The sequence below is a fragment of the Pinus tabuliformis genome, chromosome 4_1 (genome assembly GCF_031772625.1).
Source record: "Pinus tabuliformis cultivar Carrire ecotype Pingquan chromosome 4_1, CPIR1, whole genome shotgun sequence".
NCBI classification, from domain to species: Eukaryota; Viridiplantae; Streptophyta; class Pinopsida; order Pinales; family Pinaceae; genus Pinus; species Pinus tabuliformis.
The window spans coordinates 582,741,445-583,029,802 of NC_142303.1; the positions used below are offsets into that span (position 1 = coordinate 582,741,445).

At 35.9% G+C, this 288,358-nt stretch overlaps 6 protein-coding genes across 15 annotated transcripts; all 6 read left to right on the plus strand.

Moving 5' to 3' along the window:
• Positions 1 to 40,699: 40,699 nt before the first annotated feature.
• LOC149177288 (heavy metal-associated isoprenylated plant protein 39-like) lies at positions 40,700 to 41,705 on the plus strand. 2 transcript variants are annotated; one of them, XM_089420067.1, is made up of 3 exons: positions 40,700 to 40,852; positions 40,972 to 41,047; positions 41,133 to 41,705. In XM_089420067.1, exons 1-3 carry the CDS (start codon positions 40,838 to 40,840, stop codon positions 41,426 to 41,428), a joined length of 387 nt encoding a protein of 128 aa, XP_089276193.1. In that variant the 5' UTR covers positions 40,700 to 40,837; the 3' UTR covers positions 41,429 to 41,705. The 2 variants fall into 2 exon arrangements, with proteins under 2 accessions (XP_089276193.1, XP_089276192.1); XM_089420066.1 differs by lacking the exon at positions 40,700 to 40,852 and having other exon boundaries at positions 40,945 to 41,047.
• A 12,399-nt stretch (positions 41,706 to 54,104) lies between these two features.
• LOC149177289 (heavy metal-associated isoprenylated plant protein 39-like) lies at positions 54,105 to 80,852 on the plus strand. 4 transcript variants are annotated; one of them, XM_089420071.1, is made up of 3 exons: positions 54,105 to 54,436; positions 80,148 to 80,223; positions 80,310 to 80,852. In XM_089420071.1, the coding sequence occupies exons 1-3, from the start codon at positions 54,422 to 54,424 to the stop codon at positions 80,603 to 80,605; spliced, it is 387 nt and encodes a 128-aa protein (XP_089276197.1). In that variant the 5' UTR covers positions 54,105 to 54,421; the 3' UTR covers positions 80,606 to 80,852. The 4 variants fall into 4 exon arrangements, with proteins under 4 accessions (XP_089276197.1, XP_089276196.1, XP_089276195.1 ...); XM_089420070.1 differs by lacking the exons at positions 80,148 to 80,223; positions 80,310 to 80,852 and adding exons at positions 54,557 to 54,632; positions 54,718 to 55,258 and having other exon boundaries at positions 54,183 to 54,436; XM_089420072.1 differs by lacking the exon at positions 54,105 to 54,436 and adding an exon at positions 79,822 to 80,032.
• An 8,012-nt stretch (positions 80,853 to 88,864) lies between these two features.
• LOC149177290 (heavy metal-associated isoprenylated plant protein 39-like) lies at positions 88,865 to 89,850 on the plus strand. Of its 2 annotated transcripts, XM_089423369.1 has the most exons (3): positions 88,865 to 89,026; positions 89,146 to 89,221; positions 89,307 to 89,850. In XM_089423369.1, exons 1-3 carry the CDS (start codon positions 89,012 to 89,014, stop codon positions 89,600 to 89,602), a joined length of 387 nt encoding a protein of 128 aa, XP_089279495.1. In that variant the 5' UTR covers positions 88,865 to 89,011; the 3' UTR covers positions 89,603 to 89,850. The 2 variants fall into 2 exon arrangements, with proteins under 2 accessions (XP_089279495.1, XP_089279494.1); XM_089423368.1 differs by lacking the exon at positions 88,865 to 89,026 and having other exon boundaries at positions 89,119 to 89,221.
• Positions 89,851 to 115,773: 25,923 nt separating this feature from the next.
• Positions 115,774 to 116,919, plus strand: LOC149177291 (heavy metal-associated isoprenylated plant protein 39-like). The gene is made up of 3 exons (XM_089423370.1): positions 115,774 to 115,964; positions 116,080 to 116,155; positions 116,242 to 116,919. The coding sequence occupies exons 1-3, from the start codon at positions 115,959 to 115,961 to the stop codon at positions 116,535 to 116,537; spliced, it is 378 nt and encodes a 125-aa protein (XP_089279496.1). The 5' UTR covers positions 115,774 to 115,958; the 3' UTR covers positions 116,538 to 116,919.
• A 10,716-nt stretch (positions 116,920 to 127,635) lies between these two features.
• LOC149177292 (heavy metal-associated isoprenylated plant protein 39-like) lies at positions 127,636 to 145,359 on the plus strand. 5 transcript variants are annotated; one of them, XM_089420075.1, is made up of 4 exons: positions 127,748 to 127,913; positions 128,034 to 128,109; positions 128,195 to 128,430; positions 145,209 to 145,359. In XM_089420075.1, exons 1-4 carry the CDS (start codon positions 127,899 to 127,901, stop codon positions 145,281 to 145,283), a joined length of 402 nt encoding a protein of 133 aa, XP_089276201.1. In that variant the 5' UTR covers positions 127,748 to 127,898; the 3' UTR covers positions 145,284 to 145,359. The 5 variants fall into 5 exon arrangements, with proteins under 5 accessions (XP_089276204.1, XP_089276201.1, XP_089276203.1 ...); XM_089420078.1 differs by lacking the exons at positions 128,034 to 128,109; positions 128,195 to 128,430 and adding an exon at positions 144,829 to 144,904 and having other exon boundaries at positions 127,636 to 127,913; positions 144,988 to 145,359; XM_089420077.1 differs by lacking the exon at positions 145,209 to 145,359 and having other exon boundaries at positions 127,759 to 127,913; positions 128,195 to 128,738.
• A 123,230-nt stretch (positions 145,360 to 268,589) lies between these two features.
• Positions 268,590 to 272,684, plus strand: LOC149177293 (uncharacterized). Its single transcript, XM_089421712.1, has 5 exons — positions 268,590 to 268,725; positions 269,041 to 270,551; positions 270,845 to 271,029; positions 271,162 to 271,240; positions 271,440 to 272,684. Exons 1-5 carry the CDS (start codon positions 268,590 to 268,592, stop codon positions 272,682 to 272,684), a joined length of 3,156 nt encoding a protein of 1,051 aa, XP_089277838.1.
• Positions 272,685 to 288,358: the final 15,674 nt, after the last annotated feature.

Here is a 288,358-nt window from a genome sequence, read left to right on the forward strand (position 1 = left end):
ATAAAGAGATTTCTTAAGTCGACATACAAGGCTGGAGTCTATTTGGAGGAAGCCAATGGGTTGTTCCATATAGATTTCTTCATGCAAGTCCCCATGCAAGAAGGCAGATTTAACATCCATCTGATGGACTTCCCATTTTAAAGAGGCAGCAAGGGAAAGAACAAGGCGGATAGAGTTCATTTTGGCAACAGGGGAGAAGGTTTTAGTGTAGTCAATGCCTTCAACCTGTGAAAAGCCCTTAGCAACAAGACGAGCTTTATGTTTATCAACTTTCACATCTTGTCCATACTTGGTTCTGGTAAGTTCCTCAGAAAGAACACCAAAAGGACACCGCTCACAACCAGATCACAGATCAATACACCAGTATTTTTGACGTGGTTAAAACCCTCAAAGAGGGAAACAGTCCACGGCCTGCGCCAACGTGGCTACTACAGGCAATTTATTAATCAAAGAATGAAAATTTACATAAGCTTCTCTCATGCACGGATTACCCGAACAATGACCCTCCATGCGCTTTAAATAGCACTCATGGACCAATCGGGTGTCAAGCCACGGATCAAGTGTCGGTAATACCGAGGAGAGAGTGAACCGTCGGATCACTACATATCGTGACCGTCGGATTGTAAGTTACAAAATGTACAACGGTAAAGAAACACACTTTACCTAACTCTATACTAGACCAAGTTGAACTTAACTATTTCCTATGTGTCGGAATATCCTAACAGTTGATCTAGACAGGGCATCATTGATCAAGGACACTGAGCCAACTCTTCCCCCTTGTTTGAGATCCTAGGGTGTGGAATTGATATGAAGGGCTCCTAGGTTTGAGGGATCTCTGCACAATAGGTTAACCCCTATCTGTTACCCATAGGTTTGGAGATGTTGCTCCCTTATTTTGGTCTTTTTGTATTATACCCTAGTTTGCATCATACCCACAAACAGGGCTTGTTGGGATTGTCCCTCCCCACCTAGCTAATGGGTTGAGGAGGCTTGGAGCATATGATCCTTATCATTTGGTAAGCTGGGTATTTAGACCAAACTCGGATTATGATGCAAGCGATATACCACATGACTATTGAGGGCCATTGCTGGGAAGATCGACATGAAATAGGATGGGTTGATATGTGCTACCCTATATCACTTATTGGTCAATATGGGGTCATAAATGTTTGACTCCCCCATGAGAATCCAAGTTGAGATGTGCTCCCTGATGTGGTTCCAAGTTGAGATGGTCTCCCTAATGATATGCTCTTTGATGATGATATGGGTCATAGAATTGGCTCCCCACTGATGTTTCCTGGGTGGTAGCATTGGGCTCCCTGCTTGTAGTGATTTCGGGCAGTAGCAGTGGCTCCCCAATGAATAGATGGTTGTAGAATGAGATCCCCTCCGATATCAAATTCTTCTTCTTTTAGATTCCAAAGTGTTCAACATAATAGCAGGGAAAATCAAGAGATAAGCAAAAAGAAAGAGATGAGCAGTAACAACATTTGATGATGAGATACTGATATTGTATATGGTGGGATGACAAGATATTTGCGATGATTACATGATCTGGTTGGAATTTCTCCCTAGTTGAGAGGGAGTGTTAATTTGGAAGCTCAGTGACAGATTCTAACCATGGTACTAGATTCCCCTTTTCAAGAGGACCAATTTTAACTATTGAAGCACTCAATTTGGAAAAAGGAAAGTGTATTTTTGAATTAAAAGGCCACATGTACATATTTGATCAGGTCATCCCTAAAGAAAATTGGACACCCTTGGAAGGTTATAAATACAAGTAACCTCAACCTCTTTTGGACATCATCATGAGGCATTCTTCTATTCTCTTTCTTGGTTTTGGCTCACACAAGTCTGAGGCACGTCTATGGAGAATGGGTTCACATGAACGAGAAATTGCAAGGTTTGGAGCTCGCATTTTTGTTTATCGTTTTGGGCCTCAGTCACAGGCATGACACCGACATATCTCAACTGCAGTTGCTCATTTTCCAGCTCATCCGTGTGACTGAAGATTTTCATATTCACACACAACATGTCATCCATGTGCCTGACATCTAAGGTTTTTGAGTCATAGTTGCAGGCTTTCCATAGGATAATTTTGTCTGCAGTCGTTGGCTTACAGGCTCAAGTGAGAAACTAGAACCTCTTAGTCACACACATGCATCTTGCATGCATCTAGGACCTAAATGTTGAAATTTCAGTTGTCCAAAGTTTTCGCTTGTTGACCACAATGTTCGACAGCTAACCGGAGATAGTAACAATTCATTACAGGCTTTTGATTCAAGATTTTGAGTATGAGCATTGTTGGATCAATGTAATCTCTTTTGTTGAATCATTCAATGACAATATAATAAGAAGAAGAATTTGAAAGGGTTTTCCCCATAGTGGGTTTTGCCCTGGTCTCTAACCAATCTTGGTGTCTTTATGTGTGAATGTTTTTCTTCTATTTTTCCTTTACATTCTACTACATTGATGATGGTATTTCTCTTTCTATATAGTTTCATATGTTCTTGGATAATGATGTAAATTTGAATAATGCTATGATGTCAAGGGGTGAATTATCAAAGAAAAGAACAGTATAGCCCTAAGATAATTAACACTTCCATCCAGATAATATATACCTAATGATCAACCTACCTATTATCCAATGCTACATATATCCGTGGAATACTCTTTCCAACATCCGCAACTAACAAAAGCTAATTTACAGGTTAAGATCTTTATGTAAAGTGGGGGTGAATCTCCATGGTTAAGAATTTTGCAAAATGTTTTTTTTTTAGTGTGTATGTTTAACTCACATTAATTATTATAATTAATAATATAAAAAAATTAATTCTTATAATTAATCATTTAAAATAAAGTTATAATTTAGTTAAATTTTATGATTTTCTTTTCAATCTCGGTAATGTGAGATGGATCATGAGGTAAGTGTTTTGATGCTTATTGGAATTCATCAACCATTTAATTTATATGATTGTTTTAGTTTTTTTTAATGATAATGGTGGTTTATGTTCACTAAAATTAAATTTGGGTTTTGAATATTTGATATTCATTTATTTTATGATAATTATGGTTTATCTACCTTAGGGATGTACATAAGTTGATAGTAAAGTATGCTTTTAATGTACTTCTTTCGATGTCATTGCTTCAAACCTTGTCTAGTATGTGTGTCATGCTTGAGGAACATACAGTGTATGTATAAATTATAGTGGTAGTAATCAAAATTGACCCTGTGTGCACTAAGATTAAATTTGGTTTATTAAATCTTAAGAAAAGTAAGGAAATAACTATCAATGTGTTAAAAAACAAAATCACAATCAAGAACCATATGTAGGTTTCATTATAAAAGATTCAATAGTATAATAAGTCACAATGCAAAGCAAGAAAAATAAGATGACTAAAGACATTAGAATTATGATTAAACCTCCCTAAACAACATAGTATTGACTTAAACAAAGAGCTTTCATTAACAAATCCTACTCCCATGGTCTAAGAAATGCAACAACAACAAAAATCAACCAAATAATGGGGACAACAATAGTTGGTTGAGAAACAATAATAGTAACAATCAACCAAACAATAATCCCCATAGTGATCAAGTCGGCAACATCAAGACGACTACTAGGTTGACTCATTGAAAATAACTAGTATAGCAACCAACAACAACAACCATTGGACCACTACCTAGCATGCACAAAGGTGATAAAATATCAAAGGTATTGATGACCTTTCAAGTAGAAGGAGACCAAGAGGGGAAAGCAAGACTTTCTTCTAACTCAAATGATGCCTTTGAGCTGGACGTACAAGAATTGTATTAAGAAATCAATGTGGAAAGCTGAAAATGATGGATCAAATCATCTAAGAAGCTCTAGCATTATCGAATGAGAGAAGAGCACACAAAGAAAGCCTAAAAAAGGAAAGAATAAGACAAGTTGTGGATTGACCTGGTCAATTAGCCAACAAACTCCTTCAACTGTATTCAAGCCAATGTTAGTGACTTAGTTGATTTCTAATAACAATTGATAGGAGAAAAGAAAAGGATGGAGATCAACTAGACATGGAAAATTTTGAATAAAGATCACCAAAAGTTTAAATAAGTTAAGAGATTTCTTAAATATATTAGAGATTATTATTCAAACATGAACATGGTCCTTACAAATTGGCCAACCTGTTTCTCTAATGCCTACAACCAACTAAAGTTTATCTAGGCATTGTTTACAAAACTTTATAGTCTAAGGAGCACAAAAAAAGATGCATGAAACTATGATGCTTTAGCAAAATAGCTTCAAAAATAACAAAAGGAGAATTTTATTTGATAACACAAGAACATGAGTGGTTCCAATAGGGAAAAAATGCACAACTTGAGGCCACCAATGCTTCAAAGCATGTGCGAGAGGTGCACATACAAGTCAAATAGATGAAGGAGAAGTACAATCCTACTATATATGAAGCACAAAATGCCACTATTTTTGAAAAAATGGAACACGTGCTTGAAATGAAGAAGACAACCATTATGCAAGAGTGACAATTAGTCGATTGGTGAGAATTTGAAGGCTAATTGTAATAGATCATCCCACAAATCTATAGGACTTCTACAATGGTTGTTAAGGAGCCCACCTCATGGAAAGCACCACCAACAACGCCTCCAAGACCAAGGTTTACATTTCTCATCCAAGGCGCATCAACTAGCTAGCTAGCCATACTAGAAGAATCAACGCAGAAAACCAACATTCAGATCGAAAATCCTTAAGTGTACTTGATGTAATTTTGAAATTTTGCATGTTTTCAAAGCTCCCCTTCTTTAGGATGAAGTGTTTGATGATGGGGGGAATGTTGGAAGGTCTAGTCAACTATGATTCAATAAATGTGAAAGGGTCAATCAATTATGAAGTTCAATTGACTAGATAGTTAGGTTAGTCAATCATTGGGTTAAGAAAACTAACCAAAGTAGTTGTGGTAGTTGCAACTACATTTCCAAATTGAAGAAGTATAAAGAGAAATGAATCCATAACATAAAAATATTTTGTTATTAATCATATAAAACAAAGACTTCTTATGTGATGGTCCAAAATTAAAACATGAAAATTACTTACATAAATTAATTCCATTAATAAACAACAGAAGAAAATTTGCAGTTGTTTAATATATAATCTATGAAAACCAGAAGAGATGAGGACTTACCTGTAAACCAAGATTTAGCCTTACTAGAAATTTTAGAGTCGTTGCATTATTTGGATCCATCTAATGCAACCAATATTAGGAAAATACTATTTTCCCAACCACAGGCTCAGTTACACTAAGTCTTTCTATAGTTGGCCACTCCTGAGCCCTCAATAAACTATCTTAGCTAGTGAATCATGCTCTCCTAGAAGTCTCCTCTGGAAATAATAATTCCTCACATCCTCATTTTCATCCATTAATAGAACAATTTTTTTCTAAAAATGGAGAGAGAAATTTCATGCACACAATCCATGTGTCTTCATGTCAATTTATATTTTTTTGTCTTACGTTTTCCTTAACTCAACTTTCTCCTTAATTTGAATCTTTCTTATTTTATTTTGTTTCCAATTTTTATTAACTTAGCTTATTCTTACTATTTTTATAGTTTATTTTTATTTATTTATTTGGAAATTCACTTTATTATTCATTATTTTATTTATTTACTATTTATTATATTATCACTTTTATTGTTTATTATTTTTTTTACTATCACCATCATTATTATTTATTAATTTATTAATATGGGGCATTAGATACTATCCCTCTTCATGGAACTTGGTCTCAAAGTTAAGTTTAATCGTTCAACTTATAAGTTATTTATTTATTTATTCTCTCGTATCTAATACCCTTTGCTCAACTAGTATAAGGTCACCCAAGTGACCACATCAAGTATCGAAAATTACATCATAGCACCAAGGAAAGCGCAAGTACTCTCAAGCCCTCTTTCCCAACTTTTAGAACCGGGCTTAAAGCCCCATCAATTTATACGAAAGACCCAAGGTTCAAACCTCATTTTCCCTAAGGGAAGCATCCAGTTTGGTACTCAAATACCCTAGGCATCTCGAAAGGCTAACCCAAACTCCCTCCATAACTCCTACTAGGTATAGCCTATGCATTGAAGTCCTACACCTACTTCTAGACTTCAGCATCACAACTTCAATATCAGGCACTCGACCTCCTCAAGATGGTCCCATAACCCATTGAGAGTCATCTAACAAAAAATAAACACTAGCATAAGTAGTTGATTGAATATGTTATCATCCCATAAGGTGTTACATATTCCCCCTCATAGGTATGGGCTCCCACTAGATCATCAAAAAAGTTGTCCCTCTTATCCCGGTGGTAGATTCCTTATCAATCACCACCTCACAACATGTAACCAATGAATTAGTTATAACATCATCACCTCATAGAAAATATCAACATTTCATCACTATACGTCTCATAATTAAACTACATGCAATTACTACATGCCACAAAATTATGAAATCCCTTCATAATATGATAAAATTAACACATCTTTATCAATAATATAACATTTAATCAACAATAAAATCACATGTTAAGATAATAACACAACTTAACATCATAAATATGGTAATCATCTCAACATATAACACATGGAGATAAACAAAACCATAAGTATTATTATCATGATTTATCAATCAAATTCATTAACATTGATAAACAATGAACGCCCTCTAGTTCATTTAAAGCAACAATTTCATTAAACATCCATATATGATCTATTTGGATAAATTAGTGAGTCTGATTTGGATTATTAATACTATGAGTGTACTGTGTCATGTTTTCTTCAAGATAACAATTACTTTTCAATAATCTTTCCCACTTATTTCAACTAGGAGGTTTCTTCATTCCCTAAGGAAATTTAGTGAAATTAATCATTAAAATATTGTTGCCCATATAATCATTCCTTAAATCATTAAAATTATAATTCCATAATCACTATAGATATTTTTCTTATCCATTGTAGTACTCGGTTCTACTTAATGGCACACAAACACTAGGTCATAATTGTCTAATTCTTATGTCATACTTAATCCACTTATACAAAGGGATAATTAATCCTCAGTGGTTTATACATCACTTAGTAATTATCAATGTTCACTTTCAGAACTATTAGGCTCATCTCATTATGTTCCCAACTTAGCATCACTTGATCTCTTTTATCGAATATGCAACATTCTTCAAGTCAAACAAGGGATTCTTCCCCTTCCCTTATGGCTCATTAGATTTAAATTTAGTTTATAATTTGAAGCATGAAACTATTGCTACCATTATGATCCACCAAAAGGTTTTATATGCTTTGTGCGCTTGGCAATAACTTTTTTCAATACTAGTGGCACAAACTCAATAAGTTGTTTTATATGAAGTATCAATATATCATCAATCCACTCATGAAATAATAAGTGCAAATTATTCAGATTCACTCTCTATTAGTTGATATGTTTTTTTGGTCAATTTGTGCATAATTCTTCTCACAGGTTTGTTATATAATTTCCATAGACCTTCCTTCTTCCATTTCATGCTAGGATTTTTCTCATTAATATTCATAGTCTATTTCTTTTGTCGAAAGGTAGATAATTATTATATTGATAATCCAAACCTTTAAACATCTTCTTATTTTGTCGCTTGTCATTTCTCCATTATGAGTGTTCACAACTTCCTATCTTGACATTTTCAAAATTTGGCAAGTCATCACTATGACCCTTACCAATCATGTTGCCCAATTCACTCATCAATATCCTTAACATAACTTTCCACTCAAGAGAAAGAGACCCCTTCACTATTTTCACATAACTTGGTCCTAGGATTTATCACATTACATAACTCCCCTAACACCTCAAATTTCATTCATTAGGTATACCCTTCAAGGGAGTCATTTGACATATAATTAGCATCTCTCATCCTATAAATTACATATTGTTTGTGCCACAAATTGGGTAGCCTTCTTAACTATCATTAATCTTGTCCGACTAGGGGGATATTGCTTTTATGCTAAGAGTTTTATTTTCTTCTCAAGGATTTTTCCTAATTTTTAACTATTTTTTTTTATTCCCATCCTAGAGGAACTTAATGATTTATTACTTCTCTAATCTAATGTGACCATACTTCCTACTTTCATCATCATCATGATCATTTATCTTCATTGGTTGATTGATCATATCATCTGAGGCCCTATAGTAATGTACACCATGTTTCTCATAAGGGAACTATAATGTGATTCCAAAAAAAATTGGAAAAGATCTACTCATTCATAAGATACCTCGAGCGTTATGTTGCTTCATCAAGTTTATTCCCTCATGCTCAATTCAAATTCTCCATCCTATTCTAGGATATGTTATTACTCCTTATTGATTCCTCATACTATTTTTGCTACCAATCATAATCTTACCATTCCAATTTGGTCGTGGTTACAAGGGTTACCATGCATTATTATCGTTAAAAAATTTGTAAGCTTCTCCTTTGCACTTCCTCCGTAAGGCAAATTATCAAATATGTGCCTCTAATATGTTCTAAATTCAAATTTCAATAATAAAATTATCCATTAAATTTCAACCTTACTCTCTTTTTCTTTTCAAATTTAAATCATTTATTCTTTTTTTGTGAAATTAAGTTTGTATTGCCTCAGTTATCCTTTTTTTTTTTAGGTCATCAAAGATAGTCTCAATCTGATACAAGAGAAACTAGATGTATTGACTACCTTCTGAGTATATAATCATGTCAATATAAAAAAAACTGTTGAAAGTAAGTCGGCCTATGAACTAAAGAATTGAAAAGAAAAATATCTCTAGAGTTCATAATAGAAAATTAGGAGTCTGAAGAAGTCACTAGAGCACGATCTTTGGCACTCGAGCATGGAGGAGTTGGAGGTTTGATATTGAACTAGAGATGGCTCTCCAAATGAGCTATTCAGGTATCCAAACTCTCCAAGCACGAATTTTGGAACCTTTGGGCACACTTGATGTCATTCATGGCATAAAATATGTCATACTGCTTCTCTTGCTTCTCCTTCAAAACACTTTAAGGAGTGTTTTTAGCTAGCAATAGAGGGTAATTGAGTTGAGATAATATTTTAGTATTCCCTTGGTATGGCGAGGGTACCCAACGGGAAACATCTTCAAGGATTAAGGAGTGTTTTTAACTACCAATAGAGGGTAATTGAGTTGAGATAATATTTTAGTATTCCCTTGGTACGGGGAGGGTACCCTGCGGGAAACATCTTCAAGGATGTATGAGTCAGGAAAAACTAGGTGATAATAGAGACTTGAGGTGACAGATTTGAGCGCAGATATTAGATGGGATAGTAGAGTGATAAATGTTTGCGACCTCTTGTGCATGTGTTTGGGCACGAGGGGATAGTAGAGTGTAGTAGAGTGATAAATGTTTGCGACCTCTTGTGCATGTGTTTGGGCACGAGGGGATAGTAGAGTGATAAATGTTTGCGATCTCTTGTGCATGTGTTTGGGCACGAGTTCTCACTTGTGACTAAACATATTTTTATGTCTCTAATTAGATTTCCCCACTGGTAAACCATAAATAAAAACTCTGGTAAATATGTTGTAAAAAATCATAGTAAAATTAGAAAATAAAATTGAACAAAATAATGAAATAAAATATAATATTTTTAAAAAAATCTTAAAATAATAAATATAATATAATATAAATCAAAATAAATAAATAAAAAGTTCAATAGTTTAATTACACATTCTAAAAAAGTATATTTATTTTATAAAAAAATGTAAGAAAATAATGAAAAAAAAATCAAATTAAATAACGTAATAAAAAATTTAAATTAAATAAAAAATTTCTTAAAAATAAATAATCCAATAACTCAATTTTATTACCAATTGGGAAAAAATAATATCGTTTAAATTTATATTTACGAAAGATCGTGTCCAATAAAATATCTTAAATAAATATCATCCCTAATATAATCGAACATGTAGAGAAATATTTATTTAACTTACTATCGGTTTCGCATGTAGTGAGAACCATAATGCCAATGTGACAAACTCAAAGATCGTATCCAATAAAATATCTAAAATAAATACCATTCTTAATATAATCAAAGTTGTGGAGAAATATTTACTTGATTTACTCTTGGTTTTACATGTAGTGAGAATCATAAATGTTAATATAATCAAAATTGTGGAGAAATATTTACTTGATTTACTCTTGGTTTGACATGTGAGAATCATAAATGTTAATATAACAAGCTATTGAGTACTAAGTAATGTTTAATTTAAATATAGTTTAATTAAAGTAAAAAATATGAAGGTTTAGTAAAATGGAAGTGTATATAGAAACTGAAATTAAAATTAGAAAAAAAAATACTTTTCACCTAGTTTAAATATAGTTAAATTAAAATAAAAAACTATGAAGATTTGGCAAAACGGAAGCCTATATAAATGCATGCAAAAACTGAAAACCAAAACTAAATGAAAAAAAAAGGTAAGATTGGAAAACAAGAAATTAGATCAAAAAACGAGAGACTATAATTAATTATACAGAGTCAAAATCTACAATGATGTCTTATATTTAGCCATGTCAATTTCGAGAGACTATAATTAATTATACAGAGTCAAAATCTACAATGATGTCTTATATTTAGCCATGTCAATTTCATCCTAAGCTACATGGGAAATGTGTTCCCAATAATAAACCATTGAAACTTCTATATTAACCTAAGCCCTTGAATGGGAAGGCTCCCTCCACCCAAAACTTCCACAATGGCTATGAAAAAAGCTATAATACGACATGATAAAATTCAATTATAATAAATTAAACTATATGAAAATAAACTTTAATCCACTTATCTATCTATAAATCATTATATTATTTTATATTATCTCTCGAAATATGACCAACTTCCACAATGACCATGAAAAGAGCTATAATACAATATGATAAAATTCAATCATAATAAATTAAACTATATAAAAATAAACTTTGATTCACTTATCTACATATAAATCATTATATTATTTTATATTCTCTCTCAAAATATAACCAAATTTAAGATCTACATATAAATCATCATATTATTTTATATTCTCTCATAATATAACCAAATTTAAGAAAAAACCGTTTTATATTAAAATAAATATACAATGTCTTAAAAAAATTTCCCCCATAATGAATATTCAATGTCTTAAAATTCTTTCCCTCCATAAGAGAGTTTCTAAAACACCATGGATGGAAAGGTTCTGGTGAGAATACAAACGTAGAGGATGAAAATCACTTTCTCTTAGAGTGCCCCGTGTACAACCACATTAGATCTCAGTGTCAAAATCTTTGTTGCAATACTGACCTTTCTAGCCTTTTACGTTGCCAAAATTACAGTGAACTCAGGCTTCTCTCCAGAGTTTTTTAGCATAGGAATAAAATCTTAAATCAAACTAAATAATTCATTTCTTTAAGTTTGATAGACCAAAATTTGGTCTTAGTAGACGTTAATCACCACCACCATCATGAAATAATAATATGACTTTTTTAATTAAAAAAATTTTAATCAAAAAAATTTTAATCATTACAAATGGGTTGTAATTTGGATTTTTGAAAGATTTTGTATTTACTTTTTAATTAAAAAAAATTTAATCATTACAAATGGGTTGTAATTTGGATTTTTGAAAGATTCTGTATTTACTTTTTATATATATATTGATATCGATGCATTTAAAGGTAATTGTGATGATTGTTGCAATCAACTTCAACTTTATATTATTTCATTTTAATATATTTAATTGTCTGCTTCAGGGTTTGTATGTATATATATATATATATATATATATATATATATATGTGGAAAGTATTGTCAATTTGTTAGTTTCGCGGTTCTTGGTGACGACCCTATTTGACTCGACTATCTCCACATTCTGAGTTAAGAATATCATATCGTAGCATTGACTACAAGGCATTCACATTGGTTAGGTAATTGAATTAAATATTTTCTTTCAAATGATGGCGGTTAAGAATTTCAATATCGTAGCATTGACTACTAGGCATTCACATTGGTTAGGTTATTTAATAAGGACTTGTTTAGTAAGTCAGAATTTTGATGGGATGGTGAGGTATTTTTTTTGGTTTTTTTTTTGTAAATTGAGAGTAATTAATTATTTTTTAATTAATAATAAAAATGGATTTAGTATTTTCAAAATTTTTCAAATATTTAAAATTCTGAAATTAATCTCTAAATTATTGATATTTAATAGTTGTAATCTGGATTTCTAAAAAATTTTATTAGATTTTGTCAAAATCATGCCAAAAAACTAATCTTTTCCAAACAAAATCATCCAATCATCCTCTTAAATCTAAATCATACTAGAAAACAAATATTTTCCAGACAAAATCATTCAATTATCCCTTACCTAAACTAGTTAATTAATTAATAATATTAAAATAAAATCCAATTTTCAACTTCTCAACCTAACATAACATAACATAAATTATTTAATTAATTATATATATATATATATAAATATAAATATAAATATAAATATAAATAGAATCAAGATATTGTTACTAATCATATTGACTAATCACTATTGTGTTTTTCACACGCAGACATTGGGAATATACCTATCTTTAGAGCTATTTATTACTTAATTAAATTTTTACTTAAAAGATTCCATTTTATTGATTTAAATATGACGAACAGAAAAATCCTTTAAATTTAGGAGCCAGGATTCACGTTTGGATCATAGGTTTGAATTAATGAATATGTGTTCTTAAAATTTTGATTCAAATTTATATTTTCAAATAATGTTTTAAAAACATTAAACACTTCTTAATTAAGTTGTAATTATTTATTACTTATGCTTTATTAAAGATGATATTTATATATTGTCAAGATTAGGTATACATATAGATTGGTTATTGAAAGAGATAACAACATATCAAATCTAATCACTTTGTATCATTGGATTGATGGTGGATAATGAGGAGATTAGACGTTAACAAATTTTATATTGAATTGGTAGGAGTAAGGATGATAAATACTATCAAATTTTATATTAATAGTTTATAGTAAAGATCAAATTCAATAGTATTTATCATTTTTATTATTGATATTAAATGTAAAATAACAATGTAAAATAATAGATAATTTTGGATTTCCGGTATCGTGGTTCATTTTCTTTTAGTTGAACTTAAGAGTACCTATAGTGATAATCATATTTGTCAATGTTTCAAATCTCAATAGGGATCCATCATAAGGACAATTATTCAATGATGATAAAAGAAGAGTTGTCAATGTTTCAAATCCCAGTAGGGATCCATCATAATGACATATTGAATTATGATAAAAGAAGAGTTTAGTGAGAGTATAAATAGTTTTAAAATATTTTTAAGATAATTTGATTTGGCACCCACCAACCCATTCAACATCAATCCAAAGCCCTGTTGGCTAATATTTTATTAGATTGATTAATTAGATAGATTCTATTTTTTTAAGCTATTATTATATCTTAATTTTAATAAATTAATTAATTGATTCATAATTATTATAATAATAAAATGTTTATTTAATAATGATAATTAATTATTATTAATAATAATAAAAGATAAATTTATTTTATTTTAATTATTATAATAATATAACTAATTTTATTAGATTTAATTAATTAATTAGTTACTAAATATTATAATTAGATACTAATTACTATTGCAGATGTTTAATAATTAATATTGATATTTAATTATTTTATTTTTATTATAAGATAAATTGAAATTATTTTATTATAAAATAATTGATTAATTAATTAATTAATTAATGGATAATATAATGACTAATTGTTAATATATGTTAATTTTAAATTGATTGTTTAGTAAGCTAAATGCTATTATAATAATTAATTGTTATTATAAATATTTAATGATACTAATACTAATTATTATTATTATTATTATAAATGAATTATTCCTATTATTATTGTAACTAATCTTTAAATAATTATTATTCTTTTAATTATAATATCTAATAGCTAATTAACTAAAAATTAGTTATATTATTGTAACTTAATGCAAAAGCTCTAATAATAATAATAATTATTATAAATGAAATATTCCTATTATTATTATTAAATAATTATTATTATAGATACTTAATAATAATAATAATAATAATAATGTAATTATTATTAAGAATCATAATAATAATTATTTTTAACTATTTTAATTTTATCTTTAGTATGAGACCAGAAAATTAACATAGGAGAGGAGAGGAGTTATCTGACTACTTGAAATGTACTGGTGGTCCTAATCCTTTTGATTAAAGGAAGCCAACTTCAACTAATCTCGATATCTTTCTCTCTATTGAGATTCTTTGGATGTTTTATAATTTCTAGAGCCTCCCTAAAAATAATTTTATTATATTTATTAATTTTAAAAATGTAAAAAATAAATTCAATCTATTATAGATATTAAAAGTGTATTTAATAAAAAATAATTTTTTTTTATTAAAAATAAAGTTATTTTTATTTAAAAATATATATTAGAATTTTTTTGATCCCATGGTTTTAAAAAATTTCAAAATTTCAAAATTTATTTAATATCTCACCAACGTAAATATTGTAAAACAAATTAAATAAATAATACAGAAATCTAATAATATCTATAATCCACCAATATTTAATAACATTATAAAGTATTCAAACTTTACATTATTAAATTTAACTATATTTATAACCATCACTATTATTCAATATAGTATTATATTCTTAAACTTCGACTAAAAAATAAAATGATACGCTCTAACTTAATTTTAACCATATTCGTAAACCATCACTAATATTCAATATAATGTTATATATATTCTTAAACCTTGCCCATAAAATAAGATGATACACTCTGACTTAAATTATCTCTTAGGCCAGTAAATATGCTTATCTTATCACAATAGTCTAATTTTTTCACTATTATTCAATATAGTATTATATTCTTAAACTTCTACTAAAAAATAAAATGATACGCTCTAACTTAATTTTAACCATATTTGTAAACCATCACTAATATTCAATATAATGTTATATATATTCTTAAACCTTGCCCATAAAATAAGATGATACACTCTGACTTAAATTGTCTCTTAGGCCAGTAAATATGCTTATCTTATTACAATAGTCTAATTTTTTTAAAATACTATTTTTACAATGCTCATTTTTCGATATTAATGTTAAACACTGATTTAAAAAATACAGTGTTTTACATTTTCTAATAGAGTTTTTGGGTGCAGACGGCGCATGGGCAAGCAATGATCCAATTTGAAAGGTCTATCTTAATTTCAAATAAAAAGGTATATGATCATCAAATCTTTCAAAATAATAAAGCTATTTATAATTTAATTGATATATAAATTAAGTTATATATATATGAAAAATTAAATAATAATTATTTAAAAATATTATAAAATTTTAAATTTACAATAATTATATATAAAAGTTTATTGGGATTATATTTTCATTATATTTAATATATTATATGAATAGAGGAATTAAATGAATGACTTCGCATCAAAAGTACTTTAACAAAATACAAAATTAGTATCCATCCAAAAACTCATAAACAATTATAAAATTATTATTATTTTATATAATTAAATATATTTTAATAAAAATAATAAAAATTATATTTTTATTTCTTTCAATTTTATGTCCACGAGTTTCAATGAATTCTTGATAATTGTGGATCATCGTTAGAATCGCCCCACCTCCACAGTGGAAGTGTCAATCGACATTGACCTGCCATCGACTCTGTCGTCTATGCAACTCTCACGACCCCATCATGGAGTGGGCCACTTTAAACCTATTAGCACCAACAAGCTTTTTCATGTTGCCACTGTTACTCTTGACTTCTTGTAGAAATGAGCAGCCAAAGCATGCTGTCACTATGGCTTATTCATGAGGTGTTAGGTATATTTCTAAGTATAGATCAGTCGATGGGTGGATAAGTATATAATTATATAATAATAATTAATGGGATGATTATAGCTATGATAGTAATATAAAGTATATAATTATATGATAATAATTATTGGGATGTTTATAGCTATGATAGTAAAATATTATAATTATATAAGGATGATAATAAAAAAATATTTGTAATTCTCAAAATTATTATATTTTAATAATATTAAATATAATTATTGTATTTATAGGTAGATGTGCAATATTTTTGTGTTCAATTTTGATGTGACATATGTTTTTTTTAAGAATATAAATAAAATATTATCTAAATGAAAAAGCATTATTGATTATTAAGAAAAATAAAAATGATTATATATGTTTAGTTAATATAGAATTTAGACTTCTGTGATCCATAATATGTTTGTGAGAATAATTTCGGCAAAATCACAGAAAAAATCATTTGTTGAGCCGTTTGAATCAACCAGGGTGGTTCATCGTCAGGACAAGTTGAAGATCCAATCTGAGCGATAAGTTAAATAGGGACAACAGGCCAATCCAACAGCTATATTTGACCTCTAACGACTAGGTTTGACCAAGGCCCAGGGGGAGGGATCAAGGTATTTTTTTTTTTAATTAAATTATTTATATTGTTAGTAATATTATCCATATAAATTAACAGAATAAATATAGTAATAATAAAGATCTTAGTCTTATGGTAAATCTCAAATTTCCAAGTGTCCATTGTCTAATAAAGATATTAAAAATATTATTATTAAATATGCATTATTTGTAAAAAGTAAGATTTAAATTTAGAATATAATTGAAATTAAGAAAATTAATAATAATAATTTATTTATTTATTTTAATAGATAATATCAATATTATTAATACTAATAGTAAATAATATTAATATTATTAATACTAATATTACTATTATGATAAAGTAATAATAATATAAACTAATATCAAATTACTAATATGATATAGTAATAATAGTAATATTATTATTATTATTATTAACTTTTAGCTAATAATTGTAGGTTTTAACCCTGTACAGAAATTACCTGCATACGAATTCTTAAACAAAGAAAATAAACAATGCGAGAGCATAACCCATAAAACACATATGCACAGATATTTTTCCCTGGATCCCAAAACCAAGACTACCAGCTTGATTTTTCATTATTTTCCTTTCAATGTTACAATACATATTTATACATGCCGAAGCATCCAATACCATGGATTGAAAACCATCGCGTCCAATACCATGGACCGAAAACCATCGCGTCCAAAAAACATGTGCGAAAATCATGCACAAAACCATAGGTGGGTACGCCCAACCTAACATATGGTCCAAAACCAAAATTTTCCGGGGCGCTGCCCCGGACCCCATAAAGTGGGGTTACAGGTGCCCTTCAAACCCCCTATTAACTACGTGGAAAGAATATAACACAACCCAACAATCTCCCACTTGTTGTTTTCTTTCCACAGGGGGCCACAGGAGAGCTTAGTCATTTTTCAGCCCTGAGATTCCCATTGCTTCTCTACACCAAGAGAACTTCTCAAAGCTCACAGATTTTGTCAATGCATCTGCAGTATTCTTCAAAGTGTCCACCTTTACCAGCAATACCTTTCTGTCTTCTATCATATCCCTCACAAAGTGATACTGAACATCAATGTGCTTTGTCTTTGAATGATAAGCAGGGTTCTTTGCCAAGAAAATTTCACTTTGGTTGTCACAGTCTATTCTTATAGCTCCCTGTACTAACCCCATACTTGAACACAATCTCTGCAACCAAACTGCTTCCTTGCTTGCATGAGTGGCTGCCATGTATTCTGCCTCTGTAGTTGATAGTGCCACTACAGATTGTTTCTTACTCATCCAACTAACTGCACCTCCAAATAGGTTAAACACATACCCACTTGTAGATCTTCTCTGATCCAGATCTCCAGCCCAGTATGCATCAACAAAGCCATGAATATCCAACACTCTGTCCAATCCTGATCTTCCTTGGTAGCACAAACCATAATCACTAGTGCCACGCAAATACCTGAAAACCCGCTTCACTGCAATCCAGTGCTCCTTCCCAGGTTTTGACATAAACCTGCTCAATACTCCCACTGCATGTGCAATGTCTGGTCTAGTACAGACCATTGCATACATCAGGCTACCCACTGCACTTGCATATGGAACACGGGACATGTCCTCTTCCTCTTCTTGTGTCTTGGGACACTGTTCAGCAGATAACCTCACACCTACAGGAATAGGAACCTTCACCGGTGTACTATCCTGCATATTAAACCTCTGGAGTATTGTCTCGACATATTTCCTCTGGTTTAACCAGAGCTTCCTCTTTGACCGATCTATTTTAATTTCCATGCCCAAAATATAGTTTGCAGCACCAAGATCTTTCATGTCGAATTTGGAGGACAATTGGGTCTTCAAATCCTGGATAATTTCTTTGTCATTTCCAACCAGCAACATATCATCCACATACAAGACCAGATAAATAATACGGTCACCAATTAATTTAAAATACACACAATGATCTGCTTTGCTTCTGGTGAAGCCAAGTCCCCGTATAAATGTATCAAATTTCTGATACCACATCCTTGGTGACTGTTTTAACCCATACAGAGACTTCTTTAACTTGCATACCAGTTCTTTCTTACCATTCACCGCAAAGCCTTCAGGTTGCTTCATGTAGATTTCCCCTTCCAAATCCCCGTGAAGAATTGCTGTCTTCACATCCATCTGTTCTACCTCAAAATCAAAAGCAGCAGCAACAGATAAAAGTAATCTAATAGAAGTTACCTTGGCAACAGGAGAAAAAATATCACCAAAATCAATTCTCGGCACCTGGGAATAACCTTTTGCTACCAACTGAGCTTTGTATTTCTCCACCTTTCCTTCTGCATTTGTCTTCTTCTTGAACACCCATTTGCTGCCAATGGGTTTCCTTCCAGCCGGCAACTCCACCAGATCCCAAGCCTCATTTTTGTGCAAAGATGCCATTTCATCGACCATGGCCTCTTTCCAGAGTTTTCCATCCTCTGAATCCACTGCTTCCTTCACAGTTCTGGGATCATTATCAGTAACAGACAAAGAAAAATTTGAACTGAAAGCAGATGGACTATACCTTTTTGGCTGCCTTCTTTCTCGAACTGATCTTCTCACAGCCGGAGTTTGTGGCTCTTCATCTTCTGATTCCTCCTCTGCTGCAGAGTCTGATTCTTCCTCCTTTGGCTCAAACTCTATCTTCTCAGGTTCCTTTGGTTGGACTTCACGTTGAATAACATCTTTTACCTCTCTAAACAACACATCTCGGCTGTACACAACCTTCCGTGTGACTGGGTTCCAAAGCTTATAACCCTTTAAACCATCCTTATACCCAATAAAGATGCACTTTTCAGATTTACTATCCAACTTGGTTCGTTTCTCCTTTGGAACATGTACATATGCATCACATCCAAATACCCTTAGATGTGAATGAGAGGGTTTCTTACTAGTCCATACTTCTTGTGGAGTCTTATCCTCCAACGCTGATGAAGGTGATCTGTTGATCAGGTAACATGCAGTATCCACCGCCTCTGCCCAGAATTCCTGTCCTAACCCGACACCACTGAGCATGCTTCTTGCCCTTTCCATCAACGTCTTGTTCATTCTTTCCGCGACTCCATTTTGCTGAGGTGTATATGGAGTAGTCTTCTGCCATGCTATACCACACTTCTTACAAAATTCTTCAAATTCCTTGCTGCAAAATTCTCCACCATTATCTGTCCTCATCACTTTTATCTTCTTCTCTGTCTGATTTTCCACCAGAGCCTTAAATTCTTTAAACCTGTCAAAGACTTCAGATTTCTTCTTAAGAAAATATATCCATGTATTCCTTGAGAATTCATCTATGAATGATACATAGTACACAGACTTACCCAGTGATGGAACCTTCACAGGTCCAAACACATCACTGTGCACAAGCTCTAATATCTGTTTCGTCCTCTTACCACCAGAGGGGAAACTCACTCGATTCTGCTTCCCATATACACAATTTTCACAGAAATCAAAATCCAGAGAGTTATTATTCATACCTTCTACCATACCTTTACCATGAAGTATTCGAAGGCCCTTCTCTCCAATATGTCCAAGCCTTTGATGCCACAACATGGTCTTCTCTCCAGAGACCACTAGATTCTCTACTCCATTTTTAGGAACCATAGAACTATTGCACCCATCAACAACAGTGCTACCTTGCAGCTTGTACAGAGTTCCAATCCGAACTCCCCGCATTAATATCAGTGCTCCTCGAACCATCTTGCAGGTATCTTTCTCGAACACCGTCTTTACACCTGCATCATCCAACTTGCTTACAGAAATCAGATTTCTGGCCAATGAAGGAATATGTAGAACACCGGGAAGTGTTCTAACCCTTCCACCTTGCAACTTCAACTTTACTTTTCCCCGACAAATGATTCTAGCCTTCCTATCATCTCCTAAGAAGACATCACCACCATCGTATTTCTCATACTCGTAGAACCACTCTCTATGGGGAGTGAAGTGAAAGGATGCACCTGAGTCAATCAACCATGCCTCATGATCTACATGTGTACTTGAAGAAGCCAAGTACACATCCCCACCTTCATCTGAGGTGGTTTTCGCCTCTGCAGAAGGAGCATCATCAGATCCCTTTCCTTTATCAGGAGCTTTAGATTTACAATCCCTTCTGAAGTGCCCTTCCTTTCCGCATTTCCAGCACACCACCTTTGTAGGTTTTCCTGGAGATTTAGATCTCCCTCTAGATTTAGATCTCCCACTCGATGACTTATTTTTGTTTCTGTTCTGGGACCGTCCTCGTACAAACAAGGCATCACCATTCTGGTTGTCCATATTTTTCCGTCTCATCTCCTCCGTCAGCAAGGCTGAGACTATTTCATCAAACTGCAAAGCAGTTGCATTGCTACCTATTGCAATAACCAGACTATCCCACGAATCTGGTAGAGAACACAACAGACTGATGCACTTATCTTCATCTGAAATTTTAATATCAACAGATAATAACTGACTTACCACAGTATTAAACGCATTCAGATGCTCTGTCACCGAGTCTCCATCTTTCATCCTCAGGTTATACAGCTTTTTCCGCAGGAACAGTTTATTCACCAGAGACTTAGATTGGTACAAAGTCCCTAACTTGACCCACAAAGCCTTTGCCGTAGCTTCCCCTGATATATTCAGCAATACTGAATCCGAGACACACAATCGTATTGTGCTCTTTGCCTTCCGATCCAACTTCTTCCATTCTTCATCGGTCACTCCCGATGGTTTAGTACCTGGATCTACCGCGATCCACTGATCTTTATCCACCAACAGATCCTCCATCTTGAGTTTCCACAACTCAAAATTCTGACCATTGAACTTCTCAATCTCTATCTTTCCACTGCTCGCCATCTTCTTTCACCACCAGAATCGATCTCGTAGATCTCCCACTGAACAGGGTCTACCACAGGCCCGAGCGAAACCCCTCAGCAATAAAGGCGTCCCCTTGAAGCCAAAACAACTCTGATACCAAATGTAGGTTTTAACCCTGTACAGAAATTACCTGCATACGAATTCTTAAACAAAGAAAATAAACAATGCGAGAGCATAACCCATAAAACACATATGCACAGAGATTTTTCCCTGGATCCCAAAACCGGGACTACCAGCTTGATTTTTCATTATTTTCCTTTTAATGTTACAATACATATTTATACATGCTGAAGCATCCAATACCATGGACCGAAAACCATCGCGTCCAAAAAACATGTGCGAAAATCATGCACAAAACCATAGGTGGGTCCACCCAACCTAACATATGGTCCAAAACCAAAATTTTCCGGGGCGCTGCCCCAGACCCCATAAAGTGGGGTTACGGGTGCCCTTCAAACCCCCTATTAACTACGTGGAAAGAATATAACACAACCCAACAATAATCCTAACTTATAATCTGAATAATTTTATTAAAAGACTAATATTATTACTAGGGCCACATTTTTGTATTAATTATAATTGTTAATGTTATAACTTTCATTATAAGGTTAATTTCCTTTTCTAGGAAAATTGGCTGAGGGTGAAAGATTCATTTATTACTAATTATATTAACGAGTAATACAATATAATTCAAACCTGATCAAGGGAGGATGAAAGATGACACGAAACAAAGGAAAGCAGGGATGAAGAGGTTAGGAAGACAGGGCTGGGATCCAACAACTACTAATCTTCCAGTCGTCATCCCTATTAAGATTATTAGGCATTTTCTCGATTTCAAGGGCCTCTCTAAATTTTCGATGGTGAAACTGCGCAACTTTTGCAATGACATGAGCCTCTTTTATACAAACATGATGTTTAGTCTTCTCGGCATGCTCTGCAAGGGCCAAAAGACTTGGCCCTTCCATGCTTTAAGTCTGCCGAGTGCTCATTAATCCTTTGATTAATATAACGACCGGTCTCACCAATGTATGGCGTCCCACAGGAATAGGGAATGGCATAGACACCCTTCATGTCTTTAGGGTCGACAAGATCTTTTACAGATCTCAGGGAGCTACGGATGGTATTAAGAGGTCTAAAGGTCGCGGGGACATTGTGCTTCTTAAGAATCCTAGCAATCCTGTTAGTGGTCCCTTGGATGTAAGGTAGGTGAACCCCCATGACCCGATCTTTAGGATCTTTTTGGACTGAAGGCTCCTTTCGAGCCTTGCGGAAGGCTTTCTGACCCAGGTGTCTACTGTAACCATTTTTAACAAAGACATCTAGGAGATGAGCCTTCTCCTTTTCCAAGCTCTTTTCATCAGATATTCTTAAAGCACGGGTAGCAAGCGTGCTGAGAATGTCCAACTTCTGAGCAGGGAAATTATGGGAGCTATCATGGAGATATTGATCAGTTTAGTTAGTTTTAATTAAAAGCATTATAAAATATCAATAAAATCATTTTCAATATATTGGTTCACTTATGAGTTTGACCTTTAATTTCTTCTGGTTTGACCAAAAATTAAGTTACAATTTATAATGTTAACATTATAAAAATAAATTAATTTATTTTATCAATTATTTTAAATTTATTTTTATTGTTTTTTTGCGATGTCCCTAGTGAATGTAAATATTTATTTACGACATTTAAACAAACTAAATACTATTAAGTTTATATAATCAATTATTTTTTATTAAAAGTTTCATGGAAAGTGAAATGCCAAAATGATGGCAGTCATTCTTTGATTAAAGTTACTTGGAGAGTGAAATGTTTGAATGTTGACAATTTTGCATTTCTCAAGCAGTTGGGTTAGGCGGTTACCCAACCCTAACTACTTCCTTGGAAATTTATTCCAAGGGAGGAATCAAGAGGAGAGAGGCATCTGAGATCAAGAAAATAGGATTTGATATTTAATTCAGGAAATGTGTATTGTGCTGGAAGGACAGATAGGTTAGAGGAGCTAAGTCTGGTTAAGACCAAATATGTCACACCCCTACACTGGCGGTACTCTTCCAACCGCACTATAGCAAGGTGCGGCACTACCAACCGTTTTCTTTTCATCAATACTTACGATTGTAGACTATGCCTAACATTCCATACTTAGTTTATTTTTCGTTACCAAGTATTATATTTATCCTTTATACATATGAAAACCCATACATATTCATCATCAACAGTAATTAACACATTTACAATTGCACAACAGTATAAAGGGAGGGGCAACTCCCTGCAATATGATTCTGCCCGATATCAATATACATAATTTTCCACTTTTACAAAGTACAAGTTAGATCTTGGGAAACCCCAAATTTACAGTTAGCCAAATTTTCAACTTCGGCAAACTCGGTTGCCTAGCTCGTCGACGCCTCTGCACAGTCGTCGCACGACTCACCAACCCTTCGTTCACCTCGTCACACGATCGTGTTGTTTTCCCAACTTGGGCGCGCCTCGTCGTAACCAAGTCACCACACACGGGCGCCTCTGCACGAGTCACACCTCCGTTCACAACTCCAACACTTCACCGTTTCCACCGTTTCGTCGTGCACGGCGCGCCCTACCTGGGTCGCCCGTCTGCATGATTCTTCGTTTCGGCATGCACGGCCCGCCCTCGCCTGGCCACCCGCCTGCATGTCCACCCGTTTACCCAAAATCGTTCACCCGAGTTGCCGCACGACTTCACCCTGGTCGCCCGATGAACTCACCCGGTTCGCCCGAACGACTTCACCTGGGTCGCCCGACGACCTCACCCGGGTCGCCCGACGACCTCACCCGGGTCGCCCGAATGACTTCGCCTGGGTCGCGCAGTTCGCCCGAACAACCTCACTCGAGTTTTCTGCCTGACGACCTCGCCTGAGTTTTCCACCCGACGACCTCACCCGAGTTCTACTTGAACGGCCTCACCCGAGTTCGCCCTCGCCCGAGTTTCCTGCACGGTTTTCTTGCACGAGTTTTTCGCTCGAGTTTCTCACCCGAGTTTCTCACCCGACTTTTCTGAACGAGTTTTTTCACCCGAGTTCCACCTATCGTGAGAGCTCATCCACGCACTGCAGAACTCCTTGTTTGAACTCGTGTTGGACGAATGATGATGGCTCATCTCCTCAACGCTCCACCAATATATATAGGCGGGTGGTGAGTTATGTCACCCGGCCGACCCACGCCCAACGCCCAAGCCGACTCGTTTAACATGTTGCCTTCGCTCGAGTGGAGGTCAGCCCGCCCAACTCGTGGGACCACCCTCTCAACTCGCTCAACATCATATAAACTCGTCTCTTGGTCATTCACTTTCGCATTTCGCACGTCCTTCGCATGGTGGAGTCGCCCTGCCCATCGCACGGACCGCAAGTCCTTACAAGATAGCTGCTATTATTCAAGATTATAAGTATTGAGGAGAAACCGTGTGAGAGGGTAGCTTGGGGGGAGACTTAGGTAGAATAGCGAGGCTGAAACCGCAAGTCTCACGGTTGGGAGGAAAACCAAAAGATTAAGAATTGTAACGTACATACAACAGGAGCATTAGCGACAGACAAATAAGTATACTCTGGAATTACTAGAAGAATAATTATTAGATTTATTATTTCAAATAGAATGACTATTTGTCCTTGTTTCAAGTAAAATTATCTTTGTTATTTCATAAAACTAGAAGATAAAGAAAATATTGTGTGTGACCTTGTAGATAGGGTAAATGCAAATAGTTATTTATGTTATTTCATAAACTCAAAAGATAAAGAAAAGGTTGTGTGTGACTCTGTAGATAGGATAAATGCAAATAGTTATTTCTACTATTTTATAGACTTAGAAGATAAGTATAGCCCATGTGTAACACTAAAGTTAGGGTAAAATGGGAGTAGTTGTTTTCTGTTACTATACAAGAATCTTATAACCTCAGAAGGGAAAAATAAAGACCGTGAGTAAACTTCGAAAGGTAGTCTGTAGAAAAGAAAGATGTAGGCGGAAAGGCATCAAGAACTTAAATAACCCTGTAATAGGGCAGAATTGGAGCAACATTCTACGAAACATTATACTCATTAAAATTTCCAACTAAGTAAACTGAGGTGCATGGCAATTCCTCCTTAACGAACCACGATGCATAAATCATAACAGACACACGAACAACATTAAATAGAAATATCAATGTAAAGCACTGGATGCTAGGACGGTGCAAGTCAATCAAAACACCATAGGAAAAGTTTTAAACTGAATTTTCATTAGAGAATTCTAGAATTTTAGAATAACAACGGAATAGAGTTACAAAACCCAAGCAAAGGAAAACTTTAAACATACAAATATCGTTGTAGTCATTATCCAGAAAGGAAATAACAATATATATATAAAAACTTAAAAATAATCAAGTTTATATACTAAACACAAGCATAAACCAGAACCTCCAAATCGAGGGTTTCTTCATAAATCATCGAACTTACAGTACCTAACCCCCAAATCCTACATTAAACCCTTTATTGGTAAAATAAAGGAATTAAAAGCTAGAATAGAAACATTGTAGGCCGCAACCTCTTAGTTACAAAAATCAGGCTCAAGGCCATTAACTATTTACACAGCCCGAGTACCCACTATTGAAATTACATAGTCCAAATTCACTTAACGAAGGAAATTTCTAAAAAACCTTTTCCAGAATTAACCTAAACCCTCAGTAACTGCTCATGGTATACCCGATGATTCCTTGCATATAGATTGCAGGGTCTGGTAGGCTGGGAAAGGACTCCAAACCCATCAACAACCTAGCAAGAAAAGCCCTGGCGAAACCTAGACAAGCAAAGTAGCGAAGATTAAGTATTAAAATTAAAATTAAAGGAAAAGGGAGAGAGGAAAACGAATTGAAGAAACTGTAAGCTAGCTAAGAGAGCGGAAACACATACCTAACCGAGTGATGATAACCAACCAACAGCATCCAGAACAAGGAACAACAATGATGGGTGATCTGCGGAACAAAGGAAGGCTCTCATACTCCATAGTAAAATAACTTAGAACGAGAAATAAATGCACCACAGTAGGAAGGCAGTAAAAAAACAAGGTCATTCACCTGAGAGGCAGCTCGATAGAGAACTAGAGACTAACCCTCTACCCGGAAAACACAACAAATGACCGGCCACCATACCATGAAAGAGATTAGATCGGTGACCATCCATCTCCATCGTCTGATCTAGAGTACGCTGGATCACCGTCAATGAATCACACTTACCTAAGTACAGAGGACCAGCTGTTATCCAAGAGGAAGACTCCATATGCAGTGTTTTCGCACTTCTAGGGCAGTCAGCCACCCGAAAATATAAGAGAGAAATAAAGATGATGTACCAACTTCCAGTTTTAATTATTTCTAGTTATAAAGTTCATACATGCGACTTGAATGCTCTTTGGAGCAAATAAACCATATAACAAAATAATATGACGGGTCTGTTGCATCATGGCAATGAAAATCGTATACCGTAGTCGAACAAATATACTCTGAGGCTATAATTGTACTTGTAAAAAGGGGTGATTACATTGGTTGGATCAATGAATGATAGAATATATATTGTTTGGATCATTGAATGGTCAAATATATACTATTGTTATCTTTATTAACTAATAATAATAATAATAAATTGTTTATGGGTATGTGACATGTGTTATTAGAGTGCTCAGGTTACAAAACTGAGACCTTTGGAAAATAAATGAGTAACAACATTTGTGATGTACACAGAGGAAGAAAAAGCAGTTAGTATGAGGAGAATGGGAACTACACCACACCGAACTATGATCGGAACAGGACCAACATATTTTCAAGAGACCAACCCTGAGGTATGGGTACAATTTGTAGAAATTCCCACATTAGATCACCTGATAATGCAATATACTAAAGCAATATACTTGATTTACTTCTACAAACAAACTTGCAGAATCTTAATCAATTTGAGCAAGATCAATTTAGAACACATATAACAAAGAATGAGAAATCAATCACACATGAACACGGAAGAATAATCTGGGGAAAGCCTTAGCTAAAAACCCCGCTATTTGTATTATCAAACAAGTGGAAATATATTAGAGATTACACAAAGCTTTAGCTCACAAGCTATCCAGCTCTCAATACAATCCCTCAACATAGCTCATAGACTGAATAGACACAACATATGCCTTCCTTTAATCCTCCAAGCCTCCTATTTCCTTGTGCAGTTTCTCTTGGAGTCTAAAAGCTGCCACCTGTGTGAATTACCTCACACACTACTCTCTGACCTCTGATCTAACTGTGCAATCCTCAAGGAAAGAATTCCTTCTGCTTGCAAGAGATATCCTCATGGGAATATTCTTGCAACTGATAGTATAATGTCCCATTATCTGACCTCAACTGGGTTTCTGACTGAACTGACATGCATGAGTTATTTATAAGAGAATATTCAGTTATCTGAAGTACACTAGTTACATGCATTCATGCATTAACTAACTGAACTCACAATCAGTTCCACAAACTGTCAGAACTAATTTAACTGAACTTAACTCAGTTAAATGAGCTAACTAATTACAACTCAAAAATACAACTCAACCTTATCTCCTTAATTAAGGGATAACCTCCTCAATCAAAGGGATAATTGTTGCATGTCTTCACATAGAATTCATGTTTGATTTTCTCTAACTAATTAACTCAAGATGAATTAATTAATTATTTTTCAAACAGTTGCTAGGATCAAATTTGAATTTTAATTCTCAATTTTAGTTCAGGGACTAACTAAAATTAGAATGTATCCCGAAATGCTATTTATAGCAATGCTATTTTTAGCACTTTTATATTTAACATTTCTTGTTGCTATTTTCAACACAATTGGGGGAAGAGACGTGTAACACTAATACTATGATCTTGGAAACTGTGCAAGAGTTAAAGGATGAAATGGCTCGATTATGGGCAGATAATGAAAGGTTGATGCAGAAGCAGGAAAAGATCATGAAGAGTCTGTCGGATAGACAGAATCAATGGCAACCAATTCCCAGTCCTGAGCACGAAACATGACTAGCGAACAAGAATTTTGTACTGAGAATGTAGAAATTGAAGGCATTGAAGAGAATCAGAAGGAAGAATCTGGTAATTTATAAGAACTCAAAACACAAAAGAGATAAAAAATAGAACTACAAGGAGAATTTCGGAAAATAAAGCCTCCCCCCTTTGATGGTGAACAAGAAGAAGCAACATAGGCCCGATTCATCAATATGAACAAGTATTTTCAGCTGTACGAATATGATCATAACTTAAAGGCTTGATTGGCCATCTTTCAGCTGCAAGGAAAAACCACCTTGTGGTGGGAGGAAGTAAAAACAGTATGTGGTGTAAATGAGCAGAGCATAACTTGGGAAAAATTTCAAAGATATTTTAAGGAGAAATATTTAACTGAAAGATTTTATGATGAGAAAGCCAAGGAGTTTCATGACCTTCGATTGGGTCAACTATCTATGGACGAGTTCATAACAAAATTTACATCCTTACTGCGGTATGTTCCATACATATGGGAAGAAAAAGCTAAGGTGCAACGGTTTATCAGTAGCTTGCCGATGTTTATGAAAGAGCACCTTGAGTTTGATAACCTGAAAACCATGGATGAAGTCATACAAAAGGGTCGAATATACTATCAGCAAAAACAAGATAAAAGGAGATGGAGGTAAGAGATGGAATAACAAAAAAGGGAGTAAATTTTCCTCTAGTAGTAAGGGGAACAATATTATGGTCAATAAACCCCATAAGGGGTAGGAAAATAGAACTATGAACATAAATCATCCTAGATTCAAATTTCCCATTAAGTCCAAGAAAAATGAACAATCAGTGAAGACTGAAGTGGACGTGGCAGCTAGACCCCCAGTACAGTGCTAAGGATGCAGAGGACCCCATTATGTTAAAAATTGTCCACATCGCAAGGGAACTGATCAGGTGGCACAGATTCAAGAAGCATCAACGGTGGGAGAAGTGGCAAGAAGCATTCCCAAAATCAATGCTGCTCTTGAAGACCATTAGGTGGAATACCATCCGACCATGATAGAGTTTGAAGGTAAAATCATCAACCGAAGTATATCTAGTTTAATTGGCCTAGGAGCTACTTTGAGTTATATTAGTCCCAAAATAGTAGAACAATGTAGTTTTCAAGCTATTAAGTTTAAAAGTCCTTGGTTAGTGCAATTAGCTATGGGAGCCAAAAGAAGAGTGTTGGCCAAGGTCAACAGTTGTTCCCTACAGTTAGCAACTCAATCTATTATAGTAGACTTGAATGTGTTGGCCCTAGGATCATATGATATTTAAATAAGCATGGACTGGTTGGAAAAACATTGGTCCCTCATTAACTGTAAAATCAAAACTATTAACTCTATGGATGAGGAAGGAAAGAGGCAGGAAATTCAGGGGATAACAAGACCCTTAAAGCTGAGACGGGAATAGCCTCTCAATTGACAAAGTGTATCCCGAAAGGATGCCAAATTTATGAAATACAAGTAGGATACACTAACTCAAAAGAAAAGTTTATTTCCTTAGAAAATATATTAGTGGTGCAGAATTTTCCGGACGTGTTTCTTGAAGAAATTATGGGACTTCTGCCAAAAAGCAATATAGATTTCACCATTGAATTGATTCCAGAAGTTTCTCTGGTATCCCAATCTCCTTATCCCATCAGTATACTGGAGTTAACAGAACTAAAAATGTAGTTACAAGAACTGCTTGATAAAAAATATATTCAACCAAGTGTATCACCTTGGGGAGCTCCGGTTCTTTTCGTTAAAAAGGATGGAACCTTGCGAATGTGAATGTATTATCACCAGTTAAACAAGCTAACTATCAAGAACAAATACCCTCTACCTCATATAAACGAGTTGTTTGATCAAGTGAAGGGAGCAACCGTATTTTCAAAAATCGACCTTCGCTCGACTTATAATCAAATTAGAATAAAGGAGGAGGATATAGCAAAAACAGACTTTAGAACTCGTTATTGGCATTACGAGTTCATTGTGCTACCCATCGAGTTAACTAATGCTCCTGCGACCTTCATGTGCCTTATGAACAATGTATTCCATCAATATCTGGATAAATTTGTGTTGATTTTTGTTGACGACATACTAATTTACTCTTGGACGGTAGAAGAACATAAAGAACATCTCCATATTGTTCTATAAGTTTTAAGAGAAAATCAGCGGTACGCCAAGTACAACAAATGTGATTTCTTTAAAGAACAAATCCAATATCTTGTCCATGTCATTACTAAGGATGGAATAGTTGTAGACCTAGAAAAGATAAAAACTATAATGGAGTGGGTAGTACCCAAAGATGTGGCTGATATAAGACCATTTATGGGTCTAGTCAGATACTACAGACGATTTGTTGAAGGATTTTCGAGGGTAGCATATCCTATTACCTCTCTGCAAACGAAAGGAAAAGCATTGTTGATCCAAATAAATATTATGTTATTTGTATGGATGCTAGCAAGGAAGGTGTAGGTGGTGTACTAATGCAGGAGGGCAAGGTTGTTGCTTATGAGTCTAGGAAGCTTAAGGAACATAGCAAAAATATTCAAACTATGACTTAGAGCTAACAACATTCATTTATGCATTAAAGATGTGACGACATTACTTGATGGGTAAGAAATTTTTGTTAATGACTGATCATCATAGTTTAACTAACTATATTAAGCAACCCACTATGAATGCTATGCAAGCTCGTTGGGTTGATTTCTTAAGATGATTTGATTTTGAAATTAAGAACTTGAAAGGAAAAGAGAACCGTGTCGTGGATGCTTTAAGTCAGAAGATCAACTATATATATGAGGTATCATTTAGTGAGGTGCGAAACACATTTAAAGAGCAAATTAAAGAGGCAGCAATGCAGGATCTGGAATATAAATTTTTATGGCAGCAAGCTAAAATTTTGAACAACAATGAACAACAGTTGGGATACGAAATAAATCAAGAAGGTATACTAACTTATAGAGGAAGGATGTATATACCTAACCAAATGATATTAAAAATTTAATTTTAGATGAATATCATAAAATTACCTATGCAAGCCACCCCGAATATCAGAAATTAATTACCAAACGTAGAAAGGAATATTTTTGGCCCATCATGAAGAAGGAGGTGGATGAATATTTGGCCCACTATTTGGAATACCAGCAAGTGAAAACAGACCATCGTCACCCAGCTGGATTTCTCCACCCATTACCTATTCCAGAATGAAGATGATAAGTTATTTCCATTAATTTTATAATAGGCATGCCTAAATAAAAAAAGCATAATGATTCAATAATGGTGGTAATTGATAAGTTGAGCAAATCTCCTCACTTCATACAAGTACAATCTACTTACAAGGCAATCAAATCTCTAATATATTCATGCAAATTGTTTTTAGGTTGCACTATATACTAAAAATTATAATTTCGGACCGTGATGTAAAATTTACATCAACCTTCTGGAAAGCTTTGTTTGGAGGTCTATGCACTCAGCTGCATTTTAGAACTGCCTACCACCCTCAGACGGATGGGTAGACTGAGTGAGTAAACCAGGTGGTGGAGGATATGCTTCGAACCTATGTAATGCAGTAGCCATATAAGTGGGAGGAGTATATACATTTAGAAGAGTTTTCTTATAATAAAAGCTACCATACTTCTCTACAAATGGGTCCTTTTGAAGTGATGTACGGGCATAAATGTAGGACTCCCTCGAATTGGGGTGGCTCAAAATATAAGTTAATGCTAGGACCTGATATGCTAGCAAAAATGGAAGAGATGGTCAAAAGGGTATGAACCAATTTAAAAGCCACTCAGGACCGACAAAAGAATTATATTGATCGGAAAAGAAGTTTCTGGGAATTCCAAGTGGGAGATCATGTCTATGTTCGTGTTGGAGCTAAGAAAAGTACATTGCAATGGAATGGATGCGCTAAATTGGCACCCCAATTTTGTGGTCCTTTTCAAATTTTAGCTCAAATTAGACCCGTGGCTTATCAACTTGCTTTACCCAGCCTTATTCGTGTGCATAATGTCCTTCATTTTTCCGTATTAAAGAAATATAAATACGATCCCAAACATATAATAAATTCGCAGGATATACAAGTAAGTCAAAGGAGTTAAATTCTTAATGGCCTATCTTATGTATATATATATATATATATATAGATTGAAAAGCTGATTTTTATTTTTTATTTTTTAAATGGGCTGACTAAAGTTTTACTCTGACATATAGATCGAACTGGAAGGCGAGTTCTTGGTCGAACCACTGGGTATACTCGATTGGATAGAAGTAATGTTGCGGGGACGAGTTATCACCCAAGTTAAAGTGCAGTGGCAGCACTTTGGGCCAAAGGAGGAAGATGAACAGGCTATGAGGGAGATGTTTCTAAATTTATTTCTAGTAGAGGAACATCGGGATGATGTTCAGTCTTAGGGGGGAAGATGTGATGTCCCCAGTGAATGTAAATATTTATTTACCGCATTTAAACAAACTGAATACTATTAAGTTTATATAATTAATTATTTTTTATTAAAAGTTTCATGGAAAGTGAAATGCCAGAATGATGGCAGTAATTATTTGATTAAAGTTACATGGAGAGTTAAATGTCTGAATGTTGATGGTTTTACATTTCTTAAGTAGTTAGGTTAGGCAGTAACCCAACCCTAACTACTTCCTTGGAAATTTATTCCGAGGGATCAAGAGGAGAGAGGTATTTGAGATCAAGGAAAGAGGATTTGATAATTAATTCAGAAAATGTATCAACTGTGTTGGAAGGACAGGCGGGTTGAAGGAGCTAAGTTTGGTTAAGACCAGATAGTTGCTATTATTCAAGATTATAAGTCTTGAGGAGAAACCCTATGAGAGGGTAGCGTGGGGGGAGACTTAAGCGGAATAGCGAGGCTGGAACTGAAAGTCTCACGGTTGGGTGGAAAACAAAAAGATTAAGGTCTGTAACGTACGAACAACAGGAGCATTAGCTACAAACATATAAGTATACTCTGGAATTACTAGAAGAATAATTATAAGATTTATTATGTCAAATAGAATGACTATTTTTCCTTGTTTCAAGTAAAATTATCTCTTTTATTTCATAAACTAGAAGATAAAGAAAAGACTGTGTGTGACCCTGTAGATAGGGTAAATGCAAACAATTATTTATGTTATTTCATAAACTCAAAAGATAAAGAAAATATTGTGTGTGACCCTGTAGATAGGATAAATGCAAATAGTTATTTCTGCTATTTTATAGACTTAGAAGATAAGTATAGACCATGTGTAACCCTAAAGTTAGGGTAAAATGGGAGTAGTTGTTTTCTATTACTGTACAAGAATCTTATAACCTCAGAAGGGAAAAATAAAGACCGTGAGTAAATTTCGAAAGGTAGTCTGTAGAAAAGAAAGATGTAGGAAGAGAGGCATCAAGAACTTAAATAACCCTTTAATAGGGAAGAATTGGAGAAATATTCTACGAAACATCATACTCATTAAAATTTCCAACTAAGTAAACTGAGGTGCATGGCAATTCCACCTTAACGAACCACGATGCATAAATCATAACAGATATGAACAAATTTAAATAGAAATATCAATGTACAACCCTGGATGCTAGGATGGTGCAGGTCAATCAAAACACCATAGGAAAAGTTTTAAACCAAATTTGTCATGAGAGATTTCTAGAATTTCAGAATAACGGGGGAATAGAGTTACGAATCCCAAGCAAAGGAAAACTTTGAACATACAAATATTGTTGTAGTCATTATCCAGAAAGGAAATAATGTTATATATAAAAAAACTGAAAAACAATCAAGTTTATATACTAAACACAAGCATAAACCAGAACCTCCAAATCGAGGGTTTCTTCATAAATCATCGAACTTGCAGTACCTAACCCCCAAATCCTACATTAAACCCTTTATCAGTGAAAGAAAGGAATTAAAAGCTAGAATAGAAACATTGCGGGCCATAACCTCTCAGTTACAAAAATCTGGCTCAAGGCCATTAACTATTTACACAGCCCGAGTACCCGCTATTGAAATTACATAGTCTGAATTCACTTAATAGAGGAAATTTCTAAAAAACCTTTTCCAGAATTAACCTAAACCCTCAGTAACTACTCATGGCATACCTGGTGATTCCTTGCATGTAGATTGCGGGGTCTGGTAGGCTGGGAGAGGACTCCAAACGCATCAACAAACAAGCAAGAAAATCCCTGGCAAAACCTAGACAGGCAAAGTAGTCAAGATTAAGTATTAAACTTAAAATTAAAGGAAAAGGGAAAGAGGAAAATGAATTGTGGAAACTATAAGCTAGCTAAGGGAGCGGAAACACATACTTGACCGAGTGACGATAACCAATTGAAAACATTTGGAAGAAGGAACAACAATGATGGGCAATCTACGGAACAGAGGAAGGCTCTCAGACTCCATAGTAAAATGACTGAGAACGAGAAATAAACGCGCCACAGGAGGAAGGCAGTAAATAGACAAGGTCATTCACCTAAGAGGCAACTTGATAGAGAACTGGATCCTAACCCTCTGGCTGGAAAACACAACAAATGGCCGACAACCATACCATGAAAGGGCTTAGACATGCAACCATCCATCTCCACCATCCAATCTGGAGTACGTCGGATCACCGTTGATGAATCACACTTACCTAAGCACGGAGGACCAGCTGTGATCCATGAAGAAGACTCCAGATGCAGTGATTTCACGCTTCTAGGGTAGCTAGCCACCCGAAAAGATAAGAGAGGAATAAAGATGTTGTACCAACTTCCAGTTTTAATTATTTCTATTTATAAAGTTCATACATGCGACTTGAATGCTCTTTGGAGAAAATAAACCGTATAACAAAATAATATGACGGGTTTGTTGCATCATGGCAATGAAAACCGTATACCGTAGTCCAACAAATATACTCTGAGACTATAACTGTACTTGTAAAAAGGGATGATTACATTGGTTGGCTCGATGAATGATAGAATATATATTGTTTGGTTCGTTGAATGGTAAAATATATATTATTGTTATCTTTATTGACTAATAATAATAATAATAATAAAATTGTTTATGGGTATGTGACATTTTTATTGGTTTGTTGAGCTCTCTTCTTATTCAATAATGAATTTTAGAACGTACGAACAAGCTTGGTTGGCACGATAGTAATCATAACAACTAATTTATAACTAAATTTAGAATATTAAATAATTTATAATTAAATCTGGAATATTAAATAATTTATAACTAAAATTAGAACATCAAATAATTCCATTCTAACTTTTTAGAATTTCTATTTACATGTTTAACTAATCTCCAACAGCTAGTTTTTCAATCGCTGACCTTGGGCAATGATGCATCCCTGCTATTTATTCTTAATATTGTTTGATTTTTTCACCTTGTCTTGAGGATGAACCACATTAGTTGGTTCGAAACGTCGACGAAATCATAATGATGTGATTAATCCGAAAGACATTTATCTACAAACTCGTACTCTTCACTGGAAAAAAAAAAAAAAATATTCACCAAATTCAAGGTAATCATTACAAGAATGAGCTAGCCGATATACATGTCATTCGAGAGAGTTCTTAAACACTTATTTTCTTCATTTTTTCAATAATTAGCCACGAAGAGAAACACAAAGATAATGTCTTGAACACCGACATGTCAATATTGAACCTCATCGATCAATGGGATTATCCATTGGCCACTTTCTCCATTGTATAGTGATTTTAATTATTGGTATTCAAGGGACGTGCAACCTCAGATATCAACAATAGGCATCTAAAAGCCCCACTAAATTACCTTTGAAAAACTAAATTTTGTCTGTGGGAGAATTTAAATCTCTAAATTTATTTGTAATAAATAGTTGGATGATTACCGTTTATTTGTAATAAGTAGTTGGATGATTACCTTGGTCGTAACCTCCTACATGTTATAGACATATTTGGGCATATCAACCCCAAACTTATATGTCGATGTATTAGGGCTCATCAACCCCTAAAAGAGTTGTTTCATACCCTAAAGGAACATAGTCCTCTAAATACATCATTCCCCAAAAAGTTCCATCTGAGAAACCATCCAGAAACCGCCTAAATTGAACCATTCTGACTGCACCACTGGCAAAGTGCAATGCATACTGAGTGGTACACTGCCAGGGTGCGATGCATACTATTTAGGCCTTCTATAGGGTGCGATGGGTGAGGATGCATACTGTTTAGGCCTTCTAAGCATGGAGTAGGTTATGTTCATTAAATAAAATATGACTTAGAGACATTTAAGCGCCTTTGAACAATGGATTTGTAACAAGGATTAGTGTATTGGCAAACTATATAGGCACGAATAGATATTATGTTTCAATAATGTATAGGTGTGCCAAACCATGTACTTGTAGCATTGTAAATTATTCTCATCATAACATTAAGAACGTAGGACAACTGAAATTTTAAATATATATAGTGAGCTATAAAATAACAAAACCAAAACAAAACAAAAAAATTCAACAATGCACTATCTAGTGATTTTCAAGTTGATGACATTTAAATTAAGATAGGTAACCTGGGAAGAGAGGTGTGACATAGAGGACTTTTCACTTTAGGAACCTATGGTTAAACTTGAATATATGCAAAATAGAGCAGTTCGTAAAACTTTAATTGATACCAAATTTCACAATAATACAACCATGAAAAACAACCATAAGACATATCAGAATTCATCTTAACCTTCACATCAACGCCACAATCGTGCATATCAGTGAGAGCTATAGGGATGTCCTTATTGTAGGCAGTGGTGACATTACACTGCAAACACATTCTACCATTGTAAAAAATGATCTGAAACCATAAAAATGTAATAGAAGATGCATGAGAGTATGCAAAATTAACTTAAACTCATTACCATCTCTAGTAAAACCACTGCCATCTCTAGCCCTCTTCAAAGCAGAAAATTTGAAGTCTACTCTCTTTGAGGACCTTGGAGGTTTGTTTTTTACAGATATGTAATTGTTCATGGAAGCAAGATTAAAAGGAAGTCCTAAAGGACAACGTAAGAGGTACTTTGTAAACCCTCCTCAAAATTAAGATATTTTTTTAAGATCTCCAATGATTCGAGCATATAAAATCTGCAACAAAAGGTCTAGGGCTTCATCAATGATGAAAGCTTCAAAGCTATAAATGATTCTCTATAGAAAAAAATATGAAAGAGATAAACCACAGATGGAGGGCTTCGATAACTCTCAAAGATGAGGGTGCAAAGATTGTAAAATCCATTGGGTAAGAATTTCTCAGCCTACAAATAACACAAAATTGAATGATGAGAAAATTAAATTCCAAGTGAAAAAATAGAGCATACATCCATATTCCTTCTTGTTGCTTGGCTACAAACACCCAAAATTAATTACCAATTTAAAATAGTACAAAATTTCTATCCAAGAGATGAGAATTTCGATTCTCTAACTCTGTTATACATATCTTCATTCACAAGAAAATGTGCATACGGATGATGAAGAAAAACTGAATTGGTAGACAAATATATAATGGTGGCATGAATTTCAAATATATAATGGTGGCGTGATTATCCCCTTGATGAAATGAGCATTTGACGAACTGAAAGTGGAGATAATGATTGATTTCAAATTTAGCTAGACCTTCTTAATGACATAGTACTTACCCGTACTTTCTTCTCCCCTGTAGAAGCCTCTCATTCATCTATCATAAAATTCCCTAATGGAGAAGAACCGACATAAATCTCTTGGGAAACTATGTTTCATATCATAGTGGACATCATGCTTCTTCTTTGAGATCTTCTCGCAAGCCTCTCCATAGTGTCATCTCTTATTAAAAAGGACTGCACATGGTTCACATTTTTCTCTAAAGTACTCATCTTTGCTGAAGAATACTTGAAAATGAGGCTAACTTTAGGGTTGGAAATAGGCTTCCAAGGCATGGGGCTATCCTCTAAAGGGCTCGAAGGAAGGCCTTGTTTCTCATAATAGGGGCACATCTTCTCTACAGAAACATGTTCACTGCTTCCCAACTCACTTAGGGTTTGGGCTTTGACATTATGAATAAATTCTACAGCAACAAAAACAGTTGGCTTATTTGGGATCATTGGGTTCCTCTGATTGAAAAGACTAAGGAACCTTAGGGCTAAGATGATAAGGCCAATTATAATTCTAATAGATAAGACCAAATGAACCTCACTTCCTAAGATTTGAAACTTTTTCCAAATTCCCTCGACGTATTCCAATACCCTAAGAGTATAAACAAACATCTTGGTGGACAAGAGGAGAAAATGGCTATGAAGATATGAAAGAAGAACAAGCAGAGCTTCAGGGACTAGGACTACAACTGAGGCAGAGACCATGGAAACAAGCATGATGGAGATCTTAATGCATTCTCCGCACAAAGACTTCTCATCTCTATCCCCTACTAGGTGTAGCTTATCTTCATCCTTCAAGCAAGGCTCTAAGGTGGCCTAGAAATTCGAATTGCAAACCTCGCCTTGAGACATCATAAGATCTCCAGAAATGCTACTACAAGGAGGCTCTAATACTGTCGATGCATTGAACCGGTTTTAGCAACAATACTGCCCAATGGAGCTCATAGAAATGATCATCCCACACTATCCTCGATGGTTTAGCAAAGATAGACAACTATCAATATTTGTGGAGCTATGGCTCCATTAATGCACTGGGGTAGTATATGTCAACCATTGGATTTAGGCTATCAATGTTTGTGTAGTTATAGATCCATTAATGCATTGGGGCAATATATGCCAACCATTGGATTTAAACCTATCAATATTTGTGTAGCTATAGTTTTATTAATGCACTGGGGCAGTATGTGTCAGCTATTAGATTTAACCAAGTACAAAATCTAATGGGTGACATACACTGCCCTAGTGCATTAATGAAGCTATAACTCCAGAAATATTGATTGCCTTAGTTTTAAGCAAATGCAAAGTCCAAAATTTGGCATATATTATCCCCAATATATTAATAATAGCTCAAAAATATTAGTTACCTTAATAAACAATGTAAAACACAAAACCAATACTAATTAGAAGACCAACTTAATACAACAATACCAACTAACCTCACACCATGGAGCCCGTAGCCCAATCCAGGGAAAGGTGAGACATCAACTACATCGGAAATGGCAAAACCAAAATTTTATATAAAGGTGGAAAATTAAACAAAATATTTACCTACAGCCGAACCTAAGATACCTTACTCGTCACTATATGTCCCTGCTAAAATAATAACATAATAATTAAAAAAACAAATATAATGACATAATAATTAAAAAAAAAATGTTCTCACATTTTAAATTCCAAGCATGCTCCAACATAAATGGCCCTCTGCAAAAGTGAAGAGGCCCGTGACCCGTCTTATCAAAATTATTTGGGGATGTCTTTCGAGTACACATCTTGATACATGTTAAAACACCGACCACGAAAATAAGAAAAATTGGCTGAACCGTAGATTTTTTTTTCTCGAATTTGGTAAAATAAAATTCGTTATTTTTTAAATTTTTTTATAGGTTTTTTTATTTAATTTTTGTATAATTTTACAAAAATTTATTGGAATCACAAATTTGATAAGTAATCTTTGTACAATCTAAATGTCTTAGGGGTTTTTGAGGGTGTTGAATCCATATAAAATAAAAAAAACCAGTTTAAATAATACAAATCAAGATTTCACCTCAATTTTTTCCTTATCCAAAGTCCAAAAAACACACTAAACACAACTCCAAAAAAAATTTCAAAAAATCATAATGTGAGAATGTTTAAATTTTTTTGATAGCGAAAATAAATTCAGCCCCATAAAAAAGATTCTTCAAACACCCAAAATCTTGAAATTTTACAACTATAATCCAAATTTTTCAAAAATTTCAGCCATATAATTTTGACAAAAAAAAAATTTCAGCCATATAATTTTGACAAAATTTCCATTTTTTTTAAACTAGATTGATTGATTGATTGTGGGTCCATTAAAGTCTTCATAAATTCAATGACCTCCTGGTCATTGTTGGGCTACCTTGTAATAACCCCACATCCTCAGTGGAAGTACCAATCCACCTCGTGCTGTCATCGACTGCGTCGTCTATGGAACTCTCATGGCGCGATTATGGCGTGCGCCACATTAGAAAAATGGTGAGTCATAACGTATTAAGACCAACAACTCCGTCAAAGTCTTGCCACTGTTACTCACATTCTTGGCTTTTTGTAAAAATAACGCGGCCTGAGAATGAATTGGAAAGCGGCCCAGAGGTCGGAAGTTTCCACGAAGAGGCAAGGTAACACACTATATATATGGTATATATCCAATCCCCCTGACAAGGCGGTCGACTGAGAGTATAGCTCTGGGGATTAAGAAAAAAATACAAGACACTCGATTCTGCTTCTTCGGTTCAATACAGATCACAGAGATAGTTTTGGAAGGATGTCAAGTATGAAGGTATGAGGCTACCCTTTGCTCTGTTCAACCAGAATCAACGGTTTTGAGATTCTGTATGTTCTGAATTATTATACCCACTTTCTGAAAAAATAATGACCTTGCCTATGTTGTATTTGCAGAAAATGGTGCTGAAATTGGTGATTGAGGACGAAAAAAGCAAGAGAAAGGCTATGAAGGCGATTGCAGGGGTTGAAGGTAAATCTCAACAAACATTGTGCCTCAAACCTTCTGGTTACAATGAATTTGGTTTTCTGAGTAGTGATAACATATTTGATTGCAGGGGTAGAGTCTGTTACAGTGGATATGAAGGAGAAGAAGATAACTGTCATCGGGGAAGCAGATCCTGTATTTCTCACGGTAAAACTGAGAAAATTTGGTTTTGGATACACAGAGCTGCTGAGTGTGGGTCCTGCCAAAGAAGAGAAAAAGCCAGAAGCTGCGAAGAAAGAAGAGAAGAAAGAGGCGAAAAAGCCGGATCCTCCACAAGTAGTGTATCTGAATCCAAGCAGCTACCCGCCTTACCCATATACTGTTGTTACAGAGGACTATAATCCCAATACCTGTACCATCTGTTAATGAATTTTTCTGTCCCCCGTCTAAATATCTTCCCCGTTACCAGAGAATTTATGTTCTCTGTGGTTGTAACGTAATACATATTTGTTCTCAGAGGGTCAGGAGGTTAGGCCTCCAGGGTCAGGGTTTGGGCTTTGATACAGGAAACGGTCAGTCGCACGGTTGATGTGAACTCTATGTATGGCCCTGTAACACAAATTTTAGTGTAATTTTTAGTTCCGGAATATAGTTCTGTTCATCCGTTAAATCAATTTGATCTTTCATCATAGCAAAAAAGCAATTACAGTGTTGCTATAGATATAAATTACAGCTTACATCAATCTAGCATTTTATTGAAACAAAAGAAAATATTAGTGCTTTCAGATGTTTTGTGATAATTTCACATGAAATTTAATATTTCTTTTCATGACCTTTCAAGTAGAAGGAGACGAGGGGAAAGCAATAGTTGCTTTTGACAAAAAGATTTCTTTGAATCAATGATACAGTTAGCACACATGGGAAGCTTAGAAAAGCAAAGGATAGGAAGCACACATGGTAAGCCTAAAAAGGAAAGGATGTGATAAGTTGGGGATGAATTTGGTTAGTCAAGCAATAAATTCTTTGCACTGTATTCAAATCAATGTTAGTGATTTAGTCCATTGCCAACCACAATTGATAAGAGAAAACATAAGATTGAAGATCAACTACATGTAGAAAATTTTGAACAAAAAGCACCAAAATTTCAAAGAAGTAAAATGCATACTTAGAATAGATTAGTACTTATTCTTCAAACATAAACACAACCCTTACAAATTGGACAACTTATTTCTCCAATGCTTACAACCAACTAAAGTTCATCCAAACATTGTTTACAAAACTTGATAGTCCAAGGAGCACAATAACATATGCAGAAAACTATGATATTTTTAGCTAAAAAACCTAAAATATATATAGAAAGAAATTTATTTGATAACACAAAAACATGAGTGGTTCCAAGAAAGAATAAATGAACAACTTAGTTCAAAGCATGTGTTGGGATGCATAGACCAGTCAAATAAATATAAAAATACAATCTTAATATAATTAATACACAAAATGTGATTACTGCTCTAACACTTAGTTGACATGAAAAAAACCATTATAAAAAAGTGAGAATCAAAAGATTAGTGAAATTTGAAACCCAAGTACAATATAACAACCCATACATCTATTTGACTTCTACAAAAATGGCTAAAAATCCCTCTGGCAAAACTAGTGTCACCTCCAAAGTTTAGATTTTTCATTCTAACCACATGTACCAACTAACCAGCCATACTGGAGAAATCAACATAAACAAATCCTAAAAACTTTTAACACACAGATAAAGATGAGTTGAGTTCAATAGTCATTTTATTGTCTGAAATAAAAAAGTTATACGAAAACATAGTATATTACAAAAACAAAAATAAAACCTGAGATCTACAATTACAAAAGTTAAATCCGCTATTAGTATGGCGTAATAAAAAATATCTACCGATATATAGTTTAGAATCAAACAAAATAAAAGGCAAACTCTACACCGGCAAAAGGTTAGATTTATTGCTAACAAAATTATAAATATATGATTTATATCACTACACAATTTAACATGAAAACAATTGAAAAATGAAATCTACAAACATAAAAAAAAACAAAAACTAACTCTATAGTAAAGGTAGTAACTAATATATTATAAAGTCAAAATAATATATATTTGAACATGATCACTCTAGAGAGGTTAATGTTATTATAGTCTTTATAAAATATGGTACAATAGGTTAGATGAAATTGATGGAGATGTCACTCCAATTGGTCTTACATTGTGAGCATTTTATCAGTTATAGGGAGATATGATTATATATAAGCTAGGTTGGAAAAATAAATAAGATTGTAATCCTACCTAAGGTTAAAGCCAATTCAAAAAAAAATACTCAAGATATGTTCTTTGTGATGCTCTACTTTAGTTTTGTAATGACTAGTTTCCTCACTTTTGTTCAAGTTGTCATTGATGTTTGCACATTGTCAAACCATTATTTCAATAATAAAAAGTTAGAAAAGTTCACAGTAGGACCCCCAAATTCAATAAAAGGCCATCCATAGCTCAATTAAAACATTATGTAAACCAAGATGATATTTTCATCAAAGTTAGTGCCTACACAAAATTGCCTATCATGACCATCAAAACACTTAGAAAACTCAAGTGAACTTGCACAACAATAGCTAGAGTAATTTGTAAGATAATTCATAAACATCTACTAATCCCTTTAGCAATTCAATTCTCACTTCCTTCAAACCTTCATCATTGTCATCAGAGAAAAGTTTCAAGTTTCTTGTTGATATCACTAATGGTTGGTGTTATCACAAAAATTGTTCCTTATTGCAAAGCTTTCATGAGGCACAAAGACTAGTGGAACAAGAAGTGTTGCCAGTATAATATAGACAACAATTTTCACCATTGTAATGAAGGACAAATCCTACACAAGGAAGGATTCCCTAGTAGTACTTTGGGTTCCTAAGGAAACAAATAATCAAGTCCAAGGTTTCCTATCTAGCTACCTAATTTACCATCGATCAAATATAGCAAACACGTTATGGATTAGGTGGTTACTCAAAGTAAAATCCATATTTGTATTTTATATACTTTAAGGTTGATTTAGGGGGTGAGTCAAGTTATTATGTAATGCAAAATTATCCATCGTTAATGAAAATATGAAAATTAATTTTGGTGGCTATAAAACTTGTATAAATGATAAAAATTATAGCCATAAACAAGTCACAACAACAATTAACTTTGACCATTTAATTAAGTTATAAACAAGTACAAATTTGGTGAAAAAAAATGAACCAATTTAGGGTTTAGGTAACTTATTAATTATAAAAATTCAAAAGCATATATGTCACATACCCAAACCATTAAGTAGCATATAGGAGGTGGGGTATTAAATATTTTTCTTCTTAAGAAGACTTCCATAGTCATTTCTAATTTCACTAAGACCTCTTGCTCATTAACAACCTTCCAATGACTATACTCTTGCCTAATTATAAGCCTCGAGCATAAGGTTATGTTTCTTTAAAGTTTTTTTGAGGCTTTCTCTTCTATTTTGTGTCATCACCATTATTGATTACATGAAAATATTGTACAAACAACTCTAAGCTTCACAATTTTTGAGGCATATCACACACATGAAAATATTTTCTAACCCAATGTGTCAATCCATAAAATTTTATGGTGTAACATATTGCAACTTGGAATATTTTCCTCCTCATGACAAAGATATATCTTTCTTTTATCACATCATTGGATATTTTGATTTCTCATTACACATCATTAGAAATATAACTTTCTCACACTTTATCACACTCCTAAAAATTTATCTACCATGAAAAATGCCTTCATTCCTCTGAGTCTTCTTGCCTTCATTTATTTATCATCTTCTTTCATTGTATTCCTTCTTTGCTTACACTTCCTTTCCTATGCTTCTTTTCTCCATCTGTCTATTGCAACTTTTAAAACTTCATAGTGTGGTGTATCATACACAAAAGTTTGTGGTGTGATACATCACACCATGAGAAACTTTCTTTCTCATGTCTATCCCTTAAACTTCGCTTCTTTATTAGAACTCCAAAAATTTTCATCCATGTTATGTAACACAAAAAATATTTTTTTGACATGATACATAGCACCTCCAAACTCTTTCTTCATCATTATAACTAATCCTTCTCTTATTTCACACCATGAAAACTTGCTTCTGTGTTGCGTATCACATGAATTTTTTCTTCATGTAATATGTTGCATCACATGAAACTTTTATTTTGTGTGATAAACCAATCTCCCTTTACCTTCTTTTGTTGTCCTAACATTTTTTAAATCCTTATTACCCTTTCCTCTATGACAAGACTTTTTCTTTATGCAATATGCATTGCATCACATGAAGTTTTTATTTTTGCAATATCCATTGTATCACATGAATTTTTGCTTTGTGCAATAAACAAAGAATAAAGTTTTCCTTGGATGCAAATCTCCACAAGTTTCCTAGTGTTTTCTTGCAAGCACCTAGTGTTTTCACTAAAGGAGAAACAATTCTCTAAGGCTCCCATGGACTTTTATACAACCATGAATAGAGATATAACCGATATAAGTCACCACTTGCTTTATTACGAGATTCATACTAGGGTCCTAGGTTAAGGTTATTAATGGGTACCATTACAATTTAACTCACAATTTATAACTAAAATTCCTTTCATATCTAACAACGCTTAGTCTTAAGCATAACTCCCATGAAAAACCATCAAGATGAAAACATAATTCTATTATGATTCCTTATTATAATCCATCATTTATAAGGTAAATTTAAGCACACTAGGGAACATTCTTCTACTAGTTTCAAGGAGTACCAAAAGAGTTACACTTACTCAATTCCTTCATGAATTATGCTAGGGTTGAATATTTCTTAATACCTTTTATTCTATCTTAGGTTCCTAGGAAAAATAATAACATCAATGGACTATAAAATGAATAGAAATAGGACTAACTCTTGACACATTGGAAGTGTATAGTTTCTTTCTCTTCCATCTTACTCATGCACTTTTTTCTTTAACCATGAAACTTTATAATTTGAACAAGCATGCCCATTCAAATAGCGGCATAAAATCAAGGAGATAAATAAGTTTAGCATGCCAACAAAAGCATATAAATGGTAGGAATAGGAAGGAAAACATGGATCATTCCTAGCAGTTACAGGTTTTGTAAACATGGATCAAGTGGTTTAGGTTTAAACTAGGACTAACTCAATTGCAACTTTTGTTTAGTATGCATTCTTGCAACCTTATTTTACCAGGCTTACAACCTAGGCTTTACTATTAGATAAGACAAATGAATTATACCTCAATAAAATCATTAAAAAACTCAAGTAGTGGATAATTTCCCCTCAATAAATTCTTTAACATATCTATCATCATATATGAAGCAAGGAAAACTATCCTTATACCCAAGAAGAAAAGAACCTTTTAGCCAATAATGCATTTCCCCTCAATGCATGAAAATTTCATTATTGAAACATGGCTATAAAATTTAATACGTGGTGGGAATAACTTATCTAAATGTAAGTTCCTTAATATATTGATTAAGGGTGAGAAATTTTCCACCCAACCATAGGCTCATATGCACTCTATATTTCTACATTTGGCCAAATGATGATACCACATGAGAAAATTTTAGGAAACTCTCAGTGATTTTAGGCAATTAACACACTCCCTAAAGTATAATTTTAGTAGGGAACCTATTCTCTACTCTCTATAAGATTTCATGGTTTCTAAGTTCTCTTATATCGGCTTGTATAACACATGAGTAAGTCCCTTTACTACTAGATAGTCCCTTGGTGGCTTACCTCCCTTGAGCTTATCATGCTCGTATAGTGAGTAAGCCACACTCAAAAATTATTTTGAGAGTTCCTCCATGCTGAATTAGGCAACGAATTGAGGGATTTAAACTATTCTTCCTCTTTGGTTGAATTGGTCACCATTTACCCACACTCTTTTGGCTCTTTCTCAAATAGAAAACTCTACTACTATCACCCTCTTATGCATCTCTCCTCTCTTTGGATTTTTCTTCCTAAAATAAACACCTTCTCCACACTTACACATTCAACCCTTATCTTTTATCCCATTCCCGTGAATATGACATTATTCTCTATGCTCCTTCCCACACACACATGGGTGTTCTCTACATTATTGAATGAATCGATGGATCTCCATCTTTTCCCATTCAACTCACCCTTCAAGTGAGGGTGCAACTTCCAAGTCAAAGGGTGAATATTTTAGAGGGTAATTTGACCATAAAAATCACATCCTCTAGGTACTCAACCCATTCCTAGAATAATTGTGGAAGTTATTCCTTCCACCAACTATATTCATTGATTGGCTTGTTAATTCAATAAGGGGAATGGAGGATAATTCCAAAAATTAATTTTGCAACAAAAAAACAAATTGGCAAGGATGGTTGGGAATTTTCAAGCATATTGAACCCCTTCTAACCTGCTCATTATTCTTCACTCATTTTATCAAGGTCATTATAGGCACTCATGCTTGAATCTATTAAGAAATCTAGGGGCAACTAAATTAGGTGATTTCTCTTACTTTGATAACTTCTTGTGATGTTCTTTTTACTTAGCTTCAGGTACTTGTTATTAACTTCTTCTTTTACTTCATTATGATTGTGTTCTCTATCATCAAACAACTACCAAAAAATGAATAAAAATGAGACAAGAGGACAGAAAATGTAGGTTGCTAACTAGGGCCAAAACCTATCATCTTGAGAGGAAAAGCCACAAGAGTTAGTCTCTTCTTATAGAAGGTTAAAACGATGAATTCCAAGACCTATGACCCTTGACAAGGACCCCTCCAAGGCCAATTCAACCTTCTTTTGATGATCTTTCCTTACACATCTTACAACAACAAACTTTGACCTTCTAGCAACTTCGTCCCCAACAATTTTTCTAGCAACTTCAACCCCAACAACTTTTCCAACAACTTCGACCCCAACAACTTTTCTAGAAACTTCTACCTTAGCAACTTTTCCAACAAATTTGACCCCAAAAACTTCGACCCCAACAACTTTTCTAGAAACTTCTACCTTAGCAACTTTTCCAACAACTTTGACCCCAAAAACTTCGACCCGAACAACGTTTCCAGCAACTTTAATCTCACCAATCTATCCAGCAACTTTGATCTCAACAATTCCTCCAACAACTTTGACCTAACAGATTCAGAATTTTGTTGGACAGGGGAGAGAGAGAGAGAGAGACCCAAAAAATTTGGTTCTAGCTTCCTTCTTGAACTTCCCTTGCATTAGGACTTCTTCCTTTTAAGATTGAGCTTATTCTCTTGCTTCTTCATATGTGTTGGATGTGTGCTCCAAATGAGGTCGAGTTCTTCTTATTTATAGGCTTTCCAGGGGTTCGAATTACCTCCATGAGAATGTTAGCCCCCTAATTTGCTCTCTTTTTGCCATTTTCCCCTTCCTAAATCATAACCATTTACCACTGTTTTACCTCTTTTATACACCCTCATCTTGCACCAGTCCAAACATGGTGACATATTTCGTATAAACTTTATTTTTCATACTTTTAATTTAACTTAGCATTAATTTTTATTACATGATTTCTTACTTTTAATCACTCTTTGTAACTTATCGATATCTCCAATGTTTATTTGGTAGTTAGAGTACTTACCGTGACTGTTGATCCTAGTGCAGGATTAGATCTTGCACCGTTGCCAACACAACAAATCCTTGTAGCAGATCCAAACCTCCTTGATCACCACCTCGTTTTGAGCAGCTTCAACCACGACAACAAGATCGATCGAAAAGCAGCCGAGATCGAATTTGTGAAGGACGAAAGCTGGATATTGGCTACGGCCAGTTTTGCTAACTGTCTAATTTTGAAGGCGAAAAGCTAAATTATGCGTTTGGTTATGTAATCGGTTGAATGATCTATTTTGGCCTTTGGCCAAAGATCTATATAATGTAGAATGTAAATAGGACTAGGGGGAGTTTTTGATAGTATAAGAGAACAGAGACACAACCAGAGAGGCGGTAACAGGTTGTTGTATTTTGTTATCACCCGAATCTAGGCTGGACGATGTATTAATGTATGTACTTGCCTCAGTGAATTAATAAAAGGGAGCTCTGCCTCATGTTTCACAAATTGCATTTCTGTATTTGAGCTGATGAATTGATTAAGGTACTGAGCAACGTTTTTATTTAAAGGGGAAACGCGCTGGTTGGCTAGGGCCCAGCCAACCCAACATGTTTACCCCATTTCCTGTTTTCCTGTAATTTGTGTTTACATTGTCAAGTGTGATTTAATTTTAAGCACATGCATTCCTGTCTGAGTGAAAGCGGATCCGTTGTGTGAAGTAGATAAATTCCCTTTCCTGCACTTGATTTCAAATTGGTTTTCCTCCGCCTGGTCCAAGAAGGAGAAATAACCCTGCACAAGTGCATGTTCGTGTGATGTCCCCTTTTCTGCAATTCTGTTTGATTGGGTTTCCTTGCCTGGTCCAAGCAGGAGAAATGAACCTGCACCAATGCACGTTGTTGTGATGCAGCAAGCCTTCTTAGTCTACTTCCCGCAATCTTCTTTCTTTCATTAAATGCTTATAACAGGATAAATGTATATTTATTGTTTCTTTATTCATGCACTTTGTTAAGATCAGAAAAATTCACTTTTAGTGTGTGCAATTTGATTTAACAATATAATAGCACTTGTAATAATTAAGCACTCATTTTAAGAATTAAATGCACAGTCCAAGAAGCTATGATCCAGTGCAAGAACTAGTTTCTTGCCACGGGATCTGAGTGCTTTGAACTTGGAAAAGTTCAAGCCCTTGCAGGAAGAAAAAATCCTTTAGTAAACACACTATTTATACCTTCTGTATAAAACTCTGTTCCTGCACTAGTGCAAGCAGACTGTGATAGTAGAGGACATATTAGTGCAAGAAGGAAATCTCTAAAGGAGCAGGTTTAAGGGCCCATATGATGAGATTGCTAAGTGTCTCTGCTAAAGAAAAACACACACTCAGTAGTTAAACAATAATTAGCTAGAGTGATTGCCCTTTATCTTTAATTCCCTCTTGCAAATGCATTCTTCCTTGTTCCAGTCTTAGATTATTTTGATGGTTCAAGTTGCCTTTTTCTCTTTTTAATTTGATTCTGCAATATTTCCTTTAAAGAAAGTAGGGATTTATATTAGGAAGATTCATACCATCTCTGGCATTGCCTGTGCTTCGTCTCTAAGTCTATAGATCTCCTAGGTTGACAAATTTAGTGTTGAGGAGTTTGCTTAAGTGTAATTCCTACACCCAACAGAGACTGACTTAATTTTTCATGTAGGTCGACTTGTTGCAGAAAGGTTGACTGGTCTTAGAGGATATTTTATGAATCAAATAAATTTCTTTTACATAATACAAGATTCCCAAAGGGATATTACATATCAAAATGACTCAATTGACTGCTGGAATTTATGACTAAGCTCTAGAAGCACTCAATCGGTGCTTGAAATATAAATAAAATCACTTTGAGCATGAAACACATGCTTCAAAATAATAATAATAATAATAATAATAAAATTTCTCTTTTCATAAAATCATAATTACATTAAACATTATGAATACCGAACCTAGTTACACAATTCAACACTCCTTCTTAACTAGGGAGGTATTCATAATCCATACACGGTACTTGGACATTCTCATACTAAAGAATTCTCATGAGAAGAGTCAGATTAGTAAGCCATCTCATAAGCTATTATTTTAGGTTATCTCGTTGCATCTCATCATACCAACCAACATTGTCACATAGCAAGGCCTTGACTAACAACTCTATATCACCACAATATCAGAGCATAATGTTGGTGAGACATTGACTTATAGACAACATCATCATTGTCTCTTAAGGCACATACCACATCCGGATGTTCATAAGGTATGCCCTTTTAGGACTATTCTTGTCTTGGAATAACAAATCCTCAAGAAATTTCCTCTTCGACTACTCTTACCTATTGGATGCCCGACCACATCCTTAAAGAGTATTAGAATTCATATGATTACCCAATCCTCCATTCCCTCTTCATGACATGAAGAAAATAATGATGTGTCTATCTCTCCCTCTCAACTAGTGAGGATATAATCATTCCTATAAGAGGAATACACCCAAGTTCCTCTTACATGGGAACTGCTTATACGGCTCCTCTTTCTACATCATGTCATGAACTTCATCTTCTTCATCATGGAACCTCATTCTTTATAGGGCATCAACCATATTCTTCGTCACTTCCGTTTTACAAAACATCATGTTGAACCAATAGTCATGCCATCCTTCTCTTCATCAGAAGTGGTCTACTAGTCCACATCTGGCTATTCTTTCACAACTTCCTCTTCCCATTCATGTTACTTTATGGATCTACCATCCAATCCCATGAGTACTAGTTGTAGGCGACTTCTACAACTCTCTTTCGGTAACACTATATCAACTTGTTGAAGGCTCGAAATATCCTTGACTCAACATCGGGGAGACCACCTGGTCGGGAACTTGAATACCATTCCTTTTCTGTTTGGGATAGTGGTTCTGACTAGGGATATAGGGACCAGTTTCCCGTTAAAATATATGATGGAGTTTGAGGTGTGATATAAATGGGGTGAAAGAGATTTGATAGAATAAATATGAATGCAAATAAATAAATCTATATCTATCTATCTAATTCCCGGGATATAATTGACTTTGCATATACGATTTTATAAAGATTTATTTATAAATGAAAGACAATATAGATCATCAAACATTTAAAAGAGTTAAAACGAATTAAAGATAATTAAATTGATTAAATAGTTAATCAATTTAATTTTTAATCACATATCACATGAAAAATTATACCATTTCTTATGTAAAACTAAAGATAACAATTAATACACTTTTCAATGGTGAAACAATGCTTAATTTAGTTGTGATATTGCATATAATAAAACAACAATAAAATTTCACTCACTTTTAAACATAAAACATATCATTAATACAAAGATAATACTACCACATATCTCAGTTCTCTGCTCATGGAAGAAGACAATCACTAGCCCATTCTTTCTATTAAAATTATCAAAGAAATATAGAAGTGCAAGTTCCTTGAGTCTTCTTACAAAAATTATGAAGCCTTTCTCTAAACACATGAGAGGGTATTTATAAATAATTTTTTTACTATCAAAATAGAAAATGCATATTTCACTGAGGAGGTTAAAAGAAACACTCCTAAAAATAGGAAACAAAAAAGACAAAAATAGCTTCAGTTTTAACAAGAAACTAAAGATGGGAAGCTGACTACTCTTCCATTTTCTCTTGTAACCTGTAAATAGCCTCCACCGACTTCAATTCTGGGGGATGAGCTGGCTTGATCCGCATCTATCCCGTAAAAAATGCATCTAAAAGAGGCGGGAGCATGTATTCATTTGCATTAACAAGGCTATGAAGAACTAACCATTAAACATGGGTCTTTACCAAGAACTGTTGGTGATATTCAAGATTTAATTTAGATAATTTCTTGGCTATCTTCTTTTTCCTTACATTTTTTATGCCAATACTATATGAGTGTTTAAGTATCTGGCAGACATTCTCCTGGGCATTCAGTAATAAGATTAGCATCTGCTAGACTTTATCTAACAGTTTTGGTAACCTACCTTGCTAGGTCTCTTGCTCTGTAGATTGCTTCTTCAGTCTGCTTTAATTTAATATCCCAATAGTTGAAAAGAATATCCTTGTGTTAATATCTTCTTAGTATGTTCTTAATTCACACATTTGATCAGTCAATGAGTCATTTTTTTTGTAGAGGTCATTGATGATCTTCAATTTCTTATATAAGTTCACTTGTTTTTGGGCGAGGAGAGAATTGATCTCTTCGACTTCTTTTCTGAATCCTTCAATATCAGTGTCCTTCTGTATCTGAGTTATTTTAAGTTGAAGCTGGTCAATCTGTGCATTTCGGCTCTGAATATCAACTTCCTTTTGAACTTTCAATTGATTAAACTCAGTTTGTAACTTTGACAACTTGAGTTTCCATTCCTTCTCAATATCATGTCTTGAATTAAGTAGTGTTTGTTCTAACTACAAGATTTTTTCATCTTTCTCTTTAACTAGTTGTTGAACCTCAATAGCTTTGAAAATGGTGGTCATAGCATAGGCTCCTGCATATTGTGATAGCTTAGCTAAATCATCAGAAGAATTAGCTTGATAGTCTTTCCATACCACATCTAATGGGAAGCTTCTGGGAAGAAGTTCATGAGAATGTTTCATTCTTCTTTTCTTCTTTTGTTGACTAATGATGACAGGGTGTTCAGGACTGTAGAAAATATCAAGAGGTGGAATCTCTTCTACTCTGAGAACAATCTCGGAGCTCGCTAGTAGACACGAGTTAAGAGGGCCCGTTACCCGTCTTATCAAAATTATTTGGAGATGTCTTCCGAGTTTTTTTGTTAGAATTTGGTAAAATAAAATCGGCTATTTTTTGGAAGTTTTTCTGATGGGTTTTTGGGATCTAATTTCCTTAAAATTTGATGGGAATTTATTAAAATCACAAATTTGATGGGTTTTTGGGATCTAATTTCCTTAAAATTTGATGGGAATTTATTAAAATCACAAATTTGATAGGTAATCTCTGCATAATCTAAGTGCTTTAGGGGTTTTTGAGGATGCTGAATCCATATGTACAGTCAAAAAACAAGATTTCACCTCAATTTTTTCCCTCAGATTTTGGCACACTGAAGTCCAAAAAATCACACTAAAAACAATTCCAAAAAAATTCAAAAAATCATATTGTGGGAGTGTTTGAATCTTTTTTTGATAGCAGAAATAAATTCAGTGCCATCAAAAATTCCTCAAACACGCAAAATCTTGAAGTTTTACAGCTGTAATCCAAATTTTCAAAAATTTCTGGCATATACTCTTGACAAAATTTCCATATTTTTTAAGCTAAATTGTGGGTCCATTAAATTCTTCATAAATTCCTAGTCATTGTTGGGCAACCTTATAATAACCCCATTGTTGGGCAACCTTATAATAACCCCACATCCTCAGTGGAAGTACCAATCCACCTCGTGCTGTCATCGACTGCGTCGTCTATGGAACTCTCATGACGCGATCATGGCGTGCGCCACATTAGAAAAGAGGTGAGTCATAACGTCTTAAGACCAACAAGTCCGTCAAAGTCTTGCCACTGTTACTCACATTCTTGGCTTTTTGTAAAAATAACGCGGCCTGAGAATGAATTGGGAAGCGACCCAGAGGTCGGAAGTTTCCACGAAGAAGCAAGGTAACACACTATATATATATGGTATATATCCAATCCCCCTCACAACGCGGTCGACTGAGAGTATAGCTCTGGGGATTAAGAAAAAAATACAAGACTCGAGATTCTGCTTCTTCGCTTCAATACAGATCACAGATATAGTTTTGGAAGGATGTCAAATATGAAGGTATGAGGCTACCCTTTGCTCTGTTCCAACCAGAATCACTGGTTTTGAGATTCTGTATGTTCTGAATTATTATGCCCACTTTCTGAAAAAATAATGACCTTGCCTGTGTTGTATTTGCAGAAAATGGTGCTGAAATTGGTGATTGAGGACGAAAAAAGCAAGAGAAAGGCTATGAAGGCGATTGCAGGGGTTGAAGGTAAATCTCAACAAACATTGTGCCTCACACTTTCTGGTTACAATGAATTTGGTTTTCTGAGTAGTGATAACATATTTGATTGCAGGGGTAGAGTCTGTTACAGTGGATATGAAGGAGAAGAAGATAACTGTCATCGGGGAAGCAGATCCTGTATTTCTCACGGTAAAACTGAGAAAATTTGGTTTTGGATACACAGAGCTGCTGAGCGTGGGTCCTGCCAAAGAAGAGAAAAAACCAGAAGCTGCGAAGAAAGAAGAGAAGAAAGAGGCGAAAAAGCCGGATCCTCCACAAGTAGTGTATCTGAATCCAAGCAGCTACCCGCCTTACCCATATACTGTTGTTACAGAGGACTATAATCCCAATACCTGTACCATCAGTTAATGAATTTTTCTGTCCCCCGTCTAAATATCTTCCCCGTTACCAGAGAATTTATGTTCTCTGTGGTTGTAACGTAATACATATATGTTCTCAGAGGGTCAGGAGGTTAGGCCTCCAGGGTGAGGGTTTGGGCTTTGATACAGGAAACGGTCAGTCGCACGGTTGATGTGAACTCTATGTATGGCCCTGTAACACAAATTTTAGTGTAATTTTTAGTTCCGGAATCTAGTTCTGTTCATCCGTTAAATCAATTTGATCTTTCATCATAGCAAAAAACAATTACAGTGTTGCTAAAGATATAAATTACAGCTTACATCAATCTATCATTTTATTGAAACAAAAGAAAATATTAGTGCTTTCAGATGTTTTGTGATAATTTCACATGAAATTTAATATTTCTTTTCATGACCTTTCAAGTAGAAGGAGACTAGGGGAAAGCAATAGTTGCTTTTGACTCAAAGGATTTCTTTGAATCAATGATACAGTTAGCACATATGGCAAGCCTAGAAAAGCAAGGGATAGGAAGCACACATGGCAAGCTTAAAAAAAGAAAGGATATGACAAGTTGGGGATGAATTTGGTTAATCAACTAATAAATTCTTTCCACTGTATTCAAATCAATGTTAGTGATTTAGTCCATTGCCAACAACAATTGATAAGAGAAAACATAAGATTGAAGACCAACCACATGTAGAAAATTTTGAACAAAGAGCACCAAAATTTTAAAGAAGTAAAATGCATACTTAGAATAGATTAGTACTTATTCTTCAAACATAAACACAAAACTTACAAATTGGACAACTTATTTCTCCAATGCCTACAACCAACTAAAGGTCATCCAAGCATTGTTTACAAAACTTGATAGTCCAAGGAGCACAATAACATATGCAGAAAACTATGATATTTTTAGCTAAAAAACCAAGAAATTTATTTGATAACACAAAAACATGAGTGGTTCCAAGAAAGAATAAATGAACAACTTAGTTCAAAGCATGTGTTGGGATGCATAGACCAGTCAAATAAATATAAAAATACAATCTTAATATAATTAATACACAAAATGTGATTACCACTCTAACATTTAGTTGAAATGAAGAAAACCCTTTATAAAAAAGTGAGAATCAAAAGATTAGTGAAATTTGAAACCTAAGTACAATAGAACACCCCATACATCTATTTGATTTCTACAGAAATGGCTAAAAATCCCTCATGGCAAAACTAGTGTCACCTCCAAAGTTTAAATTTTTCATCCTAAGCACATGTACCAACTAGCCAGCCATACTGAAAAAATCAACATAAAAAATCCTAAAAACTTTCAAGACACAGATAAAGATGAGTTGAGTTCAATAGTCATTTTATTGTCTGAAATAAAAAAGTTATACGAAAACATAGTATATTACAAAAACAAAAATAAAACCTGAGATCTACAATTACTCAAGTTAAATCCGCTATTAGTAAGGCGTCATAAAAAAATATCTACCAATATATAGTTTAGAATCAAACAAAATAAAAAGCAAACTCTACAACGGAAAAAGGTTAGATTTATTGCTAACAAAATTAGAAATATATGATTTATATCAATACACAATTTAACAGGAAAACAATTGAAAAATGAAATCTACAATCATAATTAGAAATATATGATTTATATCAATACACAATTTAACAGGAAAACAATTGAAAAATGAGATCTACAATCATAAAAAACAAAAACTAACTCTATAGTAAAGGTAGTAACTAATATATTATAAGGTCAAAATAATATATGACCTTATAATATATTTGAACATGATCGCAAATGGCAAACTATACCCTCAACAAATAAATTAATATTAGCTTTACCATTTAGTTATTGTGATAAAAAATTTCATAAACAAATATGAGTTTTACGCAGAGTGGTACAATATTTTCTTACCAATTTTATAACCATGTTTATGTTTTATTTTTAATATTAAATTGTAAAAATTAAATATCAATTTTAAATCGATTTTATAATAAAAAGATTTAAAATTATAAAATTTTTGAATTTTTTTTTTTAGCATTTTAAAAATGAATATCAAGTAAAGTAATTTAATTTGTAGAAAATAAAATTTCAAATTTAATGAGTAGTTCACTAAGAAAATAAGGAAACTAAAAAGTATTTAAGGGTTTCAAAGAATAATTATTTAATGTTTTACTAAGAGAATAAGGAAACTAAAGAGTATTTAAGAGTTTCAAAGAATAACCATTTAATACAAGCACTAAGGGCATTACAATCTTATGTTTTGAATAAAATAAAAATGGAAGATAAGAAATCATGGTTACTTACATAAAAAAAATGATTAAGCTAACAAAAAAAACACATATACTTGCAGGCTCATAAGTTTTCTCAAAAAACTCTTAATAAGTTGAATATTCACATAGAACCCACCTCAAAATTCCACCAATATTCTTTGAATACATTAATAGTTCCCCCTTTGATAGGTACAATAATAAAAACTCCACTAACAAACCATAATCATGTACATGCAAAGAAACAACTCAAGACAAGCAGGGGGAAAGCCCCGCCCAACAACAAAAAGGTGAACTCAACAACCCCTCAAGCACCGACAGGTATGAGATTTCGAATAACGCGCAAAATAAATTTTCATTTAATAGCAAAGCAGATCTCGTAAGCCAAACTTCTTCTTCGACTATCTCCAAAAGTACGAAGACAATAGATCGCGAAGCTAAGACACCAATGTCCCAAGAACCAGAAGAGATGAAGGAGATGCAAGATAAAGAAAGTTGGAAGACCGTAGAGAAGAAAAAGAAAGCTACATCACCAATCTCGCCAAGAAAGACAAGGAGTCAAACAATTAGAAATTAAGAAATTATAGGTCCAATAGACCAATTTGGTCTCAGTGGACGTTAACCATCATCATCATCATCATCAAAGTTTTCTAAGACAAGGATATATTAAGAGCCCACAAATATTCCACTTCACATTTGCACCCAAGTTCTCTAAGCTCACTTCAAACATCAAGTTTCAATGGCAATGGAAAAACCCATTTGCAATCAACCTTGATTAAAACAACACATACCCACTCCAAAAGTTAAGTTTCAACAACAATGCAAAAATCCATTTACAATCAAGTATGAATAGTAATGATAAAATCCATTTTCATTCAACCTTGATTAGAATGACACTTAGACCTGATATATTATCAAAGCATGATATGCATAGGTTTTGAAAGGAGAGTAGCTAATTCCAACAATTTTGTATCACTCTAGAGAGGTTAATGTTATTATAGCCTTTATAAAATATGGTACAATAGGTTAGATGAAATTGATGGAGATGTCACTCCAATTGGTCTTACATTGTGGGAATTTTATCAGTTATAGAGAGATATGATTATATATAAGCAAGGTTGGAAAAATAAATAAGATTGCAATCCTACCTAAGGTTAAGGCCAATTAAAAAAAAAAACTCAAGATATGTTCTTTGTGATGCTCTACTTTAGTTTTGTAATGACTAGTTTCCTCACTTTTGTTCAAGTTGTCATTGATGTTTGCACATTGTCAAACCATTATTTAAATAATAAAAATTTAGAAAAGTTCACAATAGGACCCCCAAATTCAATAAAAGGCCATCCATAGCTCAATTAAAACATTATGTAAACCAAGATGATATTTTCATCAAAGTTAGTGCCTACACAAAATTGCCTATCATGACCATCAAAACACTTAGAAAACTCAAGTGAACTTGCACAACAATAGCTAGAGTAATTTGTAAGATAATTCATAAACATCTACTAATCCCTTTAGCAATTCAATTCTCACTTCCTTCAAGCCTTCACCATTGTCATGAGAGAAAAGTTTCAAGTTTCTTGTTGATATCACTAATGGTTGGTGTTATCACAAAAATTGTTCCTTATTGCAAAGCTTTCATGAGGCACAAAGACTAGTGGAACAAGAATTGTTGCCACTATAACATAGACAACAATTTTCACCATTGTAATGAAGGACAAATCCTACACAAGGAAGGATTCCCTAGTAGTACATTGGGTTCCTAAGGAAACAAATAATCAAGTCCAAGGCTTCCTATCTAGCTACCTAATTTACCATCGATCAAATATAACAAACATGTTATGGATTAGGTGGTTACTCAAAGTAAAATCCATATTTGTATTTTATATACTTTAAGGTTGATTTAGGGGGTGAGTCAAGTTATTATGTAATGCAAAATTATCCATAGTTAATGCAAATATGAAAATTAATGTTGGTGGCTATAAAACTTGTATAAATGATAAAAATTATAGCCATAAACAAGTCATAACAACAATTAACTTTGACCATTTAATCAAGTTATAAACAAGTACAAATTTGGTGAAAAATAATGAACCAATTTAGGGTTTAGGTAACTTATTAATTATAAAAATTCAAAAGCATATATGTCACATACCCAAACCATTAAGTAGCATTCAGGAGGTGGGGTATTAAATATTTTTCTTCTTAAGAAGACTTCCATAGTCATTTCTAATTTCACTAAGACCTCTTGCTCATTAACAACCTTCCAACGACTATACTCTTGCCCAATTATAAGCCTCGAGCATAAGGTTATGTTTCTTTAAAGTTTTTTTGAGGCTTTCTCTTCTATTTTGTGTCATCACCATTATTGATTACATGAAAATATTGTACAAACAACTCTAAGCTTCACAATTTTTGACACACATGAAAATATTTTCTAACCCAATGTGTCAATCCATAAAATTTTATGGTGTGACATATTGCAACTTGGAATATTTTCCTCCTCATGACAAAGATATATCTTTCTTTTATCACATCATTGGATATTTTGATTTCTCATTACACATCATTAGAAATATAACTTTCTCACACTTTATCGCACTACTAAAAATTTATCTACCATGAAAAATGCCTTCATTCCTCTGAGTCTTCCTGCCTTCATTTATTTATCATCTCCTTTCATTGTATTCCTTCTTTGCTTACACTTCCTTTCCTATGCTTCTTTTCTCCATCTGTCTATTGCAACTTTTAAAACTTCATAGTGTGGTGTATCATACACAAAAGTTTGTGGTGTGATACATCACACCATGAGAAAATTTCTTTCTCATGTCTATCCCTTAAACTTACCTTCTTTATTAGAACTCCAAATATTTTCATCCATGTTATGTAACACAAAAAATATTTTTGTGACATGATACGCAGCACCTCCAAACTCTTTCTTCATCATTATAGCTAATCCTTCTCTTATTTCACACCATGAAAACTTCCTTCTATGTTGCATATCACATGAATTTTTTCTTCATGTAATATGTTGTATCACATGAAACTTTTATTTTGTGTGATAAACCAATCTCCCTTTACCTTCTTTTGTTGTCCTAACATTTTTTAAATTCTTATTACCCTTTCCTCTATGACAAGACTTTTTCTTTATGCAATATGTATTGCATCACATGAAGTTTTTATTTTTGCAATATCCATTGTATCACATGAATTTTTGCTTTGTGCAATACACAAAGAATAAAGTTTTCCTTGGATGCAAATCTCCACAAGTTTCCTAGTGTTTTCTTGCAAGCACCTAGTGTTTTCACTAAAGGAGAAACAATTCTCTAAGGCTCCCATGGACTTTTATACAACCATGAATAGAGATATAACCGATATACTTCACCACTTGCTTTATTATGAGAGTCATACTAGGGTCCTACGTTAAGGTTATTAATGGGTACCATTACAATTTAACTCACAATTTATAACTATAATTCCTTTCATATCTAACAACGCTTAGTCTTAAGCATAACTCCCATGAAAAACCATCAAGATGAAAACATAATTCTATTATGATTCCTTATTATAATCCATCATTTATAAGGTAAATTTAAGCACACTAGGGAACATTCTTCTACTAGTTTCAAGGAGTACCAAAAGAGTTATACTTAGTCAATTCCTTCTTGAATTATGCTAGGGTTGAATATTTCTTAATAACTTTTATTCTATATTAGGTTCCTAGGAAAAATAATAACATCAATGGATATAAAATGAATAGAAATAGGACTAACTCTTGACACATTGGAAGTGTATAGTTTCTTTCTCTTCCATCTTACTCATGCACTTTTTTCTTTAACCATGAAACTTTATAATTTGAACAAGCATGCCCATTCAAATAGCGGCATAAAATCAATGAGATAAATAAGTTTAGCATGCCAACAAAAGCATATAAATGGTAGGAATGGGAAGGAAAACATGGATCATTCCTAGCAATTACAGGTTGTGTCAACATGGATCAAGTGGTTTAGGTTTAAACTAGGACTAACTCAATTTCAACTTTTGTTTAGTATGCATTCTTACAACCACATTTTACTAGGCTTACAACCTAGGGCTTTACTATTAGATAAGACCAAATGAATTATACCTCAAGAAAATCATTAATCAACTCAAGTAGTGGATAATTTCCCCTCAATAAATTCTTTAACATATCTATCGTCATATATGAAGCAAGGAAAACTATCCTTATACCCAAGAAGAAAAGAACCTTTTATCCAATAATGCATTCCCCCTCAATGCATGAAAATTTCATTATTGAAACATGGCTATAAAATTTAATACGTGGTGGGAATAACTTATCTAAATGTAAGTTCCTTAATATATTGATTAAGGGTGAGAAATTTTCCACCCAACCATAGGCTCATATGCACTCTATATTTCTACATTTGGCCAAATGATGATACCACATGAGAAAATTTTAGGAAACTCTCAGTGATTTTAGGCAATTAACACACTCCCTAAAGTATAATTTTAGTAGGGAACCTATTCTTTACTCTCTATAAGATTTCATGGTTTCTAAGTTCTCTCATATAGGCTTGTATAACACATGAGTAAGTCCCTTTACTACTAGATAGTCCCTTGGTGGCTTACCTCCCTTGAGCTTATCATGCTCGTATAGTGAGTAAGCCACACTCAAAAATTATTTTGAGAGTTCCTCCATGGTGAATTAGGCAATGAATTGAGGGATTTAAACTATTCTTCCTCTTTTGTTGAATTGGTCACCATTTACCCACACTCTTTTGGCTCTTTCTTAAATAGGAAACTCTACTACTATCACCCTCTTATGCATCTCTCCTCTCTTTGGATTTTTCTTCCTAAAATAAACACCTTCTCCACACTTACACATTCAACCCTTATCTTTTATCCCATTCCCGTGAATATGACATTATTCTCTATGCTCCTTCCCACACACACATGGGTGTTCTCTCCATTATTGAATGAATTGATGGATCTCCATCTTTTCCCATTCAACTCACCCTTCAAGTGAGGGTGCAACTTCCAAGTCAAAGGGTGAATATTTTAGAGGGTAATTTGACCATACAAATCACATCCTCTAGGTACTCAACCCATTCCTATAAGAATTGTGGAAGTTATTCCTTCCACCAACTATATTCATTGATTGGCTTGTTAAGTCAATAAGGGGAATGGAGGATATTTCCAAAAATTAATTTTGCAACAAAAAAAAAAATTGGCAAGGATGGTTGGGAATTTTCAAGCATATTGAACCCCTTCTAACCCACTCACTATTCTTCACTCATTTTATCAAGGTCATTATAGGCACTCATGCTTGAATCTATTAAGAAATCTAGGGGCAACTAAATTAGGTGATTTCTCTTACTTTGATAACTTCTTGTGATGTTCTTTTTACTTAGCTTCAGGTACTTGTTATTAAATTCTTCTTTTACTTCATTATGATTGTGTTCTCTATCATCAAACAACTACCAAAAAATGAATAAAAATGAGACAAGAGGACAGAAAATGTAGGTTGCTAACTAGGGCCAAAACCTATCCTCTTGAGAGGAAAAGCCACAAGAGTTACTCTCTTCTATAGAAGGTTAAAACGATGAATTCCAAGACCTATGACCCTTGACAAAGACCCCTCCAAGGCCAATTCAACCTTCCTTTGATGATCTTTCCTTACACATCTTACAACAACAAACTTTGACCTTCCAGCAACTTCGTCCCCAACAATTTTTCCAACAACTTCAACCCCAACAACTTTTCCAACAACTTCGACCCCAACAACTTTTCTAGAAACTTCTACCTTAGCAACTTTTCCAGCAACTTTGACCCCAAAAAATTCGACCCCAACAACTTTTCTAGAAACTTCTACCTTAGCAACTTTTCCAGCAACTTTGACCCCAAAAACTTCGACCCCAACAACGTTTCCAGCAACTTTGATCTCACCAATCTATCCAGCAACTTTGATCTCAACAATTCCTCCAACAACTTCGACCTAACAGTTTCAGAATTTTGTTGCATAGGGGAGAGAGAGAGAGAGACCCAAAAAATTTGATTCTAGCTTCCTTCTTGAACTTCCCTTGCATTAGGACTTCTTCATTTTAAGATTGAGCTTATTCTCTTGCTTCTTCGTATGTGTTGGATGTGTGCTCCAAATGAGGTCGAGTTCTTCTTATATATAGGCTTTCCAGGGGTGCAAATTACCTCCATGAGAATGTTAGCCCCCTAATTTGCTCTCTTTTTTCCATTTTCCCCTTCCTAAATCATAACCATTTACCACTGTTTTACCTCTTTTATACACCCTCATCTTGCACCAGTCCAAGCATGGTGACATATTTCGTATAAACTTTATTTTTCATACTTTTAATTTAACTTAGCATTAATTAATCATTTATTACATGATTTCTTACTTTTAATCACTCTTTGTAACTTATCGATATCTCCAATGTTTATTTGGTAGTTAGAGTACTTACCGTGACTGCTGATCCTAGTGCAGGATCGGATCTTGCACCGTTGCCAGCACAACAAATCCTTGTAGTAGATCCAAACCTCCTTGATCACCACCTTGTTTTGAGCAGCTTCAACCACGACAGCAAGATCAATCCAAAGGCAGCCGAGATCGAATCTGTGAAGGATGAAAGCTGGAGATTGGCTACGGCTAGTTTTGCTAACTGTCTAATTTTGAAGGCCGAAAAGCTAAATTCTGCGTTTGGTTATGTAATTGGTTGAATGATCTATTTTGGCCTTTGGCCAAAGATCTATATAATGTAGAATGTAAATAGGACTAGGGGGAAGTTTTTGATAGTAGAAGAGAACAGAGACACAACCAGAGAGGCGGTAACATGTTGTTGTATTTTGTTATCGCCCAAATCTAGGCTGGACGATGTATTAATGTATGTACTTGCCTCAGTGAATTAATAAAAGGCAGCTCTGCCTAATGTTTCACAAATTGCATTTCTATATTTGAGCTGATGAATTGATAAAGGTACTGAGCAACGTTTTTATTTAAAGGGGAAACGCGCTGGTTGGCTAGGGCCCAGCCAACCCAGCATGTTTACCCCATTTCCTGTTTTCCTGTAATTTGTGTTTACATTGTCAAGTGCGATTTAATTTTAAGCACATGCATTCATGTCTAAGTGAAAGAGGATCCGTTGTGTGAAGTAGATAAATTCCCTTTCCTGCACTTGATTTCAGATTAGTTTTCCTCTGCCTGGTCCAAGCAGGAGAAATAACCCTGCACAAGTGCATGTTGGTGTGATATCCCCTTTTCTGCAATTCTGTTTGATTGGGTTTCCCCGCCTGGTCCAAGCAGGAGAAATGAACCTGCACCAGTGCACGTTGGTGTGATGCAGCAAGCCTTCTTAGTCTACTTCCCGCAATCTTCTTTCTTTCATTAAATTCTTATGACAGGATAAATGTATATTTATTGTTTCTTTATTCATGCACTTTGTTAAGATCAGAAACATTCACTTTTTATGTGTGCAATTTGATTTAACAGTATAATAGTACTTGTAATAATTAAGCACTCATTTTAAGAATTAAATGCTAAGTGCAAGAAGCTATGATCCAGTGCAAGAACTAGTTTCTTGCCACCGGATCTGAGTGCTTTGAACCTGGAAAAGTTCAAGCCCTTGCATGAAGCAAAAATCCTTTAGTAAAGACACTATTTATACCTTTTGCATAAACCTCTGTTCCTGCACTAGTGCTAGCAGACTGCGATAGTAGAGGACAGATTAGTGCAAGAAGGAAATCTCTAAAGGAGCGGGTTTAAGGGCCCATCTGACGAGACTGCTAAGTGTCTCTGCTAAAGAAAAACACACACTCAGTAGTTAAACAATAATTAGCTAGAGTGATTGCCCTTTATCTTTAATTCCCTCTTGTAAATGAAATCTTCCTTGTTCCAGTCTTAGATTATTTTGATGGTTCAAGTTGCCTTTTTCTCTTTTTAATTTGATTCTACAATATTTCCTTTAAAGAAAGTAGGGATTTATATTAGGAAGATTCATACCATCTCTGGCATTGCCTGTGCTTCGTCTCTAAGTTTATACATCTCCCGGGTTGACAAGTTAAGTGTTGAGGAGTTTACTTAAGTGTAGTTCCTACACCCAACAGAGGCTGACTTGATTTTTCATGTAGGTCGACTTGTTGCAGAAAGGTTGACTTGTCTTAGAGGATATTTTATGAATCAAATAAATTTCTTTTACATAATACAAGATTCCCAAAAGGATATTACATATCACAATGACTCAATTGACTCCTGGACTTTATGACTAAGCTCTAGAAGCACTCAATGGGTGCTTGAACTATAAATAAAAACACTTTGAGCATGAAACACATGCTTCAAAATAATAATAATAATAATAATAATAATAATAAAATTTCTCTTTTCATAAAAACATAATTACATTAAACATTATGAAGACCGAACCTAGTTACACAATTCAACACTCCTTCTTAACTAGGGAGGTATTCATAATCCATACATGGTACTTGGACATTCTCATACTAAAGAATTCTCATGAGAAGAGTCAGATTAGTAAGCCATCTCATAAGCTATTATTTTAGGTTATCTCATTGCATCTCATCATACCAACCAACATTGTCACATAGCAAGGCCTTGACTAACAACTCTATATCACCACAATATCAAAGCATAATGTTGGTGAGACAATGACTTATAGACAACATCATCATTGTCTCTTAAGGCACATACCACATCCGGATGTTCATAAGGTATGCCCTTTTAGGACTATTCCTGTCTTGGAATAACAAATCCACAAGAAATTTCCTCTTCGACTACTCTTACCTATTGGATGCCCAACCACATCCTTAAAGAGTATTAGAATTCATATGATTACCAAATCCTCCATTCCCTCTTCATGACATGAAGAAAATAATGATGTGTCTATCTCTCCCTCTCAACTAGTGAGGATATAATCATTCCTATAAGAGGAATACACCCAAGTTCCTCTTACCTGGGAACTGCTTATAGGGCTCATCTTTCTACATCATGTCATGAACTTCATCTTCTTCATCATGGAGCCTCATTCTTTGTAGGGCATCAACCATATTCTTCGTCACTTCCTTTTACGAAACATCATGTTGAACCAATAGTCATGCCATCCTTCTCTTCATCAGAAGTGGTCTGCTAGTCCACATCTGGCTATTCTTTCACAACTTCCTCTTCCCATTCATGTTACTCTATGGATCTACCATCCAATCCCATGAGTACTAGTTGTAGGCGACGTCTACAACTCTCTTTCGGTAACACTATATCAACTTGTTGAAGGCTCGAAATATCCTTGACTCAACATCGGGGAGACCACCTGGTCGGGAACTTGAATACCATTCCTTTTCTGTTTGGGATAGTGGTTCCGACTAGGGATATAGGGACCAGTTTCCCGTTAAAATATATGATGGAGTTTGAGGTGTGATATAAATGGGGTGAAAGAGATTTGATAGAATAAATATGAATGAAAATAAATAAATCTATATCTATCTATCTAATTCCCGAGATATAACTAACTTTGCATATGCAATTTTATAAAGATTTATTTATAAATGAAAGACAATATAGATCATCAAACATTTAAAAGAGTTAAAACGAATTAAAGATAATTAAATTGATTAAATAGTTAATCAATTTAATTTTTAAGCACATATCACACGAAAAACTATACCATTTCATACGTAAAACTAAAGATAACAATTAATACACTTTTCAATGGTGAAACAATGCTTAATTTAGTTGTGATATTGCATATAATAAAACAACAATAAAATTTCACTCACTTTTAAACATAAAACAGAGCATTAATACAAAGATAATACTACCACATATATCAGTTCTCTGCTCATGGAAGAAGACAATCACTAGCCCATTCTTTCTATTAAAATTATCAAAGAAATACAGAAGTGCAAGTTCCTTGAGTCTTCTTACAAAAATTATGAACCCCTTCTCTAAACACATGAGAGGGTATTTATAAATAATTTTTTTACTATCAAAATAGAAAATGCATATTTCACTGAGGAGGTTAAAAGAAACACTACTAATAGGAAACAAAAAGACAAAAATAGCTTCAGTTTTAACAAGAAACTAAAGATGGGAAGCTGACTGCTCTTCCATTTTCTCTTGTAACCTGTAAATAGCCTCCACCGACTTCAATTCTGGGGGATGAGCACCTCCAAACTCTTTCTTCATCATTATAACTAATCCTTCTCTTATTTCACACCATGAAAACTTGCTTCTGTGTTGCGTATCACATGAATTTTTTCTTCATGTAATATGTTGCATCACATGAAACTTTTATTTTGTGTGATAAACCAATCTCCCTTTACCTTCTTTTGTTGTCCTAACATTTTTTAAATCCTTATTACCCTTTCCTCTATGACAAGACTTTTTCTTTATGCAATATGCATTGCATCACATGAAGTTTTTATTTTTGCAATATCCATTGTATCACATGAATTTTTGCTTTGTGCAATAAACAAAGAATAAAGTTTTCCTTGGATGCAAATCTCCACAAGTTTCCTAGTGTTTTCTTGCAAGCACCTAGTGTTTTCACTAAAGGAGAAACAATTCTCTAAGGCTCCCATGGACTTTTATACAACCATGAATAGAGATATAACCGATATAAGTCACCACTTGCTTTATTACGAGATTCATACTAGGGTCCTAGGTTAAGGTTATTAATGGGTACCATTACAATTTAACTCACAATTTATAACTAAAATTCCTTTCATATCTAACAACGCTTAGTCTTAAGCATAACTCCCATGAAAAACCATCAAGATGAAAACATAATTCTATTATGATTCCTTATTATAATCCATCATTTATAAGGTAAATTTAAGCACACTAGGGAACATTCTTCTACTAGTTTCAAGGAGTACCAAAAGAGTTACACTTACTCAATTCCTTCATGAATTATGCTAGGGTTGAATATTTCTTAATACCTTTTATTCTATCTTAGGTTCCTAGGAAAAATAATAACATCAATGGACTATAAAATGAATAGAAATAGGACTAACTCTTGACACATTGGAAGTGTATAGTTTCTTTCTCTTCCATCTTACTCATGCACTTTTTTCTTTAACCATGAAACTTTATAATTTGAACAAGCATTCCCATTCAAATAGCGGCATAAAATCAATGAGATAAATAAGTTTAGCATGCCAACAAAAGCATATAAATGGTAGGAATGGGAAGGAAAACATGGATCATTCCTAGCAATTACAGGTTGTGTCAACATGGATCAAGTGGTTTAGGTTTAAACTAGGACTAACTCAATTTCAACTTTTGTTTAGTATGCATTCTTACAACCACATTTTACTAGGCTTACAACCTAGGGCTTTACTATTAGATAAGACCAAATGAATTATACCTCAAGAAAATCATTAATCAACTCAAGTAGTGGATAATTTCCCCTCAATAAATTCTTTAACATATCTATCGTCATATATGAAGCAAGGAAAACTATCCTTATACCCAAGAAGAAAAGAACCTTTTATCCAATAATGCATTCCCCCTCAATGCATGAAAATTTCATTATTGAAACATGGCTATAAAATTTAATACGTGGTGGGAATAACTTATCTAAATGTAAGTTCCTTAATATATTGATTAAGGGTGAGAAATTTTCCACCCAACCATAGGCTCATATGCACTCTATATTTCTACATTTGGCCAAATGATGATACCACATGAGAAAATTTTAGGAAACTCTCAGTGATTTTAGGCAATTAACACACTCCCTAAAGTATAATTTTAGTAGGGAACCTATTCTCTACTCTCTATAAGATTTCATGGTTTCTAAGTTCTCTTATATCGGCTTGTATAACACATGAGTAAGTCCCTTTTCTACTAGATAGTCCCTTGGTGGCTTACCTCCCTTGAGCTTATCATGCTCGTATAGTGAGTAAGCCACACTCAAAAATTATTTTGAGAGTTCCTCCATGCTGAATTAGGCAACGAATTGAGGGATTTAAACTATTCTTCCTCTTTGGTTGAATTGGTCACCATTTACCCACACTCTTTTGGCTCTTTCTCAAATAGAAAACTCTACTACTATCACCCTCTTATGCATCTCTCCTCTCTTTGGATTTTTCTTCCTAAAATAAACACCTTCTCCACACTTACACATTCAACCCTTATCTTTTATCCCATTCCCGTGAATATGACATCATTCTCTATGCTCCTTCCCACACACACATGGGTGTTCTCTACATTATTGAATGAATCGATGGATCTCCATCTTTTCCCATTCAACTCACCCTTCAAGTGAGGGTGCAACTTCCAAGTCAAAGGGTGAATATTTTAGAGGGTAATTTGACCATAAAAATCACATCCTCTAGGTACTCAACCCATTCCTAGAATAATTGTGGAAGTTATTCCTTCCACCAACTATATTCATTGATTGGCTTGTTAATTCAATAAGGGGAATGGAGGATAATTCCAAAAATTAATTTTGCAACAAAAAAACAAATTGGCAAGGACGGTTGGGAATTTTCAATCATATTGAACCCCTTCTAACCTGCTCATTATTCTTCACTCATTTTATCAAGGTCATTATAGGCACTCATGCTTGAATCTATTAAGAAATCTAGGGGCAACTAAATTAGGTGATTTCTCTTACTTTGATAACTTCTTGTGATGTTCTTTTTACTTAGCTTCAGGTACTTGTTATTAACTTCTTCTTTTACTTCATTATGATTGTGTTCTCTATCATCAAACAACTACCAAAAAATGAATAAAAATGAGACAAGAGGACAGAAAATGTAGGTTGCTAACTAGGGCCCAAACCTATCATCTTGAGAGGAAAAGCCACAAGAGTTAGTCTCTTCTTATAGAAGGTTAAAACGATGAATTCCAAGACCTATGACCCTTGACAAGGACCCCTCCAAGGCCAATTCAACCTTCTTTTGATGATCTTTCCTTACACATCTTACAACAACAAACTTTGACCTTCTAGCAACTTCGTCCCCAACAATTTTTCTAGCAACTTCAACCCCAACAACTTTTCCAACAACTTCGACCCCAACAACTTTTCTAGAAACTTCTACCTTAGCAACTTTTCCAACAAATTTGACCCCAAAAACTTCGACCCCAACAACTTTTCTAGAAACTTCTACCTTAGCAACTTTTCCAACAACTTTGACCCCAAAAACTTCGACCCGAACAACGTTTCCAGCAACTTTAATCTCACCAATCTATCCAGCAACTTTGATCTCAACAATTCCTCCAACAACTTTGACCTAACAGATTCAGAATTTTGTTGGACAGGGGAGAGAGAGAGAGAGAGACCCAAAAAATTTGGTTCTAGCTTCCTTCTTGAACTTCCCTTGCATTAGGACTTCTTCCTTTTAAGATTGAGCTTATTCTCTTGCTTCTTCATATGTGTTGGATGTGTGCTCCAAATGAGGTCGAGTTCTTCTTATTTATAGGCTTTCCAGGGGTTCGAATTACCTCCATGAGAATGTTAGCCCCCTAATTTGCTCTCTTTTTGCCATTTTCCCCTTCCTAAATCATAACCATTTACCACTGTTTTACCTCTTTTATACACCCTCATCTTGCACCAGTCCAAACATGGTGACATATTTCGTATAAACTTTATTTTTCATACTTTTAATTTAACTTAGCATTAATTTTTATTACATGATTTCTTGCTTTTAATCACTCTTTGTAACTTATCGATATCTCCAATGTTTATTTGGTAGTTAGAGTACTTACCGTGACTGTTGATCCTAGTGCAGGATCAGATCTTGCACCGTTGCCAACACAACAAATCCTTGTAGCAGATCCAAACCTCCTTGATCACCACCTCGTTTTGAGCAGCTTCAACCACGACAACAAGATCGATCGAAAAGCAGCCGAGATCGAATCTGTGAAGGACGAAAGCTGGATATTGGCTACGGCCAGTTTTGCTAACTGTCTAATTTTGAAGGCGAAAAGCTAAATTTTGCGTTTGGTTATGTAATCGGTTGAATGATCTATTTTGGCCTTTGGCCAAAGATCTATATAATGTAGAATGTAAATAGGACTAGGGGGAGTTTTTGATAGTAGAAGAGAACAGAGACACAACCAGAGAGGCGGTAACAGGTTGTTGTATTTTGTTATCACCCGAATCTAGGCTGGACGATGTATTAATGTATGTACTTGCCTCAGTGAATTAATAAAAGGGAGCTCTGCCTCATGTTTCACAAATTGCATTTCTGTATTTGAGCTGATGAATTGATTAAGGTACTGAGCAACGTTTTTATTTAAAGGGGAAACGCGCTGGTTGGCTAGGGCCCAGCCAACCCAACATGTTTACCCCATTTCCTGTTTTCCTGTAATTTGTGTTTACATTGTCAAGTGTGATTTAATTTTAAGCACATGCATTCCTGTCTGAGTGAAAGCGGATCCGTTGTGTGAAGTAGATAAATTCCCTTTCCTGCACTTGATTTCAAATTGGTTTTCCTCCGCCTGGTCCAAGAAGGAGAAATAACCCTGCACAAGTGCACGTTCGTGTGATGTCCCCTTTTCTGCAATTCTGTTTGATTGGGTTTCCTTGCCTGGTCCAAGCAGGAGAAATGAACCTGCACCAGTGCACGTTGTTGTGATGCAGCAAGCCTTCTTAGTCTACTTCCCGCAATCTTCTTTCTTTCATTAAATGGTTATAACAGGATAAATGTATATTTATTGTTTCTTTATTCATGCACTTTGTTAAGATCAGAAAAATTCACTTTTAGTGTGTGCAATTTGATTTAACAATATAATAGCACTTGTAATAATTAAGCACTCATTTTAAGAATTAAATGCACAGTCCAAGAAGCTATGATCCAGTGCAAGAACTAGTTTCTTGCCATGGGATCTGAGTGCTTTGAACCTGGAAAAGTTCAAGCCCTTGCAGGAAGAAAAAATCCTTTAGTAAACACACTATTTATACCTTCTGCATAAAACTCTGTTCCTGCACTAGTGCAAGCAGACTGCGATAGTAGAGGACATATTAGTGCAAGAAGGAAATCTCTAAAGGAGCAGGTTTAAGGGCCCATATGATGAGATTGCTAAGTGTCTCTGCTAAAGAAAAACACACACTCAGTAGTTAAACAATAATTAGCTAGAGTGATTGCCCTTTATCTTTAATTCCCTCTTGCAAATGCATTCTTCCTTGTTCCAGTCTTAGATTATTTTGATGGTTCAAGTTGCCTTTTTCTCTTTTTAATTTGATTCTGCAATATTTCCTTTAAAGAAAGTAGGGATTTATATTAGGAAGATTCATACCATCTCTGGCATTGCCTGTGCTTCGTCTCTAAGTCTATAGATCTCCTAGGTTGACAAATTTAGTGTTGAGGAGTTTGCTTAAGTGTAATTCCTACACCCAACAGAGACTGACTTAATTTTTCATGTAGGTCGACTTGTTGCAGAAAGGTTGACTGGTCTTAGAGGATATTTTATGAATCAAATAAATTTCTTTTACATAATACAAGATTCCCAAAGGGATATTACATATCAAAATGACTCAATTGACTGCTGGAATTTATGACTAAGCTCTAGAAGCACTCAATCGGTGCTTGAAATATAAATAAAATCACTTTGAGCATGAAACACATGCTTCAAAATAATAATAATAATAATAATAATAAAATTTCTCTTTTCATAAAATCATAATTACATTAAACATTATGAATACCGAACCTAGTTACACAATTCAACACTCCTTCTTAACTAGGGAGGTATTCATAATCCATACACGGTACTTGGACATTCTCATACTAAAGTATTCTCATGAGAAGAGTCAGATTAGTAAGCCATCTCATAAGCTATTATTTTAGGTTATCTCATTGCATCTCATCATACCAACCAACATTGTCACATAGCAAGGCCTTGACTAACAACTCTATATCACCACAATATCAGAGCATAATGTTGGTGAGACATTGACTTATAGACAACATCATCATTGTCTCTTAAGGCACATACCACATCCGGATGTTCATAAGGTATGCCCTTTTAGGACTATTCTTGTCTTGGAATAACAAATCCTCAAGAAATTTCCTCTTCGACTACTCTTACCTATTGGATGCCCGACCACATCCTTAAAGAGTATTAGAATTCATATGATTACCCAATCCTCCATTCCCTCTTCATGACATGAAGAAAATAATGATGTGTCTATCTCTCCCTCTCAACTAGTGAGGATATAATCATTCCTATAAGAGGAATACACCCAAGTTCCTCTTACATGGGAACTGCTTATACGGCTCCTCTTTCTACATCATGTCATGAACTTCATCTTCTTCATCATGGAACCTCATTCTTTATAGGGCATCAACCATATTCTTCGTCACTTCCGTTTTACGAAACATCATGTTGAACCAATAGTCATGCCATCCTTCTCTTCATCAGAAGTGGTCTACTAGTCCACATCTGGCTATTCTTTCACAACTTCCTCTTCCCATTCATGTTACTTTATGGATCTACCATCCAATCCCATGAGTACTAGTTGTAGGCGACTTCTACAACTCTCTTTCGGTAACACTATATCAACTTGTTGAAGGCTCGAAATATCCTTGACTCAACATCGGGGAGACCACCTGGTCGGGAACTTGAATACCATTCCTTTTCTGTTTGGGATAGTGGTTCTGACTAGGGATATAGGGACCAGTTTCCCGTTAAAATATATGATGGAGTTTGAGGTGTGATATAAATGGGGTGAAAGAGATTTGATAGAATAAATATGAATGCAAATAAATAAATCTATATCTATCTATCTAATTCCCGGGATATAATTGACTTTGCATATACGATTTTATAAAGATTTATTTATAAATGAAAGACAATATAGATCATCAAACATTTAAAAGAGTTAAAACGAATTAAAGATAATTAAATTGATTAAATAGTTAATCAATTTAATTTTTAATCACATATCACATGAAAAATTATACCATTTCTTATGTAAAACTAAAGATAACAATTAATACACTTTTCAATGGTGAAACAATGCTTAATTTAGTTGTGATATTGCATATAATAAAACAACAATAAAATTTCACTCACTTTTAAACATAAAACATATCATTAATACAAAGATAATACTACCACATATCTCAGTTCTCTGCTCATGGAAGAAGACAATCACTAGCCCATTCTTTCTATTAAAATTATCAAAGAAATATAGAAGTGCAAGTTCCTTGAGTCTTCTTACAAAAATTATGAAGCCTTTCTCTAAACACATGAGAGGGTATTTATAAATAATTTTTTTACTATCAAAATAGAAAATGCATATTTCACTGAGGAGGTTAAAAGAAACACTCCTAAAAATAGGAAACAAAAAGACAAAAATAGCTTCAGTTTTAACAAGAAACTAAAGATGGGAAGCTGACTACTCTTCCATTTTCTCTTGTAACCTGTAAATAGCCTCCACCGACTTCAATTCTGGGGGATGAGCTGGCTTGATCCGCATCTATCCCGTAAAAAATGCATCTAAAAGAGGCGGGAGCATGTATTCATTTGCATTAACAAGGCTATGAAGAACTAACCATTAAATATGGGTCTTTACCAAGAACTGTTGGTGATATTCAAGAATTAATTTAGATAATTTCTTGGCTATCTTCTTTTTCCTTACATTTATTATGCCAATACTATATGAGTGTTTAAGTATCTGGCAGGCATTCTCCTGTGCATTCAGTAATAAGATTAGCATCTGCTAGACTTTATCTAACAGGTTTGGTAACCTGCCTTGCTAGGTCTCTTGCTCTGTAGATTGCTTCTTCAGTCTGCTTTAATTTAATATCCCAATAGTTGAAAAGAATATCCTTGTATGACTCTTGTATTTTGGGAAGATTTTATTTCATTCCATCTGTACCGTCCTGCTAAGTGATGAAGTCAAAAATCTTTTTGTTAATATCTTCTTAGTATGTTCTTAATTCACACATTTGATCAGTTAATGAGTCACTGTTTTTGTAGAGGTCATTGATGATCTTCAATTTCTTATATAAGTTCACTTTTTTTTGGGCGAGGAGAGAATTGATCTCTTCGACTTCTTTAATGAATCCTTCAATATCAGTGTCCTTCTGTATTTGAGTTATTTTAAGTTGAAGCTGGTCAATCTGTGCATTTCCGCTCTAAATATCAACTTCGTTTTGAACTTTCAATTGATTAAACTCAGTTTGTAACTTTGACAACTTGAGTTTCCATTCCTTCTCAATATCATGTCTTGAATTAAGTAGTGTTTGTTCTAACTACAAGATTTTTTCATCTTTCTCTTTAACTCATTGTTGAACCTCAGTAGCTTTGAAAATGGTGGTCATAGCATAGGCTCCTGCATATTGTGATAGCTTAGCTAAATCATCAGAAGAATTAGCTTGATAGTCTTTCCATACCACATCTAATGGGAAGCTTCTAGGAAGAAGTTCATGAGAATGTTTCATTCTTCTTTTCTTCTTTTGTTGACTAAAGATGAGACGATGTTCAGGACTATAGAAAATATCAATAGGTGGAATCTCTTATACTCTGAGAACAATCTCGGAGGTGGGGATTGCCGAGATAACTTCTTTATCCATTATTTGACTTGATCACTCATTCACAGGAGACTTTATCTTGCTGGCTATAGGAGTCTTATTTATCTCCATTGAAGTTGAATCCTTCACTTCCCTCTCTTGTGTGCTATCTAGCTCTTTGTTGAATTGATCCCACACTTTATCAAACTCGCTAGTAGACACGAGTTATTCAATTTGTTTCTATGAAAGTGCATTAGTGGGTATCCTTTTTGTTTCCTTTGTAGACGGTGGCAAATACTTTCCTGTAGGCAACTCTGGCAGTAAAGCAATGAGGCATTCAGAAGGCAATTTCTGTAGCCTTTTATTTCTATATTCTTGGAATAAGACAAAATCCTTGGGGCCCAATCGAATTTGTGCTAAATGTTCCACCTGTCTGTATGATTCACATGTCTCAAACAAATCATCAAAGTCATCAGGTTCATGAACAAATGGCCTTATTTTAACTTGAGTGATGAAATCATGAATTGCCTTTTTAGGGTCGTACTGTCTATGAGGAATAGTGGGGAGTTGCATACCCTCGATTTGTTTGATTTCTAAGATAGCATGATTGTAATTGTTAAGAGCATAGACTCCACATTGAATAGGAAATTGTGGCCAAATATCTTTTTTGGAGTCTTTCAAGACTTTAGTCATACCATGACCTACAGTTTGATAGGCAATTTCCCGGGCCAAAAGCTTATCGACAACATAAATAGGAAGAAAATGTGTGGCCGCAAGACTCCCAAACACTGACATAAGTAAAATTCTCTTCAGTAAACTAGCTGCCAACAACAGTGAAGTCTGTCATGGCTTCTTAAGACAACCTGGAGAATTTCGATAAAAAAATGCTTTGTATAAAGGCAACATTACTTTATTGCAAATTATGTGAAAAAGAGGTTGGTACTTAGATTCTCATAGGATATCATTAATTATATATATATATATATAGATTTATGTTTAACAAATTAGAAAATATTTCCTTTCTACGTGTACTAAATCAAAGCTTAATATTTTTTTATTTTTTTATTTATGAAATGAGATAATTGATTATCAAAAAACCATCCTCTCACTATCTTTGAAAATATGTGAGATAATAACCCCTTTAATGTAACATTAATTTTACTAGAGGTTTAATAATTTGAAAGCTTTGTATTGTATTGAAATTATACAATCTCACTATAAATGAGAAATTAATTTTACTTAAATTTTTATATAGCTTACCATACCTTTTACGCAGAGCATTGAATAAATGTTAATTTCAAGTTGAATGGGAATTTCATTGGATTAATTGAACACATGAATGTAAATAAATTCATCTTATATTAAGAAGTTATTTTGAATCGAATGATACATAGGGTTAATTATAAATTTCCATTGGTAGGTAGATTGGGTGGAGTTAAATAATAATTATTTAATTATTTATTTAATTTTTTTAGATTTTATGGTGACTTATTAAGTAGATGATTTTATTATTTACCTGGTGTAGGAACATGTTTAGAAAAAATTAAATTTTAACAAGTACAAATTACACTATTTTTATTTTTGAAGTGAATTAGGGTTGTACTAGAGATTTGTGATAAATACTTAACAATTACTTTGGGGTGAATTTGTAATTGTGTCTTTTTAATTATTTAATTCAATTTAATCTATTTTTTCAAGTATTTTGTTTTGCAACTAATTGTTTCTTTTGCAATTACCAGAGAAATATTTACCCATAAAGAGAGAAAACCACAAATTTTGGTTGAAATGATGTGAAGACAAGCTTCTACTCCCTTATTACATCAAGGAGGTTGCTACTTGAATTCTTCTACAAACTTCACCTTGCAAAGAACCTCCAACTCCCACAAATTTTCTGTAGACTACAACCAACAAGAGGCTACCTCAATAGGCTCCAACCTGTTCTTTATCAAACTATAACTTGAAAGGAGACTACAATCCCCTGAACAAATTACAAATCAAATTTGTTGGTTACCTACTCTTTGTCTTTGTTATGAAATTATTTTTTGTCCTCTTTACTATTGCTTATCCTCTCTGCTTCTTTTCTTCAAGTATGCTCTACTTATGCTACTCTTTCTCTTCCTCTTTTCTTCTTACAAGGCTTGTTCAAGAGCTCTTTTATACAAATATTCAATTCACAAAAAAATAATTCTCATTCAACAACGCATCTTTTATAGAAATGGTTTTGCATTCTATATAAGAATTTGAAATGAAGAGTTGCCTCTTGGTATTCCAAGACTATTTACATCTTACCTCTTCATTTTCAACTATCTCAAATTAATTTTCTTTGTATTGTTTACACATCCAAAGAATCCTGGCCAAACATTAATTATTGCTTAAGACAAGGCTCACATAGACAAACTTGTTGTGGCACAAGTTGGATGAAGAAAGCGTGCATTACTATCTAGGGTAACGTGGTTTACCTACTACACGACCTACATTGTAACATTGGTCGTTAGAGGGACAGGAGCATTACTTTTATAAACATACCAAAAATATCAAAGTGTTTGTATAGTTGATTAGGTTGATACTATAAAATGTTTTCTAGTTTTATGGTTCCATGAATTTGTTCTCTCGTTCTTGTTTTATTAATGTACAAATATCAAAGTGTTATGTATATCATTTAATTAATTTTTGCACTTTACTTGATAAGCATGTGCACATTAAGAAATCAACACAAATAATTTTGCAACATTAAGCAACATCATCAACATGACAAACTCATGAACATGATTATGATCATTTGATATTGTGTCAACATTGCCAACAATGTGTACTATTAAAAATTTAATTAAAAGAAATCATTAAAGACCCAAAATAGAAACTTTAAATTAGCCCAAAAAAAATTAAACTTAAAAAAAGTATGATGGGTAAGAAATTTCAGATTTTCATTCTAAATATATTATGATAACACTCTTTGTTTGTCTATTATGGGATGAGAAACATTTATCACTACATATCAGTGAAATAACAACTTCAATCATAAATAGATCATATATGTATCCAAAATAACAACTTCAACCATAAATATATGGTCTATATATCCAAAATAACAACTTCAACCATAAATAAATAACTTATATATCCAAAATAATAACTTCAACCATAGATAAATCATCCATGTATCCTAGTGGATGTCATTTTAAACTTAATTGGTCCAACTTTATTTTCGGATATAAGTTTTTAAAACATTTTCAAAACATGTTTTTTGGATACAAGTTTTTAAAACATTTTCAAAAGGAGTCATCTACGAGGTGGAAGAATTCTCCGGATAGCCAAAAGTGGCTATGAATCATGTTTTTGATGGTAAATGGATTCAACACCATCAAAAACTTCTAGAGCATTTAAAATTATGAAGTTTAATAGCTTTTTACTTAGATTTACAAAAATCCATACCAAATGTTTTCAAAATATGACCAAAATTTCCATAACTTTCAAGACAAAAAAACATAATTATTAAACCAAACGTTTTAAAATATGATATTTAAGTACTTAACAAAGTCATATTGAATATATTTTAGATTATTTTTTTATTATAAAATAATATCGGGTAAAAATATAATAAACTGAAAATTTATAATAATAAAATAATTTGATAGGCTAGTCATAAATCTATACCAAAAATACAAATAATCAACTTCTCAAGTAAAACAAAATAGATTTGAAATTCCAGCTGTACTCAGCCGAAATGGCCTTTTGCAAAAAGTGAAGAGGCCCGCCCGTCTTATCAAAATTATTTGGAGATGTCTTCAGGTAAACATCTTGGTTGGCAGAATCCAGCTATGAGCATTATACTTGTTAAAACACCGGCTAAGAAAATAAGAATAACAAAATATTCCGGGGGTTTAATGTCCACCCATTAGAGTCTTCATAGATTCTCGGTCATTGTCCTCCTCGTGCTGTCAGCGACTGCGTCATCTATGCAACTCTAGTGACCCGATCATGGCGTAAGCTACATTATAAGTAACGTATTAAGACCAACAACTACGTCAAAGTCTTGGCGTTTTGTAAAAATAAGGCGGCCTGAGAATCATTTGGGCGGCGACCAGAGGTCGGAAGTTTCCCCGAAGAAGCTCGGTAACTATATATATGGGGTATATATCCAATCCCCCTAACAAGGAGGCCCACTGAGAGTATAACTCTGAGGATTAAGAAGGAATAGAAGGCTCCCAATTCTGCTTCTTCGCCTTCATACAGATCACAGAGATAATTTTGGAAGGTTTTCAAATATGAAGGTATGAGGCTACCCTTTGTTCTGTTCAACCAGAATCAATGGTTTTGATTCTGTATGTTCTGAATTATTAAACCCACTTTCTGAAAATAAGGACCCTGCATGTGTTGTATTTGCAGAAAATGGTGCTGAAATTGGTGATTGAGGACGAAAAAAGCAAGAGAAAGGCTATGAAGGCTATTGCAGGGGTTGAAGGTAAATATCAATAAACATTGTCCCTTACACCTTCTGGTTTACAATGAATTTGGTTTTCTGAATAGTGATAACATATTTGATTGCAGGGGTAGAATCTGTTGCAGTGGATATGAAAGAGAAGAAGATAACTGTCATCGGTGAAGCAGATCCTGTATTTCTCACAGTAAAACTGAGAAAATTTGGTTTTGGATTCACAGAGCTGCTGAGCGTGGGTCCTGCCAAAGAAGAGAAAAAGCCAGAAGCTGCGAAGAAAGAAGAGAAGAAAGAGGAGAAAAAACCGGATCCTCCACAAGTAGTGTATCTGAATCCAAGCAGCTACCCGCCTTACCCATATACTGTTGTTACAGAGAACTATAATCCCAATACCTGTACCATCTATTAATGAATTTTTCTGTCCCCCTTCTAAATATCTTCCCCGTTACCAGAGAACCCATGTTCTCTGTGGTTGTAACGTAATACATATTTGTTCTCAGAGGGTCAGGAGGTTAGGCTCCAGGGTCAGGGTTTGGGCTTTGAATACAGGAAACGGTCAGTGGCACGGTTTATGCGAACCCTATGTATGGCCCTGCAACACAAATTTTAGTGTAATTTTTAGTTCCGGAATATAGTTTGGTCATTCGTTAAATCAATTTCATCTTTATTGTAGCAAAAAAACAATTACAGTGTTTCTATGGTAATAGATTGCAGCTTACATCAATCTACCTTTCTATTGAAACAAAAGAAAATATTAGTGCTTTCAGATGTTTTGTGATAATTTCACATGAAATATAATATTTTGGAAACAAAATATTTGATACCATTATGATGTTTCGTCTTTACTAAATTTAAATATTTATTTGTTTTAGTTTTGAAATATTTGATATTTATTTATTTAACTGTTTATGTGTTTTGCAGATTTTTTTTTAGGATAGAGTGTATTGTTAAGGAATTTTTTACAAAGTTGTTAATACAAATTTATTTTAGCTTTTGTGTAGTGCTAAAGGATATGAAGTTTATCTAGAAGTTATAGTGGTAGCAATGAAAATCAATCAAGGTTATAAAGGTAGCAATGTCATGCAAGTAGGAGCCTAGCCTAGTTGTCCATTCTTGTAGACACAAATAAAAATAGAAAGAGAAAAATAAAATAAAATGACAAAGATAATTATATGAGCATGGCCTAGTTGGCTATTATTTAAAAAGAAAAAGAAAAAAGATAACTATAATTTATGTGCACTAAGATTAAATTTTGTTTTGTCAAATTTTAAGAAAGCTAAGGAAATAATTATCACTATGCTATAAAAACAAAATCACAATCAAGAAGCATATGAGGGTTGCATTAGAAAAGATTCAATAATAGAAGAAGCAACAAAGAATCAAACACTAAGAATACTTGACCAAGCAATAGTAACACTCAACCACACAATGATCCCGGCAATGGTTAGGTTAACTACAACAAGACAACAAGACGACCGCTAGGTTGACTCACCACCACTAGACAACAAGACGAATGCTAGGTTGACTCACTACCACTAGACAACAAGACCACTGCTAGGTTGATTCACTAGCACTAACCACTAGAGCACCAAACACCAACAATCATTGGACCACTACCTAACACACACAAAAGGGAGAAAACAACAATGTTTGTTATGACCTTTCAAGTAGAAAGAGACCATGAAGGGAAAACAATAGTTGCTTTTGACTCAAAGGATGCCTTTGAATCAATGATAGAGGAAGTTTATCATGCAAACAATGTGGAAGGCTTTAAATAATGGATCAGAGCATCTATGAAGATCGAGTGTTGTCAAATGACAAAAGAGTACACATGGCAAGCCTAAAAAAGGAAAGAATATGACAAGTTGGGGATCAACTTGGTCAATCAACCAACAAACTCCCTCAACTATATTCAAATCAATTTTAGTGACTTAGTCAATTGCCAACAACAATTGATAGGAGAAAACCAAAGATTGAAGACCAACCATACATGGAAAATTTTGAACAAAGAGCACCAAAATTTTAAAGAAGTAAAATGCATACTTAGAATAGATTGATGCTTATTCTTCAAACATAAACACAGTCCTTATAAATTGGTCAACTTATTTCTCCAATACCTACAACCAACTAAAGGCTATCTAGTCATTGTTTACAAAAGTCTAACTATAGGCCATCCAAGCATTGTTTAGAAAACTTGATAGTCCAAAAAGCACAATAACATATATATAGAACTATGATATTTTAAGCTAAAAATCATATATATATATATGTTTATTTGATAGCACAAAAACATTAGTAATTCCCCAGAAGAAAAATGCACAACTTAAAGATACTAATGATTAATGCACAACGACACTAATAATTCAAAACATGTATGGTAAATGCAGAAGCAAAAAAGCAAATCAAGTAGATATAAAAATACAATCCTAATATAATTGAAACACAAAATAAATTTGATTACCTTTAAAAGATGGAATACTTAACTGAAATGAAGAAAATAATCATCATAGAAAAGTGATAATAAAAAAAATAGTGAAATTTGAAACCTAACTACAATAGATTACCCATACATCTATTTGGCTTCTTCAAAGATGGCTAAAGACCCCCTCATGGCCCGCAAACTGGTGTCACCTCCGCGACCAAAATTTACATTTTTCATGCTAGGCAAAATGACCAACTAGCCAGCTATACTAAAAGAATTAACATAGACAAATCCTACGAACTTATAACACAAACATATAAATATGACATGAGTTCAATAATCATTGTATTGTCTGGAACATAAAAGTTACACGAATACATAGTAAATTACATAAACTAAAATAAAACCTCAGATCTGTAATTAATAAAGTTAAATTCGCTATTAGTAAGGTGTTATAAAAAAAATCTACCGATATATAGTTTTGAATAAATCAAAATAAAAGGCAAACTCTACCCGGCAAAAGGTTTGACTTATCGCTAACAAAATGCTATAAATATATGATTTATACCCCTACATAATTTAATATGAAAACAATTGAAAAATGAAACCTATAATAAAAAAGGCTAACTCCATAGTAAAGCTACTAACTAATATTATAAGGTCAAAATAATATATTTGAGCATGATTGGGAATGGCAAACTATGCCATGAACAAATAAATTAATACTAGCTTTACCATTTAGTTATTGTGATGAAAATTTTCATAAACAAATATGAGTTTTACGGAGAGTGGGAGTTATAACCATGTTCATATTTTATTTTTAATATTAAATTATAAAGTTAAATATAAATTTTTATAATAAAAATAGTTTAAAATTACAAAATTTTAAAGGGAAAAAATAGTATTTTAAATATGAAATAATTCAATACTTAAAAAAACAAAATTTCAAATTTAATGAGTAGTTTACTATGAAAATGAGGAAACTAAAGAGTATTTAAGGGTTTCAAAGAATAACTAATTATTCAATGGAAGCACTAAGTGTTTCACTAAGAGAATTAGGAAATCAAAGAGTATTTAAGAGTTTCAAAGAATAATTATTTAATTTAAGCACTAAGGCATCATAATCTTATATTTTGAATAAAATAAAAATGGAAGATAAGAAATCATTGTCACTTACATTAAGAAAAAATGATTAAGCCACCAAAGAAAACAACATATACTTGCACACACAAGTTTTCTAAGAAAACTCTTAATAAGTTGAACACTCACATAGAACCCACCTTAGAATTCCACAAAGTTTCTTTGAATCCACTAATAGTCTCCCCTTTGATATGTACAATGATGAAAACTCCACTAGCTAATCATAATCATGTACATGCAAGGTTTTCTAAGATAGGGATATATTAAGAGCCCATAAATATTCCACTTCGCATCTACACCTAAATTCTCTAAGCCCACTTCAAACATTAAGTTTCAATGGCAATGGAAAAATCCATTTGCAATCAACCTTGATTAAAACCACACCCACCCACTCTAAAAGTTAAGTTTCAATAGCAATGCAAAAAGCCAATTGCAATCAAGTATGACTATGTCTATGACAAGAAGTTTTTCTTTAGGAAATATGTCTTGCATCATATGAAGTATTTCTTTTTGCTATACGCATGGTATCAAATGAAGTTTTTATTTGCGCAATACACAAATTCAAGTTTTCCTTGGATGCAAATCTCCAAACATTTCCCGGTGTTTTCTTGCAAGCACCAAGTGTTTTCGCTAGGAGAAACAATTCTCTAAGGCTCCCATGGACTTTTATACAACCATGAATAGAGCTCTAAACCATATACTTCACCACTTGCATTATTACGAGAATTATACTAGGGTCCTACTTTAAGGTTATTAAGGGGTGCCATTACAATTAACACTATCCTCAATGGTTTAGCAAAGATAGACAACTATCAAATACAATCATTTCCTTATAGAAATCTACCTCTTTAATTAACTATTAAAGATAAGTTACATTACAACTACATTGTCAAAATATAGAACGAAATTAATAAATTACATTATAACTACCATGTCAATTTTCTTCAAATTGGTTAGTCATCTCATTTACAAAAGGTTAATGCCCAAATCTATCTATGAAACACCAATATAAATTTGAATTATAACAGACATCAACAGCATCATAGTACACACACACACACACACACAGTCATCTCATTTACAAAAGGTTAATGCCCAAATCTATCTATGAAACACCACTATAAATTTGAATTATAACAGACATCAACAGCATCATAGTACACACACACACACACACACACACACACACACACACATATATTTCTTGGAAAACATATATGAGGTTTATTTTAAAAAATTGGATGATTAAAATACACAAATTTAACACATAAAATTTATAAAGTTAAATTAAATTATTGAACTCCTTGAAAACCTATACTTTTTACCATAGTATTCTTTTTTAATATAGCCTATTTAAAGGCATAAAATTCCAATAGTTTTCTTAATAAAAATAATTAGTGTCTTGGATATCCCTGTAATGATTTTCTTTATTGTCTTTAAAATCCTATAGTTGATTTGGTCTACATTATTGTTTTTTTGTAAGCATATCTTCATCATGTCCAATATATCACCCTATAGTTGATTTGGTCTACATTATTATTTTTTTGTAAGCACATCTTCATCGTGTCCAATATATCACCGTGATTGGGGCGAGGAATTGAACCAGTGACTTCACATCAAGTAGGGCGGGGAATTGAACCATTTACTTCACATCAAGGAATGCCTTAACAAAGCACACAATCACGTCTATGAGGACAGGGAATTGAACCATCGACATCACATCAAGGAGTGCCTTAACAAAACACCCGATCACCATCTATCCAAGACCCCGTAGATCATTTGATCTTATTATAAATTTTTTTAATTTCAAAATAATATTATTTATTTATTTTTTCCCACTCTATTATATTTGTTTAGTTTATTATATCAATATTTTATAACAAACCCTAACATCTTTCTGTAAAGATGCTAAGATCTCTTGAATTATGGTATTTAGTATTTAAACATAAAATTCAAAAATCATCCAAAAAAATAGAAAAGTATACCCATATGATTATTTTATAGTGCAAAATCTCCTTAAATATCTTATCAAACAAACTTGATCCATGTAAATGGAAACCTCTTTGAAGTGAATAAAAAACCATGCACCATATTAACCCATATTCCTAAGACTCTTACCAAATTCTTTCCATTAGCTGATATTATTTCACAAGCGGCCCTCTACAAACATTTTCATTGTAACAAGGTGCCCTCTATCTATAAACATTTGCATTGTAAGGTTAGGAGGATAATTAATCACGATTAGTTGAATAAAAATTTTGTAAAAAAAACTGTTTTAGTTATTATAATGTGAGGAAGATAATTAGTCACGATTTGTTGAATCAAAATTTTGTAAAAAAAAAATTGTTTTAGTTGTTGTAAGTTGAGGAAGATAGTTAATTCTATTTGTTGAATCAAAATATTGTCCAAAAATGTTGCTTTAGTTATTGTAAGGGGAGGAGGATAATTAATCACCATTTGTTAAATCAAAACTCTGTCAAAAAAATTGTTTTTGTTTTGAGATGAATTTTTAAGGTGATTACATTGAGTGTAGTATAATATGGACTAAATATTGTAATGTTAAAGAAATGTCACTCTATTATATGGAAATGTTAGTTAAATAAAAAAAGTTAAATGGGATTGAAATAGGTTGGTTGTCCACTCATTAGATTATAGATCAAGGTTTTTGGCATATTTAAAGGTAGTGTGAATATTCTTTTTATTAATACTATTATTATCATCTAATAGATTAAGGCTTTTGGCATATCTAGAGGTAATGTGAATATTCTTCTTACTAGTGTTATTACTATCATTATCACATGTTATTACTATCACTATCACAGGCCATACATAAGACAAAGAATACAGCTTGAAAGGTTTTATTTGTTTTGTATATATACTTTACATAAAAGTTGCATTGAATCTTATAATCCATAAGCAGTTTTTTGTAATAGAGGTGAAAATAATTATTTTTCACTAATTTTTGTAGTAATGCTATTTATACAGTTTTTTTTTTTTTAAATCTGTAAAATAGAAAAAAAAGTATATTAAGTAGAAGCATGCTAATTCAAAGTACAAGCACTTAAACTTTCTTTTGAAATACACTTAAAGTGTATATACATAATGTAATTTTGAATCATTTTATAAATAAATAAAAAATAGAGTTTTTTTCTTTATAGTTAATAATAAGAAAAATCAAATCTATTGAGGTGTAAATCTCTTTCCCTCTTTTAAAATGAAAGAGATTTGATTCCTCCCAGCACTTACAAATTTAAAATTAAAATCAGTGAAAAAAATATCAAATCTATTAAAATGCAAATCTCTAGTAAAATGAAAAGAGATTTGATTCCTTTTCACACTTACAAATATAAAAATAAAATCAATAGAAACTAGTAACCAAAAATATAATAACAAATTTTAAACAAATCATTAAAATTTTATTTGCTGACTTTTGGCATCGTAGTATTCATATCAAATGATTTTAATGATCATTTCACACTATCCTCAATGGTTTAGCAAAGATAGACAACTATCAATATTTGTGGAGCTATGGCTCCATTAATGCACTGGGGCAGTATATGTCAACCATTGGATTTAGGCTATCAATATTTGTGTAGTTATAGCTCCATTAATACGCTCATGCAATATATGTCAACCATTGGATTTAACCCTATCAATATTTGTGCAGCTATAGTTCTATTAATGCACTGGGGGAGTATACGTCAGTGATTAGATTTAACTAAGTACAAAATCTAAAGAGTGACATACACTGCCCAATAAATTAATGGAGCTATAGCTCCAGAACTATTGATTGGATTTAAGCAAATACGAAATCCGAAGTTTAACATATTGCCTCAATATATTAATAATAGCTCTAGAAATATTAGTTACCTTAATAAACAATGTAAAACACAAAACCCATATTAAATAAAAGACCGACACACAAACTTAATACAATAATACCAAATAACCTCACCCTGGGCCTGTAGCCCTACCCAGGGAAAGGTGAGAAGTCAACTACATCAGCAATGTCAAAACCAAAATTTTATATAAAGGTGCAAAATTAAGCAAAATATTTACCTACAGCCGAAACTAATACACCTAACTCGTCACTATATGTCACTATCATAATAATTGAAAAAAAACACAAATATAATGAGATAATAATTAAAAAAAATGTTCTCACATTTTAAATTCCAAGCATGCTCCAACATAAATGGCCCTCTGCAAAAGTGAAGAGGCCCGTTACCCGTCTTATCAAAATTATTTGGAGATGTCTTTCGAGTACACAACTTGATACTTGTTAAAACACCGACCACGAAAATAAGAAAAATTGGCTGAACCGTAGGTTTTTTTTTGGGTTAGAATTTGGTAAAAAAAATCGGTTATTTTTTTTTGGAAGTTTCTCTGATGGGTTTTGGGATTTAATTTTTTTAAAATTTCAAAGGAATTTATTAAAATTATAAATTTGATAGATAATCTCTGCATAATCTAAGTGTTTTAGGGGTTTTTGAGGGCGCTGAATCCGTATATACAGTCAAAAAACAAGATTTCACCTCAATTTTTTCCCTCAGATTTTGGCACACTGAAAGTCCAAAAAATCACACTAAAAACAATTCCAAAAAAATTCAAAAAATCATAATGTGGGAGTGTTTGAATCTTCTTTTGATATATTATGTGGGAGTGTTTGAATCTTTTTTTGATAGCAGAAATAAATTCAGTGCCATCAAAAATTCCTCAAACACCCAAAATCTTGAAGTTTTACAGCTGTAATCCAAATTTTCAAAAATTTTTACTATATAATCTTTCTTGACAAAATTTCCATTATTTTATAATCTAAATTGTGGGTCCATTAAATTCTTCATAAATTCCTAGTCATTGTTGGCAACCTTATAATAACCCCACATCCTCAGTGGAAGTACCAATCCACCTCGTGCTGTCATCGACTGCGTCGTCTATGGAACTCTCATGGCGCGATCATGGCGTGCGCCACATTAGAAAAATGGTGAGTCATAACGTCTTAAGACCAACAACTCCGTCAAAGTCTTGCCACTGTTACTCACATTCTTGGCTTTTTGTAAAAATAACGCGGCCTGAGAATAAATTGGGAAGCGGCCCAGAGGTCGGAAGTTTCCACGAAGATGCAAGTAACACACTATATATATGGTATATATCCAATCCCCCTCACAAGGCGGTCGACTGAGAGTATAGCTCTGGGGATTACGAAAAAAATACAAGTCTCTCGATACATATCACAAATATAGTTTTGGAAGGATGTCAAATATGAAGGTATGAGGCTACCCTTTGCTCTGTTCAACCAGAATCAATGGTTTTGAGATTCTGTATGTTCTGAATTATTATACCCACTTTCTGAAAAAATAATGACCTTGCTTATGTTGTATTTGCAGAAAATGGTGCTGAAATTGGTGATTGAGGACGAAAAAAGCAAGAGAAAGGCTATGAAGGCGATTGCAGGGGTTGAAGGTAAATCTCAACAAACATTGTGCCTCACACCTTCTGGTTACAATGAATTTGGTTTTCTGAGTAGTGATAACATATTTGATTGCAGGGGTAGAGTCTGTTACAGTGGATATGAAGGAGAAGAAGATAACTGTCATCGGGGAAGCAGATCCTGTCTTTCTCACAGTAAAACTGAGAAAATTTGGTTTTGGATACACAGAGCTGCTGAGTGTGGGTCCTGCCAAAGAAGAGAAAAAGCCAGAAGCTGCGAAGAAAGTAGAGAAGAAAGAGGAGAAAAAGCCGGATCCTCCACAAGTAGTGTATCTGAATCCAAGCAGCTACCCGCCTTACCCATATACTGTTGTTACAGAGGACTATAATCCCAATACCTGTACCATCTGTTAATGAATTTTTCTGTCCCCCGTCTAAATATCTTCCCCGTTACCAGAGAATTTATGTTCTCTGTGGTTGTAACGTAATACATATTTGTTCTCAGAGGGTCAGGAGGTTAGGCCTCCAGGGTCAGGGTTTGGGCTTTGATACAGGAAACGGTCAGTCGCACGGTTGATGTGAACTCTATGTATGGCCCTGTAACACAAATTTTAGTGTAATTTTTAGTTCCGGAATATAGTTCTGTTCATCCGTTAAATCAATGTGATCTCTCATCATAGCAAAAAAGCAATTACAGTGTTGCTATAGATATAAATTACAGCTTACATCAATCTAGCATTTTATTGAAACAAAAGAAAATATTAGTGCTTTCAGATGTTTTGTGATAATTTCACATGAAATTTAATATTTCTTTTCATGACCTTTCAAGTAGAAGGAGACTAGGGGAAAGCAATAGTTGCTTTTGACTCAAAGGATTTTTTTGAATCAATGATATAGTTAGCACACATGGCAAGCCTAGAAAAGCAAAGGATAGGAAGCACACATGGCAAGCCTAAAAAAGGAAAGGATATGACAAGTTGGGGATGAATTTGGTTAATCAACCAATAAATTCTTTCCACTGTATTCAAATCAATGTTAGTGATTTAGTCCATTGCCAACAACAATTGATAGGAGAAAACATAAGATTGAAGACCAACCACATGTAGAAAATTTTGAACAAAGAGCACCAAAATTTTAAAGAAGTAAAATGCATACTTAGAATAGATTAGTACTTATTCTTCAAACATACACACAACCCTTACAAATTGAACAACTTATTTCTCCAATGCCTACAACCAACTAAAGGTCATCCAAGCATTGTTTACAAAACTTGATAGTCCAAGGAGGACAATAACATATGCAGAAAACTATGATATTTTTAGCTAAAAAACCTAAAATATATATAGAAAGAAGTTTATTTGATAACACAAAAACATGAGTTGTTCCAAGAAAGAATAAATGAACAACTTAATTCAAAGCCTGTGTTGGAATGCATAGACCAATCAAATAAATATAAAAATACAATCTTAATATAATTAATACACAAAATGTGATTACCACTCTAACACTTAGTTGAAATGAAGAAAACCATTATAAAAAAGTGAGAATCAAAAAATTAGTGAAATTTGAAACCTAAGTACAATAGAACACCCATACATCTATTTGACTCTACAGAAATGGCTAAAAAATCCCTCATGGCAAAACTAGTGTCACCTCCACAGTTTAGATTTTTCATCCTAAGCACATGTACCAACTAGCCAGCCATACCGAAAAAATCAACTTAAACAAACCCTAAAAACTTTCAACACACAGATAAAGATGAGTTGAGTTCAATAGTCATTTTATTGTCTGAAATAAAAAAGTTATACGAAAACATAGTATATTACAAAAACAAAAATAAAACCTGAGATCTACAATTACTAAAGTTAAATCCGCTATTAGTAAGGCGTCTTAAAAAAAGTATCCACCAATATATGGTTTAGAATCAAACAAAATAAAAAGCAAACTCTACAACGGAAAAAGGTTAGATTTATTGCTAACAAAATTATAAATATATGATTTATATCAATACACAATTTAACAGGAAAACAATTGAAAAATGAAATCTACAATCATAAAAAAACAAAAACTAACTCTGTAGTAAAGGTAGGAACTAATATATTATAAGGTCAAAATAATATATTTGAACATGATCGCAAATGGCAAACTATACCCTGAACAAATAAATTAATATTAGCTTTACCATTTAGTTATTGTGATAAAAAATTTCATAAACAAATATGAGTTTTACGCAGAGTGGTACAATATTTTCTCACCAATTTTATAAGCATGTTTATGTTTTATTTTTAATATTAAATTGTAAAATTAAATATAAATTTTAAATCAATTTTAAAATAAAAAGATTTAAAATTATAAAATTTTTGAATTTTTTTTAGCATTTTAAAAATGAATATCGAGTAAAGTAATTTAATTCATAGAAAATAAAATTTCAAATTTAATTAGTTCACTAAGAAAATGAGGAAACTAAAGAGTATTTAAGGGTTTCAAAGAATAATTATTTAATGTTTCATTAAGAAAACAAGAAAACTAAAGAGTATTTAAGAGCTTTAAAGAATAACCATTTAATACAAGCACTAAGGGCATTACAATCTTATGTTTTGAATAAAATAAAAATGAAAGATAAGAAATCACGGTTACTTACATAAAAAAAATGATTAAGCTAAAAAAAAAACACATATACTTGCAAGCTCATAAGTTTTCTCAAAAAACTCTTAATAAGTTGAATATTCACATAGAACCCACCTCCACCAATATTCTTTGAATCCACTAATAGTTCCCCCTTTGATAGGTACAATAATAAAAACTCCACTAACAAACCATAATCATGTACATGCAAAGTTTTCTAAGACAGGGATATATTAAGAGCCCACAAATATTCCACTTCACATTTGCACCCAAGTTCTCTAAGCTCACTTCAAACATCAAGTTTCAATGGCAATGGAAAAACCCGTTTGCAATCAACCTTGATTAAAACAACACATACCCACTCCAAAAGTTAAGTTTCAACAACAATGCAAAAATCCATTTGCAATCAAGTATGAATAGTAATGATAAAATCCATTTTCATTCAACCTTGATTAGAATGACACTTAGACCCCATATATTATCAAAGCATGATATGCATAGGTTTTGAAAGGAGAGTAGCTAATTCCAACAATTTTGTATCACTCTAGAGAGGTTAATGTTATTATAGCCTTTATAAAATATGGTACAATAGGTTAGATGAAATTGATGGAGATGTCACTCCAATTGGTCTTACATTGTGGGCATTTTATTAGTTATAGAGAGATATGATTATATATAAGCTAGGTTGGAAAAATAAATAAGATTGCAATCCTACTTAAGGTTAACACCAACTAAAAAAAAAACTCAAGATATGTTCTTTGTGATGCTCTACTTTAGTTTTGTAATGAATAGTTTCCTCACTTTTGTTCAAGTTGTCATTGATGTTTGCACATTGTCAAACCATTATTTCAATAATAAAAATTTAGAAAAGTTCACAGTAGGACCCCCAAATTCAATAAAAGGCCACCCATAGCTCAATTAAAACATTATATAAACCAAGATGACATTTTCATCAAAGTTAGTGCCTGTACTGACACAAAATTGCCTATCATGACCATCAAAATACTTAGAAAAGTCAAGTGAACTTTCACAACAATAGCTAGAGTAATTTGTAAGATAATTCATAAACATCTACTAATCCCTTTAGTAATTCAATTCTCACTTCCTTCAAACCTTCACTATTTTCATGAGAGAAAAGTTTCAAGTTTCTTGTTGACAAAAATTGTACCTTATTGCAAAGCTTTCATGAGGCACAAAGACTAGTGAAACAAGAAGTGTTGCCACTATAACATAGACAACAATTTTGACCATTGTAATGAAGGACAAATCCTACACAAGGAAGGATTCCCTAGTAGTACTTTGGGTTCCTAAGGAAACAAATAATCAAGTCCAAGGTTTCCTATCTAGCTACCTAATTTATCATCGATCAAATATAACAAACACGTTATGGATTAGGTGGTTACTCAAAGTAAAATCCATATTTGTATTTTATATACTTTAAGGTTGATTTAGGGGGTAAGTCAAGTTATTATGTAATGCAAAATTATCCATAGTTAATGCAAATATGAAAATTAATGTTGGTGGCTATAAAACTTGTATAAATAATAAAAATTATAGCCATAAACAAGTCACAACAACAATTAACTTTGACCATTTAATCAAGTTATAAACAAGTACAAATTTGGTGAAAAACAATGAACCAATCTAGGGTTTAGGTAACTTATTAATTATAAAAATTCAAAAGCATATATGTCACATACCCAAACCATTAAGTAGCATTTAGGAGGTGGGGTATTAAATATTTTTCTTCTTAAGAGGACTTCCATAGTCAATTTCTAATTTCACTAAGACCTCTTGCTCATTAACAACCTTCCATTGACTATACTCTTGCTCAATTATAAGCCTCGAGCATAAAGTTATGTTTCTTTAAAGTTTTTTTGAGGCTCTCTCTTCTATTTTTTGTCATCACCATTATTGATTACATGAAAATATTGTACAAACAACTCTAAGCTTCACAATTTTTGAGGCATATCACACACATGAAAATATTTTCTAACCCAATGTGTCAATCCATAAAATTTTATGGTGTGACATATTGCAACTTGGAATATTTTCCTCCTCATGACAAAGATATATCTTTCTTTTATCACATCACTGGATATTTTGATTTCTCATTACACATCATTAGAAATATAACTTTCTCACACTTTATCACACCTAAAAATTTATCTACCATGAAAAAAACCTTCATTCCTCTGAGTCTTCTTGCCTTCATTTATTTATCATCTTCTTTGATTGTATTCCTTCTTTGCTTACACTTCCTTTCCTATGCTTCTTTTCTCCATTTGTCTATTGCAACTTTTAAAACTTCATAGCGTGGTGTATCATACCACAAAAGTTTGTGGTGTGATACATCACACCATGAGAAACTTTCTTTCGCATGTCTCTTCCTTAAAAGTTTGTGGTGTGATACATCACACCATGAGAAACTTTCTTTCTCATGTCTCTTCCTTAAACTTCCCTTCTTTATTAGAACTCCAAACATTTTCATCCATGTTATGTAACACAAAAAATATTTTTTTGACATGATACGCAACACCACCAAACTCTTTCTTCATCATTATAACTAATCCTTCTCTTCTTTCACACCATGAAAACTTGCTTCTATGTGGCGTATCACATGAATTTTTCTTCATGTAATATGTTGCATCACATGAAACTTTTATTTTGTGTGATAAACCAATCTCCCTTTACCTTCTTTTCTTGTCCTAACATTTTTTAAATCCTTATTACCCTTTCCTCTATGACAAGACTTTTTTCTTTATGCAATATGTATTGCATCACATGAAGTATTTATTTTTTCAATGGAATCACATGAATTTTTGCTTTGTGCAATACAAAAAGAATAGAGTTTTCCTTGGATGCAAATCTCCACAAGTTTCCTATTGTTTTCTTGCAAGCACCAAGTGTTTTTGCTAAAGGAGAAACAATTCTCTAAGGCTCCCATGGACTTTTATACAACCATGAATAGAGATATAACGAATATACATCACCACTTGCTTTATTACAAGAGTCATACTAGGGTCCTACATTAAGGTTATTAATGGGTACCATTACAATTTAACTCACAGTTTATAACTAAAATTCCTTTCATATCTAACAACGCTTAGTCTTAATCATAACTCCCATGAAAAACCATCAAGATGAAAACATAATTCTATTATGATTCCTTATTATAATCCATCATTTATAAGGTAAATTTAAGCACACTAGGGAACATTCTTCTACTAGTTTCAAGGAGTACCAAAAGAGTTATACTTACCCAATTCCTTCTTGAATTATGCTAGGGTTGAATATTTCTTAATACTTTTTATTCTATCTTAGGTTCCTAGGAACAATAATAACATCAATGGATATAAAATGAATAGAAATAGGACTAACTCTTGACACATTGGAAGTGTATAGTTTCTTTCTCTTCCATCTTACTCATGCGCTTTTTTCTTTAATCATGAAACTTTATAATTTGAACAACCATGCCCATTCAAATAGCAGGACAAAATCAATGAGATGAATAAGTTTAGCATGCCAACAAAAGCATATAAATGGTAGGCATGGGAAGGAAAACATGGATCATTCCTAGCAATTACAGGTTGTGTCAACATGGATCAAGTGGTTTAGGTTTAAACTAGGACTAACTAAATTGCAACTTTTGTTTAGTGTGCATTATTGCAACCACATTTTACCAGGCTTACAACCTAGGATTTACTATTAGATAAGACCAAATGAATTATACCTCAGTAAAATCATTAATCAACTCAAGTAGTGGATAATTTCCCCTCAATAAATTCTTTAACATATCTATCCTCATATATGAAGCAAGGAAAACTATCCTTATACCCAAGAAGAAACGAACCTTTTAGCCAACAATGCATTCCCCCTCAATGCATGAAAATTTCATTGTTGAAACATGGCTATAAAATTTAATACGTGGTGGGAATAACTTATCTAAATGTAAGTTCCTTAATATATTGATTAAGGGTGAGAAATTTTACACCCAACCATAGGCTCATATGCACTCTATATTTCTACATTTGGTGACCACCTAGCCAAATGATGACACCACATGAGAAAATTTTAGGAAACTCTCAGCGATTTTAGGCAATTAACACACTCCCTAAAGAATAATTTTAGTAGGGAACCTATTCTTTACTCTCTATAAGATTTCATGGTTTCTAGGTTCTCTTATATCGACTTGTATAACACATGAGTAAGTCCCTTTACTACTAGATAGTCCCTTGGTGGCTTACCTCCCTTGAGCTTATCATGCTCGTATAGTGAGTAAGCCACACTCAAACATTATTTTAAGAGTTCCTCCATGTTTAATTAGGAAACGAATCGAGGGATTTAAACTATTCTTCCTCTTAGGTTGAATTGGTCACCATTTCCCCACACTCTTTTGGCTCTTTCTCAAATAGAAAACTCTACTACTATCACCCTCTTATGCATCTCTCCTCTATTTGGATTTTTCTTCCTAAAATAAACACCTTCTCCCCACTTACACATTCAACCCTTATCTTTTATCCCATTCCCGTGAATATTACATTATTCTCTATGCTCCTTCCCACACACACATGGGTGTTCTCTCCATTATTGAATGAATCGATGGATCTCCATCTTTTCCCATTCAACTCACCCTTCAAGTGAGGGTGCAACTTCCAAGTCAAAGGGTGAATATTTTAGAGGGTAATCTGACCATACAAATCACATCCTCTAGGTACACAACCCATTCCTATAATAATTGTGGAAGTTATTCCTTCCACCAACTATATTCATTGATTGGCTTGTTAAGTCAGTAAGGGGAATGGAGGATAATTCCAAAAATTAATCTTGCAAAAAAAAAACAATTTGGCAAGGATGGTTGGGAATTTTCAAGCATACTGAACCCCTTCTAACCTGCTCACTGTTCTTCACTCATTTTATCAAGGTCATTATAGGAACTCATGCTTGAATCTATTAAGAAATCTAGGGGCAACTAGATTAGGTGATTTCTCTTACTTTGATAACGTCTTGTGATGTTCTTTTCACTTAGCTTCGAGTACTTTTTATTAACTTCTTCTTTTACTTCATTACTATTGTGTTCTCTATCATCAAACAACTACCAAAAAATGAATAAAAATGAGACAAGAGGACACAAAATGTCGGTTGCTAACTAGGGCCAAAACCTATCCTCTTGAGAGGAAAACCCACAAGAGTTACTCTCTTCTTATAGAAGGTTAAAATGATGAATTCGAAGACCTATGACCCTTGAAAAAGACCCCTCCAAGGCCAATTCAACCTTCCTTTGATGATCTTTCCTTACACATCTTACAACAACAAACTTTGACCTTCTAGCAACTTCGACCCCAACAATTTTTCTAGCAACTTCAACCCCAACAACTTTTCCAACAACTTCGACCCCAACAAATTTTCTAGAAACTTCTACCTTAGCAAATTTCCCAACAACTTTGACCCAAAAACTTCGACTCCAACAACTTTTCCATAAAATTCTACCTTAGCAACTTTTCCAACAACTTTGACCCCAAAAACTTTGACCCCAACAACGTTTCCAGCAATTTCAATCTCACCAATCTATCCAACAACTTTGATCTCAACAATTCCTCCAAGAACTTCGACCTAACAGTTTCATAATTTTGTTGCACAGGAGAGAGAGAGAGAGAGAGAGAGAGAGAGAGAGAGAGAGAGAGACCCAAAAAATTTGATTCTAGCTTCCTTCTTGAACTTCCCTTGCATTAGGATTTCTTCCTTTTAAGATTGAGCTTATTCTCTTGCTTCTTCATATGTGTTGGATGTGTGCTCCAAATGAGGTCAAGTGCTTCTTATATATAGGCTTTCCAGGGGTGCAGATTTCCTCCATGAGACTGACTTGATTTTTCATGTAGGTCGACTTGTTGCAGAAAGGTTGACTTGTCTTGGAGGATATTTTATGAATCAAATAAATTTATTTTACATAATACAAGATTACCAAAGGGATATTACATATCACAATGACTCAATTAACTCCTGGACTTTATGACTAAGCTCTAGAAGCACTCAATGGGTGCTTGAACTATAAATAAAATAATTTTGAGCATGAAACACATGCTTCAAAATAATAATAATAATAATAATAATAATAATAATCATAATCATAATCATAATAATCATAATCATAATAATAAAATTTCTCTTTTCATAAAATACATAAAATCATAATTACATTAAACATTATGAAGACCGAACCTAGTTACACATTTCAACACTCCTTAACTAGGGAGGTATTCATAATCCATACACGGTACTTGGACATTCTCATACTAAAGAATTCTCATGAGAAGAGTCAAATTAGTAAGCCATCTCATAAGCTATTATTTTAGGTTATCTCATTGCATCTCATCATACCAACCAACATTGTCACATAGCAAGGCCTTGACTAACAACTCTATATCACCACAATATCAGAGCATAATGTTGGTGAGAAATGACTTATAGACAACATCATCATTGTCTCTTAAGGAACATACCACATCCATATTTTCATAAGGTATGTCCTTTTAGGACTATTCCTATCCTGGAATAACAAATCCTCAAGAAATTTCCTCTTCGACTACTCTTACCTATTGGATGCCCGGCCACATCCTTAAAGAGTATCAAAATTCATATGATTACCCAATCCTCCGTTCTTTCTTCATGACATGAAGAAAATAATGATGTGTCTATCTCTCCCTCTCAACTAGTGAGGATATAATCATTCCTATAAGAGGAATACACCCAAGTTCCTTCTTACCTGGGAACTGCTTATAGGGATCCTCTTTCTACATCATGTCATGAACTTCATCTTCTTCATCTTGGAGCCTCATTCTTTGTAGGGCATCAACCATATTCTTAATCACTTCCCTTTTACAAAACATCATGTTGAACCAATAGTCATGCCATCCTTCTCTTCATAAGAAGTGATCTACTAGTCCACATCTGGCTATTCTTTCACAACTTCCTCTTCCCATTCATGTTACTTTATGGATCTACTGTCCAATCCCATGAGTACTAGTTGTAGGCGACTTCTACAACTCTCTTTCGGTAACACTATATCAACTTGTTGAAGGCTCGAAATATCCTTGACTCAACATCGGGGAGACCACGTGGTCGGGAACTTGAATATCATTCCTTTTCTGTTTGGGATAGTGGTTCCGACTAGGGATATAGGGACCAGTTTCCCGTTCAAATATATGATGGAGTTTGAGGTGTGATATAAATGGGGTGAAAGCGATTTTATAGAATAAATATGAATGCAAATAAATAAATCTATATCTATCTATCTAATTCCCGGGATATAATTGACTTTGCATATGCGATTTTATAAAGATTTATTTATAAATGAAAGACAATATAGATCATCAAACATTTAAAAGAGTTAAAACAAATTAAAGATAATTAAATTGATTAAATAGTTAATCAATTTAATTGTTAAGCACATATCACATGAAAAATTATACCATTTCATACATACAACTAAAGATAACAATTAATACACTTTTCAATAGTGAAATAATGCTTAATTTAGTTGTGATATTGCATATAATAAAACAACAATAAAATTTGACTCACTTTTAAACATAAAACATAGCATAAATACAAAGATAATAGTACCACATATATCAGTTCTCTGCTCATGGAAGAAGACAGTCAGTAGCCCATCCTTTCTATTAAAATTATCAAAGAAATATAGAAGTGAAAGTTCCTTGAGTCTTCTTACAAAAATTATAAACCCCTTCTCTAAACGCATGAGAGGGTATTTATAAATAAAATTTATACTATCAAAATAGAAAATGCATATTTCGCTGAGGAGGTTAAAAGAAACACTCCTCAAAATAAGAAACAAAAAGACAAAAATAGCTTTAGTTTTAACAAGAAACTAAAGATGTGAAGTTGATTGCTCTTCCATTTTCTCTCGTAACCTGTAAATAACCTCCACCGGCTTCAATTCTGGGGGATGAGCTGGCCTGATCCGCATCTATCCCATAAACAAGTCATCTAAAGGAGGCGGGAGCATGTATTCATTTGCATTAACAAGGCTATGAAGAATTAACCATTGAACATGGGTCTTTACCAAGAACTGTTGGTAATATTCAAGATTTAATTTAGATAATTTCTTGGCTATCTTCTTTTTCCTTACATTTTTTATGCCAATACTATATGAGTTTTTGAGTATCTGGCAGGCATTCTCTTGGGCATTCAATAATAAGATTAGCATCTGCTAGACTTTATCTAACAGTTTTGGTAACCTACCTTGCTAGGTCTCTTGCTCTATAGATTGCTTCTTCAGTCTGCTTTAATTTAATATCCCAATAGTTGAAAAGAATATCCTTGTATGACTCTTGTATTTTGGGAAGATTTTCTTTCATTCCATCTGTACTTTCTTGCCAAGTGATGAAGTCAGAAATATTTTTGTTAATATCTTCTTAGTATGTTCTTAATTCACACATTTGATCAGTCAATGAGTCACTGTTTTTGTAGAGGTCATTGATGATCTTCAATTTATTATATAAGTTCACTTGTTTTTGGGTGAGGAGAGAATTGATCTCTCTGACTTCTTTAATGAATCCTTCAATATCAATGTCCTTCTGTATCTGAGTTATTTTAAGTTGAAGCTGGGCAATCTGTGCATTTCGGCTCCAAATATCAACTTTGTTTTGAACTTTCAATTGATTAAACTCAATTTATAACTTTGTCAACTTGAGTTTCCATTCCTTCTCAATATCATGTCTTGAATTAAGTAGTGTTTGTTCTAATTAAAAGATTTTTTCATCTTTCTCTTTAACCCGTTGTTGAACCTCAGTAGCTTTGAAAATGGTGGTCATAGCATAGGCTCTTGCATATTGCGATAGCTTAGAAAAATCATCAGAAGAATTAGCTTGATAGTCTTTCCATACCACATCTAATGGGAAGCTTCCAGGAAGAAGTTCATGAGAATGTTTCATTCTTCTTTTCTTCTCTTGTTGACTAACGGTGACACGGTGTTTAAGACTGTAGAAAATATCAAGAGGGGGAATCTCTTCTACTCTAAGAACAATCTCGGAGGTGGGGACTGCCAGGATAACTTCTTTATCCATTATTTGACTTGATGACTCATTCACAGGAGACTTTGTCTTACTGGCTACAAGAGTCTTATCTATCTCCATTGAAGTTGAATCCTTCACTTCCCTCTCTTGTGTGCTATCTAGCTATTTATTGAATTGATCCCACTTTATCAAGCTCGCTAGTAGACACGAGCTATTCTATTTGTTTCTATGAAAGTGCATTAGTGGGTATCCTTTTTGTTTCCTTTGTAGATGGTGGCAAAGACTTTCCTGTGGGAAACTCTGGCTGTAAAGTATTGAGGCATTCAGAAGGCAGTTTCTGTAGCCTTTTATTTCTATATTCTAGGAATAAGACAAAATCCTTGGGGCCTAGTCGAATTTGTGCTAAATGTTCCACCTGTGTATATGATTCACACTTCTCAAACAAATCATCAAACTCATCAGGTTCATGAACAAATGGCCTTATTTTAACCTGAGTGATGAAATCATGAATGACCTTTTTAGGGTCGTACTGCCTAGGAGGAATAGTGGGGAGTTGTATACCCTCAATTTGTTTGATTTCTAAGATAGCATGATTGTAATTGTCAAGAGCATAGGCTCCACATTGAGTAGGAAATTGTGGCCAAATATCTTTTTTGGAGTCTTTCAAGACTTTAGTCATACCATGACCTACAGTCTGATAGGCAATTTCCCGGGCCAAAATCTTATCAACAACATAAATAGGAAGAAAATGTGTGGCCGCAAGACTCCCAAATACTGAAATAAGTAAAATTCTCTTCAGTAAACCAGCTACCAACAACAGTGAAGTCTGTCGTGGCTTCTTGAGACAACCTGAGGGAATGTCGATCAAAAAAATGCTTTGTACAAAGGCAACATTACTTTATTGCAAACTATGTCAAAATGAGGCTGGTACTTAGATTCTCATAGGATATCATGATATAAGTGAATTGGTGTAGGATCTTCGAGTGTCCATTTCCATCCTGTTGTGTGTGGAGCATGATTGTTCAGAGGTCTTTGTTTCAGCCGGATGTATACCCCATGAATTTTGTACACCCCTCCACGCGGGGGGGACTTGTCCCCCCGCGGGGGTCCGGGGGCCAGCGGTCCCCCGGCGGGGGCTCGGGGCAGCGCCCCCGAAGCTAAAAGCAAATGTAAAATTGCCTTGTAAAAGTATAGTAATTTCTAGTCAATCTGGGCCGTTCATTAGGCAGATGATCTGACGGTAGAACTTATGTTTAGTTTAGGGTTTTTTGCCCTAGAAGGCAACCCCCTCTCTTTGTATGAGGGCATTGTATTTGAGGCTGAGATATAGATGTGTATTCTGTGAGCGAGAAACAGAGAGGTGAGACTGTGAGAGAAAACAGAGGATATTACAGCGGATTTATTGTAGGTTGTGTCTCTTCATTTTGCTGGATAATAGAAAGGAAGGACTGGCTGTTCGGGGTGGACGTAGCCCAAACTGGGTGAACCACGTATATCTGTGTCTCTCTTGTTTTGTGCGTTTTCTGTGTTTATATTTCTGCAATATTTTATGTGTTCCATTGCTCCGTAATATATAATTTTCTAACAACTGGTATGAGAGCCGAAGGTCTATTTGGCTGATAAACTCGCAGGAAAGAAGGGTTCATGGTTCGAGTGGGAGCAATGGCGGAAGATGGTAAGTTTAGGGTCGAGAAATTTAACGGCCAAAACTTCTTGCTGTGGAAGATGCAGATGGAAGATTATCTGTATCAGAAAGATCTATACCTACCATTGGGCGGAAAAACAAAGATGCCGACGGGTATGAAAGACGAAGAATGGAACCTTCTCGATAGAAAGGCACTCCGAACAATACGGTTGTGCCTTGCTACGTCAGTCGCCTTCAACATTTTGAAGGAAACCACGACAGAGGGTTTGATGCAGACGTTGTCGAAACTATATGAAAAACCCTCGGCCTCAAACAAGGTATTTCTTATGAAACGGTTATTTAATATGAATATGTCGGAAGGAGGATTTGTTGCAAACCATTTAAATGATTTTAATACAGTTACAAGTTAGTTAAGTTCTATAGGGGTAAAATTTGATGATGAAGTTAGAGCTCTGTTATTCTTGTGCTCATTACCAGAAAGTTGGAATGGTTTGGTAATGGCCATTAGTAACTCCGTTTCTGGATCTAGTACTTTAAAGTTTGATGATGTTGTCGGTGCTATCCTTAGTGAGGAAATGCGACGGAAAAGCTCCGGTGAGACATCGAGAAATGCTTTGAGTGCAGAGTCTAGAGGAAGAAAAATGGAAAGAGGAAAGAGCTCAGGATATCACAATAAATCAAGGAAAGGCAGATCCAAGTCCAGATCGGGGATAGTGTGCTGGAAATGTGGAAAGAAAGGACACCTAAAGAAAGACTGTAGATCTCGGAAGGGAAAAGAAGGAGACGCACAGCAAGAAAACAATCATGAAGCAAATGTGACAGGTGAGGTGTTACAAGATGCTTTGGTTCTTTCTTTCGAAAATATTACTGATTCCTAGGTGGTAGATTCAGGGGCTTCATTCCATGCCACACCTGATAAGAAATACTTTCATGACTATGTTCAAGGAGATTTTGGACAAGTTCGTCTGGGTGATGATAAACCTTGTAAAATCGTTGGAATGGGTAAGGTTCTTGTAAAACAGCAGAATGGAAACCAATGGCTATTGAAGGAGGTAAGGCATGTTCCAGATCTAAAGAAAAATCTGATTTCAACAGGGCAGTTAGGCGGTGAAGGTTGTGTGACAACTTTCACAGATAAAGCTTGGAAGGTCACCAAAGGAGCCCTGGTAATAGCAAAAGGCGAAAAGGTTGGTACATTGTATTTATGCAATGGTATTTCTAACTCTGTTAATGCTTTAACTTCCATAGGAGCAGATGCAGCATTATGGCATCATAGGCTCGGACACATGAGTGAAAAGCGGATGAAGATTCTTCACTCAAGGAATTTGTTGCCGGGTTTGAAGAATGTTGATTTGGACTTCTGTGAGAACTGCATTTATGGAAAACAGAAGAGAGTCAGATTTCTCAGAGTTGGGAAAGAAAAGAAGAATGAAAAATTAGAGCTTATGCATACAGACGTATGGGGACCTGCTCAGGTATCATCTCTCGGTGGCTCTCGTTATTATGTTACCTTTATTGATGATGCAACTAGAAAAACTTGGATTTATTGTATTAAGAATAAATCTGATGTATTTGATACTTTCAAGAAATGGAAAGCTTTGGTTGAGACTAAGACAGGAACGAAATTGAAGTGTCTTAGATTAGACAATGGAGGTGAATATTGCAGCAAAGAGATTGATATGTATTGTTCAGAACATGGAATTCGCAGAGAGAAGACAGCTCCAAGAACACCACAAGAAAATGGGGTGTCAGAAAGGATGAACAGAACAATCATGGAGCGTGCAAGGTGCATGAGATTGCATGCAGGATTGCCTTTACAGTTTTGGGCAAATGTTGTAGATACTGTTGTTTATCTAATAAACAGAGGGCCTTCAAGTTCCTTGGATGGTGGTGTTCCGGAGGAAGCATGGACAGGTAAAAAGGTAAACTACTCTTTTTTAAAGCCTTTTGGTTGTGAGGCCTTTGTCCATATTGATAAAGAAAATAGAACAAAGCTTGAGGCAAAGTCAAAGAAATGCACCTTTATTGGATATGGTGTTAATGATTTTGGTTATCGCTTATATGATTATGAAAATCACAAAATCATTAGGAGAAGAGCTGTAATATTCAATGAAAAGGTCTTGTATAAGAATCAGTTGTAGGAAAAGAAGAAAGAAAATGAAAACAAGGAATACGCAGTTCTTGATGACATCACTGAAAATGTAAAGGTACCTGAAAATAATAATAATCAACAACAACAACCACCACAACAGCAACAGGCACCCCAAACACCTGAAAGTGGTGTTAGAAGATCTACCAGGATAAGTAGACCCCCTGAACGATACTCTCCTTCATTATATTACTTATTGTTGACTGATTCTAGTGAACCCGAAAATTATGAAGAAGCAATGTAGGTTGAAAGCAGGAAGAAGTGGGAGGTAGCCATGGAAGAAGAGATGGACTCCTTAATGCATAACCAGACTTGGGATTTAGTCAGGTTGCCTGCAGGAAAAACTACATTGAAGAATAAATGGGTTTACAGGCTGAAGGAAGAAGATGGAGGAAAAAAAAGGTACAAAGCTAGACTTGTGGTGAAGGGGTTTGCACAGAAGAAAGGTATTGATTTTGATGAAATATTTTCTCCTATTGCTAAAATGACTTCAATCAGAACTATTTTAAGTCTTGTAGTAGCTGAAGATTTGCATCTTGAGCAGTTAGATGTAAAGACAGCCTTTCTCCATGGGGATTTGGAGGAAGAGATATATATGCAGCAGCCACAAGGATATGAGGTGAAAGGGAAGGAGAAACTAGTGTGCAGGTTGAAGAGCTTGTATGGCTTAAAACAGGCTCCAAGGCAGTGGTATCTAAAATTTGACAAGTTTATGTCTGAACAAGGTTATACTAGATGTCACTCTGATCATTGTGTTTATCTGAAAAAGCAAAATGATGGCAGCTATATTATATTGTTATTGTATGTGGATGACATGCTTGTTGCAGGATCTAACATGCAGGAAATAAATGTACTCAAAAGAAAATTGGCAAATTCATTTGCAATGAAGGATTTGGGAGCTGCAAAACAAATCCTTGGTATGAGAATAACTAGAGACAGGAAAAATCGCAAATTAACATTGTCTCAGAATGAGTACATACAAAAGGTGTTGAAAAGATTTAATATGCAAAATGCAAAACCAGTTAGTACACCTTTTGCTAGCCATTTCAAACTTAGCAAGGAAATGTGCCCAAAGACTCAAGAAGGCATGGATTATATGTCTAAAGTTCCATATGCATCAGCAGTTGGAAGCTTAATGTATGCAATGGTCTGCACAAGGCCTGATATTGCACATGCAGTGGGAGTTGTAAGCAGGTACATGAACAATCCAGGAAAGGAACATTGGATGGCAGTGAAATGGATTCTCAGATATTTGAAAGGTACCACAAATCAAACATTATGCTTTGGTGGTTCAAACATTTCTCTACAGGGATATGTTGATGCAGATATGGCAGGTGACAGAGATAACAGGAGGAGCACTACAGGATATGTATTTACTGTTGGAGGAACAACTGTCAGTTGGGTTTCAAAAATCCAAAGTGTTGTTGCACTTTCAACAACAGAAGAAGAGTATGTTGCTGCTACAGAGGCTAGTAAAGAAATGATTTGGTTACAAAGGTTTATGGGTGAATTGGGTAAGAAGCATGATATGGGCACGTTATACAGTGATAGCCAAAGTGCCATTCATCTTGCAAAGAACTCAGCATTTCATTCTAGGACTAAACACATATAGCTCAAGTACCATTTCATACGATCAGTGTTGGAAAATGGAGAGTTGAAGCTGGAAAAGATACACACTAGCCAGAATCCTGCAGATATGCTAACAAAAGTTGTAACCAGGGAGAAACTGAGAATATGCTTAGTTTCAATTGGTCTTCAAGGATGACGATGAAGATGAGAAACAGCCAGGTCCAAAGAGGAGTCATTGTCCAGCAAATGAAGTAGCGGTGGAGTTTCTACAATCATTCTCCAAGTGGGAGATTGTTGTGTGTGGAGCATGATTGTTCAGAGGTCTTTGTTTCAGCCGGATGTATACCCCAGGAATTTTGTACACCCCTCCACGCGGGGGGTGCGGGGGGGACTTGTCCCCTCGCGGGGGTGCGGGGGGGCCGATCCCCCCCCGGCTGGGGGGTCCGGGGGCCAGCGATCCCCCGGCAGGGGCTCGGGGGTAGCGCCCCCGAAGCTAAAAACAAATGTAAAATTGCCTTGTAAGAGTATAGTAATTTCTAGTCAATCTGGGTTGTTCATTAGGCAGATGATCTGACGGTAGAACTTATGTTTAGTTTAGGGTTTTTTTCCCTATAAGGCAACCCCCTCTCTTTGTATGAGGGCATTGTATTTGAGGCTGAGATATAGATGTGTATTCTGTGAGCGAGAAACAGAGAGGTGAGACTGTGAGAAAAAACAGAGGATATTACAACGGATTTGCTGTAGGTTGTGTCTCTTCATTTTGCTGGATAATAGAAAGGAAGGACTGGCTGTTCGGGGTGGACGTAGCACAAACTGGGTGAACCACGTATATCTGTGTCTCTCTTGTTTTGTGTGTTTTCTGTGTTTATATTTCTGCAATATTTTATGTGTTCCATTGCTCCGTAATATATAATTTTCTAACACATCCCATTGAAGGAAAATCAAAAGAGAAACAAATGGCATCCATAATATAGGCACTCATATAAAAATATGGCATGATTCTCTCTGAAACATACTCATGAACATGACTATGATCATTTGACATTATGTCAACATTGCCAACAATTTGTACTATTAAAAATTCAATTAAAAGAAATCATTAAAGACCCAAAATAGAAACTTTAAATTAGCCAAAAGATTCTTAAAAAGAGTATGATGGGTAAGAAATTTCAGATTTTCATTCTAAATATATTATGATAACACTCTTTGTTTGTTTACTATGACATGAGAACATTTATCACTACATATCAGTGAAATACAACTTCAACCATAAATAAATCATCTATGTATCCAAAATAACAACTTCAACCATAAATAAATAACTTATATATCCAAAATAACAATTTCAACCATAGATAAATCATCTATGTATCCTAGTGGATGTCATTTTAAACTTAATTGGTCTCACTTTATTTTCAGATATAAGTTTTTAAAACATTTGCAAAACATGTTTTTTGGATACAAGTTTTTAAAACATTTTCAAAAGGAGTCATCTACGAGGCCGAGGAATTGTCCGGACAGCCAAAAGTGGCTATGAATCATGTTTTTGATGGTGAAAATGGATTCAGCACCATCAAAAACTTCTAGAGCACCTAAAATTATGAAGTTTGATAGCTTTTTACTTAGATTTACAAAATCTCTGCCAGATGTTTTCAAAATATGACCGGAATTTCCATAACTTTCAGGACAAAAAAACATAATTATTAGACTCAGCATTTCGAAATAAGATATTTAAGTACTTAACAAAGTCATATTGAATATATTTTAGATTATTTTTTATTATAAAATAATATCTAGTAAAAATATAATAAAATGAAAATTTATAATAATAAAATAATTTGATACCAAAAAAATCTAGTCATAAATCTATACCGAAGAAAACAAATAATCAACTTTTCAAGTAAAACAAAATAAATTTGAAATTCCAGTTGTACTCTAGCCGAAATGGCCTTTTGCAAAAAGTGAAGAGGCCCGCCCGTCTTATCAAAATTATTTGGAGATGTCTTTAAGTACGCATCTTGGTTGACAGAGTCCAGCTATGAGCATGATAATTTGGATCTTCAGGTAAATGATGCAGGAGCATCTGGACACGTCACTGAAAAAATTAAAGGAAGAGGACAAGTGGACAACCACATGGATGGCCAAGGCAATCTTGAACAAGATTCGGTTAATAAACTAATTTTAGTTAAAAATCAGTTAAAAACTGAATGTGTTGTAATAAGAAAGGAAGGGTTCATGAGTGAATGGGAGAGGAAAAAAAGAGAGAGGAGAATCGTGTGTATGAGAGAGAAGGCAAAATGTGATCGCCAGAGAAATCTGGATTAAGGCTGAAATGCCTTAAATTGTAATTGACTCTGTAACTAATAGAAATGCGTTTGAAATGAATTTAAGTTTTTCTGTGTATTTTTATTTTATTTGTCAGGCCCTTGTGGCAATTTTGTGATTTAAGATAATTGGTTCCCCGCCTTAACTGTTCGCTTTTAATGCCTGGGAGCCGAAAACGATGAAGGATCCATGGCGTAATTGTGTTACCAGTGTAACCAAGAGGTTTCCCTGGAACCCCATGAAGAAGTGTTTGTCGAGATGAACAGGTCGAAGAGTTGACGGGTTGTTATTTAATGAAGTGGCTCGATGTGTATGAATGCTCTTAGTTTTTTTTCCGCCGGCTAAACTGCAGTTGAAAAGGCTGCCACCGGAATTCTATGGGGTTACGTTGCAGGAGCCCGATTCCTTTGTGGTCTCCGCTTGTGCTATCTCAGAAGGAGGAGGAGATACGATTTCTCTGGGAGTAGAAGACGAAGGCTCGGCAACGTCGACCAAGAAGAGGCAGTTAGTTGCACAGCGAGACGGCGTTGGAAGGGCGTTTAAATCAGTTTATTGTGCGAGATTTTGGAGTGTGCCTATATGTTTTGTGCTTAAATCTGGTTTCCATACTTCCCCCTGGCGTTTGGTTGGCGCTTGCGTTGATGGTTGGAGCTTGCAGCTGCGGTGGTGGACGAATGGAATGAGTTCTTCAAGCACCTGTAAGAATGCAAATGGACTCACCCAGGTGGCTTGTTCTACACAGACCAGTCAAACGGTTATCCGACGTCTTGAAGATTATGATGAAGGGTTTGACGAGGGGGACAGGAGCGGCAGCGGAGGCGTTTTGGGCCCACAACCCACAGGTATCAAGACCGAGCGGGTAAAAAATTCTGAAAATGAAGATCACCCGGTCTTCGTTTTCATCAAGTGGTATCAGAGCGGGAAAGATTTCCTGCGGAGAGGAGTTTTGAAAGAAGAGGTACAGTTTTAATTTTTAATTTATTTTGTGAAGGTGAGGATATTGCAGCAAACCTAGATCTGGAGTGCTCAATGGGTTCGAGAGGAGAGAACCACAGAGATGCCGAGAGGACTAAGCTCAGGAGCGAAGCTTGGTAGGGCATCTGGTAGCAGGGAGGACTTGCTATTGCAGAGGTTTGGTTGCAGCTCACAGAAGGCAGTTCCACTGACGAAGTGAAACAGTGAAACTCATATGACCAGGAGGTCATAATTTTTGTACCTCGGAAGCATATGACCAGGAGGTCATAATTTTTCTACCTCGGGAGCATATGACCAGGAGGTCATAATTTTTCTACCTCGGGAGTATGATGCAGGAGCATCTGGACACGTCACTGAAAAAATTAAAGGAAGAGGACAAGTGGACAACCACATGGATGGCCAAGGCAATCTTGAACAAGATTCGGTTAATAAACTAATTTTAGTTAAAAATCAGTTAAAAACTGAATGTGTTGTAATAAGAAAGGAAGGGTTCATGAGTGAATGGGAGAGGAAAAAAAGAGAGAGGAGAATCGTGTGTATGAGAGAGAAGGCAAAATGTGATCGCCAGAGAAATCTGGATTAAGGCTGAAATGCCTTAAATTGTAATTGACTCTGTAACTAATAGAAATGCGTTTGAAATGAATTTAAGTTTTTCTGTGTATTTTTATTTTATTTGTCAGGCCCTTGTGGCAATTTTGTGATTTAAGATAATTGGTTCCCCGCCTTAACTGTTCGCTTTTAATGCCTGGGAGCCGAAAACGATGAAGGATCCATGGCGTAATTGTGTTACCAGTGTAACCAAGAGGTTTCCCTGGAACCCCATGAAGAAGTGTTTGTCGAGATGAACAGGTCGAAGAGTTGACGGGTTGTTATTTAATGAAGTGGCTCGATGTGTATGAATGCTCTTAGTTTTTTTTCCGCCGGCTAAACTGCAGTTGAAAAGGCTGCCACCGGAATTCTATGGGGTTACGTTGCAGGAGCCCGATTCCTTTGTGGTCTCCGCTTGTGCTATCTCAGAAGGAGGAGGAGATACGATTTCTCTGGGAGTAGAAGACGAAGGCTCGGCAGCGTCGACCAAGAAGAGGCAGTTAGTTGCACAGCGAGACGGCGTTGGAAGGGCGTTTAAATCAGTTTATTGTGCGAGATTTTGGAGTGTGCCTATATGTTTTGTGCTTAAATCTGGTTTCCATACTTCCCCCTGGCGTTTGGTTGGCGCTTGCGTTGATGGTTGGAGCTTGCAGCTGCGGTGGTGGACGAATGGAATGAGTTCTTCAAGCACCTGTAAGAATGCAAATGGACTCACCCAGGTGGCTTGTTCTACACAGACCAGTCAAACGGTTATCCGACGTCTTGAAGATTATGATGAAGGGTTTGACGAGGGGGACAGGAGCGGCAGCGGAGGCGTTTTGGGCCCACAACCCACAGGTATCAAGACCGAGCGGGTAAAAAATTCTGAAAATGAAGATCACCCGGTCTTCGTTTTCATCAAGTGGTATTAGAGCGGGAAAGATTTCCTGCGGAGAGGAGTTTTGAAAGAAGAGGTACAGTTTTAATTTTTAATTTATTTTGTGAAGGTGAGGATATTGCAGCAAACCTAGATCTGGAGTGCTCAATGGGTTCGAGAGGAGAGAACCACAGAGATGCCGAGAGGACTAAGCTCAGGAGCGAAGCTTGGTAGGGCATCTGGTAGCAGAGAGGACTTGCTATTGCAGAGGTTTGGTTGCAGCTCACAGAAGGCAGTTCCACTGACGAAGTGAAACAGTGAAACTCATATGACCAGGAGGTCATAATTTTTGTACCTCGGAAGCATATGACCAGGAGGTCATAATTTTTCTACCTCGGGAGCATATGACCAGGAGGTCATAATTTTTCTACCTCGGGGGCATATGACCAGGAGGTCATAATTTTTCTACCTCGGGAGTATGATGCAGGGGCATCTGGACACGTCACTGAAAAAATTAAAGGAAGAGGACAAGTGGACAACCACATGGATGGCCAAGGCAATCTTGAACAAGATTCGGTTAATAAACTAATTTTAGTTAAAAATCAGTTAAAAACTGAATGTGTTGTAATAAGAAAGGAAGGGTTCATGAGTGAATGGGAGAGGAAAAAAAGAGAGAGGAGAATCGTGTGTATGAGAGAGAAGGCAAAATGTGATCGCCAGAGAAATCTGGATTAAGGCTGAAATGCCTTAAATTGTAATTGACTCTGTAACTAATAGAAATGCGTTTGAAATGAATTTAAGTTTTTCTGTGTATTTTTATTTTATTTGTCAGGCCCTTGTGGCAATTTTGTGATTTAAGATAATTGGTTCCCCGCCTTAACTGTTCGCTTTTAATGCCTGGGAGCCGAAAACGATTAAGGATCCATGGCGTAATTGTGTTACCAGTGTAACCAAGAGGTTTCCCTGGAACCCCATGAAGAAGTGTTTGTCGAGATGAACAGGTCGAAGAGTTGACGGGTTGTTATTTAATGAAGTGGCTCGATGTGTATGAATGCTCTTAGTTTTTTTTCCGCCGGCTAAACTGCAGTTGAAAAGGCTGCCACCGAAATTCTATGGGGTTACGTTGCAGGAGCCCGATTCCTTTGTGGTCTCCGCTTGTGCTATCTCAGAAGGAGGAGGAGATACGATTTCTCTGGGAGTAGAAGACGAAGGCTCGGCAGCGTCGACCAAGAAGAGGCAGTTAGTTGCACAGCGAGACGGCGTTGGAAGGGCGTTTAAATCAGTTTATTGTGCGAGATTTTGGAGTGTGCCTATATGTTTTGTGCTTAAATCTGGTTTCCATACTTCCCCCTGGCGTTTGGTTGGCGCTTGCCAGAGATCTTCAAGGCTTCTTCTAGTTTAGCCAATTTTGAAAACTCTTCGATCAACATTGCATATGTGACCTCGTCAGGAGCACGCCGTTCTGCCACCATCTAGTCAAACAACCTCTCGACATCTGCGATCATCCCCTCTCTGAAGTACTTATCGAACAGCGTGTTATATACCACAGCATCTGGCACGCATCCCTTTGCCACCATTGATCCAAAAAGCCTCTCAGCCTCCTGCAATTCACCGCGTCCAATATACGCCCCCATGTGCCAGGACAGCTACCCGGAACTATCCATGTAGGGAAAAGGACTCCGATTGAAAGAAAAAAATCCAACGATTTCAGTCGTGACAACTTCAACAAAAATCACATTTACCTTCGCCCGTGAAGATCCACCATGGCAGGAATTCAAATACCACTTTGCAGTCACAGGTGCAACCGCTGTATCTCTGCTCTGCGGGATCGCGATGGCGATTTCCAGCTCTTGGGGCCTGCAAGAAACCGCCTGAAACTAAGAACACTCTAAACGCCGTGGCTTCAGAAAGATCACCGGCCGACTTGACAAACACGACTTGACAAACACGCCATGGCTTCAGAAAAATCCAAGTCGCTGGCAAACCATTCAAAACAAAAAATACAGAGACATAGATTCACACAAACACATTTTTTATAATTTACAAAGTCAGGTTACAATATAAGGCATCTCAGCCTTAATCCATAATTCCTCAGGCGACTACATTTTTCCCCTCTCTCGTAGGCACCAGTTTTCCTATTCTCGTCTCCTTGATTCTCTCAAGAATCCTACAGTTTTTTATTACAGATGCATTCAGTTTTAACTGATTTTTTAACTAAATTTAGTTCCTTGAACAGAATTCAGTTGTGGCTGGCCTGGGTGTCCACGTGATCGTCCACTTGTCTTCTTCTCTAAATTGTTTCCATTGACGTGTCAGGATGCTCCTGCATCATACTCCCGAGGTAGAAAAAAATTATGACCTCCTGGTCATATGCTCCCGAGGTAGAAAAATTATGACCTCCCGGTCATATGAGTTTCACTGTTTCACTTCGTCAGTGGAACTGCCTTCTGTGAGCTGCAACCAAACCTCTGCCATAGCAAGTCCTCCTTGCTACCAGATGCCCTACCAAGCTTCTCTGTTGAGCTTAGTCCTCTTGGCATCTCTGTGGTTCTCTCCTCTCGAACCCATTGAGCACCCCTGCTCCAGGTTTGCTGCAATCTTCTCACCTTCACAAACAAACTGTACCTTTTTTTTCTTCGTACCTCCTTTCTTCCCCTCCGCAGGAAATCTTTCCCGCTCTGATGCCACTTGATGAAAACGAAGACCGGGTGATCTTCATTTTCAGAATTTTTACACGCCCGATCCTGGGACCTGTGGGTTATGGGCCCACAAAGCCTATCCGCCACTGCATTCTGATGTCTCTTGCTTCATTTTAACCAAGACCAGCCAAACGTCGGCCCTCTTTGCATAAAACCCCAAGCCATTTATTATAAACAACAACATCTGGTTTAAAACCAACTTCAATCATTCTGCCAGAGATCTTCAAGGCTTCTTCTAGTTTAGCCAATTTTGAAAACTCTTCGATCAGTATTGCATATGTGACCTCGTCAGGAGCACGCCGTTTTGCCACCATCTAGTCAAACAACCTCTCGACATCTGCGATCATCCCCTCTCTGAAGTACTTATCGAACAGCGTGTTATATACCACAGCATCTGGACACGTCACTGAAAAAATTAAAGGAAGAGGACAAGTGGACAACCACATGGATGGCCAAGGCAATCTTGAACAAGATTCGGTTAATAAACTAATTTTAGTTAAAAATCAGTTAAAAACTGAATGTGTTGTAATAAGAAAGGAAGGGTTCATGAGTGAATGGGAGAGGAAAAAAAGAGAGAGGAGAATCGTGTGTATGAGAGAGAAGGCAAAATGTGATCGCCAGAGAAATCTGGATTAAGGCTGAAATGCCTTAAATTGTAATTGACTCTGTAACTAATAGAAATGCGTTTGAAATGAATTTAAGTTTTTCTGTGTATTTTTATTTTATTTGTCAGGCCCTTGTGGCAATTTTGTGATTTAAGATAATTGGTTCCCCGCCTTAACTGTTCGCTTTTAATGCCTGGAAGCCGAAAACGATGAAGGATCCATGGCGTAATTGTGTTACCAGTGTAACCAAGAGGTTTCCCTGGAACCCCATGAAGAAGTGTTTGTCGAGATGAACAGGTCGAAGAGTTGACGGGTTGTTATTTAATGAAGTGGCTCGATGTGTATGAATGCTCTTAGTTTTTTTTCCGCCGGCTAAACTGCAGTTGAAAAGGCTGCCACCGGAATTCTATGGGGTTACGTTGCAGGAGCCCGATTCCTTTGTGGTCTCCGCTTGTGCTATCTCAGAAGGAGGAGGAGATACGATTTCTCTGGGAGTAGAAGACGAAGGCTCGGCAGCGTCGACCAAGAAGAGGCAGTTAGTTGCACAGCGAGACGGCGTTGGAAGGGCGTTTAAATCAGTTTATTGTGCGAGATTTTGGAGTGTGCCTATATGTTTTGTGCTTAAATCTGGTTTCCATACTTCCCCCTGGCGCTTGGTTGGCGCTTGCGTTGATGGTTGGAGCTTGCAGCTGCGGTGGTGGACGAATGGAATGAGTTCTTCAAGCACCTGTAAGAATGCAAATGGACTCACCCAGGTGGCTTGTTCTACACAGACCAGTCAAACGGTTATCCGACGTCTTGAAGATTATGATGAAGGGTTTGACGAGGGGGACAGGAGCGGCAGCGGAGGCGTTTTGGGCCCACAACCCACAGGTATCAAGACCGAGCGGGTAAAAAATTCTGAAAATGAAGATCACCCGGTCTTCGTTTTCATCAGTAAACATCTTGTTTGGCAGAATCCAGCTATGAGCATTATACTTGTTAAAACACCGGGTAAGAAAATAAGAATAACAAAATATTCCGGGGGTTTAAGGTCCACCTATTAGAGTCTTCATAGATTCTCGGTCATTGTTGACCAGCCTTATAACAACCACACAGGAAGGACGTAGTCTTTAACGCGACTTTTTGAAAGCCTTTCCGGCGATTTTTTCCGGTGAAAATCCGGCAGTTATTTATCGGAATCCAAGTTTGATAGCTAATTTCTGCACAATGAAAGCGTCCCAGGGGTTTTCCAGGGTGCTGAATCCGAATATGCAGTTAAAAACCATTTTAACTGCAAAAAATCATGATTTCATCTCAATTTCTTCCACCGGATTCCGTCACCGGAATCTCAAAAAGTCGCATTATAGACAACTCCCACAGGAAGTGCCAATCCTCCTCGTGCTGTCAGCGACTGCGTCATCTATGCAACTCTAGTGACCCGATCATGGCGTAAGCTACATTATAAGTAACGTATTAAGACCAACAACTACGTCAAATTCTTGGCGTTTTGTAAATAAATGATTTGGGCGGCGACCAGAGGTCGGAAGTTTCCCCGAAGAAGCTCGGTAACTATATATGTGGGGTATATATCCAATCCCCCTAACAAGGAGGCCCACTGAGAGTATAACTCTGAGGATTAAGAAGAAATAGAAGGCTCCCAATTCTGCTTCTTCGCCTTCATACAGATCACAGAGATAATTTTGGAAGGTTTTCAAATATGAAGGTATGAGGCTACCCTTTGCTCTGTTCAACCAGAATCAATGGTTTTGATTCTGTATGTTCTGAATTATTAAACCCGCTTTCTGAAAATAAGGACCCTGCATGTGTTGTATTTGCAGAAAATGGTGCTGAAATTGGTGATTGAGGACGAAAAAAGCAAGAGAAAGGCTATGAAGGCTATTGCAGGGGTTGAAGGTAAATATCAATAAACATTGTCCCTTACACCTTCTGGTTTACAATGAATTTGGTTTTCTGAATAGTGATAACATATTTGATTGCAGGGGTAGAATCTGTTGCAGTGGATATGAAGGAGAAGAAGATAACTGTCATCGGGGAAGCAGATCCTGTATTTCTCACAGTAAAACTGAGAAAATTTGGTTTTGGATTCACAGAGCTGCTGAGCGTGGGTCCTGCCAAAGAAGAGAAAAAGGCAGAAGCTGTGAAGAAAGAAGAGAAGAAAGAGGAGAAAAAACCGGATCCTCCACAAGTGGTGTATCTGAATCCAAGCAGCTACCCGCCTTACCCATATACTGTTGTTACAGAGAACTATAATCCCAATACCTGTACCATCTGTTAATGAATATTTCTGTCCCCCTTCTAAATATCTTCCCCGTTACCAGAGAACCCATGTTCTCTGTGGTTGTAACGTAGTACATATTTGTTCTCAGAGGGTCAGGAGGTTAGACTCCAGGGTTAGGGTTTGGGCTTTGAATACAGGAAACGGTCAGTGGCACGGTTTATGCGAACCCTATGTATGGCCCTGCAACACAAATTTTATTGTAATTTTTAGTTCCGGAATATAGTTCGGTCATTCGTTAAATCAATTTGATCTTTCATCGTAGCAAAAAAACAATTACAGTGTTTCTATAGTGATAGATTGCAGCTTACATCAATCTAGCTTTCTATTGAAACAAAAGAAAATATTAGTGCTTTCAGATGTTTTGTGATTATTTTCCATGAAATATAATATTTTGGAAACAAAATATTTGATACCATTATGATGTTTCGTGTTTACTAAATTTAAATACTTATTTGTTTTAGTTTTGAAATATTGGATATTTATTTATTTAACTGTTTATGTGTTTTTAGATTTTTTTAGGATAGACTGTATTATTAAGGAATTTTTTACAAAGTTGCTAATTCAAACTTATTTTAGCTTTTGTGTAGTGCTAAAGGATATGCAGTTTATCTAGAAGTTATAGTGGTAGCAATGAAAATCAATCAAGGTTATAGCCATAGCAATGTCATGCAAGTAGGAGCCTAGCCTAGTTGTTCATTCTTGTAGACACAAATAAAAACAAAAAGAGAAAAATAAAATCAAATGATAAAGATAATTATATGAGCATGGCCTAGTTGGCTATTACTTAAAAAGAAAAAACAAAAAGATAACTATAATTTATGTGCACTAAGATTAAATTTCGTTTTGTCAAATTTTAAGAAAGCTAAGGAAATAATTATCACTATGTTATGAAATCAAAATCACAATTAAGAAGCATATGAGGGTTGCATTAGAAAAGATTCAATAATAGAAGAAGCAACAAAGAATCAAACACTAAGAATACTTAGCACTAAGAATACTTGACCAAGCAATAGTAACACTCAACCACACAATGATCCCCGCAATGGTCAGGTCAACTACAACAAGACAACAAGACGACTGCTAGGTTGACTCACCACCACTAGACAACAAGACGACTACTAGGTTGACTCACCACCACCAACCAACAAGACGACTGCTAGGTTGACTCACTAGCACTAACCACTAGAGCATCAAACACCAACAACCATTGGACCACTACCTAACACACACAAAAGGGAGAAAACAACAATGTTTATTATGACCTTTCAAGTAGAAAGAGACCATGAGGGGAAAACAATAGTTGCTTTTGACTCAAAGGATGCCTTTGAATCAATGATAGAGGAAATATATCGTGCAAACAATGTGGAAGGCTTTAAACAATGGATCAGAGCATCTATGAAGATCGGGTGTTGTCAAATGACAAAAGAGCACAAATGGCAAGCCTAAAAAAGGAAAGAGTATGACAAGTTGGGGATCAACGTGGTCAATCAACCAACAAACTCCCTCAACTATATTCAAATCGATTTTAGTGACTTAGTTAATTGTCAACAACAATTGATAGGAGAAAACCAAAGATTGAAGACCAACCATACATGGAAAATTTTGAACAAAGAGCACCAAAATTTTAAAGAAGTAAAATGCATACTTAGAATAGATTGATGCTTATTCTTCAAACATAAACACAGTCCTTATAAATTGGTCAACTTATTTCTCCAATGCCTACAACCAACTACAAGTCATCCAGTCATTGTTTACAAAACTTGATGGTCCAAAAACCACAATAACATATGCACAAAACTATGATATTTTAAGCTAAAAATCATATATATATAAGTTTATTTGATAGCATAAAAACATTAGTGATTCCCTAAGGGAAGAAATGCACAACTTGAGGACCCTAATGATTCAAAATATGTATGGTAAATGCATAAGCAAATCAAGTAGATATAAAAATACAATCCTAATATAATTGAAGCACAAAATTTGATTACCTTCAAAAATAATTTGATTACCTTTAAAAGATGGAATACTTAACTGAAATGAAGAAAATAACCATCGTAAAAGACTGATAATAAAAAAAATTGTAAAATTTGAAACCTAACTACAATAGATCACCCAATACATCCATTTGGCTTCTTCAAAGATGGATAAGGACCCTCTCATGACAAACAAACTGGTGTCACCTCCGAGACCAAAATTTACATTTTTCATCCTAGGCACATTGACCAACATAGACAAATCCTACGAACTTATAACACAAACATATAAATATGACATGAGTTCAATAATCATTGTATTGTCTGGAACATAAAAGCTATACGAATACATAGTAAATTACATAAACTAAAATAAAACCTGAGATCTACAATTAATAAAGTTAAATTCGCTATTAGTAAGGTGGCATAAATAAAAGGTATCTACCGATATATAGTTTTGAACAAATCAAAATAAAAGGCAAGCTCTACCCGGCAAAAGGTTTGACTTATCGCTAACAAAATGCTATAAATATATGATTTATACCTGTACATAATTTAATATGAAAACAATTGAAAAATGAAATCTATAATAAAAAAAGCCAACTCCATAGTAAAGCTACTAACTAATATTATAAGGTCAAAATAATATATTTGAGCATGATTGGGAATGGCAAACTATGCCATGAACAAATAAATTAATACTAGCTTTACCATTTAGTTATTGTGATGAAAATTTTCATAAACAAATATGAGTTTTACGGAGAGTGGGATTTATAACTGTGTTTATATTTTATTTTTAATATTAAATTATAAAATTAAATTAAAAAATTTATAATAAAAATGGTTTAAAATTATAAAATTTTAAGGGAAAAAAATAGCGTTTTAGATCTGAAGTAATTTAATATGTAGAAAAACAAAATTTCAAATTTAATGAGTAGTTTACTATAAAAATGAGGAAACGAAAGTGTATTTAAGGTTTTCAAAGAATAACTAATTATTTAATGGAAGCACTAAGTGTTTCACTAAGAGAATTAGGAAACCAAAGAGTATTTAAGAGTTTCAAAGAATAATTATTTAATTTAAGCACTAAGGCATCATAATCTCATATTTTGAATAAAATAAAAATGGAAGATAAGAAATCATTGTCATTTACATTAAGAAAAAATGATTAAGCCATCAAAGAAAACAACATATACTTGCACACACAAGTTTTCTAAGAAAACTCTTAATAAGTTGAACACTCACATAGAACCCACCTTAGAATTCCACAAAGTTTATTTCAATCCACTAATAGTCCCCCCTTTGATATGTACAATGATGAAAACTCCACTAGCTAATCATAATCATGTACATGCAAGGTTTTCTAAGATAGGGATATATTAAGAGCCCATAAATATTCCACTTCGCATCTACACCTAAATTCTCTAAGCCCACTTCAAACATTAAGTTTCAATGGCAATGGAAAAATCCATTTGCAATCAACCTTGATTAAAACCACACCCACCCACTCTAAAAGTTAAGTTTCAATAGCAATGCAAAAAGCCATTTGCAATCAAGTATGACTATGTCTATGACAAGAAGTTTTTCTTTATGAAATATTTCTTGCATCATATGAAGTTTTTCTTTTTACAATACGCATGGTATCAAATGAAGTTTTTATTTGCGCAATACACAAATTCAAGTTTTCCTTGGATGCAAATCTCCAAACGTTTCCTGGTGTTTTCTTGCAAGCACCAAGTGTTTTCGCTAGGAGAAACAATTCTCTAAGGCTCCCATGGACTTTTATACAACCATGAATAGAGCTCTAAACCATATACTTCACCACTTGCATTATTACGAGAATTATAATAGGGTCCTACCTTAAGGTTATTAAGGGGTGCCATTACAATTAACACTATCCTCAATGGTTTAGCAAAGATAGACAACTATCAAATACAATCATTTCCTTATACAAATCTACCTCTTTAATTAACTATTAAAGATAAGCTACATTACAACTACATTGTCAAAATATAGAACGAAATTAATAAATTACATTATAACTACCATGTCAATTTTCTTCAAATTGGTTAGTCATCTCATTTACAAAAGGTTAATGCCCAAATCTATCTATGAAACACCACTATAAATTTGAATTATAACAGACATCAACGGCATCATAGTACACACAGAGATATATATATTTCTTAGAAAACATATATGAGGTTTATTTTAAAAAATTGGATGATTAAAATACACAAATTTAACACATAAAATTTATAAAGTTAAATTAAATTATTGAACTCCTTGAAAACCTATACTTTTTCCCATAGTATTCTTTTTTAATATAGCCTATTTAAAGGCATGAAATTCCAATAGTTTTCTTAATAGAAATAATTAGTGTCTTGGATATCCCTGTAATGATTTTCTTTATTGTCTTTAAAATCTTATAGTTGATTTGGTCTATCTTTATTGTCTTTAAAATCTTATAGTTGATTTGGTCTACATTATTGTTTTTTTGTAAGCATATCTTCATCATGTCCAATATATCATCCTATAGTTGATTTGGTCTACATTATTATTTTTTCGTAAGCACATCTTCATTGTGTCCAATATATCACCGTGATTGGGGCGAGGAATTGAACCAGTGACTTCACATCAAGGAGGGCGAGGAATTGAACCATTTACTTCACATCAAGGAGTGCCTTAACAAAGCACACGATCATGTCTATGAGGACGGGGAATTGAACCATCAACTTCACATCAAGGAGTGCCTTAACAAAACACCCGATCACCATCTATCCAAGACCCCGTAGATCATTTGATCTATATTATAAAATTATTATAAAAATTTTTAATTTCAAAATAATATTATTTATTTATTTTTCCCACTCTATTATATTTGTTTAGTTTATATCAATATTTTATAAAAAACCCTAACATTTTTCTTTAAAGATGCTAAGATCTCTTGAATTATGGTATTTAGTATTTAAACATAAAATTCAAAAATCATCCAAAAAAAATAGAAAAGTATACCCATATGATTATTTTATAGTGCAAAATCTCCTTAAATATCTTATCAAACAAACTTGATCCATGTAAATGGAAACCTCTTTGAAGTGAATAAAAAACCATGCACCATATTAACCCAGATTCCTAAAACTCTTACCAAATTCTTTCCATTAGCTGATATTATTTCACAAGCGACCCTCTACAAACATTTGCATTGTAACAAGGTGCCCTCTATCTATAAACATTTGCATTGTAAGGTTAGGAGGATAATTAATCACGATTAGTTGAATAAAAAATTTGTAAAAAAAAACTGTTTTAGTTATTATAATGTGAGGAAGATAATTAGTCACTATTTGTTGAATCAAAATTTTGTAAAAAAAAAATTGTTTTAGTTGTTGTAAGTTGAGGAAGATAGTTAATTCTGATTTGTTGAATCAAAATATTGTCCAAAAATGTTGCTTTAGTTATTGTAAGGGGAGGAGGATAATTAATCACCATTTGTTAAATTAAAATTCTGTCAAAAAAATTGTTTTTGTTTTGAGATGAATTTTTAAGGTGATTACATTGAGTGTAGTATAATATGGACTAAATATTGTAATGTTAAAGAAATGTCACTCTATTATATGGAAATGTTAGTTAAATAAAAAAAGTTAAATGGGATTGAAATAGGTTGGTTGTACACTCGTTAGATTATAGATTAAGGTTTTTGGCATATTTAAAGGTAGTGTGAATATTCTTTTTATTAATACTATTATTATCATCTAATAGATTAAGGTTTTTGGCATATCTAGAGGTAATGTGAATATTCTTCTTACTAGTGTTATTACTATCATTATCACATGTTATTACTATCACTATCACAGGCCATACATAAGACAAAGAATACAGGTTGAAAGGTTTTATTTGTTTTGTATATATACTTTACATAAAAGTTGCATTGAATCTTATAATCCATAAGCAGTTTTTTGTAACAGAGGTGAAAATAATTATTTTTCACTAATTTTTCTAGTAATGCTATTTATACAGTTTTTTTTTTTTTTTTTTAAATCTGTAAAATAGAAAAAATTATATTAAGAAGAAGCATGCTAATTCAAAGTACAAGCACTTAAACTTTCTTTTGAAATACACTTAAAGTGTATATACATAATGTAATTTTGAATCATTTTATAAATAAATAAAAAATAGAGTTTTTTTCTTTATAGTTAATAATAAGAAAAATCAAATCTATTGAGGTGTAAATCTCTTTCCCTCTTTTAAAATGAAAGAGATTTGATTCCTTCCAACATTTACAAATTTAAAATTAAAATCGGTGAAAAAAAATCAAATCTATTAAAATGCAAATCTCTAGTAAAATGAAAAGAGATTTGATTCCTTTTCACACTTCCAAATTTAAAAATAAAATCAATAGAAACTAGTAACAAAAAATATAATAAGAAATTTTAAACAAATCATTAAAATTTTATTTGCTGACTTTTGGCATCATAATATCCATATCAAATGATTTTAATGATCATTTCACACTATCCTCAATGGTTTAGCAAAGATAGACAACTATCAATATTTGTGGAGCTATGGCTCCATTAATGCACTGGGCAGTATATGTCAACCATTGGATTTACCCTATCAATATTTGTGCAGCTATAGTTCTATTAATGCACTGGGCAGTATATGTCAGCAATTAGATTTAACTAAGTACAAAATCTAAAAGGTGACATACACTGCCCAATGCATTAATGGAGCTATAGCTCGAAAATTATTGATTAGATTTCGGCAAATACAAAATCCAAAATTTGACATATACTGCCCCAATATATTATATTAATAATAGCTCTAAAAATATTAATTACCTTAATAAAACAATGTAAAACACAAAACCAATACTAATTAAAAGACCGACACACAAACTTAATACAACAATACCAAATAACCTCACCCCGGGCCTGTAGCCCTACCCAGGGAAAGGTGAAAAGTCAACTACATCAGAAATGTCAAAACCAAAATTTTATATAAGGGTGCAAAATAAAGCAAAATATTTACCTACAGCCGAAACTAATACTCCTAACTCGTCACTATATGTCACTGCTAAAATAATAACATAATAATTGAAAAAAAAACAAATATAATGAGATAATAATTAAAAAAAAAACGTTCTCACATTTTAAATTCCAAGCATGCTCCAACATAAATGGCCCTCTGCAGAAGTGAAGAGGCCCGTTACCCGTCTTATCAAAATTATTTGGAGATGTCTTTCGAGTACACAACTTGATTAAAACACCGACCACGAAAATAAGAAAAATTGGCTGAACCGTAGGTTTTTTTGGTTAGAATTTGGTAAAATAAAATCGGTGGATGGGTTTTGAGATTTAATTTCTTTAAAATTTGATAAGTAATCTTTGCATAATCTAAGTGCCTTAGGGGTTTTTGAGGGTGCTGAATCCATATATACAATCAAAAACAAGCTTTCACCTCAATTTTTTCCCTCAGATTTCGGCACACTGAAAGTCCAAAAAATACACTAAAATCAATTCTAAAAAAATTCAAAAAACATAATGTGGGAGTGTTTAAATCTTTTTTTGATAACAGAAATAAATTCAGTGCCATCAAAAATTCCTCAAACACCCAAAATCTTGAAGTTTTACAGCTGTAATCCAAATTTTCAAAAATTTCTGCCATATAATCTTGACAAAATTTCCATTATTTTTTAAACTAAATTGTGGGTCCATTAAATTCTTCAAAAATTCCTAGTCATTGTTGGGCAACCTTATAATAACCCCACATCCTCAGTGGAAGTACCAATCCACCTCGTGCTGTCATCGACTGCGTCGTCTATGGAACTCTCATGACGCGACCATGGCGTGCGCCACATTAGGAAAAAGGTGAGTCATAACGTCTTAAGACCAACAAGTCCGTCAAAGTCTTGCCACTGTTACTCACATTCTTGGCTTTTTGTAAAAATAACGCGGCTTGAGAATAAATTGGGAAGTCTACTCTCTTCGAGGACCTTGGAGGTTTGTTTTTTTACAGATATGTAATTGTTCATGGAAGCAAGATCAAAATGAAGTCTTAAAGGACAATGTAAGAGGGACTTTGTAAACCCTCCTCAAAATTAAGATATTTCTTTAAGATCTCCAATGATTCGAGCATATAAAATCTGCAAAAAAATATCTAGGGCTTCATCAATGATGAATGCTTCAAAGCTATAAACGACTCTCTGTAAAAAAAAATATGAAAGAGATAAACCACAAATGGAGGGCTTCTATAACTCTCAAAGATGAAGGTGCAAAGATTGTAAAATCCATTGGGTAAGAATTTCTCAACCTACAAATAACACAAAATTGAATGATGAGAAAATGAAATTGCGAGAGAAAAAAATAGAGCAGACATTCCTGTTCCTTCTTGTTGCTTGGCTGCAAACACCCAAATTTAATTACCAATTTAAAATAGTACAAAATTTCTATCCAAGAGATGAGAAATTTGATTCTGTAACTTTGTTATACATATCTTCATTGGCAAGAAAATGTGTGCACTAATGATGAAGAGAAACTGAATTGGTAGACAAACGTATAATGGTGGCATGATTATCCCCTTGATGAAATGAGCATTTGACGAGCTGAAAGTGGAGGTAATGACTGATTTCAAATTCAGCTAGACCTTCTCAACGACATAGTACTTACCTATACTTGCTTCTCCCCTGCAGAAGCCTCTCATTCATCTATCATAAAATTCCATGATGGAGAAGAACCAACCTAAATCTCTTGGGAAACTGTGTTTTATATTATAGTGGACATCATACTTCTTCTTTGAGATCTTCTCTCATCCCTCTCCATAATGTCATCTCTTGTTAAAAAGGACTGCACACGGTTCAATTTTTTCTCTAAAGTACTCATCTCTGTTGAAGTATACTTGCAAATGAGGCTAACTTCAGGCTTGGAAATAGGCTTCCAAGGCATGGGGCTATCCTCTAGAGGGCTCGAAGGAGGGTTTTTTTCACAAAATAGGGGCACATCTTCTCTGCTGAAACATGTTCACTACTTCCCAACTCACTTAGGATTTGGGCTTTGACATTATGAATAACTTCTACAGCAGCAAAAACAGTTGGTTTATTTGGGATCATTGGGTTCCTCCGAATGAAAAGACTAAGGAACCTTAGGGCCAAGATGATAAGGCCAATTATAGTTCCAACAAATAAGACCAAGTGAATCTCACTTTCTAAGATTTGAAACTTTTTCCAAATTCCCTTGAAGTATTCCAATACCCTAAGAGTATAAACAAACAACTTGGTGGACAAGAGGAGAAAATGGCTATGAAGAGATGAAAGAAGAACAAGCAGAGCTCAGGGACTAGGACTACAACTGAGGCAGAGACCATGAAAAAAAGCATGATGGCGATCTTAATGCATTCTTTGCACAAAGACTTCTCATCTCCAACCCTTACTAGGTGTAGCTTATCTTCGTCCTTCAAGCAAGGCTCTAAGCTAGCCTAGAAATTCGAACTGCAGACCTTGCCTTGAGGCATCGTAGGATCTCCAAAAATGCTACTACAAGGAGGCTCTAATACTGTCGATGCATTGTACTGGTGTTAGCGGCAATACTGCCCAATGGAGCACATAGAAATGATCATTTCACACTATCTTTGGCAGTTTATCAAAGATAGACAACTATCAATATTTGTGGATTTATGGCTCAATTAATGCATTAGAGAAGTATATGTCAACCATTGGATTTAGGCTATCAATATTTGTGTAGTTATAGATCCATTAATGCACTGGGGCAGTATATGCCAACCATTGGATTTAAACCTATCAATATTTGTGTAGCTATAGTTCTATTAATGCACTGGGCCAGTATATGTCAGCCATTAGATTTAACCAAGTACAAAATCTAATAGGTGACATACACTACCCTAATGCATTAATGGAGCTATAGTGTCAGAAATATTGATTCCCTTAAATTTAGGCAAATACAAAATCTAAAATTTGATATAAATTGCCCCAATATATTAATAGTAGCTCCAAAGATATTAACTACTTTAATGAACAATATAAAACACAAAACCAATACTAATTAAAAAACCAACACACAAACTTGATGCAACAATACCAAATAACCTCACACCTGAGCCCGTAGCCCTACCCACGTAAAAGTAAGACATCAACTACATTGGAAATGTCAAAACCAAAATTTTATATAAGGGTGGAAAATTAAACAAAATATTTACCTACGGCCGAAACTAATACACCTTACTCGTCACTATATGTCACTGCTAAAATAATAACATAATAATTAAAAAAAACAAATATAATAAGATAATAATTAAAAAAAATGTTCCCACATTTTACATTCCAAGCATGCTCCAACATAAATGGCCCTCTGCAAAAGTGAAGAGGCCCGTGACCCGTCTCATCAAAATTATTTGGAGATGTCTTTCGAGTACACATCTTGATACTTGTTAAAACACCGACCACAAAAATAAGAAAAATTGGCTGAAGCGTAGGTTTTTTTGTTGGAAGTTGGTAAAATAAAATAGGCTAATTTTTGGAAATCTTTTTGATGGGTTTTTGGGATCTAATTTCCTTGAAATTTGACAGGAATTTATTGAAATCACAAATTTGATAGGTAATCTCTGCACAATCTAAGTGTCATAGGGCTTTTGAGGGTGCTGAATCTATATATACAGTCAAAAAACAAGATTTCACCTCAATTTTTTCCCTCAGATTTCGGCACAGGGAAAGTGCAAAATATCACACTAAAGACAACTCCAAAAAAAATTCAAAAATCATAATGTGGGAGTGTTTGAATCTTTTTTTGACAGCAAGAATAGATTCAGTGCCATCAAAAATTCTTCCAATACCCAAAATCTTGAAGTTTTACAACTGTAATCCAAATTTTCAAAAATTTCTACCAAAATTTCCATTATTTTTTAAACTAAATTGTGAGTCCATTAAATTCTTCATAAATTCCCAGTCATTGACCATTGTTGGGCAACCTTATAATAACCCCACATCCTCAGTGGAAGTACCAATCCACCTCGTGCTGTCATCGACTGCGTCGTCTATGGAACTCTCATGACGCGATCATGGCATGCGCCACATTAGAAAAGAGGTGAGTCATAACGTCTTAAGACCAACTAAGTCCGTCAAAGTCTTGCCACTGTTACTCACATTCTTGGCTTTTTGTAAAAATAACGCGGCCTGAGAATGAATTGGGAAGCGACCCAGAGGTCGGAAGTTTCCACGAAGAAGCAAGGTAACACACTATATATATGGTATATATCCAATCCCCCTCACAAGGCGTTCGACTGAGAGTATAGCTCTGGGGATTAAGAAAAAAATACAAGACTCTCGATTCTGCTTCTTCGCTTCAATACAGATCACAGATATAGTTTTGGAAGGATGTCAAATATGAAGGTATGAGGCTACCCTTTGCTCTGTTCCAACCAGAATCAATGGTTTTGAGATTCTGTATGTTCTGAATTATTATGCCCACTTTCTGAAAAAATAATGACCTTGCCTGTGTTGTATTTGCAGAAAATGGTGCTGAAATTGGTGATTGAGGACGAGAAAAGCAAGAGAAAGGCTATGAAGGCGATTGCAGGGGTTGAAGGTAAATATCAATAAACATTGTCCCTTACACCTTCTGGTTACAATGAATTTGGTTTTCTGAATAGTGACAACATATTTGATTGCAGGGGTAGAGTCTGTTACAGTGGATATGAAGGAGAAGAAGATAACTGTCATCGGGGAAGCAGATCCTGTCTTTCTCACGGTAAAACTGAGAAAATTTGGTTTTGGATACACAGAGCTGCTGAGTGTGGGTCCTGCCAAAGAAGAGAAAAAACCAGAAGCTGCGAAGAAAGAAGAGAAGAAAGAGGCGAAAAAGCCGGATCCTCCACAAGTAGTGTATCTGAATCCAAGCAGCTACCCGCCCTACCCATATACTGTTGTTACAGAGGACTATAATCCCAATACCTGTACCATCTGTTAATGAATTTTTCTGTCCCCCGTCTAAATATCTTCCCCGTTACCAGAGAATTTATGTTCTCTGTGGTTGTAACGTAATACATATTTGTTCTCAGAGGGTCAGGAGGTTAGGCCTCCAGGGTCAGGGTTTGGGCTTTGATACAGGAAACGGTCAGTCGCACGGTTGATGTGAACTCTATGTGTGGCCCTGTAACACAAATTTTAGTGTAATTTTTAGTTCCGGAATATAGTTATGTTCATCCGTTAAATCAATTTGATCTTTCATCATAGCAAAAAGCAATTACAGTGTTGCTATAGATATAAATTACAGCTTACATCAATCTAGCATTTTATTGAAACAAAAGAAAATATTAGTGCTTTCAGATGTTTTGTGATAATTTCACATGAAATTTAATATTTCTTTTCATGACCTTTCAAGTAGAAGGAGACTAGGGGAAAGCAATAGTTGCTTTTGACTCAAAGGATTTCTTTGAATCAATGACACAGTTAGCACACATGGCAAGCCTAGAAAAGCAAAGGATAGGAAGCACCCATGGCAAGCCTAAAAAGGGAAAGGATATGACAAGTTGGGGATGAATTTGGTTAGTCAACCAATAAATTCTTTCCATTGTATTCAAATCAATGTTAGTGATTTAGTCCATTGTCAACAACAATTGATAAGAGAAAACATAAGATTGAAGGCCAACTATATGTGAAAATTTTGAACAAACAGCACCACAATTGATAAGAGAAAACATAAGGTTGAAGGTCAACTATATGTGAAAATTTTGAACAAACAGCACCAAAATTTTAAGGAAGTAAAACGCATACTTAGAATAGATTAGTACTTATTCTTCAAACATAAACACAACCCTTACAAACTGGACAACTTATTTCTCCAATGCTTACAACCAACTAAAAGTCATCCAAACATTGTTTACAAAACTTGATAGTCCGAGGAGCACAATGACATATGCAGAAAACTATGATATTTTTAGCTAAAAAAACCTAAAATATATATAGAAAGAAGTTTATTTGATAACACAAAAACATGAGTGGTTCCAAGAAAGAATAAATGAACAACTTAGTTCAAAGCATGTGTTGGGATGCATAGACCTGTCAAATAAATATAAAAATACAATCTTAATATAATTAATACACAAAATGTGATTACCACTCTAACACTTAACACTTAGTTGAAATGAAGAAAACCATTAGAAAAAAGTGAGAATCAAAAGATTAGTGAAATTTGAAACCTAAGTACAATAAAACACCCCATACATCTATTTGACTTCTACAGAAATAACTAAAAATCCCTCATGGCAAAACTAGTGTCACCTCCAAAGTTTAGATTTTTCATCCTAAGCACATGTACCAACTAGCCAGCCATACTAGAAAAATCAACATAAACAAATCCTAAAAACGTTTAACACAGAGATAAAGATGAGTTGAGTTCAATAGTCATTTTATTGTCTGAAATAAAAAAGTTATACGAAAACATAGTATATTACAAAAACAAAAATAAAACCTGAGATCTACAATTACTAAAGTTAAATCCGCTATTAGTAAGGCGTCATAAAAAAAATATCTACCAATATATAGTTTAGAATCAAACAAAATAAAAAGCAAACTCTACAACGGAAAAAGGTTAGATTTATTGCTAACAAAATTATAAATATATGATTTATATAAATACACAATTTAACATGAAAACAATTGAAAAATGAAATCTACAATCATAAAAAACAAAAACTAACTCTATAGTAAAGGTAGTAACTAATATATTATAAGGTCAAAATAATATATTTGAACATGATCGCGAATCGCAAACAACACCCTGAACAAATAAATTAATATTAACTTTACCATTTAGTTATTGTGATAAAAAATTTCATAAACAAATATGAGTTCTACGGAGAGTGGTACAATATTTTCTTACCAATTTTATAACCATGTTTATATTTTATTTTTAATATTAAATTGTAAAATTAAATATAAATTTTAAATCAATTTTTATAATAAAAAGGATTTAAAATTATAAAATTTTAAGAAATTTTTTTTTTAGCATTTTAAAAATGAATATCCAGTAAAGTAATTTAATTCGTAGAAAATAAAATTTCAAATTTAATGAGTAGTTTATTAAGAAAATGAGGAAACTAAAGAATATTTAAAGGTTTCAAAGAATAATTATTTAATGTTTCACTAAGAAAATAAGGAAACTAAAGAGTATTCAAGAGTTTCAAAGAATAACTATTTAATACAAGCATTAAGGGCATTACAATCTTATGTTTTGAATAAAATAAAAATGGAAGATAAGAAATCACGGTTACTTACATAAAAAAAATTAAAAAAAATGATTAAGCTAACAAAAAAAACACATATACTTGCAGGCTCATAAGTTTTCTCAAAAAACTGGTAATAAGTTGAATATTCACATAGAACCCACCTCAAAATTCCACTAATATTCTTTGAATCCACTAATAGTTCCCCCTTTGATAGGTACAATAATAAAAACTCCACTAACAAACCATAATCATGTACATGCAAAGTTTTCTAAGACAGGGATATATTAAGAGCCCACAAATATTCCACTTCACATTTGCACCCAAGTTCTCTAAGCTCACTTCAAACATCAAGTTTCAATGGCAATGGAAAAACCCGTTTGCAATCAACCTTGATTAAAACAACACATACCCACTCCAAAAGTTAAGTTTCAACAACAATGCAAAATCCCATTTGCAATCAAGTATGAATAGTAATGATAAAATCCATTTTCATTCAACCTTTATTAGAATGACACTTAGACCCCATATATTATCAAAGCATGATATGCATAGGTTTTGAAAGGAGAGTAGCTAATTCCAACAATTTGTATCACTCTAGAGAGGTTAATGTTATTATAGCCTTTATAAAATATGATGCAATAGGTTAGATGAAATTGATGGAGATGTCACTCGAATTGGTCTTACATTGTGGGCATTTTATTAGTTATAGAGAGATATGATTATATATAAGCTAGGTTGGAAAAATAAATAAGATTGCAATCCTACCTAAGGTTAAGGCTAATTAAAAAAAAAACCTCAAGATATGTTCTTTGTGATGCTCTACTTTAGTTTTGTAATGACTAGTTTCCTCACTTTTGTTTAAGTTGTCATTGATGTTTGCACATTGTCAAACCATTATTTCAATAATAAAAATTTAGAAAAGTTCACAGTAGGACCCCCAAATTCAATAAAAGGCCATCCATAGCTCAATTAAAACATTATGTAAACCAAGATGATATTTTCATCAAAGTTAGTGCCTACACAAAATTGCCTATCATGACCATCAAAACACTTAGAAAACTCAAGTGAACTTGCACAACAATAGCTATAGTAATTTGTAAGATAATTCATAAACATCTACTAATCCCTTTAGCAATTCAATTCTCACTTCCTTCAAACCTTCACCATTGTGATCAGAGAAAAGTTTCAAGTTTCTTGTTGATATCACTAATGGTTGGTGTTATCACAAAAATTGTTCCTTATTGCAAAGCTTTCATGAGGCACAAAGACTAGTGGAACAAGAAGTGTTGCCACTATAACATAGACAACAATTTTCACCATTGTAATGAAGGACAAATCCTACACAAGGAAGGATTCCCTAGTAGTACTTTGGGTTCCTAAGGAAACAAATAATCAAGTCCAAGGTTTCCTATCTAGCTACCTAATTTACCATTGATCAAATATAACAAACACGTTATGGATTAGGTGGTTACTCAAAGTAAAATCCATATTTGTATTTTATATACTTTAAGGTTGATTTAGGGGGTGAGTCAAGTTATTATGTAATGCAAAATTATCCATAGTTAATGCAAATATGAAAATTAATGTTGGTGGCTATAAAACTTGTTTAAATGATAAAAATTATAGCCATAAACAAGTCACAACAACAATTAACTTTGACCATTTAATCAAGTTATAAACAAGTACAGATTTGGTGAAAAACAATGAACCAATTTAGGGTTTAGGTAACTTATTAATTATAAAAATTCAAAAGCATATATGTCACATACCCAAACCATTAAGTAGCATTCAGGAGGTGGGGTATTAAATATTTTTCTTCTTAAGAAGACTTCCATAGTCATTTCTAATTTCACTAAGACCTCTTGCTCATTAACAACCTTCCAACAACTATACTCTTGCCCAATTATAAGCCTCGAGCATAAGGTTATGTTTCTTTAAAGTTTTTTTGAGGCTTTCTCTTCTATTTTGTGTCATCACCATTATTGATTACATGAAAATATTGTACAAACAACTCTAAGCTTCACAATTTTTGAGGCATATCACACACATGAAAATATTTTCTAACCCAATGTGTCAATCCATAAAATTTTATGGTGTGACATATTACAACTTGGAATATTTTCCTCCTCATGACAAAGATATATCTTTCTTTTATCACATCATTGGATATTTTGATTTTTCATTACACATCTTTAGAAATATAACTTTCTCACACTTTATCACACTCCTAAAAATTTATCTACCATGAAAAATGCCTTCATTCCTCTGAGTCTTCTTGCCTTCATTTATTTATCATCTTCTTTCATTGTATTCCTTCTTTGCTTACACTTCCTTTCCTATGCTTCTTTTCTCCATCTGTCTATTGCAACTTTTAAAACTTCATAGTGTGGTGTATCATACACAAAAGTTTGTGGTGTGATACATCACACCATGAGAAACTTTCTTTCTCATGTCTATCCCTTAAACTTCCCTTCTTTATTAGAACTCCAAACATTTTCATCCATGTTATGTAACACAAAAAATATTTTTTTGACATGATACGCAGCACCTCCAAACTCTTTCTTCATCATTATAACTAATCCTTCTCTTATTCCACACCATGAAAACTTGCTTCTATGTTGCGTATCACATGAGTTTTTTCTTCATGTAATATGTTGCATCAAATGAAACTTTTATTTTGTGTGATAAACCAATCTCCCTTTACCTTCTTTTGTTGTCCTAACATTTTTTAAATCCTTATTACCCTTTCCTCTATGACAAGACTTTTTCTTTATGCAATATGTATTGCATCACATGAAGTTTTTATTTTTGCAATATCTGTTGTATCACATGAATTTTTGCTTTGTGCAATACACAAAGAATAAAGTTTTCCTTGGATGCAAATCTCCACAAGTTTCCTAGTGTTTTCTTGCAAGCACCTAGTGTTTTCACTAAAGGAGAAACAATTCTCTAAGGTTCCCATGGACTTTTATACAAGCATGAATAGAGATATAACCGATATACGTCACCACTTGCTTTATTACGAGAGTCATACTAGGTTCCTAGGTTAAGGTTATTAATGGGTACCATTACAATTTAACTCACAATTTATAACTAAAATTCTTTTCATATCTAACAACGCTTAGTCTTAATCATAACTCCCATGAAAAACCATCAAGATGAAAACATAATTCTATTATGATTCCTTATTATAATCCATCATTTATAAGGTAAATTTAAGCACACTAGGGAACATTCTTCTACTAGTTTCAAGGAGTACCAAAAGAGTTATACTTACTCAATTCCTTCATGAATTATGCTAGGGTTGAATATTTCTTAATACCTTTTATTCTATCTTAGGTTCCTAGGAACAATAATAACATCAATAGATATAAAATGAATAGAAATAGTACTAACTCTTGACACATTGGAAGTGTATAGTTTCTTTCTCTTCCATCTTACTCATGCAATTTTTTCTTTAACCATGAAACTTTATAATTTGAAGAAGCATGCCCATTCAAATAGCGGCATAAAATCAATGAGATAAATAAGTTTAGCATGCCAACAAAAGCATATAAATAGTAGGAATGGGAAGGAAAACATGGATCATTCCTAGCAATTACAGGTTGTGTCAACATGGATCAAGTGGTTTAGGTTTAAACTAGGACTAACTCAATTGCAACTTTTATTTAGTATGCATTCTTGCAACCACATTTTACCAGGCTTACAACCTAGGCTTTACTATTAGATTAGACCAAATGAATTATACCTCAATAAAATCATTAATCAACTCAAGTAGTGGATAATTTCCCCTTAATAAATTATTTAACATATCTATCGTCATATATGAAGCAAGAAAAACTATCCTTATACCCAAGAAGAAAAGAACCTATTAGCCAATAATGCATTCCCTCTCAATGCATGAAAATTTCTTTATTGAAACATGGCTATAAAATTTAATACGTGGTGGGAATAACTTATCTAAATGTAAGTTCCTTAATATATTGATTAAGGGTGAGAAATTTTCCACCCAACCATAGGCTCATATGCACTCTATATTTCTACATTTGGCCAAATGATGATACCACATGAGAAAATTTTAGGAAACTCTCAGTGATTTTAGGCAATTAACACACTCCCTAAAGTATAATTTTAGTAGGGGACCTATTCTTTACTCTCTATAAGATTTCATGGTTTATAATTTCTCTTATATCGGCTTGTATAACACATGAGTAAGTTCCTTTACTACTAGATAGTCCCTTGGTGGCTTACCTCCCTTGAGCTTGTCATGCTCGTATAGTGAGTAAGCCACACTCAAAAATTATTTTGAGAGTTCCTCCATGTTGAATTAGGCAACGAATTGAGGGATTTAAACTATTCTTCCTCTTTGGTTGAATTGGTCACCATTTACCCACACTCTTTTGGCTCTTTCTCAAATAGAAAACTCTACTACTATCACCCTCTTATGCATCTCTCCTCTCTTTGGATTTTTCTTCCTAAAATAAACACCTTCTCCACACTTACACATTCAACCCTTATCTTTTATCCCATTCCCGTGAATATAACATTATTCTCTATGCTCCTTCCCACACACACATGGGTGTTCTCTCCATTATTGAATGAATCGATGGATCTCCATCTTTTCCCATTCAACTCACCCTTCAAGTGAGGGTGCAACTTCCAAGTCAAAGGGTGAATATTTTAGAGGGTAATTTGACCATACAAATCACATCCTCTAGGTACTCAACCCATTCTTATAATAATTGTGGAAGTTATTCCTTCCACCAACTATATTCATTGATTGGCTTGTTAAGTCAATAAGGGGAATGGAGGATAATTCCAAAAATTAATTTTGCAACAAAAAAACAATTTGGCAAGGATGGTTGGGAATTTTCAAGCATATTGAACCCCTTCTAACCCGCTCACTATTCTTCACTCATTTTATCAAGGTCATTATAGGCACTCATGCTTGAATCTATTAAGAAATCTAGGGGCAACTAAATTAGGTGATTTCTCTTACTATGATAACTTCTTGTGATGTTCTTTTTACTTAGCTTCAGGTACTTGTTATTAACTTCTTCTTTTACTTCATTATGATTGTGTTCTCTATCATCAAACAACTACCAAAAAATGAATAAAAATGAGACAAGAGGACAGAAAATGTAGGTTGCTAACTAGGGCCAAAACCTATCCTCTTGAGAGGAAAAGCCACAAGAATTACTCTCTTCTTATAGAAGGTTAAAATGATGAATTCCAAGACCTATGACCCTTGACAAAGACCCCTCCAAGGCCAATTCAACCTTCCTTTGATGATCTTTCCTTACACATCTTACAACAACAAACTTTGACCTTCCAGCAACTTCGTCCCCAACAATTTTTCCAGCAACTTCAACCCCAACAACTTCGACCCCAAATTTTTTTCTAGAAACTTCTACCTTAGCAACTTTTCCAACAACTTTGACCCCAAAAACTTCGACCCCAACAACTTTTCTAGAAACTTCTACCTTAGAAACTTTTCCAACAACTTTGACCCCAAAAACTTCGACCCCAACAACGTTTCTAGCAACTTTGATCTCACCAATCTATCCAGCAACTTTGATCTCAACAATTCCTCCAACAACTTCGACCTAACAGTTTCAGAATTTTGTTGCACAGGGGAGAGAGAGAGAGAGAGACCCAAAAAATTTGATTCTAGCTTCCTTCTTGAACTTCCCTTGCATTAGGACTTCTTCCTTTTAAGATTGAGCTTATTCTCTTGCTTCTTCATATGTGTTGGATGTGTGCTCCAAATGAGGTCGAGTTCTTCTTATATATAGGCTTTCCAGGGGTGCAAATTACCTCCATGAGAATGTTAGCCCCCTAATTTGCTCTCTTTTTGCCATTTTCCCCTTCCTAAATCATAACCATTTACCATTGTTTTACCTCTTTTATACACCCTCATCTTGCACCAGTCCAAGCACGGTGACATATTTCGTATAAACTTTATTTTTCATACTTTTAATTTAACTTAGCATTAATTAATCATTTATTACATGATTTCTTACTTTTAATCACTCTTTGTAACTTATCGATATCTCTAATGTTTATTTGGTAGTTAGAGTACTTACCGTGACTACTGATCCTAGTGCAAGATCGGATCTTGCACCGTTGCCAGCACAACAAATCCTTGTAGCAGATCCAAACCTCCTTGATCACCACCTCATTTTGAGCAGCTTCAACCACGACAGCAAGATCGATCCAAAGGTAGCCGAGATCGAATCTATGAAGGACGAAAGTTGGAGATTGGCTACGGCTAGTTTTGCTAACTGTCTAATTTTGAAGGTCGAAAAGCTAAATTCTGCATTTGGTTATGTAATCAGTTGAATGATATATTTTGGCCTTTGGCCAAAGATCTATATAATGTATAATGTAAATAGGACTAGGGGGAATTTCTGATAGTAGAAGAGAACAGAGACACAAACAGAGAGGCGGTAACAGGTTGTTGTATTTTGTTATCGCCCGAATCTAGGTTGGACGATGTATTAATGTATGTACTTGCCTCAGTGAATTAATAAAAGGGAGCTCTGCCTCATGTTTCACAAATTGCATTTCTGTATTTGAGCTGATGAATTGATTAAGGTACTGAGCAACGTTTTTATTTAAAGGGGAAACGTGCTGGTTGGCTAGGGCCCAGCCAACCCAGCATGTTTACCCCATTTCCTGTTTTCCTGTAATTTGTGTTTACATTGTCAAGTGTGATTTAATTTTAAGCACATGCATTCCTGTCTGAGTGAAAGCGGATCCGTTGTGTGAAGTAGATAAATTCCCTTTCCTACACTTGATTTCAGATTGGTTTTCCTCCGCTTGGTCCAAGCAGGAGAAATAACCCTGCACCAGTGCACATTGGTGTGATATCCCCTTTTCTACAATTTTGTTTGATTGGGTTTCCCCGCCTGGTCCAAGCAGGAGAAATGAACCTGCACCAATGCACGTTGGTGTGATGCAGCAAGCCTTCTTAGTCTACTTCCCGCAATCTTCTTTCTTTCATTAAATGCTTATGACAGGATAAATGTATATTGATTGTTTCTTTATTCCTGCACTTTGTTAAGATCAGAAACATTCACTTTTTATGTGTGCAATTTGATTTAACAGTATAATAGCACTTGTAATAATTAAGCACTCATTTTAAGAATTAAATGTTAAGTGCAAGAAGCTATGATCCAGTGCAAGAACTAGTTTCTTGCCACAGGATCTGAGTGCTTTGAACCTGGAAAAGTTCAAGCCCTTGCAGGAAGCAAAAATCCTTTAGTAAAGACACTATTTATACCTTCTTCATAAATCTCTATTCCTGCACTAGTGCAAGCAGACTGCGATAGTACAGGACAGATTAGTGCAAGAAGGAAATCTCTAAAGGAGCAGGTTTAAGGGCCCATCTGATGAGACTGCTAAGTGTCTCTGCTAAAGAAAAACACACACTCATTAGTTAAACAATAATTAGCTAGAGTGATTGCCCTTTATCTTTAATTCCCTCTTGCAAATGCATTCTTCCTTGTTCCAGTCTTAAATTATTTTGATGGTTCAAGTTGCCTTTTTCTCTTTTTAATTTGATTCTACAATATTTCCTTTAAAGAAAGTAGGGATTTATATTAGGAAGATTCATACCATCTCTGGCATTGCTTGTGCTTCGTCTCTAAGTTTATAGATCTCCTAGGTTGACAAATTAAGTGTTGAGGAGTTTGCTTAAGTGTAATTCCTACACCCAATAGAGACTGACTTGATTTTTCATGTAGGTCGACTTGTTGCAGAAAGGTTGACTTGTCTTAGAGGATATTTTATGAATCAAATAGATTTCTTTTACATAATACAAGATTCCCAAAGGGATATTACATATCACAATGACTCAATTGACTCCTGGACTTTATGACTAAGCTCTAGAAGCACTCAATGGGTGCTTGAACTATAAATAAAATTACTTTGAGCATGAAACACATGCTTCAAAATAATAATAATAATAATAATAATAAAATTTCTCTTTTCATAAAATCATAATTACATTAAACATTATGAAAACCGAACCTAGTTACACATTTCAACACTCCTTCTTAACTAGGGAGGTATTCATAATCCATACACGGTACTTGGACATTCTCATGCTAAAGAATTCTCATGAGAAGAGTCAGATTAGTAAGCCATCTCATAAGCTATTATTTTAGGTTATCTCATTGCATCTCATCATACCAACCAACATTGTCACATAGCAAGGCCTTGACTAACAACTCTATATCACCACAATATCAGAGCATAATGTTGGTGAGACAATGACTTATAGACAACATCATCATTGTCTCTTAAGGCACATACCACATCCGGATGTTCATAAGGTATGTCCTTTTAGGACTATTCCTGTCTTGGAATAACAAATCCTTAAGAAATTTCCTCTTCAACTACTCTTACCTATTGGATGCCTGACCACATCCTTAAAGAGTATCAGTATTCATATGATTACCCAATCCTCCATTCCCTCTTCATGACATGAATAAAATAATGATGTGTCTATCTCTCCCTCTCAACTAGTGAGGATATAATCATTCCTATAAGAGGAATACACCCAAGTTCCTCTTACCTAGGAACTGCTTATAGGGCTCCTCTTTCTACATCATGTCATGAACTTCATCTTCTTCATCATGGAGCCTCATTCTTTGTAGGGCATCAACCATATTCTTCGTCACTTCCCTTTTACGAAACATCATGTTGAACCAATAGTCATGCCATCCTTCTCTTCATCAGAAGTGATCTACTAGTCCACTTGTGGCTATTCTTTCACAACTTCCTCTTCCCATTCATGTTACTTTATGGATCTACCATCCAATCCCATGAGTACTAGTTGTAGGCGAATTCTACAACTCTCTTTCGGTAACACTATCAACTTGTTGAAGGCTCGAAATATCCTTGACTCAACATCAGGGAGACCACCTAGTCGGGAACTTGAATACCATTCCTTTTCTGTTTGGGATAGTGGTTCCGACTAGGGATATAGGGACCAGTTTCACATTAAAAGATATGATGGAGTTTGAGGTGTGATATAAATGGGGTGAAAGTGATTTGATAGAATAAATATGAATGCAAATAAATAAATCTATATCTATCTATCTAATTCCCGGGATATAACTGACTTTGCATATGCGATTTTATAAAGATTTATTTATAAATGAAAGACAATATAGATCATCAAACATTTAAAAGAGTTAAAATGAATTAAAGATAATTAAATTGATTAAATAGTTAATCAATTTAATTTTTAAGCACATATCACATGAAAAATTATACCATTTCATACGTAAAACTAAAGATAACAATTAATACACTTTTCAATGGTGAAACATGCTTAATTTAGTTGTGATATTGCATATAATAAAACAACAATAAAATTTCACTCACTTTTAAACATAAAACATAGTATTAATACAAAGATAATACTACCACATATATCAGTTCTCTACTCATGGAAGAAGACAGTCACTAGCCCATTCTTTCTATTAAAATTATCAAAGAAATACAGAAGTGCAAGTTCCTTGAGTCTTCTTACAAAAATTATGAACCCCTTCTCTAAACACATGAGAGGGTATTTATAAATAATTTTTTACTATCAAAATACAAAATGCATATTTCACTGAGGAGGTTAAAAGAAACACTCCTAAAAATAGGAAACAAAAAGACAAAAATAGCTTCAGTATTAACAAGAAACTAAAGATGGGAAGCTCACTACTCTTCCATTTTCTCTTGTAACCTGTAAATAGCCTCCACCGACTTCAATTATGGGGGATGAGCTGGCCTGATCCGCATCTATCCCGTAAACAATGCATCTAAAATAGGCGGGAGCATGTATTCATTTGCATTAACAAGGCTATGAAGAACTAACCATTAAACATGGGTCTTTACCAAGAACTATTGGTGATATTCAAGATTTAATTTAGATAATTTCTTGGCTATCTTCTTTTTCCTTACATTTTTTATGCCAATACTATATGAGTGTTTAAGTATCTGGCAGGCATTCTCCTGGGCATTCAGTAATAAGATTAACATCTGCTAGACTTTATCTAACAGTTTTGGTAACCTGCCTTGCTAGGTCTCTTGCTCTGTAGATTGCTTCTTCAGTCTGCTTTAATTTAATATCCCAATAGTTGAAAAGAATATCCTTGTATGACTCTTGTATTTTGGGAAGATTTTCTTTCATTCCATCTATACTGTCCTGTTAAGTGATGAAGTCAAAAATCTTTTTGTTAATATCTTCTTAGTATGTTCTTAATTCAGACATTTGATCAGTCAATGAGTCACTGTTTTTGTAGAGGTCATTGATGATCTTCAATTTCTTATAGAAGTTCACTTGTTTTTGGGCGAGGAGAGAATTGATCTCTTTGACTTCTTTTATGAATCCTTCAATATCAGTGTCCTTCTGTATCTGAGTTATTTTAAGTTGAAGCTGGTCAATCTGTGCATTTCGGCTCTAAATATCAACTTCATTTTGAACTTTCAATTGATTAAACTCAGTTTGTAACTTTGACAACTTGAGTTTCCATTCCTGCTCAATATCATGTCTTGAATTAAGTAGTGTTTGTTCTAACTACAAGATTTTTTCATCTTTCTCTTTAACTAGTTGTTGAACCTCAGTAGCTTTGAAAATGGTGGTCATAGCATAGGCTCCTGCATATTGTGATAGCTTAGCTAAATCATCAGATGAATTAGCTTGATAATCTTTCCATACCACATCTAATGGGACGCTTCTAGGAAGAATTTCCTGAGAATGTTCCATTCTTATTTTCTTCTTTTGTTGACTAATGATGACACGGTGTTCAGGACTGTAGAAAATATCAAGAGGTGGAATCTCTTCTACTCTGAGAACAATCTCGGAGGTGGGGATTGCCGAGATAACTTCTTTATCCATTATTTGACTTGATGACTCATTCACAGGAGACTTTGTCTTGCTGGCTATAGGAGTCTTATCTATCTCCATTGAAGTTGAATCCCGCACTTCCTTCTCTTATGTGCTATCTAGCTCTTTGTTGAATTGATCCCACACTTTATCGAACTCGCTAGTAGACACGAGTTATTCTATTTGTTTCTATGAAAGTGCATTAGTAGGTATCCTTTTTGTTTCCTTTGTAGATGGTGGCAAAGACGTTCCTGTAGGCAACTCTGGCAATAAAGCAATGAGGCATTCAGAAGGCAATTTCTATAGCCTTTTATTTCTATATTCTAGGAATAAGACAAAATCCTTGGGGCCTAATCGAATTTGTGCTAAATGTTGCACCTGTCTATATGATTCACACGTCTCAAACAAATCATCAAACTCATCAGGTTCATGAACAAATGGCCTTATTTTAACCTGTGTGATGAAATCATAAATGACCTTTTTAGGGTCGTACTGTCTATGAGGAAGAGTGGGGAGTTGCATACCCTCAATTTGTTTGATTTCTAAGATAGCATGATTGTAATTGTTAAGAGCATAGACTCCACATTGAATAGGAAATTGTGGCCAAATATCTTTTCTGGAGTCTTTCAAGACTTTAGTCATACCATGACCTACAGTTTGATAGGCAATTTCCTGGGCCAAAATCTTATCGACAACATAAATAGGAAGAAAATGTGTGGCCGCAAGACTCCCAAATATTGACATAAGTAAAATTCTCTTCAGTAAACTAGCTGCCAACAACAGTGAAGTCTATCGTGGCTTCTTAAGACAACCTGGGGGAATTTCGATCAAAAAAATGCTTTGTACAAAGGCAACATTACTTTATTGCAAATTATGTAAAAATGAGGCTGGTAGTTAGATTCTCATAAAATATATATATATATATATATATTTATGTTTAACAAACTAGAAAATATTTCCTTTCTACGTATACTAAATCAAAGCTTAATATTTTTTTTTATGAAATGGGATAATTGATTATCAAAAAACCATCCTCTCACTATCTTTGAAAATATGTGAGATAATAACCCCTTTAATGTAACATTAATTTTACTAGAGGTTTAATAATTTGAAAGCTTTGTATTGTATTGAAATTATACAATCTCACTATAAATTAGAAATTAATTTTACTTAAATTTTTATATAGCTTACCATACCTTTTACGCAGAGCATTGAATAAATGTTAATTTCAAGTTGAATGGGAATTTCATTGGATTAATTGAAGACATGAATGTAAATAAAATTCATCTTATATTAAGGAGTTATTTTGAATCGAATGATACATAGGGTTAATTATAAATTTCCATTGGTGGGTAGATTGGGTGGAGTTAAATAATAATTATTAAATTATTTATTTAATTTTTCTAGATTTTATGGTGACTTATTAAGTAGATGATTTTATTATTTACATGGTGTAGGAACATGTTTAGAAAAAATTAAATTTAACAAGTACAAATTACACTATTCTTATTTTTGAAGTGAATTAGGGTTTACTAGAGATTTGTGATAAATATTTAACAATTACTTTGGGTTGAATTTGTAATTGTGTCTTTTCAATTATTTAATTCAATTTAATCTATTTTTTCAAGTATTTTGTTTTGCAACTAATGAATTAAGTATGTGTTTAACTTTTAATTGTTTCTTTTGCAGTTACCAGAGAGATATTTACCCATAAAGAGAGAAAACCACAAATTTTGGTTGAAATGATGTGAAGACAAGCTTCTACTCCCTTATTACATCAAGGAGGTTGCTACTTGAATTCCTCTACAAACTTCACCTTGCAAAGAACCTGCAACTCCCACAAATTTTCTGCAGACTACAACCAACAAGAGGCTACCTCAATAGGCTACCTCAATAGGCTCCAACCTGTTCTTTATCAAACTATACCTTGAAAGGAGACTACAATCCCCTAAACAAATTACAAATCAAATTTTTTGGTTACCTACTCTTTGTCTTTGTTATGAAATTATTTTTTGTCCTCTTTGCTACTGCTTATCCTCTCTGCTTCTTTTCTTCAAGTATGCTCTACTTATGCTACTCTTTCTCTTCCTCTTTTCTTCTTACAAGGCTTGTTCAAGAGCTCTTTTATACAAATATTCAATTCACAAAAAAATAATTCTCATTCAACAACGCATCTTTTATAGAAATGGTTCTTTGACTATTTGCATTCTATGTAAGGATTTGAAATGAGGAGTTGTCTCTTGGTATTCCAAGACTATTTACATTTTACCTCTTCATTTTCAACTATCTCAAATTAATTTTCTTTGACACATCCAAAGAATCCTGGCCAAACATTAATTATTGCTTAAGACAAGGCTCACATAGACAAACTTGTTGTGGCACAAGTTGGATGAAGAAAGCGTGCATTACTATCTAGGGTAACGTGGTTTACCTACTACATGACCTACATTGTAACATTGGTCGTAAGAGGGACAAGAGCATTACTTTTATAAACATACCAAAAATATAAATGATTTTGTATAGTTGATTAGGTTGATACTATAAAATGTTTTCTAGTTTTATGGTTCCATGAATTTGTTCTCTCGTTCTTGTGTGTTATAACTTCATTTTGTTTGAAACCATTATTAATGTACAAATATCAAAGTGTTTGAATATCATTTAATTAACTTTTGCATTTTATTTGATAAGCATTTGCACATCAAGAAATCAACACAAATAATCTTGCAACATCAAGCAACATCATCAACATGACAAACTCATAAACATGATTATGATCATTTGATATTGTTTCAACATTGCCAACAATTTGTACTATTAAAAATTCAATTAAAAGAAATCATTAAAGACCCAAAATAGAAACTTTAAATTAGCCCAAAAAAAAAAATTAAACTTAAAAAAAGTATGATGGGTAAGAAATTTCAGATTTTCATTCTAAATATATTATGATAACACTCATTGTTTGTCTACATTTATCACTACATATCAGTGAAATAACAACTTCAACCATAAATAGATCATATATGTATCCAAAATAACAACTTCAACCATAAATAGATGGTCTATATATTCAAAATAACAACTTCAACCATAAATAAATAACTTATATATCCAAAATAATAACTTCAACCATAGATAAATCATCTATGTATCCGAGTGGATGTCATTTTAAATGCATGTGTTGTATTTGCAGAAAATGGTGCTGAAATTGGTGATTGAGGACGAAAAAAGCAAGAGAAAGGCTATGAAGGCTATTGCAGGGGTTGAAGGTAAATATCAATAAACATTGTCCCTTACACCTGGTTTACAATGAATTTGGTTTTCTGAATAGTGATAACATATTTGATTGCAGGGGTAGAATCTGTTGCAGTGGATATGAAGGAGAAGAAGATAACTGTCATTGGGGAAGCAGATCCTGTATTTCTCACAGTAAAACTGAGAAAATTTGGTTTTGGATTCACAGAGCTGCTGAGCGTGGGTCCTGCCAAAGAAGAGAAAAAGGCAGAAGCTGTGAAGAAAGAAGAGAAGAAAGAGGAGAAAAAACCGGATCCTCCACAAGTGGTGTATCTGAATCCAAGCAGCTACCCGCCTTACCCATATACTGTTGTTACAGAGAACTATAATCCCAATACCTGTACCATCTGTTAATGAATATTTCTGTCCCCCTTCTAAATATCTTCCCCGTTACCAGAGAACCCATGTTCTCTGTGGTTGTAACGTAGTACATATTTGTTCTCAGAGGGTCAGGAGGTTAGACTCCAGGGTCAGGGTTTGGGCTTTGAATACAGGAAACGGTCAGTGGCACGGTTTATGCGAACCCTATGTATGGCCCTGCAACACAAATTTTATTGTAATTTTTAGTTCCGGAATATAGTTCGGTCATTCGTTAAATCAATTTGATCTTTCATCGTAGCAAAAAAACAATTACAGTGTTTCTATAGTGATAGATTGCAGCTTACATCAATCTAGCTTTCTATTGAAACAAAAGAAAATATTAGTGCTTTCAGATGTTTTGTGATTATTTTCCATGAAATATAATATTTTGGAAACAAAATATTTGATACCATTATGATGTTTCGTGTTTACTAAATTTAAATACTTATTTGTTTTAGTTTTGAAATATTTGATATTTATTTATTTAACTGTTTATGTGTTTTGTAGATTTTTTTAGGATAGAGTGTATTATTAAGGAATTTTTTACAAAGTTGCTAATTCAAACTTATTTTAGCTTTTGTGTAGTGCTAAAGGATATGCAGTTTATCTAGAAGTTATAGTGGTAGCAATGAAAATCAATCAAGGTTATAGCCATAGCAATGTCATGCAAGTAGGAGCCTAGCCTAGTTGTTCATTCTTGTAGACACAAATAAAAACAAAAAGAGAAAAATAAAATCAAATGATAAAGATAATTATATGAGCATGGCCTAGTTGGCTATTACTTAAAAAGAAAAAACAAAAAGATAACTATAATTTATGTGCACTAAGATTAAATTTCGTTTTGTCAAATTTTAAGAAAGCTAAGGAAATAATTATCACTATGTTATGAAATCAAAATCACAATTAAGAAGCATATGAGGGTTGCATTAGAAAAGATTCAATAATAGAAGAAGCAACAAAGAATCAAACACTAAGAATACTTGACCAAGCAATAGTAACACTCAACCACACAATGATCCCCACAATGGTCAAGTCAACTACAACAAGACAACAAGACGACCGCTAGGTTGACTCACCACCACTAGACCACAAGACGACTACTAGGTTGACTCACCACCACCAGCCAACAAGACGACTGCTAGGTTGACTCACTAGCACTAACCACTAGAGTAGCGAACACCAACAACCATTGGACCACTACCTAACACACACAAAAGGGAAAAAACGACGATGTTTGTTATGACCTTTCAAGTAGAAAGAGACCATGAGGGGAAAACAATAGTTGCTTTTGACTCAAAGGATGCCTTTGAATCAATGATAGAGGAAATTTATCATGCAAACAATGCAGAAGGCTTTAAACAATGGATCAGAGCATCTGTGAAGATCGAGTGTTGTCAAATGACAAAAGAGCACACATGGCAAGCCTAAAAAAGGAAAGAATATGACAAGTTGGGGATCAACTTGGTCAATCAACCAACAAACTCCCTCAACTATATTCAAATCGATTTTAGTGACTTCGTCAATTGCCAACAACAATTGATAGGAGAAAACCAAAGATTGAAGACCAACCATACATGGAAAATTTTGAACAAAGAGCACCAAAATTTTAAAGAAGTAAAATGCATACTTAGAATAGATTGATGCTTATTCTTCAAACATAAACACAGTCCTTATAAATTGGTCAACTTATTTCTCCAATACCTACAACCAACTAAAAGCTATCTAGTCATTGTTTACAAAACTTGATGGTCCAAAAACCACAATAACATATGCACAAAACTATGATATTTTAAGCTAAAAATCATATATATATAAGTTTATTTGATAGCATAAAAACATTAGTGATTCCCTAAGTGAAGAAATGCACAACTTGAGGACCCTAATGATTCAAAATATGTATGGTAAATGCATAAGCAAATCAAGTAGATATAAAAATACAATCCTAATATAATTGAAGCACAAAATTTGATTACCTTCAAAAATAATTTGATTACCTTTAAAAGATGGAATACTTAACTGAAATGAAGAAAATAACCATCGTAAAAGACTGATAATAAAAAAAATTGTAAAATTTGAAACCTAACTACAATAGATCACCCCATACATCCATTTGGCTTCTTCAAAGATGGATAAGGACCCTCTCATGACAAACAAACTGGTGTCACCTCCGAGACCAAAATTTACATTTTTCATCCTAGGCACATTGACCAACATAGACAAATCCTACGAACTTATAACACAAACATATAAATATGACATGAGTTCAATAATCATTGTATTGTCTGGAACATAAAAGCTATACGAATACATAGTAAATTACATAAACTAAAATAAAACCTGAGATCTACAATTAATAAAGTTAAATTCGCTATTAGTAAGGTGGCATAAATAAAAGGTATCTACCGATATATAGTTTTGAACAAATCAAAATAAAAGGCAAGCTCTACCCGGCAAAAGGTTTGACTTATCGCTAACAAAATGCTATAAATATATGATTTATACCTGTACATAATTTAATATGAAAACAATTGAAAAATGAAATCTATAATAAAAAAAGCCAACTCCATAGTAAAGCTACTAACTAATATTATAAGGTCAAAATAATATATTTGAGCATGATTGGGAATGGCAAACTATGCCATGAACAAATAAATTAATACTAGCTTTACCATTTAGTTATTGTGATGAAAATTTTCATAAACAAATATGAGTTTTACGGAGAGTGGGATTTATAACTGTGTTTATATTTTATTTTTAATATTAAATTATAAAATTAAATTAAAAAATTTATAATAAAAATGGTTTAAAATTATAAAATTTTAAGGGAAAAAAATAGCGTTTTAGATTTGAAGTAATTTAATACGTAGAAAAACAAAATTTCAAATTTAATGAGTAGTTTATTATGAAAATGAGGAAACCAAAGAGTATTTAAGGTTTTCAAAGAATAACTAATTATTTAATGGAAGCACTAAGTGTTTTACTAAGAGAATTAGGAAAACAAAGAGTATTTAAGAGTTTCAAAGAATAATTATTTAATTTAAGCACTAAGGCATCATAATCTCATATTTTGAATAAAATAAAAATGGAAGATAAGAAATCATTGTCATTTACATTATGAAAAAATGATTAAGCCACCAAAGAAAACAACATATACTTGCACACACAAGTTTTCTAAGAAAACTCTTAATAAGTTGAACACTCACATAGAACCCATCTTAGAATTCCACAAATTTTCTTTGAATCCACTAATAGTTCCCCCTTTGATATGTACAATAATGAAAACTCCACTAGCTAATCATAATCATGTACATGCAAGGTTTTCTAAGATAGGGATATATTAAGAGCCCATAAATATTCCACTTCGCATCTGCACCTAAATTCTCTAAGCCCACTTCAAACATTAAGTTTCAATGGCAATGGAAAAACCCATTTGCAATCAACCTTGATTAAAACCACACCCACCCACTCCAAATGTTAAGTTTCCATAGCAATGCATAAAGCCATTTGTAATCAATTATGACTATGTCTATGACAAGAAGTTTTTCTTTATGAAATATGTCTTGCATCACATGAAGTTTTTTCTTTTTGCAATACGCATGGTATCAATGAAGTTTTTATTTGTGCAATACACAAATTCAAGTTTTCCTTGGATGCAAATCTCCAAAAGTTTCCTAATGTTTTCTTGCAAGCACCAAGTGTTTTCGCTAAAGAAGAAATATTCTCTAAGGCTCCCATGGACTTTTATACAACCATGAATAGAGCTCTAAACCATATACTTCACCACTTGCATTATTACAAGAGTTATACTAGGGTCCTACTTTAAGGTAATTAAGGGGTACCATTACAATTTAACTCACAATTTATAACTAAAATTCCTTTCCTATCTACCAAGACTTATCCTTAAGCATAAAACTCATAAAAAATCATCAAGATGAAAACATAGCTTTATTACGACTCCTTATTATAATCCATCATTTATAATGTAAATTTAAGCACACTAAGTAACATTCTTCTACTAATTTCAAGGAGTACCAAAAGAGTTATATTAACTCAATTCCTTCTTGAGTTGTGCTAGGGTTGCATAGTTCTTAATATCTTTTATTTTATATCGGGTTAGGAACAATAATACCATCAAGGAAAATAAAATGGATAGCAATAGGACTAACTCTTGACACACTGGAAGTGTAGAATTTCTTTCTCTTACTCATACACTTTTTTATTTAACCATGCAACTTTATACTTTGAACAAGCATGCCCATTCAAATAGCGACACAAAATCAATGAGATGAATAAGTTTAGCATGCCAACAAAAGCATATAAATGGTAGGCATGGGAAGGAAAACATCGATCATGCCTAGTAATTAGAGGTTGTGTCATCATGGATCAAGTGGCTTAGGTTTAAACTAGGACTAACTCAATTGCAACTTTTGTTTAGTATGCATTATTGCAACCATAATTTTACTAGGCTTCCAACCTAGGATTTACTATAAGATAAGACCAAATGAATTATATCTCAATAAAATCATTAATAAACTCAAGTAGTAGAGAATTCCCCCTCAATAAATTCTTTAAGATATCAATCCTCATATATGAAGCAAGGCAAATTATCTTTATACCCAATAAGAAAAGAACCTTTTAGCCAATAATGTATTCCCCCTCAATGCATGAAAATTTCATTATTGAAACATGGCTATAAAATTTAATGCAAGGTGGGAATAACTTATCTAAATGTAAGTTTCTTAATATATTGATTAAGGGTGAGAAATTTTCCACCCAACCATAGGCTCATATGCACTCTATCTTTCTACATTTTGTGACCACCTGGCCAAATGATGATACCACATGAGAAAAATTAGGAAAATCTCAATTATTTTAGGTCATTAACATACTCCCTAAAGTATACTTTTAGTAGGGAACTTATTCTTTACCCTCTATAAGCTTTCATGTTTTCTAAGTGCTCTTTTGTCGGCTTGTACAACAGATGAGTAAGTCCCTTTACTAATGTATAGTCCCTCGGTGGCATACCTCCCTTGTTCTTATCATGCTCACATAGTGAGTAGGCCACACTCAAAAATAAAACTGAGAGTTCCTCCATGTTGAATTAGGCAACAAACTGAGGTATTTAAACTATTCTTCCTCTTTAGTTAAATTCCTCACCATTTACCCACACTCTTTTGGCTCTTTCTCAGCTAGAAAACTCTACTACTATCACCCTCTTGTGCATCTCTCCTCTCTTGGATTTTTCTTCCTAAAAGAACCACAGTCTCCACACTCACAGATTCAAGCCTTATATTTTCTTCCATTCCCATGAATATGACCTCCTTATTATGCTCTTTCCCACACACACGTGGGTGTTCTCTCCATTATTGAATGAATCAATGGATCTACGTCTTTTCCCTTTCAATTCACCCTTCAAGTGAGGGTGAAACTTCCAAGACAAAGGGTGAGGATTTTAGAGGGTAATTTGACCATACAAATCACATCCTCTAGGTACTCAACTGATTCATCTCATATTTTTGGAAGGCTTTCCTTCCACCAACTATATTCAATGATTGACTTGTGAGGTCAATAAGGGGAATGGAGGATAATTTCCAAAATTAATTTTGCAACACAAAAACAATTTGGCAAGGATGGTTGGGAATTTTAAATCATATTGAAACCCTTCTAACCCCATCATTATTCTTCACTCATGTTATCAAGGTCCTTGTAGGAACTCATGCCTAAATATGTTGATAAACTAGGGGAAGCTATATTAGGTAATTTCCCTTACTTTGATAACTTCTTGTGATGTTCTTTTTACTTAGCTTGAGGTACTTGTTATTAACTTCTTATTTTAATTCATTATTATTGTGTTGTCTATCATCACACAACTACCAAAAAATGAAGAACAATGAGATAGGAGGACACAAAATATAGACTACTAGATAGGGCCAAAACCTCTCCTCTTGAAAGGCAAACCCACAAGAATTCTTCTCTTCTTATAGAATGTTCAAATGACGAATTCCAAGACCTATGACCCTTGACAAAGACCCCTCCAAGGCCAATTCAACCTTCCTTTGATGAGATTTCCTTACACAACTTATATCAACAAGCTTTGACCTTCCAACAACTTCTCTAACAACTTCGACCCCAACAAATTTTCCAACAACTTTGACCCCAACAACTTTTCCAGCAACTTAGGACCCCAACAACTTTTCCTGCAACTTTGACCCCAACAAATTTTCGAAAAACTTTGACCCCAAAAACTTTTCCAGCAACTTTGACCCCAACAACTTTTCCAGCAACTTCGATCTCAACAATTTCTCCTGCAACTTTGATCTCAACAATTTCTCCAGCGACTTCGACCTAGCAGTTTTAGAATTTCATTTCACATGAGAGAGAGATATATATATACCCAAAAACTTTGATTCTAGCTTCCTTCTTGAACTTTGCTTTCCTTAGGACTTCTTCCTTTTAATATTGATCTTCTTCTCTTGCTTCTTCACATGTGTTGGATTGATCTCGACTTATGCATGAACATAACAGAATGTAGAAATAAACATAAACACAGAGATGCAACAAAAATAAATATTTATTTCATTCATATCAAAGAACTAAAAGATGCTTATATATAGAATGGAAATAAACTAGCTCAAGCGATGGTAGCTTATCTCTAAGAAGAGATGTGGTGGCTACATGCCTCTGAACTATGTTACAATGAGGCTCAAGGGCCTTTTTATTATTGGACAACAAAAGGAAACCCTAAATAGCCAAAACCATAACCCTAGGAGATGGAATGCCAAGAGTTTGTGGGCCTCGTTGTGGTTAGTTGGGCAGCCAACTTCCTTGGGTTGTAACTTGGTCATATGATCTATGTTTCGTGCGTACGATACCTAATTAGAAAGGTCTCTTCGAGTACTATAGGATTTGCGGCAAGCCCCTTCCTATGGCTATGGGCCTACTATGTACCTAAAAAAAATTGTTTAGGTGTTCAAAATAGCTCTAGGTGTTCAAGACCCAAAAAACTGCTAAAAATAGTAAATGATGCTATAATTAGGAAACTAATGAAACTGATTAGAGGTCTCGCTCGAATAGGTGGGTGGCAACCAATATCCACCTAGATGATGGATGTGTGACCCAAATGAGGTTGAATGCTTCTTATATATAGGATTTCTAGAGGTATGAATTGCCTCCATGAGGCTCACTTGTTGCAACAAGGTTGACTTGTCTTGGATGATCTTTTATGGCTCGAATAAATGTATTTTACATAATACAAGATGCCCAAAGGGGTCTTACGTATTAAAGTTACTCAATTGACTCATAGACTTTATGACAAATCCCTAGAAGCACTCAATGGGTGCTTGACCTATAAATAAAATAACCTTGAGCATGAAACCCATGCCTCAAAATAATAATAATAATAGAATTTATTTTTATCTTTTCATCAACTACATAAAATCATAATTACATTAGACATTATGAAGACTAAACCTAGTTACACATTTTAACCCTTCCTCTCAACTAGGGAGGTATTCATAATCCATACATGGTACTTGGACATTCTCATATTGAAGAATTATCATAAGAAGAATCAGATTGGTAAGCCATATCATAAGCTATTATTTTGTTTTATCTCATTGCATCTCATCATACCAATCAACATTGTCACATAAGAAGGCCTTGAATAATAGATTTATATCTGCACAAGATCAGAGCACAATGTTGGCGAGACAATGATTGATAGATACCATCATTATTGTCTCTTAATACACATACCCCATTCAGATGTTCACAAGATATGTCCTTTTAGGAATGTTCATGTCTTGGAATAACACATACTCAAGGAATTTCCTCTTCAACTACTCTTACCTATTAGATGCCCTACCACATCCTCAAAGAGTATTAAAATTCAAATGCTTATCCAATCCTCCATTCTTTCTTCATGGCATGAAGATAAGAATGATGTGTCTATCTCTCCCTCTCAACTAGGGAGGATATGGTCATTCCTATTAAAGGAATATACCTAAGTTCCTTCTTCCCTGGGAACTTTCCCAAGCTTCTTAACTAGGGACTTGTTTCCAACAATGTTTATCTACTCTTTGGTGGAGATCATGGTACTATCAACTGCTTATACAACTCCTCTTTCGGCATCATGTCACAAACTTCATCTTCTTCATCATGGAGCCTTCTTCTTTGTAGGGAATAAACCATCTTCTTCATCACTTCCCTTCAATGAAACATCGTGTTGAACCAATAGTCATGTCGTCCTTCTCTTCATCAGAAGTGATCTACTAGTCCACATCTAGTTATTCTTTCATAGCTACCTCTTCCCATTCATGATACTTTCTAGATCTTCAATCCAATCTCATGAGTACTAGTTGTAGGTGAATTCTACAATACTCTTTTGGTAGCCCTATTTCAACCCAACTAGATGTTTTCTAAAAAATAATAATGAACATTAAATCAATGATACCATTTTATGATGGAATTTCATCATGATATCTTCTTCCTGCATCAACATATTTTTGCATATTGTATGAACTCATCTCCAAGACATACATTACCAAGGTTTATCTTCTCCAATATACAAATCAAGGTCTTCATACCTTTTTCCATGGAGATGTCCTAATTCTTCTAGTTATTATATGTTAACCAATTATCTTTATCTTACGTGACAACAGATGCATCTTCTCGCAACCTCTTCTTTACCTTTCTTTACGTAATGCTTCCTCGGGATCTTTCATAGTTCATTTATCATTGGCACCATAGTTTCCAACCACCTCATAATCTCCATGAGGTCACATTATGTTGATTTCATCTTGTCAATATGAAGAAGATTTCAATGCACTTTGTCTACATGCCTTCATGCATCATTTTAAAGGAAGAATTTTTTCCTCATGCTTGTAAGATAGTGCATTTTAACCCATATTATATATAACCATATGATGACATGAATTTATCTATCTATTACCAAGTATATACATATCTCTTCCTTCTCTTGGCTATCTAGACTTCCTTCGAGCAAATTCCTTTCCTTTCTTGAACGTGAAAGTACTTCAACCAACTTGAAATGTTGCACACCTTTGTCATAATACCTTCATCCTTTTAAATAGTGGATCCCACACAAGGTGGAATGTAGACTATCTGCAAGACACTTGCTTCTTCTAAGCAGAGGTGAACCTTCTAATGAAGATTCCAATGGAGGATCTTGATGATCCTCATTTTGCAAATGATCATTCCTAATGATGATGATGTATGATGATTTATTTGTCTTCTATCTTGCTATATGACTATCCTCCAACCATATATGTTGCTACTTTGGTTGTCCTTATATGATTCCAATGGAGATGCCATTTCTATCATGATGACTTTTATAACCATGTAGGTTTTCTACTTCAGTTATCCTTCCATGATGATGTTATATCTATAATGCATCCTATCATGCTTGTGATGCTTTCTATAATCTTATATAACATAAAAGAGTTAAGTGAAGGAGGTTATCTCAGTCATAGTAGATATCTTTCACTTCCTCCTTTTTTGATTTCTTCTTTTCGACTCTTCTACTTCTTCAATAACATGGGCTTCATTTATTACATTTCTCCTCTTGTTGTCCTTCTTGCATTTTATAGTACAATTCCTTTTAAAGTGCCCATATTCATTGCACTCATAGCATTGTATCTTTGGCATATCAATATTCTTTTTTTCCGAGGATCAAATTTTCCAAACTTTTTTTTCTCCTGGCCATGGCAACATGTGCTTGAACTTGTTCATTTGATCCAACGTCACTTTTTTCCTTCAACCTAGTTTCTTTAATATACATAATGACCAAATTTCACTAAATGGAGTGGCTTCCTTCTTTCCATAAATACTTGACACAAAGTTGTCCAATTCATCAGGTAGTGCATTGAGAAAAACAATGGTCATTTCTTTATCAGCAATTATTTCTCATAGTTCTTGTAGTTGATCTCTTATTTGAGATAGCTTCACCTGGTATGAGGCTACCCCTTCTTCCTTTGATACCTTCATCTTATATAGTTTGGTTCTCAATGATATAACCTCCCCTGCAGTGCTTACGGAAAACAGTTCTACCAATGTTTCATAGATTTCCTTTGATGTCTCCATCTTTGCTACATAGGGTATGAGTGAATCCTTGATTAATTCTATGAGGATTATTTGAGCCATTATTTCCACTTTCATATACTTCGAAAGAGCTTGAGCTTGCTCTTGAGATGGTTTAGAGATTGAACCCTCAATGACTTCATTTTCTATACAAGGTAGTTTGATGACCCAACCAATTTGTTGCTCTCCTTGCAATGTGAAGTCATCTTGATAGTAGATTCAGACATAGATATAAACATATTTTCTTGTCAAGTGAATATGCTTCTAGATGATGATATCTTCAATTTGATGCCTTTTGATGATGTTGCTGCCTTGATTATCTTCTTTAGGGATGTTTAAGATGTGATATTTACTTCAATGTGAGGGATATCACCTTGGTTTATTTGATGATTATTGAAATGCTTCTTCTTCCTTCCTTTGGATGATAATGTAGAATGTGGAGGCTTCCCAAGGTGCTTCAAATGTAGAGTCCTTATTTCAATGGACGTAGGGTTTTTGAGGTATTTTTCTTCTTCCAAGATTTGTGATAATATGATCCTTATGATGTGATGGTTGGTCCTCCTTGATGCTCCTTAGTATGCTTAGCCCATATGTTTCCTTCTTTCAAGTGGATGATCTCCAAGCTGCCTCTTCTTTTCTTGTTACTTTATCTCTAAAACCATGTGTTGGAAATAATACTGAGGGGGGTGGGGTGAATCAGTATTATAAATTTTAACAATTTTTCATTTCCATAAAAAAATTGATATACGCTACTTCTGTTAAGGGAACCTGCGTGTATACGCAACTTTGTCTAATGCAACTAGTGTATGTCTAGAAAACTTATGATTCATTTAATCCATTAGATGTTGATATTTAATCAGTGCATCAGAACTTCATTAACCATATGAATAGTAAACAGGTGCAGTAAAACAGAACAGATCATCACACATAAGAAGCACACATGAACACCATGATATAAGGTGGAAACCCAATGTGGGTGAAAACCACCTGCTGCAATTCGTCTCTATCTTCTTTTAATAAGAAACTTATTTTTACAATATTTTTGTACTGGTGTAGTCTTATACCAGTACGCAGGCTTCTACCTGCAAAAGGCTACAACCTTCTCTCGTTCTCCATCTTCTCTGGAAGGGAGCTACAACCCCCTTAGCTCTTGTACTAGCTGATGTACTAGTATGTAGGTGCTGACCTACAGAAGGCTACAACCTTCTCTCGTTCTCCAGCTTCTCCTGGAAGGGAGCTACAACCCCCTTAGTTCTTGTACTAGCTGATGTACTAGTATGTAGGTGCTGACCTACAGAAGGCTACAACCTTCTATTTTTTCCTCTAGGTACCGTGTTTCATAAATTTTCAGATTGGATATTCATGGAACACAACATCATAATCTGAAGGCCACGTTCCATCCAATTTTCATACTGGACCCATTAATATCATTTGAGCACAAAATCAACCACCACTTACATCATCAATCTCTGAATCACCCAATACTGAATCACTGAAACCCTGTCAACAAAAACACAGTCACCAGAACACAAAGCAGAACACAGAACTCTGCAACAATATTCAAATCCAACTGTATCATCAAAAATCATGCATCAGAGTGCATACGCTACTTGGAAGAGCCGAACCAACGTGTATACGTAACTTACTTATAACTTCGTTGCACTTCCTGACTTCAGACATACCCAGATCATTACATACAAAAGGATAATACGTGTGTCAGCAATCAAATATAGTCCATAAGATCACATAAAGATAAGACATTATGATCCTGATCCATTATTAGATCTCATCCGTCAACTTTGAAGCTAATCACAATAAACCAATCTGAATGTGTAGAATACTGACACTAGTAAACAGTGACCAAAACTCAGAACTTTGCATTAACAACCAGAACCACCTGTAACTTCAAACATCATAGTTCATATGGTATACGCTACTTAGATGTATCTAACCTGCGTATATACGCACTTTTATCAAAGTTAACCCGCGTATACTTCTGTAAATATTCATTCATAATTTGTAGCTATTCCAGACTTGAGTTATACCCAGATCATAATATTTACAGAACATTACATGTGTCAGTATACAGATCTAGAATAAGCATGATCAAACCATATAGAGATGATTCATTCCAAGCCATAAGATCCCGATCCATCATTAGATCTTGTCCTCCATCAACCACTAAGATTCCTCCTTAGCTCAGATCAAGCAAAGCATCATGAACCCATAACCTGCATACTAGATCTCATACTTCATCAGATATTCGAGACTTACTTGGTGCCTTTGCCTAATGATCTTCTCCTCCTTTTATAGTCTTAGACCTTACTCAATACCATGGTCCAAAACCACTTAGAACCAATACCTTGGACCAAATACCTGGGGTCAACACGTCGGACAAGATACCTTGGACCAATACCATGGATCACAATACCATGGTCCAAATACCACAGACCAAAACCAAATGTACACGCCTTTCCTTGCATGAAAGTGCAATACCATGGTCCAAATACCACAAACCAAAACCAAATGTACACGCCTTTCCTTGCATGAAAGTGCGTGTATACGCATACGCGCTTTTTGGTTGTCGAACCTGCGTGTATACGCGGCTTGGTCAAGGGGAACCTGCGTATATCTCTTTTTCTTCATTCTGTGAGTCTGAACTGTGATCTGTCATCTTAGTGAGTTTCCATCAAGGACAACACCTGTATCATAATGCCAACAATCTCCCCCTTTGGACTTGATGGCAATGCTAACTTGCTACACTGTGAACTGTCATCTTAATGAGTTGTCATTGTACATTACATCTGAACTGATTCCTTTGAACTACCCTGCAACCCATCAACTACCATGTATTCTGTCACATCTGATATCTCTTCTGTAGATTCATCTAGTTATATATAAGTGAGTTGTGCTGCTACAAGTGGGTTTCCAACAAGTACAACACATGCATCATAATGCCAACACCATGTTGAGAAATATAGGGGCTGTTAGATTAGATGATTTCTCTTACTTTGATAACTGCTTGTGATGTCTTTTTTACTTAGTGTTGGGCCACTAATCTATCATTATTATTATTATCACTTCTTAACATCCATTTCCCTTGTTCTATATATCATAATTCATCATATAATTCCATTTCATTGTTATTTATGCTCTTGTGGATAAGTAATACTTGTTCTCCTTTATTTTTGATAAATTCATGATTATTATGCATGATTTGTCCAATGATGGTTTATTAATGAATTTTCTATAACATCACTCATGATTTTAGCTTCCAAGATCTCTTCCTGATTGCAAATTTGATCTTCAACTCATAATCAAATATTCTAACTCAAAAATTCTTTGGGATAAAAAGTGACATTTTTTCGTTGGACTTTTCGGACAAACAAAGAAGAATCTTGAAAATCTAAGACATGGGTTTTGTGCAGAACGGACCAAATTAGTTTTCCACTGAGCATTTTTCCACAATTCGGTCTAGATTGAGAGAAAAGAAAGGTAATTTGAAGGATATTTTTGTAGATCTTTTATTGTGGTCATTTTCCAAATTGCTCCAATTGCAATACCAGTTTTAACTTGTTCCAACTAAATCATGATGGAAAGGTCTCTCAAATCTCATATTGCATATTGAGATTTCGGTAATCAATCTAAATTGTAAGGAAAATCATTTTGTAATCAGTTTTTTGTAAATTTCCCTTTGTTGTTTGTGTATTTAAAAGACACAAATCAGAGAGAAAAGGGAGATAACACATATAGAGTAGATCAGATATTGGAGGTTTTCCTTTGATCTCTAACAAAAAAACTTCAGATTTTAATTCCTTTTATGAATTAATGAGAATATCAACATATTGTAATTTTGTGCAGTCTATAATTCTTAGCCACGACCCTAATCAGAGAGTTGGTCCCACTCTTTCGATCAGGTGTAGTTGGAATATAGTTCATGTGGTTTAGGTATGTTTCTTCTTGGTATCGTTAATATTTTATGATTGTTGTTTATTTCCTTGATGTTACTCAGAATTATTGTTACTTTGAATTTCTATTACTCCTAATTGTTGTTACTCAAAATTGTTGTTACTTTGGATTGTTGTTACTTAGAGTTGATATTATTTAAGATTGTTGTTATTTGATTTGTTAATTTCTGTGGGATTGATTTAGAACTCTTTTGGGCCAAAAACCTTGTATTTTGTAATTTCTCAATACTAGGTAGGGAACCTGTGGCCTGCATATACCTTGCACGATAACTTTGGAATAACCAGACGGACCCCAGATTGAAAAATAAATGTAAGAGGGACTGAATCTAATTGAGAACTCAATACTTAGCTTGAGGTACTTGTTATTAACTTCTTATTTTACCTCATTATTATCACGTTATCTATCATCAAACAACTACCAAACAATGAATAACAATGAGACAAGAGGACATAAAGTGTAGGTTGCTAGCTAGTGCCAAAACCTCTCCTCTTGAGAGGAAAACCCTCAAGAATTCTTCTCTTCTTATAGAATGTTTAGATGACGAATTCCAAGACCTATGACACTTGAAAAAGACCCCTCCAAGACCAAGTCAACCTTCCTTTGATGAGCTTTCCTTACACAACTTACAACAATAAACTTTGACCTTCTGGCAACTTCTCTAGCAACTTCGACCCCAAAAACGTTTCCAACAAATTTGACCCCAAATTTTTTTCTAGTAACTTCAACCCCAACAAATTTTCTAGTAACTTTGATCTCAAAAATTTCTCCAACAACTTTGACCTAGTAGGTGCATAATTTTGTTGCACATGAGATAGAGAGAGATAAACCCAAAAATTTTGATTCTAGCTTCCTTCTTGAACTCCGTTTTGGCTTAGGATTTCTTCCTTCTAAGATCAGACTTCTTCTCATGCTTCTTTGTATGTGTTGGATGTGTGCTCCAAATGAGGTCGAATGCTTCTTATATATAAGCTTTCCAAGGGTACGAATTGCCTCCATGAGGATGACATGATCTTTTGTGTAGGTCGACTTGTTGCGACAAGGTTGACTTGTCTTGAAGGATCTTTTATGGCTGAAATAAATTTATTTTACATAATACAAGACTCCCAAAGGGGTCTTGCATATTAAAATTACTGAATTGACTCCTAGAATTTATGACAAATCCCTAGAAGTACTCAATGGATGCTTGACCTATAAATAAAATAACCTTGAGCATGAAACCCATGCTTCAAAATAATAATAATAAATTTTGTTTTCATCTTTTCTTAAAATACATAAAATCATAATTACATTAGACAATATAAAGATCGAACCTAGTCACACATTTCAACAGAATCAACTACTAGAATTTTCTTATTAGCTAAAAGATATAACATTAACATTTTCAAATCACAATGATAATTAATTATCGATATTGAAATTGAAATGATAATTATTGTAATTAATTATACCTTTAATCAAAAGGTCAAAATGGGGACATGATAAACCCTCCACCTTGGAATGACACCATCCATAGTGTCCTCCTTGTTGCAACAATACACCATCCTTGACAATTTTTGTCCTATAACACATATGTAATATCTCCATTGTTTATTTGCACCAACATTATCATCCTCTTTTTCTTGGTACACCACCAAACTTCACATTCCATCATATATCTACTACCACCATCATGTAAACATGCATAAAAAAACCTCTTTCATTCATAAGTATTGTATTAATGTTCATAGTTAAGCTAAAGAATACATTTTAACACAATAATTACCTTTATGATCATGGATCTGCATTTATATGGATACCATGGATAGAAATAAATTGACTATTTTATTGGATATACCCAATGTTCTCATGATCCTAGCTAGTATGTTATTTATTCAAGCCTCCTCTTCCTTGTAGTCACTCACCCTCTAGACTTAGGCATCCCATTCTCTATTACATAGCTTCTTGGGTGATCCATCAATTGTTAAGGCTTCTTTGACATGGAAGAGTATCAATATATATAAATTCTTACAACCAAGGTGTCCCTTGGCTTACTCCAACATATAAAAGCTCACCACAATAGCAATCACGACATACCATAGGGTTCCTATGTCATAACAATAGACTTTTTTTTATGCTTTCCATCTTAGTAGCCATCATTTTTTAGATTCATCATCTTTCTTATATCATGTACATAAAATTGACATCAGATATCATTATATAAATGTTGATTAGAATCCTTTTTAAGACCATTTCACACAAATATCAAGCTTTACTTATTAATTTCAAATCTGGTTCCTAAGAGAAATCATATTTTATATGTATGAAGTTACTCCCCATAACATTTGGCTCTTTTTGTAATAGGTAGGCCCTAGTCTTCATTATGGACTTATAATATGTCCTAACAATAGCCTTTTTTTCTATGATTTCTAGCTTAGCAACCAACATTTGTCCTCCCTAGATAAATCCATCATCTCACCTATATCATGTACATATATTTTCAGTGAGATATCAGTATAATAATTTTGATTATAATCCTTTTTAAATCTATTTCACACAAATATCAAGCTTCACTTATTAATTTCAAATCTAGTTCATAAGGGAAATGGAATTTTATAAGTATGAGGTTCCTCCTCATAGAATTTGGCTCTTCCTATAATAAGTAGCACCTAATCTTCATTATGCTCACCCTCACTACCAAATCCAAGACCAGACTACCATAACCCAAACTTCCAAATTATTCAAACAATTATCAATATTCAAATATATAATTTTTTCATTGTAGAATATTAAAGTTCATCACTTTCCACTATTAGTCATAGTAAACAGGAAAGAAAATGATCACTAATTATGTGTAACCTATCATCACACTTCTTACTACATAATGAAATGAAATGTTCATGCCAATAAATAGATGTATCAATACTCATGGCCATATGCACACAACACATCCTTGCATTGATTTTTTAAATACCAGATAATCATGCATTCGCTTAGTGCATCTATATAATTCATATCATGAGTGTGCTACTCATTTACTTGTTGTTCATCATGACATATCAATTCCTGAATGTAGTACTAAGAGTTCATAAATATTTATATGCTAGCATTTTCCTCCCTTGAATGCACCCTACCTAGGTATCAATGACATATAATTCTTCAATCATGCTATTGTCCATAGGGACTACAAAATAATATCAAAGGAATCCTTCCCAATTCTTTTCATATCACTTTTTATTTTGGCATGATCAATTTTTCATACCATCATAGTTGTTTTCATCAATTTTAATGTTGACTAACCAAATAATAATTCTTGGAGTTCACATGATTTGATCCCTTTATTAACCTTTAAACAACCATCATCTTACCTTTGTGCTCCAAACAAGGTTTTCCACTACAAGTAAGTACATTATCAACAACTCCAGTCATCCCTTCAAACACAATCATAGCCACAATCATATCATCTATCATCACAATTTATGTTCTAAAACACTTTTCAATCAATGAACATTATCAAATACTCTGAACATTTATGTATGCATTGTTCCACATCACCTTCTGAATGTGTTTACTAATGCAATTGAATTCTAATTATTTTCTTCTTAAAATTGTCAACAATCCCAAGCCTAAAACATTTCTAGAAATTGGATTTCTCATTCTAGAGAATGTAGTAAGTAGTAAAATAGGAATTCAAGGGATTTCCCTCTTTTCTAACTTCTTTGCATAGCCTAGGTTTCATAGTATAGATAACATTAGGTAGCTTCATAGAAACATTGTGAAACACCCAATCCTATTTTCTTAATAAGGGCAGTTCAAGGGAACAACCCTCTTGCACTTTTGTGCATGAATTGTTTCAATCAATATTACAAAAATACAATAATATTTTATTTAATAACATTCTAAGAAATAGATGGTATTCATCTACATATTTTCATTAAGTTAGTGCATTTTTAATAACTTTTTTATTTTAACAAAGCCTTCATATAGTCCATCCACGTGTGCCTACCTTAGCCTACCACTTATTTGTTGCAATGTGTTTGATCCAATAAGACCAAAATAGTTAGCTTGTAATTGGACAATACTTGTTCCACTCCTTTTCATGAGCTTTACTCCATTTCATATAGTTGGATTTATTAATCAGGTAGTTTTCCTTCTTGGTAGAGTCACCATCCCCATTGATTTCATAACAATACCTATGAGTTCCATTAGCTACCACATTTCTAGGAAATATACCAAAATGATAATTTTAATGCTCCAATCATCATCCCATGATATAATTCTAATCCATGGTTAGTTTTCTTCTACCTCATAATGAAAATCATTATTTAACATCACTCTCATGCACTACTTGCACGTTATTAACATGTGTAAATTCACATCATTCATCTCAAATCAAGGACCAGACAATTTGATATGAAATCATATATATCAAATTGGTGAAAAATGGGGTCATGGTGAGTCAATAGAATGCTTCTATTGGGCTTCTATTGAGCTTTGATGTGGCCCAGTAATGAGCATGTACTTTCCTTTTCCTCATATAAGAATGGTTGTATATAGTTGTTAGCGATGACAATGCTGCCACTAGTTTTACCCTCCTAAGTCCCACCTACAATGTTCAACAAAATACTTTTAGGTCACACTACGCTTTAATCTCCCAAGTCATATATATAATTTTATTGAGATCTTCTTTTAACAAAATAGGAAATACGTCCTTCCTATGTGTGGTATCATTTCTGATGGTAATAAATCAAAGCTTAATAGTCATGGAAATGTAGGTTGAGTGGTTAAGCTCTCATTCCCGGTATATTCAACTTACAGGCATATCAGATATGTACTCTTGGTGATATAGTGATAGTCATAAGGTTTGATCAAATATATACTCTTGGTGGTATAAGGATTGATCCTAGGCTTAGCCCAGATCACTTCAACAATTTACCAATCCACCATGGTTAAAAATAATAAAATAAATGAAAGCTTAATGTTTTTTTTTATGAAATAAGATAATTAATTATGAAAAAAATCATCCTCCCACTTTCTTTGAAAACACATATGAGATCATAACCCCTTCAATGTAACATTAATTTTATATAAGCCTTATACTTCTAAAAATATGCATTGAACTGAAATTTTACAATCTCATTGTAAATTAGAAATTGCTTTTACTTGAATTTTTATAGCTTACCATAGCTTTTAGGGAGAGTATTTAATAAATGTTAATTTCAAGTTAAATGAAAATTTCATATTACCATGAATGTAAATAAATTCATTTTAGAACAAGAAGTTATTTTATTTAAAGTTTAATGATACATAGTGTACACTATAAATCTCCATTACTGAGTGAGTTGGTCTCAGTGGAGTTCAATAATCATTAAATTGTTTATTTGATTTTCGTAAATTTCTTGTGACTTTATTAACTCATCCAATATTATTATTTATAGGGTATAAGATCACCTTTATAAAAAACAAAAATTAAACTATGTACAAACTACAATATTCTTGTTTTAAAAGTAAATTAGGATTGTAGTAGAGATTTGTACTGCTAGAAACTATAAATTATTGAAAAGATTTCATGAAAGTAAAAAAGATATAATTAAAAAAAAAATCATTTGGTATATATTATGATAATATTCTGTTTTTCGCATGAGAAATAATTTATTATTAAAAATAAGTAAAATAACAACTTCACCCATACATAGATCATCGATGTATGCCATTTCAAACTTGATTTGTCTCACTTTGAGTGAAATACAAATATATTTTTAAAACATTTTCAAAAACTTATTATCATAAATAATTTATCATTAAAGATCAGTAAAATAACAAATAACAACTTCAACCATAGATAGATCATCCATGTAGATCATCCATGTATTGCAGTGGATGCCATTTCAAACTTTATTTGTCTCACTTTGTGTGAGATACAAATCCATTTTTAAAGCATTTTCAAAAACTTATTATTATAAATTAGGTATTGAGTATTTAATGAAATCATCTTAATATTTTTGGATTATATAAAATAAAAATTTATAACTATGAAAATTTAAAATAATTTAATACTAATAAATTTATATGAAACTAAAATAAAAATAAATAGATATTTTTAAATTTTCATTAAAAATAATAATATAAATTTGAAATTCTAAAGGTGTTTCAATATAAATGGTTTTCTGCAAAAGTAAAGAGATCCACACCTTTTTATCAAAATTATTTGAACATATCTTTAAAGAGAACCAATATTTACCTATCTATAAACTTATTGTTTATATTAACAAGACGGCTGCCTGGCAGCTAGTCCCTACCTTGAGTGAGGGAACCGAACTACTCTAAAGACCAGAGGGAGGTTGCTGGGTCTGCACTAGATGCCAACAATAGATATGAGCTACTAGACTTGTGAGAGCGTTACCTAAAAGTCTATAGGCAGTAGTAGATACAGCAGCAGAGACAGAGTCAGCAGGCTCATAGCCACCATCAACAACAACGCCAACAATAGCGGAGGTTGAGGTTGGAGATTGAACTCTTGTTTGATCTGTCTTTAAAGAATTTGTGAATCAATAAACATGTACGGGTTTGCCATCACAACAGGTTCTGCTTGCCCATTGAATACAAGTAACATTAAGCAACAGTAATATAAATGGGATAGAAGACCCATGAACAAACAGCGGGATCAACCATGATTTAAGTATGACTGTTAATAGCAACGAACGCGTACCTCTCTGATGTCTAGTGTTGGAGGAAACAACGGGATCAAACATGATTTATGACTGTTAATAGCAACGAACACGTATCTCTCTTTTATTCATGGACGGAAGGTTTGTTAAGAAAAACAAAAAAAAGAGGCCACAACTACCCATCGATCATTTGGTCTTATTAATCAATCTTTTTATTCTCATGACACAAAGACGTATACAAATGAAAAACAAGAGAGGGAAAAAAAAGTGAACATATAGTGTGATATCTGGACACTTCAATATATGCAAATATACACCATCTATATCTCACGCCTCATTTCTGGAGGCGCAGAACATTTTGCTGATGCGTATTCCCGACGTCATGCATGTTCTACTAGACTCGAGCTTTGGCAGAGCTTCAACAAACCCCGACACAGCCACATATCTCTCATGCCATGAACGCGAACCTGCATGCATACCAAATGCCTTATTCCGGATCTGGGATGCATGCATACCAAATGTCTGGATCTACGAGGCTTCTCTGTCGGGTTCTATGAATGTCAACATGCATGCATATTCAAAAGATATTCAGAGGATAGGCATCTATTAATGGTAGCTGCGGCACTATCAGTGGCCGTCTCCCGGGCGGCCAGAACGAGGGATGCTTCTTAATTAAGGACCGTCACCAGCGCGTACACAAATCCTCATTAATGAACTATGGTATTCATGTTTCGGTTGCATATGTCTCTTCTAGGCTTTCTGGAGTTTACCCCCGGCAGGGATATCTGTAACTATGTGGGTTATGTTATTTCTCAAGCAGTTCTATCCGTAATGCCTGAGGTTGGACCCCGTTGGTAACTCCTTCTGGAAACCCTGTCTCTCTGTATGTAAGATCATCGTGGTCTGTGCCCTGATGAATGGTTGTGTTCATATATTGTAGTAGTGCTCATGAATTATCATAGTACTCCAGCAAATGAAGGTGGCTATGTATACGCTTAGATTCAGTCCGTCTTGCTCCGCCTCTACGTCACTACGCGGGGGCTTCCTTTGTATGCATAGAAAAAGAAATCGGTATCTTAGATTGATGCTTTCCCGTGCATAACGACGGAGGCTGGATGGAAGCGGGGATCTGCACGGATCAGGGCTTTGCAGACCTGTTGGAGAATTCTTTACCGCTGCCTTTGGAAAGGAAGCTAAAGAGGAAGAGTGTGACACCCTTCCGTTGTTAGTGAAGAAGTCGAAGAGGCAGCCGCAAAGCCTCTAGTCGAAGAAGAAACCATCGAAGTTTCTCTGCCTCTACGCCATTACAGGGGGGCTTCCTTTGTATGCATAGAAAACGCAATCGGTATCTTAGATTGATTCTTTCCCGTGCGTAACGACGGAGGCTAGATGGAAGTGGGGATTTGCACGGATCGACGCTTTGCAGACCTGTCGGAGAATTCTTTACCACTGCCTTTGGAAAGGAAGCTGAATAGGAAGAGTGTGACACCCTTCCATTGTTAGTGAAGAAGTCGAAGAGGTGGCCGCAGAGCCACTAGTCGAAGAAGCAACCATCGAAGGAAACAAAGACTGCTGTTGTTGTTGCGTGCATGCAGTTCGGTGAGCCATTTATATCCTTTTCGAAGCAAAGTAGGGTCATCAATCTTGTTGTTGCCATTTATCTCCTTTCTGAAGCAAAGTAGGGATAATTTCCAGATGCAAGAAGCATGAGAATTTCCTGTACTCCAGAGAGCATATGCAAGAAGTATATGCAAGAAATGAAGTCTGGGACTGACATGCAGCTCTCTGGGAAGCAGATGGGTCATCAGTCTTGTTGTTTCCGCAGGAGAATTTCTTGTCCTCCTACAACCAGAAGCTCTCTGGGAAGCAGATGCAAGAAGCATGAGAATTTCCTGTCCTCCAGAGAGCATATGCAAGAAGCGGATGCTGATAGATAAACAACGATTCTTAATGCGGAATAATTACTTATTGTAAAGAATTGTAAAAACTGGATGCCCAAGAAGTGCTTTCTCACACTCCCACTTTGCTGCTGTACAAGATATTGGAAACGCTAAAATAAAGCTGCTCTATCCTCTACCTGGCGCTTGAGGAAATTGATGAAGAATCAACTAAAATTTCTGCATGCGCCTTCCATATTTTAGAGATCCAATCGTAAGAGGGTCACACTATTTTACAGGTGGAAGGGTTTTAGTTTCTGAACGGAGGAACTTGTTTAACTCATGAAATGACATGCGGCCTTTTGAATAACATTGACTTGCATTTCTTCTCAGAAGATTTGAAATACTATAATAACAAGTTGTAGGAAAAAGAAGAGGGATGACAGCAGCAGCGTCCCTTCTTGTGCATGAAGAATCAGCCCTTTCTATTAGAACTCACAACAACAGCACTATATATACACACACGTAGGCAGCTTCGTATTGACTTAGTATACTACTGGAAGGTTATTGAAATGACCCCGAAACCATTTAAGAACGCGTGCATGAAAAACAAACATCAGCAAGCTGTCCACAATCAAACAACATCAAGGATCATGCCTAAGAAAAATATGCCAAAGCAAATCGCAGAACTATTATGAGGAGAGATAAATGCCCAAACAGAGAGCGCTCCCATTCATCAAGCTGTGAAACGTAATGGAGACAGGAAAAAATCACTACAGAAAATCTGAAGGCACTTCCAAGCTCTACTCTCTCAACTTGATGGTGTAAAACTGAAGGGGATTGAGATGCAAGCTTGGGGACCAAACAAAAAAATATATAGCCAAGCTTCCATCAAGCTTCTGTTGGCTATGTGTCAAGTGTTCCACAGATCATGGTAGAGAACTCCAGATGGAGTAATGGACCACTTCAGAAGCTCCCAACAAGAAATTAATTAACTGTAGTTGATTTCCGTAATTTAAGGAAATTACTACAGTTGGTTTCCAGAAATTAAGGAAATGACTGTAGTTCACTTTCGTAATTGTAGGCAGCAGTTGGGAAAAACTTAATGGAGCTTAACATTCTCCCACTTGGTCCATACTTCCAATCTTAATGTCTCATCTTAAAACCCATTGATAATATGTATTAAGTAATAGATACATGAATCATGGCGATAAGTCCTCTAATGACGAGTATTATCTTCCATGTATTACTATGTATTTATTCTTATTATAATTTATGTGGCAACAATTTCTTAATGAATAAACCTTATGTTTATTCCTGGTCCTACACAAATGAGTTTTCTCAAATCAAATTAAGGTGCACATAAATATGGGAAAAACATCACAATAATTAAGAATTTCATTAAAATAACATTGTCCATGCAATGAGAAACTACATAATGGAACCAAGTCCCATATTCATTACATGATCCTTGAATTTAAACGGTGGCATGCCCTCAGTCAAAGGATAAGCGATTATTAACTCAGTGCTGACGTGCTCAATGACCACTTTCTTTTCTTTAACACATTCCCTTATAGCTAAATACTTAATGTTGATGTGTTTATTTCGACTCCCACTTTTGTTGTTTTTAGCCATAAAAACAGCAGCTGAATTATCACAATATATTCTCAATGGCTTAGAGATAGAATCCATAATTCCAAGCCTAGAAATGAAACTCTTAAGCCATACACCATGTAAAGTAGCCTCAAAATAGGAGACGAACTCGGCTTCCATAGTGGAAGTGGCAATCAAGGTCTGCTTGGCACTCCTCCATGATATAGCTCCACCGGACATCATAGAAATGTATCCTGATGTTGATTTGCGTGAATCAACACATCCAGCAAAGTCAAAATCTGAGTAGCCAATTACTTCCAAATTTTTCGTCCGTCTATACATAAGCATGTAGTCTTTGGTTCCTTGAAGGTACCTCATTACTTTCTTTGCAGCTCTCTAGTGGTGTAAACCTGGATCACTTTGATATCATCCCAACATTCCCACAACAAATGCAATATCATGTCTTGTGCAGACTTGAGCATACATTAGGCTTCAGACAGCAGAAGCATATGGAATGTTCTTCATTTGTTCCCTTTCAAAGTCGTTCTTTGGGAATTGGTTCAAATTGAACCTTTCACCCTTCACAATGGGAGCTACACTTGGTGAACAATCCTTCATCCGAAATCTCTCTAAAATTTTATTAATATAGGTTTCCTGTGACAGACCCAAGATGCCTCGAAATCTGCCTCTATGGATCTTAATGCCAATGACATAAGATGCCTCACCCATATCCTTCATATCAAAATTTTTAGAGAGGAATTGTTTCATCTCATGTAGCAAATCCTTATCATTGGTTGCTAGCAAAATGTCATCGACATATAAAACAAGAAAAAAAATTTTACTCCCACTAAATTTCAGGCATATACATTGATCCATAACGTTTTCTACAAAACCGAAAGAAGAAATTACATTATGGAATTTCAAATACCATTGGTGGGATTTGTTATCACCCTAAAATCTTTGTCTCTAAGCTTTGGTAAGTTGCCTTGGTTTCTAGTCATAGTCTTATAATTTTTGAGTCATCTCATCACAATTAGTGTCATTCTCATTTACAAACCCTTCTTCTAGTCCTGGTGTTAAAGGGTCTCTAGGTCATTTCATGCTTTAAGGGTTAGGTCATAAGGTTAGAAGTCTTTTAAGATCATATCTCTTTTCCAAATAATGTTTGACAGCCTCATTCCATGTTTTAGAAGTCTTACCAGGTGTTTATAAGTCATATCTCACATCATTTTGGAGAAATTTTGAAAGTAGCTACGAAATCACTGAACTAGGAGTTTTCGTAGCGCGTTACGAAACCCCTGTAGCAGCCTATTTTAGCAGAAAAACTGTTTTTACTAGTTAACTTCCAAAAGATTTCCTGAGCAGCCGAGAACTTAATTTTGCAAACTGAAAGAGGCTTTTATTCCTAACATGCTGCACTACATAAACCTCTTTCAGTTTCTTCAATTCCATTCTGAGGTGGGAGAAATTTATGATTAAACTTGCGCTACGAAACTGCTGAAAGTCAAGCTTTGTCTTTTGGTTTTAGCAGTCTTTTTCAAGATCCGTTTCCGGTTACATGAAGATGTATTTTGGAATTCTGAGGGAGGTTTCTCTTCATAAACTCTCTAGATACAACAACCTATCTCACTTTATTCATAAGTGTTTTAAGTTGGGAGATACTAAGCTTTCATTGAGACCCTACTTTCAGAAAACGGATTTTTCCTGTTTGCCACGTGTTTTTCAAGGACAGTTTCTGGACAGCTGGAGAAATGTTTTAAAAAACCAGGAGAGGTTTTTGTTCTGAACAACATGGGCTACAAAAACCTCCTTCAGTTTCGTAAAATGTGTCATTAATGAAGAGATAAAGGCTCTGTCCCACGTGCCAAGTTTCAAGGATCTAAACCTAAAAACAGGGAAACATGTTCCCTAATTTCTAGGGTTTGTCATCAGCAGTTGGGTGACCACGTGGGAGGCTTCATCAAATTCGACTTCATGGAGTTTTAGGTGTCAAATAATGTTTTAAATGTTTAGATAAGGTTGTTGTAATCATAATAAGGAGTTACACTCCTAGTTGTATTAGGTCACTAGCACTCCTAGTTAACAGCTAGTTCTAATTAATGGTTTGTTTTATGGTTAGAATAGGTGTCACTGATGGCAAATTCAAATTCTCTTGATGAGGGATGATTGAATCCTAATTGTAAATGCTTTATATAGAGCAAGAGGTCGAATTAGCAGAGGGTTGGAAAATGTTAGAGAAAAAGACTACTTTTGTAAATGCTATGCAGGGATTGATATAGACAGAAGCAGTTGGACTTTTCTGAAGCTGAGATTCTTAGTGTACTTCAGTGAGCTTCATCTTTTATCTTTGAAACGCTTTACTTCCATAGTCTTAATGCTTATTACTCAGAATTCATGGAGGAACATGCTCTGACTTCCTTTAAGTGTTAAACTATGGTGAATTGAGTTCAGTAATACATGCTTGACTTTCCTTCTCAGGATTCATGAGGGATTTTTTATGTTCAGAATATGTGATGTTGTCCTTTTCTTAATTATTACAGTGGTATGGATGTATAATCACTCAGAATTCACTGAATGTGCTCTGACTTCCTGTATACATTTATAAACTGTGTGGTCCCATATGAGTTTATGTTCTGAATGTTTAAATGCTGAATGCCTTGACTTCCATGTAAGGTTGAGTTCATTGTTATATTGAGGTGTTGTTGACTCAGAATTCATGCCCACATGCTCTGACTCCTATGAACTTCAAGTTGTTGAGACTTTCTTGAATGTGTCACTCTTTCATTGAAGTATATACAAGCCTCAGTTTTATAAGAAGAGCTATTTGTTATCCTTATCTCTGTCACTGACTCCATAGCCCAATGGTAGCAAGTCTCCATCTTCCAATCTACAAACATATAAAATCACAAACCATAGAGTTAGCCATCTATCCATTTCTTTAATCAATATCATTAACCCTTTGAGAGAGCCCTCTCAGGCTAAAGAGGCTAAGCCTTAGCTAAAAGATTGGTTTGAAATAGTTACACTGAGATAGTCTGATCAGCAGCCTATCAGGGTCCTATTTTGGTGATAACAGGATTCTTGTTTTAAACCGTATAATGACTTCTTGAGCTTGCAAACCAATTGCTCACCATCACTAGAGGGTAATCCTTCAGGTTGTTTCATGTAAATCTCCTGCTCTAGATCTCCATTAAGAAATGTCGTTTTCACATCCATTTGTTGCAACTCCAAGTCAAAATGGGCTATTAATGCCATAATAACGTGCAAGGAATCTTTCTTAGATACAGGAGAGAAAGTCTCCGTGTAGTTGATTCCCTCTTTCTGAGTGAATCCCTTAGCAACAAGTCTTGCCTTGTATCTCTCAATGTTGCCCAATGAGTCTTTCTTTGTCTTAAAGACCCATTTACATCCAATGGCTTTTGCACCCTTAGGCAACTCAACAAGATCCCATACTTCGTTACTCTTTATGGAATTCATCTCTTCATTCATGGCATTGTACCATAATTTTGATTCTTTGCAACTCATAGCTTGTGAAAATGACTCGGGATCATTTTTGGCTCCAATGTTGTAGTCAGATTCTTGCAGATACACAACATAATCATCAGAAATTGATGATCTCTTTGGTCTAGTAGATCTTCTTAATGTTGTACCATCATCTTCCTGAGAAGTATGTGGTTCAACTTGTTGTTCAAAAGTTCTTGGCAACTCTTGAACTATCTAATCTACTGGAATGTCGTCAGCAACTTGTGGAACTTCAACAATTGGTTGTTCAACACCAGTTTGTACTTGAGGGGTGCTATGAACAATAACCAATCTATGACATGAGGTGGAAGGTTGAAATTCTGAATGATCCTTCTCAGAAACTATGTTCCTGGTTTGATCGCTCCCACTGATCAAGTCATTTTCAAGAAACTTTGCATTTCTTGATTCCACAATCCTAGTGCTATGAGATGGACAATAAAATCTGTAACCTTTAGACCTTTCAGCATATCCAATGAAATACCCACTAATGGTCCTTGGGTCCAGCTTCTTCTCTTGTGGATTATAAATTCTCACTTCAGACGGGCATACAAAAACACACATATGTTGCAAACTTGGTTTCCAACCTTTCCATAATTCAAATGGCGTTTTAGGAACGGCGTTGGTTGGAACTCGGTTTAATATAGACATTGCCGTTTTAAGTGCTTCAGTCCACAAGGATTTAGGAAGATTGGAGCTGCTAAGCATACTCCGCACCATGTCCAATAATGTTCGGTTTCTTCTTTCTACTACACCATTCTCGTCGGGTGAACCAGGCATGGTGTATTGGGAAACAATCACATGCTCTTGAAAAAATCTAGCGAATGGCCCAGGTGCTTGTCCATCTTCTGTGTATCTACCATAATATTCTCCACCTCTATCTGATCTCACGATCTTAATTTGTTTGCCACATTGTTTCTCTACTTCAGCCTTAAAGATCTTAAAGGCATCTAATGCTTCGCTCTTTTTATGAAGCATGTAGAGATACATATATCATGAGTAATCATATATAAAATAGATGAAGTATCTCTGACCATGTGAGTCCATGTCTGGACTACATATATTAGTATGTATGATCTCTAATATGTCCGAACTCCTATTGGCACCTTTCTTTGACTTGTTGGTCTGCTTTCCCTTTATGCAGTCCACACAAGTCTCAAAATCAGTAAAATCCAGAGTATTAAGTACCCCTTCATTTACCAATCTTTTAATTCTTTCTATGGAGATATGACCTAGTCTCCGGTGCCATAATTTAGAGGAATCTTCATTAATAACACATCTTTTAGTGCCAGTGTGAACATGCATTGAATCATAAGTGACATTGTTTTGTAAATTAATGCAGTAAAGACCATTAGACAAAATACCATTCCCAACATAATCAGATTTATAAAATAGACTGAAGGATTTTTCTGAAAAGTTAAAGGAATATCCAAAAGGTACAAGCCTTGAGACTGAAATCAAGTTTCTAGAAAAACTTGGAATATAAAAGGTCTTTTCTAATTCTAAAACAAAGCCACTACTTAAAGTTAAATAACATGTTCCTGTATCTTCCACATGCGAGCCCATCTTGTTTCCTAATAAGATGCTTTGCTCACTTCCTACCGGCTTCCTTAGGTTTTACAAACCCTGCAAGGAATTCGAAATGTGAATTGTTGATCCATAATCAATCCACCATGTGTTAATATTGACGTTAACCATATTAGATTCATAACAAACAAACGAGATTAAATTACCTTTGTCCGCAAGCCATTTCTGAAATTTGGTGCATTCCTTCTTCATGTGTCCCTTCTTTTTACAGAAGAAACACTTGGAATCCTTCTTGATATCGGCTTGGGGAGGTACTTTACCTTTCCTTTTCCGATTGGCTTGAGATTTTCCCTTTCCACGCATTGCGAGCATTACACTTTCTCCCAGTTCCATCACTAGTCTCTCTTCCTCTTGAACACACATGGTCATGAGTTCATTTATTGACCATTTATCCTTATGTGTGTTGCATGATATTTTGAAAGGTCTGTATTGGTGCGGAGGGGTGTTCAGGATGTAGTGCACCAGGAAGGACTCCGATATTTCAACCTCAAGTTTCTTCAATTGAGCCACAGTGTCCCTCATCTGCATGATGTGCTCGCGCACACCTTTCACATTGGTGAGCCTTAGGGATGAGAACTTCATGATTAGGGTGCTTGCTAGTGCCTTATCTGAAGTGACGAATTGATCATCAATGGCCTTCAGCAAGTCTCGGACCTTTTCATGCTAATCAACGGAACCACGAATACCAACTGAAATTTTAGTCTTAATGAGCATCATTCTTAGGCTATTGGATCGCTCCCATCATTCATAAAGCATGATGCTGCTGCAGTGCTGGTATTAGTGAGTGCCGGTGGTTCATCTTTCCTAATAGCATAGTCTATGTCTATCCACCCCAAATGAAGGAGAACCCTCTCCTTCTAGGCCTTATAGTTATCTCCCTTAAGTTCAGGGATATCACAATGAATTTCAGAGAAATTTGCAGGTTGTACAACTGCATCAAAATTAAAGATCACATACTTATGTTAAAATTGAGGCCTAAATAAAATTTCATGTTTTACCAATGTAAATCATACTCAAAATTGAATCTAATGACATAAAAATTGCCTGTGGGCCAAATTTCTAATTCAAACAAATTCAATTATTCTTTATGATAAAATTTATCAAATTATTCACTTAATTCATAATTCTAAGAGTATATTATGATTATAATTTGATATAAATTCTATCTTAGTTTTGAACTTTATGATAAAACTATTGATTCATAATTCCTGTGGGTAAGTTATGAATATTTTATCCTAATTAATTACATAAATATAATAAAAATTCCTGTGGGATAAAATTTATTATATTTAGTATAATTAATTACAATTTAATGTCTAAATAATCTTTATGTGATCCTAACCAATCATAATATATAATTTTATTTAATTAGAGATGTTGTGGCTATTCTCTAATCAATTAAAATTATATGGATCACTAGACATTATTTATTATAAATTGCATAAACAAAAATATACACAGTACTTCACATTTCATGCTACGTGAAATCGCATATACACATTTTAATATGAAGCAATTTAAAAAATATGGAAAGCGGAAACAATTACCGCACTGACGAAACACTTAAAAATTTACTTATAAAATTATAAACATTTCTTTAACCAGAGTCAAAAACAATGTTTGGTGAAAAGAATAAGTCAAAATGACATTTTAAATAAACTCCATATGACTCCGCACTAATATAACCAGAACTATAAGAGAACTATAAGTGACATAGTATGAGTAAAAACTGCCATAAATATTAGTATTACTGTAAATTACGGCAATAATTCCTCACAAGATAAAATAAAATTAAAGCAATAATTCATCACAAGATAAAATAAAATTAAAGCACCGTTGTAAATTTGTACACACCAAGGCAGAGATAAAATTATGCTCCGATACCAAATGATAGATAAACAATGATTCTTAATGCGGAATAATTACTTATTGTAAAGAATCGTAAAAACTGGATGCCCAAGAAAACTTACCTCCAGCCATTGGTGCTTGCTCACACTCCCACTTTGCTGTTGTACGGGATATTGGAAACGTTGAAATAAAGCTGCTCAGTCCTCTACCTGGCGCTTGAGGAAATTGATGAAGAGTCAACTAAAATTTCTGCATGCGCCTTCCATATTTTAGAGATCCAATCGTAAGAGGTTCACACTATTTTACAGGTGGAAGGGTTTTAGTTTCTAAACGGAGGAACTTGTTTAACTCATGAAATGACATGCGGCCTTTTGAATAACATTGACTCGCATTTTTTCTTAGAAGATTTGAAATACTATAATAACAAGTTGTTGGCATTATGATTCTGGTATGGCTCTATGATACAGGTGTTGTACTTGATGGCAACTCATTCAAGTGGCAAAACTCTGTTCAGGCTCTCAAAATGATGGAAATCAAGAGGTTCGCAGGTGAATGGTTCAAAAGGTGCGGACCCGCAGGTTCTCCGTCCAGGAAGTGCGATCATACTCGCAGGTTATCCGTTCAGAAGGTGCGGTCCCCCAGTTCACTCACTTCAAGGTAGAGAAGCGCGCTCACGTGGGGTTTCTTATGTTTGGCCCGTGGTATTTAGCCCGTTGTTCACGATCCTATGGTTTTGGCCCGTGGTATAGGATCTAATTAAGCCCCGGTTTGGATCCCTTGTATTGGTTTTTGATGGTTTTGTCCCATGGTGTGAATAAGGGCTTGACTATAAATAGGGAAGGAGATCACTTGGCCAATGTATCTTTGCAAATTGAATATCTTAAGATCTGAAATATTGGGTTATCGGTTTAAAAGCTTGATCTATATAAAAGTGAAGTTGGAAGTGAATCTATGAAGTGTGATCTATCGGGCACAAGATCAGATCTGTGAATCTGACTGTCAGTGGCACATAGGAGGACTATTTAATTGGGTTCTAATCAGAGGTACGCAGACCATTCGCTGTGAAAGTGCGGGCGTACGCAGCAGAGCGGAAGTCCCAGTGCGGAGGAACGCAGGTGATACACAGTGAAAGTGCGAGGGTGCGCAGCGAAGCAAAAGTCCCAGTGCGGAGGTACGCGGCGTGATCGAGGTTCAGGTGCGGAAGCACAGTAAAGGTACGTGGCGTGATAGAGGTTCAGGTGCGGAGGCACAGTAAAAGTACATGGCGCTACAAAAGCCGCAGGTGCGTAGCTACGCGGCGCGATTTAAGGCACAGTGCGTGGGTACGCGGCACAGCGGAAGGCTCTCTGCGGGGATACGCAGAGACGCAGAAGGTGAAGTGCGAAGCCTCGCAGCCCAGATAAAGAAAAACTGTGGATCTGTCTTAAAACATTTGTTGGTTATCTTTTATCTATTGCTGCAGAGTTCTGGGTTTATATTTCTGGTACTATCTTTTTGTTTACAGCATTCTGAGAAGTTGGGTGACTCTTGGTTGATTGTATAAGAAGTTTGGGTAACTTGCATGTACTTGATGACTATTTGGATCCAGTTTGAAAATTGATGAAAAGTGGTCCTTGAAAGAAAAGAAGTAGGGGGTTGTAGCTCCCTTCCAGGAGAGACTGGAAAACGAGAGAGAGTTGTAGCTCTCTGCAGGTTGTAGCCTGCGTACTGGTAAAGGACTGCACCAGTACAAAATCATTGTAAAAGGAGTTTCTAATTGAAAGAAGATAGAGACATATTGCAGCAGGTGGTTTTCACCCACATTGGGTTTCCACCTTATATCTGGTGTTCTTTGGTGTGACTATCTGTTTTTCTTATCCATGCTCATTATTTTATGGTACTGAAATACAAAGTAATTCAAAGTATAAATAAGGAAGATATATTGAAAAGAATTTTATAATACTGATTCACCCCCCCCCTCTCAGTATTATTTCCAACAATTGGTATCAGAGCAGGTTCTTCTGAAGAAGCTTGATCGCTTGAAGGAAGATCTATCATCATGAGCAACTACGAGAGGGAAGCATCAATCAGGCCACCGATTTTTGATGGGACTAACTTCATATATTGGAAGGTAAGAGTTACTGCCTATCTTCAATCTCTTGGTACAGATGTATGGGATATCATAGATACAGGGTACACTTTTCCTTCAGCTACTCCTACAGATCCGGCTGAAAAGAAGAAATATGAAACAAATGCTAAAGCAGTCAATACTCTGTTGGGATGCCTATCTCAATCAGAATTCGTGAAGGTTATGCAATATAAATCCGCAAAAGAAATATGGGACAAGATTGTTTTGAGCTACGAAGGAGATGATCAGGTAAAACGAGCAAAACTTCAAACCCTCAGGATTCAATATGAGAATCTCAGAATGTATAATGATGAAAGTGTGGCTAACTATTTCCTTCGGGTAGATGAGATTGTTAATTGCATGAAAAACTTGGGTGAAGAAATAAAAGAAGCTGTCGTGGTTGAAAAAGTCCTAAGATCATTGTCCCCCAAGTTTGAATCTAAAGTGTCTGCAATAGAAGAAAAGGAAAATCTACGAACTCTTACTATGTCTCAGCTACACGGAATTCTAACTGCTTATGAAATGAGAAAAGGAGGTCCATCAGACAGGAGAGAAGCTGCTTTTAAGGCTTCAGGCAAAGGAGACTACTATGAATCAAGTCACGTGCCAGAAGAAGAAGAAGAATCAAATTTTGTCAGAAATCTTCAACGGGGTACTGGAAGGTTCAGAGGTAAGTTACCTTTTAAATGTTTTGCTTGTGGAAGAGTAGGTCATTATGCTGCCAAATGTCCTCATAAGGATAAGATTGACAAAGGAAAGGAACCTGCTAGATGGAACAAGAAACAGAATGCAAATAAGAAAAGCTACTACACTCATGAAGACAGTGATGGTTTATCAAATAGTGATGAAGATGAACGAGGTAATGACTATAAACTTTTAATGGCATTTGAAGATGATGATTACATGGATGCTATAGATGTGGATAGCTTTTATGAAGAGATTTCTAGACTCAAGACATGTATAGAAGAAAAGAATGTGATCATTGATACTCTACAATTTCAAATTGATGAAAAAGAAAAATTTCTTGAAAAGTTAGAATGTGAAATTGTTGGCCTTAGAAAAGAAATTGAGAAAACAAAGGCTATTAATCTTAAGTTTGTCAAAGGATCTGAAACTCTGGATGAGATCATCAATGTACAGCGTTCTCCGCTAAACAAGACAGGTCTGGGGTATAATGGAGAAACATCTCAAGCATCCACCTCAAAGAGCTATCTTGATGCAGCAAGAAGGAATGAGCAAAAGCACAATGGAGATCACCAGGTAAAGCAGGGACGAATTATATCAAGAACAAACAAGGACTATCAGGTAAACCAGGGGTAATCCGTCTTAAGGGTGAACAAAAGCTACAACCAGCCACAAGTAAAATCTTCTCAATTTGCTTCAAGAATGGATGACAATAGAAATTACAATCATTTGGTTGGTAGATTTGATAATCGAAGAAGTTTCTTCAATGGACAATGTTTCTCTTGCCATAACTTTGGTCACAAAGCAGCTCAATGTGTTGCATATAAAACAATCATGACTAGAGAAGCTCAAAAACAAAGAAGTATGACCGGAATTACAAAAAGGACCTATAACAAATTTTCGGCTCTTGAAAATGAAGTTGAATGTTCTATTTGCAATAACTTTGGTCATGAAGATTCTGAATGCAGGAGCAGGTTTCAGCAGACAAAGGAACAAGCCTCAAGCACCAGAACATGGAGAATAAAGGAACCACAAACAGAAAGATGTGGGATAGCATTTTATGCAGAGGGATAGGAAAATCTATGGTACATCGACAGTGGATGTTCGAAGCATATGACAGGTGATAAAGAAAAACTTGAATCATATTCTGCTTTAGAAAAGGGAAAGAAAGTTTCTTTTGGAAATGATACTCCTGCAGCTATAAAAGGAAAAGGCACTGCTCAGTTAAAAGAAAAGGTCAAAGCTGGAAATGTTTTGTATGTTGATGGATTGAAGCATAATCTTCTGAGTGTCAGCCAGATGTATGATCAAGGAACCGAGGTAATATTTAGATCAAATGGATGTCGTGTTCGTGATCTTAATACAGGTGAAACAGTGATCAAAGGTAGAAGAACTCCAAATAATCTATACATATTTGAAGAAGGACAACAACAATGCTATTTGAGCAAGGATGATGAACACTGGTTATGGCACTGGAGGTTGGGGCATCTAAGCTTTTCACAAATAAGGAAAGCATGCAAATATCAGGCAGTTCGTGGTCTTCCAGATATCAAAATTCCAAACAACACCATATGCAAATCATGTCAGTTTGGAAAGCAAACCAGAACTAATTTTCCGGAGAAGGAAGGATCAGCTAGCATGCCTCTTGAGCTAGTCCATACAGATGTATGTGGTCCATTTAGGAAAAGGACACCTCGATGAGAAGAATACTTGATATTATTCATTGACGATTTCTCCAGGTTTGTTTGGTTAGGACTTATGAAGCACAAAGATGAAGCATTCGAGAAATTCAAATCCTTCAAAGCCTTGGTTGAAAATGAATCAGGTTACAAAATTAAGTGCCTCAGGTCCGACAGAGGTGGGGAGTTTACCTCAAATGAATTTTTCGATTTCTGTGAAGAACATGGGATAAGAATAGAATTCTCTACAACTAGAACTCCTCAGCAAAATGGAGTGGTGGAAAGGATGAACAGAACAGTCCAACAAATGGCTCGTGCTATGCTTGATGAGTCTGGAACTCCCGCAACTTTCTGGGGTGAAGCTGCATATGCTGCGGTTGTTATTCTCAACAAAACAAATGTCTGAGTGAACAGCACTCAAACTCCTCATGAGCTCTGGTATGGTGAGACTCCTTCGGTAAAGCACTTCAAAATCTTTGGGAGCAAATGCTATATTAAGAATACTGATGAGCAACTTGGCAAACTTGAACCTAGAGCAGATGAAGGCATTCTTCTTGGTTATTCTCCACACAGCAAAGCATATAAGTGCTACAATAAAAGACTTGGAAGAATTGTTGACAGCATTGATGTAGTGGTTGATGAAAAAGGATACATTCCTAGGCAAGTAAATCATGAAAATATTGAAGAAGATGAAGACTACCCTCAAAGACAGAATGATGAAGAAGAAGAACCTCAAGAAGCACCAGAGGAACAGATAAGGATAGAAGAGAAGACTCCATCCAGGTACGTTCAGAAGAATCATCCAGAATCTCAGATTTTGGGGCAGAAAGAAGCAGGTGTACAAACAAGAAGAACAATTGCAGAAGCTTCAAGCTATTTGGCATTACTCTCCTCCACTGAACCACAAAATGTAAAAGAGGCATGCAAAGATGAATGTTGGGTCAAAGCAATGGATGAAGAACTTAATCAGATCGAAAAGAACAACACTTGGGAGTTGGTTCCTAGACCAAAGGATAAGAATGTTATAGGGACAAAATGGGTCTTCAAAAATAAGTTGAATGAAAATGGGGAAGTAATTAGAAACAAGGCCAGACTTGTTTGTAAAGGGTATGCGCAGCAAGAAGGAATAGATTTTGAAGAAACTTTTGCTCCTGTTGCAAGACTTGAGGCCATCCGAATGTTCCTTGCTCTCTCAAGCTTTCAAAAGTTCAAAGTATTTCAAATGGATGTGAAATCAGCCTTTCTGAATGGAGACTTAGAAGAACAAGTATACATTGAGCAGCCAGATGGTTTTATTCTTGGAAATGATCCAAATCTTGTATGCAGACTGAAAAAGGCTCTCTATGGTCTTAAACAAGCTCCAAGGGCTTGGTACTATCGTTTGGACAAATATCTTCATCAACAAGGTTTTTCAAAAGGATCAGCAGATAGCAATCTTTATATAAAAATTGAAAATGACAAATTGCTAATACTTGTTGTGTATGTAGATGATATTATCTTTGGCAGCAATGAAGAAGCTATGAGTCAAAGCTTTGCCTTGGTGATGCAGAAAGAATTCGAAATGTCCTTGCTTGGAGAACTGACATACTTTCTTGGATTGCAAATCCAACAAAAGGAAGGAGGGATCTTCTTGTCACAAACCAAGTATCTCAAGCAGATTTTGAAGAAGTATGGCATGGAAGATGCAAAACCAGTATGTACACCCATGGTCACAAGATGTAGCCTCAGTGCAAATGATGAATCAGCAGCAGTGCATCAACCAACCTACAGATCTATGATTGGAAGTCTACTTTATTTGACAGGTACCCGACCAGACATCATGCATGCAGTGGGAATAGTTGGAAGATTTCAGGAAAATCCAAAGGAAACTCATCTTCAGGCAGTGAAGAGAATTTTCAAATATCTTCAAGGGACTCAAAATTATGGCTTATGGTATCCTAGAGATACAGATCTCACACTTCATGCTTATACAGACGCAGATTGGGCCGGAAGTGTGGATGACAGGAAGAGCACAAGTGGTGGTGCATTCTTTATGGGTTCCAGATTAGTATCTTGGCTCAGCAAGAAATAGAGTTCGATTGCCTTGTCTACAGCTGAAGTGGAATATGTTGCTACTGCATCTTGCTGCACTCAACTCCTTTGGATGATGCAGACCTTGCAGGATTTTCAAATCACTTGTACACCACCTATCTCCATCTTATGTGATAATACAAGTGCAATCAGCATTTCAAAGAACCCAGTCATGCATTCAAAGACCAAGCACATACCGATCAAGTATCATTTTCTCTAGGAACAAGTGCTTGAACAAAAGGTCAAGTTGGAGTATGTTCCTTCTAAGGAACAAGTTGCTAATATACTCACCAAACCATTGCCCAGGGAGACCTTTGAATACCTCAGGCAAAAGTTGGGGGTTGTTGATGCATCATCTTGTTGTTGACTCTCTTCTGATTGTTGGTGGTATGCAAGGTTCATCTGAGGTATATGCGTACATTTGTTGAGTTGCGGACCGAATGGCACAGGTTCAGGGGGAGCATATAATGCATTGTTGGCATTATGAAGGAAGGACAGAAGGAATATTGCTGCAATATGTCTCTATCTCTTTCATGGTCATTTATGGTGTTTGGTGGATTATGGTTCTTCTTTGCAGATCTGGTTTATAGTCAGGGGGAGCATGTTCTTAGGGGGAGCATGACCCTTTGCCCTTGATGTCAAAGGGGGAGAATGACGTTGAGGATCTTGAGGTTGCCATCAAGTCCAAAGGGGGAGATTGTTGGCATTATGATTCTGGTATGGCTCTATGATACATGTGTTGTACTTGATGGCAACTCATTCAAGTGGAAAAACTCTGTTCAGGCTCTCAAAATGATGGAAATCAAGAGGTTCGCAGGTGAATGGTTCCCAAGTTGCGGACCCGCAGGTTCGCCGTCCAGGAAGTGGGGTCATACCCGCATGTTATCCATTCAGAAGGTGCGGTCCCCCAGTTCACTCACTTCAAGGCAGAGAAGCACGCTCACGTGGGGTTTCTTATGTTTGGCCCGTGGTATTTAGCCCGTTGTTCACGATCCTATGGTTTTGGCCCATGGTATAGGATCTAATTAAGCCCCAGTTTGGATCCCTTGTATTGGTTTTTGATGGTTTTGTCCCATGGTGTGAATAAGGGCTTGACTATAAATAGGGAAGGAGATCACTTGGCCATTGTATCTTTGCAAATTGAATATCTTAAGATCTGAAATATTGGGTTATCGATTTAAAAGCTTGATCTATATAAAAGTGAAGTTGGAAGTGAATCTACGAAGTGTGATCTATCGGGCACAAGATCAGATCTGTGAATATGACTGTCAGTGGCACATAAGAGGACTATTTAATTGGGTTCTAATCAGAGGTACGCAAACCATTCGTTGTGAAAGTGCGGGCGTACGCAGCAGAGCGGAAGTCCCGGTGCGGAGGAACACAGGTGATACACAGTGAAAGTGCGAGGGTGCGCAGCGAAGCAAAAGTCCCAGTGCGGAGGTACGCGGCGTGATCGAGGTTCAGGTGCAGAAGCACAGTAAAGGTACGTGGCGTGATAGAGGTTCAGGTGCGGAGGCACAGTAAAAGTACGCGGCGCTACAGAAGCCGCAGGTGCGTAGCTACGCGGCGCGATAGAAGCCGAGGTGCGGGGGCACAGTAGAAGTACGCGGCGCGATTGAAGGCACAGTGCGTGGGTACGCGGCGCAGCGGAAGGCTCTCTGCGGGGATACGCAGAGACGCAGAAGGTGAAGTGCGAAGCCTCGCAGCCCAGATAAAGAAAAACTGCGGATCTGTCTTAAAACATTTGTTGGTTATCTTTTATCTATTGCTGCAGAGTTCTGGGTTTATATTTCTGGTACTATCTTTCTGTTTACAACATTCTGAGAAGTTGGGTGACTCTTGGTTGATTGTATAAGAAGTTTGGGTAACTTGCATGTACTTGATGACTATTTGGATCCAGTTTGAAAATTGATTAAAAGTGGTCCTTGAAAGAAAAGAAGTAGGGGGTTGTAGCTCCCTTCCAGGAGAGACTGGAAAACAAGAGAGAGTTGTAGCTCTCTGCAGGTTGCAGCCTGCGTACTGGTAAAGGACTGCACCAGTACAAAATCATTGTAAAAGGAGTTTCTAATTGAAAGAAGATAGAGACATATTTCAGCAAGTGGTTTTCACCCACATTGGGTTTCCACCTTATATCTGGTGTTCTTTGGTGTGACTATCTGTTTTTCTTATCCATGCTCATTATTTTATGGTACTGACATACAAAGTAATTCAAAGTATAAATAAGGAAGATATATTAAAAAGAATTTTATAATACTGATTCACCCCCCCCTCTCAGTATTATTTCCAACACAAGTTGCAGGAAAAAGAAGAGGGATGACAACAGCAGCGTCCCTTCTCGTGCATGAAGAATCAACCCTTTCTATCAGAACTCACAACAACAGACCTATATATACACACACATAGGTAGCTTTGTATTGACTTAGTATACCATTGGAAGGTTATTGAAATGACCCCGAAACCATTTAAGAACGCATGCATGAAAAGCAAACATCAGCAAGTTGTCCACAATCGAACAACATCAAGGATCATGCCTAAGAAAAATATGCCAAAGCAAATCGCAGAACTATTATGAGGAGAGATAAATTCCCAAACAGAGAGCACTCCCATTCATCAAGCTGTGAAACGTAATGGAGATAGGAAAAAATCACTACAGAAAATCTGAAGGCACTTCCAAGCTCTGCTCTCTCAGCTTGATGGTGTAAAACTGAAGGGGATTGAGATGCAAGCTTGGGGACCAAATAGAAAAATATATAGCCAAGCTTCCATCAAGCTTCTATTGGCTATGTGTCAGGTGTTCCACAGGTCATGGTAGAGAACTCCAGATGGAGTAATGGACCACTTCAGAAGCTCCCAACAAGAAATTAATTAACTACAGTTGGTTTTCGTAATTTCAGGAAATTACTACAGTTGGGTTCCAGAAATTAAGGAAATGACTGCAGTTCACTTCCGTAATTGTAGGCAGCAGTTGGGAAAACTTAATGGAGCTTAACAGATGCAAGAAATGAACTCTGGGACTGACATGCAGCTATCTGAGAAGCAGACAGTGGGAAGAAGATGCAAGAAACGAAGTCTTGGACTGACATGCAGTAGCTGGCACCTGTTGAACATGCACCACTTGGCAACCATGCACCATCTAGAAACTTACTTCAACTTTGAATAGCATTCAACTTACTTCAACTTGGAATAGCATTCAATATTTTTAAACTGCCAAACTAATGCTTACATTAGTGAAACATAGTGAAACAGATTTGTGAAATCAGTATGCATAATATATGCTTTTGGCCTCTCCGCTTCGGGAAGAGGCCAAATAAGATGGTGAAATGATAAATGCTTGAAAAAATTAACTAAGTTTGGTTTATAAATGATCCTACTAATGATAAACAAGCGAAAAGCAAGGGAATTAATTGTTTGACATCACGAATGGATTACTATAATCTCATGCCATTCCCAAATGACATAAACTAATAAGCAAAATCTTGTATATGAATCTTGTTAAATTTAAGCAAATACATAATGTAACAATGGACATGGCGCGCTCATTAATGGGCTATAGACTCTAAATATGCATCGCAGTCTTTATCCACGCATCTTGGAGGCAGAGTCCATCTATGAGCAGTATAGTTGTTAAAACACCGGCCGAGTAAATAAGAAAATTAATATTTTACATTTTCTATTGGAATTCTGGTTGTGTAAGGTCCACCCATTAGAGTCTTCATAAATTCTTGGTCATTGTTGACCAGCCTTATAATAACCCCACATCCACACACAGGGAAGTGGTAATCCTCCTCGTGCTGTCAGCGACTGCGTCATTTAGGGAACTTTTAGTCATACACGTATTAAAACCAACAACTCTGTATTAAGACCAACAACTACGTCAAAGTCTTGGCGTTTTATTAAAAAAATGCAGGCTGAGTATGATTTGGGTGGTGGCCAGAGGGCGGAAGTTTCTATGAAGAAGCTCGGTAACTAAGTAACTAACTATATATATATATAGATATATATATATATATTATATCTAATCCCCCTAACAAGGAGGCAGACTGAGAGTATATCTCTGGAGATTAAGAAGAAATAGAAGACTCTCAATTCTGCTTCTTCGCCTTCATACAGATCACATAAATCATTTTGGAAGGTTTTCAAATATGAAGGTATGAGGCTACACTTTGCTCTGTTCAACCAGAATCAATGGTTTTGAGATTCTGTATCTTATGAATTATTATACCTACTTTCTGAAAATAATGACCCTCCATGTATTGTATTTGCAGAAAGTGTTGCCGAAATTGGAGATTGAAGACGAGAAAAGCAAGAGAAAGGCTATAAAGGCTATTGCAGGGGTTGAAGGTAAATATCAATAAACATTGTGCCTTACACCACCTGGTTACAATGAATTTGGTTTTCTGAATAGTGATAACATATTTGATTGCAGGGGTAGAATCTGTTACAGAGGATATGAAGGAGAAGAAGATCATTGTCATCGGGCAAGCAGATTCACAGAGCTGCTGAGCGTGGGTCTTGCCAAATAACAGAAAAAGCCAGAAGCCGAGAAGAAAGAACAGAAAAAGTCGGATCCTCCACCACTAGTGTATCTGAATCCAAGCAACTACCAACCTTACCCATATACTTAAGAAAAGGAAGGAAATAATTATGAATGTGTTAAAAGACAAAATCACAATGCAAGTTGCATTAGAAAAGATTCAATAATATAAGAAGCCGCAACGGAGAGCAAGAAGAAGAAGACGACCAAAGCTATTAGAATTAAAATTAAATCTCCCTAAACAATATAGTCTTTGGTTGACTTTACCAAAGAGCTTTCATTAGCCAACCTTATTCCCATGTTCTCATAAATGCAACAACAACAATAATCGACCAAACAACAGGGATAACATTAGTTAGTTGAGCAATAATAATATCAACAATGAGTCAAGCAATACTAACAATCAACCAAACAATAGTCCCGGTAGCGATCAAGTTAGTAACAGAAAGATGACCACTAGGTAGACTCACTATAACTAACCAACACAAATAACCATTGTAACACTACCTAGAATGCACGAAAGGGAGAAAAAAACAAAGGTCTTCATGACCTTTCAAGTAGAAGGAGACCAAGAGGGGAAAGCAATAGTTTCTTTTGACTCAAATGATGCCTTTGACTTAGAGATACAAGAATTGCATCAAGCAATTAATGTAGAAGGCTTAAATGATGGATCAAATCATTGAAGAAGTTGCATTATGGAATGAGAGAAGAACACACATGGCAAGCCTAGAAAAGGAAAGAATAAGACAAGTTAAGGGATCAACGTGATCAATTAGCCAACAAACTCCCTCAACTAAATTCAAACCAATGTTAGTGACTTAGTTGATTGCTAATAGAAACCAACTAAACATGGACAATTTTGAATAAAGAACACCAAAAGTTTAAAGAAGCAAAGGCATTCCTAGAATATATTAGTGCTTATTCTTCAAACATTAATACGGTTCTTACAAATTGGCCAACTTATTTCTCCAATACCTACAACCATCTAAAGGTTATCCAAGCATTATTTACAAAACTTTATAGTCCAAGGAACACAAAAACATATGCACAAAATTATGATGCTTTAGTAAAATAGCTTTAAAAAGAATAAAAAAGAAGTTGATTTGATAGCACAAGAACATTAGTAGTTCTAAGAGGGAAGAAATGCACAACTTGAAGCCACGAACTCTTCAATGCATGTGTGGGAGGTGCATAGACAAGTCAAGTAGATGTAGAAGAAGTACAATCCTAATATATATGAAGCACAAAATGCCACTACTTTTGAAAAAATGGAACATTAGGTTGAAATGAAAAAGACAAAAATCATGGAGTGGCCATAGATGATTGGTGAGATTTTTGAAGGCTAATTGTAGTAGATCACCCCACACATATATATGAATTCTGCAAAGGATGCCAAGGAGCCCCCCTCATGGCAAGCCCCACCAACATCGCCTCCAAGACATGGTTTACATTTTTCATCCCAAGCACATCAACTAGCTAGCTAGCCATACTAGAAGAATCAACATAGAAATCCAACATTTAGATGGAAAATCATTAAGTGTATTTGACGTAATTTTGAAATTTTGCATATCTTCCAAAATCCCCTTCTTTAGGATGAAGAAGTGTTTTATGGTGGCGGAGATGTTGGAAGGCCTAACCAACTATGAGTCAATCAAATGTAAAAGAGTCAATCAATTATGAAGTTCAATTGACTAGATAGTAGGTTAGTAAATCGTTGGATTCATACAACTAACCAAAGTAATTATGGTAGTTGCAACTACCTTCTAGTATTGAAGTATAAATAGACATGAATCCATAATGTAAAATATTTGTTATTAATTATATATAACAAACACTGCTTGTGTAATGGTCCAAAACTAAAACATGCAAATAACTTACATATATTAATTCCATTAATAATCAACATAAGAAAACTTTCAACTAGTTAATATGTAATCTATGAAATCCATGGGAGATGAGGAACTACCCGTAAAATGAAGAGTTAACTTACTGGAAATTTCAAAGTTTTCGCGCTATTTGAATCTCGTTGACGACGACTAGCATTTTAGGGATGACTCTCTACCCAACCGTAGGCTCAACTGTACTAAGTCTTTGTACTGTTGGCCACCCCAAGCCCTCAATCAACTACCTTAGCCAATGGATCTTTCTCTCCTAGAACTCTCCTCTAGAAATAATAATGCCTCACATCCTCCTTTTCATCCATTAAATAGAACAATTTGTTCCAAAAATAGAAAGAGAACCTTCATACACACAATCCATGTGTCATCATGCCAATTTGTATTATTTTTCTTAAGTTTTCTTTAACTCGGCCTTTTCCCTAATTTGGCTCTTGCTTATTTTATTTATTTTTTATTTTTTATTAACTTTACTTATTCTTGCTATTTTTACAGTTTATTTTATTTTATTTATTCAAAATTTCACATTATTATTCGTTATTTTATTCGTTTACTATTATTATCTTCTCTTTATTATTTATTATTTTATTTATTTACTATTTATTATCTTCTCACTTTTTTTTGTTTACTATTTCATTTATTTTATTATTAGTAGTTTTATCATCATCATTATTATTTATTTATTTATTAATACAGGGCATTACATACTCCCCCTATTCAATTTATAAATTATTTATTTATTTCTTCTCTCATATCCAACACCCTTTGCTAAACTAGTATAAGGTCACCCATGTGATCACAGTAGGCATGGAAAATTACATCACATCCTCAAAGAAAGCATCAGTATTATCAAGCACTCTTTGCCAACTTTTGAAACCAAACATAAAGCCCCATCAATCTATACTAGAGCCCCAAGGCTCAAACCTCATATTTCCCAAGACAGGAATCCAGTTTGCTACTCATGTACCCTAGGCATCTTGAAAGGTTTATCAGAACTCCCTCCAAAGCTCCTACCAGGTACAGCCCCACGCATCGAAGTCCTACACCCACTTTTGGACGTTGGCGTCACAACTTCAATATCATGCACTCGACCTCCTCAAGATGGTCCTATAACACATCGAGAGTCATACAAAGCAAAAGAAACACTTGCATAACTAGTTGATTGAGTCTATCCCTAGCCCATAAGGTGTTGCATATTGTCCCTCGTAGGTATGGGATCCCACGAGATCATTAAATAAACCATCCCTCTTGGTCCATTGGTAGATTTCCTATCAATCACCACCTCACAACATCCAACCAATGCATTAGTTATACAATCATCATCTCATAAAAATATCCACATGTCACCATTATACATCTCATCATTAAACTTCCATACAATTACCACTTGCCACAAAATCATGAAATTCCTTCATAGTATGATAAAATTAACATATCTTTATCAAATATATAACATTACATCAACAATAGAATCACATTTAATATAACAACATAGCTTACCATCATAAATATGATAAAAATCTCAACATATATCACATGGAGATAAACGAAACCATAAGCATATTTATCATGATTCATGAATCAAATTCATGAGCATTCATAAACAATGAATACCTCTAGCTCATTTAATGCAACAATATCTTTAAACATCCATATAGGATCTATTTGGCTAAGTTAGTCAATCTGATTTGGATTATCAGTACTACGAGTGTCATGTTTTCATTAAGATACCAACTACTTTTCAATAACCTTTCCCACCTCTTTCTATTAGGAGCTTGACAATTCACAAAGTAGATAGAGTCATTTAAGTACATTGTTAAACTTCAAATGAGCCTCATCATCTTGAGCACTAATATCTGGTCATGCATTCTTCCTTCCCTAAGGAAATTTAGTCAAACTCATCATTAAGATATTGTTGGCCATACAATCATTCCTTTAATCATTAAAATTATAATTCCATGATCACTATAGATATTTTTCTTATCCACTCTAGTACGATTCTACTCATTGGAACATAAACAATAGGTCGTCATTATTTAATTCTTCTATCATGCTTAATCCACTTGCACAAAGGGATAATTAATCCCCAGTTATTTATCCATCACCTAGTAATTAGCATTGTTTGCTTTCGAAAATATTAGCTCAACTCATAATTTTCCCAACTTAGCACCACTTGATCTCTTTTATCGAAGATGCAACACTCTTCAAGTTGGACTAGGTATTCTTCCCCTTCCCCTATGGCTCATTAGATTTATCTTTAGTTTATAATTTGAAGCATGAAGCTATTACTACCATTATCATCCACAAAAAGGTTTTATAAGCTTGGTGTGCTTGGTAATAACTTTTTTCAATACTAATGGCACAAAATCAGTAAGTTGTTTTATTTGAAGTATCAATATATCATTAATACACCAAATTCACCCCCTATTAGTTGATACACTTATCTTTGTTAATTTGTGCATAATTAATGTCACGACTTTTTAGTAGAATTTCCATTGACCTTCCTTCTTACACTGCATGCTAGGACTTTTCTCATTTATCTTCATAGTCTATTTCTCTTTCCAAAAGGTAGACAAAGTTTATCCTTGACCATCAAAACCTTAAAACTTCTACCTAGTTTATCACTTGTCATTTCTCCATTATGAGTGTTCATGACTTGTTATCTTGACACTTTAAAATTTTGCAAGTCATCATTATGACCCTTACCAATCACGTTGCTCAATCCACTCATTAATATCCTTTAGAGAAATTTCCACTCAAGAGAAAAACACCCCTTCATTATTATCACGTAAATTAGTCCTAGGTTTTATTACAATTCATAGCTCCCATAGAAACTCAATTCCATCCATTAGGTATACACCTCAAGGCAATCATTTGACATTTAAGTAGTCTAACACCCCTCCCTTGTGTATTACATTATTGTAAACCTAAGCTAAGTTAAAGCTAGGTGTGATATCCTCCCTTGTGTGTAAATGTTGTAAACCTAAGCTGAGGAAAGCTAGGTTTGATACCCTCCTTTGTGGGTTAAACTATTCAAAACCTAAGTTGAGGAAAGCTAGGTGATATGTAATATGAAAAGAAAATGTGTTTTTAAATAAATTAATAAAATAAATCACTTGGAGGGTGGAGCACCAAGAGAGAGGAGATACTTTCCAAATCCCATGAGGAATGGGATAGAGATGAATCTTTCATGATAAGCTTCTAGATGTGATTCTAGATAAGCTTGGATGGATTGGATATCCATCAGATGGATGGGAGATAAAGATCCATCAGACATAAAATATTTGCGGGAGATAAAGGCAAGCTTTTATGTGGAAAAGCGTCGTGGGAGATAAAGACGAGATTTTCCAGATAAGACCTAGGAAAATGGAAAAATCCATAAAGTAGGACACCGCTAATGGTAACTAAATCATGAAAGAGGGTATTAAATACCTAGTGCATCGATCAATTGAGGACAATTGATCCTTGGCAAGATCTTCAGCTCGGGGGGGATCAGAGGTGATTCATGGCTGGGTGGTGGTGCTCCTCCCTCCAAGTGAGATTTAGTTGGTGTCATTTGCATGGAATGGTTGTATGTTGACTCTTACTCTCTCTCTCTAGGTTATAGTTTCCAGTTTGTTTATGAGAATATTTTCATAAGTTTCTGTTATTGTTCCAGTTTTTCTATGAGATGATTTCCCAAGTTTCCTCACCATGAGAAGGTCACGTGAATTACATAGGTTTATGTATTAATAGACTTAATGGTGTTTTCCTCTACTCTGATGAGATTCACTTGCATGGTATGGGTTATATATTAATCCTTACTTGTTATGAAGTTAAAACAGTTAGCCCAGATATGTTGATGGTTGATTTCTTATCTCTACATTTATTTCCTACCATTGAAATGGTTAACCCATGTAGCTCAGTTGTATAGATAAGGTATTATCTGTATGGAAATCATTGATGTCTTATGTATGTGACCTTTAATGTATATGAGAAATGGTGGAATCAGGGTAATTAGTTGTTGATACTGGTGTCACCGCTTTAGATTTCTCATGATCGACTTGCATGTGGCTTTCTAGTGTGAAGTTATCAGTAGAAGTACATTAAATGAATTGACAGTTTTAATACCCATGCAGGGTAGCATATTGCACATAATTAGATTACATGTGCTAATGGGTTACTATGAATGTGATGGCAGTATTATACATATGACCTCTTTTACATCTAAGAATAGAGTTAATAGCGGAAGCAATATGGTTTATGTTGAGATTATGTATGAATATGTGAGATGACTGTGGATTCTGTGGATTCTCTAACTGATTGTATTACATCCACTACAGAGATATGGTATGCTCATAATGCTCTAAAGTAATATTTGCTTATGCATACTCACCAATTGAGGAATATGTATCCTATTTTATGACTAATGGGTTAAGTATTTGTGTTGCATGTATAACTAGTATGCATGGGAATGAAAGATTGGTCAATAACACTACAATGATCATGAAATTAATGTCCACTAGTGTTGGTGAAGATTTACCCAGATATGTTGATAGGATTCCTACCATCATAAGTTCAATGGTCGATCACATGCATCCGAGATGTTAACGAATCTAAGGTTCCATATAAGAGAACCAGTAAAACAATTAATGAGAAAATTGTACTATGGCCTAATAGTAATATGGCTGAGGTAATTTTAGAAGACAAGATCTGCAAGGAGGGGTAAAGCTTTAACTATGAATGAATCCAAAATTTTAAATTTATGGGTCTTGGAGGCTAAATTCTCGGGTAGGCTAAGGAGGTCCGTTACAATTAGCTTCTCTAATCCTACAAATTACATAGTGTTTGTGCTACAAATTGGGCACCCTGCTTAACTATCACTAATCTTTCCTGACTAGGTGGATACTTTGTTTATTCTAAGATTTTTTTTTTTGTTTTCTCTCAAGGAATCTTCATAATCTCGAACTAATTTTGTTTATTCCCATCCTAGAGGAACTCATTGATTTATTATTTCTCTAATCGCATGTCACCACATTTCCTACGTTCATCATTATCATGATCATTTAACTTCAATGGTTTATTGGCCATATTATCTTAGACCCTATAGTAATTTATATCACATTTCTCATCAAGGAACTCTTGTATGATTCCACAAAAATTTTGCAAATAGTTACTCATTCAGAAGATACCTCAAGTGCTACGTTACTTCATCAAGTTTATTCCCTCATGACCAATCCAAAATTCTCTATCCTATTTTAGGATATGTTATTACTCTTTATTGATTCATCATCCCATTTTTGCTACCAATCACAATCTTTCCATTCCAAGTTGGTCATGGTTACAAGGGCTACTATGCATTATTATCATTAGAAAATTTGTAAGTTTATCCTTTTCTCTTCCTCCGTAAGGTAACTTATCAAATATGTGCCACTAATATGTTTCATATATATACTATTACTAAAATTATAATATTTTTTTAATTAAATAAATATTCTCGTTGAAACAATAATAAATTATCCATTAAATTTCAACCTTACTCATTTTTTTTCAAATTTAAATCAATTATTCATTTTCTGTGAATTTAATTTTGTATTTCCTCATAATTTCAATACATCAAATGCATCTGCTAGTTGTCCATGTTTTTCTGAGTTCACCAAAGGTAGTCTCAATCTCCCACAAGGGAAAGAAAATATATTGACTGCCTTTTGAGTAGATAATAACAGTGGTACAAAAATAACTTCTGAAAGTAAGCAAACCTATCAACTAAAGAATTGAAAAGAAAAATATCACTAGAGTTCATAATAGAAAATCAGGATTTTCAGGAAGTAACTGGAGAAGGAATTTTGGCATTGGAGCCTAAAGGAATTTGAGGTTTGATCTCACACTCGAGATGGATCTCCAAATGAGCTAGCCAGGTATCCAAAATCTCCAAGAACAAATTTTGGAAACTTCGGGCATACTTGATTTCATCCAGGGCATAAAAGATTTCATATTGCTCCTCTTGCTTCTCCTTGGAGACTTTACCAAGGAGTGTTTTTAGATACCAGTGGAGGGTAATTGAATTGGGATATTGTTTCCATATTCCCCTGGTATGACCAGCATTAAGAACCTAGTGGGAAACATCTTCAAGAATGTTCAAGTTATAAAAAACTATGTGAACATCAACTAGCAGAAACTCAAGGTAACAGATCTTAGCACAAATATTAGGTGGGACAACAAAGTGATAAGTGTTCATGGCCTCTTGTGCATATGATTGGGTACGGGTTTTGACATACGTTCCATGGCCACCCCACCCTGCTACAGTCACCCCTACCTCATTAGCGGTTGTGCATGCATTACCAAGAAAATGAACTCATAGTAAAATGACACTATGAGTAGAGGTCAAAAAATAAAATACCAAGGGGAGAGGAAAAAAGTTGGATTTTATCCAGTAAGCTAGAAAGAAGAGGAATAGTGGGAGGACCAAAAAAAGGGTGAAGGTAGTGAGTCTTGCTAGGAGATAGAAAAAAGCTAACTCAGCCAAACTTCAAACTATATACAACATGCCATACAACTTGGAACTAATATTTAATATCTACATACCACCTAAAAAAGTTAGTTCCAACAATTAGGATTTCAAGTGAAAAAGGAACAAAAAAGGTGGTCACAGAGAGTACCACTAGAAATGCAACTCAGAAAGGCTCACGATTCAAGAGGTGGCGAATAGTTGAAGGCGCCATCATTACAATGAGAGGAACAAATAGAGCATCAAAATTTACATCGACAAGTAGAGATCCAACAAATCTCCTTAAATTTTGACACTAGTCACACCGTAAATTCCCAACCACAAGATAGACAATTTTGAGAACACTTAATGCAAAAACAACACCCCCGCAATCCAGATTCCTACATCGTACTAGTCCAAGACTAGAAAATTTTGAGGAAAAATCATAGGAAAAGCAAGAGTGTTTCCCTTTAGTAGATCCTCGATGTAGTAAGACTTAAAATGAAATCCAACCTATTTCGAGTAGGGAATTGACTCACAACATCTAACTTGTTACCACGACATACTGATAAAGAATGTAATTTGAAATATGGGATTTCCATATTCGTAAACAAAAGGAGTAGAAATTTCATGCTTCTACATATGGGGGGCGGCCGCACCAACCCCATCTTAAATATTGCATGATGTGATGGGGTGGTGGGCTCGCCCCCCAACAACTTTCATTCTTTCATCCTCCACCCCAATCAGGTAAATTTTACCTTCATCCGAAATACTTTGCAATGAGTTTTGATAGCTTGAATGAGCTCTAGGAAGCCAAGAGGAATTAAAATATACATATTTATGTTGGCATCTTAAATTATCCATGAAATCCACCCCCTTATTGCATGTTCTCTGAGAGTGAGAAGTAATAGCATAATTGATGGAGAGAAACAACCATTGGATATGGGAAATGAGATGTTCAAGCATCCATATATTGGAAAAATTCTCTGATGCGGCACCATGGATTATTGTTAGTGTTCATGGCCTCTTGTGCATATGATTGGGTACGGGTTTTGACATACGTTCCATGGCCACCCCACCCTGCTACAGTCACCCCTACCTCATTAGCGGTTGTGCATGCATTACCAAGAAAATGAACTCATAGTAAAATGACACTATGAGTAGAGGTCAAAAAATAAAATACCAAGGGGAGAGGAAAAAAGTTGGATTTTATCCAGTAAGCTAGAAAGAAGAGGAATAGTGGGAGGACCAAAAAAAGGGTGAAGGTAGTGAGTCTTGCTAGGAGATAGAAAAAAGCTAACTCAGCCAAACTTCAAACTATATACAACATGCCATACAACTTGGAACTAATATTTAATATCTACATACCACCTAAAAAAGTTAGTTCCAACAATTAGGATTTCAAGTGAAAAAGGAACAAAAAAGGTGGTCACAGAGAGTACCACTAGAAATGCAACTCAGAAAGGCTCACGATTCAAGAGGTGGCGAATAGTTGAAGGCGCCATCATTACAATGAGAGGAACAAATAGAGCATCAAAATTTACATCGACAAGTAGAGATCCAACAAATCTCCTTAAATTTTGACACTAGTCACACCGTAAATTCCCAACCACAAGATAGACAATTTTGAGAACACTTAATGCAAAAACAACACCCCCGCAATCCAGATTCCTACATCGTACTAGTCCAAGACTAGAAAATTTTGAGGAAAAATCATAGGAAAAGCAAGAGTGTTTCCCTTTAGTAGATCCTCGATGTAGTAAGACTTAAAATGAAATCCAACCTATTTCGAGTAGGGAATTGACTCACAACATCTAACTTGTTACCACGACATACTGATAAAGAATGTAATTTGAAATATGGGATTTCCATATTCGTAAACAAAAGGAGTAGAAATTTCATGCTTCTACATATGGGGGGCGGCCGCACCAACCCCATCTTAAATATTGCATGATGTGATGGGGTGGTGGGCTCGCCCCCCAACAACTTTCATTCTTTCATCCTCCACCCCAATCAGGTAAATTTTACCTTCATCCGAAATACTTTGCAATGAGTTTTGATAGCTTGAATGAGCTCTAGGAAGCCAAGAGGAATTAAAATATACATATTTATGTTGGCATCTTAAATTATCCATGAAATCCACCCCCTTATTGCATGTTCTCTAAGAGTGAGAAGTAATAGCATAATTGATGGAGAGAAACAACCATTGGATATGGGAAATGAGATGTTCAAGCATCCATATATTGGAAAAATTCTCTGATGCGGCACCATGGATTATTGTTAGTGTTCATGGCCTCTTGTGCATATGATTGGGTACGGGTTTTGACATACGTTCCATGGCCACCCCACCCTGCTACAGTCACCCCTACCTCATTAGCGGTTGTGCATGCATTACCAAGAAAATGAACTCATAGTAAAATGACACTATGAGTAGAGGTCAAAAAATAAAATACCAAGGGGAGAGGAAAAAAGTTGGATTTTATCCAGTAAGCTAGAAAGAAGAGGAATAGTGGGAGGACCAAAAAAAGGGTGAAGGTAGTGAGTCTTGCTAGGAGATAGAAAAAAGCTAACTCAGCCAAACTTCAAACTATATACAACATGCCATACAACTTGGAACTAATATTTAATATCTACATACCACCTAAAAAAGTTAGTTCCAACAATTAGGATTTCAAGTGAAAAAGGAACAAAAAAGGTGGTCACAGAGAGTACCACTAGAAATGCAACTCAGAAAGGCTCACGATTCAAGAGGTGGCGAATAGTTGAAGGCGCCATCATTACAATGAGAGGAACAAATAGAGCATCAAAATTTACATCGACAAGTAGAGATCCAACAAATCTCCTTAAATTTTGACACTAGTCACACCGTAAATTCCCAACCACAAGATAGACAATTTTGAGAACACTTAATGCAAAAACAACACCCCCGCAATCCAGATTCCTACATCGTACTAGTCCAAGACTAGAAAATTTTGAGGAAAAATCATAGGAAAAGCAAGAGTGTTTCCCTTTAGTAGATCCTCGATGTAGTAAGACTTAAAATGAAATCCAACCTATTTCGAGTAGGGAATTGACTCACAACATCTAACTTGTTACCACGACATACTGATAAAGAATGTAATTTGAAATATGGGATTTCCATATTCGTAAACAAAAGGAGTAGAAATTTCATGCTTCTACATATGGGGGGCGGCCGCACCAACCCCATCTTAAATATTGCATGATGTGATGGGGTGGTGGGCTCGCCCCCCAACAACTTTCATTCTTTCATCCTCCACCCCAATCAGGTAAATTTTACCTTCATCCGAAATACTTTGCAATGAGTTTTGATAGCTTGAATGAGCTCTAGGAAGCCAAGAGGAATTAAAATATACATATTTATGTTGGCATCTTAAATTATCCATGAAATCCACCCCCTTATTGCATGTTCTCTGAGAGTGAGAAGTAATAGCATAATTGATGGAGAGAAACAACCATTGGATATGGGAAATGAGATGTTCAAGCATCCATATATTGGAAAAATTCTCTGATGCGGCACCATGGATTATTGTTAGTGTTCATGGCCTCTTGTGCATATGATTGGGTACGGGTTTTGACATACGTTCCATGGCCACCCCACCCTGCTACAGTCACCCCTACCTCATTAGCGGTTGTGCATGCATTACCAAGAAAATGAACTCATAGTAAAATGACACTATGAGTAGAGGTCAAAAAATAAAATACCAAGGGGAGAGGAAAAAAGTTGGATTTTATCCAGTAAGCTAGAAAGAAGAGGAATAGTGGGAGGACCAAAAAAAGGGTGAAGGTAGTGAGTCTTGCTAGGAGATAGAAAAAAGCTAACTCAGCCAAACTTCAAACTATATACAACATGCCATACAACTTGGAACTAATATTTAATATCTACATACCACCTAAAAAAGTTAGTTCCAACAATTAGGATTTCAAGTGAAAAAGGAACAAAAAAGGTGGTCACAGAGAGTACCACTAGAAATGCAACTCAGAAAGGCTCACGATTCAAGAGGTGGCGAATAGTTGAAGGCGCCATCATTACAATGAGAGGAACAAATAGAGCATCAAAATTTACATCGACAAGTAGAGATCCAACAAATCTCCTTAAATTTTGACACTAGTCACACCGTAAATTCCCAACCACAAGATAGACAATTTTGAGAACACTTAATGCAAAAACAACACCCCCGCAATCCAGATTCCTACATCGTACTAGTCCAAGACTAGAAAATTTTGAGGAAAAAATCATAGGAAAAGCAAGAGTGTTTCCCTTTAGTAGATCCTCGATGTAGTAAGACTTAAAATGAAATCCAACCTATTTCGAGTAGGGAATTGACTCACAACATCTAACTTGTTACCACGACATACTGATAAAGAATGTAATTTGAAATATGGGATTTCCATATTCGTAAACAAAAGGAGTAGAAATTTCATGCTTCTACATATGGGGGGCGGCCGCACCAACCCCATCTTAAATATTGCATGATGTGATGGGGTGGTGGGCTCGCCCCCCAACAACTTTCATTCTTTCATCCTCCACCCCAATCAGGTAAATTTTACCTTCATCCGAAATACTTTGCAATGAGTTTTGATAGCTTGAATGAGCTCTAGGAAGCCAAGAGGAATTAAAATATACATATTTATGTTGGCATCTTAAATTATCCATGAAATCCACCCCCTTATTGCATGTTCTCTGAGAGTGAGAAGTAATAGCATAATTGATGGAGAGAAACAACCATTGGATATGGGAAATGAGATGTTCAAGCATCCATATATTGGAAAAATTCTCTGATGCGGCACCATGGATTATTGTTTGGGCAACCACTATGACCAATTGAGAATCTCCATCAATATGAAGCTTAGAGTAACCTACGGTAAGAGATAGCTTCAAACGTCTTTCTAAAGATATAAATTTCACGTTGTTTTGATACCACAATTGATTGAATAAATCATCAAGGCATTGTGATCCCAATCACAAAAGATTCCTCTATAACTGGTTGGCCCTAGGTTCCTTTCAAAGCTCCATTAAAGTTATGTTTCTTGAATCCCTTTAGAGGAGGATAGTAGCATGTGGGAGGGGATTGACGAGGGGTCTGCGGTTTTAGAGAGGAGGATGAAAGCATGGAGTACGATAATTTCAATTTGATTAATATTGTAGCTTCATGATTATTCACTTCCCAATATTTCTGAGACCAGATCTCCTAGAGTATATTTTCTTAGATATTCTATCTGATGATATGCCACACTTGATCTGTTTCTTCCTGTTGGTTCTTAAAGATCCTTCGTTTCCATTTTTTCCACAAAGTCCACAACACAAAACCAATAAACAATATCTAGGCTCATGTTAACGGTGATGGACCCACCAACATGTCAGGGGATATGCCATGTAATAAGTCTCAACTAGACCTCAGACCGTTTGGAGTAGGAGTCCCAACATTGGGTAGTAAAGCTATGCCTTGACTGTGATAGCGCGCAGAGGTAAGCAAGATATCCTTGTCGGAAGCAAGTGTGTGACCTTGCAGCAAGTTAGGAGAGGTGCATGGGGAGGTTCTAACACATGGAGGGGGAAAGGAAGTGTATCCCTTAGAAGCTTGTAATGGTACACAGCCTGAAAGGAACACACGAGCTGAATGACATCACAAATTGGAAAGAAGAATAGTCGACAATCCAAAGTGATGCGTTAAACTAAATAAAATTCATACAATCAAATATGGAATATTCCATACATCAATGCGTAAGTAAAACTACATACATTCCTAAAGTAACCAGAATAGTCGAACTACAATAACAACATATGCATGAAACGTCCTATCTATGTTATATTATATAAAGTGAAAGTTTCATCCATACATACAACCATGGCAGCCACTAGCCCCAATAGTGGAACATTACAGTCAACTCTGCCTGCTCCTCCAAAGGGACATGCTCTGCACTGTGGAGAAGAAAAGGCTCTTCACAATACTCTCCAAACCCTCTCTAAGCAATGCGTAGCAAAAGCTTGGCCCCCAAAAGCCTCGTCTATGAGTTATGAGGTTCTATTTATAACAAAGGGTGGGGTGACCCTTAACATTCCCATTTGTAACTCTTGCACTACCCTCATTACTCTTTACATTGCATATGACTGTTTGTATTCCACTAATGACACTTGAAATTTCACTTTACATCATGTTTAAAAAAATGGTGCATTTTCCACATATACCCATGTGGGAAAAAATTGGCTTGATTCAGCCAGACAAGACAACACTAAGACTCGAATGACTGTGGAAATACCAACTCATCAACCTTCTCTCTGTGATCCTCGATGACAAACTGATACCATGCTTAATAGTGTTCAATGGTGTCTGTGTACTCTTTTATGAAGTCCTTCTGGAAATGAACTCTCACCTCCATTGCTTCCGAGTATAGTGATTTGGAACCTCGGTCCAACTCATCCTGTAACATGTGCAGATGGGCCTTGAGCATGGTCAGGCTAGCGATGTTCATCCACATGTTATCTACACTGATTTGCAAATATGTGCTAGTGGCTGTGAGCATCAACTAATTGAAGTACGCGTCAAGCTCTAGTATGACTTGGTTTTTCTCTTTAGCCTCGGTAAGTGTACCAATCGACGGGGTGTCATACTTCCTCACTGTGACATCCAGACTCCTGTACAAATGTGCATATGAAGCTTCAATACTGGTGATGAGCGAAGGGATTTCCTCATAGTTATGGATCTGCTTCAGATGTGTGCTTTGTCCAACTCCACCTGTAGCTTCATCATCTTGTGCAAGTGAAGCGGGGCTCCCTTGTACCTCATTGTCCATCTTTGTACATGATCAACAGCGGCATGTATGTCTGTGAGTGTTCACGCTATCTTGGTGAAGCATTGTTGATGACCATGTAGGTGGACAACTAACTTGTGCACGGTAACAAACCTGTCATACAATCTCTGCATGTCTGTCTCAAGAGTTGATACTTCAGCAAGAATGGCCATCTTCATCTCTGCTCTAGCAGATCTTGTTGATTGTTCCTCTCTCTGCTTGGCCGCTTGCAATTACTTAGCCATTCACTCATTTTTTTCTATCAAGAACCTAACACTCAAGCTGGTGGCTTCGGCATAAGCTTTTGTAGCATCGGCCAAGGTGGTTGGATGTCTCCGTACATCTAACACAATCACCTGTTCTTCCAAGTGCACAGGGGATTCATGCTCATATGAGGTGTGCGCTCTACGTGCTTGTACAACTCTATGTTGCAACTCATCAAAGACTATGTTGTACATATTTGTTCCCAAATGGTCCCCAAGAAGGATGGTATCCCCTTGTTCAATCGAGAATTTCTCTATTGCTAGAGCTGGTGAAGCCTATGGAGTGACCTTGCCTATTGTTGGCATGAGGCCAATATCCTGATCTTGTTTCAGCTACTCCACCTCCATATCCATTTGTTCTATTATCTACTCATCATGTAGAGAAAATTCATGTTCCTATGACTACTCACCCTGTTCCTCATCTGTTGTTGGTTCAGAGTCTTCAACCTGTATTGGTGTAGTTTACATTGTTTATGCACCTTGCACTTCCTCCCGTTCCATTTCCTATTCTTGTTCATGCTCATGTTGTACTTCCTTCTCTCTTTTGTGCAACTCTTGTTCTTCCCTAAGCTTCTGCTGGACTTCCTGCGACATCCTCTCAATATCTTCCAATGTTTTCTTTTCTCTCTTTCTTTGTGCAATTCTCTTGTCGTGTTGTCGCCTCTTCGTGTCTATCTCCAAAGCTACATTTTACACAAGCGAGTCTTCCTTAAACTTGTATATTTTCTCTGTCTCTGTGCCTTCGACATTTTTCCTATTACCTTTGGCTTGCATAGGTTTGCTACTTACTATTGTTGTTATTTCCGCTCCCTGTGGTGCTGCTACCTTGAAAGCTGTTGGCGACTCCACAACAATGTTGACCAGTTCATTGAGCTTAGAGGAGTTGTAATAATATCTCCATGGGTTATCCTCTGTCCAATGACATGCCCAGTGGATCCAAGGGTAGTATTGAAACTCCTAATGTCGAACTTAAAATTCTTGAAGTCTTCCACTTTAGCATCTGCTTCTTTCAATATCCCAACTGCGTAAATTTTCTTAGGAAGCGTGGGCCATGGTGTCTTGTTCTCCCTGTTCAATCAATTTGAAAACCTCATCGAGATGTGGTATGCAACCTCCTGCATGGCCAACTTGTACGTGGTGAACCTTGGCAACGCATGCAGAGCTTTCTCCGTGTTGTACATTCTGATGAAGGTTCCCTTGGGTGAGGCGTACCAATATGCAATGTTTAGAAACACCTCCATTTTTTCCTAGGACATGCGGGGTGGATCTTGTTCAACGATCATCATGTACAGAGGGGTGATGAAATGGCCACATATTCTACCCATGATTCCTTGGTAGCTGCAATCTGAGAGCAACTTGCAATATATGTTCACAGAAATTTCTGAAGGTGTCCATGTCCAACCCATGTCAGGAAATTGTTGACGAGCACAAATTGCATCAAGCAAGTATGCAGACATGAAGAAATTTTCTTATTGATCCTTGGGCAGACTCCGAGCATTAGACATATGCACTTTCAACTGGAGAGCCATCATGTTGGACCAATTGAATGGATTTCCTTCATTTTCCAACTGATCCAACATAGAAACCCAACTCTACGGGAAGGTTTCTATACTCCCTTGGCCATACAAGCGCCATGCGAAGATGACCAAGAACTGATATGCCTTCCTGAGTTTCTTCGTCTTGTATATCTGGTTGGGTGTCATCCTGAACTTTGCTGGCTAGTTTACCCAATGCTTCAAGATATCTCTTGTGTTCGTGTTTCTGTTTGGAGTGTAAAACGGTGCATCCATCCTGCTCACTAGGAATGGAAAATGATGTATCTCCTGATATCCTCCGTCCTGAAGGAAGCAAGCCTTGTTCCACTAGAAATTCTCATTTTTATTGTCTCGGGACCAGTATATGAGACAATCCAGTGGATCACATCTACGTAAGGGAACACTAGAAACCTGCATGCAACCTTATATAGTCCTGACTTATGGATGTTCACATAGACATGTCTATCCTCCAGATTCTCTTCAAAACTACCTGAAACTATGGTGTTTATGTCCTTCCATGTTATCTTGATATCCTTCTCGATGAACAGGTGTGTCTGTGTACACGGGCAAGCTCATTGACCCCTATTCAACCACGTCCCTAGTACTGCTCTCAACTGTGTCTTTTGATCCTACTTTCTTGGAAGCCATTGTACCTATACTACTGAGAGACTGATGAACACATGTGATACTTGGAGATAGAGAAACACTCATGGCAAGCAAAAATCAGTTGAAAACCAAAAGAAACTTGAGGACTGACATGCAACACACCTAGTTGACTGTTTGGGAAAATTGTGCAGTTTTGTCTCGGAGAGGCTGGGAGACTGATAGTTGAAACTGTGTAGAGAATAGTCTAGGTTTCCAGTGAGATGATTGTGTTCTAAAACTACACAAAGAATAGTCCATCTTGGCCTACTGAGGACTGGAACTGCACAATGTGCAGTTACAGTCAACATGACTATTGCTTGGGAAAAATGCACCATGCAATCTTGGGGGCCAAATGGGCATTGTCTCCAAAAACTGCATAAATCACAGCCTGGACAGCTAGTGATAAGAAATATCTGTGTAATTTCTAGGATCAAGGTAGGGCCTTCCTTCCCATAAATGTGCAATTCAAGCCAGGCAAGGCAAGGTCCGTGCCAAGGCAACCCAGACCTGTCGACGGTTGACTGAAAATCACTAAGGACTAAATGCATGTGAAAAACTAGTGTATATCTAAGTGAAATAAACATGCATGCGATTCAAGCGAGTGCAGAAATCAATCAATCAACAAAACCAAGAGTCTCAAGAAGCAAGTCGTCGAAACAATGACTGTGAGTGCAGAAACAATGTTATGTGTTTGACACTAAGGAAAGGTAATGCAAAACTTGAAACAACACTTCTACAAGATAAAATTCATTGAAATTTAAGTGTTCGTTCAGTAAAATCAAGGAAATAACACTCATACAAGACAAAAAATAAAAAGTGACAGAAAAAGCGGCAAAAGGCATGAATAGTAAAACTTACCTGGAAAAGTTGTGCCAACTATGCTGAAGGTTCCTAGATGCCTCGGGAATGTTAGAGCTCCAAAATAAAATTTGAAGAATGAGCTCTGAGGTGTCAATTAAATAGATTTGGAAAAATTAGAGTTTATGACACACATGCCACAAATCTAGGAAAAAGCAACACTTGGTGGGAAGTTTTTAAAAACAATTTTGCATGTAACTCCTGCTACTAAAATAGATCCCTAAAATCTAGGGATGCTTTTTCGCTTTTTTCGCTTTGTTTCTTTTTTGAGAAAAGATGCCCAACATGCAAAGAAGGATTGTGCAGTTCTAGAGGGAACTAGACAACTTGTCGACACATGCAATGGACAGTCAATGAGGGAGAGCTTCTGCACTGTTTTTGGACTGAGGGGCCTTGGCTAACTGGCCAACTCTTTGTAATTTTCTAGAGCAGTGATGCTAGGCTGCATTGCACATTTCCAGGAGGCAGTGGAGCTTTCTAGTTCTGTGCAATTTCGAAGAACAGTGCAACTGGCATGGCTGCTCTGCACATTTCAGGAAGACAATGCAACTGGGTCAGTTTCTGCACAATTCCAAGAGGCAGCACAATTGGCTAAAACTGTACAAATTTCCAGAGAAGTTTCGGCTGGCCTTCTCTATGTAATTTCTAGAGCCAATATACCTAGCCTGGTCTGCCCAATTTTTGAGTGCAAGGCAACTGTTGGGCTTCTATGCATTTATGGGGAGGAAGACAAGCTGCTCTCCAGATTTGCACAATTTTTCTCGACAACCTATTTGACCAAATGTGGACCAAGTGTTGGGTGTGCTTGTGGTTTACCGACAGAACAAGTGGGTTGTACACAAGCAATGAAATGGTAGATGAAATCAAATAAGCACAAGTATCTGATCAGGGTAGGGTAGTTGTGATGATTTTGAGGAGGGAGGCTCCAAAATGAAGCTCAGGAAAAATTTTGGAGGGTGGTTGTAGCCACTACAACAACTCAATTCACCACTAGACTGGAAAATAGGCTAGAGCACCACTGCTCCAATGTTTCTACTATATTATTCAGGGTACAATCCAGATGACTAAAGAGAGAAAATAATTTAGTCCAAATAACCTTAGGAAAAGAGCAGGAATTCAAAATATTCTCCATGTTTTCTCTTAATCTCTACAAATTTCATATATAGAGAGGCCTTGGAAACATTTTTTCTGAATGTGATCCCATGTCAAAATATTACATCTCCCCACTAACCAGATAAATTGAGAAACCTTTGTCCAAAATCCATTGGTCCAAATTTTCCTCCAAATAGGTTCCTGGGGTAGAGTCTAATGGCTAGCTATTGACGAGTAGTCTTCCTTCAATGTGAAAATTCCTTTGGTTTGGTAACCCCATGGTATTTTATTCAAATCTAAATCTTGTAGAGTAACTTTTCCTAGATATGGTAGTCAAAGTTGTTGTCACCATGATGCACATGACTCTAGCCCTATAATTACTAAAACATTTTCGTGAAGTTCTCATCCTATAAATATTCCTCTCTGTATGCATCATGGGTGAATGTTTCCATGTACATCACAGTTCCCAAAGATGTGATATTTGATGTGGGTAGCCTTGAAACCATGTTGGCTAACTTGTTTGTGTTTCCCTTCTTATACTTGATCACTAAATAAAAATATTGTAGAAACCCCCATCCACTTGTAGTTTATAGTCTATTGTAGATTACTCTAGGCCTACAAATACTATAGTGGCTATTGATCTATGTGGATTATTGTCTCCTTCCCCTTGAGATAATGCTTCTACTTCTTCATTGTTTCCTCTAGGGCATAGAGCTCCTTGTCGTAGGTAGGGTAGTTATGAAATTCCCCATGAAATACTTCAAAATGGTAACATATGTTCCTTCCTCCCTGCATCAAGGATACTCACGTAGCACACCCACTTGCATTTGTATCCATTCTTAAGGGATGTTGCAAGTTTGATAATGCCAGAACTGGTGGTTGAATGATCTTCTTCCTTAGCTCCTCAAAAGGCCCTCTATTGACCCTTTCCCCATTGGAAACTCTTGCCACTTGTTGTTATGGCATGGAATGGTGTTGCTACCACTGAAAATGAGGATGTTAATTTCCTCCTATACTATGTGCTACCCCAACGAAACTCTTAACCTTAGAAATATTAGTAGGAACTAACCATTTCATGATGGCCTCCATCTTAATAGGATCTATGTTTAACTCTCCTCCACCTATCACATACCTTGAATACACTAAATATTATTTTACAAACTCACATTTCTTGAGCTTTGCTAGAAGTAGGTTCTTCTTTAATGTCTCCAACACCTATGTCAAATGTGATATGTGCTCCTCCAAGTAGCATTGTATACTAGTATATCGTCTAAATAGATAATAATAAATGAATAAATAAAAGGGCACAATATATCATTCATTAACCTCATAAATGTAGCTGGCACATTACATAGGCTAAATGGCATGACTAACCACTCACACAAACTTTTCCTAGTTTTAAAGGTGGTCTTCCAAGTATCTTTATCTCTAACTTGAACCAAGTGATATCTAGAATTTAGTTCGAGCTTAGTGAAGTATTTTTCTTGCTACAACTGATCTAACAGATTATCTATTATGGGAAGGGGGTATTTGTTCCTTAGCGTGATTTTGTTTAGTGACCTATAATCAATACACATCTATGAAGTCCCATCCTCATTTGGCACAATGATGATAGGTGACCTACATGGTGATGTACTCGGTTGAATGACACCTTGTTATAGTAGTTGTTGTAATTGTTTTTTCACCTCACTTGCTTCTATAATAGACTGCCTATATAGCCTAGTGTTTTGAAATAGGAAGTCCAACGTTGGATCTCGTACTCTACTTCCCTCTTCACTGGTAATCCTTTAGGCTCCTATAACACATCCCTGTATGTCTATAACAACTATTCTAGTTTCTTTTCTTATTTCTTAGTACACTCCTCCAATGATGATAGATTGGTTCTGATATGATGGAAAGTGGAATCCACCCATGGTACTTACCCATGGTATCCATCCACAATATCTACCCATGGTATTGTAACTCAAAAAGGATATAAATAACAAGCCTCATTTTGTAAAAGGACAGATTCATCCACACAATGTAGTTGTAATAATTTCTCTTATTTAATAAAGACTTTATTTTTTAATATTATATCTTTTCTCTCTCAAGATGTTCAAAACTCTTTTATATTGGTCCCCCAAGATCCAGGTTAGTGATTTCAGAGCAGGTTATGACTCCATAACAATCAGGGTTTCAAAGGTCTCTGGTGGAAATTCTCATATCTGCCCATAATTTTTCATATGTATATAGAACAAAGAATTCAAGACCTTCACCAACAATTAATTCAAACTATTTTTAGTTTCTTATATTCATTACACAAATTTCCCTAGCTTGTTCGTGGCTTTCGTTTAATCTCATTTTTTTCATTCTTAGCCTAGAATTGTGAAAATTTTCCCCTACGAAAGCATTATATTTTGGGGACCCTTTTTTGTTATATTAACGTTGAATTTAATTTGATTTATTTGGGGTCTCTATTGGTTTTATGAAAAGTGGCCAATTCTGCAAGCCTAGATTTTGTGGATATTAACAATAATATCCCTATCACCCTAGTGTTAAATTTCCTATGGATTAGACGTGATGGACTCTAATGGGATGCCTCAAAGTGTGTCGAAGAGGTTTAGAAGTAGTCTCTTGGAAACACTTAAAAAAAATCCCGGGACACTATCTAATATTTAATACATTGAAGCTAAAAGAAGTTGACTTCATGCGCTAACAATTTCATGGGAGGCTGGGAAACAAGGCTTGGCCAAAGCCTCAAAATCCAACTTGGTCTAGAAACCCTGAATACTTGGCACAATTCCTCAAAGCCAAGATTTATGCTTCTTAGAAAAAGGGGTTGGAGCTCTTGGCACAAGCACAAATGCGCTTAGCCAAATCAGATGAGTTGTAACAAGATATTAAAATAGAAGTGCAACTACATGCTAAAAGGAAGCATGAGGAATTGGAATCAAAAGTTGAATCTTGTGCCATCAAGTGTGTTGAGTGATGAGCCTCAATATTACAGCAAGGATGCTGCAACTCCTAAGGATACCAACTTTACTTTATCAACCCGGTGTTTCGTACAAACATGGAGGTGATAATGCTATATACATAGCAGATGCAACATTCTACTCATGTCACTTCTCAACTGGGGCACTAGACCCCTAGGGTTCCACATCGGTCTTCTACTGACTAGAAGGAGTCTGAATACTAACTGTGAATGTAAAGCTAGTTTTAATGTAGGAAAGTAAATTCTTTCCTATTTAGGAAATGAAATTTACTGAATGGTAAATGCTATGAAATGCCATAAATCATCTAGCTAGGAAATGACACAAATTACTTGCAAAAAGGAACTACGCTAACCTTGCAATTTATCCTCTAGCTATTATGATTGTTTAGAAATGGAAAGTTGTTCTATCATTCTAGGACTCACACATACATGCACTAACTATCTCATTTTACATTTGGAGAAAAATGAATCTTTTAATTGCTAAAATCAGAAATGTAAATGCTCGCTATTTTGTCTGATCTTGCAGAGGGAGAAGGCATGGGAGAGTTGATCTCAAGTGACACTGATAGGCATGGAATCTAAGATGAGATCCTAACCTACTCTTATACTGTCATCTTTGTTCAAAACAAGGTCAAACATGCTGCTACAGGAGATCATGTAGTTCCTACATGAAACTGCTACAAGATGTCCTAATCTACTAAAGGATGTCCTAGTTTGCTATAGGAAGTTAGTTGAAGGGCTTAGGGGGGAAAGAAAATTTAGATGAGGTGATGGAGAGATGTATGATGGTAATAGGTGTAGGGATGGTGCACATTACCCAAGACTAAGCCCCACACTCCAAGGAGGTGGGATTTACCTAAGGTGGCTTGCTCACGGTGGCTGCAAAATAGAGGTTTGGACTATGGGCTGGTGTGCCTTGGCAGAAAAGCTGGTTGGATGAGTTCCTCCCTACAGATCAAAAATCCCTGCAACAAAACCTATTTTTATTTTCATTTATGCATCACTACATGTCAACATGGAAAAGATGAATTGAATTTGAGAAAGATGATCTATCTATTGTTAAGGACTAGATCTATGAAATGGAATGCCTTTTTAAGCTACAACAAACTTAAGGAAACAAGATAACAACTGCAGGTGCTTCCAAGAAATCATAAACAGTGATCTAGCTAAGAATGAACCCTAAGTTATGCAATGACCAAAAGACAAACTCTGTTTTTGGGGCTGTGAGAGTGGGGCCCTCTAATCATGATCCCATGAGGGAGATGAGATAGAGGCCATTGTCACAAGATTTTATGAAGTACTTTTCTCCACTACTGCACAATTGATGTGCCTCTTCAAACTAATGGAAACCAGGTTAAGCAACAATTCAAATACATGTCAAGCTAAACAAAACATACATAAATTCAACAACTAAATATCATTTTAATCTAAGAATACAAATACAAAAGGAGGAACTTATGTTTCTAGGGTTGGGCCCTAACCCAAGAGTTTCATCCCTCTGAGTCAACTCAGTTCTGGATCAAGGTAGAATTTCTCATTACCATCAAAATGCCAAATACAACGTAAAAATCACAACCACAATGTTTTGGCTCAAAATTGCCTTCTGGCTACAACAAAAAATTGAATCGTAATGAGTCCCTTGATTGTCTTATTTATACAAAACTGGAGCTCCCAACAACTCCCTAGGAAATAGGGAGATTTGGATCCCTAACTCGAGAATGATTCTTTCTTAATTGTCACTGGCTTCGCTGCCAATGGAATCAACTTGCTTGGATACTAGTAACTTCAATTTGATGAGATATGGTGGAGGAATCTTCGAATGATGTGTGGAGTTAAGGAGGGAGACCAATCTCCTAAAATCTCTCTTTCTTGCCCACTTAAGTCAACCCACAACTGCTCCAATTCCTGCATTTAATACATATTAGGCCACATGACATAGTAACTCACCTTCACCCTTCTCACTAAGAAAAATATAACAAAATATGTAAATAGATGTGAGAAAAGTCATTTTTAATAAGTTAGAGAGTGGAATTATGACCCATATAGTTCACCTATTGATGAGCCTCATCATCACCCCCTACTGAAAGTGTTTCTCATCCTCTAAGAAACTTAGTTTATATCCATATCTTTCATAGCTCTTGTGGCCTCTTTGACATCCCAAGCCTCTGTTGATGGAGTTTCCTCTTGAGGATAGAACCCTGCATTTTTCTCTATCTCTTCCCATTGCTTTCTTTCCTCTTCTTCCTTCCTACCTTCTAACAGACCCAACATCAAAGGGTGGACTAATTTTTAGTCCAATCTAATTGATCTTTAGTCTCTGCATGGAATTCTTATACAAGGGATCCTTTCCAATGCATTTCTCAACCTCTCAAGGGTGTGGTACTCTTTGATCCTTAGATAGTGTGGCAGGTTGTGCCATCTCCTCTAGCATGCTTGTTGGCTTTCACTCCCAGCAATCTTAAAGTGTTCTCAAAATGGGAGATGGCATGTTCTTGTGTAGCCAGGTATCTTGGTGCAAGTTGGGCATCATTGGAAATGATGTTGTGGTTACTAATGACAACCATGGAATTTATTTGTTCTGCTTTGATGTAGAGGGGCTCTCTTTCCTCTTTTTCTACTATTATCTTCACTTCCTCATCCCTAGCCTTCTCATGACCCATCCATGATGCAAGGTCCATCAGCTACAAGTCACACAACTTTGCATTGGGGTCCCACACATTCAAATCTGTCAAGGAAAAGTTGTATAGGTAAAATTCAGATATTTTGGCCTTGTCTTCCAAGGTTCTCTTGTCACATGGCTCTATGAATTGTCTATAGTCTTGGAATGGCATGGTCCCTTGTTGTGCTAATGTTTTAATTTGAAATTTCGGCCATTGATCCTTGAGGTATAGTGCATATGATTTGGATGGCATCCTGCACTAAAGTGCCTCCATGGAGAGGCTTGCCATGGTGGCTAATTGACTCTCTTTTTCTTGCAACTGCCTCCTCAGCCATGTGTTTTCTACCTGTAATTGAGATTTCATGATTTGTTCTCTATCTCTTAACTCACTCAACTCCCTTCCCATATCTAGGAGGTTTTCTTCCATATGGCCCACATCTTCTACTTTATTTGACTTGGCAATTTGCATCCAATGATGTGTTCTTGCCTTTTCTTTTTAAAGCTCAAAGAAGAGAGGGATTGAAAATTTATGTGGTATTACACTGCCTCCCGCAATGAACTTGTAGTAAGAACTCAGATTTGGTTGTAGGCTAGGCTCCTACAACTCTGCAAAATCTCCTTAGATGTTTTTGGAGAAGCTGACCCCTCCTACACCTGTGGTTTTGCTTCCCTACCTTCTCTCTGTCGTTGTTGTCCTTCTTGTAGCTTTTTTTGTGTTTCTTGTAGCATTGGCAGTGTTTCCTATAGCACTGTCTAAGGATCCTGTAGAAGGATTTTTCCTTTCTGTAAGAGGGTCACAGGTGCCTTGGTTTTACTTTTTGATGTTGACCTAGTGACAGGCTTCCTAAAATAGGTGATGGGAGCCTTTGGGGTTACTTGTTGTGATGTGCCTTCCTCATTCTTCATTCCCAAGGAACCTAGCTCTTCCTGCTTGTTTGATGACTCTTCAATTATGATGGGAGTTCTTGTAGGTGTTTCTGGCTTCCCCTGCTTGATCCTAGTGCTTCTTCTTGTTTTAAAATAGAGGGGAGTCTACCTTTGTCTTTTCCTCTTAGACTTGATGGGCTGTGCTCAATGCAGCTAAGGCAGAAACTACCTCCTTTTCAGTGGGCTTAGGAGACAATCTTGAAGATCTCTCCCCTTCTTTACTTCATTTCTCATGGTTGGTCTCTACCTTATACTCCTCCTCTTCTTCTTTTTCTTCTTCTTCTCCTTCTTTTGATGTTTTTTCTGTTTCTGCCTCCTCTTCTTCTTCTTCTTCTTCTTCTTCTTCTCCTTTTTCTGTTTTGTCTGTTTGTGCCTCCTCCTCCTCTTCTTCTTCTTCTACTTCTTCTTCCTCTTCTTCACTAGAGGTTTGGTTCCCACCATATTCAAGGGCTTAGGTTTCAAGGACATCCTCTCTATCCATGTCTCTAAATATGGACCAAAGAACATGAATTCTCAATTGGCTCAAGGCATCCTCCATTATAAGCTTAATGATTCCATGATGTGCTAAAACATAGTTACCAATGAAACGGGAAATATTACCTCAAAACTAGTACTAGAGCCCAAAAACCCCAAAAAACCATGAAAAAACAACCCAAAAATGAAAATTGTTTATGCCAGAACGATGTTTTTTTTTAGGGTAAATTTTCAACATTTTTTTTAATGGAAGTAAAAACCATTTTTTTTTTTAAATGGATGAAAAAACACCCTTAAAAAAATCGTTTATTCTAGAATAACAAAAAAAAATCGGGTTACAATTTTGACATGTTTTAGCAATGGAGTTAAAGAAAAAATATCTGTAGTTTGAAAAACTGTAAAATTTCAACAATTCTCGAACATGATGTTAAAGATAAAATATCGTGTCTTGAATCGTAATAATTCCAATTATTTCCATCCATAAGATTGACTCTAAAAAACCTTAAGATTGTAATTGTTTTTTACCATAGCATTAAAGATAAAGTATCATGACTTAGAAAAACATTAAAATTTTGACAATTTTTTAACCATGCAATTAAAACCAAAGATTGTGACTACAAAAAAATCTTAAGTTTTCAAAATATTTCAAGCATGTAATTATGAAAACAATTTATGACAAAAAACTTTAAAAATGAACACCCACGAGTAATTTATTTTTTAAACACTAAATATATAACGATTTTAAGATTTTAGCCTAAGACAACTCGATACATTGCAACAAAAATTTATAAATCAACCATCAAATTGACACGCGGTGCAGGTGAACTCGACCCGTTGTAATGAAAACTTAAAGACCAACCATGAAATTGATACATTGTGGGGGCAGACCCGATTCATTATAACAAAAATTTTAAAATCAACTATCAGATTGCCCATAATAGGATTAGGTTGTTAGATGAGCATCGACACAGACCCTGTAGAAAAAAAATGAAAATAAAAACCAAAACAAAAAAAAATAAATGTATAAAGAAATAAAAATGAAAAATGCAAAAGAAAACAAAAATTCAGATATATATAAAAAAAAAAAAAAAAGAAAAAAAAGAAACACAAAAAACACAAAAAAATACAAAAGATATTTTTTTTAATATTGATAAAAAGAAAAAACACAAAAAAAAAATAAAAAGAAAGCAAATTTTAAATATTGAAAAAAACACAAAAATAATAAAAAAGAAAACAAAAATTCAAATATTGAAAAAAAACTAAAAATAATACAATATATATATATATATATATATATATATATATATATATTATAGAAGATTAAAAATAGTAAAAAAACATAAAAAAAAATAATACAAAACACCAAAAATTAAAACAAACAAACAAACAAACAAAACAAAACACACACATAATTATTTTTTTTTAAATAATAACAAGAAATAAAGCATAAAAAAAAACTTTAAAATGTGACCAAAAAAATCAACTATTAAAGAAGAAGAAGAAGAAGCTAAAAAAAAAATTAAAACATAACATAAATTTAACTTATAAATATAACAAATTAGACAAAAAATAAAATTAAAAATATCATAAAATAAGTAAAAATAAACAAAAATAAACCTAATTTAACCCAAAAAAAAAAAATTAAGTTACAAAATAAAAAAAAAAAACATTTTTTTGAAATAAAAAACATTTTTTTAAATACAAAACATTTTTTTAAATAAAAACAAAAATACATAACTAAAAAATTAAATTGAATTAAAAAAAAAACAATTAAAAATTAAAATAATAAAAAACAAATTAAAAAAGTTAATTAAAAAAATTCCGGCATCCATTGGAGGGGTTGGCCGTGAGCGCGGACGGAGAGGTGGTTGCGTGTTGTCCGCCTCCTAGCTAGCGCCCGTGGCCAACCCCGCTCGGGGGATGACAGGCCGATTCCGGAATCATCCTGTCCCCCCCGACGGGGTTGCCCGTGCCCGCGATCAACGCCGCCGATGGGTGGCCGAATTTTTATTTTTATTTTTTTAAGTTTTTATTTTTAATTTTTTTTAAATGTTTGGTTTTGATTTGTTTTTTAATTTAAATATTTTTATTTTTAGTTTTTTGTATTTTTTATTTTTCAATATTTTTTTTTTAAGTTTTTTTTTTTTTTTAAATATTTAATTTTTTTTCAATTTTTTTTTAGTTATTTATTTATTTTTTTTTAATTATTATTATGTGGTTGTATTGTATTAAATTTTAACCAAAAAAAATAGTTATGGATGTATTTTTTTTAATTATTATTAATATTCAGTTTTTTTCTTTAAATTTTATGCTTTTTGAAATATTTTCTTTTTCATAATTTTTTTTTATATTTTAATTTATTTTTTATTTTATGTTTAATTTTTTTATTTTTTTTAACAATTTAATTTTGTTTTATTTTTACATTTTTTATGGGTGTTTTTTTAGTTTTAATTTTTATATATATTTTTTATTATTTTAGTTTTTTGGTCATGTTTTTTTTTTTTTTTTTTTTCAAAATCACACACATTTAAAAACAATATCCACACTTAATACATTAAAAATTTTAAAGTGTAAAAAATAAGCCCTCTAAACAAAAAGGGTTGGCACTGCATCAACCCTTTTCAAAATCAAGATGAAAATCACTAACATTTAAAAAAGGTGTTCATATTTGCTACATAAAAGAAATTAAAGTGTTAAAATAAACTCTTTAAAGAAATGTGTTGATGCTGCATCAACACTTTCAAAATCAATATGAAAATCACTAACGTTTTATAAAAAATGTTCATACTTGATACATAAGAAAATTTAAAGTGCTAAAGATATGCTAAAAAAAAAAGTATTCTGGCATCACCACTTTTCAAAATCGGGTGATTTTTTGCTACCTCAAAAAATCGGGTACCAGTTCATTTTCTCATTTGATCGGTAACTATGTTCTAATGGCTAGTATTTCCCTTCCTGCACCTTATGGCTCATGTCTATAATTGACTGCAACAGGAAATAAGGCGCACTGAGCCTTTGGTTTATGGGTAAATCATCATTGAACATCAACTCATGGAGGAGTCTGAATTGGTAGCCATAGACTACACTAAGCCTCCCTTCACAATAAATGTATTTGAGGATGTGGTAGCTCACCTCATCCCAAGGATATGGAAGGCTCTCCCTCCTGACCCCATTTTTGTCTTCAATTGGATCTTCATCATTTAGGAAGAAGTTTTTCTTAGCAAAGGTGTTGCTAGCTTTGTCCTCCCTCCTCCATTGTACCCCTTGAGGAAGTGTGGTTACTCTGCTGATCACCTCAGGGTTGATTGTAATGGATAGCCCTCTCACCATAGTGGTAGCACTTGTTCTTGCCTAAGGGTTGAGTGCCATGACAAACTCATGGGCTATATCATCATCATACCCCCTGAGCAACTCAAAGAAGCCCAACCAGTGATGCCTCCTAAAGATATCTACCACAGGGGGATGAAGGTGAATCCTTGATGTATATATGGGTTCTCTTCTATTGAATCCCCCTCCCATTTCTCTTCTCTGTTTATAGCTAAATGCAGGAGGTTTTGTAGGCTAGCTTTAGTATGAGTTTTAGGGTGGCTAAGAGCTTAAAATGTTTTTGGTAGATGACTGCAATTTATACCATTTTCTATATCCACACAATTCCCTTAAATTTCCCAAAATTCTATCTAATTCTCCAACCCACTGTAATTACTAGAAGATTGTAGTCTTTTCCTTTTTTTCTTTTTAGTTATCAAATCATGAACACAGGAGAGATGGGCCACTTACTTTTCATTGTGATGCTTGGGATTATGAAAATTGCTGACCAATTTGACCCTAGGCACCCCCTTGCAGACTTCTTGTAGGATTCCAATGCTTCCTATATCTTTCTGAGTTTCCTGAAGCTTCATGTAGCTTTGTTTCCTATAGGGTTGCCAAAACAAGGTTCGACTCTCCGATGGCTTCCGAGCTAGTCCCAGCCTCTCTGATTTCAAAATGAGCAACAAGTGCATGAAAGTTTGGAATTTTATGCTATTTATGTTCGAGGCTTGGAGTGCTATAATGGCTAGCAGTGGTACATAACTGAATCGACCACCTTTTTTACTGATACCCATTAATTTGACACTCCAACGTGGCATGCTAACTGGGAGTTCACTTTTTGATCATGCACTGAGGGTGGCCAAGTTAACTGGCCACCTCTAGCTTATAAAAAAAGCCTTTTCTCAACATTTATACATTTTCATCATATTATACTCGGGGAAGAGTTGGATGAGTTTCCATACCTATGCCTACCTTTACTGATCATGCATGTTGGATGATTGACCTATTGTGTTGATGCTCAGGTAATTGTTCCTTTTCTCATTCCTGATTATTTCCTTTTGCTTGTTTCATGTGTGTAGGTGCTCGGTACATCCTTGTTGTTGATGTTGTTTTGGAGCTCTGACTAGGAGAAATAAGGTCTTCAGAGATGTTGGTTCTCCCCTCCACTCCGGTGGTGAAGGAGAATGCAGGCTCAGGCTGGTTGTAGTGATGGCACAGGCTACTACAGGAGATCCTATAGCTACCTTTTTCTTCTTGTTTTTAGTGTTTTTTCTTATAGGGAGGTCGGGTAGTTGTGTAGGGGTTGGATAATGATAGTGAAGGCTCAGATGGAGTGGTGAATGGCTGATGCAAGGGAGGACATGTCCTCTGGGCCTTTTTTTTTCATTTTCCTATGTTTTTGAATGACACGGAGCTAGGTATGGATATGATGGCTTGGAACATTGATGATGGGTGAGGTATGATGAGGTGTAGGGTCCCAACTCAACCTAAAATAGGCCTGCATAGTGATTTTCCTATCGGGACCCCTTTCCTATATCATTTTAGGACATCCTATAGTGCTACAGGATCTTCTTGTAGCAGCTATAGGACATCCTGTAGCAAGCTAGAAAATGCCAAAAAAATGATTTGTGATGCCTGGAAATGGAGATGACTGATCGAGACATGGTAGGAATGAATGAGATGAAGTGGATGGACGAAAAAATGAGATGATTCTTGGCATGTTTTCCCTGTAGCTCTTAATCTTTATTGCCTTCACACAGAATCAAAGAATTTATTAGTGTGTAGGGTTGAGGTCCCTGCCATGGAATTTTTGGTTTTTTTCTTCTCTTTTTTCCTTTTTTTTTTTAAAGACACACATGCTACCCCCAAAACAGGTTTTCAGCCTGCCTACCTGCCCTAGGTGCCTCAAAGGAGGTTTTCACCCAGGGATCTTTTTATTTTTCTTTTTTCACTCTTGGGCTGCCTCAAGGAGGTTTTCAACCCAAGAGTTGGCCTCAAATGCCTCATAGAGGTTTTCATCTAGGCCCCTTATTGTTTTTTTCTTTTTCTGTTTTTTTTTCGTCTTTTCACAGAAATAAAAACAGTCTTCAATAATTGTGTGACTTGGTAGCTAAGACACTTCCAATCACTTTTATCTCCTTACTAATGGTAATGTGAACTCTTCCCTGGATAAAGGTCTTTTATAGGCTTTCAATCTGTATCAATTGACAAGCAACGAAATACCTTCCACATCAATCGTCCTGATTTGACCAACCCCATTGTCATGGATCTTCTCTATCAGATATGGGCCCATCCACTTGGTCATCAATTTGCCTTTGAAGTCATTGAACCTGGAGTCATATAGTAGAGGCCAATCCCCTTCTTGAAAAACCTTGTCCTTAATGTTCTTTTCATTCCAAACCTTCCTCTGTACTTGGATAACTTCAATGTGTAGGAAGGCCTGCATCCTAAATTCATCCAGACCATTCAATTGGAGCATCCTCTCTTGCTATTCCTTTATAATATACAAATCTAATTGTGCTTCCATTCCCAAAGTGTTGTACTCAAACTCAATGGAGAATAGAGCCTTATTTCCATATACCAAGTCATAAGGGGTGAATCTAGTGGTTGTCTTCTAGGTTGTATTATAGGCCCAAGTGACCTCCACAAGTATTTCAGCCGAATCTTTTCTGCTTCTACTCACAACCTTGGTGAGGATGCCTTCCAATGCTCTATTAATGACCTCTACTTCATTGCCCTGAGGATGATAGGAAGTTGACTTCCTATGTTTTATCCTATGCTGCTCCAACAAATTCTTGATCATATGTGGTGTGAATTGAGCTCCTTGATCGGTGACTACTTCTCTAGGGTACCCAAACTTGTAGAATATATTCTCCCTTGAGAACTCAACCACTTTATCCTCTATTTCTAGCTTGATAGCCTTGGTCTCAGCTCACTTTTTCAAGTAATCAGCGCATACAGTTATGTACTTTTTATGCCCTGATGGTGGATCAATGGTCCTAATGAAATCCATGCCCCACTTGTTAAATGGCTCTAGAGCCACCTAAGGCTGCAAGGGAATCTCATCCTTGGGAGTAGGTTTCCCCATTCTCTGGCAGTGATCACACCAACTGGTGTATCTTTTTTCATCTTAGTGGCGAGTGGGCCAATAGTAGCCATCTTGCAGTACCTTGAAGGTTGTCCTCTTGGCTACAAAGTGACCTCCACAAGGCCCATCATGACAGGCTAGAAGTATGTCAAAGAATTCCTCCTCCCTGACACATGTCCTCAAAATTTGATCTGGGCCTAACTTGAAGAGATTTCCCCCAATGTAAGTGAATGGGGTGCTCTTCCTTACAATTCTGCTCTTTTCCTTAGATAACATATTTGGAGGGAACTATGCAGCAAGGTTGATCTAGAAATGGGGCTATCAGGCTTCTTGTCTAGCTTACAAGAACCTCTCCCACTCCCAAAGCTTGAATTTTCCTAAGTCTATTTGATTAACCAATCCGAAATTAAGAAATTCTTTAAAGTATAAGCATACGCTTGTTTTTATTGTTGGCTGTTATGTTGTTTAAAATCTGTTGTGTATGTTGATATTTAAATGTGCTTGAACATTTACACAAATGCATATAACAGTGAATAAGGCAACAATAAACAATACACATAAGACAACAGTGTAATCTGGAGTTCACCCTGATATCTTGGGCTACATCTCCTTGAGCTCTAATCAACTCGATTAGGCTCTTTGGGATTATGGCTGAATTCTTTTTACAATTTCTTTACTCAACTCCATATGGTTTACAAATGAACCAATGGGCTCAGAATACCATCTTACCCTTGGTTGTCCTTTAGCTGCAAACAGTTCTAGGCTTCTTTGGACTAATTCTTTCAGTCAGTGCTCTGAGATCCTTTGAGCTTTTGGCTTCTCTGACTCCCTCATAATTGTTTACTATCTTTGGAATCCTTCTTGTGTCTTCAACTCAAACAACAACAGCAACAGCTCGAGCATTTGGTCTCTTTGCTGTCTAATACTTCACTGAAGTATTTATGCGTTGCCTCCAACCTCTGGTGGCTTCACTCTATTAAGCACTCTAGCACACTGAGCCTCCTAATGGGTTCCTCAGTGCTTCAACTCTTCTCATGCATTCACTTCACGCTATGGACTGCCCTCCTGGAAAATTCCAAGCCTCTCTTTTTGCTTTTGTTCCCTCTCAACGCGGCCTTCTTGCCTCCTCCTCCCATTCTATGGCTTTTTTTTCTTTTAATCAATCGGCGTGGGTCAGTTTGTTTTCCCCTTCGGCTCTTTCGCTCCCCGGCATTTTCGCTCAAGTCCCCTTCTGAGTGTTTAACAATCATTTTCTAACACTTTCAGGTAAGAATGCCACCTATTTGGTAACGGAAGGGCAATCGGCGCTTTAAATTCTTCAGAAACAGTCATTCTCTATTTACACAGAGAACGTTGTAAAACATGGGAAAATCCACATAAGGCACTGTTCACTGGACTTAAAACATTCATAACTGTGCTTTATTTTCCTATCGGGTCCACCCGTAGGTCGCTATCATAAGTCGTAATGGCTCTAAGGCCTGCCCCTTTGTATTTTGTAAATATATTAAAACATGGCAAATATCTCAAAAACCCATGGAAATGGCTTTGGTCCGGATGTGAAATATTATGTATTTATGTTTTCGGAACCCTTTCAAGTCTGGTTCCGATCACAGTCACAAGTCGCATGGCCCGGGGTCCTTCTCCTTTGGGATCGCTGACAGCGATCCGCCGATATCGGCGATTGCAGTCGCAAGTTGCATTGGCCCGGGGTCCTTCCCTTTTGGGATCTCGGATAGCGATCCGCCGATATCAGCAATCGCAGTCGCATGTCACATTGGCCTTGGCCTTTGTTAAGTCCTCTTGAATCTGTGCGATGCGATAAAGTGGCAATCGCTTATCGCAATCGTTGATGGCCCAAGGTCCTTCCCTTATAAATACTTGCGATGTGATATTTTCTCTTAGCCCAATCAAACAAGGCCACATGGCCCAATCCCGGCCTGCCACATGCCAGTGTGGATTGGCCTGTGAGCCTATGCTAAAATCAAAATTTTCGATATAGTTTAGAATTTAATGAAATTGCCTCCTTTTCTAAGGAAATTGGGCAATTTTCATTTTACAATAACTCCTTCATCCGGAGTCTGTTTTTTCCCATTCAAGTTGCGTTGGATTCAGAACGAGGATATCTCTAAAATGAGACTATTTCTTAGAGCAGCCTGCGACTTTCATTTTCCTCTTATTTACAAAGGATTTGTGCCATTTGGCACCTTTTACCTCTTGCATGAAGTCTTTTAGACTTAGAGGTTTATCCAGGATCCATTTTTGGATCACGGCTTCCCACTAAAAGAAATTTTGGTCTCCAAAAGACTGATATACTGATCTGAACAGTAAATGAGAGTGACTCACGCTCTTCTTTCAGCCTCCCTACACTTGCCTTCTCATAGTGCCTTTGGACCAAAGTTTCTGACCACTTCCCTTCTCTGGATGGGCTGGTCTTCCTAAGAAGAAATGTCTTCCTCCTTGCCTTCCTGCAGAACTTCTACTGAAATGGTCATAGAAGGTAGTTTAGAGCTTCTCTACCTTGATCATTGATCCAAGGTGGCTCAAACAAATGTGAAGTACATTTGCTCCACAAAACTTTCATTTGTACTTGTTTGACAAGCTGCTAATAACAACTGTTAACAACGACAAGCATACAGAGAAAAACTGGATGGACTAAACTCCTGCTTCAACAAAAGAAACAGATGTTCATATCTTGTGAACACCTCCGTGTCTTACATTTGCATACAAATGATGGACTAGATAACAAGCCCACAAAACATGCTTTTAAAGCAATCAACCCTTCAAGTCAATCACACTCACATGTTCCGAAAACAAGGAAAACATCAACATCCCTGTGTTCATGCACATCATCTCATGCTTACATTTCATCCTTCAACTTTCGCTTAAGTACACTGTACTTTCAAAGCTGATATGAACATAATGTTGCAACAACAAAGTGAGCCTCCTACTCAACTTTTTCCATTCACCTTCTTGGTAAAATCCTGCAACTTGCATTCCATTAACAAAGAAATGCAAACAGATGCATCAATAGACATGTAGTCTTTAATTGGATAAGAACTCTAACCATTTCTTACCAATCCATTTCAAAGGTCCTTCCTTTGTCTGCACATCAGCATCAATATGTGAATCATTTTGAGACACATCAGTCATGGAATCTTCCTTTCCATTTCTGCCATCTTCTCTTTCCACCTTCTCCCTCAGCTTTAGTGGAAGCATTGCTGGATTCAGAGTCCAACACCTTTCAGCAAGATGCCCTTGCTTATGGCAATAAGTGCAACACATATGCATCCTCTTGACAACATGATTTTCCTTGTCCAGTGGACCTTTGGCTGCTTGCTTCTTTTCCTTCAAAAGTTTCCTGTATGTGGCCATTCTCTTCCAACATCTAGAAACATGATGGTTATCCAAACCACAAAAGGAACATGCAATTCTTTTCCCATATCTATGTGGAAATTTATCATGCTTTGCACAATCAAAAGGAAAATGTTCAGAACCAGATTTATACCTGCCTCTTTCACCTTTATTGCCTTCATGAGGAGGTGAAGCAAATGAAGAAGTGGCTCCCTTTGGAATCCCATCAATCTCTTCAAGGTTGTTAGAGTTTCCACAAATCTGTAGTTCAAGGGTGTGCTTCTGAACACCTACACCCTACAAATGATGTTTCAAGCCATTGCATTCCTCCTGAACACAATCTTCACGCTCTTGAGATAGAGGACCTACAATAAAACTCCTTCTTGGACTGGTTTCAATGGTCTTCATTGCAGTTTTGGAATTCTCTCCATAAGACTATCCATAGCCAAGACCCAAATACTTAGGCCTTTCCTCAACCATTATTGGTTCAATAATACCTTGTGCATGCTTTCCCAAGCCCTTTCCTTCATAGCCCATCTTGGACATTAGCTTGGAACCTATGCCTTTAGTATGTTTTTCAAAAGAACCAATATAAGCATTCTCAGAAGAATTTGAAGACAAACTAGAATGGCTTACCTCTTCTTCAAGCTGGTACTTGACTAAGGCTTCTTGGGCAACAAAGAGTTGTGACTCCAACTCATGCATCCTTTTCAGGTTCATATTTGCAATATGAAGTTTCCTCTCCATCAGGGAAAATTTTAGGGGCTAATATTCACCCATGGGCTAATTTTCTATACTTTTTCCAAAAAAAATATTCGCTAATTTCCATTCTTTTGTAAAAATGATTCGCCCAAATTTTATAGAATGAAATTATTTTACCCTAAAAATCACCAAAAAATTATATAAAGACTATATAGAAATATTATAAATTTGATTATTTTTACAAAAATATCTCCAAACATTTTATAGATTTCATATTATGGACTAGTGGGCTTTGCCAAGGTTTCTAAACTTTAAGATAAATTTCCATCCTTAAAATTTTCCCTGCTCTCCATTTCCTGCAATTTGTCAGCAAGCAACTGCTTCTCTTCCTTCATGGAATTCAACTGCTTTCTAAGCATGCTGCTCTTCCTTCCATCCTCATACATTTCTCTCACCATATCCATCATGGTGGAAAATTCTTGCTTCATGTCTTCATCAAAGAGTCTTGTGAAGAGAGCAGAATTTGAGGACCCACTTGTAGAAGTTGTCATTATGCCAATGAAAAAAAACTTCAACGAGATAAATAAAGAGCTTATTTAAGCAACCTCTTACAACAAACCTCTTATGCTTTGGATTACCTTGAGATCCTTTGGGATAGAAGAATTCCTTCAGCCCTTCTCCTTCTTGTCTTTCCTGGACTGAGCTATCAATATCTTCCCCTTTACCTTTGCAAACTCAAAAAATAGTCAATCTGCATAACAAGCATACAGTGAACCTTTTGCTGTTCAAACACATTTCAGGCAAGTAGTCTTTGCTTTGTCAATCAAACATTCTGTTATAACCTTCCTAAAGGTGTGGTTAATCAATCTTAAGCTCTGATACCACCTGATCTGGAAATGGGGCTCTTAGGCTTCTTGTCTAGCTTACAAGAACCTCTCCCACTCCCAAAGCTTGAATTACCCCAAGTCTATTTGATTAACCAATGTGGAATTAAGAAATGCTTTAAAGTATAGGCATATTCTTATTTTATTGTTGGCTGTTATGTGCTTTAAAATATGTTGTGTATGCTTCTATTTAAATGTGCTTGAACATTTACATAAATGCATATAACAGTGAATAAGGCAGCAATAAACAATACACATAAGACAACAATGTAATATGGAGTTCACCCTGATATCTTGGGCTACATCTCCTTGAGCTCTAATCAACTCGATTAGGCTCTTTGGGATTATGGCTGAATTATTTTTACAAGTCCTTGACTCAACTCCATATGGTTTACAAATGAACCAATGGGCTCAGAATACATCTTACCCATGGCTTTCCTTTAGCTGCAAACAGTTCTAGGCTTCTCTGGACTAATTCTTTCAATCAGTGCTCTGAGCTCCTTTGAGATTTTGGCTTCTCTGACTCCCTCAGAATTGTTTACTGTCTCTGGAATCCTTCTTGTGTCTTCAACTCAGACAACACCAGCAATAGCTCGAGCATTCAGTCTCTTTGTTGTCTGATACTTCACTGAAGTATTTATGCACTGCCTCCAACCTCTGGTGGCTTTGCTCTATTAAGCACTCTGGCACACCAAGCCTCCCAATGGGTTCCTCAGCACTCCAACTCTGCTCACGCATTCACTTCACACTGTGGACTGCCCTCCTGGCAAATTCCAAGCCTCTCTTTTTGCTTTTATTCTCTCTCAGTGCGACCTTCTTGCCTCCTCCTCCCATTCTGTGGCTTTTTTTTCTTTTAATCAATCAGTGTGGGTCAGTTTGTTTTCCCCTTCGGCTCTTCGGCTCCCTGGCCTTTGTTCACTCAAGTCCCCTTCTGAGTGTTTAACAATCATTTGCTAACGTTTTTAGGTAATAATGCCACCTATTTGGTAACGGAAGGGTAATCTGCGCTTTAAATTCTTCAGAAACAATCGTAAAACATGGGAAAATCTGCATAAGGCACTATTCACCGGACTTAAAACATTCATAGTTGTGCTTTATTTTCCTATCGGGTCCACCCGCGGGTCGCTATCATAAGTCGTAATGGCTCTAAGGCCTACCCCTTTGTATTTTGTAAATATATTAAAACATGGAAAATATCGCAAAAACTCGTGGAAATGGCTTTGGTCCAGATGTGAAATATTATGTATTTATGTTTCGGAACCCGTTCGGGTCTGGTTCCGATAACAGTCACAAGTCGCATGGCCCGGGGTCCTTCTCCTTTGGGATCGCCGACAATGATCCGCCGATATTGGCGATCACAGTCACAAGTCGCATAGGCCTGGGGTCCTTCCCTTTTGGGATCGCCAACAGTGATCCACCGATATCGACGATCGCAGTCGCATGTCGCATCAGCCTTGGCCTTTGCTAATTCCTCTTGAATTTGTGCGATGCGATAAAGCGGAAATCACTTATCGCAATCGCTGATGGCCCAAGGTCCTTCCCTTATAAATAATTGCAATGCAATATTTTCTCCTAGCCCAATCAAACAAGGCCATGTGGCCCAATCTCGGCCTACCACGTGTCAGCTATGGATTGGCCCGTGAGCCTATACTAAAATCAAAATTTTCGATATAGTTTAGAATTTAATGAAATTGCCTCATTTTCTAATGACATTGGGCAATTTTCATTTTACAATAACTCCTTCATCCGGAGTCCGTTTTCACCCATTCAAGTTGCATTGGATTCAGAACAAGGAGATCTCTGAAATCAGACTATTTTTTAGAGCAGCCTGCAACTTTCATTTTCCTCTAATTTACAAAGGATTTGTGCCATTTGGCACCTTTTACCTCTTGCATGAAGTATTTTAGACTTAGATGTTTATCCAGGATCCCTTTTTTAATCATAGGTAGTTGGCTATGTCACCAAACCATGGGGAGAGAACTGAAATAGCAAATAAATTCTCATCTGGAAGTTGATCATCAACCACCTTCCTCACCTGCAGGAAAGGCAAGTCTAGACAAAAAATATGCAACTACATTTTCTCTTCATGGCTTATCAATGAAAGTTAAATCAAATTGTTGTAATAGAAACAACCATCTAATAATTCTAGCATTCACATTAGGTTTGTTCATTTAGTATAGTGGAAGCATGGTCAGTATGCACAAAGGTTTGATAACCAATGATGTAGTGTATGAATTTGTTCAGTGAGTGGACAATAGCTAGGAGTTCATTTTCATTTACAGTGTAGTTCAATTCAGCCTTGGACAAATTTTTGCTAATGAAGTAAATGGCATAAGGATACTTGTTATCTATCTAGCCTAGAGCTTCTCCTATATCATTTTTAGATGTGTCAGCATGCATGTGGAAAGGAAGAGCCCAATATTGGCCTATGAGTATGGGTGCGATAGTCAACTTGTCCTTCAAGATTTCTAGGGCCTCTTGGCAACTTTCTGACCAGTAAAATTCAAAGTCCTTGGCCAACAGTCCAAACAATGGTGAGGCTACTTTGCTGAAGTATTTGATAAATCTCCTATAGTATCCATCTAAGCCCAAGAAACTCTTGAAATCCCTCTGCTTTTGAGGAGTAGGGACCCTTTTTATGATAGCAATTTTATTTGGGTCCACTTGTAGTCCTTCCTGGGATATTGAGTGACCTAGAACAGTCCCTACATTCATTAAGAACTCACACTTCTTAGGAATAAGGGATAGATTCATTTCAATGCACTTATTTAATACTTTCCCCAAGTTAGAGAGAGCCTCCAAGAAATCACACCCATAGGAAGTGAAATCATCCATATATATTTCTATAGAGTCATGGACTAGCTCAGCAAAGATGCTCAGAACTTCCATTTGAAAAGTGGCAGAGGCATTACATATTCCAAAAGGAATGGCCCTATAAGCAAAGGTACCCCAAGGACAAGTGAATGTGGTTTTATCTTGGTCCTCTGGGTTGATTTGGATCTGATTATAACTAATGAATCCATCTCGGAAGGAGAAGAACTTATTTCCTGCAAGACGATCCAAGACTTCGTCAATGAAAGGCAAAGGGAAATGGTCGTTTTTAGTGGATTTTTTTAACTCTCTTTAATCCAAAATGGTCCTCCATTTTCCATTCTTATTTGGGACCAGAACTATAGGAGACACCTACTCACTATTTGAGATGGGGTAAATAAACCCTGCATCCAACAACTTCTGCAGTTCTTCTTTGACTATGTCTTTACGGGCTGGTTTCATTCTCCTTTGAGGTTGGAACAATGGTTTTCAGTCTTCCTTGATGTAGATTTGGTGATTACACAATGAAGAGTGTACTCCCTTCATTTCCTTATAGCTCCAGGCAAAAGAATCCAAGTTCTCTCTCAACATGCTGCACAACTTCTCTTCCCGATGGGCTGAGAGAGGGGTTGATTTTCAATGTTTTAGATGGACCAAATTCTAGCATTTTGATATGATCAAGACTTGAGCAACTAGGCACAAATTAGTCCAATGGTTATCTTCAGATTTCTTCACCAGCTCATCAAGAGGCATGGTGTTGTGGGGCTGGTTCTGTAGGATTTGATCAATTAGGTCATCTTCATCAAGTTTCCCCCCTCCTATAATTGTATCTAGGGTACAAATTGGGTAACATGTGGTATAGTATACTTCATCTTCGTCTTCCTCTTCCAACCATAATGGTAAGTCATTCTCTATGGATGGTTGAGAAGGAGGGTACAAGACCAACTGTTTGGAGAAATGCCCATTCTTAACGATCATGTTCCCAGCCCTGCAACTTATGTAAGCATCAATAGTGGATATCCATGGCATTCAAAGGATGAGAGGATAACCATTGAATTTGGTCTTGGGCTGGAGAACTAAGAAGTCAACAAGGTACTTCCAGGAATCAATAGAGACCATCACATCCTCAACAACTCCCTCAGGAGCTACGTGGATCTGTCTGCAAGCTGCAATATTGTTGTGTTCTTTCTTAATGATCCTTGGATATTCTATTTGAGCATGGTATCCTTAGTAATCACATTTATGGAAACCCCAAGATCAATCAAGGTGTGGGGGACAACGATGACATTAATGTGCACATCTACCACGGGACTTCTAGGGTCTAGATACTTTCGAAAAATCACTCTCCCCATCATTAAGTCAGACAACTGCCCAATGACATTAATGGTAGGGGTGTCTTTCTTTCTCCTCCCAGGATGTTTGAAGTATTTCTCCTTGATTAGCTTGTTGTAGATGGAGACATCCTTAATGACTTAGAGGAGAGGGATTTTAACACACAAGTTTTTCAATTCTCCTAGAAGTTCAGTCTCTTCTAGGGTGTGCTGACTAGGATGGATCAATCTTTCAGGAAAAGGAGGTTGATTGGATTTAGGAACATTCTCTTAATGTTCCTCTTCAAGCTCCTCAAGTGGGGATGGAGGTTGGTTATCTGGAAGAACTCTTCCAAACCTCAGGTTGATTTCTTGAATTTCCACAACATAGGCAGGGTAGGATGTCTTTCCACTATAGACTTGTTGTGCATATTTGTTGTTAGGGTTTGGATTTGGTTGAGCATGAATTTGAGGTTTCTTAGGTGGAGCAAGATGAAGGAGTTGTGATTGAGATGGAGGTGGAGGAAGTAAGGCTGGAGATTGGTTGAATGGAGGCCTCCACCCCTGTGATGGGGTATTCCATTGAGGATGTAATGGAGTATATGGTTGAAATGACTGATTGGCAGGTTGGGAAGGGTATTGAGGTGCATAAGACCAAGGAGAAGGTGTGGACCATGAAGGATGAGCAGGAGAACACTAAGGGGGAAGGGATGCATTCTGATTGGGATTGTAGTAGGATTAGGATGCCCCTTACATGCCTTGTTGGTATGGTCGAGGTCCTTGAGGCCTCCTTTGGTTGATTTAACAGAGTTGTTCAAACCCACCTTTAGTTCCTTGATATACTACTTACAATCCAGGCAGATAAAGGCACTTATATGTGGAGTATTTTTCCTCACAAGCTGAGCAGATCTTTAAAATAATCAATGGACATTCATTTCTGGGGTGCCTTCTACTGCATCTAGGGAAAAAGATAGCTAAGGCACTCTCTGCTTCCTCCTGCTTCCTCTTGATCTGCATGGTGTCCATTTGCAAAGCAAGGGTATGAAACATTTCACTTTTAAATTCTTCCAACATGTTTCCAATTTCACTCTTGATAGATGTGTTGGAGGAAGAGAAACTAACCAAAACTTGGCTGACCCTACCCTTCTTTCTGGCATCCCTAGAATGATTTTTGAAAACTATCTTGATATCATCATAAGATAGTTGATAGATGTCCCCGACAGAAAACATGTTTATGGTTTCTAGGATATCTTCTTTGATCCCTCTAAGAAGGACTAACTTGAGTGATTCAGAATCAAGGTTGCATCTGGCCCTTTTAGAGCTGAGTTGGAACCTTTCCTCATAATCTCCCAAGGATTCATCATGTCCCAAGATCATTCTGAAAATTTCCTTTTTAGTGTCCTTGGACCTATAGTAGTACCTATACTTGTCACTGAAGGATTGTTGCATTTGAGCCCAGGTAGTGATTTTTCCCCTAGGTAAAACCATTAACCAGCGCAAGGCTACATCCTTAAGGGTGGATGGGAACAAATTTAACTTCTGGTCATCAAAGGTATAATCATAAGTTTTACAGATGAAAGCAAACTCAAACAAAAAGGTATTGGGGTCTTCTGAGGTTAAGCCATGGAAGTGAGGAAGGGAAGAGGGGCTTATGTTTTTCATCCTAGCATCTCCATTAGTCTCTCTAATGGGAAAAGGACCCTCATTTCTATTTTCAGCCATGGTGTAAGTGTGTGGAATGGTTTCTTATTCTTCTTCCCCAATAGGCTCTTTAAAGATCTGTAGTTGCTCACCTAATGGGTCCTCTAACATCCCTATAGTCAAAGAGGGAAGATGATAGCCACCGAAAAAGGGGAAGGTTGATTGTCTGATGGTGTGGGGGTATTTGGAAAAAAGTTTCCTATAATTTTTTTCCTTTTATGTGTTTTTCAGAATTAATTGCAAAACAGAAAGAAAGTAGAAATTGCAACTATTTATTGAATGAAAATTAGAAAGAAAAAGCAAAAAATACATCTAACTAGACACCTCCCCGGCAACGATGCCAAAAAGTGATGAGCCTCAATATTGCAGCAAGGATGCTGCAAATCCTAGGGTTACCAACTTTACTTTATCAACCAAGTGTTGCGTACAAACTTGGAGATGACAGTGCTATATACACAATAGATGCACCATTCTACTCATGTCACTTCTCAACTAGGGTGCTAAATCACTAAGGTTCCAAGCTAATCTTCTATTGCCTAGAAGGAGTCTGACTACTAACAATGAATATAAAGCTAGTTCTAATGCAGGAAAGTAAATACTTGCCTATTTAGGAAATGAAAGTTATTAAATGGTAAATGCTATGAAATTGCCATAAATCATCTACCTAGGAAATGACACAAACTACTTGCAGAAAAGAACTATGCTAACCTTACAATTTATCCTCTAGCTATTATGAATGTTTGGAAATAGAAATTTGTTCTATCATTCTAGGACTCACACATACATGCACTAACTATCTCATTTTACATTTGCAGAAAATAATATTTTAATTTCTAAATTCAAAAATGTAAATGCTATGTTATTTTGTCTGATCTTGCAGAGGGAGAAGGAATGGGAGAGATAATCTTAGGTGGAACTGATAGGTATGGAATCCAAGACGAGGGTCTAACCTGCTCTTATACTATCATCTTTGGTCAAAACAAGGTCAAACAAGCCACTACAGGAGATCATGTAGTTGCTACAGGATGTCCTAACCTTCTCCAGGATGTCCTGGTTTGCTATAGGAAGTTATTTGAAGGGATTAGGGGGCAAGAAAAGTGAGATGAGGTGTCGGATAGATGTATTATGGCGACAGAAGGTGTAGGGATTGTGCACATTACCCAAGACTAAGCCCCACACTCCAATGATGTTCGATTTTCCGAAGGTGGATTGCTCACGATGGCTGAAAAACAAAGGTTTAGACTATGGGCAGGTGTGCCTTGGCAGGAGGTTGAGGGGACATAGGTGAAGCTATTTGGATGAGTTCCTCCCTGCAGATAAACAATCCCTACAAAAAAACCTATTTTTCTTTTCATTTATGAATCACCACATTTCAACATGGAAAAGATGAACTGAATTTGAGAAAGGAGATCTATTTATTGTTAAGGACTAGATCTATGAAATGGAATGCCTTCTACAAAAAACTTAAGGAAACAATATAACAACTGCAGGTGCTTCCAAGAAATCATAAACAATGATCTAGCTAAGAATGAATGCTAAGCTATGCAATGACCAAAAGACAAAATTTGTTTTTGGGGCTGTGAGAGTGGGGCCCTCTAATCATGATCCCATGAGGGAGATGAGATAGAGGCCACCGTCACAAGTTTTTCTGAAGTACTTTTCTCCACTACTACACCATTGGTCTACCTCTTCAAACTAATGGAAAATAGGTTAAGAAATAATTCAAATACTTTTTAAGCTAAACAAAGCATACATAACTTGAGCAGCTAACTATCATTTTATCTAAGAATACAGATACAAAAAGAGGAAATTTTGTTGCTACGGTTGGGCGCTAACCTAAGAGATTCAGCCCTCTAAGTCAACTCAGTGCTGGATCAAGGTAGAATTTCTCATTATCATCAAAATGTCAAATACAACATAATAATAACAGTCACAATGTCTTGGCTCAAAATGGTCTCTTGGATACAACAAAAAATTGAATCCTAATGAGTACCTTGACTCTCTTATTTATACAAAACTAGAGCTTTCAATCACTCCCTAACTTGAGAATGAATCTTTCTTAACTGTCGTTGGCTTGGTTGCCATTGGACTTAGCTTGCTTGGCTGCTAGTAACTCTGAGCTGATGAGATATAGTGGAGGAATCTTCGAATGATTTGAGGAGTTAATGAGGGAGAGCAATCTCCTAAAATTTCTCTTACTTGCCCACTTCGATTTCCTGCACTTAAGTCAACCCAAAACTACTCCAATTCCAGCATTTAATACATATTAGGCCACATGATATAGTAACTCACCTTCACCCTTCTCACTAAGCAAACTATAAAAAAAATATGTAAATAAATGTAAGAAAAGTCAATTTTAATAAGCTAGAGAGTGGCATTATGACCCGTATAGTTTACCTATTGATGAGCCTCATCATTGAGTTTTCCAATAGAAGTTGTGTACCATCTATTTGAAAAATTCATCTCTGAAAAATTGCTCACACATCTCAAACTCTTCCCTTGGACCAATCTAGACATTTTCCCTCTCCGTATGAAAGATCTGAGTACCCACAATTTTTTGGTCCCTATTTTTTTCTAAATAAATGCGATTGTGACGTTGTTGGAGTCAAGACCCTTCAATAATAATCCTTTAGTGAGTGAAACTAGTCCACATTTTCTTCGCCACTAGAGGGTTTCCTTCTATATGCTTCACAAAGATCATTCTTTCAATTCATGTCAAAACACTCGGCTACATTTTCCTATTATTTTATGTTTAGTAGCCATGGTTTTACGAATCAAGTTTGAACTAAATCTGATTAGAATTATGCATATTTGTGGCTTGGTCGTGGATCATCTTCCCACTACAAGCATCCCGACAGTAATTTCATTGGCAATAAAGAACCATTTAATCATAATTCCCAAAATCGATTCCCAGTCAACAATGAAGGCCAATTTCAAGCAATTTGTCAAAGAATTCCTCTACATTCCTTCTTATTTGTAGTCCCTCTTAGCTCCTCTGTACACCAAGCTAGGAAAAATCGAATCCATGGAGGATCTATGACAGATGTATGACTGTCAGGCGAAGGTGCAGGCTCCTGACATCCATTGATTAATATACCTATACATTTAAGGGCAAAGAGTTTGGAAAGAGTGTTGATTTACAAGATGAACTTGCACTAGAAATTATCATAAAACTAATATATGTCTCAAGACACTCCCATAACATTTTCCCAAGCAAGGTGTCCATATATTCATAGAGACTAAATATGGGATTTTTCGCTTGGTATGGATTAGTCCTTTAACTAGGGTCCCAGAGATTAAAAAAAAAAACCTAGAGGTTATGATAGGGATTCCTATAACCTACCAGCCTTTGCCTTTTGTTGCTTGCACTACAAGGAAAAAACCTTCTAGCAGAGGTTATAATGAAGGTTTTTAGTGGTATAAAATTTTGTCAGGAAAACATCCATTTTTTGGAGCATATATTTTAGTAGAGCTTATAAGGGAACTTCAATGCAACTGAAAAAAATAAATAAATAAAAATGGGTAGCTTTTTTTTTCAGTGTGCTTTATGGAATAGGAAGCCTCGATGCACTACTTATAGAAATACATCTGGATTTGTACACAATTTAAAACATCAAGGCATTTAATTGAAAGAGCACTGGAGGTTAAAATGTATACCAACCTGATGCTTACAACAAAAGAATTCCCATTGTGTTCAACTCAAAGAGCACCATACATTGAAATGTATACCATGTCAGTGCATATATAAAAAAATCCTCAGTCACTCTTTGATGAAGGAACGACTCCAGGGAATGAAAAAATTTATTGCAATTCTGGTGATTTCTCTTAAACATGCAGCACCAGAACATCTTGTTTACATAAATGCACTGGTGCATTTGTTATATAGAGCGTCCGATGCTGTTAATTTCAATAGTGCACTGGGAATGGAAATAATATTTTTTAGAACTCGGGGGTCTTAGTTCTATGAAAGCACTAATGCATTAAGAGTTACAATGCACCAGAGCATTAACTAAAAGCAATACAAGTGCTTGAAGACCTAAAATTCCTAGTGCTTTCATTTTCTTAAAAAGCACCGACTATGTTGAAAGATGATGTCATGGTGCTTTTATTTAAAGTAAGGCACCAGTGCGTTTTTATGTTATGGATGCAACAGTGTTTTTGTATGACATTTTCTCTTTTTTGGAGACATTGATCTGTGATATTGAATATTGGAATTTTTAAATTTGTTAGTCTTTGAGAAATTGACATATATCTTATAACAATATTCATATAAATTAATATTTTATTATTGCATTTTTATATGAAGTTTAGATTAATTTGTTAAATTATCATATTTCTCATCTCTTCATTATAATATTTAATTATCCACATATTTAATCTTTGGTGTAACATTTGACAGCGACATTGGATAACAAAATAGAATAAATGAAAAGGTATTTTATTATATATCAATAAGAGGCTCTTTTTCATACAAAATGGGATTGTTACTGGTAACCCCTTGTCTTTCAATTGGGACACTATGTCTATGTTTACATTAAACAAAATGTTTGATTTTCATAGAAAATTATTTCAAAAAATAGAACAGGTTGCATTGATATCCAAATAGATCATCATTCTTCGCTAGAACTATTGTCAGCGCTTGAGATACTTCCATGACTTGGGTTATTTGGAGATTGATATTTTATTTTATTTATTTATTTATTTATTTTTTTGCATTGATTGGTTTCATCTTCTTGATCTTGTTCCTTCTGCAAACATAAAAACAAAGTATAATGAGTGTATCTACATTGGTGAGAATTGTTAACACCCAGGTTGTTCCCTATGACTCCCAAGGGAATACGGCCGGGGTAACCACTAACCAATCTTTGGGTTACAGTTCCTAGCCCAATTGCAACCAGAGAGGGCTCTCTCTTTATGATTTATCTTTGTTATAGATGTGTTTTTAGGCTAGCTATGATGCTTAGATTTTGTTTATGTTTTGGTTGAAGGATCTCCTTCAGGTCTTATGATGTAATACTTTGATGGTGAGTTTCCATTGGGCAATGGAGTCTAGATGCTGTGAGATGATCTTATATGTTGAGTAGTGTTCTAACTGCAAGGCCTATTGTGTATTTAACAGACAAGTTTAGACTTAAGTGATGATATATGTCAACCAGCAGAAATCTGTTAAGAATTTTCTGTTATGTTGGTGAAATGAAAATGAAGGCAGAGCACAGGAGCAAAGTATGAATTCCTGTGACAGTGGTCAATGTGAAATATGTATTCTGAAAGTGCAGCAGCTTAAGAATCACACTTTATATAGATTACACCCGAAGAAAACATTTATAAACAACACAGACTGAACTCAGGGTGCTCAGTGAGCAAATCCTGGGAGTTATTCTTTTTCTCTGTTGCTTAATATTGGAAATCAGATAGCGTATATGGCTTTATAACAAAACAAACTAAACATGGAGAAAGTTACAGAGACTTATTGCATGGTAAGATACGCAGGGATCCAGCAGTCATGAACAGGCACAGAACATCTTCAACACATCAAGCATCCACGAAATTCCATTGCTTCCTTTATTAACTTTCAGAAAACAATTACAGCATAAGAGACTCTTCAGGAGAAATTCACAACAACCCTTGCTATATCATGCGAAGGGGTTTATATAGAAATATGTATACAAAATATCTCAGGTATTGAGTCATCTGAGAGAGAGAAAATATCTTCAGTAGTGTTCAGAAAGTAGGCAAGAAGTTATTACAATGTTAAATGCAGTGTAAATGCCCTTCATGTCTGTCAGAGGATTGTTTTGACTTTTAGGAGTCACTGAGTCGGTTGCATTACTCTGTATTAATTCTGGAGGTACGCATTTACTTTTGCCTGCGCAGTGAGTTTTCGGATTTGCCAGCTGTGGTTCTCTTTTTCTGCTTTGTTGGCCACTACATCTGCTGAGTTGGCTCAGCTTTGATTTTATGATGCCTGCTGACTTTGTTGACTTTTCTTTTCATCAAAATTTGTAGGAAAAACAGAAGTTGGTGCATGAGTTACTGTTTACAATATTCTCTGGATTGCATCTGTCCACCATTCCTGTGTAGGGAGCTGGTGCCTGAGGATGGCCTCCATTGTCTCTTCTGCCTCAGTATATTTGAAAAAATTTGGGGCTACATCAAACAAATGATTAATTTCATTCATTATATAAAATAGATTTTCTATTTTACCATAGAAAATCTGCCCTGTAATAGGCCCTGTGTCTTCTGAAGTGCTGGCCTTCTCATTGACCTGTGCTGTGGCAAAAACATTCACTCTTTTAGCATACTGTTCATGGGTGAATAATTTCCCTCCGCTGTTCAGCAAGCTCGGGATTCCGCTATTCTGCAATATCTGGAATCTCTCCATGAACCTGTTTACCTCTGTTTGCATATCCTGGGTTCTTCTGTCCAATGTCTGCACCAGATTTCTAAGAGTAAGAACCCTCTTGATCATTTGAATAGTTTCAGTTCTATTTGCAATCCCCATGGTGGCCAACTGAGAACTTGTTTTGTGATTGAGCACATTGATCATTCTTGTAGCAATTTCAGGCATATTTCCCAATAAGGCCCTTGATGTTCGGATTTCCCTTTGTGCCTTTGGAATGAGCTCTAGTTTCTCATGGATTGTCTCGATGTATGGCCATTGGTTGTTGATGGATTTACCAATATTGGACCATATCATTGCTCTGATCTCAGCTATGATTTTATCTAGCTTGAGCTCATTCTCAAGCTCCTTGATTTTGTCTTTAAGGGCTTTGATTTCCCTGGCCTTCTCTCCCACTTCTCTTTTTGTCTTATCATGCCTTTCATTTACCTTGGCCAGCTGTTCCTTAGTTTCATTCAGCTCTGTCATCTGGGCTTCCAAAACTTGTATTTCATTCTTTAGCTTTTGCATATCTAGGCTCTGATCTGTGCTGATGGGTGCTGCTGAAGTAGATGTGGCTGTTTGTTCAGCCTGCTGAGGTGGAGGCACAGTAGTAGGAACAGTCTCCTCAAGATTGATGACTTGAGGAGGGGGCTGAGATGTCTGCCCTTCTTGTGCTTGTTTTAATGGTGCTTGTTGAGCTGCTTGTGTAGCTTCATATTGCCCCAATTTTTCTTGTGCCTTCACCAGCTCTTTGTAAATGGAAACTAGCAGGGCAGTAGAATCCTGCTCATGCCTTTGCTTTGCTACCTCATCAGTCTGTGGATGGATAGTGGCTGGAATTTTGATCTTCTTTCTTAGTGCAGCCATGTCAGCATCTCTAAGTTTCAGGATCTCTTGTATCCCTTTGATGTCATTGGGATTGTGCCCAATTTCTATAATGATTTCCTCCAGGGATTTTATCCTGTTGTCTTTGGCCTGAGAAGAGGCCCTCTCCAGTTCTAGCTGGGAAGCTGTGGCATTCAGACTGCTTGTTAATTTGTAATTGTCTAAAGTCTTGTCGGCCAATGAAGCATACACCATTTCTCCAGTTTGCTTATGTAGCTCAATTTTGTCCATAGGGTGTATGTCTTTGGCAAGGACCTCTAGGTTGGTCCTAAGATAATCAGCAGTAGATTGTGGCTGGAGCGCCGTAGGCATAAAGTGACTCATTATCATTTTGCCTTCACTTACATCAAAAGCAGACATAAGTCTCTGCTGATTGGAAGGAGCCATGTTTAGCAGGTGATTGTACAGTTGTACTTTGATAGGATCACTCCTCCTCTTGATGTCTATAAATTGCTGCTTGATGCTTACTTGTCCTTCTTTCTGCTGGCTGGAGGAGCTGACCTCCCCTCCCATGGTCCTGTCTTGTTCCTGCTGGAAGGAACTTGCTGAAGTTTCTCTGCTGGGTGGGCCCATGCCCAATGCCTCTCTTATTGCTATATCATCCTCTGGAACATCATTGAGTCTCTGCCTTTTCTCTCCTTGGTCTATCGAGGATGTTAGGGGAGTCTCTCTGTCCCTTTTTCTAAAGACAAACGTATCCTCCTTTTGAGGGGTTTGGAGGACCGAGGCATCAAAGGTAGTGTCTTGTCTTGCAGGCACCGTTCTTTCAGTGGTCTGAGGAGTCTCCACTGTTTTCTTTTGCTGGGCAGACTGCTCCTGCCCTTGTTCTTCTTGATGTTGTTGATCTTGCTGTTCTGATTCTTCTTGCTGCCCTTGCTGCAGCCCTTCTGCTTGCTGCTGTTGGTTTTGCTGCTATTCCTGCTCCATCTCTTTGCCTTTTCCTGCGATGTTTTCACCAGTTCTTGTAGCTTGATGTTGGGCAGTTGAGGAGGACGCTGCTGCTCCAGTTTGTGTGCTTGGCAGTGAGGTGACCTGTGAATAAAACTCAAGGTCAGCCATCTTTTTGAGGTTTCTTAGAGCTCTTTGATTAAGCTCTTCTTGGGTCACATCTTCTTCTAAAGTTCCTCTTCTCCACTTGCTTTGGTTGGCATATTTTTCTAAGTTAGGAAGGCTATAATGACCATAAGCAGATAATTTGTATTTGAGCCTCCTCATTGTAATGAAGTTGTTGGGGTCATAGGGTTTCCATATGAAGCTGTATTTGAGACCAAGGCACCCAAGTATTCTATCTGCCTCTCTCCACCATTCATCCCTCTCATTGAGAAGTAAATGGCCAAGTTGATTTCTGATTTTTAACTGTGCCTTCTTACCTTTTCCTGAAAAGTGGAGCATATCCACATAACCAAACTGTCTGAAGTATTCCAAGGCAAGTAACCTCATAGGCACAAATCTAGGTAGTTTAAATGGGGGCAACTCACACCCATATAGTCTGATAACGGTGTGGTGTTGGTAGAAATACCAATCCCCAATACTGTATACTTTTGATAAATGCAGGAGTCTTTGCATTTCATCTGTCAATCTGGGAGGAGGTGAACCCAACAGTAGAGTCAAGGCTGGATGGATGAAAAGATCAATAAATTCGCAGTAGGTGTATGGAGAACAGCTCACTATGTGAAAAACGGATGTCCAATACACTACTGATCTCAGATTGCCCTGTGCATCTTCTCTCTTCTTTGGGAAGGAGAACTTATCATGCTGGAAGTATAGGAGCAGATGATATAGGTAAGAGGTGTATTTAAATACCCTTTCTCTTGACAGATTCATCAACTGCTCATGCATCTTATCTGATATGTATGTGGCATAATCATAGTAGATTGGTTTCTTTCCTGGGGAAAACATAAGCATCATCTGTAGAACAGTTTCATCCACATACTCCACTGAATCATATCCCAAGATGGGACTGATCATGTCAACAAGGTCTAAGCCCAACTGGTTGAGGTAGACATAATGGATGGGAGGAATTTGCACAGTATCAGCTTTGATGAAAATCTGATTAAGCTTTGTGATTTGTGCCTCTGTTATCCTGGCTCCCTGTACTATTAAATCAGCTAATGATAGAGGAACCAACTTTTGATCTGTCTCGAACTGCAACATCTCCCTGATGGCTTCAGGGGTAATGAGGAACAGAATTGAGCCTGAAGAGTCCAGCACTGCCCTCTGGGATGCATCATAGTGGTCAGCAACTAAGTGGATAAGCTCAGGGAATTGATTAACCTGAGGAAGCTTGAATATTGGGAGAAATGAATCCCAAATTCCCAGGATGTCTGTCCCCCTCTCATGTTTGATCTTTATTTCATTTAGGATTTGTAAATGGAACCTGCTTTTGTCCAACATTTCCTCTGATATCTTGTAGTCCAGGTCTGCTAATGCTCTTGTGTCCAATGTTCTATTAGGGGCATTCAGGGGAGCTACATTGAGAGCTATAGGAGCTACAGGGGGGTCCATTGTTCTCCTTTAGGATTTCTGTTTCTTCAAGGACTGTGTTACTATGCAGAGTAACACAACCAGAGTTCTCTTTGCAAAGAATGAAAATGTCTGAGGAAAAGGGTGAATGCAGAGTCTATAGTAGTTTAAACACTATTTATAGCAACTAGGACCAATGTTTGGCTTTTCCTTGTCTCTCTCAATGGTGAAATTTGGTTTAACTGAGCCTGCCGCGATTGCGCAGACAGAACCTAGTTTTTCAACAGAATGCAGGTAGAACAAAGCTCGGCTGGTGTTTTTCGAGGTGGTAGTTGGAAGTTTAAGGCTCTGCCGAGGAATTCACTGGTGAATTTCTAAGTTTTAACTTTCTTCAGAGTGAGTTCAGAGAATTGCAGGCGCACAGAGGACAAACGATGAAGAATACCTGGTAAAATAGTGAGCAAAAGGTCGTATATGCAGGTTGAACTCGTACTCCGGAGGTCTCCTGGTCGATTTAGCAGGTTGACAGCAAACTTGGACGCGAGCGCATGAGGCAGAAATAACGACGAATGAGTGAAAAAGAACGTAAAAACGCGACTTTTGGCCATAATATAGATTTTTAATACTTTGGCGCCTTTTTGCGATGACGTCAGCATGACGTCATTGGTGGGGTCAAGGTCGGATGACGTCATGCTGACGTCATCGGGTGACGTGGCGGGGTCTGGTTGGTCCACAGGGGCAGTGAGATGGCAGGACAGGTGGACCAATGGCAGGGCAAGGGAATGACGAGACAGCGTACCTGGGTGACGGAGCGCTGACATGTTGCTGACGCGACGAGGACGTAAGCGAGCGGGATGGGAAACCGGAAACCGATAGTGGTTTCGTATCGCACCACTTCCTGTACGGGGGCGGTATCTGTCAGTTGTACCTCCGACGCATTGTGGTGAGGGCGCGTGGCAGCGGAGTGACGTACTCAAAATACGGACGTCGGGAGATAAGTTTCGGGCATTGGATGAGCTCCGACGTCATGGCGGCCGTTGGATCTGCAGCGGATAATCGGACGGTGGTCGGATGTCTGACGTGACAGGGAGATAGTACGCATAACCCGCGGACGTCGGAAGGACTCCGACACGATCAAGGCCGTCGGATCTGGAGGGCCTGATCTAACGGTCATCGGGGAGGTGAGATGGCCAGTGTATACGGAAACGGGCGGAGGCATATAAACATGTTTTGAACGAATTTCCAATGTATTTCAAAAAAAAACAATTTGCATGCGCTAACCTTGGTTATATAGCAGAAAGTGGGTTTCTCATGTTTTTTGCTCTTTGAAGCGGGTGAAGGTGGGAATTTAGGCCTTTTAGGGGTTTTTTATGTGCAAAAGGGGTTAAAATAGAGGAATTAGCTCATGAAGGGGAAGGGGTAGTTGGCATAGGTTCATCAACATGACCTGGTGTCATTTGATCCCTGACTCGAGACTTTATTGGCTATAATACCAAAAGGGGGAATATTTATAAGATTTTGGGGTTTATACACCGTGGTGTTAGTAATAATAGGGAAAAGGGTGTTATAAGGGATTTATACAATAGGGTTAGTGTTAGCATGGATGAGAGGGTAAGTGGAGGGAGAAACCATTAAGTTTATATGAAACAAACTTGGTTTTAAGAGTAGATCAAAATGAAAAGATTTTTAGCCAAGAAATGTGGCTTTTGAAGATTATGAACCACCATGAAAGCTTAGTCTTTTTCCATGAATCTTAGCTGATGGGGAATGTTAGAAATGAAATTGGAGGGGGAATGAGGGAAATTAGTCATGGTCCTTGCTGCCACTTGATGAGTATGCACACCTTGTCACTTGATAGACTGTACCTTGGTAATCATAGTCACCATGCCTGCAATGGTGAAGGAAGCCTTTTTCTACAACCACCACTACCTACCCAACTATTTGCCTAGCATTTTTTCTTCTTGGAGGGTGCATTTGGACTTGCAAACCCTTACTTGCCTTTTCTTTTCTTCGGCTTTTTCTTTTGCTTTTTCTATCTACTTCTACCCTTATCTCTTCCAAGGTCCCAGATTAAGCTGTTGGGAGCCTTTTCTTCTCTACCTGAACTAGTTGTCTGCCAAGATTCAGCTGTTTGGACAGACTTCTTTCTCTAGTCTATAGCATAAAATTGAACGTATGGCATGATCCAGATTAAACTGTTGGATCATCCATCAAAATTTGAAATAAGGTCATCAACATTGAAACATTTTACACACCTCTTGCTCTCTAGGAAATATGGGATCTTTGTGATATCAAAGCAGAGCATATTTGGACTTTCTCTTGCCAATCATGAAATATGAAACCTATTGGTATAGGTACCCAACAGTGGCTCCACATGGGGATGGTTTTTCTTTTGAAAGACCAAGAACAGCAGGTCAGATTGCCTTGCTCTTTGACTACCCATACCAATCTTGAAATTTGCTGTTTTGATGTATCAAAATTGTGTGCTTCCTTCTTGGAAGACCTCTGATTCTATTTGCCTTTTGCTGGTTGATGAATCACTTAGAAAACTGCATTTTACAATCTAAACAGAAAATAATATGTACATCTGCATATATACAAGGGATCCTTAGATTCCATTCATGGGGAATAGTCAAAATAGTGCTTCAGCATCCTGCCATTGACAGGACCTTCATCCAAGTCAGTTTCAGTCAGACTTTTAAGGAAGTAAGTGTTGTTACCTTGTACTGCTTGGACAGCAAATGGTCCTCTCCATAAAGAGTCAAATTTTCCATGTTTTCCTTTCTCTTCTCTTCTTGCATCCCACTTGAGGACTTTATCACCAATGCTGAAATATTCTGCCTTAGTTCTTCTATCAAAGGCCTTTTTTAATTTTTCTTGTAATATCTGAACTCTGCTGAAAACTTGTTCCCTAGTTTGCTGTAAACAGATTATCTGATTGATCCTTCTTTGCATATCATTTGGCTCTGCTTGACTCTCTTGGAGAAGCTTCATAACAGGCACTCCTAGTGATGAAGGAAATTTGGCTTCTAATCCATAGACTAACTCATATGGGCTGGTCTCAATTGATCTTTTTGTTGTTAGTCTATCTGCCCATAAAGCATTGACCAGTTTCTTATGCCAATTCTTTTTGTTCTCTTCAAGCACCTTCTTTATGATGTTTATTAAACTTTTGTTTGATGATTCAGCAAGGCCGTTTCCTTGAGGATAGTAAGCAGTAGAATGGCCCAAAGTAATGTGAAATTTATGGCAGAAGTTCACCATCTTCTTGGATCTGAAGGCAGCAGCATTGTCTGTTATTATCTTGTCTGGACAGCCAAATCTAGCCAGTATATTGTTCTCCAAGAATTGAATAATTATTGAATCATTTGCTTGTCTGCATGGGGCAGCTTCAATCCATTTGGTGAAGTAGTCTGTGGCTGTTAGAATCCATCTGTGTTGGCCTGAAGATGAAGGATGAATTTCCCCAATGAAATCCAAACCCCATTGCTGGAAAGGTCTCTCTGTTGCAATGGGCCTTAAGGGAAGTGGCAGCAACTGTCTTTTGCCCTCAAACAGTTGGCATTTGTGACATGAGGTGGTGAATCTCTTGATGTCAGAGAACATGGTGGGCCAGTAATAGCCAGCCCTCAGTATTTTGTCCACAGTGGACTTCCAGTACAAATGTCCGCCGCAATGACCTGCATGAAATTCTTCCATGATTTTGTTAGTTTCATTTTCAATTAAACAGTGCAGCAATATACCTTCATGGTTTTTCCAAAGTAAATTTCCATCCATCACACAAAACCTTGATGTTTTCATTTTTAGGAACCTACACTTAGTTCTGGACAGTCCTGGGGGAGCACACAGGTTTTGTAACACATAACAGATATCAGAGTACCAAGGAGATTGTTCAAAGGCTACATTGATCTTTGGAGTCGCCAGCTCTGTTTCACTGTCCAGCTGATTGATATCTAGGGCTTGGAAATTTGCTTCTGTCATTACTTTGGCCAAGCCTTGCCCTTTTATTAGCTTTGTAGGTTTTATTTCAATGTCAAATTCTAGTATGCTGGCAATCCATTTTCCTCTTCTGCCCTCTAAGTTTTCTTGGGTGAGAATGTCTTTGACAATAGGACTTGGTACATAAGCCACAACATGGGAATAAAGGATGTAAATCCTAAAGTCTTTAATAGCTTTGACCAAAGCATAGGCTTGTTTCTCCATAATTTGATATTTTAGAGGTGCATCTCTAAGAGCCCTGCTGAAGAAGGCAATAGGCTTCTCATTCCCTTGGTCATCTTTCTGTAATAAAACAGCAGCAATAGTATGCTGGGAGGCAAAAGAGAAGATAATGAATTCTCTGTCAAACTGAGGATTGGTCAGCACTGGAGTTTGGGTAAGGGCGAGTTTTATTCCTTCAAAGGCTTGCTTGGCTTCAACAGTCCATTTGACCTTTGAATCTTTCTTTAACATGTTGTTAAGCAATCTGATCAACTCGGCCAGATTTGGAATAAATCTCCTTAAGAAGTTGATTTTTCCCAAGAATCCTTGCAATTCTTTTATATTTCTTGGGTGGGGCATTTGTAGGATCGCTTGTATCCTGTCTGGATCAATTCTTATGCCATCTTTAGAGATGATGTGGCCCAATAGTTTACCTTCCTCTAAACCAAACAGGGATTTTTTGGGATTCAGCGAAATTCCATATTTCCTACATGTTAGGAAGATCTGTCTCAAATGTTTCAAATGCTCTTGGTTAGACTTAGAAAAAGGTGTGAGGTCATCCAAATAAATGACAAGGAAATCATGAATTTCCTTTGCGAAAGCAATATCCATTGCTCTTTGAAATGTTGCCCCGGCATTCTTCAACCCAAAAGGCATTTTAACATACTTGAAAGTCCCCCATGGGGTTGTGAATGCAGTTTTGTCTTGATCCTCAGGGTGTACCAGGATTTGATTAAAACCCGAGAATCCATCAAGTAATGAGATCCTTGAGGCCCCTACCACTCTTTGGAGAATATGATCCATCTTGGGTAAGGGATAATTGTCTTTGAGGGATACTTGGTTCAGATTTCTTAAGTCCACACACAGCCTAATTTCACCGGTCTTCTTTCTTGTAGGGACTAAGTTGGAGATCCACTCGGAGAATCTAATTGGTGCTATGATGCCAGCCTTAAACATTTTTTGTACTTCTTGTTCCATTGCTGGGAGAAGCATAGGATTGATTCTCCTCAATTTTTGTTTAAAGGGCTTTTGATCAGGCTTGAGAGGGATGGTATGCTGGATAACAGAGGTGTCATAGGACTTTAGGTCCTCATAACTCCATGCGAAGACATCTTGGAACTCTTTAAAGAGGTCGATGTATTTAGGCTTTTGGTGAGGCGGTAGAGATGCAGATAATTTGATTATTTTGGGTTTGTCAGATGTACCTATGTTGCATTCTTCAATGGCTGCATTCAAGGGCTGCATTTTTGGTTTTCTGGGGATATCATTTGAATCAAAGATGTCTTCTAATGGAGTAAGGCCTGTTGGGAGAAAGTTGTCTTTTAATTCAATGATTTCCTCTTCAACATTAGCCACCTCTTCACCACTGATTTGGTGAATTCGCTGAATGGTTTCCTTGTTGAAGATAGTTGGATTTAGCATTTGCTTTGCTGTTCTAGGTGATATTGGATGATTGGTTTCCTGAAACAGTATTTGTGATTGACTTGCTGTTTCAATGTCAATATTTAATCCTGCAAATTCGTGTTGCAAGGTCAAGAAATGGTTTATTTGCTTGTCATTCTCAAATACTTGCCAATCCTTAACATTGTTTGGAATGGAGGGTCTGTGTTTCACCTCAGCTGTAAAACAATGATGAGCCTCAAAAGGCAGTTTACAGGTACTTGCAAAGGTGGCCAAACTGTGAGCATGCAGATTCTGGGATCTAGGAATCTTAGTGATTTGGAATTCGGAAAAAAGGTTTAGCACCTCCGCTGCAGCAGACCTATAAGTCCTTAGTCTTTTGTCATTTGTAACAAAGTTTCCCTTTACTTGTTGAATAATTAAATCTGAATCACCCATGACTGAGACTTTCATGGCTTGTAGGGATTTTATTAACTTGAGGCCTAGTAGAAGAGCCTCATATTCAGCCACGTTGTTGGTACATCTGAAATTCAATCTGTAGGCCCTGCCTTCTGCATAGCTATTTTCTTTATTGTGTACCCAAACTCCAGCTCCTGCCCCTAATTTGTTGACTGAGCCATCAAATTCTAGGAACCACAGTATGTGTTCTTGTGGGGGAGGTTTGGTGATCTGTTCATGGGATGGCAATGTAAGCAGGAGTTGGGGTTTCTTTTCCAGCTTGTTTTCTAGGACAGTTTCATCACTTGTTTGACAATCTTTGACAACTAGAGGAGGGATGATGTCTATTGTTGAACTGATTGATGTTTTGTGGGTGCTACTTGCTTGATTAATGTTTTGTTCTTGCAAGAATTTGTTAGTCCCAATATCATTGTTTGAGAGGCTTGCGCTGTCATTGAAGAGAATGAAGGAGTCTATGTCTGAATGGACAGCATATATTGGGAAATTTTGAGGCTTTTCTTCACTGCTGACCATGTACTTCATGAGTGTTTCCCTGTAAAGTCTTTTTGGTTGCCCAAAGACAGAGATGGTGGCATATGACATATCTAATTGCAAGGAGCCTTGGAGTTTGGCTCCCCATGATCTTGATAACAGCATCCCATATTTAGGTGGGATATCAGCGACTACAACATCCATTAGAATGGTTTTGTTGGGATATTGAACCAGAGACACACATAAATCTTTTATTAGGCCTAAACATTTGACTTGGCTAGAATCAAAGGAAAACAGGTCTTTCTATGGTCTTGTTATATCCAAGTTCAATCTTTCCATGACTGCTTTTGGCATAAGGTTGTGAGAGGCGCCTGAGTCGAACATTGCATTATGCAGTATTTTATCATGAACATGCAGGCTGACATAAAAAGGTAATATCCCTGTGACTACTGTTTTTCCATTTACCTCTGGGCCAAACAGTAATTCCGGAGTGTCATCTAGCACATTTACATCATCCTTGCTATTAGTGAGTTGAAGGGATTTCTTGATCTGTTGCTTGTATATGTCATGCTTGGCTAGCTCTGAGAGGGGAATCGCTATTTTTAGCTTACCAATCTCTGTGCCTAGGTCAAAAGGTTTGTCAGCTTGGGCTTTGGAGTCACGGATAGCAGTCCTTTCTTTGTTCATTAAATCTTCTTGTTGGATTACATCTTGACTTCGAGACCTGCCCTTTTCACCCATGTTTTGAGGGGTAGTATTTAAATCAGGGTGAGAGGACGAAGTTGCCATGGGCTGTTGTAGTGGTGACAGTAGTTCAGTAACCTCTTCAACCACTACTTCTTTTGTAGGCAAGTTTGTTTTGTCATTAGGTTCTGTGACTGTGGTTTCTTTAGACTGCTGTTTATCTTTTATCTTTTCAGGTTGATTTACATTTACAGTCCTACTCCTTAGTTTGTACTATTTATGGACTTCATAGACAGCAGTATCATATCCTTGTTTAAAATCAAAAGATTCTCCTGACTTGGTTTGGAATGTTTTGATTTCATCCTCCTCATGGTCCTCTTTTGTTAAGAAAACATGGCTTTTACCATCCAGACCCATTAAGTTAATCTCCGGATCTTCGTTAAGTTCATTAGATGTGGAAGTTTCTGCATAATTTTCTTGAAAAGGGGGTCTAATGTCTTGGTCAGCACTTGTCTTTCCTATGTTTGGATTCTGAGTTCTCCTAAAATTCGGATTTCTAGGAGGGTTGCTTTGTGATGCTTCCCATGATGACTTTCTCTCAACTGATTCCACTCTTTCACCCAATCTCTTCATGCTATTTAGTATTGCATCTAACTTCTGATCAAAGCCCGAGGGTTCTTCTTTGAAGGTAGTCCTTTTCTCCAACTTTGCCCTATTTCTTTTGGCAATTAGGTTAGCCTCTACTGTGACAACAACTCTTTGAGCTTCTGCAAGGGTTGGAGGATCTCTTTCTTTCAACTGATAGGCCATATCAGGGTCAAAACCGTCAGGGAATTTATATAGGGCTAAATCAGGAGGGGGCCTTAAGTTCTGTGGAATAGCATTATATACATTGTTAAACCTAGCACAATATTCCAAAACTGTCTCCTGAGGACCTCTCTTAATAGTGTCATATTCACCAAGTACGTGGAGAGGATCTTTCTTCTTCTCCCATCTCTCAGTAAAAGCTTCGTAAAGCTGATCAGGTGTTGTAATGGAGTTTGCATTGAGGGATCTGAACCAAGTTCTAACATCCCCAGTTAAACTTTGAACAAAAATTCTCATTCTGACAGTGTCATCATCTATTTCATAGGTCTCAAAGTGGTCTTGCATCTTCTTGACATGCTGGATAGCTGTTAGAGAGCCATTTGAGTCAAAATATGAGATTTTACTTTGATAATCTTGAGGTAAAGCTGCAGCATTAGCTGGTATCTGCAGAGGTGCATACCTGTTGGCCATGTTTATGGGATTTATAGGGTTGACAAGAATAAATGGGACAACAGGGATTACTGGTGTAACAGGGTTAATGGGATGGGTAACTAATGGGAGAGTGGTTGAAAGAGTATGTGCAGTGGGTGAAGATGTGAGAGGAGGACTTTGAGGTGTTGATGATGAACTAGGGGAACTAGGGGTGGACCGGAAAAGAACTTTGCAGGGAGTGGGAATGAGGATAGGTTGATCTGAACTTATATCTGAATCAGCAGGCTTCTCCTGCTTTTGCTGTCTCCTAATGTTTTTTGGAATGGTATTTGGATTATCAACAATGATGGGTGGATTAGGGTCAGGATTTGCCCTAGTGTGCCTTGGGTTTCTCTTGGGAGCCAGCTTCTAATTTTTCTTTAGAACTTGTACAGGAAGTTTTATATATGCAAGGACTGGATGAAAGTTTTGGAATGGCTATATATGTTCCAAAGCTAGGATGAAGATTCCCTAACTAGCTCTTCCCTAAAGCTGTCCCTGTATTACAGAAACAGTTCTAAGGCCTCTTGGCTGGTTTCAGGCTTGCTGGTAGCTTTGGAAGATAGATAGTAATTGAAAAATTTTAAGAAGTCCCCAGTGGAGTCGCCAATTATGTTAACACCCAGGTTGTTCCCTATGACTCCCAAGGGAATACGGCCGGGGTAACCACTAACCAATCTTTGGGTTACAGTTCCTAGCCCAACTGCAACCAGAGAGGGCTCTCTCTTTATGATTTATCTTTGTTATAGATGTGTTTTTAGGCTAGCTATGATGCTTAGATTTTGTTTATGTTTTGGTTGAAGGATCTCCTTCAGGTCTTATGATGTAATACTTTGATGGTGAGTTTCCATTGGGCAATGGAGTCTAGATGCTGTGAGATGATCTTATATGTTGAGTAGTGTTCTAACTGCAAGGCCTATTGTGTATTTAACAGACAAGTTTAGACTTAAGTGATGATATATGTCAACCAGCAGAAATCTGTTAAGAATTTTCTGTTATGTTGGTGAAATGAAAATGAACGCAGAGCACAGGAGCAAAGTATGAATTCCTGTGACAGTGGTCAATGTGAAAGATGTATTCTGAAAGTGCAGCAGCTTAAGAATCACACTTTATATAGATTACACCCGAAGAAAACATTTATAAACAACACAGACTGAACTCAGGGTGCTCAGTGAGCAAATCCTGGGAGTTATTCTTTTTCTCTGTTGCTTAATATTGGAAATCAGATAGCGTATATGGATTTATAACAAAACAAACTAAACATGGAGAAAGTTACAGAGACTTATTGCATGGTAAGATACGCAGGGATCCAGCAGTCATGAACAGGCACAGAACATCTTCAACACATCAAGCATCCACGAAATTCCATTGCTTCCTTTATTAACTTTCAGAAAACAATTACAGCATAAGAGACTCTTCAGGAGAAATTCACAACAACCCTTGCTATATCATGCGAAGGGGTTTATATAGAAATATGTATACAAAATATCTCAGGTATTGAGTCATCTGAGAGAGAGAAAATATCTTCAGTAGTGTTCAGAAAGTAGGCAAGAAGTTATTACAATGTTAAATGCAGCGTAAATGCCCTTCATGTCTGTCAGAGGATTGTTTTGACTTTTAGGAGTCACTGAGTCGGTTGCATTACTCTGTATTAATTCTGGAGGTACGCATTTACTTTTGCCTGCGCAGTGAGTTTTCGGATTTGCCAGCTGTGGTTCTCTTTTTCTGCTTTGTTGGCCGCTACATCTGCTGAGTTGGCTCAGCTTTGATTTTATGATGCCTGCTGACTTTGTTGACTTTTCTTTTCATCAAAATTTGTAGGAAAAACAGAAGTTGGTGCATGAGTTACTGTTTACAATATTCTCTGGATTGCATCTGTCCACCATTCCTGTGTAGGGAGCTGGTGCCTGAGGATGGCCTCCATTGTCTCTTCTGCTTCAGTATATTTGAAAAAATTTGGGGCTACATCAAACAAATGATTAATTTCATTCATTATATAAAATAGATTTTCTATTTTACCATAGAAAATCTGCCCTGTAATAGGCCCTGTGTCTTCTGAAGTGCTGGCCTTCTCATTGACCTGTGCTGTGGCAAAAACATTCACTCTTTTAGCATACTGTTCATGGGTGAATAATTTCCCTCCGCTGTTCAGCAAGCTCGGGAGTCCTCTATTCTGCAATATCTGGAATCTCTCCATGAACCTGTTTACCTCTGTTTGCATATCCTGGGTTCTTCTGTCCAATGTCTGCACCAGATTTCTAAGAGTAAGAACCCTCTTGATCATTTGAATAGTTTCAGTTCTATTTGCAATCCCCATGGTGGCCAACTGAGAACTTGTTTTGTGATTGAGCACATTGATCATTCTTGTAGCAATTTCAGGCATATTTCCCAATAAGGCCCTTGATGTTCGGATTTCCCTTTGTGCCTTTGGAATGAGCTCTAGTTGCTCATGGATTGTCTCGATGTATGGCCATTGGTTGTTGATGGATTTACCAATATTGGACCATATCATTGCTCTGATCTCAGCTATGATTTTATCTAGCTTGAGCTCATTCTCAAGCTCCTTGATTTTGTCTTTAAGGGCTTTGATTTCCCTGGCCTTCTCTCCCACTTCTCTTTTTGTCTTATCATGCCTTTCATTTACCTTGGCCAGCTGTTCCTTAGTTTCATTCAGCTCTGTCATCTGGGCTTCCAAAACTTGTATTTCATTCTTTAGCTTTTGCATATCTAGGCTCTGATCTGTGCTGATGGGTGCTGCTGAAGTAGATGTGGCTGTTTGTTCAGCCTGCTGAGGTGGAGGCACAGTAGTAGGAACAGTCTCCTCAAGATTGATGACTTGAGGAGGGGGCTGAGATGTCTGCCCTTCTTGTGCTTGTTTTAATGGTGCTTGTTGAGCTGCTTGTGTAGCTTCATATTGCCCCAATTTTTCTTGTGCCTTCACCAGCTCTTTGTAAATGGAAACTAGCAGGGCAGTAGAATCCTGCTCATACCTTTGCTTTGCTACCTCATCAGTCTGTGGATGGATAGTGGCTGGAATTTTGATCTTCTTTCTTAGTGCAGCCATGTCAGCATCTCTAAGTTTCAGGATCTCTTGTATCCCTTTGATGTCATTGGGATTGTGCCCAATTTCTATAATGATTTCCTCCAGGGATCTTATCCTGTTGTCTTTGGCCTGAGAAGAGGCCCTCTCCAGTTCTAGCTGGGAAGCTGTGGCATTCAGACTGCTTGTTAATTTGTAATTGTCTAAAGTCTTGTCGGCCAATGAAGCATACACCATTTCTCCAGTTTGCTTATGCAGCTCAATTTTGTCCATAGGGTGTATGTCTTTGGCAAGGACCTCTAGGTTGGTCCTAAGATAATCAGCAGTAGATTGTGGCTGGAGCGTCGTAGGCATAAAGTGACTCATTATCATTTTGCCTTCACTTACATCAAAAGCAGACATAAGTCTCTGCTGATTGGAAGGAGCCATGTTTAGCAGGTGATTGTACAGTTGTACTTTGATAGGATCACTCCTCCTCTTGATGTCTATAAATTGCTGCTTGATGCTTACTTGTCCTTCTTTCTGCTGGCTGGAGGAGCTGACCTCCCCTCCCATGGTCCTGTCTTGTTCCTGCTGGAAGGAACTTGCTGAAGTTTCTCTGCTGGGTGGGCCCATGCCCAATGCCTCTCTTATTGCTATATCATCCTCTGGAACATCATTGAGTCTCTGCCTTTTCTCTCCTTGGTCTATCGAGGATGTTAGGGGAGTCTCTCTGTCCCTTTTTCTAAAGACAAACGTATCCTCCTTTTGAGGGGTTTGGAGGACCGAGGCATCAAAGGTAGTGTCTTGTCTTGCAGGCACCGTTCTTTCAGTGGTCTGAGGAGTCTCCACTGTTTTCTTTTGCTGGGCAGACTGCTCCTGCCCTTGTTCTTCTTGATGTTGTTGATCTTGTTGTTCTGATTCTTCTTGCTGCCCTTGCTGCAGCCCTTCTGCTTGCTGCTGTTGGTTTTGCTGTTGTTCCTGCTCCATCTCTTTGCCTTTTCCTGCGATGTTTTCACCAGTTCTTGTAGCTTGATGTTGGGCAGTTGAGGAGGACGCTGCTGCTCCAGTTTGTGTGCTTGGCAGTGAGGTGACCTGTGAATAAAACTCAAGGTCAGCCATCTTTTTGAGGTTTCTTAGAGCTCTTTGATTAAGCTCTTCTTGGGTCACATCTTCTTCTAAAGTTCCTCTTCTCCACTTGCTTTGGTTGGCATATTTTTCTAAGTTAGGAAGGCTATAATGACCATAAGCAGATAATTTGTATTTGAGCCTCCTCATTGTAATGAAGTTGTTGGGGTCATAGGGTTTCCATATGAAGCTGTATTTGAGACCAAGGCACCCAAGTATTCTATCTGCCTCTCTCCACCATTCATCCCTCTCATTGAGAAGTAAATGGCCAAGTTGATTTCTGATTTTCAACTGTGCCTTCTTACCTTTTCCTGAAAAGTGGAGCATATCCACATAACCAAACTGTCTGAAGTATTCCAAGGCAAGTAACCTCATAGGCACAAATCTAGGTAGTTTAAATGGGGGCAACTCACACCCATATAGTCTGATAACGGTGTGGTGTTGGTAGAAATACCAATCCCCAATACTGTATACTTTTGATAAATGCAGGAGTCTTTGCATTTCATCTGTCAATCTGGGAGGAGGTGAACCCAACAGTAGAGTCAAGGCTGGATGGATGAAAAGATCAATAAATTCGCAGTAGGTGTATGGAGAACAGCTCACTATGTGAAAAACGGATGTCCAATACACTACTGATCTCAGATTGCCCTGTGCATCTTCTCTCTTCTTTGGGAAGGAGAACTTATCGTGCTGGAAGTATAGGAGCAGATGATATAGGTAAGAGGTGTATTTAAATACCCTTTCTCTTGACAGATTCATCAACTGCTCATGCATCTTATCTGATATGTATGTGGCATAATCATAGTAGATTGGTTTCTTTCCTGGGGAAAACATAAGCATCATCTGTAGAACAGTTTCATCCACATACTCCACTGAATCATATCCCAAGATGGGACTGATCATGTCAACAAGGTCTAAGCCCAACTGGTTGAGGTAGACATAATGGATGGGAGGAATTTGCACAGTATCAGCTTTGATGAAAATCTGATTAAGCTTTGTGATTTGTGCCTCTGTTATCCTGGCTCCCTGTACTATTAAATCAGCTAATGATAGAGGAACCAGCTTTTGATCTGTCTTGAACTGCAACATCTCCCTGATGGCTTCAGGGGTAATGAGGAACAGAATTGAGCCTGAAGAGTCCAGCACTGCCCTCTGGGATGCATCATAGTGGTCAGCAACTAAGTGGATAAGCTCAGGGAATTGATTAACCTGAGGAAGCTTGAATATTGGGAGAAATGAATCCCAAATTCCCAGGATGTCTGTCCCCCTCTCATGTTTGATCTTTATTTCATTTAGGATTTGTAAATGGAACCTGCTTTTGTCCAACATTTCCTCTGATATCTTGTAGTCCAGGTCTGCTAATGCTCTTGTGTCCAATGTTCTATTAGGGGCATTCAGGGGAGCTACATTGAGAGCTATAGGAGCTACAGGGGGGTCCATTGTTCTCCTTTAGGATTTCTGTTTCTTCAAGGACTGTGTTACTATGCAGAGTAACACAACCAGAGTTCTCTTTGCAAAGAATGAAAATGTCTGAGGAAAAGGGTGAATGCAGAGTCTATAGTAGTTTAAACACTATTTATAGCAACTAGGACCAATGTTTGGCTTTTCCTTGTCTCTCTCAATGGTGAAATTTGGTTTAACTGAGCCTGCCGCGATTGCGCAGACAGAACCTAGTTTTTCAACAGAATGTAGGTAGAACAAAGCTCGGCTGGTGTTTTTCGAGGTGGTAGTTGGAAGTTTAAGGCTCTGCCGAGGAATTCACTGGTGAATTTCTAAGTTTTAACTTTCTTCAGAGTGAGTTCAGAGAATTGCAGGCGCACAGAGGACAAACGATGAAGAATACCTGGTAAAATAGTGAGCAAAAGGTCGTATATGCAGGTTGAACTCGTACTCCGGAGGTCTCCTGGTCGATTTAGCAGGTTGACAGCAAACTTGGACGCGAGCGCATGAGGCAGAAATAACGACGAATGAGTGAAAAAGAACGTAAAAACGCGATTTTTGGCCATAATATAGATTTTTAATACTTTGGCGCCTTTTTGCGATGACGTCAGCATGACGTCATTGGTGGGGTCAAGGTCGGATGACGTCATGCTGACGTCATCGGGTGACGTGGCGGGGTCTGGTTGGTCCACAGGGGCAGTGAGATGGCAGGACAGGTGGACCAATGGCAGGGCAAGGGAATGACGAGACAGCGTACCTGGGTGACGGAGCGCTGACATGTTGCTGACGCGGCGAGGACGTAAGCGAGCGGGATGGGAAACCGGAAACCGACAGTGGTTTCGTATCGCACCACTTCCTGTACGGGGGCGGTATCTGTCAGTTGTACCTCCGACGCATTGTGGTGAGGGCGCGTGGCAGCGGAGTGACGTACTCAAAATACGGACGTCGGGAGATAAGTTTCGGGCATTGGATGAGCTCCGACGTCATGGCGGCCGTTGGATCTGCAGCGGATAATCGGACGGTGGTCGGATGTCTGACGTGACAGGGAGATAGTACGCATAACCCGCGGACGTCGGAAGGACTCCGACACGATCAAGGCCGTCGGATCTGGAGGGCCTGATCTAACGGTCATCGGGGAGGTGAGATGGCCAGTGTATACGGAAACGGGCGGAGGCATATAAACATGTTTTGAACGAATTTCCAATGTATTTCAAAAAAAAACAATTTGCATGCGCTAACCTTGGTTATATAGCAGAAAGTGGGTTTCTCATGTTTTTTGCTCTTTGAAGCGGGTGAAGGTGGGAATTTAGGCCTTTTAGGGGTTTTTTATGTGCAAAAGGGGTTAAAATAGAGGAATTAGCTCATGAAGGGGAAGGGGTAGTTGGCATAGGTTCATCAACATGACCTGGTGTCATTTGATCCCTGACTCGAGACTTTATTGGCTATAATACCAAAAGGGGGAATATTTATAAGATTTTGGGGTTTATACACCGTGGTGTTAGTAATAATAGGGAAAAGGGTGTTATAAGGGATTTATACAATAGGGTTAGTGTTAGCATGGATGAGAGGGTAAGTGGAGGGAGAAACCATTAAGTTTATATGAAACAAACTTGGTTTTAAGAGTAGATCAAAATGAAAAGATTTTTAGCCAAGAAATGTGGCTTTTGAAGATTATGAACCACCATGAAAGCTTAGTCTTTTTCCATGAATCTTAGCTGATGGGGAATGTTAGAAATGAAATTGGAGGGGAAATGAGGGAAATTAGTCATGGTCCTTGCTGCCACTTGATGAGTATGCACACCTTGTCACTTGATAGATTGTACCTTGGTAATCATAGTCACCATGCCTGCAATGGTGAAGGAAGCCTTTTTCTACAACCACCACTACCTACCCAACTATTTGCCTAGCATTTTTTCTTCTTGGAGGGTGCATTTGGACTTGCAAACCCTTACTTGCCTTTTCTTTTCTTCGGCTTTTTCTTTTGCTTTTTCTATCTACTTCTACCCTTATCTCTTCCAAGGTCCCAGATTAAGCTGTTGGGAGCCTTTTCTTCTCTACCTGAACTAGTTGTCTGCCAAGATTCAGCTGTTTGGACAGACTTCTTTCTCTAGTCTATAGCATAAAATTGAACACATGGCATGATCCAGATTAAACTGTTGGATCATCCATCAAAATTTGAAATAAGGTCATCAACATTGAAACATTTTACACACCTCTTGCTCTCTAGGAAATATGGGATCTTTGTGATATCAAAGCAGAGCATATTTGGACTTTCTCTTGCCAATCATGAAATATGAAACCTATTGGTATAGGTACCCAACAAGAATAATGAAAATTAAAATAAATAAGATACATCAATTTAAATAGAATAGAAATGTACCTTAGCAAGAAGTGACTCATAAACTGTGCACATGGTTTCAAAACCACGTCTCATGCCTTGTTGCAACAAGTCGTTTGCTGGCGTAATTCCATATTTTGTTTCTTGCATGTTTTAAACCCCATTATAAATCATAGATTTGATATAAAGGGTTTTTTTGTTCTATTAGTTATAAACTCAAATAAGCAAAACAACATAGAAACTTACAAATTCCACAATTAATTTTTGTTATGCCAACATATACTCACAACCGTTATTTAACCCAATGTCAATCAACTCTTCCGATGGCTCTTCTTTGTATGTTAGCACCTATTTTAAGACATTCAAGGATGGTTGTTGTAAAACAACTTAAAATATTCAAAAAATGAAACCTTGAGTTGTTATAAGGAAATATTAACAATTACTCACAAACATTGAACTCAACACTTTTCTTCCTTGTCGTCCTATTTTATGTACTGAACGAGTTCCATCTTGTTTTCTTTTCTGCAAGAAAATACTTGAAAATTAATATTTAATGCTAAATTATGTTTTTATATGTACAATGTCAATCATGATTACATACATTTGAAGCATGTTGTTGTTGATAAGGCTCCTCCAGTGATACAATTATTTCCATTTCTTTGACCATTTCCTTATACAAGTTTTTGGACATTCCTACTTGCATGTTTTGTATATCAGCGCGTTGATCATTTGGGATTTTCATAATCTTCCTTAAAAAAGTAATACACTATTGTTATAATGATAAATGAAAACTAAATATAACAAAATTGATATTAATAAATTAATAGTTTGTAGCAATATATACATATAATTCTAGAAAATCATTTTATACAATTATGAATATTACCTTTTAAATGATTCTTTTTTTTTGTTGTATGTTTTTTTTATATTGGAAGTCAGGCATGTCTCATTGATGATTGCTCTGTAAACACTTCCTATAGTTTAGATATAATTTCGTTCTTAGAATCTTTGCATTGATTTTTGTATTTTAAGTGAAAAGTACGTTTATACGTTCGTTCCACTAGATCCCTTATAGTTCTGTAAACAAAATCCCCCTTTAATTAACCTCTGACACCACTCCAGGTGAGCTAAGGACCAATTCATCATCATTTACATGTTCCATAAGTTTTCTTTTCTGAGAACAACATTGATCTTTTCCTCTGTTGTTTCTCCTTGTAGAACATTAAACATATATGAATTAATAGATCGTTTGAAACATGTTATTTAATACACGTATATTATTAATGAAGATTCAAAAAAAAAAACTCATATTAAATAGTATTTTTTCATTCACCTTATTCATCATCTTGCAATTTTTCTATCAGGCTTTTACGCTCGTCTGTATTTAGATTAGAAATAACCTTATTGACCTTCTTCATTTTGTGGCTCTGCATGACACACACCAACTAATACATATTAGTTAAACTTAAATATGGTTCAAACATACTAATTTTGTCAAGAATTTACAAAGAACTAGCCTTCTCTGATTTTTTTATTTGTTGTCATTGTTTCAATCAATATTTTTGTTACTTGAGACCTTATGAAACAATTGTTATCAATATACAACGTGTACCATTTAATATAGAAGCCATTAGATATATTTTACAAATAAATCAAATAATTTTCAAAAATAATATATATATATAGTAAACGATGTGTTTATCTGAATAAATGCACCGATGTGTTTATAATATTAAACACACCAGGTTTTTAATTATTTAGGAGCGTCTGTGGAAAATTAATTTTTAAAATTAATTTTAAATCAGAATGGTCTGATTTATAAGGCTAAACGCACTACATTGATTTAACAGTGCTATTAGGAACAAACGCATCGGTGTGTTATATTACACCGAAAGCAATGATGAACGTACTAGACAAAATCGAAAGTGTTATAATATACCAGTGCAATGAAATACTCGAGGATCCCTGGTGCATTATATTACAAATCGGGCACCATGCAACATATATTTGGTTTTAAAAAATAAAGGAGAGGGTTGACGACGCGATTTGTAAGGCTAAACTCAACGGAATGATTTGACGGTGCTATTAGGAAAAAACATGCCAATGCTTTATATTACACCAGGAGAAACGATGAAAATGCTAGATAGAATTGAAAGTGTTATAATATACCAGTGCGTTAAGTTACTTAGGTAGCCCTGATGTCTTATGTTACATGGGAGGCACTGTGAAACATATGGTCATTTCTTAAGATCCGAGAGGGCTAACGATGCATATTTTAAGGCTCAATGCACTACAATGATTTAACGGTGCTATTAGGAACATGAGTTGGTGCGTTATATTACACCGGGAGCAACAATGAACAAACTAGATATAATCGAAAGTGTTATAATTTATTAGTGCGTTGTATTACTTAGGTAGCACCAGTGTGTTATGTTTCATATGGCGCATTGTGCAACATATGGCCATTTTTTTAAAAAACGGAGAGGGTTGAAAATGTTTGGATCTAATTCAATAAGTGATTCCCCTACTTTATATGACAAACACCCTATATATAGTAAATACACAAACCCATTAAATCTAAAATGTCTAAATTGAAAAACCTTAATTGTGAAGTGGTAGAGAAAGTTAAACCCTAATGTGAAAGTTTGAGGGAAGAAGCAAGGGTTTAAGGCAAGTATTGAATTTTTTTGTCTTTTTTTTTTCTAAATTTTAATTAAATTTAAATAGAAATAGAGATTGTAAAATTTTTACTAGTAAAATTTATAGTAAATTTTTTATTATATGGGGTTTTTAATTATTTTTTATGAATTGTGAATAAATCTAATATAAATTCTAAAATATTTTAACAGTAAAATTTAAGATTTTTGTTATCCATAGTTTTGAGTGAATCACCATACCTTTCAACTTCTGATCTTTTGGCAAATCCAAAGTATATTGCAGCTCTTATTTGATCTTCTCTTGCAAATGATCTCTCTTTTAATTAAACCCTGACATAAAGTGTAAATTTTTTTATTAGTAAAATAAAGAATAAAATTTAAAACTTACTATGTAGGTTTTTGAGTGAACCACCACGCTTTTTAGCCTTCTGAATAGTTATGTTGCTCCAAATTATTTTGTTGCTACTACACAATGCTCCTGGTATATCTCTCTTACAAATCACTCCCTTGAAATTTTGGGTAAAATAACGAAATGGTGAATAAATTTTTATTATTAAAAACAATTTATGAAATTAGATTTTGAAAAATCAATTGCCGCTCATTTTTTAAATCTAAAAAAAAAAGAAAAAAAATCGTGGTTTTTTATTCAATTTCTCTACACACTAGTGTATTCGATACTCAAGTGCACCAGTGCGCTTATATAAAAATCACACCGGCATTTCTGGCACGCCATATTTTTTCAATGCACCGACACTATTATTTATTTATTTATTTTCGAAATCCCAAAATGGTGTGATTATTTTTGTTAATGCAACGATGTGATATATATTTAAAAGAGCACCAAGACCGTGTAATTCATTTTTATTTTCTAAAGTTGGGAAACAATTGTGTACCAGTTTGTTTTATGCGAAAGAGAAATGATATGATAACTTATTTTTTATTTTTTCAGAATGTCGTAAACCAATGCAAGTATTATTTAAAGCATCGGTGCACTTATTATTTACACAGACTAGTGCGGTTTATTCTGATTAGCGCACTGGTGGGGTTTAAAAGCTATATGAAATTTTATTTTCACAAAAAATAGCATATTAATATCAAATTATCCTTTAAGACGCATCCACATGAATTATAGTAGTTCATAATATACATTTTCTGCTTAAAGTCGCCTTGTTCTTTAAAAATGGTTTCAAAAATATATTGAAATTCAAAGTGTGATTATATGGTTCTCGAGATTAATTTTAGATATTCACACAATTTATTTATGATTTTTCTCAAATACAAGGATAAAATCTCAAAAATATTAAATGGCCAATTCTTCAAATTCAAGCTTATTCCATATTGTTGATCAAAGTCCTTTGCAGAGTTCTCCCTTTCCATCTCGAGTAAGTTTAGATTTTATTTATATTTTGATTATCTAATTTATTTTAATTTTTTTAATCCATGTTAATTTGAATAAAAATGTATGCAATAATTTGTAGATCCATATTCATGATTGAGTTCAAATGTAGAAAATATTACTCCATATTATTTTCAAAAATGTTGGAAGCTCTTATGAGGAGTAACATATCACAAGTAGTTGGTAGATGAAAATGGACAACCTCTTCACCATGTCAGTTGGAACATGGCATATTCTAGCCACAATCCTGGATCAATGATGGTAATAATTGTTTGGTATACTGAAATTTTAACAAACCAATTGCATTTTCATGCTTACTAATATCATTGATATTGTACTAATTATGATCAATATTTTTTGAAATTAGGATTCTAGTGATGATGGGTGACCTACCTACCATCTTTCGGTTCACCCCACTACAATGTCAAATCGAGAGAAGGTTGTGTTAAGTGAAAGACTCGGAGAGGAAGCATACAAACAATGGTTGAATCAATCACCTATTCAATTTCCACTACGTCTAGATTCACCAATTATGAATGACTCCAAAAATATTAGTTCTTCATCACAAATTGGAAATGGAGGCAATCATATGGAGGTTGGTATGGATGATTACTTACAGCATATGACTACCATGGAGGCAATGTTGTTAGATGCATTCTAGAATGATAAGCTAGGGGATGATGCTCATATCACTAATACCTTATTCGAAAACCTGAAATCTGCTTCCACTACCCCTCTCTTTGGACCTGGAGGCAAGTCAAAGTCTACTCAGTTGCGGACAACAACCTTGCTATACAATGTGAAAGCAAATTTTGGCATGTCAAATGCATGTTTCTCAGCAATATTTAGGTAATTAACTTGCACAATCAATTAAGTTCCTTATATTTTGTCACACAATCAAATTTAAAAATGGTCAATTTTATGAATGCTAAATATTGATATTGTAAAATTATATCCCCCACCAACTGCATGATATTCAAAGATAAGGTTCTTCTCAGTGATAATTTCTTGTCGGGTAGCTGCGAAGAGGCAAAGCAGTTGTTCAAAATGTTGGGTGTTGAGTACATATCATATCATGCATGTTTGAATGATTGCATTCTATATAGAGGATAATATATAGACAAAGAGATATGTTTGAAATGTGGACATGACAGGTACTGTAATTAAAAAGAAAAGGGTAAATAATATGGTCCTCCTCATAAGATATTGAGGCACATACCTATAATCCTAAGGATTCAAAGACTCTTTCGTTCCAAAGAATTAGCTATGGACATAAGTGATTCAGGAGTTATGTGAATCCAAAATGATTCAATAGCCATAAAGCATATACAAGATACATGGCCTAAAAAATTCAAAGATGAAGTATGAAGTCTACAACTCAATATAGCCATGGATGGCATCATTCCATATTCCCTCCAAAACACCAACTATTTTATTTGGCCAGTAGTAGTGATCAATAATAATATCCCCCCATGGTTGTCCCTAAAGAATGAACCTCTTATGTTGGCTCTCATAGTCCTTGGTAGAAGACAAGTGAATAATATGGATGACTACTTACAACCATTTTAAGGAATTATGGGAAGGGATACATGTGTACGATGTATCAAGACCCATTTCAACAAAGAGGAGTTTTACAATGTATGGCATATTTGCTTACACCATACATGATTATCCAGGCTTAGGAGTTATCTCCGGTTATTTACATTCTTATTGATTTTTTTAGTAACAATATTGTTTCACATATTAATTTAATTTGTTGTAATTGTTCATATATTCATGGTTGTTGATGTGTCAGCCTGTATACAATAATTTTGTAGGTCTTGTAACAAAAGGGTATCATGGATGTAAATGTTGTGGATCTTCTCTTAAGACTAGGTGGTCCAAACACCTATGAAAGCCAGTGTATGACTGCTCCAAGGTATTCCTCCCAAAAGAACACCCTTACAGAAGAGCAACATCTCCTTTCAATGGTAAATCAGAGAGAACCCAAAGGCTTGTAATAATGAAACTAGCTAAATAGCTTAGAGCATAAGAGATAGAGAAGGAGAAGGAGTTTGCAGAAATGTTTAATTCAAGTGAGGATCATATGTTCGATGATCTATATTTATTTGAAACCTATGTTGATAAATTGCCCATTTGGATGAAAATGAAATATGTCTTTTATGAGCTCCCATATTGGGAGCATCTTAAGATTTCCCACTGACTAGATCTCATGCATATATTTAAAAATGTTTTGTCTTATTTATGGAAGCACATATCATTGAAATAAAGTGACACATTGGTTGTTAAGAGAGTTGTTATTTATTCAAAAACTAAAAACAAACTGGCCAAGACAAGAAACCAGAGGAGAGGTTGGCCCCTCTTGGTCTTTCAAAGAAGGTGATGTCCCATGGATTTTAAAGAAATATGATCTTCCTTTTCCAAAGTTATAATGAATGTGAGGGTGCCTTATTTATATGTGTCTTCACTACGACGCTACTTCATTGTGGATGACCATTTGTCAAGGTTGAAATAGCATGACCATTTGAACCTTCTAAGAGTATATATCTCAAAAACATGGTTTTTTTATTTTTATGTAAAGGGATATTTTATAATTAATTTTTGTATAATGTACTATGTATTGTGCAGTGTCATTATCCTTTGTTCATGCATGGGTGTGTGAACCATGACTTACCCCAAGACTTATCACATGCCATATCTAAATTATCTACATTTTTACGTTGGATCACATCAAAGGAGATTCATATGGCTAACATTCCACAGTGGTGTCAAGAGATAGTTGAGATTGTTTGTATATTTGAGAAGGAATTTTCAATGAGTTTCATGGACTTGCAGGTTCATCTTCTAATTCACTTGGTAGATGAGGTTGAATTAGTTGGGATCATTTCTTGTCATTGGATGTTCTTCTTAGATAGGTACATGTAGAAATTGAAAGGTTTTGTTCGACAAAGGGAAAAACCCGAGGGAGCTGTGACAAATGGGTATATATCATATGAGTATTTATATTATGCCTATGAGTACATCAAGCAGATCAACAACACACCAGGTGTGGCGATTTGGGACAACGAAAGGATGAAGACAAAAGAGAAGGGGGGCTTCTCAAAACAAATGAAAAGAGGCACATGATAAAGAGTAAGTGCAAGATTATCATTTGTCAAATTACTACACAATAACTATTCACACCAAACTTCATATTAATGCATATTTTGATCATATATATATATATATATATATATATATATATATATATATATATATATATATATATATATATATGTTTGATTTCATCAATGAATTCAGAATTTGAAGCTATCAACAAATTCAAAAATTGAAGCTATCAACAAATTCATTTTTTACAATATGGAAGTGACACAACCGTGGGCTGCATTGTACAAAAAGAAGAGGAGGAAATGGAACAGTGACAGGAAAAAAATCAAATAGTTGAATGGTAGACGCGTGCCTTGTCCTAATCATTTAAAAAATTAAATTATGATTTCTATATTTTTTGTCAAAATTCAATTATATAATTCTTTGTGAGTTTTCGATTTTTTGTTGTTTAAATTGCATTTTTCAATGCATCAATGAGTTCAATGTCTTACCTGCAATTCCAATAAACCTCCATTTGATTTATGGGCAAAAGTAGCTTAAAAGATATACCCAAAAAAAAATCAAAACATAAAATGATTAAATTATACTTTAAAACACAAATTTCAAATAATGGAAAAGCCTATCATAATTCAATTATCAAATAAATATTGGAAGTTATTACTCATTATTATAGAGGAATATACATTATTAAAGAAAACCATACCACTTAATATAATTAGTAAATAATCTTTAATATAAGACTCTTTCACTTTAACACCAAGTTCTTAATTAAAAAAAAATAACAATATTAAATTATATTACAAAATCTAAAAAATTAAATATCAGAATCATCCGTATTTTAAATTAATTATTAATTTTTTTAATATTTTTAATTAAATTATTTTAAATTAATCATTAATATTTTTAATTAAATTATTTTATAATATCGATAAATAATATAATAAATGCACATAAAAAACCTTAGAAACATAGAAACATATTTAGTTGGTTGTTAAATATTTTATATTTTGAATATGTTATAACAACATATAACGAAAATCAAATTGTTTTTAATAGAACTTGTGAGCCATGTCATTCACCAAAATTTAAATAAGGCAAACCATCCTTCACGATGTATATTCCATGTGACAATAATTTATATCACCACGTTACAACGAACCTCATCGCCTTGAGACTGATGTGCACTCTAGAGGATTAAGCGATGGATACAATTTATTTAACGATATCTTTATTCATTTATTTGCAAATAGTTATATAAAGTAATAATAAAAATAATGTAAATGGTATATAGATTAATAATGGAGTATATTAAATTAGTTTTTTCATTATTACATAATAAGAAGTAAAATCGGGGGGTTGCGGCTTGGGAGAATGAACCGGAGCTGCGCAGACTGGATCCAGGGCGGGCTAGGCCGAGGGCCTAGCAACATTCAGACCCTGAAAATCTATGACAGGCTCTCGCAGTTGTTTTCTAATCTGTAGGGTCGAGGCGGGATCATGCAACCGGAGCTGCGCAGACTGGATCAAGGGCGGGCTGGGCCGGGGGCCTAGCAACATTCAGACCCTGTTAGAAGGAAGGAAAGTCTACGCAGGACTGTGCACTGGAGGACGGAGCCGCTAGCAGTCAAACGGAAGACGACAGAACCCAGGAGGCAAAACAGCTGGGGAAATCAGGTTTTAGTGGAAGGTAAGAGTTTTTACTGTGGAAAACAAAGGTAAAATGTAAAATAAAGGATTAGTGTTTAGATCTGACACTAACTCAGCATCGATCCTGGAGAAATAAGTTTGCTCTGATGGTCTAGTTAACCAGCATCGATCCTGGAGAAATAAGATTGTTCTGATGGTCTAGTTAACCGGCCAGTTACCATGGTTAAGCCAAGAGAAGTAGTGGATCTGGATCCAGCCCCTGAAGACATCTTATCGGTCTGGGGAAAGGATCCAACCGCGCATAACCTGGAAAGATATTTCGGAGCTTTAGACAGCTGTGGCATCGACCTGACTGCTCCGGAAGGGAAAAAGTTTAGTAAGAAGCGCATACCCCAGCCATCAGATAATTTGGAAGGGAAGGAAACAACCCATCAAGGCAGCAAGGGAGTGCAGCAGTCAAGAAAAATGAAAGGGATTGAGATGCATGTAGGTTTCCAATCCCGGTTCCAAAGCCACAAAGGCAAGGCTTCCTCTAACGGGCCAGTCCTCTCAGGAGGTCTTGAGGATATCGTAAATAGCGGAACGCTTTTAGGAAAAAGGTTCGCAGAGGGTTCTGGGAAGGCTTTGGCAGTTACCAGGGCTTCTATCGCAAAAGGATTGGGAAGTCCCAACAGGGGTGAAGGAAGGAGGATAGCAGGAAATGACGGCAGTCCAGATCTACAAAAGAAACAAATAGGATCGGAGTTACTGAATCAGGAGCCATCTCAGATCACCCTCGAGCAAACCAATGCTTTGATCAGTGAAACGGTGACAGCATCATATGCGACAAGATCAGATATTCTGGGGTATGAACAAGACCTGCAAGAGAGGGCTGAACAGAGTCAGCAAACAAGAGCAGAGGGCCAAGGGGTTAGGAAAACAGGGGAGAAAAGAAAGAAACAGAGGACGATAAAATCACAGGAACTCGAAGGAAATCTAGTGTTGGGTATGGATGTGCAGATAGAAGAGGCACTGGAAGTAGCTGAATGCACTTTGGTAGGTCGGGCGAGGGGGTATAAATACTCAACAAACTTCATCCATGCATGGGGAGATCAAAACTGGAAGTCAGATCTTATAAAAAGCTTTCAGGTTTCGGCCTTAGCCAAAGGATGGTTCATGGTGCGTTTCGAGAATAAGGCAGCGGCAGACTGGGTGGTAGGAAGGAACTGGGCCTTCGGAAACATACCTGTTCTTTTCAAAAAATGGAGCCCAATGTTCGATGCGGCGCATGCAAGAACAGATGCTTTTCCGGTGTGGGTAAGGGCTCCGGGTTTGCCATCTTTTCTCTGGGTGGAATCGGTATTCAAAGCGATAGGGAACAGGTTGGGCACATATTTGGAAGCGGATACATCATTCCTGCAAACACAGAACAAAGCAATGGCAAGGATTCTAGTCAGTCTAAATCCGCGGGGAGGCCTAGCAGAAAAAATCAACCTTCAATACAAAGAGTTCGTTTTTGAACAGGTTCTGGATTATGAACATTTGCCTTTTAGATGCCATAGGTGCCATGCCTATGGACACTTGGCTAAGGAATGCCCTTTAGGGAGAAGACGAAGGAGATATCAGAAGACAGTTGATCAGATTGAGAAGATAGTGAATCAAAATCAAGCAAGCCAGAGGACAGAACCTTCGCCTCTCCAACCAGAAGGGGTCATGGAGGTGGACACTAAGCAAGAGGGGAAAACATCGGAGGAAATTTTTCAAGACAATATGGGCAGTAGGGAAGAAGCTGTAATAGTGTCTGGGATCGAAGAAGTAGCACAGGAGACCTGTAAGGAAGCTGCAGCAATACAAAACCCTTATCAAGTCGAGGACACAAGGAGCATGGGTTTGGACCAAAGCAATACATCTTTACCTTCTGAAATAAGAGAAATATGCTTGAAGTCTGAAATTCAGAATAATAAATTTATTACTGAAGAAAACGATCTTATGGAAGTGCATATTGAAAAGCAAATGGGAAATGATGTTGGAACTTTTTCGGCTGTTATCCCCTCCATAAAGCTGAACCGTGATGATGGCTCTTATGAGGAGCCTTCCCCTCCAGCCGCTCCTCCTTTTCGCCACTATAATCTTAGATCCCTAGATAACAAGGCTGAGATTTTAGACTCAATTGGCGGAATAGGCCAGTCCTCTGCTCAGTGCTCAAAAAGAAAGCCTAGAGGACGGAAATCAAAGCTTTCCAAGGCCCAAGTAAAAGCAAAACACGATGTAGCTGACGGTAAACAACAATCAATTCTCGGGGCACTTAGAGCAGTGCAGACCCCTGACAATGGTTTAAAATGATCTTTACATCATGGAATTGTAGGGGTTTAGCCAGTAAACCCAAAAAACTGGCACTCAGGGAGATGGTTATAAATTCAAAGGCGGATATCTTCTTTCTACAGGAAACTTTGGGGAAGGGTGAAGAAGTAGAAGCTGCACTGAATTCAATTTTGCCGAGCTGGCGTTTCTCAGCTATTGACTCAGTAGGACACTCCGGAGGTATGGCGGTAGGATGCAGGGAAGGGAAATTTATGATCACAAATCAATGGGGTATGAAGCATGCAATGGGCATCGAAATTCAGTCTCCAGAATTTGCATTTCCCTTAACATTGATTAATATCTATGGACCTTGTCAGGGAAGATTATCTTTTTGGACATAATTTTTGTCAAAATCGGTGGTGAAAGACAAAAATCTTATCTTGGGCGGAGATCTGAATTTCTCAATTGGTAGGGCGGAGGCATGGGGGCCATCAGCCAGAGAGGACTCACTCTCTGATTTTTTTCACAATCTTCTAATCTCTAACAACTTGATAGATGCAAATCCAAGCAAGATCAAGCCGACTTGGAGAAACAGAAGAGCAGGAGAAGCAAGAGTTGCAAAACGACTGGACCGTTTCCTTATAAACGAAGAGTTATCCTCCAGAGTGTCTCTGTTTAGGCAATGGGTCGAAGAGGGAGGACCCTCGGATCATTTTCCAATCTATCTAGAAATTTCCAGGCCTCCACTTAAGCCGGCAGCACCTTTCAAGTTCAATGCTACATGGTTGCAAGAGGAATCCTTTGAAAAATTGTTCAAAGAAACATGGCAACACCCAGTCAGGAATACAACCGAGGACAAGGGGTTTTTGTTTATGGAAAATTTAAAGAGACTAAAGAAAGCTACTATAGAATGGGCAAAGGACAGGAAGCAGAAATGGAACGAAGATTTAACTAGGATCAAAGAGGAATTACAAAGGCTGGAGAGCACAGAAGAGGATAGTTATGCAACACAAGAATCAAAGGAGAAGATCCTTTCACTGGAAAAACGACAATCCCAAATTCTTTTGGCAAGAGAGGAGGAATGGAGGTTAAAGAGCAGAGCGATTTGGCTCAAGTCAGGGGATGAAAACACGAAATTTTTCCATAACTATGCTAAAGGAAGGAAATCTGTAAACACAATATGGAATCTCAAGAATGAAGAGGGTAGGGAGATAAAGACGTTTGAGTCCCTTTCAGCGCTTGGACAAAGGCATTTCCAAAGCTTGTATACAGACCAAGGAGAGATTACAATCGCTGAAATTATCAAGACTGCTCAATGTTTCCCTCGGTATGTGGAAGGGGAAGAAATAGAGGAATTGATGAGTGAAGTCTCTCAGGAAGAAGTGAGCTATGTCATCAAATCAATGGCCAAAGACAAAAGCCCAGGTCCGGATGGGTGGACCATTGAGCTTTTTCAACACTTCTTCGAATTGATAGGTTCTGAGATAACTGAGGTGGTTGACGAATCCAGAAGAAAGGGAGAGGTATACAGTCCGTTTAATGCAACCTTTATAGCCCTCATCCCTAAAAAGGAAAAACCTAAGACATTTGAAGACTTCAGGCCGATCTCTCTGTGCAATTGTATTTACAAGATAATCGCCAAAGTGATTGCTATTCGCATAAAGCCGATCCTGACAAGATGCATATCCAGCGAACAATTTGGGTTCCTAAATGGGAGACAGATACATGAAGCTATAGGAGTGGCGCAGGAGACCTTGCATAGTATTAAACAGAAGAACTTGAAGGGAGATGTAATAAAAATTGACTTATCAAAAGCATATGACAGAATTAACTGGAATTATCTCAGGCTGCTTTTAACTCATTTAGGTTTCAATGTGGATTTTATCAGTTGGATCATGGGCTGCTTTTCAAATGTCAGTTATGCGGTTCTCATAAACGGGGCAGCTACTTCTTTCTTTAAAGGTCAGAGAGGCTTGAGACAAGGATGCCCCTTGTCACCCCTGCTCTTTCTATTAGCTGCTGAAGGACTAAGCCAGCTGATTAAAAAGGCCAAAAGGGAAGGGAAGGTAAAAGGGATTGAAGTGGCGGTAAATTTGTTCATATCCCATCTTCTTTTTGTTGACGATATTTTGATTTTCTCAAATGGATCCTCCAATGAAATAAAAGAATTAAAACTCATTTTTGACCTCTTTTTGAAAGCAACAGGAATGTGCATAAATATCAGAAAATATCAGATCATTCAGGAAGGTTTAAATAGACAGGAGAAAGCTCAGATCCTTTCATCTTTTCCTTTTGATATATGCAATATGGATGTGACTTTTAAGTACTTAGGCTTTTGGCTGAAGCCTAACGCATACAGGAAAGAAGACTAGAACTGGTTGATAGCCAAAATAGAAGCCAGAATTGCGCATTGGAGCTACAAGTGGCTGTCAAGAGCAGGGAGATTGACCCTAATCAAAGCAGTGCTTTTAGCCATGCCGGTTTACTGGGCAGCTTTAACCTGGGTGCCAAAAGGGATACTGGAGAAAATAAGAAGAATATGCAGTAGGTTTCTCTGGGCTGGCTCGAAGGATGATTCTGTTCTCCCTTGGGTTGCCTGGGACAAAGTGGCAAGACCTAAAGAATGGGGAGGATGGGGAATAAAAAACCTTAATGATTTCAGCCTTTCGCTGGCAGCCAACTCAGGCTGGAGGCTCATAAAGGTGGAAAATCTTTGGACAAGAGTCGTAAAGAGGAAATATATAGATCCGATTCCGTTAGAAGACTAGATTAGAAGCCAAAAAAAGAAAAAGAAGAATGTCTCAGTGGTATGGAAAGCAACGGTGGAATCCTTCAAAGTAGTTGAACGAGGGCTGGCATGGAAGATAGGAAATGGGAGAAATCTGCAGCTAGGAAAAGACCCATGGGTGGGCTGCAATGGAAACTATGCTCTAACCCCTGGTCTAATTGGACAGTTAGAACAAAAAGGTATTTTCTTCCTAAACCAGGTTGAGAAAGTTGGGCACTCGTCAATATGGGGACAAGCTTGGAAATCAGGCGAAGAGTTGGACTTAGAGGCCCCTTGGTGGAATGAATGGAATGCATATATCCAAGAACTATCAAGAACAAATGTCAGAATAAGAGAGGAATCGGACCAGCTGATTTGGGCTCATGCTGATTCAGGAGAGTACTCCCCTCAAAACGGATATAAATTCATCATGTCAGGAAAGGGATGGGAAGAGCCTGAATGGTGGGCTAGGAACTTATGGAAATTAAAATGCCCAGCGAAAGCCAGGCTTTTCTTCTGGTGCATTTTAAAAAGGAAAACTCCTACTTGGGATATCCTACAAGGCAGATTTTTGCAAGGTCCGGGACGATGTTCTTTATGCAAAACGGATTCTGAAACTATCAATCACTTATTCCTTTTTTGTCCAGTAGCCAAAAATGTCTGGGCAGAGGCTGAAAAACTGATGAATAAGAAGTTTGATTGGGTAGGAAGGAATCTGAATGAAGCATGGGACAAATGGTGGAAAAATAATCCGGAAGGTAACATGCGGAACTTACCTCTTATAATCTGCTGGGGGGTATGGATCGCCCGAAATCGGAGCATTTTTCAAGATAAGGAATGCCAGGTATCTGCTATAGCAATTCAAAGTACTATGATCTACTCAACTATCCCTGAACCAGAGAAGAACAAAGTCCTGAGACAGAATAGGATAGAACAAATTCATGAAGGCGTTCCCTGGGCATATTTCGATGGGGCCTCTCAAAACAACAGGGCAGGTGCAGGAATAGTTTTTCACACAAATTCTCATCAATCTTTTAAAGCCTCTGTTGGTTTAGGTTCTGGATCGAAAAATTATGCAGAGCTCTCGGCCTTAAAGCTCCTTCTCTGTTGGCTCATCCAAAGGGGCATTTTTAGGATTCAGATCTTCGGAGATTCTTTAAATGTCATAAACTGGGTTAATGGTCAAAGTATGTGCAAGAATCAGATTTTAATTTCTTTGGTTGATGATATTCAGGTTCTCAAATCGTCCTTCAACAGCTTCTCACTATCCCACATATACAGGGATCGTAATGATATAGCTGATAAGCTCTCCAAGGAAGGACTGCAGATGAATCCGGGCAGCTGGAAAATTGTTGAAGAAGAGCTTGGGCAAATTCGAGTGTCAGAGATCCCCCCTTACGAAAACAGGGGCGGAAATCAGGCGGGGATGTAAGAGACTGCTTGCTTTTCGCTGCTGGAGTGAGTCTGCTCCTCCAGAACTGATTTCTCCATTTTGTCAGTGATCGATTTTCAATTCTCACTCTCAAAATGTTGGGTCCCGAGATCGGTCTTCTTTCTTCCTGTTGCCCGTTTTATCTCTGCTGATGCCTTTTCCATGCTGGACGTGTCCCTGCACTACACTCTGAGCGTTTTTAACACGGTTGCTTCTTCAGTTTATATCGGATGTTGCATATGGGCGCTTCTTTTAGATGGGATCGGTTCCAGCACGCGTTTTTCTCTAGTTTTTTCTTCTGGATCACTTCAATCCTTTTCAGAAATTTCGTGTTGTTGCAAAGGTCTCTCTTTCTGCGTAGACCTGTTTTCTTTGCCTGTTTTGCTTTTCTCCTTTTAAGGAAAAGCTTTAAATAGCTGAGTTTCTTTGGTTTGGTTTTTTGGACCGGAGGTCCTTGTTGAAGAACAGTTTTGCTTCAAGGCAGTGTTTATGGTCTGTTCCATACCTGCATAGAAATGCCACGCATGTGCAATGTAACTTTTTATCCCTTCAATAAAAAGTTCGTTTTTTCTTCGGAAAAAAAATAAATAAGAAGTAAAACCGTTTAATTAATAATATCTGCAATAATAAATTTTATTTCCTAATATTAAATTTTACATAAATTTAAATAAAAAATATTCAAACTAATAACAAATCAACCAAACATTAAACCCAATGTATCCTCTCTACAACCAATATAACAAACTAATACTGATTTGGCATGTAATGAATACCATAATTCCAATACGACAAGCTAATTACATAGTTGTTCGTTAAATAATTAAATTCTCTATTAGTTTATATGATAAAGGAAAAGTCCTTCGATGTGATCCATTTGTTGTCCAAACTATGATTGTAATTATATGAGCAATGTTTGAATTTTGGTTGTCAATGGATGATGTTGTAATCTTGGTACTTTTGCAATTTTTATATTTATATTTACCTTAAATTTGTTTCTCAAAGGATATAAAAGTGGAGAAAATGTATTTAGTAATTAAGTTATATTTAATGTGAATTGGATTATTATATTATTTATTATTTATTTTAATGTTTTTGGGGTAAGAAAAATAAAGAAATCAATTTATAAAAGTAGTTTTAGTAATGAAAATTAATTTAGAAAATTGGGATTAGAAATTTTTTAGGATTAATTTAAAGTTTTAAATGACATTTTTTTAGGGTAAAACTTTATTATTTATGTGTAAATCCTAGTACACTTCAAGACCTTTTCAACAGTTCAATAATCTCGTTAATTGGAGTTTATATGAAAAACGTTATTTCTCTTAGAAGTTTATTTATCGTGTTTGACTACCATATATCAAGAGGATGCCATGTCTACCCCCATTATTCATGTAAAAGGGGCTAGAGATGTGGGCACTATGAAGAAGACTCTAGAAGGGTCAAGTTGCAACTCATATTGAAGGTTGAATGGGTCAAATCTAATGCATATTTGTTATGAAACCAACTCACAAAAAGATAGAAAATATAGATCAACGCCTTAGAATTCAGCCTCTTCGAGGGGGCAACCTCCTTTACATTACACAAATGAACAATTCTTGGATGATACAAATGACAAGACCTCCTTTCTATATATACGAGTCTAAGGGGTCATAATATAATCAGAGCCGACAATAACAATAATAATGTAAGGGCACAATAATAACAATAGTGGGCTTCTATGGGGCACAATAATAACAATATGGGGACTACATGGGCACAACAATATAATAAGGGGGTAGTACTAATAACAATAAGGGGTTACACTAGTAGTATAGGGACCTAACATGCCCCTCTCCAAAAAGTGTTGTCCTCAATGCTTGAGTAGTTCTTGATGCTTCTGTATAAAATTATTGTCCTGCCATGTGGAATCTTCAGTGGGTAAGTTCTTCCACTTGATGAGATACTCTAAAATTGATCGATTTCGTAGCTGTCGGGTTTTTGTTTCTGTGACTGCTCCAGGTTCCAATATGATTTTTCCTTCCTCATCAAGTTCTGGCAATATTGTTTGAACTGGGACCTTCTGCAACTTTTGAATGAGTGGCCACACTTCTTCGTCCTTCTTCCATTCATCCCTTGCTTCGTTTATCCAATCTGGTTGGATAATAGAAATAGCACAAAACAATGCTTCCACATCCTCATCCTTTCTTGAGAGTGCATATGCAACAACATTTTTCTTCCCTTTTTTGTAGATGATTTCAAAGTCATAACCCAACATATTTGTGACTCATTTTTTCTGTTCTTCTAAAGATAATCTTTGCTCTAAAAAGTATTTAAGGCTATCATAATCCACTTTTACCTTGAAGTATCTTCCCATTAGGTAAGGTCGCCATTTCTTAAGTGCATGTAGTATTGTCAACATTTTCTTCTCATAAATAGCTTGCTTGAGATGTAGCCGTAAAAATACCCAATTGCCTACATCAAAACTTCTTTCACTGCGATGTTGATTTGCTTGTTGTTTCATTCGATTCTGCACCAAAGTGTCGTTATCCTTTAAAAGTTGGAGAACATGTTATTGATGCTCGATGTGATCTTTCACTTCTTGAATCTTTTTCTTATTGATATGTCCTTCTATCTTGAGAGTTTGAGGAGTGGTAATTTCTTCCAATGCATTACAAGATATGGTCGGATTCATTTCTTGATGCTCGATGTGATCTTTCACTTCTTGAACATTTTTCTTCTTGATATGTCCATCTATCTTGATAGCTTGAGGAGTGGTAATTCCGTCCAATGCATTACAAGATATGGTCGGATTCATTTCTTCTTTCTCGATGTGATCTTTCACTTCCTGAACCTTTTCCTTCTTGATATGTCCTTCTATCTTGAGGGTTTGAGGAGTGGTAATTCTTGCCAATGCTTTACAAGATATGGTTGGATTCATTTCTTCTTTATCTGTGGTTGCTTCCTGGTGTATATCCTCTTCTTTTGATGTTTCTTGATCGTTTTCTTCCTCCTCTTCAAAATCAATGTAAAATAATTTCTTCTCAGTACACTTATGACCTTTAATGTATTTTTTATCACAATTGTAACAAAGTCCTTTTGCTCTTTTTCCTTCCAATTGTTGTGTGTCACCCTTGTAGGTTGTGGAAGGCTAGGAGAAACAACAATTCCACGTTTATAGTGTGAGGGGTAGAATCCTTTGTTGCCATAATTTTGCTTTCCACTTTTCTTGCCAACCTGAATGCCTTTCCAATGAATCAGGTTCCCAAAGACGAACCTCATGTTGAATGTTATCCTTTAAAGTCCCTATGGAGACATCAATCCTCTGCTTCTCTGGAATACCATTTTCCCTTATATTCAATTTTTGAAAGTCCTCAATGTGCTCTGCCATTAAACACTTTTGTTTGAGATTTATCAATTGGCTAGAGAAGGTGTTTCTCTTTGTATCCTCATAATGTGCTATCATTTCCTCTGTGAAAATTGACCATGTAACAAGTGGTTTATGATAACAAAGCCATTTATACCATAAAAATTGATCTGGTTCTAAATATGAAGATGTAATACATAACATTTGTAACAGTTGCACCTCATGTAGATCAAAATATTGTTCCATCTGTAGTATCCAATTTACCGGATCCTTGCCATCAAACTTCCTCATATTGCATTTTCTTGATTTTAGGAGCTCGATCTTGAAACGACTGTAACTTTGTAATTTTGGATCTTCCAGTTCTGAAATCGCAACTTGCAGTAGCCCTATGCGCCCTCTTTCCAATGCTACCAGTTTTATCAAAATTGGATTCTCTAAGAAAGAGTTATGCACAATCTCCCAAGATGACCTGATTATATACCTTTTCAAAAGAGAGAGCTTGTATGAAGTGCCACGTGTCACAATTTTGACCTTCAGATTTGACAAATATACACAGGAATCTACAATCCATTCTATTTCTGTAAATTCTTACGAAATTTCAATCTGATGCTCAAAGAGAAAGCTATGACTATTTTCCCAAGGTCACATGTTTAAGATGTAATTCAAGAGTCTGCAAAAACCCTAACTTCCTCAGATCATATATCCGAAAATATAGCGAGACAAGATCCGAAATTTGGACCGAGGTTTAGACCGCGTTTTCTCAAATGGGTTTTTATTTTATCTTCTAAAACTTCGTAGCAAACAAGTTATAGCGAAACTTCCATGATGACCAGTTTTAGATGAAATTTTGGAGCTTGCAAAAACCCTAACTTCCTCAAATCATATCTTTGAAAATATAGCGAGACAAGATCTGAAATTCAGACCCGAGGTTCAGCGAGATTTCATCTCAAATGGGCATTTTTGTTAGTTTCTGAAACATCGTGGAAAAAAAAGTTATAGCGAAAATTCCTCGATGACCTATTTGGAGCAGCGAAACCCTAGAATCCAAAGCTTTGATACCAAATGTTATGAAACCAGCGCACAAAAATATAGAAAAGATAGATCTAGCGTGTTCGAGGGAGCAACCTCCTTTACATTACACAAATGAACAATTCTTGGATGATAAAAATGACAAGACCTCCTTTCTATATATACGAGTCTAAGGGGTCATAATATAACCAAAGCCGATATAACAATAATAATGTAAGGGCACAATAATAATAATAATGGGCTTCTATGGGGCACAATAATAACAATATGAGGACTACATGGGCACGACAATATAATAAGGGGGTATTACTAATAACAATAAGGGGTTACACTAGTAGTATAAGGACCTAACAATATTTTTCTATTAAACTATGTTATAACTAGGCCACTAGGAGGAAAAGGGGTTCCATTCTATTTTCTTGTCGTGTTTGTTCCATGGTAAAACAAAGAAACTAAGTGTGGATAGAGAGAGAGCATAACATAGGAGGTTTGTTTTCTATATCAAGCCATATGTGGCAAGTCTCAAGAAACTCCATAGAGAGTGTCTTTTCATTTCTATTTGTTTCAATTCCATTCTAAACAAAATAGAGTAGAGCAACATCACTTTCCAATTGGGTTTTCATTTAAGGGTTTCCCAAATCATATCTTGGTGTTCATGGTGTTTGGTGTGTGTTTGTATTTCACTATTCTCTATTTTCCACATTTTATCTATTGCATCCATAAGCAGAAAATAATTATTAATAAATCTAGAAATCTAAGGAAATGTTAATGCTCCTAGTAGGTTTCAAATTTCAATAATTTTTTATCGGATCTCTTATGATGACCTATCTAGTGAAATACCCATGACAATTTACAAATCAATATCTACTCATTATTCATGTGGTACTAGAGATGAGATTTATATACTTTGAAAATAAGGAGTGCATATTGTTGAGAGAGATAAATACATAGAAAAGTATTAACACCTCATATTTACACATTGAACATTAATCATTAATGCCATAGACATCGTCAAATAATATACTAAATGTTGGTGTTAAGGACTATAAATATTATTAAATACTATAATAAATAATGATAACAATGATTAATATTCATGACCCTTATTATTGTTCTACATTTCATGTTTTATATGTTGAAATATATATCATTTAATCTAAAGCATATTTAAATCAAACTATATTATATTTCAACATATAAAATATTAAATGCACTACTACAAAGTACATATTATTGAATTAAGGCTTCTATGATCTATATCAAGTTTTTGAGACATGTTTTTGGCGATAATCACATCAAAATTCATTTGTCGAATTTCGAACTAGCAAGTGTGGTTTATCATCAAAACACTTGTTGGTTCGAAAAAATGCCGACAAATAAATTTTGATGTGATTATTGCCAAAAATATGTCTCAAAAAATACATATTATTAACTTTTATTATTAAAATTTTAGATTATATCTATATCCTCTTAACAAACATTAAATGTAAAATGTAAAAAGATACTTAGATCCTAGAAAATAAAATTGAATGGTATTCATGACCAGCATTAACATTAAGTGCGATGCTACATGGTAATTTCACCTCACCCAAAAAAGCATAACACATGATGAGACTGGTGTAGGAGCATCCGACTAGGGAGGCGACAACTGGACAAGTTGTTTTGATTAAGTTCACTTTTAGTTAGTTTTATTTTTATTTTTAAATGAAGGCTGTTATAGCCAATGTTTTTATTTATAAACTGAACAGTGGTTAGAATAGGATTTGTTTAAAATAAGTTAGAAATGAAACTTGAAAATAACTATAATGTAACTGAGGGTGGTTCCTCAACAGTATGAGGCTGCCAGCAAGCATAAATAAGCAACCCAGAATCAAAAGTTGGGTTGCTGCCATCTAGATGAAAAAAAAGGAAAGAAAGCATAACTTTGAAATTTTTATTTTTTTTTTTGAGTTTAAAGAAAGCTTACAGGTATTCACTATTTAAGAAGCAACAAGCATAAATTACTGTGCATAGCAATTAAACAATAAATTGTGTGATTAACATTCAAACTGCACACCGAGACTGAAAGGATCAAATACGATAGAGCCAAACCATCTAGGTACATTACCAAATACATACTATTTGATTTAAATTAGAAATATATATATATATATATATATATATATATATATATATATTCATCAGGTCCACGAAAGTACATGACAGAACTTCTAGATTCCACATAGGCCTCAAGACACAGAGCCCTCAAAAAAATAACCAACAGTCCTTCATACAAATGAGATAGGCCGAGGGGGGTTTCCACAACCCGGATAGACCAAAGCAGTACACAAATGAAACAACAGACACGACAACCAACAGCAGAAGGCCGAAATACATTCCCAGAATAGAAAACAAAATCGACAGGATGGGCTCGTTGCACAGAAGGCAACCAAGTATCGATAGACCAAACAAACTGAAACCCGAAGGGTTAAAAAACTATAGCCCGAAACCAAAATGTAACTACAGAGCGCAGTCAAGGAAGGACCCTACCCGATTTAAGCACATCGGACCCAAATCTTCAAGGACGAGACCACGGCGTTTCATCCCCGAGAACCAACACCTTGTAGCCACAACAAAGAGGATAGGGATACCTACATAGTGACAAGAAGATTGTCAGAGAGGAAGCATAGTTATATAGCACACAACAACACCAAAGAAAAAACAAGGAACTTGACCCACGATGAATACCTGAAGGGGAGGCCGGACTCCACAACCGAGCCACGAGTTGAAACCCCAACCTGAGTGCAACCAACGGCCGAAGTGCCATGATACCATAGCCTGCTCACCAGGAGCAAGGTCGTTAATAAAAACTACAGGAAGGCGAAACAGTGGAATCGGAACAAGGTTTTTACCTATCAAATAAGCAACCAAGCCATCGACGAGAGTAACAGGCGGAGGGCCTGTGAAATGCGACCAAAACCCAGTTAGAAAACATCACCTGCAAGTTGTAAAAGAATCGTTCACAAACAGTCAAAATAAGGCATACCCAGAATGACAAACCAAACCTAAGACGTCCACGGAAAACCAGGTGTACAGTAGCCACCAGGTCCAATGAAAAACATTCATATAACTAGAAAACGATAAAGGACCGGAACCAAAGAAGAACCAAGAGGATGGCGAGCAACAAAGACCCATTTGCTTCCAGAGCCAAACCAGACAAGCCACAGAGGAACAGAAGCATAACTCAGACGAACAACAATGCAAATGAGCCCAGGTCGAGCCATACCATAGACGTCGTGCTCACACAAAACGAGACCAACCTCGGGCCAAATGCACATTGAAGGTGCCATAAACCCTCACCAAACCTCAGTGTGTGCCATCGCGGGAAGGACCAAGGATAGGCCAGCTGCCATGTAAGTCTTGCCACACAACCGTCTTGGGATCGCCATCAAATTTTGGTATCAGAGCAAGTTCTTTTCTCAAAAGAAAAAAAATGGAAGTAGGAAGAAGAGGTCAAGGTAGAGCTATCAGGAGAGTAGCCGATGAAGGGCTACGAGAAGAAATCAGGATCCTAAGTGCTCGATTGGCAGTAGTGGAAGTAGGGAGGTGTAGGGATCCAGAAGGTGGTGATGACAGTGAAGAAGAAGTTGCAGCCACGACGAATGGGTCAAACGAAGAGGGACCAAAGATAAAATTATTGAGATCAGTTTTGTTGGCAAGTAGCAAGCCGAAGCTAGAGCTTTCGAATTATGATGGCAGTTTATCTATGGAGGTATTGTTGGACTGGATTAGTGAGCTGGATAAATATTTCGAGTGTGAAGAAATCAATGAAGATAAGAAGGTCAGGTTTGCAGCCACCAAACTGAAGGGACATGCAGCACTGTGGTGGGACAGTGTGCAGGCAGAAAGGAGAAGGTCAAATAAACCGTTGATCAAAAAGTGGAACAGGATGATTGCCAAGATGAAGAGTAAGTTTCTACCCAAAGATTATCAGATTGCTCTGTATAGGCAAGTGCAGAACCTAAAGCAAAGAGCAATGACTGTGAAGGAGTATACGGAAGAATTCTACAGAGTGAACCTGCGAGCAGGTTATGTTGAAGATACCCCGGAAAAGACAACAAGGTTTGTGAATGGCTTACGGATGGAGATACTAGATGAGATTAGTATTATTTCCCCCAAGTCCATAGAGGAAGCCTATCAAAGTGCTTTGAAGGTAGAAGAAAAGATCGCCAGAAAGCAGAATGCCAGAAGAGGACGTGGATTTGGTAGAGGAAGAGGACAGTCTTTTGGCAGAGGCAGAACTGTCAACAACAATGAAGAGGGCAGCAGTTCAAAAACTGCAGGACCAACTGAAAAAGAAGGTAACACTAGAGGAGGAAGGCCTTACCAACGAGGAAGAGGTAATGGCAGAGGCAGAGGAAATGCCTATCAGTGTTACAAGTGTCACAAGTGGGGACACAGGGCTTTTGAATGTCTTGAAAGTGATCAAGCAGGGCAAAGAGGAGCATATGTTGTTCAACCGGAAGATGGAAAGGCACCACCACAAGAAGTGGAGAACATGCCTGAAACGGGAGAAGCCTTAGTGTTAAACAAGGTGTTGTTGAAACCGGCTAAAGAGTTAGCTGACCAGACATAGCGGAAAGCATTGTTCTGAACTGTGTGTAAATCACATGGGAAATGATGCAAATTGATTATTGACAGCGGAGCACTGACAACCTAGGAGCCACTGAAATGGTAGAAAAACTGGGTTTAAAAAGCTTGAAGCACCCAACACCATACAAGGTGTCTTTGTTACAAAAATGACACCAACTGCTGGTTGATGAGCAGTGCGAAGTGGAGTTTCACATTGGTAGGTATAAGGATAAAGTAACTTGTGATATCATGCTGGTGGATGTGTGCCATATAATGCTGGGCAGACCATGGCAATATGATAGGGAAGTTTTCCATGATGGGAGGACAAACTGTTACAAGTTTTCTAAGGATGGGATAAAGCATACGCTAGTACCCATGAAAGAGGAGGATACGACAGAAAACGGTGGAACAAAAGCATTACTGTTAGGAGGAAAAGAGTTTCTACAACAGATTGGAGATGATGAGGTAAAATATGCAATTGTGCGAAGGCCAAGAGCGGTGTTAATCCATACTGAGATTATTGACTTACCTGAGGAGATACAGGATATGCTGCAGGAGTTTAGTGACATTGTGGTGGATGATCTACCAGATAAATTGCCACCAAAAAGGAGTATCAGTCACCATATTGATTTCATTCCAGGGGCTAGTTTACCAAACAAAGTTGCTTACCGGATGAGTCCAAAGGACAATGAAGAGATCAGGAAGCAGGTACAAGAGTTGTTGGATAAAGGGTTGATTCGGGAGAGTTTAAGTCCTTGTGTGGTCCCAACTGTTTTAGCTCCCAAGAAAGGAGGTGAATGGCAGATGTGTACTGATTCTCGAGCAATTAACAAGATCACTATTAGGTACAGGTTTCCTTTACCACGGATGGACGACATGATGGACTGTTTGAGTGGAGCGGCATATTTTTCGAAGATTGATTTGAAAAGCAGATATCACCAGATTCGGATTCGTGAAGGGGACAAATGGAAGACAACTTTCAAGACCAATGAAGGCCTATATGAATGGCTAGTCATGCCATTTGGACTGAGCAACGCACCCAGCACATTCATGCGCTTGATGAACGAGATGCTGAAGGAATACATTGGAAAGTTCGTGATTGTATATCTAGATGATATCCTTATTTTCAGTAAGACGGAGGAAGAACATTTCCGACATGTCAGGTATGTCCTGGAAAAGTTGCAGCAAAACAAATTGCTGTTAAATTTGAAGAAGTGTACTTTTTTAAAGAAAGAATTGATTTATTTAGGATTTGTGATTTCAGAAAACGAATTAAAGATGGATTCGGAAAAGGTTGCAGCCATAGTTAGTTGGCCATCCCCTAGGAGTTTGTTTGAAGTGCGATTTTTCATGGGTTGGCGAGTTTTTATCGAAAATTTATAAAATATTTCAGTGGGATTTGTGCACCCATGGTGGATACCATTAAAAAGGCAAATCAACCTTTTCATTGGACGGAGTCAGTGGAAAAGAGTTTTCAGCTGCTGAAAAAGAAGATCACTGAAAGACCAATTTTGAGGTTGCTAGATTTCAACAAACTTTTTCAAGTTCGTTGCGATGCCAGTGGGATAGCCATTGGAGCAGTACTCAGCCAAGAGGACAAGCTAGTGGCCTATTTCAGCGAGAAGTTGAATGAGAGTAGGCAGAAGTATATGTCTTACGACAAGGAATTTTATGTAGTGGTCCAAGCACTGAAACATTGGAGACATTACTTGATGGCAAATGAATTTGTTTTGTTTTCAAACAATTCTGCATTGCAGTATGTTATGCAACAGCACAAGCTAAACCATAAACATGCGAAGTGGGTGGAGTACCTCCAGAGTTTTACATTTATATTGAAACACATCAACAGTCAAGCCAACAAAGTGGCAGATGCATTAAGCAGGAGAAATTTCATTTTACAGGAAAGCAAAGTGCAGGTGTTAGGATTTGAGCATCTTAAGGATCTGTATGAAACAGATGCAGACTTTAAGGAAGTGTATGAAGTTTGCCAGAATCCGCTGTTGAGAGACAACGGTTCATGGCTAGACTATCACATACAGGAAGGATTGTTGTTTAGGGGAGGACAATTGTGTATTCCAGAATGTTCGATGAGAGAAAACTTAATCCAAGAAAAACATAGTGGGGGTTTAGCCAGACATTTTGGCATTGATAAGACTTTGGATCAAGTGAGCCACTTCTATTATTGGCCGAAAATGTGTAGAGAAGTACAAATATTTGTGGCTAGGTGTAAGATGTGTCAGCTTGCAAAGGGACACAGTCAAAATACAGGATTATATACACCCCTGCCTATTTCAAACAGACCATAGGACTCAGTCAGTTTAGACTTTGTCTTAGGTTTGCCAAGAACACAAAAGGGGTTCGATTCAATCATGGTGGTGGTGGATTGCTTCATCAATATGGTGAATTTCATTCCCTGTAGGAAGACCAGCGATGCTACACATGTAGCACACTTGTTCTTCATAGAGATTGTCATATTACATGGCTTTCCGAAGTTTGTTGTTTCAGATCGGGACGTGAAGTTCACGGGTCATTTTTGGCAAACTTTGTGGAAAATGCTAGATACCAAACTAAACTTCAGCTCAACTTATCACCCACAGATTGATGGGCAGACTGAGGTGGTGAACCGAAGTCTGGGGAATCTGTTACGTAGTCTGGTTGGTGAAAATTCACAACAATGGGATCGTGTACTTGCACAAGTAGAGTTCGCTTATAATGATTCACCCAACAAGAGTACGGGTAGAAGTCCTTTCCAGATCCTATATGGGATGCACCCCCGTGGTGTGCATGAGTTATGGGATTTGGGTTGGTTGGAATGAAGGAGTGTTGATGGTGAAGACTTCGCGAAGGTGATCAACGAACTTCATGAACAAGTGAAATCCAAATTACAAGACAACAGCCAAAGGTATAAACAGAAGGCAGATTTAAAATAGCGGGAAGTGCAATTCTACTGGCACATCTACGCAAAGAAAGGTTTCCTAAAGGCGAATATAACAAATTGAAACTAAAAAAAATAGGACCTTGTAGGATACTGCGAAAGTTCTATGTAAATACATATGAACTGCAACTACCCCCGGGCATAAGGATCTCACCCATCTTCAATGAGGCAGACCTGTACCCTTACATTACTGCTAATGTGGAGCACAGTTCGACAGAACACACACAGGACACCCACGGAGAGACTGAGTCATGGGTCAAACAGATGCCTCCAACCAAGCCTCTAGAGATTGAACAAATCTTGGATACTCAGGTGGCCAGGCGGACTCGATGGAAAGAGTACTTACAGTACCTGGTCAAATGGAAGGACTGTCCAATTGAGGACAGTTCTTGGTTGGATGCAGGCCATATTCAAAGCGTCAAGTACTCGATTGAAGAGCTCATGGACAAGAGCCATGAGATTCATTCACCCCGGGAGTCTGATGCAGGAGCATCCGACTAGGGAGGCGAGAACTGGACAAGCTATTTTGATTAAGTTCACTTTTAGTTAGTTTTATTTTTATTTTTAAATGAACCCTGTTACAGCTAATGTTTTTATTTATAAACTGAACAGTAATTAGAATAGGATTTGTTTAAAATGAAACTGAACGAAACTGGAAAATAACTATAATGTAACTGAGGGTGGTTCCTCAACAGTATGAGGCTACCAGCAAGCATAAATAGGCAACCTAGAATCAAAAGTGGGGTTGTTGTCATCTAGATGGAAAAAAAGGAAAGAAAGCATATCTATGAATAATTATTTTTTTTAATGAATTTAAAGAAAACTTACAGGTATTCACTGTTTCAGAAGTAACAAGTGTAAATTACTGTGCATAGCAATTAAACAATAAATTGTGTGATTAACATTCAAACTGTGCATCAAGACTGAAAGGATCAAATACGACAGAGCCAAACCATCCAGGTACATTACCAAATACATACTATTTGATTTAAATTAGAAATTTACAGTATATATATATATATATTCATCAGGTCCACGGAAGTACAGGACAGAACTTCCAGATTCCACACAGGCCTCAAGACACAGAGCCCTCAAAAAAATAACCAACAGTCCTTCATACAAACGAGATAGGCCGAGGAGGGTTTCCACAACCCAGATAGACCAAAGTAGTACACAGACGAAACAATAGACACGACAACCAACAACAGAAGGCCGAAACACATTCCCAAAACAAAAAACAAAATCGACAGGATGGGCTCGTTGCACAGGAGGCAACCAAGTATCGACAAACCAACAAACTGAAACCCCAAGGGTTAAACAACTATAGCCCAAAACCAAAATGCAACCACAAAGTGCAGTCAAGGAAGGACCCTACTCGATTTAAGCACATCGGACCCAAATCTTCAAGGACGAGACCACGGCGTTTCATCCCCGAGAACCAGCCCCTTGCAGTCACAGCAAAGAGGAGAGGGATACCTGCACGGTGACAAGAAGATTGTTAGAGAGGAAGCATAGCTATATAGCACACAACAACACCAAAGGAAAAACAAGGAACTTTACCCACGGTGAATACCTAAAGGGGAGGTCGGACTCCACAACCGAACCACGAGTTGAAACCCCAACCTAAGCGCAACCAACGGCCGAAGTGCCATGATACCACAGCCTGCTCACCAGGAGCAAGGTCGTTAATAAAAACTACAGGAAGGCGAAACAGTGGAATCGAAACAGGGTTTTTACCTGTCAAATAAGTAGCCAAGCCATCGACGAGAGTAACAGGCGGAGGGCCTGTGAAATGCGACCAAAACCTAGTTAGAAAACATCACCTGCAAGTTGTAAAAGAATCGTTCACAGACAGTTGAAATAAGGCATACCCAAAATGACAAACCAAACCTGAGACCTCCACGGAAAACCAGGTGTACAGCAACCACCAGGTCCAACGAAAAACATTCATATAACTAGCAAACGATAGAGGACCGGAACCAGAGAAGAACCAAGAGGATAGCAGGCAACAGAGACCCATCTTCTTCCAGAGCCAAACCAGACGAGCCACAGAGGAACGGAAGCATAACTCAGACGAACAACAATGCAAATGAGCCCAGGTCGAGCCATACCATAGACGCCATGCTCACACGGCCTGCGCATTGAAAGCGCCATAAACCCTCACCAAACCTCGGTGTGTGCCAGCGCAGGAAGGACTAAGGACAGGCCAGCTGCCACGTAAGTCTTGCCACGCAACCGTATCGGGATCGTCATAAGAGGCACTAGAGAACAGGCATGTAGTTTTATTGGTTGTAGCACGTCTTTGTTGTTGTAACTCGCATTTAACCTGTAGATATTTAAATAACACGTCAATGAATACTTTCTATGAAATATGGAGTTCGTCACTTAAACACTTAAATTTATACTATATTCGTCATAAATCATAACAGGAAATAATAAATATAATTTTAAGCGTTTACCATATACTTTACAAATTGTACAAATTGCAGTATCCCATATTGTCATCGTCATCTCTCGTTCGCATGGTAGTAATTAAATATTAAATTACGTCATACATATTTCGATCCCCAAAATGGTATACCACAATACCACATATGGTTGAGATAAGTAAGAGAATTGATTGAAGTAATAGAGGCGATGAAATTACACACTTGTTGCTGAGAATTGAGTGATGATTGATGATGAGCTCATCTTACTATTCTGAGAAGTTTCCATGTTTCAGATGTAAGTAGTTATCCATCGGAGTTCACAGTGCTTTCCGTATCACAAAATCCTTGCATCAAAGAATCAAGAAATAGTTTATATATAATCTCTTGAATTCACAATCAGTTATTGATTCCATTGAAGAGTGGAGTTCATACAAGGGTCCAAATAGTCACAGTATAAATTTAGTCAAAGTTATCCTAAGGCCGTTACAGTTACTTAGAAGCTAAGATAATTTATGCCATCAAATGCACTAGTGGATTCATGTATTCTGTAAGATAAAAGAAATCTAATTAAATTAGTGTATATTAAGAATAGCAAACATATTTATCGATTATCATATAAAATTATATATATCAAATTGCTGGAAAATGGGGTCATGGTGAGTCAATAGAATGTTTCTATTGAGCTTTAATGTGGCCAGAGTAGTGAGAAGGTACTTGCCTCTAGCTCATATAAGAAAAGTAAAGCCAAACTTCATATAAGAAATGTAAAGGAAAGGAAGAGACACTTTTCCTTTTCTTTTCCCATTGATATTGAGCCAACAGGCATAGACCGCCATATATCGATGGCAATAATGAATGGTTGTATGGATTTGTTAGTGATGGCCATGTTGCCACTAGTTTTTCCCACCTAAGTTTTACTTACAATGTTAAACAAAATATTAGTTCACATTATGTTTTAATCTCTTATACATAATTTCCTAAAATTAATTATATTTATATGTATATCACATTTTGCTTTAATCTCCCAAAGTGATATATAGTGATCTTTGTTTAACACACTAGAAAATATGTATTTTCCTTGTGTGTTATCATTTATTTTTTATGATAATAATTCAAAGTTTAATAAAAAAATTGCTGAAATAAAATAATTGATTATAAAAAACCATTTTCTCATTATATTTGAAAACAAATGTTACATCATAACCCCTTCAATATAACCTTAATTTTACTAGAGGTTTGATACTTTGAAAGTTTTGTATTGTATTGAAATTATACAATCTCACTTTAAATTAGAAATTGATTTTATTTAAATTTCTATATAGTTTATTAT

Bases quoted from the DNA above. Each gene is read 5' to 3' on its own strand.
- LOC149177293 (XM_089421712.1), top strand. From the start codon at position 268,590: ATGGTTATAAATTCAAAGGCGGATATCTTCTTTCTACAGGAAACTTTG. The intron at 268,726-269,040 runs GTATGGCGGTAG...ACAACTTGATAG, and splicing joins CTCAGTAGGACACTCCGGAG to ATGCAAATCCAAGCAAGATC. The intron at 271,241-271,439 runs GTTAGAAGACTA...CTAATTGGACAG, and splicing joins AAATATATAGATCCGATTCC to TTAGAACAAAAAGGTATTTT.
- LOC149177289 (XM_089420069.1), top strand. From the start codon at position 54,530: ATGACCTTGCCTGTGTTGTATTTGCAGAAAATGGTGCTGAAATTGGTG. The intron at 54,633-54,717 runs GTAAATCTCAAC...ATTTGATTGCAG, and splicing joins GGCGATTGCAGGGGTTGAAG to GGGTAGAGTCTGTTACAGTG.
- LOC149177291 (XM_089423370.1), top strand. The intron at 116,156-116,241 runs GTAAATATCAAT...ATTTGATTGCAG, and splicing joins GGCTATTGCAGGGGTTGAAG to GGGTAGAATCTGTTGCAGTG.
- LOC149177292 (XM_089420073.1), top strand. From the start codon at position 128,007: ATGACCTTGCCTGTGTTGTATTTGCAGAAAATGGTGCTGAAATTGGTG. The intron at 128,110-128,194 runs GTAAATATCAAT...ATTTGATTGCAG, and splicing joins GGCGATTGCAGGGGTTGAAG to GGGTAGAGTCTGTTACAGTG. The intron at 128,431-145,208 runs CCCTACCCATAT...GTGTATCTGAAT, and splicing joins TGAATCCAAGCAGCTACCCG to CCAAGCAGCTACCCGCCTTA.
- LOC149177290 (XM_089423368.1), top strand. From the start codon at position 89,119: ATGACCTTGCTTATGTTGTATTTGCAGAAAATGGTGCTGAAATTGGTG. The intron at 89,222-89,306 runs GTAAATCTCAAC...ATTTGATTGCAG, and splicing joins GGCGATTGCAGGGGTTGAAG to GGGTAGAGTCTGTTACAGTG.
- LOC149177288 (XM_089420066.1), top strand. From the start codon at position 40,945: ATGACCTTGCCTATGTTGTATTTGCAGAAAATGGTGCTGAAATTGGTG. The intron at 41,048-41,132 runs GTAAATCTCAAC...ATTTGATTGCAG, and splicing joins GGCGATTGCAGGGGTTGAAG to GGGTAGAGTCTGTTACAGTG.